This window comes from Biomphalaria glabrata, chromosome 2, assembly GCF_947242115.1.
Source record: "Biomphalaria glabrata chromosome 2, xgBioGlab47.1, whole genome shotgun sequence".
Taxonomy (NCBI): Eukaryota; Metazoa; Mollusca; class Gastropoda; family Planorbidae; genus Biomphalaria; species Biomphalaria glabrata.
Window position 1 is genome coordinate 62,981,528 of NC_074712.1, and position 222,256 is coordinate 63,203,783.

General features: G+C 36.4%; 11 protein-coding genes across 22 annotated transcripts in view; 5 read left to right on the top strand and 6 right to left on the bottom strand.

Moving 5' to 3' along the window:
• Window positions 1-1,495, bottom strand: part of LOC106060341 (uncharacterized) — an 11,355-nt gene extending 9,860 nt beyond the window's left edge. Inside the window, exon 1 of the mRNA XM_013218174.2 lies at window positions 1,254-1,495. The gene's annotated coding sequence lies outside the window, so the exon portion shown is untranslated. The remainder of the gene's footprint in view (window positions 1-1,253) is intronic.
• Window positions 1,496-4,101: 2,606 nt separating this feature from the next.
• LOC106068676 (uncharacterized) lies at window positions 4,102-12,186 on the bottom strand. 2 transcript variants are annotated; one of them, XM_056021852.1, is made up of 5 exons: window positions 12,057-12,185; window positions 8,821-9,702; window positions 7,639-7,956; window positions 6,026-6,140; window positions 4,104-4,517 (listed from the first exon to the last, which is right to left on the bottom strand). In XM_056021852.1, the coding sequence occupies exons 2-5, from the start codon at window positions 8,827-8,829 to the stop codon at window positions 4,513-4,515; spliced, it is 447 nt and encodes a 148-aa protein (XP_055877827.1). In that variant the 5' UTR covers window positions 8,830-9,702; window positions 12,057-12,185; the 3' UTR covers window positions 4,104-4,512. The 2 variants fall into 2 exon arrangements, with proteins under 2 accessions (XP_055877826.1, XP_055877827.1); XM_056021851.1 differs by lacking the exon at window positions 6,026-6,140 and having other exon boundaries at window positions 4,102-4,517; window positions 12,057-12,186.
• Window positions 12,187-15,010: 2,824 nt separating this feature from the next.
• Window positions 15,011-30,796, bottom strand: LOC106060340 (uncharacterized). The gene is made up of 6 exons (XM_056021853.1): window positions 30,621-30,796; window positions 25,420-25,503; window positions 24,443-24,670; window positions 22,405-22,626; window positions 20,185-20,289; window positions 15,011-17,827 (listed from the first exon to the last, which is right to left on the bottom strand). Exons 2-6 carry the CDS (start codon window positions 25,426-25,428, stop codon window positions 17,669-17,671), a joined length of 723 nt encoding a protein of 240 aa, XP_055877828.1. The 5' UTR covers window positions 25,429-25,503; window positions 30,621-30,796; the 3' UTR covers window positions 15,011-17,668.
• A 4,020-nt stretch (window positions 30,797-34,816) lies between these two features.
• LOC106060337 (sorting nexin-8-like) lies at window positions 34,817-51,920 on the top strand. The gene is made up of 14 exons (XM_056021855.1): window positions 34,817-34,893; window positions 35,018-35,142; window positions 36,628-36,760; window positions 36,998-37,191; window positions 37,285-37,399; window positions 38,303-38,424; window positions 38,529-38,609; window positions 40,794-40,954; window positions 42,458-42,590; window positions 42,990-43,058; window positions 43,160-43,270; window positions 43,689-43,727; window positions 45,600-45,749; window positions 46,192-51,920. Exons 1-14 carry the CDS (start codon window positions 34,872-34,874, stop codon window positions 46,285-46,287), a joined length of 1,551 nt encoding a protein of 516 aa, XP_055877830.1. The 5' UTR covers window positions 34,817-34,871; the 3' UTR covers window positions 46,288-51,920.
• Window positions 51,921-52,042: 122 nt separating this feature from the next.
• Window positions 52,043-88,620, bottom strand: LOC106060335 (uncharacterized). The gene is made up of 26 exons (XM_056021854.1): window positions 88,559-88,620; window positions 86,923-87,003; window positions 86,216-86,336; window positions 85,962-86,076; window positions 83,921-84,181; window positions 82,334-82,436; window positions 81,059-81,180; window positions 79,358-79,459; window positions 79,039-79,162; window positions 77,316-77,485; window positions 77,032-77,189; window positions 75,125-75,315; window positions 73,675-73,820; window positions 71,667-71,768; window positions 70,956-71,016; window positions 70,002-70,177; window positions 69,717-69,810; window positions 69,172-69,246; window positions 68,867-68,897; window positions 62,859-63,088; window positions 60,087-60,669; window positions 58,973-59,073; window positions 57,311-58,875; window positions 55,799-56,520; window positions 52,411-52,466; window positions 52,043-52,274 (listed from the first exon to the last, which is right to left on the bottom strand). Exons 2-26 carry the CDS (start codon window positions 86,992-86,994, stop codon window positions 52,098-52,100), a joined length of 5,658 nt encoding a protein of 1,885 aa, XP_055877829.1. The 5' UTR covers window positions 86,995-87,003; window positions 88,559-88,620; the 3' UTR covers window positions 52,043-52,097.
• A 74-nt stretch (window positions 88,621-88,694) lies between these two features.
• On the top strand, window positions 88,695-95,351 carry LOC106059049 (growth factor receptor-bound protein 2-like). The gene is made up of 5 exons (XM_056021857.1): window positions 88,695-89,022; window positions 90,951-91,048; window positions 91,181-91,306; window positions 91,991-92,162; window positions 92,286-95,351. Exons 1-5 carry the CDS (start codon window positions 88,945-88,947, stop codon window positions 92,478-92,480), a joined length of 669 nt encoding a protein of 222 aa, XP_055877832.1. The 5' UTR covers window positions 88,695-88,944; the 3' UTR covers window positions 92,481-95,351.
• Window positions 95,352-105,824: 10,473 nt separating this feature from the next.
• Window positions 105,825-176,697, top strand: LOC106059047 (uncharacterized). 2 transcript variants are annotated; one of them, XM_013216575.2, is made up of 20 exons: window positions 105,829-106,053; window positions 117,959-118,500; window positions 154,462-154,554; window positions 158,800-158,934; window positions 163,833-163,946; window positions 166,332-166,411; window positions 166,593-166,698; window positions 167,361-167,418; window positions 167,537-167,631; window positions 168,078-168,227; window positions 168,456-168,606; window positions 169,193-170,550; window positions 170,679-170,825; window positions 170,965-171,100; window positions 171,228-171,299; window positions 171,534-171,656; window positions 171,797-171,932; window positions 172,352-173,973; window positions 174,528-174,586; window positions 175,029-176,697. In XM_013216575.2, exons 2-20 carry the CDS (start codon window positions 118,345-118,347, stop codon window positions 175,575-175,577), a joined length of 5,340 nt encoding a protein of 1,779 aa, XP_013072029.2. In that variant the 5' UTR covers window positions 105,829-106,053; window positions 117,959-118,344; the 3' UTR covers window positions 175,578-176,697. The 2 variants fall into 2 exon arrangements, with proteins under 2 accessions (XP_013072030.2, XP_013072029.2); XM_013216576.2 differs by lacking the exon at window positions 174,528-174,586 and having other exon boundaries at window positions 105,825-106,053; window positions 175,029-175,212.
• On the bottom strand, window positions 176,695-183,699 carry LOC106059048 (NFU1 iron-sulfur cluster scaffold homolog, mitochondrial-like). The gene is made up of 8 exons (XM_013216577.2): window positions 183,551-183,699; window positions 182,630-182,784; window positions 181,413-181,548; window positions 180,805-180,871; window positions 180,585-180,699; window positions 178,895-178,998; window positions 177,788-177,922; window positions 176,695-177,599 (listed from the first exon to the last, which is right to left on the bottom strand). Exons 1-8 carry the CDS (start codon window positions 183,622-183,624, stop codon window positions 177,525-177,527), a joined length of 861 nt encoding a protein of 286 aa, XP_013072031.2. The 5' UTR covers window positions 183,625-183,699; the 3' UTR covers window positions 176,695-177,524.
• A 163-nt stretch (window positions 183,700-183,862) lies between these two features.
• Window positions 183,863-186,729, top strand: LOC106059045 (UPF0728 protein-like). 3 transcript variants are annotated; one of them, XM_056021867.1, is made up of 4 exons: window positions 183,863-184,019; window positions 185,000-185,141; window positions 185,771-185,890; window positions 186,548-186,729. In XM_056021867.1, exons 2-4 carry the CDS (start codon window positions 185,048-185,050, stop codon window positions 186,610-186,612), a joined length of 279 nt encoding a protein of 92 aa, XP_055877842.1. In that variant the 5' UTR covers window positions 183,863-184,019; window positions 185,000-185,047; the 3' UTR covers window positions 186,613-186,729. The 3 variants fall into 3 exon arrangements, with proteins under 3 accessions (XP_055877842.1, XP_013072025.2, XP_055877843.1); XM_013216571.2 differs by having other exon boundaries at window positions 183,870-184,034; XM_056021868.1 differs by lacking the exon at window positions 183,863-184,019 and adding an exon at window positions 184,140-184,195.
• On the bottom strand, window positions 186,720-202,609 carry LOC106059046 (uncharacterized). 8 transcript variants are annotated; one of them, XM_056021863.1, is made up of 12 exons: window positions 202,547-202,609; window positions 201,539-201,712; window positions 200,941-201,124; window positions 199,748-199,884; window positions 198,584-198,643; window positions 197,732-197,912; window positions 197,163-197,281; window positions 195,599-195,619; window positions 193,461-193,681; window positions 190,272-190,402; window positions 189,389-189,553; window positions 186,720-188,159 (listed from the first exon to the last, which is right to left on the bottom strand). In XM_056021863.1, the coding sequence occupies exons 2-12, from the start codon at window positions 201,693-201,695 to the stop codon at window positions 187,805-187,807; spliced, it is 1,731 nt and encodes a 576-aa protein (XP_055877838.1). In that variant the 5' UTR covers window positions 201,696-201,712; window positions 202,547-202,609; the 3' UTR covers window positions 186,720-187,804. The 8 variants fall into 8 exon arrangements, with proteins under 8 accessions (XP_055877838.1, XP_055877837.1, XP_055877835.1 ...); XM_056021862.1 differs by having other exon boundaries at window positions 201,539-201,715; window positions 202,547-202,595; XM_056021860.1 differs by lacking the exon at window positions 202,547-202,609 and adding an exon at window positions 202,355-202,540.
• Window positions 202,610-206,156: 3,547 nt separating this feature from the next.
• On the top strand, window positions 206,157-220,509 carry LOC106073869 (cytoplasmic phosphatidylinositol transfer protein 1-like). Its single transcript, XM_056021869.1, has 10 exons — window positions 206,157-206,374; window positions 209,499-209,647; window positions 210,391-210,479; window positions 210,639-210,646; window positions 210,860-210,931; window positions 211,134-211,232; window positions 211,821-211,880; window positions 213,224-213,319; window positions 213,692-213,755; window positions 214,744-220,509. Exons 1-10 carry the CDS (start codon window positions 206,327-206,329, stop codon window positions 214,818-214,820), a joined length of 762 nt encoding a protein of 253 aa, XP_055877844.1. The 5' UTR covers window positions 206,157-206,326; the 3' UTR covers window positions 214,821-220,509.
• Window positions 220,510-222,256: the final 1,747 nt, after the last annotated feature.

Genomic DNA, 222,256 nt, shown 5'->3' on the forward strand with positions numbered 1-222,256 from the left:
GTTGTACTAACTGTTTAGTTGTACTAGCTGTTTAATTGTACTAGATGTTTAGTTGTACTAACTGTTTAATTGTACTAGATGTTTAATTGTACTAGATGTTTAGTTGTACTAACTGTTTAATTGTACTAGATGTTTAGTTAGTATAGTTCATGGTTGTACTAGATGTTTAATTGTACTAGATGTTTAGTTGTACTAGATGTTTAATTGTTTTAGCTGTTTAATTGTACTAGATGTTTAATTGTACTAGATGTTTAATTGTACTAGATGTTTAATTGTTTTAGCTGTTTAATTGTACTAGATGTTTAATTGTACTAGATGTTTAATTGTACTAGATGTTTAATTGTACTAGATGTTTAATTGTTTTAGCTGTTTAATTGTACTAGATGTTTAATTGTACTAGATGTTTAATTGTACTAGATGTTTAATTGTACTAGCTGTTTAATTGTACTAGCTGTTTAATTGTACTAGCTGTTTAATTGTCCTAGATGTTTAATTGTCCTAGATGTTTAATTGTACTAGCTGTTTAATTGTATTAGCTGTTTAATTGTCCTAGCTGTTTAATTGTACTAGCTGTTTAATTGTCCTAGATGTTTAATTGTACTAGCTGTTTAATTGTACTAGATGTTTAATTGTCCTAGATGTTTAATTGTCCTAGATGTTTAATTGTACTAGCTGTTTAATTGTATTAGCTGTTTAATTGTCCTAGCTGTTTAATTGTACTAGCTGTTTAATTGTCCTAGATGTTTAATTGTACTAGCTGTTTAATTGTACTAGATGTTAATTTTCCTCTTTATTCTTCTGTCCTGAAGTGTCACAACATTTAACTGATTTTACTGATGGTGTTAATCTAATCATGTGAATATTCGTTTGTTATAAATCTCACTGTTCTATTTCAGTTTCTTAATGTTTTCTTGAGTTGAGGGGTCCCAAACAGGGGATGCGTATTCAAATATTGGCCTAAGTTTAAATAGCATTTTAGTTTTTTGTACATGTTAAATTTGTAAAAAAAAATCTTTTAATAAACCTTGGTGATTTTTTTCAGTTTTTAAATGATTTCATTAATATGGAAATTTAATTATAGCCTTTTCATTTATGATTGATTATACGTAAATATTTTTGAGTTTTTTGTCCGTATAACTTGTTTACCAAGAATAAAATAAGTATTTTTCATTTAGTTTTAGTTTTTTTTTGTTGTTATTAATAACTTTCTTTAAAAATTATCAATAATTGAGGTCACTAAAATGTACTGTTACCTGTGCTGCAGTTCAGTCCCTCACACAACACAACGTAATAATATCAATATTGATATTTGTGTTTCAGGTCTTGGGTCAATCTGTTCTGTGTCTCCACCTAGTTTTCAATAATTCCACCCAGGTCTTTCCCTCTGTTAAACCCAGGTTGTAGTTATAGGTCCAATAAAGTGTGTCTCGCGTGTGTAACACTAATCCGCTGATAGCAAAGTAAAAAACACTGTTGAAATGTTTATTACAGCAAGTCTGTGTGCTTGACTGCAACCAGAAGACTAGCTTTAGCTTCCTGTACAATAGAGTACAAGGATCTACATGATTTCACCAGGCAACAGTGTGATCTGTAACAGGTTTATTTACAGAATTTTACAACGTAATAAATTAGTCTTTGGGTGTGCGGACTAGGAAGTAGAAATACCAACATGAAAGACTAAAACATGCCAAATACAAAAAATACTTTAAAAACAAAGCTAATATTAAGTGTATAAATTAGTTGGGATCAGTCATGTCATTAAATTTGTAATACGCCAGAGAGGGCAATCAATAAAGAAGGCTTATTCAGCTTATAACACCACTTCAGTCAAGTACTATTTCTTTCCCTTGGAAAGGGGACTAATTCAGCTTATACCACCACGTCAGTCATGTACTATTTCTTTCCCTGTTTTAGATACCAAACAAAGTAATTTATTATCAATAGTTAATTAATTAATTAATTGTTTGTTTTTTTATTGATTCTTGTGTTGTCAGGTAAAAGAAATACTTATCGAAATTTCAGCTTGATCAGAGTTTGGGTGTCGGAGAAATAACGTGTACAAACTTTTGGCCAGACAGACAGACACACAGACAGACAGAGTGAATTGTTGTAAAATGTTTGACATGTTTCGGATGTTCCTTCAGAGTTGAAGATAATTACTTCCTAGTCCAAACCTCCCGCAGGACGACGGGGGATGGGAGCGGGCAGGGTTTGAACCCGGGACCATCGATAAATCTGAACGACAGTCCAGCGTGCAAACCGCACGACCAGGCAGCCATAAAAGCTATGTAATAATCAGAGATGATAATTTAAGTCCAGTGAGTCTTTAATCTGTGTTTATTCAGTAATAAAGTGCATTAGTTGACCCCTAGAACCTAGCGTTGATAAAAACATAATTCTTTCGTCACGATGACCGCTAAACACTTTAATCTCCTAAATAGTCCTAAATAATAATTTCCCATTCTCTTATATTTTCTTATAAAATACAGACGTTACTTCAAAAAAGAAGATGATTACGTCCAAAGAGTCATGCATCTACTCATTCATGTTGACCGATGACTGAAATACTGCCAAGTCATTGGTTTTCCTGGCTGGTTCGGGCAACCCATTCCATGCTCTAATAGCACCAGGGAAGAAGGAGCATTTGTATTAATCTGTCCTATCATATGGAACGAGGAATGTGCCTTTATCTTTCTGTCTTTCTGAGTATTTTGTGAGATTTTGTTTTTTTTGTATTTGAAGATTATAGTTCTGACGTTAAGACCTATAACGGGACAACGAGCTATTGATCTACACAGTCTGCGACGTCGGAGGTCAGTGTTGAGGCCTACTATTGGTCTGATTGGACCAGATAATGTGCTAGACTGTTATTTCATCCAATCAGCATCCAGAACGATTGCGGATGACGTATTCATTTTTTTTCCCATCAAGCTACTGTGCATATACAGCGGGTGGCCGTGAGAAAACCTGTGTTAAAAAAAAACATCAAAAAACGCAGGAGTATTTTTTTCCTTATTTATTTTGAAAACCTCCTGGTGTAGCCCTTCCGCTAAAGTCAGATCTGCGATCGTCAAGGGATAACTGTCCTATCGCACACCTTGTTCTTAAACACCATCAATTTGGCTTCGGCATTCGGTCCGAATGGAATTGAGATGCTACAGAAGGATCATATTCAAAGACCGCATCACAAACCAACTGCAGCGATCGGAGCCCATGACGACCTGCTAAAAGACGAAAGCTTAAAACCTTTGGCCACATTACAAGATCTACGGGGCTCGCAAAGACCTTCCTTCGGGGACCAGTGCCAGGGAAAGAAGAAGCGGCAGACAGAAAAAGCCATGGGAGGACAACACTAAAGAATGGACGGGCCTGCCACTGAGAGAGGTTCTAAACAAGGCAAAAAAAAAAAGGGAGGAATGGAGAAAGACGGTCGACAAATCATGCCTGATGCCCCAACGGTCCAACAGACTAAGGGATAGGAAAAGGTAAAGGTATTCGGACCGGGCATCGGGAGAGAAGATAATAATTATTATTACAAGTACAAAGCAACAAGCCAGGAAAGTTCCGTGACTGAATCCGTCCGTGACCGTCTAAGCAACTATTTGGTTATTGCAAGTGTTCTGGTTCTCCACAGTAATTAATAGTTAATGACTCCAGTGTGTTTAGCAGAAATTAGTATTGTCTAATTTGTTGATTTTTTTCATGCCCGGATCCTATATAAACCCAAGCACATTACGTTAATTGTCTCGTCCGCTTGTAACACTTTAGGTCTTATTGTTTATACTAAACATAATACCTTTCTTAAGTGCTGTGCTACTGGCTTTCCATTAACTACATACTGTAACTAATGATTCAGAATTATTATTATTAGCGGTCATGCGTCAGGTGGCATATCAGTCGCAAATGTATTCATCCCTCATGCAGAGCAGTTTGTGTATCATTGTTCTAGAATCTAAAATAATCTTTTTTTGTGCTTTAGTGTCCCATGGCCCCTATTTATTCCTCAAGCTTTATTTAAACGACAAATATTAACATTTATATTTGAGTCTTCAAGTTTGTGAATATTTTATTGTATTAATGATATAAGTGAAAGAATAAAATTTTCATATTTTTTTCTGGCTAATAAAACAATATCGTGTCAAAAATTTAGAAAAAAAAAAAAAAAAGAAATCAAAATATTTGTAATAATGAGAGATAATTAAGTTGTCCAAATAAAACTTTAAAATGTTTATAGGCATGTGGGCAATGAAACTGAAATAGAAGAGATTTTGTTTCTTTATGGCAAGACTTGATCAGCGCTCACGCTAGAGGTCTATAGAAACATGCAGGTAACTCTGCAAGGAGATGAGGGAAATGAGCCCATGTTTTCGTTGTTTTGAGCAGTGACGTCACAAGGCAGACTCCAACGTCCAGATCCTTAGACCAGATCCTAAGACCAGATCAAAAACAGCATTAAACAATGTCGCTTGAAAAGTGGCGCAGACTTTCTTCCATCTCTGTAATGGTCTTGCTTTAACCTGCAAGGGAAATAAACACATCAAACTGAAAGGTGTATATGCAAGTGACTTCCCCTTTTTTTAAAGAACGAGAATCCATGAGACACCGTAAGCAAAACTTCACCGGTTGATACCAATCCTAGTTACGTATAAGTGTTTCTCAAACTTTTACCAGTGGGGACCTTCTCCAACCCTGACGAACAAATTTACTCTGTGTTTTATTTGTTATTTGTTTTTTTTTTTTTTTTTTTTTAAAGGATAAAATCTGAAGTATAAAAAATACTTCTTTTAGTTTTAACATACAAGTTTTTTCTTTTTTTTTTTTCTTTTTTTTTTCTTTTGTATTTTTTTTTTAAGTTTAGACCTTTTTTTTATCAATGCTCAAGGTTATTACGTTGGGGTCGTAGTCCAAGCCTCTTGCACTACGGCCGCAGATGGAAGAGGGCAGAGTTCGAACTCGGGGCACTTTCTGAAGACAGTCAGAAGCGCCAACCACACGACCAGGCGTCCACAGAGTAGCATTTAACGTGTTTAACTTTAGATAAGATAAGATAAGATATGATAAGATAAGATAACTTGTATTGATCCAATCAAATGGAAATTCGGTTTGACTACAATTGACAACCTCAGCGTAACTACTGTAACAATAACAATATAGATGCACAATATAGATGCACATACGAACGACATTCACACACGAAAAACACATACACACTCATAACCAGCGCTTTATAAATAGACTACTATGTACTTCTCGATGACGAGAGACTGTTAATTTTTAATGTTGGTCATCCAGGTCTATTATTATTGAATGTTTTAATTTTCTTCTTTGGTACAATCATGTTTTCACAGAACTGAATGTTGGCTGTGGGTTGTATGTAGCTCTTTAGAATCAAATCAGTTTTCGAAAATCTCAGATGTAGCTACGAACTTCAGATGTAGCCACCATTCGTTATATATAAATTTGATAAATGGTACAAAATTTGATAAATGGTACATTTCAAGTTAAACAATATGTTTTGGGCTATGACTCTTTCAAGGGAATAGGACACGATAGAGTAGAATGATTTAAGAGATTTTAATTGATACATATTAAGAGAATAGGAGAAAGAGAGGGAGAAAGAAAGAAAAAAATAGAAAGAAGAAAGAGAGAGAAAAATAAAGAAAGATAGTGAGAAAGTAAGAGAGAAAAAAAGGGAAAAGATAGAAAGAAGAAAGAGGAAGAAAGAGATAGAAAAATAAAGAGAGAAAGAAAAAAGAGAGGCCTTGCGGTTCACTAACACTCACAACATATAATAAATCTAGAAAATGACTTGATAATGACAGTCCAATGTCATCAGTTTCTAATCCAAAATATCGTCTTGCTTATGCTGAAAGTGTGCGTCCTCAACTGCCGTTACTATCCCAGAACTACTTCCGTCCAAATAAAGTGCTATTTAAAGTCGCGTCGCTAAAAGGAAATTCCCGATTCAACTAATCCCAATCTAAACCTATAACAGAGGAGAAAAAGAGAGACTGGCTATACTTACATGTCTGTAATCTCTGGTAGCAAGAATTCAAATAGCTGAACAGTAGAAACGCTACGACCAGAACACAAACCACAGTCCAGTCCAGGGCCTGGCCATTGTTGAACACAAGCAGAACCTGTACACACATTTAGAAAGTATAAAAACACAGGTTGTAGCATACAGTCACATCGATTCTTCAAGGATTGTGTATGAGCGTATACTAGGTCTAGGCGCTTCCGCGCTGTGTCTAATGCAGATAAGTCAAACGGAGGTAACTCTCAAATAACGAAATCAAATAACACAGTCGAAAGGCCAACAATAGAAGGTAATCGACGCTGCGATTGAGTATCGAACAAGAAGTTTTATAGTACCGAAGGGAACTGTCGAATGTCGTCAAGCTAAATGTGTACGTTCATAGAAGCTTTCCTAAAGCCTTTAAAAGTAGTCTGTTTACATCGGTTGATATTTCGCTATTCTTCTTCAAAGCCTAGTCTACTTTTTACTAGTCGCGTCATTGTCTTTAAGTCAAAACTTCAAGAAAAAAAAAAACTTCCCGAAAAAAAAAAACTTCCCGAAAAAAAAATCTTCCCGAAAAAAAAACTTCCCGAAAAAAAAACTTCCCGAAAAAAAAAAACTTCCCGGAAAAAAAAAATAGACTAATTTCTAATCGTGCCATAATAAAGGCTACTAGTTCGTATCACGTGTGTAAAAGTGTACTAATACTAGATGTAAACAAAATTTCACTGATGATCTGATCTACAAGAGAAACATAAAGGTGTACACAAAAAAACAACAAACTGTAATTTCATGCATTAATTTTAAAAGGATGGACACGAAGTAGAAAGCAAGGTAAAAGTGCAGCAGTGCCTGGTAATTACAAATGCCCATCCTGTGACCACAGCTGTGTATCAAGGATTGGCCTCTTTAGTCACACAAGAAGTTGCAAAGGGAAAAGAGCGTCACACTGAACATAAAATGCCACAGAATGTAAAATAAAATAACACACTGTTTAAAGTTGTGTGTTTTTCCCTTTCAATACAATTATATGCATTCAAAATCTCATTCCAGAAACTACCCTTTTTGTCCTAAATCTAATCATGATTTTAGCCACTTTTTTAAATTGAAAAATTGACACAGTTGGCAGCGACTTAATTCACAATCTTTATACAAAGTGTGGGACCCTCCCCTCTGCCCCGAGGGAGAAAGAGTTGAATTTCAGATATTTGTCATGAAGTGATTTGGCAATTCAACAATACACGATTATTGAACAGAACACCTAAATGGCTATTCGGATACTACTTGTATTTTATTTCTATATAGTCTAATATATAATAGAGATTAATATATAATAGAGATTCTTTTATTAAGGCGAATTAAATGATTACCTAACGATCGATTGTTAATTAATCAATGGACCTCATTCACCAATCGTAAACAAACAACATTTAGCCACGTGATAATATGGATAAAACAATGGAAAAAAACGTATCACGTGACAGCCTTTATGGATTAAATATTTTGTATAGAAGATATAAAGAATCACGTGGCTAAATGTTATTTGTTTATGATTGGTGAATGAGGTCCATTCCAAACTTCTCAAAAGTACATATTAACTCTCGAAACAGAAGACTTACAAAATTGGCTTTGGGTTGACCTGGTTGCAGGACATCCACGTAACCGGAGCTAGATCTGAAGTTGCTGGTCGGTGACTGCAGACACCTTTCTGCAGATTGTTGTAGGTTGTCGGGATACGGTGGCAATGGTGGTTGTTGGTTAGAGCATTTGGCTGTCAGGAGATTGCCTGCAGATGAGTAACCAACATTCAGCATTTCCCCCTTATAGGCCGGTAGATCCAGGGTAACGGTGTTCCCTACATCTAATCTGTGTCCAATAGGATTTTCTTGTGTTGGGATGAAAAGTTCATGGTCAGCAGAATGGACATCTCTGAAAGCCTGTGTAGAAAAAAATTGAATAGACATTTCTGAAAGCCTGTGTAGAAAAAAAGTTAATGGACATTTCTGAAAGCCTGTGTAAAAAAAAAGTTAATGGACATTTCTGAAAGCCTGTGTAGAACAAAGTAAATGGACATTTCTGAAAGCCTGTGTAGAACAAAGTAAATGGACATTTCTGAAAGCCTGTGTAGAACAAAGTAAATGGACATTTCTGAAAGCTTGTGTACAAAAAAAAGTAAAGTACCCAATTTATTGGGCAGAGTATGTAAAGGTCACCTGTTTCTATAGATTACAGTTAATGGAGGTGTCATGTGACCAGCACAACGACCAACCGTCTTTGATTTCCCCAACTATGGTCAGGTACCCATTAGAGTTGGGCGAACTCAGGCAGGGGCGCCCTTAAAATCCAGAAATGAAAAAATCCCAGTCTTCACCGAGATTCGAACTCGGGACTCCTCGGTTGGAAAGCCAAGCGCCAAACCACGACCCCGAAAGCCTATGTGGTCAGAGAAATAAGATAGTATTGAGAGATAATCTAACTAGTCAAAGTGATGTAAACTATGTATGACTTATGTATATTCATATCCCCCTTGAGGCAGACTGTTAGTGCTCTTACAGTTAGAGTGGGATAGTTATATTATTAATTTTAGGCTGTAAAATGATCGGAGACACACACCAGAATTAAGTTTAGCTTCGTAACTTATAATGACCACAATTTTGTCGAAAAGTTTAGTGCTTAATTATTAGTTTAGTCATTAGCTACACCTTGCCCTCCCCTGCAGATGTTCTTGGGAGGACGAACTGCTAATATAAAGAGCAGAATGTAGACAAAATCTTTATAGACTGTAACAAGTCTCCACTAACCTCATTCATATTCAATCTTGTCTCACTAGATACTCGTCTCACCAGACGCTTGTCTCACTAGCGCTTGTCTCACTAGATGCTTGTCTCACTAGCGCTTGTCTCACTAGATGCCTGTCCCATGAGACGCTTGTCTCACTAGATGCTTGTCTCACTAGCGCTTGTCTCACTAGACGCTTGTCTCATCAGACGCTTGTCTCACTAGATGCTTGTCTCACTAGACGCTTGTCTCACTAGATGCTTGTCTCAGTAGCGCTTGTCTCACTAGATGCTTGTCTCACTAGCGCTTGTCTCACTAGATGCCTGTCCCATGAGACGCTTGTCTCACTAGATGCTTGTCTCACTAGATGCTTGTCTCATCAGACGCTTGTCTCACTAGATGCTTGTCTCACTAGATGCTTGTCTCACTAGATGCTTGTCTCATCAGACGCTTGTCTCACTAGATGCTTGTCTCACTAGACGCTTGTCTCACTATATGCTTGTCTCAGTAGCGCTTGTCTCACTAGATGCTTGTCTCACTAGATGCTTGTCTCACTAGATGCTTGTCTCACTAGATGCTTGTCTCACTAGATGCTTGTCTCATCAGACGCTTGTCTCACTAGATGCTTGTCTCACTAGACGCTTGTCTCACTATATGCTTGTCTCAGTAGCGCTTGTCTCACTAGATGCTTGTCTCACTAGATGCTTGTCTCACTAGATGCTTGTCTCACTAGATGCTTGTCTCACTAGATGCTTGTCTGACCATCGCTTGTCTCACTAGATGCTTGTCTCACCAGATGCTTGTCTCACTAGATGCTTGTCTCATCAGACGCTTGTCTCACTAGATACCTGTCTCACGGAATGCTAGTCTCCTTTAATTTGCGGCCCTCTACGTAAAACAATACGCTGCAGTGAAACAATAACGCAAAATGGTAATAATAAATAAACACATGCTTACAACAGAACATGAAATATGTTTGTGAGCTCATTTTGAGCGCTGAACCGAGACACGTAGGTCAACGGTCCATCCACGTGATATTGATATTACACATCAGACTGGTCACTAAGATGTAGATACGTGTAATACTATCAATGTGTCGCGAATGCTGTAGAATGCTGGAGTCACACCTAACGCGTAACAAACATAAATGGTAGAGATCAGTGATGCCCAACCTAATTTGACCAGCGGGCCTTTTTAATTTCCGACACTCGTGTCGCGGGCCACAACAAGGAAAGGGTTAAAAAAAAAAAAAGGGGATTTCAATTAACCTGAAGCTACTTGATTAGAAACATATCCCATCCATACGATATTGAAAGTTTATTTATTTATTCTCTTTTGCGTAGGCAAAAAGGCTTCATTTCTCTACTTATAATGTTACAACTCGTAAATCCTTCAAACTGCCAGTAGAGACAATTAAACCCTTGTAGGCGTAATATATCTTAACTAATGAAATTTCGAATAACTTGAATAACTTTCTTTTGTGCGAAACTAAATAAAACTTTATTTATAACATAATCAAGTTGAAATGAGATTAAATAAATATTTTTTATTGTAAAATGTTTGACATGTTTCGGATGTTCCTTCAGAGTTGAAGATAGTTTACTTCCTAGTCCAAACCTCCCGCAGGACGACGGGGGATGGGAGCGGGCAGGATTTGAACCCTCGACCATAGTTTACTTCCTAGTCCAAACCTCCCGCAGGACGACGGGGGATGGGAGCGGGCAGGATTTGAACCCTCGACCATCGATAAGTCCGAACGACAGTCCAGCGCGCAAACCGCACGACCAGGCAGCCATCCAAAAAGTAAAGTTAAACTTTCAGACCTGTTATAGACTTATGGAATAATATCTTTGAACAAAATCTAACCAACTACAACTATGTTGCATCATTCACAACTAATCAACTAACTTTCCCCCATATCACCATTTAAACACACATACAAACATTACAAGTGGAGGCGCGGTGGCCGAGCGGTAAAGCGCTTGGGTTCTGAACCTGGGATCCCGAGTTCGAATCCTGGTGAAGACTGGGATTTTTTTATTTCGGGATCTTTGGGCGCCTCTTGAGTCCTCCCAACTCTAATGGGTACCTGACATTAGTTGGGGAAAAGTAAATGCGGTTGGTCGTTGTGCTGGCCACATGACACCCTCGTAAACCGTAGGCCAGAGAATCAGATGACCTTTACATCATCTGCCCTATAGACCACAAGGTCTGAAAGGGGAACTTTACTTTTTTTTTTTTTTACAAACATTACAAACACCGTTCATTTGTTTTGCTTTGTTTTAAACAGCTACACTTTCTTTAATGAAACAAAGATGTTTTCTTTAATAAAACAAAGATGTTGGCTTATTATCATGTTCCACCAAAAAGTAAAGATCCGTTCACTTTTCCTGCTAGATTCTACACTCAGAGTTCTATTTCTTAAGCGCAAAAAAATGTTAAAGGTCATGTTAAAGGTCATGTTAAAGGTCATGTTAAAGGTCATGTTAAAGGTCATGTTAAAGGTCATGTTAAAGGTCATGTTAAGGGTCATGGTACCAATCCATCAGAGAAACAGTAGTTAAAGATACACTTTTTCAACCTTTTTTTTAATTGGGGGAGGGGGGGGTACTACACTTTGTGCCAACGTTTCTGCGGGCCTGATAGAACCACGTCGCGGGCCGGATCTGACCCGCGGGCCGTATTTTGGGCATCACTGGAGTATAGATTGACTAGAGTCCGAATTTCAGCAGACGAGAATGTTTATTCAATAACACAATATTCTGCACTTCATAGTAGTTACAAAGATGAGCCAATTCTTAGAAATATAGTTACGCCCGCATAACATGTTGACAGAGTGTTGTCATAATAATAATTTACTAGCAAAGCTAGAACGCATATATGTTTTATCTTATCTTATCTTATATAATACAGACGTTACTTCAAAAAAGAAGATGATTACGTCCTACGCGTCATGCATTTAGTCATGCATATTAACCAATGGCTTAAATTCTGCAAAGTCACAGGTTTTCCTGGCTAGCTCAGGCAACCTATTCCATGCTCTAATAGCACTAGGGAAGAAGGAGTATTTGTACAAATTGCGTACTATTTATAATGAACTATTTATAATGAACTATTTATAATGAACTATTTATAATGAACTATTTATAATGAACTATTTATAATGAACTATTTATAATCAACGCCTATAAACTGCCAATGCCAGCAAAACAACTATTAGTTCATGTGTCTTATAATAATATTTTTTTCCAAAACTTACCAAATATCCGGCAAAAAAAAAAAAAAAAAAAATTATTGTACAATGCACCGATTCTTTATGTTTAAACTACTAAGATAAGATGACATTGCTTTGGTGTATACATGGCATGTCCTCGTCTTTTATTGTCTGTCAGTCATGACAAAGGTAAACACAGCAAGGAGGCTATTCTGACAAGCTCATTTATCAAGCTCTTGTTTCCTAATTTACCATTGGTCACTTTCGATAGTTGCAGCCAATGGCAGCCCAACATTTCTATGTGGTTAAATGCATTAGATACTCAGACATGCGCACACGATAACCCAAACACGTATCGTCTGCTTCTACGTTCGATATGGTTAAGCCCCCTTTGTGTGAAATTTCAAAGAATCTTTGTCACCTGGTTTATTCATGACAATGTTCACTATTTAATTCATTAACTGAATCTTCTAACGCTCCAAATGTCGCCGCCTTAGCGAGGGGAGCGAACGTAATTATTGGGAATTAGTGGAACGCCACTAATGTATGACCTCTTTCAGTCGCGAAGCCACTTTGGATCATTTCATAGAAATGAGATGAATGCCTGGGCATTAGCTGTGGTCGGAACCAGGTCGTCCACACTACTCCACACAGCAGTTCCCCACTCTCCTCACAGCAGTTCCCCACTCTCCTCACAGCAGTTCCCCACTCTCCACACAGCAGTTCCCCACTCTCCACACAGCAGTTCCCCACTCTCCTCACAGCAGTTCCCCACTCTCCACACAGCAGTTCCCCACTCTCCACACAGCAGTTCCCCACTCTCCCACACAGCAGTTCCCCACTCTCCTCACAGCAGTTCCCCACTCTCCTCACAGCAGTTCTCCACTCTCCACACAGCAGTTCCCCACTCTCCCACACAGCAGTTCCCCACTCTCCATACAGCAGTTCCCCACTCTACACACAGCAGTTCCCCACTCTCCACACAGCAGTTCCCCACTCTCCCACACAGCAGTTCCCCACTCTCCACACAGCAGTTCCCCACTCTCCCACACAGCAATTCCCCACTCTCCACACAGTAGTTCCCCACTCTCCCACACAGCAGTTCCCCACTCTCCACACTGTAGTTCTTCACTCTCCCACACAGCAGTTCCCCACTCTCCCACACAGCAGTTCCCCACTCTCCACACAGCAGTTCCCAACTCTCCCACACAGCAGTTCCCCACTCTCCCACACAGCTGTTCCCCACTCTCCACACAGTAGTTCCCCACTCTCCCACACAGCAGTTCCCCACTCTCCACACAGTAGTTCTTCACTCTCCCACACAGCAGTTCCCCACTCTCCCACACAGCAGTTCCCCACTCTCCCACACAGCAGTTCCCCACTCTCCCACACAGCAGTTCCCCACTCTCCCACACAGCAGTTCCCCACTCTCCACACAGCAGTTCCCCACTCTCCACACAGCTGATCTATTCAAAGGAACGGCAAGTGCTGATACAGTTTGGGATCAGTGGCGTCGCAGGCTCTGCCAGGGTGTAACACAATGTGCTGAAAGCTGCCTAAGGGTCGCCTGCTGCTGAGTTTTCCTCAGGGTTGACTCATGAAGCCTTTTATGTGTTTGTTTATAGCTGCAAGGTAGCGTAGGTTTGAATTCAGAGTTTTCCTTCTCTTAGGTGGGTAGCCACCAGGGGCGTAGCTAAGGATTTGGGGGCTCGGGGGGATCTTCAAATCCTCCCCCTCCTCCCCCCACCCTAGCTAAGCCACTGGTAGCCAGCCAAGACTAACGAGCCCCTTCTGCCCGAGAACGCCACTAACACAAATTTGATAACCACTGCTCTAGACCTGCGCTCTGCTTACATTATAAGAAGCTAAAAATGCTGAAAAGAGTATTTTAAAAAATTAATTAGTTTAACTCTTTCTCTCCTAACTGACGATACCAACGTTCATTCCACCAGAATGTGGTAAATAATTACGGAGAGAAAGAGTTAAAACGTTAAAACAATAGGATCGTTCTTGCTAACTTAAATTGAGATTGGAATTGTACACAAAATACATAGTAATGATCTTTTAACAATATTATTTTTGTTGAACGCCAGGTAGTATGTAGCCTGATATCAGTGCACCATTATCATAATATTGCGATCTAAAGTTTATTAATTAATTCGAAGATCATTTTTTCTTCTAAAATTGAGAATGTAGACTTACTCTAGCATGCGTTTCCATAAATCCTCTAAATAATAATTCTTTGATAATAAACTTTTCCGTTAAAAACATTTTTTCGAGGCTGTCGTCGTTGTAGCGTAAGGGCAAAGGAAGAGAGTCAAGCTTTAGGGAAGTCTTTCCTAGGGAGAGTATAAGACTTGCTTATGGAACTGCAGTGTGGCAATGAGCGTCTGTCGTTCCTGTGACAACTCTCTGGAGTTGTGCTGTCACTGTTGAAACTGCGGAGATGCCTAAATTCAAGGTAAGCAAGAACAAATAGTGAACCTACAGATAGTTGTAACACAGGTGTTGAGCCCAAGACATCAAAGAGACTTGTCAGGGCCGGCCTTAGATATTTGGAAGCCCTTGTCAAAGTGAATTTGTTTGCCACAAATAATTTTTTTTAAATAAAGCAGCGAGAAAATAATATTATATAATTTATCTAAAACCAAGTGTTATCCAACAATAACACTGGGGACAAGTTTCTCTATTTCTTCTCTAACAAAATGAGTCCTATCGCAATCGGAGCCGCTTTTAACCGTATTTTAATATGTTGGGTTGTTGCTTTTTTTTTTTTGTATACTATGCTTCAGTGTTTTATGTATTGTTGCAAGCTGGCCAGGTATGCAGGTTGGCCAGGTACGAATAGAGCAACAGTTATCTGTAGCCTTCAACATGAAAATGAGACCCGCAGACGTGTAGATTTAAATAATCGCCTTGCCTCCCTCTAGAATAGTTCACACTAAAAAAAATGTATACACAAATCACAATAGATTTTTTTAAAATAACAAAACAAACAGTCTTTGTAACAACTTTTATTCAAGCCCCGAAAGTGTATATAATATGAACATATGAATATATACACATGAATCTTTTTTAGAACATTATATGTGGCTGAGCGGTAAAGCACTTGGCTTCTGAACCGGGGACCGGGGTTCGAATCCTGGTGAAGACTGGGATTTTTTATTTCGTGATCTTCGGGCGCCTCTGAGTCTACCCAGCTCTAATGGGTACCTGACATAAGTTAGGGAAAAGTAAAGGCGGTTGGTCGTTGTGCTGGCCACATGACACCCTTGTTAACCGTAGGCCACAGAAACAGATGACCTTTACATTATCTGCCCTATAGACCACAAGGTCTGAAAGGGGAACTTTACTTTACTTTATATGTACACGTAGTTGTGAAGGATCATTAAATTACAGCGAAGTCACAATAGTTGTAGATATAGTCGTTAGCCTATTACATTAGTTATATACATATATATCTATTAGTTTATTTGAAATGACACGATTTTAATTCTACATCTAGTAACAATAAAACTAGGGCCTCAACAAGGCTACAGATTCTAGTATACAAACTCGCGACATACAAGTCTAGACCAAAAGTGAGCTTTTCAGTTGGTTTTGCTTTGTGACAAAGGTGTTTATAAACAGCTTATATGATTTGCTTCAAAAAAAAACAACATTAAACACAAGAAAACTTTAAAACACAAGTCTGATTCCTAGCAGACGTATTAAAATCTCAAAGAGAAGGCATATTATTATTTCGTTCAATAAGTACAATTCAAGAAAATATATATTTAAAAAAATTCAAAGCTTTTAGTGAGTAACATTGCATCAATTATTATGAAACAAACATGAAATTTATTTTGAGTAGATATAAACCAACAATAATCAATTTGTGCGATTGGAAATATTTTCATTATTTTTGTTTATCACAACTTTTATGCTTCTAGCATCCTCTGTGCGCTATGGTCCGATCACTTTTGTGGACCAGTGCAGTGTGGGAAGAGGGGGTATCTGGGAGAAGGTCTCCCGTGCTGCCTTTTCAAAAACAATTACATTTATGAAAAGTCGCTCGACTGATTTCGAATTCGAGCCTCCAAGATAGCGGACTTGTTAGCCACTGAGCTATCCAAGTACTTATAGAAGTAGAAGGTTTTATAGTAGTCGTACTTTAATATAACAAAAACAATGTTAACTCTTTCTCTCCGTAATTATTTACCACATTCTGGTGGAATCAACGCTGGTATCGTCAGTTAGGAGAGAAAGAGTTAACATCTAAAGCTTTATTACACTGAATGACGAGAATAACTACATACATAGTAAAGACACGGAATATAGTCAGTACACAACCTCACACAAATGTAAACAAACATTAGGGGCGACAATCGATATAAACAAATTCACGACAATAGTATATTTGTCAGTTTTTAAAATGTAACGAAAGACCCAATTCTCCACATAAGGATTATCTCACCTTAGTGTAGTAGGCCCTAACTTTTTTTTCATTGATTCGTGTGTTGTCAATAGACAATAAATAATTATGCAAATTTTCAAATTGATCTGAGAATGTGGAAGGGGAGACCATGAACACAGACAGAGAAGTTCATAAAATTTTGGTGTAAAAAATCGCCTTCCAAAAATTTACATTTTTTTTATTTATTTTTGTTTTATCGTTTTTGCCTTTTGTAGACACAAGATCTTTGGGGCTCGCAAAAACCTTCCTTCATGGAACAGTACCAGGAAAAAGAAGAAGAGGCAGACAGAGAAAGCGATGGGAGGACAACATAAAAGAATGAACGGGCCTGTCATTGAAAGAGGTTTTAAACAAGGCAAAAGACAGGGAGGAATGGAGAAAGACGGCCGACGAGTCTTGCTTGGTGCCCCAACCGTCCAACAGACAAAGGGATAGGTAAAAGTATAAAAAAAAAAGACACATTGTATGCTTGAAGTAGGTCAGAGATGGCCTCAGAGATGGCCTCAGAGATCTCAGCGATGGCCTCAGAGATGGCCTCAGATAGATCTGTCTAAGGTGCATGATAGCAAAATGTGTTTATAAAAAAAACAACAGGTTTTTAATCCAAATATTTATTTAAAAAAAACTATGTTCAGAGGAAACGGTTAAATTATTTTATTCATAAATCCATATACCATAAAACAGTACAATACGCAAAAATCTTATTAATAAAATAAACGAGTAACTTTGGCTAGCATAGATAGTATAATCGAACATAAGACGAAATTTATAAGATTTTTCATCTCGTATTTTACCTCTTATCTTACAAAATAAATTTTACAAATTTTAACCTTTTCGGGAATGGGCCAATATTTTTTGTAAAACTCAACTTTTCATTGTTTATATTTGCAAAAATTGTTGAACACTTCTGTTAAAATATACATCGGAGAGTTCCGTTTACGGCAGTTAACTACAAATATATTGATAAAATTAGTGCTAAACTAAAAAGCCTGAACTATATAAATCTGTAATGTCATCGTGTTGACGAAATGGAAAAAAAATATACATCTTGAGTTCCATCAATGACATTTGTATGTCTGTATGTCATCTTGATGTATACATGACATCCTGATGCCCACGAGTCTGTGGTGTGTATGCTAATGTCATGTCGAATATGCGTGTGTATGCGTGGTACGATGTATGATAAGATGTATTCTTATTTTCAAGCTCTGCCATAGGCATGGAAGACAAACACATTCAAGAGAATTATGATGGTGGTCAGTATTGGTCCAACGATCATACCAGCGATGCTTAAGTTTCTGGCTGTGTAGGCGCTCTCCTGCGCCTGGAGTCTGTTGCCTTGAGCCAGATAAGACTGTGACTGAAAAAATGGGGGGGGGGGGGAGAGAGAGAAATAAAACATTGATTACATCACAATTGGTACAAGTCACTGGCTGGCGTAGTTCAGTGTTAGTAAGGACTTGTAGGACTTATCAGAGTGTCGGTAGGACTTATCAGAGTGTTGGTAGGACTTATCAGAGTGTTGGTATGACTTATTAGAGTGTTGGCAGGACTTATCAGAGTGTTGGTAGGACTTATTAGAGTGTTGGTAGGACTTATTAGAGTGTTGGTAGGACTTATTAGAGTGTTGGTAGGACTTATCAGAGTGTTGGTAGGACTTATCAGAGTGTTGGTAGGACTTATCAGAGTGTTGGTAGGACTTATTAGAGTGTTGGTATGACTTATTAGAGTGTTGGTAGGACTTATTAGAGTGTTGGTAGGACTTATTAGAGTGTTGGTAGGACTTATCAGAGTGTTGGTAGGACTTATTAGAGTGTTGGTATGACTTATTAGAGTGTTGGTATGACTTATTAGAGTGTTGGTATGACTTATTAGAGTGTTGGTAGGACTTATTAGAGTGTTGGTAGGACTTATTAGAGGGTTGGTAGGACTTATTAGAGTGTTGGTAGGACTTATTAGAGTGTTGGTAGGACTTATTAGAGTGTTGGTAGGACTTATTAGAGTGTTGGTAGGACTTATTAGAGTGTTGGTAGGACTTATTAAGTCTTTTAAGTGAAAGCTTTGTGTGCATCCACAGTCACTTCAGACAGGAGGAGAATACTCTACAATGCTGTATATTATTTTTCATTTCTTAAATGAATTATAATTCTTTTAACTAATCTTTACACCTAAACCATATTAGCAGAAGATTGTATATAGCAAATGGGTGGGTCACTTCAGACAGGAGGAGAATACTCTACAATACTTTATATTATTTTTCATTTCTTAAATGGATTATAATTCTTTTCACTAATCTTTACACCTAAACCATATTAGCAGAAGATTGTATATAGAAAATAAAAACTACACAAGTTAATGAGATTTTACAAAAAGTAGAATTACAGAAATGGGAATCGATTGGAGCATGTCTTTTCATCCAGAGAAATACCAGTCATAAATAGTAACAAAACAAAACTAAAGCAAATATTACTTATTTTATTAATGAATGCATATTAGCTCAGCGGTAAAGCACCTGGCTTCCAAATCTGGGATCCCAGGTTCGAATCCTGTTGAAAAAAGAATTTTTATTTATTTCGGAATCCCTACGGAGCCTCTGAATCCACCCAGCTCTAAAGGGCACCTGACATTAGTTGGGTAAAAGTTAAGGTGGCTGGTCGTTGTGCTGGCCACATGGCACCCTTGTTAACCGTGGGCCGCAGGAACAGGTGACCAATTGATCGCTACGTCTGAAAGTGGAACTAAACCAGTTACACAAGGCGGAAATGGCTAGGTGTTATCATAGAACCCCAATATTGATCAAATTACTCAAAAACCAAACAAAACATTTAGAGCTTGTCACTACGCCTCTGCACGGAATCATAATTTACAAATACAAATACAAAACCTGCGGAAATACTAAGAAAGACACAATCTTATCTTATCTTATCTTATAAAATACAGACGTTACTTCAAAAAAGAAGATGATTACGTCCTACGCGTCATGCATTTAGTCATGCATATTAACCAATGACTTAAATTCTGCCAAGTCACTGGTTTTTTCCTGGCTAGCTCAGGCAACCCATTCCATGCTCTAATAGCACTAGGGAAGAAGGAGCATTTGTACAAATTTGTCCTAGCATATGGGACGAGGAATGTGCCTTTATTTTTTGTGTCTTTCAGAGTATTTTATTAAATTTTGTATTTGAAGATTGTGGTTCAGTGTTTTATGTATTATTGCTACTTTACTTTTGAGTCTTCTGTCCTGAAGGCTTTCTAAATTTAGTGATTTTACTAAAGGTGTTACTCTAGTCAAATGTGAATATTCGTTTGTTATGAATCGCACTGCTCTATTTTGTGTCTGTTCTAGTTTCTTAATGTTTTCTTGAGTTAAGGGGTCCCAAACAGAGGATGCATATTCTATTATTGTCAGCTATGTCCGAAAAGAATAAAGACACTTTTCTTATCCCACGTGCCGTGTCAAATTCGTACAAGTTCTCCTTCTTCCCTAGTGTCATTAGATCATGAAATAGTTTGCCTGAATCCGACAGGAAAACGAACCACTTGGCAGAGTCTGGGTCACATGTATGACTAGATTGACCCATGACATGCATAGTACGTAACTATCTTATCTTTTAAAGTAAAGTAACTTATAAGATAAGATAATAATTAATCGTGGAATTCGAACCTAGTTGGCAGGTTGGAGCTCTATCCCCAGGTCCTATATACTAGTTTACTTACTTGCTGAGCCTTGACCAGAGCACAAACTCCAAGGGGCAGACAACAGAACAAGAGGACGAACACACTCAGGCAGGTGTAGTCCTTGATTTCTTCCACAACAATAGTCTAGAAAGAAACAAAAAGAAAGTCTCAGTAGAAGTTCATAAAAGTGTTATGACATGATTAGGAATTAGTTATTTGTTTCGGGAATAGGGTAAAGTTTTGCTTAGCGACGATGACGTAAAGTTGGTTAAAAAACAGGAACGCTCTAAGTGACGCTACAAAGAAGACGCTTCGTGGAGAGCAGTAGAATAGAGATACGGATTTAAGGACATAGCTGACATCGGACGATTCCCTTTTTTAGTATTAAATATATTTGTAGAACAACATCAGCGTCGACTACATATTTTGATTGTTTCGGCCTTTCGCCGGTGTTACTGGAGTAGTTCGAGTTCAGTATTACTTCCAGTAAGACGTAGATCTACACACTAGATATATTTCCAAAAATAAAACACCGCGCGGAAGCCTTAACGAAAGAAACAGTTTACAATAGAGTCTGAAACATAAAATAATCCAGAAATAAATAAAACAACGAAACAAAAACAACGTTAATTTAACACTTTCTCTCCGTAATTATTTACCACATTCTGGTGGAATCAACGCTGGTATCGTCAGTTCGGAAAAAAAATGTTGTTTTTTTTAAGTTAGGGATTGTACGTAAGACAATTTGAATTCGCGGGTCAGAAGCATGTTTGCTGTCTGTGTATAAAAGGAGGGGGTGTGGGTCTAGAGACATTGGCCTAGCTAAGCTGGGGTGGGGTGGGGGGAGGGTGCGGAGAATTTGAAAATCTCCCGCGCCCCCACTTGAGGGTCCCCCAGATGAGTGTTCGAAATTTCTTTTACATTAAATATTACATACTACGCATAATGCAGGGGCACTAAAAAAAAAAAAAGGTCAAGCCCACAGGCCCCCCCCCCCCCAGCTGATGGCGAATGCCTAGCTACACCACTGTCCAGAGATAGATATGGGAAGAAAGAGAACATTCAATTCAATATTTCACGGGCTGAAAAATTAAAAGGGGGAGGGGGGTCTTTTATTGTACGATCAGAGTAGAAGGAGGGGATATTCTGGCCATTATAAACTACATGAGAATGAGAACAAATCAACGGGCGTAGCCGGTGGGTAATGCTAGTATATTATAATATTTATTTCATTAGTTAGGACGTTCCTTCAGTACTGAACATTGTTACGTCCAACGAGGAAGCCGTAGCCTCAATGTCTCATAGAGAAAACAAAAGTCTTTTTTTTAACACTACATTTTGTGAATTGTATTCTATAATGTTTGCTTATTCATATTTTACACTACCAGAAAAACAAAGAATAAAAATAAGATAATAAACATTAGTCATTAGCGCTTTTCTTTACTAATAACATTTTGTACCGACGTTATGTTGTCAGCGCTATGATATCTTTTACAAAAGGGGTGAGATCTCCTACATGGGCTTTGTCTTTGATTCTGTAGATTAGAGACAAGTTCAGTATTTCACCCACACACAAACCATTTCTCCATGTCTTCCCATTGGTTTGTTTGTTATTTTCTATCTGCCTCTTCTCTTCCCTACAGAAAGATCTTGGCGAGCCCAGAGGATTTTTGTTATGCGTTTTACAGTTGTCAGCAACAAGAGGCGTAGTGATGGGGGGGGGGCGGCAAAGGGGACACAAAGCCCCGGGCGACACACGCAGAGAGGCTCCAAAAACAAATATTGTAGATATTTTATTTAGGTAATAATACATTCTAAGGAGGCGCGGTGGCTGAACGGTACAGGGGTCTGGGGTTCGAATCCTGGTAAAGACTGGGATTTTTAATTTCGGGATTTTCGGTCGCCTCTGAGTCCACCCAGCTGTAATGGGTACCTGACTTTAGTTAGGAAAAAAAATTTGGGGCACCACTGAAAAGTAAACGCCTATGGAAAATGGGAGGTGTTCGCACGTTTTGATTACTACGTCTCTGCAGCAGCCCATGGGGGAGCCCAATCATCAATGTGATCCTGTTGAGGATTTTCTAGTGCGTGGTTCCATTATCCCACTTTTATCCATCAGTCACAACCACTTTCCTAGTGCGTTGAGAATTACAGCAATCAAAAACAACGCCACAGGAGTCCAAACCATTCATTCAGACTTTCATTTTGAATCAGTCACATTATTTACCAGATTTCTTTACAAATGTGAACCAAACTTACGGCACTCGAGTGGCCAGGTTGGACCACTACAACATTGTTTGAAATGGAAGAATTCATAGCAGACATGTGCTGTGGGTAGCCGTGGCTCATGTTCAGCATGCGGTCGTCATAGAATCTTGGCGTCTGGTATGGATTGCTGCCCATGTTCCAGCGTGGCCTCCTGTCATCTTCCCGCTCGGGAACTAACAGATCAACATCGTCATCGGGTCCTGGTTTGTGTACCTAGTAAAAAAAACACAAGATCTAGATATTTCTGCATTCCTAATACCAACATTTGTGTATCTCTATTTTTTTATTATTAAATGTGCAATTGCCCGCGTGGGGGGAGAAAGGCTGGGTGACCAAAGCAAACATGGAGGAGATTAGTGGATCAAGAAGCAGAGAAAGCAGGATGGACATGAGGCCAACTTAGGGGAATGCCCAGAACAGAGTCTGATGGCGAAGCACTGCGGTATGACTGTGTCCCTATGCTCCACTGGGAATCAAAAGATTTCAAGTCAGTTATTCGAGTAGGCCTATTTATGCTGTGTCAAGTCCATAAAAACGGTGGGGAGCGTGGTCGAGAGGCCAAGTACGCTTGAACTTGGCTTGGCTTGGCTACCTAGAAGGGGGCTCGAGGTTCGACACCCGACTCGGACAGAGTTGTGTTTACTGAGCGCCTAAAGGCAGCACGGAAAATGCTATAAGCATGAAAGTAGCGCTATATAAAAGCTATAATAATAATAATAATAAAAACAATATGAGCTAAAGAAAAAGGGTACTTTCTCTACTGTGGTGTCACTCAAACCTTCTCAAGCATTTACCAGTGGCGTTATTTTCAATCATCTTGAATAAAGAGCCAAAAAAAAATTGGCCCCATATCTCTAATAGCCTGAGGCCTTATCAAGTCTAAAACAGGCCCCACGTAAAGATAAACAAAAACCTGATTTGCAGACGTCTTATAATATGTAGCTTTTTATGTAACTTTTTTACACAATAGTTTCACTTGTGGAGGCGCGGTGGCCGAGTGGTAACGTGATTGCCTTCTGAAGGATCCCGGGTTCGAATCCTGGTGAAGACATGGATTTTTTATTTCAGGATCTTAAAGGTGCCTCTGAGTCCACACAGCTCTAATGGTTACCTGACATTAGTTCGGGAAAAGTAGAGGTCGTTGTGCTGGCCACGTGACACCCTCGTTAACTGTGGGCCACAAACAACAGATGACCTTTCCATCATCTGCCACATAGATAGACACAGCTCTAATGGTTACCTGACATTAGTTCGGGAAAAGTAGAGGTCGTTGTGCTGGCCACGTGACACCCTCGTTAACTGTGGGCCACAAACAACAGATGACCTTTCCATCATCTGCCACATAGATAGACACAGCTCTAATGGTTACCTGACATTAGTTCGGGAAAAGTAGAGGTCGTTGTGCTGGCCACGTGACACCCTCGTTAACTGTGGGCCACAAACAACAGATGACCTTTCCATCATCTGCCACATAGATAGACACAGCTCTAATGGTTACCTGACATTAGTTCGGGAAAAGTAGAGGTCGTTGTGCTGGCCACGTGACACCCTCGTTAACTGTGGGCCACAAACAACAGATGACGTTTCCATCATCTGCCACATAGATAGACACAGCTCTAATGGTTACCTGACATTAGTTCGGGAAAAGTAGAGGTCGTTGTGCTGGCCACGTGACAACCTCGTTAACTGTGGGCCACAAACAACAGATGACCTTTCCATCATCTGCCACATAGATAGACACAGCTCTAATGGTTACCTGACATTAGTTCGGGAAAAGCAGAGGTCGTTGTGCTGGCCACGTGACACCCTCGTTAACTGTGGGCCACAAACAACAGATGACCTTTCCATCATCTGCCACATAGATAGACACAGCTCTAATGGTTACCTGACATTAGTTCGGGAAAAGTAGAGGTCGTTGTGCTGGCCACATGACACCCTCGTGAACTGTGGGCCACAACAACAGGTGACCTTTCCACCATCTGCCCCATAGATTGCAAGGTCTGAAAGGGGGACTTTACTTTTTACTTACACTTGTATAGTAATCAGGGGGTTCCTCAAAGCCATCCTGTTGTTCCTCATGGTCTCTGTACTCTCTGTACTCTGTTGGGTGCATCTTCCTCTCTACCTCCGTTGCTAATGGGATGTAATTATCGCTGTAGCCACTGGCTCCTGCTTGTTGATTTCGAATGGGATGCCACGGCTCTGATGTGTCTTCGCCCTCGGCAAGAAGGAGCTCCTCGTCAGCGTAATAATTAGACTGTCAGTAACAATGTTATTTGGTAAATAATAATAATATAATAATTGGGTTTATCAGGTAACAATAATTAGTTTTAAAAGGTGTAAGCCATAATTGTAATAAAATAAACACATTTTTTTAATGATGGCTGAGTGGGTTTGGGAATGGATGGAATGATGGTCAGACGGACTGACGGACGGACAGACAGACGGACAGATTAGAGAGAGAGATAGATAGATAGATAGATAGATAGATAGATAGATAGATAGATAGATAGTATCTAATAATTGTACACGCACTCCTTACTTAATACAACATTTTTCTTTAAGCTAAATTTCAGGTATTAGTCCCACGATCTTTTCTATATTGATATTGTTTTTAAAGATGTTTTTATAGCAAAATGTACATTTTTAATTTCTTTATTTCGAATTATTTTGAGCTAGTAAGAAATAAGACTTATAGAAGTAGAGATGAAACTTCCAAACAATAAGAGCAGCGGCCCTGAGCGGATGTTATTGTCTTCTTGTTTAGTGCAGAGATAAACAGAAAATGTCGGGTATATAATAGGTCAATGCTTGTTCTTCTATGGGAGAAAACGGAGTTTGATTGGCTGATAGAAACTTGGCAATACCGGATAGTTTCATTGGAATAAATGTATCAAAGTGAATTCTATCTTAAGAAAATTATTTTTCAATAGAAGAATTATGAAGGTCAGTGTCCTATTGTTTAATCTGATACAAAGATTTATTTGGAATAAAGTTGAGTCTTACCTTATTCATTTCTATCACGTGATGTGTCCTCTGATGCTATTTTTAGAATTGACTCCGCCTTCAACGTGTTTGTATTGAGTATTACTGTAAAAACAACACAAAGTATTGATTTTCTTATCAAGTTCGAAAGCATTCACGTGTGAGGTCATACAGTCAAAGCATTCACATGGGAGGTCACTGTTGATACCAGTCGTTGACTTGTAGCACCAAACTGCTTGCAGACAACTAAACCGCTGTAGGCATAATATATCTTAACTAATAAACTTGAACATCCTTTGTAAACAATACTGAATATAGCTTTATAATATAGACCATATCAAGTAAATATGAGGTTACTAAATGCACTAGACTTAAGTAACAATATTTCTAGCTCACTTAAATAACACTTTTAGTCTCACGTTCATGATTTTCGGAATTCGATTGTTCTTAATCCGGCGGTCACGACCAATCCAGTGCAGACGGCGTTGTCTGAAGATGGTAAAGATGCTGGAAAGACCCGTTCGAGCAAGCGTCTCAGTGGTACACACCCTTCTTGTCATTTGATTTTCAAGATCCTTTGGAGGTGGCTCAAGTGGAATGAATTTAGTTTTCTCTCTTGCTTTGACAGTGGCGTAGCATCCATGGCGCGAAGGGGTTCAATGAACCCGGGCCCACAGCCTGTGGCGCAACAACCATGGCGCCAAGGGGTTCATTGCGCTTGAACCCATGAACAGTTGGGGCCACATGAACACTTGGGATGATACCAAAGTAAAAATAAAATTGTACTTTGTGAAAACCGATGTCATAAAAAAAAAGGTTTGATTGATAAGCAGTTGTACAAACATAGACTTTTAGGATTTGTAGAGTCATAACGGAATCTAACCCAATGACATTATTACTTACAAAAAAGGTACGATCTTTGTTCTGGCATTGGATTGTCTTTTGATCAATGTACCAACACATTCAGATTACTCAATTTGTTGTCACACACTCAATTTGTCGTATTGTGGGGAGGGGGGGGGGGGCCACAGAGATATTCTTGAACCCGTGCCCACGTGTGCTTTGCTACGCACTGGTCCATGAGTCACTTGCGTGCAGTAGCGTGTTCAAAACTCCTACCCTGTAGACCTCCATTTTGGTCATTAAAGTGAGCTTCCGGTTTTTCAAAACTCTTGGTCTGATTCTGGCAAAGGTCGACGCAGCCTTCAACGTGGTGTTGACGGGCGTCGACTTTCAGCACGACATTGCTGGTAGACAATTAAACCACTGTAGGTGTAGGCCTTTTATATTTTGACTTATGAAACTTGAAATAACGTGAGTAACGTCTTAGATCTCAAAATTAAATTATGTTACATAGGTTAGGGTTGAAAAAAACAATAACTTTACTGCTTTGAACTACTTTACAAAACAACGCCTTGATCCAACTTTCTACAAAAAGTTCACGATCAATCAATATCGGATAAGAATTTATTTCCGGTTTCCAGTCTAGATATAATATATAAGTCTATGGTAGAATCTAATTGGCCCACTTAATTTCTCCCCCCACTTCCGAAATTGTTAGTTTAGAGCTTTGAATTATAGTTCTGTAACAAAACAAAGTTACAAGCATGCCTATTGAACAAAATGTATCACTTATAAATGACCTTTTTTAAAAAAAATATTATTTTTCGAATATTTTTTTTCGGCGGCGATCCTTAAAGTCTTAATCTAAATATGTGGGGTATCTTAATTATCTCTTCAAGGAACAAATCGGTTTTATTAGCAATGTAGTAAGGGCCTGTAAATTCATATTAGAATATTTTTCAAGTAAAACATTTTCAAAAGGTCATTTTTAATAGGATGAATACTGAGCTGCAGATGTTAGGAGAATGCGTTTCCTCAGTGAAGAATGCGAGAAAACGCTTTTGGCGTTGGGGCTTCGCCCAGGACACCAGTAGGGAAGCTTTCAGCGCTCACCCAGGCAACCTAACTGTCGAAAGTAAGGCATCAACATGGCTGTTTTGTTGTTTTTTTAATAGTTTTTTTTATAATTATTTTTTTCGGAGGCGATCCTTAAAGCCTTAATCTAAATATGTGGGGTATCTTATCTTTTCAAGGAACAAATCGGTTGTATTTGCAATGTAGTAAATTCATGTTAGAATATTTTTCAAGCAAAACATTTTCAAAAGGTCACTTTTGAATATGATGAATAATGAGTTGTAGATGTCAGGAGAATGCGTTTCTGCAGTGAAGAATACAAGAAAACGCTTTTGGCGTCGGGTCTGGGGAGCGCTAGCGCGGGGCGAAGCCCCGCCGCCAAGCACTATTTCTGGTATTGAAAGCCAACAAAATGCATATTCTGAGGTATCTACAGTGCATTTTCATGCTATTAAAAAGTTTTATTTCAAAAACCTAATGTGCTATTCTTACTGACTTAGACCCTACCTCGCCGTTCGGAGCATTTGACGTCAAGATGTTTCCATAAAAATCTGTCACTGGTAATATCTAAAGCCTCTTCCCACCTGCCATGAGGACCTCAATGAATGAGTGGCGTCAAGTTGTACTAGGATATCATTGCAACTCTTCTTATGTGTAATTTATTTTGTCGGAGAACATGTCCCGCAAACCTCATGCGTCGCTCTGTCACAATCTTACTAAAGGGTCGACTCCCAGTTCGGCATAGGATTTCCTTGATTTAAACCCGATCTCTATAACTGACTCCTAAAATCTGTCTTAGCCATCTTTGTTGAGCCACATTTAGTATTTTTTTAAATTTCGGCAGATGACTATTCACTGCAGTTTATTAAGGGAGCCCTGCCACTGGTAAAAATGTGTAACCACTCTTGAATACGCTCTTGGAATTAAGTGACTGTAGTTTGCTTTAGATTTTATATCGAAACGAAAAGTTTTATCGTCAAAATCATCTGTTGGGGGTTTTCCACCTTAAAATGCTCTGTAGGGGGATCTTAACCTCAAAACCATCTGGAGGGGTTTTAAACTTTAAACAAACGCCATCTGTAGAAGAGGGGTTTAAACTCAAAACTCCGGATTGGATTGGCTACGCTCAAATAATTTTAGTGTGTAGTTTGCTTTTTTTTATATTTAAGAGGTATTTTTAGCATTAAACCCCTCTGAATGGGGGTTTAAACTCAAAACCCCTTTTGGCAACGCTCATAGCATTTTGAGTGCGTAATTTGCTTTTTTTTTCTTACACTGAAGATGTATTTTTTAGCCTCAAACTCCCCTGGCGGGGGGTTTAAACTCAAAACCCCTTTGGCTGCGTTCATAGATTTTAGTGTGAGTAATTTGCTTTTATTTATATTGAAGAGGTACTTTTTAGCTTCAAACTCCACTGGAGGTGAGTTTAAACTCAAAACCCCTTTGACTACACTCAAAACATTTTGAGTGTATAATTTGCTTTGTTTTTATTATTAAAGAGGTATTTTTTACCTTCAAACCCCGCTGAAGTGGGGTTTAAACTAAAAACTAAGTCAAAACCCATTTAGCTACGCTCATAACATTTTGAGTGCGTAATTACCTTTTTTTTATATTGAAGAGGGGGTTTATCGTAAATTTCGGAGGGGGTTTTAAAATCAAAATCTCCCTAAACTGTGCTCTTGGAATTAGGGGATTTTCGTTTGCATTTTTGTTTTGTTTTGTTTTATAGAAGAGGGGGGGGGGGGTTAACTGCAAAAACCCCAAGTAGGGGGTTTAAAACTCAAAACCCCTGGTAGGGGTTTTTAAACTCGAACCCCCCTGGTAGGGGGTTTTAAACTCAAAACCCCCTGGTAAGGGGTTTTAAACTCAAAACCCCATTGGTTGTGCTGGGGCAATTGATGGTTTAGTATTAAAATATCACCTAAAATAAACAAAATCAAAGCAAAAAATCATTCACTAAATTCCGATCCCCCCCAAGGGGGGGGGGATTTCATTTCGGGGGGGGGGGTTTGAACCCCAACCCCCCCCCCTGGCTACGCCCATGAATATATATATATATATATATATATATATATATATATATATATATATATATATATATATATATATATATATATATATATATATATATATATATATATATATACATATATATATATATATATATATGTTTACTGAGCGTTAGGGTTAGGGATTGGAAAAAAATCGCCCCCCCCCCTCCAAAGTTCTGGATCCGCTAGTGACACACACACACACACTATATATAACAGTGATACTGAACCAACAAGATTTTCGCCAGGATTACCAACTTGAGGTTACAGCTTTGGAAGTAAAGAAAGAATTCAAATAGCTAAAAACTGTGAACACAATATGAACCAAAATGACTTAAACTTATCCCAACTGTAACCTTCTCCTACAGACGTACCAACTATTCCCCCCCCCCCCTCCAACCAGGGACATGTAATAACTGGAGCGTGCTAAAGTATTACTTCTATCGGAATATCACGTCATGACTTGATCGTCCGTTACCTTTGGAAAAAGTCCATTTAGGATGTCGGAGCGCAGAGCTTTGCCTTTTACTCTTTAACCACTGGATTGGGTCACACCAATATACGTAGTGCTGATCTACGGGCTCATGATATAGATCTATATCTCCGATTCCCAAGATAAAAGGATGTGCACAATATTTCACATAATGACGCTAACCCATTTGCGACCTCCATATTTTGCCACATCTAACGCCCGCAGTGGGTCTCATAAAGCTGTCTTTCGCTCTTTTCTTTTTCTGTGACTATCTTCGGCAAGGGCCTGTCTTTGAGTCTTAATAGTGTGCCCAGGGCCATTATGTAAGTACTCCAGTTGTCTCTTTCAGATGCCATTCGCTGCCAGCCACTTCCTGTACGCCAGTGAGGGCGAATTGGCTATAGATCAATAAGCTTAATAATAAATTTCAGAACTACCGTCTAGCGTGTCTCTGTGTTTTTTTAGTTGTGATGTCATTGTTATACTTATAGATTAAGCCTAGTGATGTTCATACTTATAGATGAAGCCGAGTGATGTTCATACTTGTGACAAGAGTTCGAGGTGTTGATGACAGTTTCTTTCACTCAACACGTCTTCACGCCAAGTTATACCTGTGTCATCTATGGTGTGGTTGCAAATGTTGTTTTTTGGGGGCAATGTTACATGTATTATATTACAAACAGTTACAATAGATGAAATGTGCACCAAACATTTAACCTTGAAATATGTATTTTAAAAAAACGGCACTTATAATGTCAAGAGTATATAACACACTAACTTACCCAGTGACACTGCACAGTTTCTCTCAAGGATCAAATATCCAGTAGAAATTCGTTAATTTCCTTTGCTAGCTCATTACGTACTTGAGATTTACATCCGGAATAGGTCCCAGTAGCACATCGTCAGTACCTTGTAATAGGAAATTGTAATGCCAACTACACGAGAATTACAAAAAAAATACCGATTCGCAAATGAGCTAAAGTATAGGAAAAGAACGGATGTTGGCAACACACAGCTTAAGCTCAATGAATCCATTCACCTTTTTCTTTTGTTAGCAATTCGATGTGTAGTTCGTAGTTCGAGTTTAACCATTATTTCTTTTAAACGTATTTAGCTGGAAAGTCGCTAGTTTGGTAGCACTTTTAGAATGAAGACCAAGGCCTACATTCAAAGTGTGTGACTGGCTGAGACGTCCTGATCTGTCACAAAAAAACGTTGCCAACTCAACGTTTGGGTAGGGCTTCGGTCACATTGCATGTATTCGACTTTTCCGTGTAATCTGCCATCATGATCACCTTGATAAAGGCGGATACAGCTGGGAGGGGCGGCCACTCCCTTCATGCGACTCCACCCCCCCCCCCCAGCCCCGCGCAAGACATCTTAAATTTAATATTTATAAATGTTTTATTAACTGTTATACATTTACCAAATACTACTAATGTATGTACCTATCAGAACATCTTTTAACTCTTTCTCACCGTAATTGTTTTCCACGTTTCCATTCAATCAATAAACATACTCAATTATTCAACTAATGATTGGTAATTAATTATTTGGTTTTATATCAAATGAGGGAAAACATGTGTACATTATTGGGAGATATAGTTTAAAGGACAAAGTTCTTCCCCTTTAGATAAGCATTTTTTTTTTGGGGGGGGGGTAAAAAAAGGATCTATATATATATATAATTCTCTCTTCCTCAAGAGTTTGGACGAGAAGCAAGAAGTAAAGGAAATATCACTCTCTTATTTCTGCGGATAGTCATCCCACGAAAAAAAAACAGGGGGGGGGGGGAGAGAACACGTTTTCACAGCTCGCTACGGATGGCTGCGCGCTGGACTGTCAAACCCTGACCGCTCCCATCCCAATTCGTTCTGCGGGAGGTTTGGACTAGGAAGTAAACAATCGTCAACTCTTGAAGGAACATCCGAAACATGTAAAACATTTTACAAACAAACATTTTAGAAACACTAAATAGCAGCGCCGGACTTCACCATTGTGACCAAAAAGTCATGGAAAGAGAACAAGTAATCTACTATGTATATTTACAGGTCACTAAATAACAGGGCCAAACTTAACAATTGTGGGGCCCTATGCGAGACGGATTTCGCGGGCCAAATTTGGGTAGGGAAGCGAATAAAAAGTGAAATTTAAGAGTTTGTATTAGATTGTATAAGATTGGCGTTTTCCATATGTCACCCCAAAATGACAATATTTCCGTATATTTTAAGGACATTTTCGTATATTTTGCGATTTCGGGAGATTTCCATGAGCTCCTGGTAAATTGACAGGAGAGAGCGGGAAATTTGTTTTAAGTTTTAAAATGGTTTAATTTAATAATTTATACACCTTGAATTAGAGCGGGTCCTATGAAAGTGCGGGTCCTATGAAAGTGCGGGGCCCACTGTGGTCGCATAGGTTGCAGTGGCCAATGGCCGGCCCTGCAAAATAGCGGCGTATGCTACGCCGCCGGTCGACTAGTTTTGTTATAGTTTGCTTGTGCTTGCTTGTAATATCCCTAAGTAAAAAAGATGGCTGCATGGTCGGTTATCTCAGGTCACTCATTAGCCTGCGGGAGATTTGGACCAGAATGGAATCATCTTCAAATCTGAAAAAAAAACATAGGGAACGGCGAGGAGAGGTGTTTATATTTGTGTGGATGTCGTGCATGAAGGAGTCATTAGATGCTCTAGGTTCCTAATTCCAAAATGTATCTACACTGAGTGTAGAGGAGGTATCCGATGTATCGCCCAAGACAAGTCACCAAACTTTAAACATCGTGTGCACTGATGCGTGACTCTACATCCGCATTTTTACCTTCAGAGGTTCTGTTTGGAAGTAAACAGTCATCTTTATAGATCTAGATTAGAAATATGAGATAGACTATTATAGGCGTAGGCCTATAAATACCCTAAAGCTATATAATGAATGCCTGTTTTTAAACTGTGGGTTCCCACTATGCTACAATAATGATAGATCTAGGTAGTGAGCTGAGATGTGTCACACCAGATTTTAGTTACATTAATATTTTAGTTACCTTAATATTTTAGCTACACTAATATTATAGACAAAATAGATATTTTAGTTACATTAATAAACATTTTCGTATATAACGACAGCACTACGTTAGCCTATGTAACGAAACAATATTACATTTGAGTTAACCAACACATCATCAGTCATTCATAGTACAATACAATATTAAGTACCACTAAGAACCTACAGGCCCCTCCTGCTTGGGGACAGATCAAAATCATAAACGTAAGGTCCATAAGATCCATGCACTCTCTTTGCCCCCCCCCCTTTTTCCCTAATACATAATATGTTAGGGTGTACAACGATTTACTGCTATTCTACTTTAAAAACTAGCTTCTAAAGAAAACAGAATATCTAGATTCATCTATTGCATTTAAAATTAAAATGACGGACATTTCAGTTTCAACTGGAAAAGAGACACTAATTCGCTAACAAAAAATTTTCTAACTAGAACAAAATTAAAACTGTAGACTCCTAAAAGCCCGAGGCTACAACTACAGGATATAATCACTTAGTTAGGCCTATAATATATATCTGTAAATGAAAAACGTCTTCAGTTTAAAAATATATAACATCGGATTTAGGATCGTATTATTTATATAAAAAGTAAAGTTCCCCTTTCAGACCTTGTGGTCTATAGGGCAGATGATGTAAAGGTCATCTGTTTCTGTGTCATGTGGCCAGCACAACGACCAGCCGCCTTTATTTTTCCCCAACGAACGTCAGGTACCCATTAGAGCTGGGTGGACCTAGAAGCGCCAAAATATCCCGAAATTAAAATTCCTAGTCTTCACCGGGATTCGAACCCGGGACCCCTCGGAAGCCAAACGCTTTACCGCTCAGCCATCGCGCTTCGATTATTTATATAGTTTACGAAAAAAAACAACAACAATAAAAACAAGATTATTAAGAGAGTTTGAGCTTTAACACAAACTCAAATGCGGCCCCGAAGGGCCCATCCACGGAGGTAAAAAGCTTGCAATATTTTCATCAAGAATATCATAAGCTATGAAATACAACCTTTCGACAACCACAATCCTTACAATTACGTACAAAGTAAACCTATGATTGTATTCTTGGCCGGCTGACATGATACCGCAAGGTGTTTAGTATTCAAAGGTATTCAATGAACTGATTGTTATGATGATATGGTTCAGTGTAATAAGTCTGGACTAAGGATTGTATATTAATGTAACATTTTATTATCTATTAATCTTACCGTCAATCGTCGTTTAATAGTCTTTACGTATAAGAAAAGATAGGTGCAAGTGTCTGTAAAGGTCCGATACCCTACTTAGTATGTAGGCCTACATCTTTGATCTTGTGTATATAACCTTTTTACAACTGAAGAGATTAGAAACAGGATTAAACGGTGATCTGCTAACTACAAAATAAAGCTTTATGGCCTATCAAAAGGTCCTCAGGACTCACAAAGATCTTCCTTCAGGGAACAGTACCAGGAAAAAGAAGAGAAAGCGATGGGAAGACAACATAAAAGAATGGACAGGCCTGTCATTGAAAAGAGATTCTATCCAAGGTAAGAGAGATAGGGAGGACAGGGGAAAGATGGTCGACGGATCATGTGTGGTGCCCCTATCAGTTTCTCAACGGCTCAACAGACTAAGAGATAGGTGGAGGCGAAAACCTTTTCATAGTTAACACCAGCAGACCTATATTAAAGAAAGGACTACCTCATGAGTCTCGGCCTCGCTAATCTTTTATATATTGCAAACGTTATTTCAAAAAAGAAGATAATTACGTCCTACAGCTACGCTTTTCATGTGTCGATCTAGTCATGCATGTTAATCAAATTATGTTAAATAGATATGTTACATGAACGATCAAGAATTAGTCTAAACTAGATCTAGATCTATATATGTGGATAATGTCAATATGTTTTGTTATAATCATAAAAATTTCGTTTCGTTAAATAATTTTTTGTTTTCCCTATTTTTACATGTTACTTCACAACATTGTCACATGACTTATACAGCAAGATGACAGCCGATCTTGTTTTCGGTATGTGTCGACCCATTGACTTTGCATAATTTGTGTTGTTAAGTTAATACATTTCTTTATTTTTAATATTTTATTAGCGAATGGTCTTTTTAACATTTGACTGTTATTGAACCTTTCTCGGCAGGCTCGATTCCATCCTTTTATCGAGAAGTTTACGATATTGTTTGTCCAAATCAAGAGCAAGTGGACCGCGATCTGTTCGTTCAACTGTTGGTCAAATCCAGCCTTCCTAAACATGTTATTATGCAAGTATGTTAATAATAGATCTAATCTAGATTCTAGATCTAGTATGGAAGGCCAGATCGGCTTACAGTGCTTACTATAATTTACGGTTTGAAACATAACTTACTTTGTGTTTAGCAGATCTATCATAACTATAAAGTATTTCAGAAAGAAAGGGGTGTGTCTTTCCTGACCTAGGGCTAGGGACAGGCCCAGAGGCTAAGCCCAAAGCCACACTGACACTGTGACAGTGGCACTACTAGATCTAAACTAGAGTCTAGATCTAATGCAACTATAGTGACTAATATGCACTATGACTAAATGGTGTCTTAGTTAGTTATAGTGTTGTCAACAGTAACAATAACTGATCAAATTACTTACTGTATTATTTTATTTAGATTCTAACGACGGTATAGATATTTTTATTATTAGTAGAGATCTAGATGTAAAAAGGCAATATATATGAAATATTGAAAGTGAGTCTAGGACTCATATAGTCAGTAACAGTAAATCTAGAATTCTAGCTCTACTAAATGCATGACATGTAGGGCGTAATCATCTTCTTTTTTGAAGTAACGTATGTATTATATAAGATAAGATACAGAGTTCTAGATTCCAGCTGTTTGAAGTAAAACTAATAAAAATAAACTTGATGTAGATTATTCTAGATTTAACTAATGAACTTTTATCTTCTTATCTTTTGAAATTTATACAGATGTTACTTTAGGCATGTTCTTTGGTCAATCTAGTCATACATGTTAATCAATGACTTAAATTCTGCCAAGTCACTGGTTTTCCTGGCTGCCTCAGGCAACCCATTCCATGCTCTAATAGCACTAGGGAAGAAGGAGTATTTGTACAAATTTGTCCAAGCATATGGAACAGGGAATGTGCCCTTATCTTTGTGTCTTTCTGAGTATTTTATTTTTAACTAAGTCATTACTACCAATGGATAGATATTTCTATATTCTATGTAGAGAAAAAAAAAAGAATAGATTTAGATCTAATTATCCAAGACTTTTTTGTTCCAAAATATGAATTTAGAAAATAACTATAAACCAGAAAAAAAAATCTATATCTGCTACAAAGCATACAGCTAGACTCTATGCATGAGTTGTCACAAAATGGAAAAAAAAAATTGGATTTTTAAAAAAAAATTTTTTAATTGTTGATCTGGGTACCATATTTTAAAGGCACATTTATTGTCCCATATGCTAAGACAAATTAGTACAAATACTTCTTTTTCCCTAGTGCTATTTTTTTATATTTTTTTTCCCACTAATAATGTTTATAATAACTTAAAATTTTTACACTTCCAACAAACAAACAAAAAATAGAATAATTTGGCGTATCTCTGTGCACAGAAATCTCAAGTTTTAGTTAGTGAGACACCAGTTATTTAAAAGTCTGTCGTTTATTACTTTGACTGTCATTTTGGTTAGCATTATTTTTTTTCCTCCAAATTATGATGTCATCAGACTGCTAGATATTTTTGTATTTCATGTGCTTCAGATTTGGGACCTGATTGACACGCAACAAGGCTTTATGACCCGAAATGGTTTATATAAAGCTTTAGCATTAACAGCTCTTGCTCAGCAGGGAAAGACTGTCAGTGATAAGTTGCTGGAGACATTTTCTGGTCAAGGTAGGCCTACATCTCAACCTCTAAAAGCTAGTGATTGCATAAATATAAAAGAACTGAAAGCTCTGTTAAAATATTTATTTCAAAGTTTTTATTAGTAGACAAAGCTATTTTTATTATTATTGTATGTGAGTTAGGCTGCTTATTAACACCTTCATAAGTTAATATTAACAGGGTTTTGTTTTTTAGTTTGTTGTCTAGAATGGTAGTATACAGCTAGAATGTTCTTTTTCATTTTAGAATTACCAAAACCATCTCTAGGAGATTTGTCCGACCTTAAAGCTGCAAGCTTAAAAATACGTCGGGAGCGAATGCCGAATGTATTGTGTTTTGACTTTAAGGATCTGTGTGACATTGACAGTATCAAGTTAGAGCTGGTGCCAGAGAAAAAAGGCATTATTCTTAAACATGTGGAATATGAGGTTACCAGCAAGGTGAGGCTACTCTTTCAGTAATTTACTTTAAAATACTGCATTTATATACAAAATCAAAGTGACGTTTAATAATGCTTATATTTTCATTTTCAGCGACACAAAGCAACTGTCCTGCGCCGATATAATGATTTTGTTGCACTTCATGAACTGCTAACAGCCAGATTTGCATATAGAATTATCCCCAGACTTCCACCCAAAAAGCTTGGAGGTAATTAACTAATAAACTCATTGGTTTAAGATTACAAACTTCATCTCACTTAAAGAACTACTGAAATGGAAGACAGCTATCAGGGATAAAATATTTTCTTTAAAACCTAATATCAAATGTACAGATTCACTTTTAACTGACATGGGGAAGGGGTAAATGGCAGACCAGTAGGTTTCTTTTTTTGAACAGATGTCTTTGTATCCAAATTAGGTGGATTGAATTAAGAATGCCTCCTGTCTTAGTGTCCACTAGGCATCTGGCCCATGACTTTTGATATGAGCAACGTGTTCTACTGAAATGGAAGACTGGTACCGTATCAGGGATATTCTGGATAAAATATTTTCTTTAAAACCTAATATCAAATGTACAGATTCACTTAACTGTTATGTGGGAGGGGTAAATGGCAGGCCAGTAGTTTTTTTTTTTTTTTTTTGTTATTTTTGATCAGGTGTCTTTGTATCCAAATTAGATGGATTGAATTAAGAATGTCTCCTGTCTTAGTGTCCACTAGGCATCTGGCCCATGACTTTTGATATGAGCAACGTGTTCTACCACTCCACATTTCTGGATAAAGTATATATTGTAGAGAATCCATGCCTGGTCGTGCAGTACTTGTGCTGGACTTCTCCATGGTCCCATGTTCACACCCTGCCCACTGCCATCCCCTGACACCCTACGAAAGGTTTGGACTGGGAAGTAAATTATCTTCAACTCTCAAGGAACTTCCCAAACATGTGAAACATTTTACAAACAAAACAAAACAAAACATGGCTAAACTAAACTTAAAAGATTTTGTGTATAAACTTTTAATCCTAGTTTAAAACGTCTGAATAAACATTAAATTGGTTGTTTGAATTGCGGAAAGAGTACACCGTGAGTAATTGAATGTGTTTTAACTCTTAGCTTCCAGAGAGTTCATAGAGCAACGACGGAAGTGTTTGCGCAGATATTTAAATATTGTGGCCAGACATCCTCAGATGCATGATGACAAGTTAGTGAAATTTTTCCTGACATTTGCTGGAAATGTAAGCTCAGTTCTGATCATATTTTCTTCTCAATAATCAGAATAATACGACTTAAATTTGGCATTATAAAAGCAATAATTAACCAAAAAATTTTTTATTGGTAGGATGTGCAGTATAAAATAAAAGAACAGTTCCGAGGGATCCCTGATGAGTTCATGACAAGTGACATGGCCAGTAAAGCAAAGGTAAGATTTAAACTTTGTTTCACTTAATCTTTGAGCAAGACCTTGTTCAAGGAATCCAGAATCAACACCCACGACTGGGAAAAGCTTGCGTTGATCTTTCCTCATGGCTTGGAGACACTGGGTGGTGTTGTGTTGGGCTTGCAGCAAAGAGTCACCAGAAATAAAAAGTTGTAATGTATTTCAACTTTCCTGTGCAGATACAAGGATTTCATTGCACTTCATGAGTTACTAAAAACATCCAGATTTGCTTAGAAAATTATTCCCAATACATCCACCCAAAAAACTTGGAGGTATATTGATAATGAACTTAAAGCAAAAGCAGGCTATACTGCCACAGACCCAATTTACCTCTGCCTTGAGTGTAACGAACTTTAAAAGTTACTAACATCTTCAAACGTGTTAGAAATAAGATTGTGCCTTTCAATATTTTTACCTGATTCTGCTTAACAGTCAAACAGTTTATAATGCTCATTTATTGTGCATATTTTTTAGCTTAAAAAACATTTATAGATAAAGTGGGATTAAATCACCAGGCATTTGTTTGGGAAAGCATTTAGTAACTTATATTGTCAAACAGTTTTAATTAATGCTTATAATTAGGTGTTAATAGGTGATTACATGATGTACCTAATGTTTAACTCATTAGCTACTAATGCGCCCAAATGCGCCCTTCCCCCCTCAGTACTAATGCGCCCAAATGTGCCCGCCACAGCACACACACAGCGTGACTTGCGTAGCTCTCGTTTTCCTGCGCGACGCGTGGTGTTATTTTGAGCTGGCTGGGTTTTTTAAAAAGTAGAAATATAGATTGTTTCGTTAAAAAAAAACGGATGTTTTTACGTCTTTCGCTTCAGTTTCTATGGGCCTTCGAAGTTTGTTGATTTTTTTTTTCGATTTTTCTTAGCTGCACAGGCCATTTTCTCAATGACCTTTCAATTTTTAGACCCGTTATCGCAAATAATACACTAAATACAGCTAATAATGAACTTGATATTGATCAAGACATTGATCATTAGAATTTAGTGCTACATTTAGACTTAGATCTAGTCCGATTCAGAGAGAGAGTGAAGTAAACATTAGATCGATCATCTAGCCTAGATCTAGACTATTCTGGATCTAGCGTCAATGAATCTTCAACATCTTTGACTGATATTTTGAACAGTTTTTATTTACCACATGAAAACTTTAGATGAAATAGATCTAGTTGGGGGGTGTTGACAACGTTGGTTTGGACAATGGTTTGATTACTTTTACTTTGTTATGCTAGAAGTCATGAAATCTGAGACACATGCAGAACCACATCAGCATGATGCCGTGTTCAGGCAACTAAGGGCCTCACGCGTACCCAGTGAAAGTCAGTAAATACTCAAGACATATACAGATTTTATATATAAGCATGTTTATTGTATAGGCCTACTAAATTCCTACTTAAAAACATTACTGGTCTTTGGGTAAAATTTAAATATTACCAAAAATTACAGATCTGATTGGGGGGGGGGGGGGGGGATGGATCTTCAAAAAATCAGGCACTCGAACAAATTTTCGTCTTTACCTGTTGTTTTTATTGTTTTAATCTTGTAAAACCTATTCAAATTATAGATCATTTTAAAGGTCATCCATTTCTCTTTTTTTTAGAAGTATTTTTTGTTATTGATAGATGTTGTTTTATGTTTTTTAAAATATATTTTGTAAAGTCAGTCTATTGATGTTTTGGAGTTACCTCCCTTTGCTTAGTATTCAGAGAGATGCTTCTTAGGTGTGGGCTTAGCAGCTAAAGAGTTAAAGTAAAAAAAAAATAAAGTTGCCCTTTCCGACCTTGCGATTTGTAGTACAGATGATGTAAAGGTCATCTGTTTCTATGGGTGACAGTTTATGAGGATGTAATATGACAAGCACAATGACCAACTACCCTTACTTTCCCCAACTAATGTTGGATACCCTTTAGAGTTGGGTGCACTTTAGAGCTGGGTGCACTTTAGAGCTGGGTGCACTTTAGAGTTGGATACTCTTTAGAGTTGGGTGCACTCAGGGGCATCCTAAAAATCCCCCCCCCCCCAGTCTTCATTGAGATTGGACCCTTTGGTTTGAAGCCCAATGCTCTACCACTCAGCCACCATGCTCCTATCTAATGCTTGGTTTATTATAGTTTTCATATTTTCATCTATCTTGATGTTTCTTTGTCAGGACTTGGTTCCCATGGATACACAACAGCAACTGGCTATCAGCAAAGAGCATATCAAACTTATTCACAGCAACGTGGCTAAGTTTAAAGAAATAGCCGAGGGTCTGGTGTGCAGGTCTACAAACTATGCTACAGACATGCTACAGCTGGGGAGACAGTTCAGGTAAATGGTGTAGGGCTGTTACCTGTTGTTGGTGTTTGTAGCATTGCATTATTTAAACCAGCATGTGGATACAAACCCTTTGTAACGTTGAACTAGTATCTTATCTTATATAATACAGACGTTACTTCAAAAAAGAAGATGATTACGTCCTACGCGTCATGCATTCAGTCATGCATATTAACCAATGACTTAAATTCTGCCGAGTCACTTGTTTTCCTGGCTAGCTCAGGCAACCCATTCCATGCTCTAATAGCACTAGGGAAGAAGGAGCACTTGTACAAATTTGTCCTAGCATATGGGACGAGGAATGTGCCTTTACCTTTGTGTCTTTCAGAGTATTTTATTAAACTAGTAAAGGAATTTTAAATTGTTAAATCATAAGATAAGGCTTTGTCTGATCATGTGATGTGCTCTAGACTGTCATCTTCATGGTTCCATGTTAAAACACTGCCCACCAGCATCCCCTGTTAATCCTGCCAGAGGTTTTGGGCCAGGATGTATGATCTTCATTTCTGGAGGAACACCTGAAACTTCCAAGTTCAAACATAAAGGAGAGGTTAATATTAGTATTGTTACCATTCTCTCTCCTACTCAGGCCTTCTGTAAACACTGCTAAACATAACACAACACATCAAGAACCTGACAACAAGAGCTCTAAATAATCTGGTGCTTTAATAAGGGTCAAATAAAACAGCCAATACGACACAATTGGCAACACAATCAACTACTACAACGTATATAACTGTACTAAACTCATAAACTCTAATGTCTCTTCCTGGACTCATACGTTTCACTGGAGGACTGCACCAGGACCAACTTGATGACTGACTAACAGTCCCGGGCTCAACGCTCTCCGGTCTTTAACTGCCGCTTTCCTACACACTGAGTCTCTGGTCTGCGCAGGCTAATGATCAGATGACCATAACACGGGTGTTATTCATGTGCAAAGTTCATGCCAGTACTGTCCCTTGCCTTTCAATATAGCACGCTAAACTGTATTACTGGCCTGTGTCACATATGTCAGCTGATCACACACAGTTAACCCTTTTGCGTCGCGAGTAGAGTTATAACAGTATCCAAAAAAAAAATTGTAATATTTTGTTAAAATATTCATCTAATACCATTTATTGATAAAAATTTGAAAAAATCTAAAAGTGTTTTTTCTCTCTCTCTTTCACTTTTTCTTACTGTGTCTCTTTTTGTTCTTTTGGTTATTTTGTTTGTAGTTGGTAAATCACTCTGAATCTTCTTCCCCACAACAAAAAAAGGAATGTTTCGAAATGTTATCAACAGAGAAGAACCTTCAACATGTATTACTACCATTAATAATTATACAATAAACATTTTTTAAAGATAACTGTAACAGACACTCAGCTACCTAGCTAAAAAAAAGAAAGTTTGTTATATTAGACTGAATTAGTTGTTGCTATAAAAAAATGACAATGAAAACCATAATAATTCTATTCACTTTTCTCTTTACAATTCCTTTGGTTTGGTTTGTAGCATTATGAGCAACGATACAACACCCATTACAGCCTGGGCCACGGGGACTAGTAAAACCTGGGAACGACTGCAAAGAGGCTTCAGAATACTATCTGTTGACTTTGCTTCCATTGCGGACAAATCTTCTCAAGCGGTATGTAAACTTGAAGGAAATTGGAGATCATTAGCTTCTACAATCTTTTAAGTCAGAGCAGGACACACCTTTAAATATCACCTTATCAGAATAAATCCCACACACCCACAGTCTGCAGACACTGCGTCAACTCTTATGATACTGTGCATCATATCCTCTTTAAATGCCCCATTTTAATCCACCTCAGACAGACCATACTACCACAACAGCCCAACACTCTGTATAGCTGTGAGGATCTGGGCTAGGAGCTAATGTTTTTTCATTTCTGATGGAACATCAAACGCTTGCCAATCAAGTCTTACTTAAGCTTGTGAAGTGGAATAATATAGGTATAAGCTGCATCAAATTTTGTCTAGAATTGTGCCACTAAATGTCAATGTTTATGTTTTCTCACTTCAGGCTATAGATGAAGAAGAAGGAGTTGTGGAGAAATTAGCTTTCTTTGAAGATCTCATCTTGGCTTATAAAGTAAGTACAAAGGGAACTTATATAGTATACAACATTCTAATTAAAATAGATTATAGTACAATGTGAAGTGTGGTTAAAATCTTGTCCCCACTTTGTGCCAGGACTTGTGTGAAAGACACGAGAAGGGAGTCCTCCATGATCATCAGAGAGCCATACAGAAGATGGGTCAGTACAAGAAAAAGAAAATGTCTGCCACAGTTCAGAACTCAGACGTAAGAATTCAGACTTTTCGTGTTCAGTTATTACATTTAATTATAATTTATCGTTCAACAGTTTATTGACTTTAGAGTGCACTACTTTGAAATGCTATTGCTCCATGGTAAATGACTTAAGATTGCACAACTTTGAAATGCTATTGCTCCATGGTAAATGACTTAAGATTGCACAACTTTGAAATGCTATTGCTCCATGGTAAATGACTTAAGATTGCACAACTTTGAAATGCTATTTCTCCATGGTAAATGACTTAAGATTGCACAACTTTGAAATGCTATTGCTCCATGGTAAATGACTTAAGATTAATAATAATAATAATAATCTTTATTATCCGTATGGAAATTTGTCTTACAACTTTGAAATGCTGTTGTTATTCAATGTTGTTATTTCTGATGTCTCTCCATGTTTCCACAGACAGTTGCTGTTGACCAGTTGGAACAAAAAATTCTGGAGGTAAACGTTTGAAACAGTTTTAGTCTGTGCAAGGAGAAAGTAGAGTAGAGAAAACGTTTGAATTTCAACTCATCCAAAAAATATTAAAGTCACTGGCCTGCAAATGCCACTGCCAGGGTTCTCTTAAAAGAATTTAATCTTGTCATCAAATTGTCTGATCAGGACTTAGTCTCTGTCCAAATTTTAGACTAGTTTTAAAGTTATTTGAACAAATAGTCTCTGTCAACATTTTAGACTAGTTTTAAAGTTATTTGAACAAATAGTCTCTGTCAACATTTTAGACTAGTTTTAAACTTATTTGAACAAATAGTCTCTGTCAACATTTTAGACTAGTTTTAAAGTTATTTGAACAAATAGTCTCTGTCAACATTTAAGACTGGTTTTAAAGTTATTTGAACAAATAGTCTCTGTCAACATTTTAGACTAGTTTTAAACTTATTTGAACAAATAGTCTCTGTCAACATTTTAGACTAGTTTTAAAGTTATTTGAACAAATAGTCTCTGTCAACATTTTAGACTGGTTTTAAAGTTATTTGAACAAATAGTCTCTGTCAACATTTTAGACTAGTTTTAAACTTATTTGAACAAATAGTCTCTGTCAACATTTTAGACTAGTTTTAAAGTTATTTGAACAAATAGTCTCTGTCAACATTTTAGACTGGTTTTAAAGTTATTTGAACAAATAGTCTCTGTCAACATTTTAGACTAGTTTTAAAGTTATTTGAACAAATAGTCTCTGTCAACATTTTAGACTGGTTTTAAAGTTTTTTGAACAAATAGTCTCTGTCAACATTTTAGACTAGTTTTAAAGTTATTTGAACAAATAGTCTCTGTCAACATTTTAGACTAGTTTTAAAGTTATTTGAACAAATAGTCTCTGTCAACATTTTAGACTGGTTTTAAAGTTATTTGAACAAATAGTCTCTGTCAACATTTTAGACTAGTTTTAAACTTATTTGAACAAATAGTCTCTGTCAACATTTTAGACTAGTTTTAAAGTTATTTGAACAAATAGTCTCTGTCAACATTTTAGACTGGTTTTAAAGTTTTTTGAACAAATAGTCTCTGTCAACATTTTAGACTAGTTTTAAAGTTATTTGAACAAATAGTCTCTGTCAACATTTTAGACTAGTTTTAAACTTATTTGAACAAATAGTCTCTGTCAACATTTTAGACTGGTTTTAAACTTATTTGAACAAATAGTCTCTGTCAACATTTTAGACTAGTTTTAAACTTATTTGAACAAATAGTCTCTGTCAACATTTTAGACTGGTTTTAAAGTTATTTGAACAAATAGTCTCTGTCAACATTTTAGACTAGTTTTAAACTTATTTGAACAAATAGTCTCTGTCAACATTTTAGACTAGTTTTAAAGTTATTTGAACAAATAGTCTCTGTCAAAATTTTAGACTAGTTTTAAAGTTATTTGAACAAATAGTCTCTGTCAACATTTTAGACTAGTTTTAAAGTTATTTGAACAAATAGTCTCTGTCAACATTTTAGACTAGTTTTAAAGTTATTTGAACAAATAGTCTCTGTCAATATTTTAGACTAGTTTTAAAGTTATTTGAACAAATAGTCTCTGTCAACATTTTAGACTAGTTTTAAAGTTATTTGAACAAATAGTCTCTGTCAACATTTTAGACTAGTTTTAAGTTATTTGAACAAATAGTCTCTGTCAACATTTTAGACTAGTTTTAAACTTATTTGAACTTTTTTTTTTTGAGGGCTTATTAAAGTTGATAGTTAGAATAATTTAAAGTTATACTTGTTTTAGTTGTTTCCGAATTCATGGTTAGTTTGAAATGAATTCCTTGAGATGACAACGTAGTTGACCTTTATGTTCAGCGGCTATTTCTCTGTTGTTCACAGCAAGAAGGAGAAATTGCTAACATGGAGAATCGTAACTTTTATTCCCTGCATTGTTTACAAATGGAGACTCAGTTGATCTACACGTATCTGGACATATTCTATGAAATCGTTTCTTGTTTGGCTCGTGTGGAAAAGGAAACTGGCTCGGAGGTTGGTTTTTTAGACTTTGTGATTTTCAGACGCTAGTGTGACGCATGATGCTCTTTTCAAAGTCATCAGTCGTTTTAGTTGTTATCAGGAAGAGTTCAGGCCCAATTTAATAGCTATTTGGAAAACTGAATGTTCAGTGTAATGTTTATGTGGAGAATTGAATGTTCATTGTAATGTTTATGTGGAGAAGTGAATGTTCATTTTAATGTTTATGTGGAGAATTTAATGTTCATTTTAATAGTTATATGAAGAATTTAAGGTTCATTTTAATCTTTATATGAAAAAATTAAGGTTCGTTTTATAAGGTTCATTTTAATCTTTATATGAAAAAATTAAGGTTCGTTTTAATGGTTATGTGGATAGTTTAAAGTTGATGTGTTGACATTTTTCAAGCATTATTTGTAAACATACATAAACAAAATGTATTTGTTTTCTTGACCAGCTCTCCAGAATTTGGTCAGCGATGGAGCCAGCGGTCAGTACACTGTCCCCCAATAAAGAAATGATAAACAGCAAGTACACAGGACTGAACCTCTAGCTGAATGTGGGATAACTCTACGAGATGATTTGTTTGAAATGTTGGACACTTGTTAATTAGATCGCTATGTTATTTAAAGTCATTTTTGAATATTGGATTTATGTTGTTACCCTTTCTCCAAACCCCCCCCCCCTTCCCCCCCCCTTATATATTTTTCAAAGTCGTTAGTCTGGCATTGTGTTATGGTCCTTGGAAATATTCATTATATGTTTGTAACTGTGTTGTTTTGTTTTGTGACCAACAGACTCTAGGGTTGTATCAACTCATTCATGCAGTGTTTTGTTTTGTGACCAACAGACTCTAGGGTTGTATCAACTCATTCATGCAGTGTTTTGTTTTGTGACCAACAGACTCTAGGGTTGTATCAACTCATTCATGCAGTGTTTTGTTTTGTGACCAGCATACTCTAGGGTTGTATCAACTCCTTCGTACAGTGTTATAAGATATCGTCTTGCTTGAGAAGTTGATATTTAGTCTTTGATCCATTCATTCCTATAACTTTGTGATTTGTAAATATATTGACTCTTTGTTCAAACTGTTGAAGACTGGACTGGGAATGACACTGAAATCTTTTTTTTTAAACAATGGTTCTTGATTACAGACTTTGTGTAGTGTGTCTACAAACTTTCCTGATTACAAACATTGTGTAGTGTGTCTACAAACTTTCCTGATTGCAAACATTGTGTAGTGTGTCTACAAACTTTCCTGATTACAAACTTTGTGTAGTGTGTCTACAAACTTTCCTGATTACAAACTTTGTTTAGTGTGTCTTCAAACTTTCCTGATTACAAACATTGTTTAGTGTGTCTACAAACTTTCCTGACTAGACTGTGTAGTGTGTCTACAAACTTTCCTGATTACAGACTTTGTTTAGTGTGTCTACAAACTTTCCTGATTACAAACTTTGTTTAGTGTGTCTACAAGAAAACTTTCCTGATTACAGACTTTGTGTAGTGTGTCTACAAACTTTCCTGATTACAGACTTTGTTCAGTGTGTCTACAAACAAACTTTCCTGATTACAAACTTTGTTTAGTGTGATACAAACAAACTAAACTTAGACTCTTCCTTCCCTTTGTTTGATTTGTGTTTTTTTTCTTTTTTTTTCGTAAAGCCTTTATTTGATCAGATCATGTCATGGAAGAAACTGAGTATGTTTTTCTAATATGATCACAGAACACACTAGTTATTTTGTCCGTGTTTTAATATTACATTATAAATACATTGGCTAGAAATCGACATCGATCTAGATTTCTGGTTAGTTTAATTAAGGGTGTCTTGCTCTTAAACTTCTCAACACTACAGTACAGAAAAAAAAAGTTACTTCTTATAGAGTACTTTGAAAAAAAAATATTTTTAGAATGAAAGTTTTATGGGCCTGTACTAGTTATATTAAAAAAAAATATTCACATTTGCAAATTTGAATTGGGGATATTTTATATAAGAAGTAGCTATATATGACCAATGCCCTTAGTTTGTGTATCACTAATCTAGTGCATTGGATTTAGATTTATGTAAAATATGGCAATATGCTCTTTTAACTCTTAATTTTCACATGAAAGTGTAAGTGACTATGCAAAATTGGGTTTGTTCAAAAGTTTTGTTCTTCAATAGAGATAAATTTCTGTAACTTTTAAAAATTTCTAGCGCCTTTTTGTTGTGGAAGAGATATTTTACATTCACTATGACCATGATTTAAGGAACATTTATGCCAAATTTTATTAAGATTGGTCAAACGGTTTTGATTTCCATAAGTGACATTTATACATCCATACTCCTGACAGTGTGCTTTATATATTAGATTGTGATTTGTTGCATCAATTGATGTTAGTCGGATGGCTGCCTGGTCGTGCGGTTTGCGCGCTGGACTGTCGTTCAGAATTATCGATGGTCCAGGGTTCAAACCCTGCCCGCTCCCATCCCCCGTCGTCCTGCGGGAGGTTTGGACTAGGAAGTAATTATATTCAACTCTGAAGGAACATCCGAAACATGTATAACATTTTTTACAAGTTGATGATGAAATAGTTTTCTCGTTGCATTGAAATAGTTTCTAATTGCTTTCTCACTGACTTGTTCTTACGCGACAGTGAACAAACTACACATCTGGTGTTACCATGTGCCTGGTGGTCTGTTACTGGTGGTACAACTTTATGTGCTAAACTTGTAGGCATGTCAGTATAGTCCACAATTAGAAGAGCTGCTGTCGCTTTTATAAGCAGTGCCTGTTGCATCTAAACTATGTATCATTCAAACTTGCTAAGTCATTCATCAGAGAAATGTACACGTTCATTTAGGGACTAAATTATTAAGAGTTTTCTCCAATCTGGGCAGGAAACTAAATTAAGACTGTTTTGAATCTTTCGTGACATATGTATCAGGTTATGCTTTCATCTATAAACTAGTTGATAATTGTGATAATAATGTTTGTTTTATTTAGATTTATATTTTTCACACTGTTGATATATACTGTGATTGTATTTTATTCCTATGAAAAGATGATTGCATTTGATAAAAGATGATTGTATTTGATATTTTTCCAAAACTTATGATTCTCTTTCTGCTTCTGTTGCCAACTGCTGGACTGTGTCTAAAGGCAGGGATGTTGATATATATTTTTTAAAAGTAAAGTACCCCATTCAGGTCTTGCAATCTATAGGGCAGATGAGGGTATGATATGACCAGCATAGTGACCAACTGACTTTTCTTTCCCCAACTCATGTCAGGTACCCATCAGACTTGTATGGGCTCACCAACTGACTTTTCTTTACCCAACTCATGTCAGGTACCCATCAGACTTGTGTAGTCTCACCAACTGACCTTTCTTTACCCAACTCATGTCAGGTACCCATCAGACTTGTGTAGTCTCACCAACTGACCTTTCTTTACCCAACTCATGTCAGGTACCCATCAGACTTGTATGGGCTCACCAACTGACCTTTCTTTACCCAACTCATGTCTGGTATCCATTAGAGTTGTATGGACTTGATGAGAAACCGAAATCCCAATCTTCACCATAATTCGAACCCTGGACTCCCCAATTCAGAAGCCTAGCGCTTTACCACTCAGCCACCATGCCCCAAATGTTGATTTTAATTACCCTCACTTCTAGACCACATCATTAAAGAACATTGATGTCAATTGAGATTTGGGGAAGTGGCATGATTGACACAGGCCTTCAGGTTAAGTTTTGTTTCCAGGTGACAACTTTTTGTTTTAGAGTTAGCAAAAAAAAAGGAGACTTGGTTGCCTTTCTGTATTGTATAATTTGAACTTAACAACTAATTTAACTTGGCTTAATTCTTTTTAAATTATCTAAAAGATTTGTTTAATTATTTTGTTCTTGAGCTAAGTGATGCCACTGTCAATTATTTCACTGACTTGATCTCGACACATCCAAGTGCCATATTAATGCTCATTTTGTTGACATTATTTTCTGTTTCAGCTTGATTTTAGTTGGCAGCCTTAGATCTAAATGTTCTTATTTCAGTTATTTTTTCTTATGGCATAATATCAAAAGTTTTGACCATCATAATTAGTGTTGCCAACTGCTTGATGTTTCGTGGTAAATTTGTTTTTCAGTGCATTGTTACAGGAATAAAAAATAACAGTAGTTGGCAATGCAGCACAAAAAAGCACCAATTAATGGCCTTGTACTTGTACATAATAATTGTCACTGCCTGCAGACATTGTTATGGGAGGAAGGTAAACAAAAGTTCTCTTGATTTGAACTTCTGAAAAACATATTCCAATTCCTATGGCTTTTTATTTAAACTAAACACTTGAATCCTTTATAGTCACTAAGAAAAATTTTTTTTCCTGGATTCAGAATAACTGTTACATTATTTCAATATTTTATTCATACTTTGTACCTAGTGTTATGTTACATTGATATTTGATCCGTAGCCTGGCCTACTCAAAGAACTTGTACACTCCAAACTGGCTTCATTGAGTTATTTAATACACATAATCTTCAGCTGTTACTGTGTCTACATTTACTGTCTTAGACACATGACATACTCAGACTTGGTTTTCATTCTGAGGCCAAATGTTTTTTTCTTACATTGGATAGTTAATTTATTTTATGTAATAAATCACTCAACATACATGTAAACTATTTTTTTTTCCTTAGAGAGTTGAATTGAATGAAAGTTTGTGCAAACATGAATATTGTTAGATATGTAATGAGAAATAAAATGTGATCAACTTTTTTTTAAAGTCCTGTCAAAGATCACTTAGTACATCATCTTTGTAGCCCCTTCCTTCTACTGACTGGTCCAGTCAGTCTTCATATCTGATAGTCTTAATCACCAAGGAGTCTAACATTGTATTATTTTTAATTTACTAGCAGACGTGATCATGTCTTCCATTGTTTTGTTTTTTTAGTTGTACAAATTTTCATATCATCCTCACTGTTGTACACATCATTCTCCCCAATCCAATATTTCAAACCTCAAGGTTGTTAATGGAATTGTTTTACCAGCATTTAACTTGGCAGTGATTCTAGTCCTTGACCAAATGACAGTTTTTTTGTTTCGTAAAAACAAGTTAAACATCAGGATAAGTGCTACATAGATATCACATAATGTAGATTTCTTTACCACTTGGGATACTCATCTGAATCAAATATTTATTTTTACGTATTTATTTTTTTCTAATGGCCTTCTATTTAACTTGGAATTATTTATAAAGCCATTGTCAGGCACTAATAACAGTATGTTTTGATGTGATATACTTGTTAGTTTTCATTGTGGCTATGTATGATATGTAGACCATAAAATGTTATGTTTTGAAGTATACATTTTTATGATATCCTTTACAGTCTTTGGACATTTTTTTTTCTCCCCAGTTATTTGTCAGTTTATTTTGTATACATCTTTTTCTCCATGCATTAATTAAAGCTCAGAATATGAAGCTCTCTAATCCAGGGTCAGTCCCATCTACAGTTGTTCTTACAGTCTTTATATAAACACTTAACAGAACTAATAATAAGGCTTGCCTTCAAGTCCAAATATTAAATGTGGCTTATAAAGAAATACAAAGTTTTACGATACACAGGAACAAGGTTATGTATTAACATTTCTTAATCATTTTAGGGATCATGTCTTATAGGCAAGTGTTTGTGAAGTATTGCCTCAGTATCGCATCCATTTTCACACTCATATCAATTTAGTTTCCTTATTAAATGTCTTGAATCCATATACTGGGCAAAGGTTTGTTTATTTTGAGATGTATTATACACTTCAAGTTATTCCTGAAATTTATATCTGTACTTCTAAGGTATCTTACATTTCTAGTTGAAGATATTTGAAATGAACTTGCTTCACTCATCAACTTTTTGAACCTCTTCAACCAGCTGCCTGTACCTTCAATAAACTAGACTGACAACTGCTCATTAATTCAATCTATACTAGGATTAACTCTCTTCCCACTAGTTTTGTTTAGGAGCAGTAAGAATGCCATTGATATTTGGGTAGGGCCAACTGGTTTGATGTATGTTCTTATGGTGGTGGTGAGACTATTTCCTGTTTTTTAAGTAACCTTGTGTCCAGATTGGGCAGCTAGACATGAATGTATCAGATCATATATCAATTTGTTTTTAAGATGACTTTCACTAATAAATTGTTTTGGATTTTTACCTTCATCGTTGTTGTTTCTAACTAAAGGGGAACATGCCCACACAAATCTCTGTAACAGTGTCATTAAGTGTACTTGGTTTACTAAGACAGTCAACAAGAAAAGAGTTAATGATTGAACGGATTTATTGAAAGGGAACTCTAAAATGTACTACGCATCCCTGTATGGTCACATGGGATCAATCTATCTGGATAGTTGTCCTGAGTCTGTCAGAACAAATCGTCTGGTCCATCAAAGTCTCTATCTCTCCTGTCCTAGTGTTGAGGGCAGTGGTTGTCACTCTCTGGCAGTCGGGATGGGTTGGACTTGTGCGGACATCCAGTCTTGTTTTACAACCATTGGACCACATGTCTCGCTGTATTTGATGAACCAAAATAATCTCTGAGTGTTATAAAGCTCCAATGTCTTCTCTATCGCTACTGAATGGTCAAGTCAATACTATAGCTTCTAACAGTTCAAATATCACCACAAGTAAATAAAAGAAAACTTACAGGAATATAAAACCTGTGAAGACCAGTACTTGATCTCTTCATTGCATTGGTTGCTTCTGGAATGAAATTCATTTTAAAACATCCAATGTCAAACAAAAATAAGGTCATAGAAATGTAGAGACTTTCATGTTTCGCAATTTGTAGTTAAAACAAAATATTCATCACATACTGGACTGATTTTTTGTTCATATACATATATATCTTATTAATTACATTCCTTTACATATATATCTTATAAAGTACATTCCTTTCAAAGAGATGATTTTTCATATCAAATTTACCTATTTACTAAGGATGGCTGCCTGGTCGTGCGGTTTGCGCGCTGGACTATCGTTCGGATTTATCGACGGTCGAGGGTTCAAACCCTGCCTGCTCCCATCCCTTGTCGTCCTGCGGGAGGTTTGGACTAGGAAGTAAACTATCTTCAACTCTGAAGGAACATCCAAAACATGTAAAACATTTTACAAACATTTTAGGTGTAGTCATTCTTTGATGACCAAAAATTAATTTTACTTTAAAAAAAAAATACATAAACAACTGAGACCCTCACACTGCATAGGGGATGCAATCAACATTTTCAACTAATATCTAAAGATCAAAGTTGCTTCCCATGTGTGAAAAGCTGCCAAAATTAGTTAAAGCTTTCATATTTTACAGCCTGCAGACTCAATTTATCTTTTTAATTAGCTGTAATCTCAAACGTTATTTGTTCAATTCTCCATTTACAAACTTTCAAAAGCTGCTTACTATCTTGGAACATAAGGAAAGGGCATTGCAATGGTTTTGTCTTCAATAGGGACCTAAACTCTACTCATTTTACATACTTGTAGGAACAGTTGCTGGATCCCAGACCGAGCAAATACTGATATTCAATTCTGGACTGAGGTACTAAATACATAAGACAACTTACTGGACTGCTAAATAGTTAACAAGTCAGGGAGGTACTAAATACATATTAGACAACTTACTGGACTGAGGTACTAAATACAGAAGACAACTTACTGGACTGCTAAATAGTTAACAAGTCAGGGAGGTACTAAATACATAAGACAACTTACTGGACTGAGGTACTAAATACATAAGACAACTTACTGGACTGCTAAATAGTTAACAAGTCAGGGAGGTACTAAATACATAAGACAACTTACTGGACTGAGGTACTAAATACATAAGACAACTTACTGGACTGCTAAATAGTTAACAAGTCAGGGAGGTACTAAATACATATTAGACAACTTACTGGACTGCTAAATAGTTAACAAGTCAGGGAGGTACTAAATACATAAGACAATTTACTGGACTGAGGTACTAAATACATAAGACAACTTACTGGACTGAGTTACTAAATACATAAGACAATTTACTGGACTGCTAAATAGTTAACAAGTCAGGGAGGTACTAAATACATAAGACAACTTACTGGACTGCTAAATAGTTAACAAGTCAGGGAGGTACTAAATACATAAGACAATTTACTGGACTGCTAAATAGTTAACAAGTCAGGGAGGTACTAAATACATAAGACAACTTACTGGACTGAGGTACTAAATACATAAGACAACTTACTGGACTGAGGTACTAAATACATAAGACAATTTACTGGACTGCTAAATAGTTAACAAGTCAGGGAGGTACTAAATACATAAGACAACTTACTGGACTGCTAAATAGTTAACAAGTCAGGGAGGTACTAAATACATAAGACAACTTACTGGACTGAGGTACTAAATACATAAGACAACTTACTGGACTGCTAAATAGTTAACAAGTCAGGGAGGTACTAAATACATAAGACAACTTACTGGACTGCTAAATAGTTAACAAGTCAGGGAGGTACTAAATACATAAGACAACTTACTGGACTGCTAAATAGTTAACAAGTCAGGGAGGTACTAAATACATAAGACAACTTACTGGACTGAGGTACTAAATACATAAGACAATTTACTGGACTGCTAAATAGTTAACAAGTCAGTGAGGTACTAAATACATAAGACAATTTTCTGGACTGCTAAATAGTTAACAAGTCAGGGAGGTACTAAATACATAAGACAACTTACTGGACTGAGGTACTAAATACATTAGACAACTTACTGGACTGCTAAATAGTTAACAAGTCAGGGAGGTACTAAATACATAAGACAACTTACTGGACTGCTAAATAGTTAACAAGTCAGGGAGGTACTAAATACATATTAGACAACTTACTGGACTGCTTAATAGTTAACAAGTCAGGGAGGTACTAAATACATAAGACAACTTACTGGACTGAGGTACTAAATACATAAGACAACTTACTGGACTGCTAAATAGTTAACAAGTCAGGGAGGTACTAAATACATAAGACAACTTACTGGACTGCTAAATAGTTAACAAGTCAGGGAGGTACTAAATACATAAGACAATTTACTGGACTGCTAAATAGTTAACAAGTCAGGGAGGTACTAAATACATAAGACAATTTACTGGACTGCTAAATAGTTAACAAGTCAGGGAGGTACTAAATACATAAGACAACTTACTGGACTGCTAAATAGTTAACAAGTCAGGGAGGTACTAAATACATAAGACAATTTACTAGACTGCTAAATAGTTAACAAGTCAGGGAGGTACTAAATACATAAGACAACTTACTGGACTGAGGTACTAAATACATTAGACAACTTACTGGACTGCTAAATAGTTAACAAGTCAGGGAGGTACTAAATACATAAGACAACTTACTGGACTGCTAAATAGTTAACAAGTCAGGGAGGTACTAAATACATATTAGACAACTTACTGGACTGCTTAATAGTTAACAAGTCAGGGAGGTACTAAATACATAAGACAACTTACTGGACTGAGGTACTAAATACATAAGACAACTTACTGGACTGCTAAATAGTTAACAAGTCAGGGAGGTACTAAATACATAAGACAACTTACTGGACTGCTAAATAGTTAACAAGTCAGGGAGGTACTAAATACATAAGACAATTTACTGGACTGCTAAATAGTTAACAAGTCAGGGAGGTACTAAATACATAAGACAACTTACTGGACTGAGGTACTAAATACATAAGACAATTTACTGGACTGCTAAATAGTTAACAAGTCAGGGAGGTACTAAATACATAAGACAACTTACTGGACTGCTAAATAGTTAACAAGTCAGGGAGGTACTAAATACATAAGACAATTTACTAGACTGCTAAATAGTTAACAAGTCAGGGAGGTACTAAATACATAAGACAACTTACTGGACTGAGGTACTAAATACATAAGACAACTTACTGGACTGCTAAATAGTTAACAAGTCAGGGAGGTACTAAATACATAAGACAACTTACTGGACTGCTAAATAGTTAACAAGTCAGGAAGCTACTAAATACGTAAGACAACTTACTGGACTGTTGTTTCATTGGAGTTTCTAGTTGAAATGTCACATAATGTTCATTCGTGCTGCAATTCGTCAAGCTTGTTTTAGCGAGTGTCTCAGAAGTTTTCACCCTGGACAAGAGACCGTTTAGGTGATCAGCATCTTTTTGCACCAAATCTTCCTCAGGTAACAGTGACCTGTTCAGTTTCTTTGTCAGAGAATGCTGGCTAGTCGACTCATGTGTAAGTCTACAACACTTTCTTTGTGATGTTACTGGCCTATCAGTGGATGCTTTGGATGGGATGCTCTGCTTTGAGTTGCTTGTGCTGGCTTCCTGACAAAGTTTGTTTACTTGACGTGACACTGGTTTTTTATCCTTACAGAGTTGAGGGCTGTTCAGTGTACTAGTGTCCTCAAAGTTGTGTCTCTCCAACCAAGTGGTCACAGTACTAGAATAGTGACCATGGTCAACGAGACTCCGTTCTGCTGGAACAGGACGTGTTCTTGTTAGGAGTGTTTCTTCCATCACAGGCCGTGAGGGGCCAGCTAACTCTTTGACATCTGGACATGGAGGATCCTCTGATTCTCTCAAATCTTTAAAGCTGATAACACGGTCAGCGGAGCGTGAACCATGGCTGGTTGACAAGTTGGATCTCATCCGTGTGAGAGCAGATGGTGGACCAGTTTCTCTGCAGATATTTCCATGCTGGCCGTTCTTACGTAAAATAGAAGGTGGTCTGGTTTCAAGCCTGAACATAGGGAAAAAAAATTTAAGTTTAAATTATAATGTGTCTACAAATTTAACTATGATGACTGGTGTCCACAGTGTCTACATGAAAACTTGACCAAATGAAATGAGAATTAGGCTGAGTGTAATGCACAAACAAAATGTATGCTTGCTGTTGATGGCCTCCACCAGACAACACCTACCTTGTCATATCGAGAGAATGATTAACAATCTACCTGTCATGTGGAGAGAATGTTTAACAATCTACGTGTCATGTGTAGATAAATGTTTAACAATCTACCTGTCATGTGGAGAGAATGTTAAACAATCTACCTGTCATGTGTAGAGAAATGTTTAACAATCTACCTGTCATGTGGAGAGAATGTTTAACATCTTACCTGCCAAGTGGTAAGAATGTTTAACAATCTACTTGTCATGTGGAGAGAATGTTTAACAGTCTACTTGTCATGTGGAGAGAATGTTAAACAATCTACCTGTCATGTGGAGAGAATGTTTAACATCTTACCTGCCAAGTGGAAAGAATGTTTAACAATCTACCTGTCATAAGGAGATAATGTTTAACATCTTACCTGCCAAATGGAAAGAATGTTTAACAATCTACCAGTCATGTGGAGAGAATGTTTAACAATGTACCTGTCATGTGGAGAGAATGTTTGACAATCTACCTGTCATGTGTAGAGAAAATGTTTAACAATCTACCTGTCATGTGGAGAAAATGTTAAACAATCTACCTGTCAAGTGGAGAGAATTTTTAACAACCTACAAGTCGTGTGGAATGTTAAACAACCTACCTGCCTTGTGTAATGTCAGCACTGATTCTGTCCTCCTTTGACTTTCTGTGATGGGGGTGAGATGATTTCTGTTTGTGTTTCTTGGAATGAAGACCAGTTGTACTTGTAGCTACGCTCTTCTTCTCCTCACTCTCTGATATGACTCTCTGAAGCTCTCCACAGCTTACTCCTTGGCCCCATGCTACGTACTCTTGCTCTTCAGTCTGTGCCTCAAAATTTAGCACTGGATCTTCTTCTAAGTTTTCTGGTGCATTCCATCTGCCAAGTTGTTTACGTTGCTCGGTGCCGTCAGAGGAAGATTTGTTAAGCTCACTGTCAATGTCATTCGCAATGTCATCGTCACTGCCTGCCATGTCAATCTTGTTTTTCCGGCGTTGTATCTTCTCTTGTATATACCTGAGTTGGGTGCTAACCCAAATATCTGCGTCATCATCATCGTTAGTCCTGCCAGCGAATTGTGGCATTGAAGATTGGCCAGTAGCAATATTATTAGAAAATGTGCTGGAGTTTGCCTGAGTTTGAGCCGTAGTTACAAAAATAGCTTTTGCGGCAGAAGTTTGATCTTGGCCAATAGCAATATTATTAGAAAATGTGCTGGAGTTTGTCTGAGTTTGAGCCGTAGTTACAAAAATAGCTTTTGCGGCAGAAGTTTGATCTTCTCTCTCGGCTGGTCTCTCAACTGGTGTGACAGGTTCAATGTTTTTGTTGTGCAATACGTCCTCCTCCAAGGAGGCACCATCCACCTCAACCAGAGTATCATCATCCTTATCGAGTACATTCCTTTTATCCACCTCAACCCCGCTACAACTAAGGCTAGGGTCACTGTGACCATATCTCACACTAGCGGAAGTACTGGCTTTGGTCAAGGTCTTGGCCGGCACACCGTCTCTGACCTTTGAGGTCGTGTTTCCAGCTCTCATGAACAGAGGTGACCTTGGGCAAACGGAAACTTGGACTTGTTGCTGGACAACGTCCTTCTCACTTTTGCTTCTCTTTGGCGGAAACCGGGTCACTTTGTCCTCGTCTGTGAGGGCAGACTGGGACATATTCCCACGATGGAGCCCACCATTACTGTTGGTTGGAAATTTACAAGGAACAATGGGTGGCTTCTCAAAGATCCAAGCACTTGAAGATGCTTTCTCTTGCTGTTCCCTAGTGATGGCATCACATTCCTGCTTAGCATCTATAGTACAACCAAGAGTTGACCATTGTCTAGAGTCAACTTCTGTATCTGCATAATGTCCAAGTGTTGACCGCTGTCTAGAGTCAGCTTCTGTATCTGCATAATGTCCAAGTGTTGACTGTTGTCTAGAGTCAGCTTCTGTATCTGCATAATGTCCAAGTGTTGACCGCTGTCTAGAGTCAACTTCTGTATCTGCATAACGTCCAAGTGTTGACAGTTGTCTAAAGTCAGCTTCTTTGTTAGTAGTACACCCAAGTGTTGATTCTATCAGTTGTCTAGAGTCAACTCCTGGTGTGACAAAAGCTGGGGGTTTCTCTGTATAATCAAAATCATCATCTATGTAGTACTCTAAGAAATCAAACTCACTCCCAAAATCACCAGCCTATACAAAAGAAAAACATAGTTAAAAACTCTGAAAAAAAAAATCATTCTAAGAAAAATAGTAAAAGAAGGGAAATAAGTGTGACCCAACTGATTACCTTCATGTTAACATCTTCACCTAGATTATCTCCTCCTGATTCAGACTTCTTCAAGACTTCAATGTTACTGACCTGTCTTCCTTCAGGATACAATGTCTCACCTGACAAGAATAGAAAGTTTTGTATTGGTGTAATGTCAGAACACTCAGCGTCAGAAAACAAAGTCTCAGTACAAGTACTACATCATTTTTCTTACATTCAAAGATTTCACCATTTTCATAGATTTAGCCAGGAAAACCAGTGACTTGGCAGAATTTAAGTCATTGGTTAATATGCATGACTAAATGCATGACGCGTAGGACGTAATCATCTTCTTTTTTGAAGTAACGTCTGTATTATATAAGATAAGATTTGATTCCATTTCCATAGATAAAGGTGAAAATGTTGATTTAATGGAAATGCTTCCTAATAATAAAAATGGCTGCCTTATACTTTGACAGTCTTGATGGTCCCGGGTTCATACCCCGCCCGGGGCTATCTCCCGTCATCCTGCGGGAAGTTGGCAATAGGAAGTAGATTATCTTCAACTCTGATTGAACATCCGAAACATTTTTTAAGACAAAAAATACATTGTAAACTAAAGAAGTTGTCAAGCACAGTTAACAAACCAAAGAAAACATTGGCTCATTTTTTTAAAATTTAATTTAGGTTACGATATTACGGAGGCCCTATGGCTGAGTGATGAAGTGTTTGGCTTCGGAACCGAGGTCCCAGTTTCGAATCCTGGTGAAGACTGGGATTTTTAATTTGCGATCATTGGGCGCCTCTGAGTCCACCCAGCTCTTATGAGTTAGGGAAAAGTAAAGGCGGTTGGTCGTTGTGCTGGCCACATGACACCCTCGTTAATTGTGGGCCACAGAAACAGATGACCTTAACATCATCTGCCCCATAGGTTGCTAGGTCTGAAAGGAGAACTATAGGTTACTTTTTTTAAAGATATTACATTGACCATCTCAAGCTTAAAAAACACAATATGATTTCTCAAATGGTGTTACTAAGAATTGTCTGTACTCTTGATCTATGAAACAAGTTCAAAGTATCAGTAAAAAAAACTTTCCTTTAATGAAACAGAATCACACTGTTTGAGAAATAATGGAATAGTTTTAAAACTTACTTGTCTCCTGTGTAACACTAGTCAATGTGTCGTAATGAGAAGTCTGATACGAGAATGTCTGATTCAACTTGCCAGTATGAAGATCAGGTTGTGAGCTCGTTGTAACATCTTTGTGCTCGGCAGCATGTGGATACATTATTTTGTCTCCGCATGCTTTAACAGCTGACTGACCAACTGCCACATTGCAGTCCTCCTGTTTATCGGCAGCATCCACTTCCTTTGTTCTACCAGCAGCGTCTACAAAATCATGTTTCCCAGCATCCCCCACATGCTCCGGTTTCTGACTAGCAGGAAGTAGGTCCCAGAAAGAATCATCCAGAAAGCCTTCCGTCAGACTGTTTAGCATACTGTCACCAAAGCCGTCTAGAATAGAACTCTCTTTGGCTCCTTCTGCGGGGACATCAGACTTTGGACAGCTGGGTCCTATGCCTGAATCACTGGGATTCTTCTCACACACTTGTATGATGGGGGACTGATAGTCAGCTCCTGATGACGAAACAATTCTAGAGTGAACCAGCTGAAGCTCATCAAGAAAAGCTTGGTGTCTACTGCGGTCATCTGTGACCACTAGATTTGTTTTGACCTGAAAACACAATTAGAAATAAAAAAACTTCTCAAATGAATGAATGACAAGCTGAACTGGTCAAATGTGTTAGATAAGAAAGTTAAAAAGTAAAACTGATTTCAGAAGTCAATAAACAAGTAACAACATTAGTATCAATAGGCAATGATAGGATAGAGGAATGTATTGGTCTAGGTACTGATAGGATAGATAAAAGTACTTTTCTAGGCACTGATAGGATAGATGAAAGTACTTGTCTAGGCACTGATAGGATAGATGAAAGTACTTGTCTAGGTACTGATAGGATATATGAAAGTACTTGTCTAGGTACTGATAGGATAGATGAAAGTACTTGTCTAGGCACTGATAGGGTAGATGAAAATACTTGTCTAGGTAATGATAGGATAGATGAAAGTACATGTCTAGGCACTGATAGGATAGATGAAAGTACTTGTCTAGGCACTGATAGGATAGATGAAAATACTTGTCTAGGCAATGATAGGATAGATAAAAGTACTTGTCTAGGCACTGATAGGATAGATGAAAGTACTTGTCTAGGCACTGATAGGATAGATGAAAGTACTTGTCTAGGCACTGATAGGATAGATGAAAGTACTAATCTAGGCACTGATAGGATAGATGAAAGTACTTGTCTAGGCACTGATAGGATAGATGAAAGTACTTGTCTAGGTACTGATAGGATATATGAAAGTACTTGTCTAGGCACTGATAGGATAGATGAAAGTACTTGTCTAGGTACTGATAGGGTAGATGAAAGTACTTGTCTAGGCACTGATAGGATAGATGAAAGTACTTGTCTAGGCACTGATAGGGTAGATGAAAGTACTTGTCTAGGCACTGATAGGATAGATGAAAGTACTTGTCTAGGCACTGATAGGATAGGGGAAAGTACTTGTCTAGGCACTGATAGGACAGGGGAAAGTACTAGTCTCATCAATCTCCATCACAATAATCTCTTCAGTAATTTTAACAAGACAGTAATACTACTGAGCTTGAAAACACTACTTATTGTAAAGAAATTCTGCACATTGGCTGAGATTGCTAAAAGTGAGGCAGCACAGTGGCTGAGAGGTAAAGCACTTGACTTCCAGACTGATGAGTCTCAGGTTTTAAACTCAGTGCAGACTGGGATTTTTTAAATTTTGAGATTTTGAGGGCGCCCCTAAGCACACCCAACTCGGATGAAATTTGTTAAGGAAAAAGTAAAGGTGGTTGCTCGTTTGTGCTGGCCACATGGCACCCTCATTAACCATGGCACACAGAAACAGATGACCTTTACATCATAGATTGCGAGGTCTAAGTGGGGTACTTTACTTTTTTTTTTATGTTTTAAAAGCTCAGAGGATTTCATGAAGAATGTATGCTTGTAAAACAAACTTTCTTCCATTCCCTAAAGGTTCTCTTTGAGCTGCTTTCTTTGATGAGAATAAACTTAGAAATAAATTCACAATTTCAGTGAAAATAATTAAGCAAAAGTTCAACTTTTACATAGTCCATATACCCCAGAATGCTAGTTGGAACTTGTATAAATAACAAAAAGTTAATATAACCATGTAAAGTAGCAATTATACATAAAACACTGAACCATAATCTTCAAATACAAAAACAAAATCTAATAAAATACTCAGAAAAACACAAAGATAAAGGCACATTCCTCGTTCCATATGCTAGGACAAATGAGTACAAATACTCCTTCTTCCCTAGTGCTATTAGAACATGGAATGGGTTGCCTGAGCCAGCCAGGAATACACCAGTGACTTGACAGAATTTAAGTCATTGGTTAACATGCATGACTAGATGCATGACGCGTAGGATGTTATCATCTTCTTATTTGAAGTAATGTCTGTATTTTATAAGAAGATATTCAGGTAAGATTGGATTGATTACTTTTTCTGAATAATTTGCTTATTATCTTGAATTTCAGATAAAGCTAATACTCCAAAGTCCTCCAAGTATCTTCCAGAAGACAAAGATATTATTCTCTCAACTACAGCTTCATTCCAAGGAAGAACTTTACAAAGTATCCCCAAAAACTTTGTTTTAATATCAAAGCTTCACAATGGAGATGTTTGGTTTGTATTATAAATTCATGTTGTGCTTACAACACTGAAATGTTTACAGACCATTTATCCAATAATTTCTAGAACATAAACAGTTTAGCCCTATTCAAAATAAATAAGATTAATCACCTTAGGGACCACTTTCAAACGCTTATAGTCTCCCTTGTTATTATCTCCCTTGTTGTGGTCCCCATACAGTTCACAGAGTGCATTCCTAGCTCTGTTCACTACAGAGTCAGAGACGAGAGGCAACTGGGGCTTGGCTGGGTTTGTGTCAGAACACTTGGGTGTGCTGGAACATTTGACCACTGGTGTTGAGCTGAGATTGCCGAGATCTACTGATGATAACTTAGTCGTATCTGAAAAAAAGTTTTGGCTCATCAATAAAAAGTCCAATTTATGTTCAATGGATGTATCTTCGGGGGATATATTCTGATTATTGAATAAATTCACCACTGCGGTGAATGTATGTGAAATAAATTCATGTGTGGTTTCTGGTACAATTAAACAAAAAAGTCCCAACAAACAAAATGAAATGTTTCAACTACTTTTAAAATTAAACATTGGGATTATCTAAACGCTTAATTCTGTTAAAATAGAATTTAAAAAGTTAAATTAGTAGCTTGATGTACTTAAAGTCTTGCTACAATAAAACTGATGACTAACATCTCTCTATGCATTATTTTGAAAACTATGTTGAATTCTCACAAGAAAAATGATCTAAGACTAAGACTAAGACTGCTTTATTGATCCTTACGGAAATTTGTTGTGATTAAATGTACTAATTTGTCCTAGCATACAGAACGAGGAATGTGCCTTTATCTTTGTGTCTTTCTGAGTATTTAATTATCTTGAACTCAAGTCTATAAATGTAAATACCAGTGAAATGACAATTTTTAATTAATTTTTACTTTATCAATATCAGACTCCTGTGGTAAGATGCATCATGGCACTGTGTACCGTGTGGGTTACCTCAGTTTACATCAGAACTGTTTGATTCCTTTGATGCGGACACTTCTAACCCATACAACATCCTAAACACCATCCCAAACCAAACTCACCAACCACTAGCCAGATCCACTCCTTCTTATCTTATCTTATATAATACAGACGTTACTTCAAAAAAGAAGATGATTACGTCCTACGCGTCATGCATTTAGTCATGCATATTAACCAATGACTTAAATTCTGCCAAGTCACTGGTTTTCCTGGCTAGCTCAGGCAACCCATTCCATGCTCTAATAGCACTAGGGAAGAAGGAGTATTTGTACAAATTTGTCCTAGCATATGGGACGAGGAATGTGCCTTTATCTTTGTGTCTTTCAGAGTATTTTATTAAATTTTGTTTTTGTATTTGAAGATTATGGTTCAGTGTTTTATGTATGATTGCTACTTTACTTTTGAGCCTTCTGTCCTGAAGGCTTTCTAAATTTAGTGATTTTACTAAAGGTGTTACTCTAGTCAAATGTGAATATTCGTTTGTTATGAATCGCACTGCTCTATTTTGTGTCTGTTCTAATTTCTTAATGTTTTCTTGAGTTGAGGGGTCCCAAACAGAGGATGCATATTCTATTATTGGCCTAACCAAGGTTAAATAACATTTTAGTTTTATGTTCTTATTTGATTTATAGAAATTTCTTTTAATAAATCCTAATGCTTTGTTTGATTTTTTTGTAGTTTCATCAATATGTGGATTCCATGACAGTTTTTCATTTATTATAACACCTAGGTATTTTGCGTTTTTAGTCTGTGTTACTGGTTTGCCATGAATAAGATAAGTGGAATTAATTTGTTTTAGTTTTTTTGTTACTCTTAACAACTGACATTTTTCTGGGTGGAAAGACATGCTCCAATTTGATTCCCATTTCTGTAATTCATCTAATTCTCTTTGTAAAATATCTGTGTCTTGTGTTGTTTTTATTGTTCTATATATTATGCAATCGTCTGCAAATAATCTGACTTTTGTTCCTGAACTAATGCAATTTGGTAAATCATTTATGTAAATTAAAAATAGTAGTGGACCCAAGACTGTTCCTTGAGGTACACCTGAGTTTACTGTTATCGGTGTTGATTTAGAGCCATTTATTATTACAGTTTGTTCTCTCCCTATCAGAAAGTCTTTAATCCACTGATGCAGTGGACCATTAATGCCGAAATATTTTAATTTTTTAAGCAAACTATGGTGGTGAACTTTGTCAAAAGCCTTAGAAAAATCTAGTAAGATAGCATCTATTTGTTCACTATTATCTAAACCTTTTGAAAAATCATCAATTAGTCCTATTAGTTGTGTTTCACATGATCTATATTTCCTAAAGCCATGTTGGTATGGTGTGAGGACATTATGTTTGTCTAAGTGGTTTATGATGTTGCTACATATTATGTGTTCTAGGATTTTACATGTGATGCTGGTAAGTGATACTGGTCTGTAGTTTCCTGGGTCAGATTTTTCTCCTTTTTTAAATAGGGGGGTGACATTAGCTTCTTTCCAGTCCTTTGGTACTCTGCCCTGGTTAAGTGAAGCCTGAAAGAGTATTTTGAACACTGGGGCTAGCTCATTACTTAGTTCTTTGAGTAATCTAGCTGGAATACCATCAGGTCCAGAAGCTTTATTTGGTTTGGTGTTGGCTAATAGTTTTTGAATTCCATTTTCTTGTACTACTATATCTTCTATGTTGTCTACTTGGTTCAAATTCAGTAATATGTCTTTGTCTCCTGGGGCTGAGAATGCTGATGCAAAGTATTTGTTTAGAATGTTTGCTTTAGTTTCATTATCATTATGTATTATGTTATGTTCATCTTTTAATGGCGCTACGCCTGTTGTTTCCATTTTCTTAGACTTAATGTATGACCATAGGTTTTTGTTGTTGTCTTTAGATATTACATTGTTTATGTATTCACTCTGCAGCTGTCTGCTTACTTTTTGGGTTAAGTGTTTAATTTTTATATACTTTTTGTAAACTCTTTCTGCATTAGTTTCTTTAAATTTTCTATATAGGTTTTCCTTCTGTTTACAAAGCTTCTTTAGTCTATTATTAAACCAGCATTTATTTATTTTGTTTGATGTGTATTTAGTTGGTATTTGATTTTCTATAATGCTTTTAAGATGGTTTTTAATGAAATTCCATTAACTCCTGTTAAACCTAAATCTACTAAAATTAATACAACAGCCTCACTAAACAAACCTACTAAAGAAGTAACACCAAAATACCTTAAAACCTTAGTAATAAATTTTCAAAGCATTAGGAACAAAACAGCAGACTTAGAAATTTTATTAGAATGTGAGAAACCAGACATAATTGCAGGAACAGAAACTTGGCTACATCCTGAAATTTATAATGCAGAAATTTTCAATAGTAATTATGAAATTTTTAGAAAAGATAGGGCTGATAATCATGGAGGAGTTCTTTTAGCAATAAAAAACACTCTTATAGCAGAAGAAATTACCTTACCTAACTCAAAAAATATAGAATCAACATTTTGTAAAATTAATACCACCTCAACATCCCTAATAATAGGCAGCATTTACAGACCACCAAATTCTAGTTTAGAATACATGCAGGAACTATGTAATCAGATTACTACACTTAAAGAGACAAATAAAAATGCAGTTTTTTGGATTATGGGTGATTTCAACCTACCTGATATAAATTGGAAAACACTAACCATAGATAAACACCAAAACCTTAAGGACATAAATGAGCTTTTCATAGAAACTTTACACAACCTAAGTTAAGATCAAATCATTAAAAAGCCAACTAGATTAAACAACACATTAGATCTCTTCTTAACCAACAGACCTGGATTAGTAGTTGATTATGATATTATCCCTGGTCTATCAGACCATGAGATCATAAAAATACACAGATAAAAGCAGTAGCCAATATAAAACCCAAAAGAAAAATCTTACTCTGGAATAAATGTAACCTAACACAACTACACCAAGCTGCATTAAACTTTCAACAAACATTCTTATTAGAAAAAGACATTAACCAACCAGTCGATGACCTCTGGAATTTCATTAAAAACCATCTTAAAAGCATTATAGAAAATCATATACCAACTAAATACACATCAAACAAAATAAATAAATGCTGGTTTAATAATAGACTAAAGAAGCTTTGTAAACAGAAGTAAAACCTATATAGAAAATTTAAAGAAACTAATGCAGAAAGAGTTTACAAAAAGTATATAAAAATTAAACACTTAACCCAAAAAGTAAGCAGACAGCTGCAGAGTGAATACATAAACAATGTAATATCTAAAGATAACAACAAAAACCTATGGTCATACATTAAGTCTAAGAAAATGGAAACAACAGGCATAGCGCCATTAAAAGATGAACATAACATAATACATAATGATAATGAAACTAAAGCAAACATCCTAAACAAATACTTTGCATCAGCATTCTCAACCCCAGGAGACAAAGACATATTACTGAATTTGAACCAAGTAGACAACATAGAAGATATAGTAGTACAAGAAAATGGAATTCAAAAACTATTAGCCAACACCAAACCAAATAAAGCTTCTGGACCTGATGGTATTCCAGCGAGATTACTCAAAGAACTAAGTAATGAGCTAGCCCCTGTGTTCAAAATACTCTTTCAGGCTTCACTTAACCAGGGCAGAGTACCAAAGGACTGGAAAGAAGCTAATGTCACCCCCCTATTTAAAAAAGGAGAAAAATCTGACCCAGGAAACTACAGACCAGTATCACTTACCAGCATCACATGTAAAATCCTAGAACACATAATATGTAGCAACATTATAAACCACTTAGACAAACATAATGTCCTCACACCATACCAACATGGCTTTAGGAAATATAGATCATGTGAAACACAACTAATAGAACTAATTGATGATTTTTCAAAAGGTTTAGATAATAGTGAACAAATAGATGCTATCTTACTAGATTTTTCTAAGGCTTTTGACAAAGTTCACCACCATAGTTTGCTTAAAAAATTAAAATATTTCGGCATTAATGGTCCACTGCATCAGTGGATTAAAGATTTTCTGATAGGGAGAGAACAAACTGTAATAAGAAATGGCTCTAAATCAACACCAATAACAGTAAACTCAGGTGTACCTCAAGGAACAGTCTTGGGTCCACTACTATTTTTAATTTACATAAATGATTTACCAAATTGCATTACTTCAGGAACAAAAGTCAGATTATTTGCAGACGATTGCATAATATATAGAACAATAAAAACATCACAAGACACAGATATTTTACAAAGAGAATTAGATGAATTACAGAAATGGGAATCAAATTGGAGCATGTCTTTCCACCCAGAAAAATGTCAGTTGTTAAGAGTAACAAAAAAACTAAAACAAATTAATTCCACTTATCTTATTCATGGCAAACCAGTAACACAGACTAAAAACGCAAAATACCTAGGTGTTATAATAAATGAAAAACTATCATGGAATCCACATATTGATGAAACTACAAAAAAATCAAACAAAGCATTAGGATTTATTAAAAGAAATTTCTATAAATCAAATAAGAACATAAAACTAAAATGTTATTTAACCTTGGTTAGGCCAATAATAGAATATGCATCCTCCGTTTGGGACCCCTCAACTCAAGAAAACATTAAGAAACTGGAACAGACACAAAATAGAGCAGTGAGATTCATAACAAACGAATATTCACATTTGACTAGAGTAACACCTTTAGTAAAATCACTAAATTTAGAAAGCCTTCAGGACAGAAGGCTCAAAAGTAAAGTAGCAATCATACATAAAATACTGAACCATAATCTTCAAATACAAAAACAAAATTTAATAAAATACTCTGAAAGACAGAAAGATAAAGGCACATTCCTCGTCCCATATGCTAGGACAAATTTGTACAAATACTCCTTCTTCCCTAGTACTATTAGAGCATGGAATGGGTTGCCTGAGCTAGCCAGGAAAACCAGTGACTTGGCAGAATTTAAGTCATTGGTTAATATGCATGACTAAATGCATGACGCGTAGGACGTAATCATCTTCTTTTTTGAAGTAACGTCTGTATTATATAAGATAAGAAGATAAGTCAAGAGGCTGATAAATATACATGAACTGTACCGAGCTACTGACTATTTGTGTTTTTTTTTCAAATGGACTTACTGAAGCAGACTTACCTTTGTTTAGTGAGGAGTCATTGGGACCTAACTGAAGAAACAAAACATGACAATGATTTCAAAACATGACAATGATTTCAAAACAAGACAATGATTGAAAAACATGACAATGATTTCAAAGGCAAACTCTTACCATGTGAATTGAACTAAGGCTAAACTATTTCATGAAAATTGTAAGAAAAAAACAACAAACAAATGTGAACAAATATTCCCAGCAATACCCTCACTGTGTCAATACAACAGTCTATAACCATGGACATTTAAAGAGTACATCGAGTGTCATCAATACAACAGTAAGAACATACTTCACTTAGAGATTCAGAATCTGTGCTTCCTTTGGGTGCCATGCTTCCTTTTAGGATAGCTTGACGGAGGCGGTGCTGAGAACAAAAAAATGTTTTGTCGTCACAAGTAAAAATAATCTAGCATTGTTTTAAAATAATCTAGCATTGTTTTATGTCTGAGTCTGTAAGCTTTAATTGCACAAATCTTAATTATCCTATCCCAATGATATAACAATTAATAACTAATGTTTTTAATGACAGCACGCACATTGGATGACCAGACAGCCCTATAGAGATTTGACACAATATTGATCATTTGATGAAGATTTGATGTTGACCAGATCAAGAGTGAGGACTTTTTTTTTAAGTAAATAGCTGTCATTTACAAGCATTTCACCCATTGAGCTTACTAATAAGACTGTTGCCACACTTTAAATCACAAATTTATTGGCTTCTAGAGTTTCTGATATTTTTACTACAAAACAATATTTTTTTAGTTAATGGTACAAATACAAAACTCGCCTTTTTTGCACACACGGAAACGATTTGCTTAACAGAAAACGTACTTGATTTAAGCGTTGCTGGAAGCTAGATGTTAAAGTTTTCACATAGTTTTTTGGTGGTGTGTCAGCTTCATTCACGCTGCAATCTTTTGGTGTCCTGTTGATAAAATTTAGTAAAATTCTTAGCACGCATTTGATACAAAAATAGCTGATTCTTGTCTATGGTTAAAAAGGTTTTTGTCTTGTTTGAAAAACATCTTAATGGCTAAAGTTGATTCAACTTAGGTATTAATTTAGTGGAAAGGTGAGTTAGCTTGTGTATTTAATTTAGTGGAAAGGGGAGCTTACTTCTGCTGCGAGTGAGATATGAAATCACTTGGTAAAGTCGAAGCTCTCTCTCCATCCCCGCAGGATCCAAGTTTGTTTGCCTCATGATGTAATAGACATGCACTTCCAGGGTTTGACTTGAGGAGTGGCCACTGATGTGAGAAATGTGACGCAGGCTTGACTTTCAAGTCTCTAGTCTGTCACATCAGGATTAGACAACACTAACATAAAAAATGTAACTAGAATCTAGATTGTTTGTTCTAAGCTATAAATTAAATGTAGATTTTAAATGTAACACTAAATACTGCTACTAGCTGTTTATTTATGTGCATGCTGAGAACTACAGAACATTGTCAAGTATTTGACAACTGTCTTGTATTAGAATAAAAAATGATATACATATAAATTTGTCTTTAGAAAAATAAAAATTTTAAACATAAAAATTATGTCTCAAGTTTAGATACTTATTAGTGAGTCACTGGATGAAATGTCTAAAATTTAGATAAATTAATCAGGTCATAAAAAACTTGTTGTTGTTTTTTTAAAGCACATCTTCCTTCAATATTGCAAAGAGTATTTCAATGGGCTTACAGACCAGCTATTTTGTACATTATAGGGTGCACAAAATGTTCATAAAAATCTATTTATTTATTCACCTGTAGTGAATACGAAGAAACATTTCGTTGAATGTGGGAATGCCCACTGAAGAGAGGTTCAAAATAGCCAAATTGAATATAATATTTTGAACAATAAGTCAAACCAGATTTTTCCCCGTGTGAAAAATTAGTAATCTTTTTTTTCTCAAAGATGTACATAAAATGTTGAATTTCAGGAAAATCTTTAGAGCTCTTTTCAAAATTAAAAAATGTGATCTTTGAAATATGAAATATTTTGCAACAAGGAAAGCAAACAAACAAAAGCATGAACACTGAAAATCCAAAGGAACAAACTGAATCAATTAACTTTTAAATTTACCATCTTATTTGTGACAGGACTTGGTGAATTTGAATCTGAATCATCTAATAGGATGTCATTGCTGGGAGAAAAATGCCAATGTGTACATTTCTATAATATTTTGGAAGTCTAGGTTTATCATTGTTTTTTTTTTAAACATAAATTTGGGGTTTTATTTTTTCAAGATCCACATGGCTTGCTGAGACCTATCTACAGGGAGAACAGAACCAGGGTAAAGAAGATGAGGCAGACAGAAGAACTGATGGGAAGGCAATGTCAAAGCACAGACAGGCCTTTCAATGGAAGAGACTCTGATCCTTGCGCAAGCCAATGAAGAAGAGAGAAATGGTCGACAGATCACGTGTGGTGCCCCAATGGTCCAAAAGACTAAGGGACAGGTGAAGGTGAATGAAGACTACTAACCAACTGTCATTTAAGACTAAATAAAAATTGATTAAAAAAAAAAAAAGTAAAAAAACAGGTGACTGATGACTGCCTAGTATTGTACCCTTCAGACTATCATTATGATGGCTCCATTATCAAACTCATGTCTGCTTCCTTTCCAACATCCTGCAGAAGTTTCACCCTTCATTTCACCTATCCCATTGGGGCACCACACAAGATTTGACAACCATCTTTCTCCATTCCTCTGTCTTTTGCCTAGGATAGGAATGTCCAAAACATAAAACATATTGTGTATAGTGCTAAATCTAGTGTAGTTATATTTTATACCTTTGTTCGACAGAAAGTTCTAGAGAATTTCTAGTTTCACTATCACTTAAAGTTGCAGGCTTTTCAACAAGACTTGAGTCTCCATGCTCCAGACTGCTAGCTCTGCAAGGGAAAACATTCATCAGCTAGTTGTCTTAAAAAACCTGAAATTCTGACTTCATTCGTAAAGAGTTATGTCTATTCAAGATGGTATATGTTTTGTTTCCGATAGGTTGTGGGCATATTTATTACGCTAGTAAAAATCAAAAAGTGTATTTCAAACATTAAAACTGAAACTTTAGAACACAAACTATAAGGAGAGTTGGCAGATCTGGAAACCAGTGTGCAATTCACTACTCGTCTGAACACTCCAACACAGAAATGAGAATGAAGAAGAAGATTTATAAGTTTAAATTTTCTGTTTAAACATACTAGATTTCAAGATCAACTTTATATAGTACTAGTTAGTACAAGTCTTTATAGAGATGTTCAATGTTCATAACACATTACTCAGTGATACTCTGTGGCATTTTACGTCTCGAGAGACGATCGTTTCCCTTTGCAACTTCTTGTGTGACTAAAGAGGACAATCCTTGATACACAGATGCAGTCACATGTCGGGCATATGTAATCACCAGGCCCCGTTGCATTTTCAACCTTCTTTCTGCTGCTGTTGTGTATGGCATCTGCATATCTGTGACCCTTCCTTTATGCTTTCTTTCCATGTGGATCAATCCAGTGCCACTTTTTCCCACCTGCTAGTGTCGATTTTGAAGAGCTTCATGTCGCGTTTGCATACTTGACCTGGTTTAAGTCATTGATACATCTGCAACTAAATACTCAAATATCAAAAACTCTACTAGCTCAGCCAATCAGCATGTCAACACTGGTACTATATTTACAAGCCAACACAGCACTAGTACATACTGATCTGTCTGTCCTATTAAACTTCACCCACCCCATCAAACTCATCAACAAGTACTGTGATGTGAGACACCAAATGTCTGGGTTGCTGAGGAAAACTGAACAAGGACAAACTATCAGCTAAATTAATGCAAAAGATCAAATGTTACCTTGTTGAGAAACACAAATGGTCCTGAGTCCAAGCAGTCGTGTCATCATCAGCAGTGGATGAACTTTGAGAACAAGGACAAACTATGAGCTAAAATAATGCAAAAGATAAAATGTTACCTTGTTGAGAAACACAAATTGTCCTGAGTCCAAGCAGCCGTGTCATCATCAGTAGTGGATGAACTTTGAGAACAAGGACAAACTATGAGCTAAAATAATGCAAAAGATAAAATGTTACAATGTTGAGAAACACAAATTGTCCTGAGTCCAAGCAGCCGTGTCATCATCAGTAGTGGATGAACTATGAGAACAAGGACAAACTATCAGCTAAATTAATGCAAAAGATAAAATGTTACCTTGTTAAGAAACACAAATTGTCCTGAGTCCAAGCAGCCGTGTCATCATCAGTAGTGGATGAACTTTGAGAACAAGGACAAACTATGAGCTAAAATAATGCAAAAGATAAAATGTTACCTTGTTAAGAAACACAAATTGTCCTGAGTCCAAGCAGTCGTGTCATCATCAGCAGTGGATGAACTTTGAGAACAAGGACAAACTATGAGCTAAAATAATGCAAAAGATAAAATGTTACCTTGTTGAGAAACACAAATTGTCCTGAGTCCAAGCAGTCGTGTCATCATCAGTAGTGGATGAACTTTGAGAACAAGGACAAACTATGAGCTAAAATAATGCAAAAGATAAAATGTTACCTTGTTGAGAAACACAAATTGTCCTGAGTCCAAGCAGCCATGTCATCATCAGCAGTGGATGAACTTTGAGAACAAGGACAAACTATGAGCTAAAATAATGCAAAAGATAAAATGTTACCTTGTTGAGAAACACAAATTGTCCTGAGTCCAAGCAGCCGTGTCATCATCAGTAGTGGATGAACTTTGAGAACAAGGACAAGAACAAGGACAAACTATGAGCTAAAATAATGCAAAAGATAAAATGTTACCTTGTTGAGAAACACAAATTGTCCTGGGTCCAAGCAGCCATGTCATCATCAGCAGCGGATGAACTATGAGAAGAGGAGGAGGACTGTTTTCTCTGTGTTGCAAAATTGGCCGATCTGTTTTTCCCTTTGGAATCCGTCCCATAAGTCTTATAAGAGAAACACATTGAATAAGAGAACCTATTTCAAGCTATATCAGGCTAACAAATAATAATATATTCATGTATAAACAATTATGTAATAATGGCTGCCTGGTCGTGCAGTTTGCGCGCTGGGCTGTCGTTTGGACTTATCGATGGTCTCAGGTTCAAACACTGCCTACTCCCATCCCATTGTCGTACTGTGGGAGATTTGAACTAGGAAATAGATTGTCTTCAACTCTGACCATCCAAAACATGGTCTCAGGTTCAAACACTGCCAACTCCCATCCCATTGTCGTACTGTGGGAGATTTGAACTAGGAAATAGATTGTCTTCAACTCTGACCATCCAAAACATGTAAAACATTTAAAAAAAAAAACATTTTACAAATGTATTCAAGTGTGAACTAAAATGTATTTTGGTACAAACAATAATATATTCATGGTCAGAGTATAATTGATGTTAATAAAAACTGAATCGTTAGCATTAGATGAAGACGACATCAGCTGAGAATAGAGATCATGGTGTGTCTTCATGGTGTTGTTTTATTTTACTTTTGTCGTAATATTCAAGTATTCTCTCTAATCACACACAAACATCTTGTTTTTTTTTAGTTATTTGAAGAACCGCAGTGTCGCAATTGATATGAATAGAGTTTAATATCTTCAAACTCAATCAAACAAATAATCCAACAATGAAAACAAGTTTGAATAATCCAACAATGAACACAAGTTTGAATACTCCAACAATGAACACAAGTTTGAATAATCCAACAATGAACACAAGTTTGAATAATCCAACAATGAACACAAGTTTGAATAATCCAACAATGAACACAAGTTTGAATAATCCAACAATGAACACAAGTTTGAATAATCCAACAATGAACACGTTTGAATAATCCAACAATGAACACAAGTTTGAATAATCCAACAATGAACACAAGTTTGAATAATCCAACAATGAAAACAAGTTTGAATAATCCTACAATGAACACAAGTTTGAATAATCCAACAATGAACACGATTTTACATGGGTGTTTGTTGTTTTCTTGGAGTGGAAGAGGACAGGTGTTTTTTTGCTGTCATTGAGACTTTTTCCTATTGTTATAAACTTGTTTTTTTTATTTCCTGGATAGTTGGGAGTTTTTGTGATTCATTTAATGTAAATTCATATGTTAATTAGTGCATATCATCGGTCTGCAGTGATCAAAGTCCTAGTGTTTCTATTTAGCCCAGTTAAGGTTCTGACACATGTAATACTTTGAGCAAAAATGAAAGTACTATCAACAAGTCCAAAAGTAAAAAACTTACATCTGGACTAAGCCACTCCAGTATGTTGGTAAATTTCTGTAACCTCTCATCATGGCGATGCACCAAGCCGTAGCCAACCAGAGTTCTCAGTTTCAGGGGCAGTCTGGCGACATTCAGGTTTAACGTCTTGCCAGAGTCAACAACTTTTTGCCTGATGGCTTCGGGCTGGTAGTCTCTCCATGGAAGCTCTCCTGGCAAACGTTGAATATGGAAGAGTATTTGTGAACATTATAAAATAAGAGCTACATAAGACAACAATGGCACAACCAAGAATTATTTATTTCATTAAATTAAGAATTTAACTTTTTAAATTGTTCAAACCCCAAACATCAGTTTTACAAATATGAATGTATGCTGCATTTGTGAACATATAAATTCTAACATATGCAAGCCATATGATAACATTTGTGCACATATAAATTCTAACATATGCAAGCCATAGGATAACACTGCTCTACCAGTTGTTCACATTATTGAACGGTTGAAAACAGCTGTGTATCAAATATAACAAATTGCTCATGTTGTATGAACATATCTTTATAAAGTCACATATTTTTTTATTTTAATGTTTTTTGCAAAGAGAGGAAGGAAAAAAGTATAGTTTTGGCAGATGGGGAGATCAATGACATGGCCTAAACTTTTAAGCACCTGGCTCCTGGGGCAGATGATTTCGTTGCCAACAATGATTATAACACCAAATAAAGGAACAACCAAGATTAGGGCTACTAAGAAAAATATCCTCCTTCAAAAAGCCTCGTCAATATTTTACCAATCCCTTATGTTTCAAGTTACATCAACTCTGGTTTGGCAATCTGAACTTTCAAAATATCCATAAAATCTGCTCTTCAAATAATTAGCAACAAACACACACATACATGTTTAAGGTAACGCTAACCATCAAAAAACACCATTAGTGGCAAGAATTGAACATTCCACTATCACAGAGAAAATAGGTCACCACTCACAAAAAACAAGAACTCTATTGTTTACTTGTCAATTAAAACCTCGAATTCAAATCAACTCGATGTAATGTTAGAATGAAACTGTAGTATGCATGGACATTTGTTTTGCTATCATGTTTCGTTCGATGTAATGCAAAGAAGCACAACAAAACTCCTCAAGAATTAAATGTGAAACATGAGCACCAACACTTTGTATTTGTGTGTCAGCTTAATCGCTACCTAGATTGAAGCTTCCTTGTTGAATGTATTGATGCTGTCCAATTTGTCATATTGAGACATACACAGTTTAAACAGAGCCATCGTTGGTCTAATTTACGCCTAAAGGCTATTTGTGTGTCAGCTCTGTTTGGATGGTTGGTGGAGGCAAGTATTTCAGGGTGGGGAAGGGACTGGGTCGGGCATGTGACAGTTGACCGCTGGGCGACGAGTGCGTGCTTGCAAACGCTATCGATTAGAAAGATCTTTTTTGGAGGTCTAGTTGGTATAATGGTTAGTTCACTTGGCACTGCGTTGCTACTTGTTTTACATGTTTCGGATGTTCCTTCAGAGTTGAAGATAATTACTTCCTAGTCCAAACCTACCGCAGGACAACAGGGGATGGGAGCGGGCAGGGTTTGAACCCGGGACCATTGATAAATCTGAACGACAGTCTAGCGCGCAAAACGCACGGCCAGGCAGCCATACTTGACGGAGTTGTTGCATCAAAGGGTCATAGCTATATTTAATTCACCATTAAAATTAAAATTCACCATTCATTAAAATTTATTTTGTTTAAATTGGTCTCTAGTGCCGCCTTTATGTATGTATGTAATATGTATGCAAGACTAAACATGCAACTAGTGATATAACTGACCTGTTTGCCAGGTTCCTCTAATAATCTACTTATCATCGGAAATGTCTGCAACAAAATGAGAACGTTATCGCTAGATCAAAACTTCAGTGTACCTGAAAACAATTCCCAGACAATAGAACAGAAGCTGTAGACGTCAGATGAGAAGCAAGGGGATTTACCCGCGATGAGTTCTGGGGCCATCCAGTTGTACAGATTCTGGCCGTGGGGAACAGAGGATACAGAACTGATTCTACCCATATTGGCCTTGATACTAAAGGAAGGAAAAAAAAGGAAATAGAATAAGTTAAAATAAGCTGTACAAATAAAGGATTCTGTATGACATGAAGGGTAATTGCTAGCAGTATAGAATTTAAAATTGATTACGTTGTAATCGTACCTTTCTACCATGAACTCAAAGTTGCCAACTTTAATGTAGTTCTCAGAGACGAGGTAGATAGCCAAAGAGGACAACCCACAATGTATCAAACTCTGACTGTGAATAAATTCCATGGCTGAAGACACTTGCAAAACTAGATTCATTTCTTGAGAGTACGTCATACGATGCCCCTGGAACAGAATACCTTCATTACCTATGAGTAGCACACGGGCCTGCCATTGAAAGTGGTTCTAACTAAAGCGAAAGACAAGAGAGGAATGGAGAAAGGCGGTCGAAGAATCTTGCATGGTGGTCCAACAGACTAAGGTATAAATAAAGGTGAAGTAGCACACACAAACGTTTTTTAGCATGATAGCCGGCTAAATGGGTCGAACAGATGAGATTTAATCCTTATTTTTCTGTAAAATCATTCCCTATTTTAGGATGCAATAATTTTTAAAAAATGATCTCTCAAGCTCTTTCTTCACAAATCCCTTAGTCTGTTGAACCGTTGGGGCACCACTCCTGATCTGTCTACTGTTTTTCTCCATTCTTCTCTTTAGCCTTGAATAAAATCTCTTTCAATGAAAGGCCTCTGTGAAGAAACAAGTCCTTTTAAGTATAAACTTTTATTGTGAAGCATTCAAACATAACCTATTTACACTTGACCGTGTGTCACGGTTGACCACACATAGTAACCGTGTCACAACAGCCTCTTTATTCTTTAATATTGTCTTCCCATCGCTTTTCTATGTCTGCCTCTTCTTCTTTTTTCCTGGTATTTTTCCTTGAAGGGCTGTCTTTGTGAGCCCGATGACCTTGTTATATGACCCTGAAGTTTTAGTTTGTCTTGTATTTATTTATTTTTTTACAGTAGCCATCCTGAGGCTCAATTGCCATTGTGATCCGCTTTACCATCTCCTTATTTGTGATATAGAGTCTTTGTAGGTGAGACTTAGGATCCTTCTATAACATCTCAATTCCATCGCTAGGATTCTCCTAATTCTGCAGCTAGCGTCCAAGTTTTTGCAAGCACACAAGAATGTGGCCAAGGAGTGCATCAGTGTGATCTTAGTGCCGAGGGCTATGGCTTTGTCTTTCCAGAGTGTTTTGAGCTTCGCAAGTGCTGCTGTGGACCATGCAATTCTGGCCAATAGTTTAGATTTAGTTCTCTTTATTAGAAACAATAGCTTCGAAGCATTTAAAACTAGCATCCGCTACTAAGTTTGAAACAGCTTGAATAATTATGTTAAAGCTTAAGCAACTTTTCAACTCAAACCTACCATTGTCAATAAACACACGTATATTATATAAATATATATAAATATAAAAATTAATGAGGAATGCAGTATTTCCCTGGCTGCACAGCCCCAGCTGTGACCTACATATTTTGCCACATCCAGCACAGGCATAACTATTGTCTGACGATTGTCAATTTAGATTTCTTTTTTCTGTCTATGTTTGTCCTGGGCAATATTTTCTTTTGGTCTCAAATGTGTATCCTGCGGCCTTTGTAAGTGACCTCCAGCTGTCTCGTACTGAAGCCAGGGGCTCTCTAATATGTCAGTTAAAACATTATATATATATACATATAATTCATTTGCTTTTAGCAACAAACAAAAAATTTTACAAACTGCCAATGTCAGTGTTAATGTTTGCATCACAATGTTGACTTTACCTTAAATTCTATATCTATTGAACACTTAACGCATGGTACCTAAAAATGACAGACTATGTCCCTTACTTTCTCATGTAAAAAGTGAAACAGGTTACAGTTTTTGATATTTTCAAAGACCAACATCAAACTGTCAAAATTCACTGACTGACAGATAGCCATCAACAACAGAACATTTGGGTGACGAATTTTTCTGGGGGAAAAAAATGTACATTTGTAAAATCATAAGTAAAAATGTTAATAAATTAAAAGAAAAACAAAAACATGTTTAAAAAAATTAAAAAGAAGCTTTGCCAGATTTAAACAAAACAAAAGATTAACGGCATGAAATCAATAGATAATAATAGAAGTGCAAACTATTAATCTGAAGATTGAATGTCAATCTGACCCCAAATATTCTGCATCTGTTATAAGAAGATCTATCCCATCAGAGTGTTGGACATCAGGGTTGACCTGTTTGACTGTGACTGTGGTCTTCAACCAAGTCATTCTAAAAACAGAACATAGATGGAGGCTACAAAACAATTCATTTATATACTAATGTCTATATTATCAAACCACAATGGTATTGAGATCTCATTAGTGAACAAAAATAAAAATGTTGTTCACATATGTAGCTCTTCTGTACCATGCAAATAAAAAAAAAAGGGGGAATTCTGGTCTATATACATTTAACTCAATATCTAATGTATTTTAAGTCTTCCTCTCCAAATAGTTTTGTTTTGTAAAATGTTTTACATGTTTTGGATGTTCCTTCAGAGTTGAAGATAGTTTACTACCTAGTCCAAACCTCCCGTAGAAGGACAGGGGATGGGAGCGGGCAGGGTTTGAACTCGGGACCATTGATAAATCCAAACGACAGACCAGCTCGCAAACCGTACGACCAGGCAATCATCCATAATTGACTATACGATCGTTGATTTGACCTTATTAAATTAATATTTTTAATTTTAGAAAATTGACTTTGTGCTATATAAAAAGAGCTTGCATTCCACTTTAATTCTATACCAAATAAAACATTTCTGATACAAAACGAAAAAGTTATCGAAGCTTAATCATAACAGGATAGTGAAATAGTAAAGAGCTACAAGAAGAATTCCGTCAAAACGTGGAAAAATAATTACAGAGAGAAAGAGTTAATCTTTCCAGGATTTGGGTCTTTTCTAAGACTGGCAAAAGTGACAACAAATTACAAAAATCATAATAAATAATTAACAATATTAATATTAATATTGAAAAATAAAACATTCATAAATAAAAGATAGCTTTTATTTTATGAATATTGTATTTTTCAAAGATTTTTTTTTTTGCTACTAAATCAGATTATTACTACTATGATGTGTAAAATGACTGTATGAATAATTTTTCGGCCCAGCCCATCTTAGTATTAAAAGTATAAAAAAATTAAGTCCCCTTTGCGATCAGCAGATGTAAAGGTCATGTTTCTGTGACCAATGGTTAACGAGGTGATCATGTGACCAGCACAATGACCAACTGCTTTACTTTCGCAAACTAATGTCAAGTACCCATTAGAGTTGGGTGGAATCAAGGTCGCACTTAAAATCCCAAAATAAAAAATCCCAGTCTTCACCGAGATTTGAGTCCAGGACACCGAGATTTGAATCCAGGACCCCTCGGTTTGGAAGACAAGCACTTTACCACTCTGCCACCATGGTCCCTAATCTTGGTCTTACAAGAGTTATACAATTTACACATAGTTGTGTAGTATGCACGCTGGACTTTCATTTAATGGTCTTGATGGTCTTGGGTTTGAATCCTGCCTGCAGCCAGACCCCCAACATAATGTAATAATCTTCAAATCTAAAGAAGTATCCAAAATATGTAAAATAAACAAAATATAAAACAAATGATGGTCCTGGGTTTGAATCCTGTCTGCAGCCAGACCCAAACATAATGTTATAATCTTCAAATCTAAAGAAGTATCCAAAATATGTAAAATAAACAAAATGTTAAGCAAAAACACATAACTTTTTTTTTTAAGCTTATTTTTAAAATTTCGAGATAATTTTTTAATAAAACATTCCAGGGTGTCATCTATCAACTAAACAAGATAAAACTAAAAACTTACTTTTCCATATATGACACAGATCCTGTTTCAAATCGAGTGTCGTCAACAGCATACAGAACCAATTCACTGATCATTGGAATGACGGAAATAATTCCTCCACTCTGGTCACTACCGAGATATACCTAAAAACAAATATTTTTGTTACATATTGTTGGACCAAAGAATAGTTAAGAGTTTAATACTTTAGAAAATTTAGGTGAAATTTGCTGGGTTATTTTGCTGGATATTTTCTAGTAGTTAAGACTATCTAGGTGAAAGAGTTGTTTGCTGGGTTATTTTGCTGGATATTTTCTAGTAGTTAAGATTATCTAGGTGAAAGAGTTATTTGCTGGGTTATTTTGCTGGATATTTTCTAGTAGTTAAGACTATCTAGGTGAAAGAGAATGTTAGAGCACTGGTGGCCAAAGTGTGAACATATAGTATAGAGGAAGAATGCCTAGAAAGATTCTCACACTGGCAATGTAAGACTCACACAAAGTACTTATAATAATAATAATAATAATCTTTATTATCCGTAAGGAAATTTGTCTTACAATTTGTGCATTACACCAAACAAAAAACATTATACCCAGACTCACTCATATGAAAGTGTAGTAAGAAATCAAGCCTGCACTTTGAAAAGGCATAACAAAGAAACATTTATCCATAAATTATTTCTTCTTTCAGGTGACATTTGCTTACAATGAGACAGAAAAGATCTTGTGAGAAGAAAAGAGTCAGACAAAGAAGATGTGGAGCCAAATAAAGAAGTGGAGACTATTAAAGAAAGGGTCTCTATTATGCTAGTATCCATGCACTTTTTTTTTATGCTCAACAATGTTTATTTCTTCAGGGTCTGCAGTCAGATCTTTATTTTTTTGTTTTTGATTTACGTTATTTATCTTATTTTGGCAAATAGTTTGCTTTTATTTTATTACATTTTTTTAACATTTTAAACATGAAAGGGAAAGAAACCTTTAAATTACAAACCTTAAAACCAAACCATTTAATAATATGATTGTAAAGCCTATATAACAAACCAGACCTTATGTATCTTAGTCTGTGACTTCCATTATCTATCTATCATCTACTACCTTAATCAAGGTTTTTTTTTTTTTTTTGGGGGGGGGGGGGGGGGGGGGGAGAACCTGTTCAGTTTACATGTAGAGCATGTTTTTACCTGGAATATAGCTGTTCTGTTTTAATTCTCTCAATTAATTCTCCATTTGTAATTTGTTTAGCTTGATTTTAAAGTGGCTCAATATAAGAAAAGGTTAGTAAGATTGTATGACCTACTTTTCCAAACCCCATGCTGTGAACACGCTTTAGGTTATTAAAGCTTGTGTCACTTCCAGTTTTCATTTTCATGATTTCCATCAAAGACGTTTTCTGGTGAGCTCTGAAACATAATCACTAAGCTCTGAAACATAATCACAAAGCTCTGAAACATAATCACTAAGCTCTGAAACATAATCACAAAGCTCTGAAACATAATCACTAAGCTCTGAAACATAATCACTAAGCTCTGAAACATAATCACAAAGCTCTGAAACATAATCACAAAGCTCTGAAACATAATTGCTAAGCTCTGAAACATAATTACTAAGTTACTGATACAAAAAAAATACAGACTTAAGATAATATATATTGATACAAATAAATAAGATGACATTTATTTTACAAACATTACAAAACAACATAAGAAGTAAAATGGCTTCAATATAACGAAGCATCCATTGATAAATGTCTTATCTTATCTTTTTCTTATAAAATACAGATGTTACTTCAAAAAGGAAGATGATTATGTCCTATGCATGTTCCTAGGTCAATCTAGTCATACATTTTAACCAATGACCTAAATTCTGCCAAGTCACTGGTTTTCCTAGCTGGCTCAGTCAACCCATTCCATGCTCTAATAAAGAAGAAGGAGTATTTTCTTTACTTCCCCTTTTTACAACTGGATGATAATGTTTAAAACAATCTTTTTTTTTACTATTTTTTAAATATTGTAATATGTTTTTACATCCATTAAGAGTAGGAGCACACTTTAGGCATATTTGGTGAATCCGTCCAAGCTAACATCCTCTCTGCACCTACCTGCATAAATAGCTGATGAATCTGTTTAACTCTTTCAGTGCGGCATTACTCTCTGCGAGTAACTTTGCTAGCGCTGGTGAGTGCGGCGCGTTACATTCAGCGAGTAACTTGGTTTATAATATTTATTTCACTATCTTTTTTATGTTAAACTTTTTATTTTTCTCTTTTTTTTTTTAACTTCCTGGATTTGGGAGTGATTGTTCTTTGTTTTGATAGTAAATTTGATGCAGTACCAACACTTTTTTTTTTTAAATGCAACATTATGTTAATAGTTCCTCTTTTTTACTTTATTTCCCGGGACCCGATAAATGTAAATAATACAATTTCTTAGTGCATTTGTTCATCTTTTATGACATTTAAAGTGATTAAATGTGTTTAGTATTTAATTTTTTTATATTTATAGATTAAATGTTTAATTAAAAGGTAAAATCTTTCAGTATATCGATTTTTTAATGAATTTTTTAAATATTTTCTTTTTCCCTACTCAGTTTAAAATTAATGAAAAAATGTTTTCATGAATAATTTATTTGATTTAATATACTTTTGTAGCCCATTCATTTTCCTTTAAAATAAAATCAAATATATTAGATTATTTAATAAAATAAAAAAAGTTATAGTTGTTTTAGTAACTCAACCCCCCCCCTTGAAACTTTGTGTTCGTTCCGGAAAACTCAATTTTTTTCAATCAAAAAAATTGGCACTGAAAGAGTTAAGCTAACAGCTAACCACACTTACCTGCGAGCATATTTGGTGAATCTGTCCAAGCTAACATCTTACCACACTTACCTGCGAGCATATTTGGTGAATCTGTCCAAGCTAACAGAATCTCCACAAAAAGTCATGGCATAAACATGTGTCCTGTCCAAGAAATCTATCATCCTGTTTCTAGCGCCAGGGTCTGGGTTCAGCTCAGCCCAGTCCCTCACAGTTTTTCCCTCATTGTCGTGGAGCCTCAGGTCAGCACCCACCTCTATCAGCTTTCCCAGGAGCCTGACATTGGCCATGTAACAGACTGCATGGGTAGGAGTCAGACCATCAAAACTTTTTCTATAGTAAATACAAATAATCCATTAGAAATGAAACAATTACCACAAAAAAATCAACATCTGTAAAATAAAATATAACAATAACTGTATTTGTATTAAAAGGCGATGCGTTGGCAAAGCAGTAAAGCACTTGGCTTTCGAACTGGGGTACCGGGTTCGGATCCTTGAGAAGACTGGGATTTTTAATTTCGTGATCTGAGTTCACCAAGCTCTAATGCGTACTTGACATTAGTTGGGGAAAGTAAAGGCGATTAGTCATTTGTGCTAACCACGTGACACCCTTGTTAACTGTGGGCGAAATAGACTAATGACCTTTACACCATCTGCTCTCTAGATTGCAAGATCTGAAAGTGGAATTAGATCAATTGAATTTGTATTCATGAAAGTGGTCAGAAGTTCAAATCCTGATGAAGGAAAAAAATTTTAAAAGAATGAAAAGGTCATTCCAAATTGTCACAGTCTCGGTTGACATTGCCTGTTATATGTTCACCTGGGGCCATGAGGGTGAAAGACACGTGAAACTCCTGATATAGAAACAGGAAGTAAGAATGACTAAATTAACTCTTAGTCAGTAGTAACCTTAAGGGTTGAGAGAGTGGTCACTGACAATCGGTAGTATCTTTTGGTCACTTGGAGAGGGTAGCAACTTTTAAGCAGTCGAAGTCAGTAGTATTTCTGGTCCGTTGCAGACAGTATGAACTTAAGTTGAGAGAAGTCACTTGAAGTCAGCAAGACAGTACATGTATTTTGATAGTTACTTTGTATTTGGAGCTGGATACATATTATTATTGTTTGTTGTTGCCCGCTGGGATGCGGACGTTACTTGTAGTCTATTCTGGAGAACTTAACATGTTGGATATATTTGATATTGTTGTTATGCAGATGTGATTATGTTTCTTATTGGATTATGTAACCACCAAGAAGTGCATTATTATTATTAAATAAACTTTATAGTTTGTCTGCTAAAGTGGATTTAAGTCAATCTGTGATATCTATTTTTGTCACGTGTTGAGTGGACACACGAACCCAGCATTCGTCAATATTACACAACAAGCGTGTAACACAAATGCACTCCACTCTACAGTTGTCACAGAAAGTGGGATGCGTGGCTCTACCTATCAAGGAATCTCAGGTTCAAATCCTGACTCAAGTAGAGTTGCATTTGCTGAGCGCATGAAGGCAGAACAGAAACCTTCTCCCAGATACCCCCCTCTCGGCACAAAAGAGACTGGACCACTGTGCACCGAGCATGCTATGAGAATGAAAGTTGTGATAAACAATAGCAATTCAAAAAAAAAAAATTAAAAATAACCGGCTCAATGCTCTGTCTACACGAGTATTGGCTAGAAAAAATTCTTGTCTCTTGGGATGCTTGGCCTTAAAGGAAGCATTACATTTTTAGACTATAAATATAGTCTCACACAGCTATGTACATAGCCAAATAATCTAGTCATGATATTCTGGGAGACCTGAGCGTTTTATTGCTTAAGATTTTGACCAAAGTCTGTTCCTATTCTCTTCCTTTGTTAACATAGAGTTTTTTCATCTGATTGCATAGAATGATTTATTACTGATAATTCATCTACACAGTAAAATCTGGGTTGGTTTTAAATTTAAATTCAACTTAGATTTATGAAGACAATTTATAAAGCATGTCATATTTGATATTTTGGATTTTTCGGCACATTGGCACAATTTAGACCATGTCAGGTTCTATGAAGCATCTCATATCCATCGATGCAAAGAACAGTCTAAATGTAATTGATTACTCTTGAACTCACTCATTAGGATTAGCTCCGTGGCGTAACAGTAATAAAGCAGTGTTCTCAACATTCCTGGCACATGCACAAAACAACGGGCTCTGTCCTTTATCATTAGGGTAGTCAACACAAATAGCTGCAGATGTATACATGTACAATGAAGTTTTCAACAAGACACACATTATACTCTAATGAACAAATTAATAATTAAGAACCATCGGAACTAATGAAGCACTAAACTATAGGGAAGTCATCAGAACTAGAAGGCAACATACCAGATTGTAATATTTTCTTCAGAGCACGTCTGTTGCCTTTCACTGCTTCCCTATGCAGTGCAGCTCCTAAGGTATCTGATTCCTCAACATCACCCAGCTCAATCAGGTTCATATAGTATTGCTAAAAAATAAGGTTCACAGAGTATTGCTTTAAAATAAGGTTCACAGAGTATTGTCTCATCCTACTTTTAAGGTTTGTGTTCATTGGACTCAGGCGACAACTTCCATCAATTACTATTTCTTTCCCTTGTTCGGGATACCAAACAAAATAATTTAGTACCAATAGTGAATTAACTAATGTGTCAATATTTTTTTTTAATTCTTGTGTTGTAAAGTACAAGAAATAATTATGCAAAATTTCAGCTTGATCCGAGATTGGGTGTGGGAGAAATAAAGCGTACAAACTTTTGGACAGAGATAGTGAAATAGTGAGTTGATAAAAGCTTTGTATAAAAAACAAAAAAGGGAATGTTAAACACCATATGGTGAAGTTGAGGTGGGTAAAAGATCGAACACAAATGTTAATTTTCATTCAGATTTTGCTTTCAGACTGTACAGTTCCCCTACTGACCATGTTTGAACATGCAATCATAACAACTAATATTCTACTTTGAATTTGAAAATTTGTTATTTTTAACGAACTATAAAAAAAAAAAAAAAAAAGGTACTTATCAAACAAGCTAATCATAAGGTAACAAAATTCTAACATTTGATGTCGTATATTTGTCAAGGAAACTTTTCATCTGGCCAAATATCTTCCGTGACTTCTCAGCAGCCATCTTTATGGACTGAAAGTATACAAGTACAGCAGCCTAGCAGAATTATAATGATTATAACAAACTATAATAGAAATATTTGTTGTTGATACAATAAATGCACTTGGCTTTTGAACCGAAGAGTTTCAGGTTCAAATCCTGGTGAAGACTGGGACTTTGGATTTCATGATCTTTTATTATACCCGAGTCCACCCAATGGGAGCCTGACAATAGTTGGAAAAAGTAAAGGTGGTGGGTTGTTGTGCTGGCCACATATTACACCTTTGTTAACTGTCAAAGACACAGCTGACCCTTACATCCCCATCATTAACTGTCGGGTCAAAGAAACAGCTGGCCTTTATATCAACTGTCCTATAGATAACAAGGTCTGAAATGTGTACTTATTTTTACTTCACTAAGTAGAGATTATCTTATATGAAATACATACGTTACTTCAAAAAAGAAGATGATTACATCCTATGCGTTTTCCTAGGTCAATCTAGTTATGCATGTCAATCAATGAATAGACTGTTGTAGTCATTGTTGCCAGTTTTACAAATAACCATCAGAATGCTAGACACGATAGTCTCTATAGATTACATTAGATCTATAGATATTTAGATCTAATGTCTAGTCATAAATCTAGATTCTTTCTATATACCTCTTGGTCTATGGCTAAGTAAAAGACTATTACTAAACTATTAATTATATTATTAATATATAGATCTAATAATAATAAGGCTTGTCTTAGAGTCAGAAGAATAATGAGCTATGAGGAATGACTGAAATTTGAATAAGGAATATAAAATAAACAGAATAGAATAAATAGTAAAATAGAATAGTTCAATGATAACTGATATCATTAATTGGATTAACAATAATTATTTTAAATAAATATAATAATAATGACATAATAATCATAATAAAAATAAACTTTATAGAATCCTAAATGCTGCTGGTAAAATCATTGGCAAAAAACAAACCCCATTTGGGCAGCTGTTTGAGACAAACATCTATAAAAAAGCTAACAATATCCTAGAAATAAAGAATCCCCCATTTGTGTCAGGATTTTGTGATTTTACCATCACAAAAATACTAGACACCGATAGCAAAGACTAACAGACACAAACACTCTTTTGTTTCCCTGGCAATCAAATCATTAAATAGGAATTAGGAACCATCTGGCATGATCTGATATAAACTTTGTCACATGTAAATTATGAGTGAGTCTTGTGTGAATGTACATTTTGGTTTGTTATAGTTATAATGTTTTTTGCTTGGTGAAGTTGGTGTAATGCACAAATTCTGAAATTGTAAGACAAATTTCCATACGGACAAGAAAAGATTATTTATTATATTTATATAATATATTACATCATATAGCCTAGATCTAGAAGAAGAAGATATTACATCATATAGATCTAGAAGAAGAAGTCTAGTCACTATCGATCTAGATTTAGTAACGGAGAAAGTTACTCTAGAGACCTACAGTAGATCTAGGTCTTGATCTATATCTATATCTAGATCTATAGGGAAGGATAGAAGTAGACCAATTCAACAAAATAATATAGAGATCGAGACGATATACTTTTTCGGATTAACAGCGGTAAAGTCTTTTTGTCAAGTAACTCTTTCAGCACGCACAATTAGTGTTGGAATAGATTATTTATTTTTCATGGCATTTGCTTATGTGTGTATAGACAAATAGAAGCTCTAGGATATTTCTAGAAAAAGTGTAGTAATAACTAGAGCTCTTGCAAACAAGCCCTGTGTGACGCATCGATTAGCTATTTCATTGTAAATTCTTTAGCTTAGTAAATTTAATAATCTCTATTTTTTAATTTGATTAATCTATACGACAAACATTCTTTTGTTGTGCAAATTGTGCTTCATTTTATATAAACCTTTTCGTTTTTTTAAAAACCAAAATCGCGCAGTAATACAACACAAAAATAGTGCAATTCGCTCATCAAGATGGAGGCGGTGGCATTACACCCATTCACAGCAACAGCTGACGACGAGCTTAGTTTTAAAAAAGGAAATATTTTAAAGGTTAGCTTTCTATTCCATTTCATTACTTTTCATGTAACGTGTGTTTTAGATGTAGTCACTGTACTTCTAAATCTAGGTTCATAAGAGTCACCGAGTGACTACTGTTGTCTGTTGTGTAGTCACTTTAGAAGTTAAGTCACAGTAACTTAACTAAGTCCTAAGTGACAGTGAGTAAGTCAGTGTTATCTGAGACTCAGAATGAGTGTTGAGTGTAGTACTACTAGTAGTGTGTAGACTATAGTGTAGTCAATTTAAGTTTAAGTCAAGTGCAGTGTGAGTGGTCCTTTCCTTTACATTTTAAGTCTTTTACTCAAGTTTTGTCTTTACTAAATTCAGAACTGACTTTTTAAACTTAAACTAGATTTTTACTAGATCTAATAAAGACACTAAGTAAAGTACTAGATCTATAAGTTTACTCTTTCAAGTCTTTGATTCTTTGCAAAACTTTGTGCTGTTTTTTACTTTTGTTTCCCAAACTCAGCTGTTAAATGAAACAAACAAAACGAAACCCAAGATTGGCAAGAAGTAATAATCTAGTATCATTATCAAGATCTATAATCTGTACTGTTAGTTTAGTCAGAATTCATAATCTTAGCTGTTTTAGTGTTTAACTATTTCAAACTTAAAATACAACAATAATTTTGGACAAACATGAGAGTGAACAGATTGTTTGGGGGAAAATTGACGCCATCAAATGCCACTAGCTTCCAGTTATTTCAATGTGCTTACTTCTATTCAGAAGTGCATGTTATTTTATAATTTCCGACATTTCTTAAGTTCAGAAACGATTATTATAAGTCAGTCCAGAGTCCACATTTCTTGACCAGACTGTATCTAGATCTAACGACATTCTTGTCTTGGGATATTAAAAGCAACATTATATCACAGGAGAAGCTAGAGGTCTTCTAGATCTAGAGTCTAAATCTTGACTGTTCTAGGCAACCCCCAAAAAAAAAAGATCCTCAAAGACAGGCTTAAATCGTGGACAATTACTTTGCATGATATAGGGCGAAATATGCAGGTTGGATCCTTAATCTTCAGAATGGAAGAGATATTCTTCTTCTTCTAGCCAGCTTTATTGCTGCTGAGCTGTGAGCTCTTTTGCAGACTGTTCCTAGGAAATAAAGTGTGCTATTTTCTTCAGTTGTTCAGCACTGCTGTACAGGGTGTTGGTTATGTTGGGCTGTAGTGGAAGTAGGGTCTGCCTAAGGTGGATTAGGGAGGGGCATTCAAAGAGGATTATGGTTTACGGTTTCAAAGGGGTGGTCACAGTGTCTGCAAAGGGGGAGTTGTGTGGAGTTTGTTTTGTTCAGGTGGTAATTTAATAGTGGTGTGTGTCCTGTTCTTAGTTGGAAAATTGTAGGTTGTTCTTTGCGGGGGAGGAAGTTAATACTGTCCAGTTTGTTAGGCGTAGTCATTTCTTTGTTACGTGGCTCTGCCTGTGTTTCCTGATGCCCATTGGTCGAGCCACTCCTCTTTGTGATTGTTGACTAACATGAGATTGTCATATAAATGATTATCCTAGACGTCTTAAAAAGAAAAAAAAAGATTCATCTCTACTCCTTTTTTTTTTAATCATTGCTTCAATTGTAGATCTAGTGAAAAGGACTTAAACTCTAAATCTTTGTTTCATTACAGTATAAAATGTTGTAATGCAAGCCAGTAAATGTTGTATTTTAAATGGATATATAATATATAAATATGTGTGTATGTAGATCACAAGGTCCAAAAGGGAAGATTTGTGATGTTATTATTTAATCTATGTTATCCCTTTAACATACAGATTAACCCCACCACACAAACGAAATCCCTAGTTGAACATTCAAACCAAATCTCAGGCACATTCATATCATGGCAGGACATAAACCATGGAACATAACTTTTTTTATAGATTATTAACTAAATGGTAATCTTGATTTTTTTGACAGATTCTTAGTACATATGATGACAAGAATTGGTATAAAGCTGAGCTGAATGGGAAGGAAGGCTATGTACCACACAATTATATAGAAATGTACCCTCATTCGTGAGTAAATGTTGGCTTTATCAAAAAATGCTTTTTTGAACTTGCATCTGCTAATAAACATTCAAAAGCATTGTTATAACTATATATATTTTTGTTTATATTGTTACCGCAGCATTTCATTTTGTTCCCCAGCTGGTATGTTGGTAAAGTGAGTAGAACAAAGGCTGAAGAGATGCTGCTAAGGACGGAGCAGCCAGATGGCGCTTTTCTCGTCAGGAATAGCGAAAGTGCTCCGGGGGAATTTTCCATCACTGTCAAGTAGGTGGACTCATTATATGAGAGTTGGTCTATGCCAGTGGCTTTTTTTTCTTTGTCCCTTTGAGGGTTTCACAGAAATGAGACATTTAATCCTTCACTAAGAGTTATGGTTTGGGACAGACACAGCTACCTGTTCGTGTGGTAAGCACTAGGCACTGTCATGATCAAGGGTTCAAACTTTACTCCTGTAACACATGAAAATAAAAAAAATAATTTTACAATACTTAAAGCATATTTTTTCTTGAATTAGGCTGAAATTTTTACCTAGCTTGGTGGCAAGAAGGAGGTGCTGTGGCTGAGTGATAAAGTGCTTGGCTTCCAACCCAGGGTTCCCAGGCTTGAAGACTGGGATTTTTCATTTCGGGATCTTTGGGTGCCTATTAGTGCGCCCAGCTCTAATGGGTACCTGACATTAGTTAGGGAAAAATAAAGGCCATTGGTCCTTGCCCACCCTAGTTAACTGCGGGCCACAGAAACAGATACCTTTACATCATCTGCCCTATAGATCACAAGGTCTGAAAAGGAACTTTCTTTTTAATGGCAACAAGCCAAATTGAGATAGAGTAGTTTGAAAAGCATTTTCTGAGTAATTTGGGTTCCATGGCTGAACTGTACATAAAGCTCATGTAATATAATATATATATATAATGTGTGTGATGGTTACACTTCACATTTTGTTGATAGGTTTCAAAATGGAGTCCAGCACTTCAAAGTGTTGCGAGATGGGGCTGGCAAATATTTCTTGTGGGTAGTCAAGTTTAACTCAATCAATGAGCTGGTGAATTACCATCGGAAGGCAACGGTCAGCAGGTCACATGACATCTACTTTAAAGATATGGTTCATCAAGATCTTGGAGTGAGTTGTTTTTGGTTTTTTTTTGTAATAGTTAAATTTTTTCCAAGCGTTGATCCACTGGATTTGCTTGTTTTCAAATGGAAAACTCATTTTAACGTTTTCTGTTATGCTCTATTTCACCAGGTCCAGCGAGTTCGGGCTCAGTTTGATTTTGATGCCCAGGGCTGTGATGAGCTTGGATTTCGGAAAGGAGACATTATCAAAGTGACACAGAAAGTGGATGAAAGTTGGTGGCGAGGAGAACTGAATGGCCAAGAGGGAATGTTCCCTGTGACCTATGTGGAGAAACTAACTGATGATCTACAGCCAATTCTTTGAGATTCCTTAATGTTTTTTTTGTTGTTTTTTTTAATCAAAGGATTTCAAAGATGAGCCTGTACATACATTTACAAAATAAACTCTTGGTCACACACTTGTGTTAGGATTATAACATAGAGACATCCAGTTGTCAGCCTTGCCAGATATCTCTTTCAGCTGTGTGGCTACTACAATAAGGTATTAACTAAGCGATGTTGGATACTTGAATACTCCAAACTCGTCTTAGTTTCCTAGGGAAAGAAAAAATGTTTCTATTTTACTTTTTTTTTATGTTTTTAATACATTTTACAATTTTTTTAATTTTTTTTTTATGGTTGAGCTATTTAGGCCAGCAGGTTCATTGCCTTTGTGTGATGTAAATAATACATTTGATCTAGACAAGGATGCTCCACAACTGTTCTAGTCAGCCAATGTGCATACTTTTTTTTTTTTTATATCAAATCAAAAAAATGAAATTTATATATATGTAAATGTTGCTGTGAAAACACAAAAAAAAAAAAATAATTTTTTAACCACAAAAATGAAATACAGTGCAGCGTTTACTTTCTTGTGTGATAGTGTCATATAAGAACACTGAGTGTTGGTTCATTTGACAAACCAGCCATTCAAATATCAGTGGGAGTGTTTTTTTTTTTTTTTTTTTTTTTTAACTCTATTTGTGATTCTGAAATACGCAGCCATTTCGTTTCCGTGTGAAGTTAGAAACTATGTGTATCGGTCATAATAGAGCATCCTTAATGTTCATGACAAGGTGTCACTTTGAAGTTGAACGCCTGCGAAAGTGGACGCTTTGTCATACTAAGAGTTAGGTCTAGCTAGCCAAATAGTGTAACTCTGAGCTTTCTGACCTTTTTTTTTTAAACAATGATTTTTTTAATGATATTTGAAAAGTCTTGATGTATTATTGGCTTGCTATTTTGTATAACTTAATGATTCGTGTATACATGCTTCAAGTTGTTACTGCTGTCATCAGGAACCACCTGCGTAGTTTATAGGCTTAGGGTTCAGACAACTAGTCCTGTATTTCTGGTGAATTGCCCATTAGTTTTCAGATCAGACAGCTCGCCATATAGCTTTTCTTCTATATTGGTGTTTTGGGGCTAGTGTCTTAAGAATGCCTCTTTATGTTTTGGCATTCTCTGGTGACACTGATTGAACTCATTTAACTTCAAAGTCTTGATTTTGTAATATAAAAATTTTATTTAGAGGATTCAAAGCTTGCAGCATATCATTTCAATATAAAGTGACTTGATATTTTCCATTTCTTCGCTAGCTCATGAGCATAATGACAGTTTTCACTGCGGTTGTTAATTTCTTTTGAGATCGCAGATTGGGTAGACATCCTTTCGTCTGCCGTTAAATAAACATTTTCTTTAGGATACAAATAGTATTTTGTGTAGCTCCACTCTAGAAGGCTAACAGCTGTTTCAGTTGGGGACAAACTTCTTGACTTGTGTGTACAGTGACATGTTTTGTTAGATATTATTGATGTACATACAATATTTTGATTCAGATCTGAGTTTGACCAATTGTAGAACGCATTGACTTCTCGTCGGCATAGACGCTAATTCTAAACAAGTAGGTCCTGATGCGCTTGGCTGCATTAACTGTATCAGTTAAACATAGCTGCTAGATTACATCATGGTTGTTTGTTTCTATGAGAGATTTGGTAGATTTAGTATTTAGGGGTTCAAGACTCGTTAGCTCCTGACACTTTAGTGTGTTTGTTGTTGCTACTTGGCTACCATTCAATCAGCCTAACATTCTGGACGTCGTGTGTGTACATTAAGCAGCATTACTGGTCAACTAGTTGACGGCGAGCAGTGCATCTGATGTGATTGTGCACTGCATAGTCTGGGTACATTTTACACTCGAACAACTTATGAAAGGATGATATGAGATTATGCTGTGACTTTGAATTTAATCTATGTGACTGAATTTAATCTAGTTTTTAATAGATTGGTTGTAACTGAACTGCCTTAAAAAAAATCAAGTTGGATACCTATGTAGATATAGAAAGGAACTAAACAATGGAAGTCGATGTGCTTAGTTGTTTTGTTTCGTTGTGTTTACTGCTAGTTTTAACAAAAAATGATGTCGTTGTAAGTTAATATTTGTCTTGATGTGTAATTGATACGACTTGTACCTGTTATCTAAAGCGTTTGTGTGAAATTCGTGCTCCAGATCTTAATTTGAATGGTGAATTTAAACAAAAAAAAAAAGGGTTTGCATAACATTCACTTGGATTTGCTGTACATGAATGTATTATATTGAACAAAATCATTTGTGTACTTTACCAGTGTGTATATATATATATATATATATTTACAACATGTTGATGTCTGTATAGAATTATTTTTTTTCCTACAACTTGTTCTTTGGAGGGATTGGCAAGGATGAAAATATTGTTTCCTTATACTGCATACAACTTTTTGTATTGTTCTTGAAATGTCACTAACATATATATTTGTTTGTTTTCAATTTACTCTGTTGTATACATTCTATAATTTAAAAAAATAAAAAGGGGGGGAGGGATTGATACATACCTTGAAATTGATGTCTACTATTATTGACGATTCCTAAACAGCTTAAATAATTCATTTGCACTATCTTTCTGCAGTTTAATGTAATTTCAAATCTCTCAATCATTTAATAGCTCTAGTGGTTTTTGTGTTTTGTTTTATGATTGAGTTCTGAGAATTATGTTTTCTTTGAAACAAATGATCACTGTAAGGGTTGAGCTTAATGTTGTCATGGAAATTGTTGATTGACTTGATATTGAAGTGGACTGTCTTCTTGTTCACTGCTTTTTTTAACATTGTGTAGATCATGGTCCAAGTCTTGTGAATAAAACAGCTTGTAGTGGGGACATTTAGCTTTGTCTGTGTATTTTTTTTAAGGTTTGTATGTGTTGTTGTTTTTTTTTTAGGAACATCACATTAAGACTAAATGTCAAGTTCTGGGTATCTTACTTGCAGAGTGCACCAAATCCTATAAATTCAGTCAATGCTAGCCAAAGTGATGACATGATGTGTCCCTCTGTTAGAATAGTTGACAAGAGACCAGAAACTGGTGTTAAAAACTCTATTGAGCAGATGAGTCTCCTAATCGTACATCCAAAATTAAAAGTCATAAACAGTAGATGAGAACTGAAATCTTGGTTCAACTAATACTGATATGTCACATTACACCGGTTCTCAAGTTTTTAATCTCTTTTCTTCCCACTTTTGCACCATTCCACATTCACACCACGATGCTGAAGCGTTTGGTCCATTAGAATTCTAGCTAACCGCCTCAAGTAGCCTAAAAGCTTGCTAGAGCAGAGGTTCTCAAACCTTTTCAACTTGGGGACCTCTTTATATTGTCAAAACTTGCCCGCGGACCCCCCGAGAGGGAAAATAAAAAAGTTACATAAATGCATAGTAGGCCTACATAAGTTACAACCACCCATAATGCATGATGTAAAACTGGAATCAGTTGTTTTGTATTATTATTTATAAGTCTTGGAGTTTAAAATGTATCGGTACGGTTAGACATAATATGAAGCTAAGTCCGTATAGTATGGCTTTAATACACAGACACAATACACATCTCCTAACATGTTGTGGACATATTCTCAAGACTTAGCTACACATGAAGAACGACAACTTACACAGTCAATCAGTCATCGTTAGGTCATTGACCAGTCGATGTAACGGTGTGAGACGGAGACGTTAGGTCATTGACCAGTCGATGTAACGGTGTGAGACGGAGAAGGTGAAAAGTAATTCTAAATCGACCACTGGCGGACTTAATTTGAGACTGAACTCTGCTGAGTCATTGGCTTTCCAGACTGATTCTGGATACGCGTATTTCTTCCTCTAAATCAGTGTTTCCCTTTTTTCCTTAACGGAGCACCTCGCACATTTGGAGTATTTAGCGGAACACTGCTTATTTTATTTATTTATTTTTTTTTAAGTTTTTTAATCTATCGGTTTAAATAAAAAAAAAAAAAACTAGTCTTTATTCTTTTTTTTTTTTTTTAAGTTTAATCTTTAAAAAAAAACATGTGATTTAAACGTGTATAGTTTCGTATCCATTCTCCAGCAGCTTCATGTCTAACAAAAGGAAGCACTTGTAAGAATATGTCCTAGTCTAGCCTATGGAGTAAGAGAAATGTGCATTTAGCCTTGTTTTTTTCTGAGTATTCTGTTACATGAACTGTGCAGCAAAGTGACGACACAATAAAAGATTCGTGGGTTAAATAGTACACATTTAATGGGAAGTTGTTTTTAAACGAGAAAAATTAATGAAATACGATTCTGTATTGCTGTTATGCGAGGTCAACAAGTCTAAGTGTTTGTTGTAGGCCTATATGCTCTGTCAAGACTATTATTGGTTTGTCACATTTAATTCAAATTATATTCAACATAGTTTAAGAACAACAGGGGCGTAGCTAGGAATTTTCCATCGCTTTAAGTGGGGGCCCGAGAGGATTTTCAAATTCTCCCCCACCCTAGCTACGCAACTGGGAACAAGCGTTTTTGAGACACGACCGCAGCACAACAGAACAAATCATAAACCTCGGGATAATCTACCAGAAATATCCCAAACACCAACAGAAATAGTTCCATCCATGCCCGTGTAATGGACTCGGTCCTTAGACGCCCCAACGGGTATACTGTTTTGCTTCCTATTGGCTTAATCGTCTCCTCTAACGAGGATCCGGGCGTTACTTTGAGTCCGAGAAGCGTTGGCGGACGTTTGCGTGAACAATGAGATATGAAATCATCAGACAGGAATTTTATGTCTATGGAAATCATGCAAAGAGAATTAAGCAGACCTTTCAAGCTTCATTTTTTAAAATTGAGTTGCTTCCCCTCAATGACCCGTTTAATCTACTAATTGTTGGCATCCTTCAGTTGTAGAACGACTATGGTTCATCTCGAACACTTTTTCATATCACTGTGGAGCCCTACTTTTTGGAGAGACACTCCCGTCCACATATATCGCAGGTTAAGGTGGCTTTCGCTTTGGTGGTAGAGAAGCCGACCATTTATCATATGGCACGCTATTCTTCCAGAGCTGAGGCCCATGTTTTTTCACTGTCCATAGCTTTCTTGGTCACCGTCTCTCTCCAACTAGTGCGGTCAATAGTGTCTTCCCAATGGTCTGTATCTGTGTTCACTGTTTTTAGGTCCCAATTTATTGCATCCACGTAATGGAGGTGGGAGTGACCAGTTTTTCTTGAGCCAGACGCAAGTTGTCCGTAGAGAATGATTTTCTGGACGAGATTGTCCTCCATCCGGCGAACATGTCCGAACCAGCGCAGGCGGCGTTGTCTGAGGACTGTGAAGATGCCGGGAAGGCCCATTCGCGTAAGGATCACATTATTGCACTCTCTCTCTCTCTTTCTCTCTTGCCATGTGATTTTCAAGATCCTTCGAAGTGGTATGAGTTTAGTTTCCTCTCTTGCTTTGTGTAGGTAGCCCACGACTCACTGCCGTACAGTACCGTGCTAAGAACGCATGCCTTGTAGACCTCCATTTTGGTTGCTGTCAGGGGCGGACTGACTATATTGGCATTCGGGCAAATGCCCGGTGGGCCGGTAGAACCACAGTAATCATCTTTTTTTTTTTTTAAATCACGTCTGTTTTATAAGATAAGGGCCGCATAGATGTCACTACGGCACGTATTAAATTGTGGAGGGTTTTCTAGTATTCTCTTACAAAAGGGTCCCTCTGAGTGAAGTATTTATATTCACTGTATGCATGCAGGGCCGGTATTAGGCCACTGCAACCTATGCGGTCGCAGTGGGCCCCGCGCTTTCATAGGCCCCGCGCTAATTCTAGGTGTAATCATTATGTTGCAAAATATATGCAAAAAATTCCTGAAAACTCATAAAAATTTCATGAAAAATATACTAAATTGTCATTTGAGGGTTTCATTCATTGCGGAAAATGCCAATCCTACGCGCGATGAAAGAAAAAAATCATTGTCAGCTTTCATGTACTAATCGGGCGAATTTTCACCTTAATCGGAAGTTCCAATACTTTATTTACTTTTATAGTGACTGGCATATAAATATGTCATAGGTTGCAAGGTTCCTAAAGTAAAGTTAATTTGTTCGCAATTTTGTACTTAGTAAAGAATAAATAAAATTCTTTTTTTTTTCTAATAGAAAATCTTAATTTTAACTTATTACCGGTATCCTTATTCTCACCCGGACTAGGCCCCGCGCAATCAGTTTCGCATAGGGCCCCGCAACTATTAGGACCGGCCCTGTATGCATGTGTACAGCAATCGATACATTATCAAAGTTGACAGAATGATTTTTGAGGACATTTTGACCTAGAATAGGATGTACATATACAATTTATGGGCCGGACAAAATAGAGATGCCCGGGCCGATTTTGATACCCAGTCCGACGTTGGTTGCTGTAATGAGCTTCTAGTTTTCCTAAACTCTTGCGAAGGTTGATGCGGCTTTCCTTATGCGTTTTCCTCTCCTCTGCTAGAGACTGGTCATCTTGAATTGTAGATCCAAGATTCTTACAGTATCCAGCTTGTTATCGACTATGAGGATGGAGGGTGGTGCTGTAGCAGGTGGTCCCATAACAAACATTTGTTTTCTTCGTGCTAATGGTTAGGCCATACTCTAATCTAGTAACTGTAAGGAAATAACGCAGTTTGTCTCATTGACTAGTCTGTCCGTCCGTCCGTCACGTGTAAATCTCAAAGACTGAATAATAATAAAATAATAAATAACTTGAACAATTTTTTTTTTGTTCACTTGTCAACATTGTAGAATCATATTTCTACAACTTTCGTTTGCAGCACAAAGTAACTTTCTCTGTTTAGTTAGCAGCAGGGATTTTTTCAATATGGTCTGCTTGGCATTGTTTTATTTATTCAAGTTTATTCATCACCACATTCTCTGCTGATCATCCCCTTTTTTTTTTTTTTTTTTTTTTGTCTCTCTGTTCCATTATATAACCACTGCATTTCTTCATGTTGCTGAATTTTCTTTGCTTAAAGAAGGTAAACGGGAACTTTAAACAAAATCAGAGGAAACAAAGAGAAGATTACTGTGATCAACGTGCAGTGACGAAATCCACAATTATAAACTATGCAGCTCTTCCTAAGAGATGAACGAGACCAGGATCCAATTAAACTTTACAGCTTAAAAATGTTTCCTTGTAAAATGGTTTTACCTGTTTCAGATGTTCCTTCAGAGTTGAAGTTAATTTACTTCCTAGTCCAAACCTCTCGCAGGACGGGGGATGGCAGCGAGCAGGGTACGAACCCGGGACCATCGAGAAGTCCGAACGACAGTCCAGCTCGCATACTGCACGAGCAGGCAGCCAGTCTTGTAGTATGCGTCTCGATGGTCTAGGATTCGAAACCTGCTCACCGGCACCACCGTCCTGAAATCTAGTACAAGAGGTGAAATTATTAGTTGATGTAGAGCATGCATGTCAAACTCGTAAGGTGTATGGGCCGCATAAAAAACTTACTATGGCCTGAGGGGCCGCAGCCAAAAATCAGTTGCAAATCAGCTTACTCGTTTTATGTAAATTAGAAACAATACAATAGTTTAACATTATTTTGATAATTTTTTAGGTGGCCAAGCGGGCCGCATGCAAGGTGGTCGAGGGCCGCATGCGGCCCCCGAACGCCGTGTTTGACATGCCTGATGTAGAGGAAGGTATGCTGACCTAATTAATCTTGTATTTCCCATGCTACTTTCGATATGTGAAGGGTCAAGAACGCTGTTTCGTTTGTAGGTCACACTGCAACTTGCAGTTCCATACAGAGTCCTTCTTAAGTGTCCAACCCGGGCATGCTACCCTGCCTCATAGTGGCGCCCGGGTGGAAACGATCGTAGGAGGAAACGATTAGGCTAAAGGGTTGCAAAACAAGACTTCCGTGGGGGGTGACTAAGGGGTTGCGAGAGCATCCTCATTGCACTGTGCGGAGTTGTAAAAAAGCTCCCACAACCTTGTCACAATCCAGGCGCTGTTCCTCAAGGGGCCGTTACATAAATGGCGTGTCCCGCACAGTTAGCCTGGCATAGAAAAGGAAAATGGCGGGGGTCTTAGTGTACGCGGTCTCTTGCCGCGAGTCTGACTCACCCGTCAGACAGAACCGTGTACACTGTTCTCATTCAGGCCGATGAGAGGGAGCTCTTGTTCACTTTTGCTGGCCTAGAGTTCCAAGAGCCGAGGGCTCAACTCTACCTGACAGTTTAAGAAGAAGAAGTGGACAAAGGACCTAGTAAAGTAGTAACGTTACCCCTTTCAGAACTTGCGATCTATGGGGCAGATGATGTTAAGGTCATCAGTTTCGTTGGCCAATGGTTAACGGTTACTTTTTCCAACTTAAGTCAGGTACCCATTATAGTTGGGCGTTCTCAGGGGTGCTCTAAAAATGCCGAATGTCAAATGCTCAATCTTCACCGAGATTCGAACCCAGGACCTCAGGTTCGGAAGCCAAGCGCCTAACCACTTAACCACCGCCCCTCCCCCAAAAGGACCGACACTTGTTTTAAATTAAGATGCACTGCCATCGATAAACTATGCATGGATCGATATACGAAACTAATTAGCTAATTAACTTTCTCATTTCTTATTTAATTAATATTAATAGGTAATAAGTAGACCCGTATTATCATAGTGTGACGAACCCTTGGCAAGCAACCCAATGACAAGGAGAAAACACTAACAGCTTTAACTCTTTCACTCCTAACTGACGATACCAGCGTTGACTCGACCAGAATGTGGTAAATAATTACGGAGAGAAAGAGTTAATATCATATTAGACAATTCTGCCTTTATTAGATCTATAAATAGTCTTTTTCACTTAGGCGGAAATTATAGTCTCTCTCATAGACATATATTAACTGAAAATCGGAAACAAATCTTTATCCGCGATTTTATCGATTCACAAACCTAGGCTATATATATATATATTTTTTTTTTTTTTTTTTTATCTACGTAACTCTTTTTCAAGCTCTAAGGGAATCTCCCCAATCAATTTTTTCTCTCTTCGAAAAGTAATGATCTTTAGTTTTCAAAGTTTAGAAATAATGCAAAATCATTTCTCGGATTTTTTTTTAGAATGGGATATAAATCACAGAACTATAGGCTATCCGTTTGATAGTTTAAGAGATCTTTTGATCCATCAGTCAGTGCATGGTATTTTAGGAATATTTATGAGATTATGTAGGTCATATTAAGCAAATCGTACTTATGTTGTTTGTTTTCAGAGTTATGAAATGATGAAAACATTTTTTTCTCAAGTTATTAGTCTAGATATTTTCTGTTAAACTAGAAGATACAAGTATTAATAAGATAAAATATTTTACAATAGGTCACCAAAGTATACATATAATCATAAATCACAGGTCACCAAAGTATACATTTATCATAGATCACAAAGTATACATATAGCATAGGTCACCAAAGTATACATATACCTGGTGCTTTTTTTTTTTTTTTTTGTGACGGTACGCACCGGTACGGCGTACCGGCACCTTTTTCAATCTGAGGGAAAAAATATTACTTTCTTGTATTTTCACGTTTATTATTAATTTATTAGTAGTTAAAAGTTAGGCAATCCATCACTGAGTACCGGCACCAATTTATTTGTACAACAAAAAAAAAAGCAGTGCATATATCATATGTCACCAAAGTATACCTATTGTCACGTCCCTAGTGACACCTCATTGTTTACAAATGAGGACATTGTACCTATCTCAAATCAGGTCAGCGTACCCACGCTTAAATGCCAGAAAGATGCCGATTAAAACTTAGCTCAAGACTACAGCAGGGAAACAAAATTAGCATAGCTTAAGTTACAAACACAGTTCCTAGCGACACCTCATTGTTCACAAAATGAGGACATTGTACCTATTTCAAATCAGGTCAGCGCACTCACGCTTTAATGCCAGAAAGACGCCGATTAAAGCTTAGTTCAAGGCTACAGCAGGGAAACATAATTAACGTAGGTTAAATTACAAAAACAATTAAAAGGAAAATTAAATGTAAACGGGTCAAGGAGTCAAGGATGGGTATTGAATTGTCACTGTTCTTTATCCTAAAGAAAGATATAAAAGGCGGACTGTTAGCTTGAGACAGAGAGAGCTAGAAAGTTAGACTTAGAAGTCGCTAGTTTTTAAAGTAAATATTTACTCATTTTATTCAATATTTCACTGAATCCTGTATCTGTTATATATATCTTTGTACATACATTTATTGTTTCAAGTTCAAGTTTTAAATAATTAAAACTAAAGAAAACATATCAGCACTTTGTTACTTCATTACTTGTTAAAGTGTTTGAACTATAATCAAGGCACCTCCGAACTCGCATATGTCACAAGTTTATAGCATCAAGACCTGCCAGTTAAATAAACGTAATAAACACGTGACACCTATATCATAGGTCACCAAAGTATACCTATATCATAGGTCACCAAAGTAGACATATATCATAGGTCACCAAAGTAGACATATATCACAAGTCACCAGAGTATACATATATCATAAGTCACCAGAGTATACATATATCATAAGTCACCAGAGTATACATATATCATAAGTCACCAGAGTATACATATATCATAAGTCACCAGAGTATACATATATCATAAGTCACCAGAGTATACATATATCATAAGTCACCAGAGTATACATATATCATAAGTCACCAGAGTATACATATATCATAGGTCACCAAAGTAAACATATAACACAGATCACCAAAGTATAATTATATCATAAGCCAAACGACGATAGAGTATGTATGCAAGACAGGACCAGGCAACCATCCAGCCTGTTAATCATTAAAAAAAAAGTTTCCCTTTCAGACCTTGTGGTCTATAGGGCAGACGATGTAAAGTTCATCTGTTTCTGTGGCCTACGGTTTGCGAGGGTGTCATATAACCACCAGCACAACGACCAACCGCCTTTACTTTTCCCCAACTAATGTCAGGTACCCATTAGAGCTGGGTGCACTCAGAGGCGCATGAAGATCCCGAAATTAAAAATTCCAGTCTTCACCAGGATCCGAACACGGGACCCCCAGTTGAGAAGCCAAGTGCTTTACCTCTCAGCCACTGCGCCTCCTTGTTTACCATTCACAACTATTTTATTTCCTTTCTTTCTCACATTGAACTTATTCTGATATTTTTTTCTTTTTATGCTATGTTTTTTTTTTTTTTACAATTTTTTTTTCAGAAAAAAAAAACAACAACTTCCTCGGTCACGTTGACATAAAAGGCACATCATTTTCCTATTAAAAATCATATTTCTAATAAATCCCCCCCCCTCCCGAACGCACAAATTTGACTGTGATAACTAATGGTTAACTTATATGATACAGACATTACTTCAAAAAAGAAGATGATTATGTCCTACGCGTCATGCATGTAGTCATGCATGTTAACCAATGACTTAAATTCTGCCAAGTCATTGGTTTTCCTGGCTAGCTCAGGCAACCCATTCCATGCTCTAATAGCACTAGGGAAGAAGGAGTATTTGTACAAATTTGTCCTAGTATATGGAACAAGAAATGTGCTTTTATCTTTGTGTCATTCTGAGTATTTTATTAGATTTTGTTTTTGTATTTGAAGATTATGGTTCAGTGTTTTATGTATAATTGCTACTTTACTTTTGAGTCTTCTATCCTGAAGGTTTTCTAAATTTAGTGATTTTACTAAAGGTGTTACTCTAGTCGAATGTGAATATTCGTTTGTTATGAATCTCACTGCTCTATTTAGTGTCTGTTCCAGTTTCTTAATGTTTTCTTGAGTTGAGGGGTCCCAAACAGAGGATGCATATTCTATTATTGGCCTAACCAAGGTTAAATAACATTTTAGTTTTATGTTCTTATTTGATTTATAGAAATTTCTTTTAATAAACCCTAATGCTTTGTTTGATTTTTTGATAGCTTCATCAATATGGGGATTCCATGACAGTTTTTCACTTATTATAAGACCTAGGTATTTTGCGTTTTTAGTCTGTGTTACTGGTTTACCATGAATAAGATAAGTGGAATTTATTTGTTTTACATTTTTTTTTTGTTATTCTTAATAACTGACAATTTTCTGGGTGGAAAGACATGCTCCAATTTGATTCCCATTTCTGTAATTCATCTAATTCTCTTTGTAAGGTTTCTGTATCTTGTGTTGTTTTTATTGTTCTATATATTATGCAATCGTCTGCGAATAATTTGACTTTTGTTCCTGACTTAATTCAATTAGGTAAATCATATATGCAAATTAAAAATAGTAGTGGACCTAAGCCTGTTCCTTGAGGTACACCTGAGTTTACTGTTATTGGCACTTATTGGTGTTGATTTAGAGTCATTTATTATTACAGTTTGTTCTCTCCCTATCAGAAAATCCTTATTCCACTGATGCAGTAATAGAATATGCATCAATGCCAAAATATAATTTTATTTTTTTAACACTTTGCTTCTGTGGTGGCTGTAGGGGTGGGCGGAGGGAGGGGGGTTTTAAGAGCTGAATAGTCAGTTTTCTGTTGTAATGGCATAGACCTAGAGACAGTCTTCGTTGATATTCTACCTTGTAGCTAGCCCCTCCTGCTTTAATGTTAAGTCACGGTGGCGATTGCCCAGATAAGTCACCGGGTGGACACTATCCCCTCCAAGCATGTACAGGGGAAGGAGGGCAACTGGACAACCATTTAGACCGACATAATATCACTCCACTTCCTTGTAACAGTACTAGGTCTGTCCTTACCTACTTCAAACCTAACACTCCCTTTAGCAGGGAAAAAAAAAAAAAAAAAAGCTAACTGCACCACTAAGTGTCATAAAAAAAAAAAACAAGGCCTGCTACACCCACACGGAACACCTGTAGAGCCGTTTGACAGAACCTCTAGGCTAGGCGAAGGCCTAGCAAGGTACTCCATACGCACACCTTGATTTAAGAGGTAACTTGCCTCCCCCCCCCCCATTCTTTTTTTTTTCTTTTACCTTTAGCCGCCGTGACACGGTGACACTATCGAGCTTTTCTCTCGTGCTAGTTGTAGGCTAGTCCTGTTACTACGCGTTACTCTCGCGAACTACTTTTCCGTTTATTTATCTGCTTTAATTGTATACGCACGGATGTTTAAGCGAAAATTCTCGATAAGCATTTAAATAATGAGATATATTAATATACGATTTACATCACTGGTGTGCATATGAGAAAAAAAAATGCTATAATTATGGGAAACAGCACCAGAATGAGAAACTATATTTTATCGCGCATTTGGATGTGACATCGAGTTTAACTTTGTCGCCTCGATGAGTCATTCAGTCCTTAGCCTAAGCACGTTTCACAGGTAAAGGGAAAAAAAAAAAAAACGTCACACGCGTATTGCTCCGCGCTCGGTCCTAATTTGCATGTCTATCGTAGGTAGAAGCAGTGAGTGGGTTTGTTGGGGTATTTCGACAGAAACCAGATCTATCTACCGTGTAGATATTTTTTCGCTGATTATTAAACAGGATTTCGTAGCATATTTTTTGTGTAAACACATTTCTTTAATCAGAAATTAAGGATTAATTTGGATATATCTCTTGAACTGTTGTAAGTATTGCCACTGTTTGTTTATTTTTATGTTGAATTTTTTTTCTAAAAATGTTTAATCGAATTTTTCGTCCATTTTTTTTTTAGTTCGATCACCTGCATCATGCAAGATGCAACGTAACGAAACTGATTCAGTGATTGCTGTTTACAATATCTTAGTCTAACTACGACATTGTTAAAGTTTGGTTTATATGATAATCTACCCATCTTTTGGTTTACCTTGTAAACCGTAGATTCTGGATCTAAGTGTAGTTAAACGAAACCAAAACACAAAGCTTTTAAAACGTGAAACAGAATGAATGAGATTCTCTCCTGCATCGATGACGCATGCATCTTTATGATCTATTGATAATTGTGCAATCTTGCTCTTTTTCACTCCATGTGCCCATTTCATTGATAATCTACATCTAAATTTGCTTTATTTAATGAAGAACACTTATGCTATGATTCAGTCAATTCAGTGATTTTAATGATAATATAGATCTAGATCTAGTCTATATTATTTAGTAATCTAGATCTATATTATAGATCTATTCATTTTGGAATTAGCCTAATTGGAGATCGATGGCAATGTGGATGTCCATGTTGAGTAGATATAGATCTGGATCAATATGATAAGGCAGGATATGCAATTTATTTCTGAACAAGATATTACCTATATTGATTTTCATAATTAATAAGAAAATAAAAAAAATGATCTAAATATAATAATTTTTGACGTAATAAAAATGGTTTATAACTTTTGCGAGTTGTGCATGTAGATGTAGATAAAAATAATTAGGCCTAGAAGGCTGTATGATCTCAATAATAATGAAAATAATTTTTATTGGTTAAACGAGTAGAAATATGCTTTAATAATGACATTAATATGAACAAGGTTTGTTGTTAATCAGCTCACTATCTTTATTATGTAGATCTACTTGTCTATATTTAGATCTGTTCTTTAAATCACATCATGTAGTATTGAATATGGCATCTATTTTCTATATTTTTGCAGGCTAATATGCTAATCACCCAATCATCCCTTATGATTATAATTTGTTTAATCATTTTTCAACATAGTCTGCTAGATCTCAAAGTAACTGTTTGCAAGTCGATGTTAAACTTTTACATTGCGTAAAGTAGATCTAGAATCCTCTAAACCAACATTTTAATCCTCGCAGCAATTTTATTTGCGCCCGATTCGGTTCTTTCTGTGATCCGATTATAGGCCTACACCTGGCCCATAGGCTCATAAACTTGCAATTGAGATCGCCATTCTTAATGAGTATTTCTGAATTCACACAAATGACTTTTGAATTCTATAAAACTATGGCTCACGTTAGTTACAAAAGTGATCCTATAACTGCATTATAATAATAGCTAAATTTTCATAAATTATAGCTAGATTTACTAAAAAGGATTACTGCATGTGTTTTAAAATGGTATCTGTAAGAGTGATGTTTTCTTGTTACTAATGTGAAAGCAAGAACACATTTAGGTAATTTAAAAAAAAAGTAAATTAAAGTAAACTAGATTGATTAAATTTAGTAACAATATAGCTGATTTTGCTAAAATTATGTCTGAATTTTCTAAAATGCAGAATTTACTAAATTGATTACTCAATTAACAAGAGGGTGGCTAAGTTAGTTATAATTGTTGAATTTTACTAGTTCTAAAATAATTGCAGAATTATTATTACTTGCTAACTTTAGTTCATCATCATCAAATTCCATTTGAGTGAGGGCTTGAGAGGTTCAAATATTTTCTTGCAAAAGCTGGGACAGAAACCCTGCTGTTGTGCGTAGTGCATACATGTCACCATACTGGTCGAGTATTTATAGTTTTTAAGACCTGTCGTGGCGGGGATCAGTAAGTCCTGTGACTAAATTTAGTTTAATTATTGCTGATTTTACTAAAAGTATTGCTGAATTATAGCTGATTTTAGAAATATGATTGGGCAATTTATTAATTTCTTTTTAATGTTCTCTCTCCATGTATCTAACGGGACACAAAATAAAAACATTCAACCGAGACATTGACGTGTCAACTTTTCGTATGTTACTTGCAGATAAAGCTAGTTTACTTTTAATTGCCCAGTTGTTGTTCTGGGTTTCATTTTGGGCAACAAGAGAACACAACTCTTGCTAGAGTTTAATACTATTTTAAAACGTATTAACAAGTTTGACGTCTGCTACATACAGAAATAAGGGTTAGAACAGACATTTGTTGTCTTCGTGAAAATTCCTCGCTACACTTAACTAGGGTTCCCCAGACTCATGCACCCCTAAAAGTCAGTCTTACAATAAGGTAAAGTTTACAAACTAAAACTATGCATTGAAGAAGCATGTCATTAGGCTATAAAGACATTTTTTGTTCAAATAGTTAATCATTCACGCAAACATACTCTCCAAACTCCATACACGACATTTTGTTTCAAATTGAACGAGGAAAAATGCTTCTAAAATTTGTTCTAACTCTTTTCTCTCCGTAATTATTTACCCCATTCTGGTGGAATCAACGCTGGCATCGTCAGTTAGGAGAGAAAGAGTTAATGATAAATCTATTTCTCTCTTTGGTCGACTGTGTCGCGACTTTGCGTTGGTTCAGCAAAAGCGCTATTTCAAAAAGAGACTTTCCCAGATCTTGAGAAACTCTGTAATAGATTTGATGTGACTTGATAAAGGAGGTCGAAAAGACCGAACACGCGCGTTTTCTTTTAGCCAGAGAAATTATTTCAAGTCTCATTGATTGTCATGCAACGAAACACCATTCACACCAATACTATTCTATTACTTCCGGTGCCGGTACGGTATACATAACATTTCACACTTCAGACTTATTGCCTGTTCGAGGGAGGACGCGACATAAAAGAGATGTCCTTCTGTTGCCGGATGTCCGGTAGCCTTACGCATATCTATCAGTAGCTTCTAGCTTTGAATTTCGGCCAAGTAGAGACGTACTTACGTTACGAAATGTTTTGACCAATGGACCTCATTCACCAATCGTAAACAAACAACATTTTGCCACGTGGTTCTCTATCTCTTCTATACGAATTACGCAATCCATAAAGGCTGTCACGTGATACGTACTTTTCATTGTTTTATCAATATATTATCACGTGACTAAGTGGTTTTTTTTTTGCGATTGGTGAATGAGGTCCATTTAAACATCGGTGTCCCCAACCTACTAATTTTATTTTATATGACCTGCCTTTCTTAAACAAGACGCCGTAGATGACAGCTAAGAACGCATGAAAACTCCCGACTCACAGTGCTTTCCCAGAACACCCAGTTCTATAGCTGGGAAGAAGAATAACAGTGGTGATTGACAAACACTGGTCTAAATTGTAATATATGCAATTTTTTTTTGCTTTGTTTTCTATGTGTGTGTGTTTATACATAGGGTTAGAGTTAATACGGGTTAAGTTCTGGAAAACAAATCGCCCAACCCCTTTCAAATGTTATGGATCCGCCTTTAATCAGAAGAAAAAATCGGGTCTAATAATATTTTTTTTGACTCTGGTGCAGTTTTCTGCTAATCTTTTTTACTTGATGTATTTCTGTCCCTGCTTATCTTCCCCTTGCTGCCAACTATTATCACATCAACAGTGAAGGTGCTCAAGGTCTTGGATTCTTTCTGGTTGGGGAAACGTTTCTTGTATGGACATGACCGGTTTTTTTCCCCCCTCCCGAAAACATAAACAGACTTTTAGAAAGAAAAGGTAACTCTTGTTCATAGTACTATTGTCAACAAGGTTTGTGTGACCTGGAGACCTGCCAACTCTTTAATGTCAGCTCCAGTGGAGAGAAAAAAAAATAGTCCCCATTACATAGGTCTAGCAGTAGTGTTGCATCAGTTTTGGGCCCATGGCTTTGCTATATTAGGACATTTTAGTGGCTTGAAAAGGTATTCTGATAAGTGTAGATATAGGCCTACTGTGTCCTGTTAGGAATGTGGCGAAGTAGCTAAATTACTTCCGTATTTTCCAAATTAGACTTGTATCTGTGGAAACTTTTTTTTCCCGTGAATAGTAAAAAGAAAGAAAAAGACCTTTTTTTTTTTATATATACCTCACAATTTAAAAAAACCTTCATTTCTTTCCTATCAACTTTGGATACATATATATAATCTCTACGCATCTTTTGCAAAAGACCTTTTGGTTTCATCTTTACTCGTTCATCATCTGTCACGTGACTTTCGTCTTAGGGATGCTGTGACAGTTCGCGTAACAAATCCTTCCATTTTTTCCCGGTCAGCAGCTGTTCTGAGTAGGATACCAACATAGAGGCCGGTCCATTCTTTTGCGTTGTCCAGCCAGCAATAATGATTTTGTGAATGAGCATTCATCAGCCTCCTAACCCTTTTTAAGTTTCTTGATTTATTTGTTTTGATTTGATAGGATTGAGCAATGATATTCCCTATCGACGTGAAACTTCCTTCACAAAACTTATCTCCCGTGAAGATGATGTGGTATCACATTTGACTAAGCTCTTAGAAGTTGAAAAGTGTTTTGTAATCAAAGTGAAAAGTAATGACCAATCGCTTAATAATGTTACACCATGTGAAACGTTCTGGAAGCCTTGAACTTCCGGGAAGCCATTAACTTGTTTGTCTTCTGTTTTCTGATAATTTGAAATGGATACTGAAAAAAAAAAAAGTATTCTAAATTTAATATTCTCTGCTGCAGAGTACTTCGACTAAAAGTGCCCCCCCCCCCCCATTCTACAGAGAACTTGACCACCACTATATGGTCATGTACCAGCGTCCTTTACCTCTACCGTGAACTGTACGGCCAATCGAAACTTGTGATCTTGAGCTGGGGTCACTTCCTGTTTGTTGGTTTTCTTGCATTGTTGTCAAACAGAGGAGTCACTCGTGATAAGTATGCGGTAATGGGTGGGGGAAAGGTGGAAATCGGGAGGGTAAGAGCGCCTTTACTCCACTACCGTTCACTTGTCTTCACCTTTGCCAGTAGTAAAATACGGACCAGTCATCTTTCACCTGGCGTCAACGGGGAGAGGGGGGGGGGGTAAGCACACTTTTCTTTTTTTCTGACACAGCCTAGTGTCACGCTGTCCCCCGTGTCAAGGACTGTCAAGCTGTGTAGACGCGGCGAAGGTAATGGCCCTCCCTTGGTATTTTATTTTAATGGCTATTAAGGTCATCGGCCACCGTAAAATTCTTTGACCAACGGACGCTCTCCCGCTATGCCAAACAAACTGAAGAGCTAGTAGAATAACCCGAAGTTTCCATTATACAGAAGAGACAAAAAAAAAAAAAAGAATCTGAAAATGCGTTAAAAATTTTTGTTACTCTTGTTACGCTGCTAAAGAACCGTGCTGGTAGTCTAGACAATGATGGTATAGTACACAAGACATACATCTAACTTGAAGATTGCTGGAAACAAATGAGGAACAAATCAATGTGTTGAAACAAATATAAAGACCCAATCAAGATGTTATCACGTGTACAGCGGAATCAGTGCAACTTCCATGAGGAATTGTGTGCATTACACAAAACAAAACATTGTAACCAGAGCCAACAAAATATACGTGCACACCAATGAGGTAGTTCCGGATTTCTTCTCAGTCACGTGGGTGTGTTGTTTACATTAATGACCTCATTGATTTTATTGTAATTCAAACATGAAAATAGTCTAGGTCTATACATATTTAAGTAATAAAAAGTATATTACAATAATTCAAAAATGTTATGATTATTTAGTAGGTCTACTAGATCTAGGCTAGCACTAAATCTAGATCTACATCTTAGCATAGGAAGATATTGCCATGTATAAGACCACAGTCACGTGACTTTTTATAAAGTAGGTCAGAGATTTGGAACTACCTCATTACTAAGAGTCTTTGACTGGAATAGGGGTTTGTTTGTGGTCGATGTTCAGGTTGCCATACCATGCAGTGATGTTGAAACTTAAAAGTCCTAGAGATGTATAGCACTCTTATGTATCTTACGCATTGACTATCTGTAATGAAAGTGTTGGGTTGACGGGCGACTTCCACAGGACATCCTGTATGGCGATCTAATAGAAGGCAGGAGAGCCGCTGGTCGCCCACTTTTACGTTATACGGATGTATGCAAACGCGACATGAAGCTCTTCAAAATCGACACTGACAACTGGGAAGAGGTGGCACTGGACAGATCCACATGGAGAGAGAGCATAAAGGAAGGGTCACAGATTGCAGATGTCATACACAACAGAAGCAGAAAGAAGGGTGAAAATGCAACGGCGCCTGGTGATTATATATGCCCAACCTGCGATCGCAGCTGTGTATCAAGGATTGGCTTCTTTAGTCACACAAGAAGTTGCAAAGGGAAAAGATCGTCTCTCGAGACGTAAAATGCCACAGACAGACGGGCGACAGATGTACATCTTATCTTATATGATACAGACGTTACTTCAAAAAAGAAGATGATTACGTCTTACGCGTCATGCATTTAGTCATGCATATTAACCAATGACTTAAATTCTGCCAAGTCACTGGTTTTCCTGGCTAGCTCAGGCAACCCATTCCATGCTCTAATAGCACTAGGGAAGAAGGAGTATTTGTACAAATTTGTCCTAGCATATGGGACGAGGAATGTGCCATTTATCTTTGTGTCTTTCTGAGTATTTTATTAAATTTTGTTTTTGTATTTGAAGATTATGGTTCAGTGTTTTATGTATAATTGCTACTTTACTTTTCAGTCTTCTGTCCTTAAGGCTTTCTAAATTTAAGTGATTTTACTAAAGGTGTTACTCTGATTAAGTGTGAGTATTCGTTTGTTATGAATCTCACTGCTCTATTTTGTGTCTGTTCCAGTTTCTTAATGTTATCTTGCGTTGAGGGGTCCCAAACGGAGGATGCATATTCTATTATGTACAGGAATGGAAAATATAAGCTAGAAACATTTTGAAAGATGTTCCCGTGCAAACTGATTACTCAAACTTTTTAAAGGTTCACTTTAGCGAATTAAACATAATTTTTTTTATCTTTATTTTAAATGAAGGAGTTCCGGTATCTCTTGGGTCTCGTTGACATTGTCAATTTTCGTTCCTGCAATTATTTTTCATCAAACGGCGTGACACTTAATTACTTTCTAAATGAAAGCCCAGAATATAGCGATCTATAAATAGATAGGCATTTACATGAGCCTGACAGTTCCTCTTGTCTGTGTCACAGTCGTTAGCAGTTGAAAAACATGACGTTATGATTCTTTACTGTCAGTAATGAGGTCAACTTGTGTGTTTTTTTTCCTGTGCTGATGGTTACCTAGGAAACAAAACAGAATTTAAGAACACGGTACGGTGATATGACAGGGCTGATTTTAATGTCACTGACATTGATACATCTACCTCCTGGATATCCAATTTACCTTTCCAATTTTCTTTTATTAGTCATGATGGTGAATCATATGGCACTGAGTTCGGGTGTAAGAATTTGTAATATAAGTGTGTTGTGTGTGTGTGTTGATTTCACTGACATATATATAACTCCTTCATCCCACTTTCGGTCAGAGTGTTACAAGTTCATCTGTCGTCATCGAGAAGTACATAGAAGTCTAATTTTATAAAGCGCTGGTTGTGAGTGTGTATGTGTTTTTCGTGTTTGAATGTTGGTTCGTATGTGCATCTATATTGTTATTGTTACAGTAGTTGCGCTGAGGTTGTCAATTGTAGTCAAACTGAATTTCCATTTGATTGGATCAATAAAAATTATCTTATGTCCGTCCCTCTTAATGACACGGTATCCATCTTATTGCGAGGGCCAGTCCTTTCCTGTCCTTCTGTTCCTACTCAACTATAACGATAGGAAAGTAGTGTGTGCTCGTTTGGGGGTGGGTATAAATTTTGTTAATATTGAGTCTTGCAACGTGTTTTAATTGACATTTTAAATTATATATATGATTATCCACAGAACGTCGACAGAGCACTGTATTTATTTGTTGTTTTGTTAAGTAACTTATCTAAAAATAAGTTCTCCTTAAGGTATCCAGTTTTTAGACAGAATATAAAAAAAAATACGTATAAATAAAACGTATTGAAGGGAAAGCACCGCATAATCATTGCCATATTTCTAAACACTGCAAGGTTTATCTTAGAGAATAGGAAGTTAGAGAGAAAAAAAAAACGTGTAAAAGAATCGTCCGAGACAGACAGACAGACGGAATACGTTAATTAAAGCTTTGTAAAAAGGGTTGAGGATGTTCACATGTGGACCAGCCTCGTGTTGACCCTCATTTCATCGCTCCAGCCTCATTGTGACTTTGGTGACCTGAACGAAAAATAACAATGGTACCCAATGATCGAAGTCTTTAACACAAGGATCGAAGTCTTTAACACAAGGATCGAAGTCTTTAACACAAGGATCGAAGTCTTTAACACAAGGATCGAATTAAGAATGATAGATCTCTACATACAAACTTTTGAGACTAGAGCAGAAAGTTTTGTTTTCTTTTAAAACATCCTGATGTTTTTGTTTGATGTTCACTTAAGGAAGTTTGATGTGCAAAAGTTTGTTGATTGCTCTCTCTCTCTCAAACACACACACTGTATTGCGTGTGTTTCCGGCGGTTCACGCGTGTCAATCAACCTACCAACGTATTGACATGTTACGGGGGTAAATGGGGGGGGGGGGGGTTCATCTCTAGTTTGCTCCTTACTTCTTGCGTTGGAATGTGGGAGCAAAGCGCGACATTCGCCATTCCCTTAAGGGGGGGGGGGGTCGCGCCCCAGGCTCGGCGGTGCTAATGTTGGAAAGGAAGGGGGGGGGGGACAAACACCAGTGTCAACGTGATAAGTGTTTCTGGGAGCAGATCCACAATAGAACTGACCACCGGGTGGACATCAACCCTTGGTTTGGTTCACGGGTCCAGTCTAATCACACCTGGGCAATCACAAAGTTGACTTAGGTATTAACACCCGAGGACTTACCTCCTTTTTTTTTTAATTGTAGGAGGGGGGGGGGAGAGGGTCGCAATGTCCAGATTTTGGACAGGCGCTTGAGCTTGAAAGTACAGTGGCCACCAGGAAATGCTAAGATATTGTGATATAACCTCAACACTGCGTCATTTTAAGCAGCCGTTGTTGACATAGAAATAGCTATATATTGTCAGTACCGTTATTAGCCAGATTTCCTTCATTGTAAGGAGACGCAGTGGCTGGCTGGTAAAGCGCTTGGATACGGGGGTCCTGGGTTCGAAGACTGGGTTGTTTAATTTCGGGATCTTTTGGCACCTCTGAGTCCACCCAGCTCTTATGGGTACCTGGCATTAGTTGGGTAACATTAAAAGCGGTTGGTCGTTGTGCTGGCCACATGACACCCTCGTTAACCGTGGGGCGCTGAAACATACGACCTTTACATCATCTGCCCTGTAGATCGCAAGGTCTGAAAGGGGAACTTTACTTCATTGTTACTTCAAATTCAGGGCATGCAGTTATAGACTTTCTGTATGGTTTGGATTTCTTTTTAGTGGAAAGTGCTCTTCGAAGTACGGACACTTTAAAATTAAACGGCTCGCAGGATAATAATAACTTTCATTGTTATTATGTATAGATTTCTATGTGCGTACAAGCATTGATTGTGTTGGTCTGTTTTGTTTCGTTCTGTTTCCTCCAAGTGCGCTCTACAGCTATTTGATTTCACCTTCGGCTCGTATTGATTGCTAGCTGCCGCGGAGTGAATGATGGCTTGCTCTGATCGCTTCAAGCTATATTAATACTTGGCAAAAGCGGAAGATTCATTCATATTCATAAACATTATGAGTTAACTCCCCTGGTCCGTGTTTACATCGCGATCATCCAATCCTGAATCAATAAGTTGATACTTCCCTAGTGGGGATTTTTAGACATGGCGGAAAAAACTATAAATAGATTTGTTTTTGGCGTATCCGGTGTAAAAAAATGCCATGGTTGATAAGCTATGATCATAGACATAACATAAATATAGACTGGAAAAAAGGAAATAACTTCATGTAACTTGAAAACATGTATATCTCTTGTTGTCGGATTTCCGAATTCTGAAAAGTTGCATGATCTTCAGTCTTAGAGATTAAACAAAACTACACTGCTGTATAATAAAAGTACACAGAATTGCAAGTCACAAATTTTCGTTTCATAAAACTCTTTTATCGGCCAGTCTAGATCTATATTTATTTATGTCTATGGCTATGTTGTTGTTGTTGTTTTTTTTTTAAAGTATATAAAAATGTATTTGCATTTTTTATCACTATTGAAACCCTATTTTTAAATTCTTCGGTGCGTAGCAGCATTTGAAAACAACACAATTTCTCTAAAAACATACGTTCTTTAGTTTGATAAATAAAAGAAATAAAACTGTCCGTTTGTTTTTTTTTAAAGTCATGTTCTATGTCCACTCCTCATAGAATCGCTCCCACCATGTTGTTTTGTAAAATGTTTTACATGTTTCGGATGTTCCTTCAGAGTTGAAGATAATTACTTCCTAGTCCAAACCTCCCGCAGGACGACGGGGGATGGGAGCGGGCAGGATTTGAACCCTGGACCATCGATAAATCTGAACGACAGTCCAGTGCGCAAACCTCACGACCAGGCAGCCATGTTGTCATACAATCCAGATTATAGGCTCTTACACTATAAACACTGTTCTCTTTTCAACGTCTTTTCAACGTCCACAATTTGATGAACAATTTGATGGACAATTTGATGGACAATTTGATGGACAATTTGATGGACAATTATGTACAATTGGATGGTGGAAGAGGAAGAAAGAGAGGGCGAGCGTTACTCTCCTGGTCTATATCTCTTAAGTGGCTAACGATGTGAGCCAAATTAAAATTTTGATCTCAAAGTTTGGCCTGTGGTGCCTAAAAAGTGAATGTTTCACATTTTAGAGTAGGCCTATAACTAAAATTCCACCATTATGTGAAATACGCCGTGATGTAACTTCCGGGAAAGCCGACGGCCCTGGCAACAGGATCCTGAAAAGGAAACATAATAAAATACTGTCGAAATGTTTTTGTTTGTTTGCATTGATTGGCCAGATTTGGTTACGCTTGAATAATTAGCCCCCCCCCCTCCATTTTTTCTACTTTTTCTCGTTTACTAGAGCCGAATTCATCCCCCCCCCCTTTAACCTTTTTTTGTTACCACTTCCTTGATTGTTAATTAACAACATTTCCTTAAAGATAACTCTTGGTCTGGTACTTGCCTTGGCCTGACTTGACACTTGCCCTTGGCTCTGATAAACTCTTCCTTTGATTCTGACTGTGCCCATTGTTAGGGTATATCCTCTATTGTCTCCCCTTCAAGACATAATCTCCCCCGCCACATTCTCAAGCAATCTATATCTATATCCTCTTGATCCAGGGTCAACGTAGTTCTGGATAGAGCGAAACAGAAGATAAATCGGCGCCACTCCCGTCAGAAACAATTCAGTTTGCCAAATAGATTGTTCTCTTTTATTTTTATTTCTACAATTTTTTGTTACCCAATTGGTTGAAATTTATTTCCACGACGAACAGGAGAATAGCACTTACTTACAGTTTGATTGAAATAAGTTCAAGAATGCTAAGTATTGTTTGAAAGAACTTGGTCATACATTGTTGTGTACAAGTCCAAACATACCCCCCTCCCCCCTTTTTTTTTTTTTTTAAATGTTCATGCATTTGTTCTTAAACTGTGATAATTAATTGAAGATGGAAAAAGAGACTTTGTTTGCACCGTATTGCGGGTTCATACAAATAACAAACTTCTATTGTAAGTGGTTTCCATAAATTAACACCCTTCCTTCTCTAAAGACACAAATTTATGCATTATTATAGGTTTTGTTAATTATCCAAGTTTGACTCCATCATATATATTTTATTTTATATTAGTTTCTTTAATGTGTAAGTGACACAGAGTTACTTCTCTTGTCTAATCTTTTTTTTTCCCCTTCTTTTTCAGAAGGACCAACTACTACCACAATAACAAGACCTGGTACCCGAGACTATCTCCCTTTGATACTCTTCGCAACCTATTGTTTACAGGCCAATGATTCCAACTGGGCTCGTCTGCAGGTCTTAGACAGATAACTCGGGTCGAGGTCAAGAGAAGTCTGCTTGATGACCTTCGCTTTTTGTCTCCTTTTCCAAGTATTTAAGGAAACATCCAGATTTGAGAACCAGACAAAAACCCAGCTTGCACTAGAATGCCAGTTCTATTGTAAAACAGCATAAAATGAGACGGAAGCACCGGGACTATCTCGTTGTATACATCACTTAGTTTCGTCTTCTTGCTATATACCCGTGAAATCCGACCTATATAGTTTTTTTTTTTAAAAACCTACTGCCATGGAAGCGGATGATTTTGACACAATGATGCCCACTAACGGGCCGAACCCGTTTTTCGACACATGGGATAAGCATAACAGTATAGCCTTCTCGTCTGCTAAAGGCTTACGCAACGCCCCTGGGGAGAACAACTGTTTTGTTAACAGTGCAGTGCAGGTAAGTTGTCGTCTGCCTAAGGTGTTGTTCTAACTAGTTTTTTTGTTTTTAATTAATGTATGTTTTAATGTTGCGTCAAAACCATAAATCTAAAAAAAAAAAATTGCTTGCTTAGCTAATTTTAGTTGCTCGATACCCATACTGGCCAATTTATTTTCAATCTTAGGGTTTAGATTTTTTTTCTTCCCCTCCCCCCGGCCATGTATGTGTGTGTGTGTGTGTGTACGTAATTAATTCTTTATTACATTCTGACCCTTCATTCTTTCGGAAGACGTTTATTGTACTGTAGAATAGGTTCTTTCTGCAAACATCAAATAACTTTATCCTGATCAATTTTGTTGTTGCGTAGTGTCACTATGTTCACTGAGTAATTTGACCACAACACATGTATTTAGAAGCAAGCATCGTCGCAGCAGACAAAACGTTTAATAATCATAATAAAATAGTGCATAATAATTTGTTTCGTTTTCTATATTATTTGAATAAGTAAGAATTAAGTTTTTTAAAAAAAATATATTACTTGATTATTTTCTTCTTATTAAGTTTGACTTTTATTTTGTTAAGTTGGCTTAAACGCCTTAAAGTATCGGGTGACGATCTACCCACCAATGGGACTGCTAACCGTTTACGGTGTAATCTCAAAATGTTCACCTCTCTAGTTTTGTCCTTATCCTGTGTGACCTTCTTATCTCAACAAGTCTCTAGTACGCCGGTTAAATATTTCATTGATTGTTTTTTCATACTTTTATTATTTTCATGCCTTTTTATCTGTTGCCTATAAACTATATTGCTTACTAAAGTAGTCAAATGTATCAACTTCATATACTGCTTTTTTTCGTCTTATGAAATGTTGAACTAGCTAGTTCGGACTACTATCTCATTGAGTATTTAATTTTTATCTCCTGAACAGTTCTTTAACAGTTTCTTCTTGTTGTCTTTTTTGGTTTTGTTACTTCAGCATAAAATCTGTTAGTTTGTCATTTTTTTAAGCACATTATGATGCTATAGACTACTTCATTATTGTGCACGTCACGTGTAGTTGTTTATTCCTTTAATAATCTTTTGTTTCTATTTTGCTTTAGTTTTGAGTTTAAACATTATCTTTTTTTTTTACATAGGCCCCTGATTCAAATTTACCCTATACTAGTGGTTGTCAAAAACACATAAACATTGACCTAAGTTTCAACTGCTGCCTTCGTGTCTGTTTGAATGGTCAGTTTTGAAATGCGCTATATTTTATTTAGTCCAGCCTGACTTACTGGGTGATGAGCAGATCAGTGGCCGGTCTATTTGTTTATGTCTAGACTTGTGGGTCTTGAAGATCTATTGTTAGACTTGTGGGTCTTGAAGATCTATTGTTAGACTTGTGAGTCTTGAGATCTATTGTTAGACTTGTGGGTCTGGAAAATCTATTGTTAGATGTGCTTACTGGAAATAATTTTCTTCTTGGCTTTTGTTTGATTCTATAAGTTGAACTTTCCCCCCCCCCCTTTTCATTTCTCATCAAGAACTCAAGAATGTAGACCAAGTGCTGCAGTCTGTTCTATTTTCCGAGTGGACACTACTCCCCTCTTGGCGTCCGTACGCTGTAAATATGTTTGAGGAATTTGAGGGCGGAGTGGGCGGAAGTTTGACCAGCATGAAGAGACCAATACAATCGCCGGACTTTCATCTACAAGACACACACGAAAGACAGGAACAAGCCCATTGGTCACTCATTACAAACACATTACCTCCCTTCACCCAAACACATACACACAAACAGAAGGTTTTTTTTTTTTGTTGTTTTAAAGTTGACTTTCGTCTCAGGAATTTCCTAAACCCACTCCCACAAATGGCTGTCAAAATGATTCCCTTTCCGCGAAATCGAATAAGTTAACACACATACACGTTTATGATAAACATACAGACATACATAGACATATACACACTTCCACGTTTAAGTTCCCTCCCTCCCTCCCCCCTCCCTTTCTTTTTAAGAGGCTCAGTTTAGGTCCGCAACTATTGACTTGTCTGAATAACGTAGTCAATAGACTAAAACTTAAAAGGGGTTGGGGGGGGGGGGATTAAGTTTCTAGATCAGACCTTTTCAAACATCAAAGCCTGTACGTCTGTGTAGAAATCAAATTTGGGAACAAGCCCGCCTTTATGTCCTGATTAACTTTAAGCAAATATTTGGTGGAAGTCTTTGGAGTTAGTTTTGATGCATTGTCTAGATACAAGTGGCCGAATTGTGTCCAAGGCTGGTTTGAATGTCAGCTCTACTTTTTGTCTCCGGTGACGTCACGCCACTGACCACAAGCCGGAGAGCGATGTTTGTCCAGCAAGCTGGTCGGCTGGACATGAGTTGTTGTGCCGCGCACAAAAAGTCCTCTATTACCCCTCTTAGGCCCATGTAGTGAAAGCTGTGGCGGCAGATCAAAAGAAGCCGAAAGTTGACCAACTCAAACCTCTATTGGCTTTTAGCCTTTCCTTTGGACCACGTCGTCGTATTTCGTTGAGCCTCGTCTCCAAAACTGAAATGAAAGGGTCAGATTAGCATTAGGCCTCTAAGTATACGATTTGAGTTTTTTTTTTTAGGCTAGTGATCCGTGTGGTCTTTTTTTTTTTTTAAACCTTTTATTTACAACTCAACATCTGGGTTTAAACCCAAGCCACAAGAAACGTGTTTGTTCAAGGTTATAAATTTTTTTTTTCTTTCTTCAGTTTTTTTTTTTAATAAAAATCTAAAATCTACCTTAAATAATATATTTTTGTATGGACTTCTCTGGTAGTATTTTTTTTCCCAAATTGTCAGGGGTGAAAGTATATGTAGATATTATCCAATGTTAATGAATACGAGGATGACCGGAAGTGTGCTATAGCAGACGTGAAAGTTGAACGCGTGCCAAGAACTGAATTTTAGAAAGGAATCAGTGTTAGTTGTTTTTTTTTACGAACTGTATATGATATTTAACTTTTTAGGGAAATCAATTACCTTTTATTTTGCGTATTCTTTTAAGTGACATTCTTTTTAGCTTTGGAAACTCGCTCTACTGACTGGTGCTGAAGCAATGGAAGAACGGCTATTTGAGAAAGATCTAGGTACGAAACTTAATGAACAGAAACTAGATCCCAGTCCAGTAAAGGCTGCCTAGTGCCTAGTATACGCTGCCATAAAGTAGAGTCCAATTCTATAAGTCCTAGCACGTTTCATCTTAACGTCATATCGCGTGCACTGCAGTCTGCACGCGCTTCTTTTGTAAACCAATCAACGTTTGTTTGTCTCAATTGGAGCGCTTATTTTTTTTCCCCTGGCGGTGTTCTTGCAGATTTTACTATCCCCATAAAATGTGTCCTACCAGGTTACGAAAACCTCTTTTTTTTTTTTTTAGTTTTTCGGTTGCATGACGTCAGGGAAGTCATTGTTCGCGTTTATGATTGACCTTATTGGCTGCACATTTGATTTTACTTGGCGTCTCAATTTACGGGCCGATAATGTCTAGAAGCATGGCAGGCTTACAGTGTCACTGTTAAAGCGTTGTTTTAACGTAGGCAATAGGAGAAGAGGTTCCGCCATAAATATGTGCCATTCATAATGCTGCGACAATTAAATATATGTAATAGATTTAATTCATGGGTTAAGACAGAGCGGAATAGAGAAAGACGGTCGACAGATCATGTGTGGTGTAAGATAAGTTCCCTTTCTGTGATAATTGTGACCCAGAATCCTAGATCTATGTTCAAAAAAAATAAATCTTTGTACAAGCTTGTATAGGCCCTAACTCACTAAATAAATTAGAATACATTTGGCTGCCTGGTCGTGCGGTTTGCGCGTCGGACTGTCGTTCGGATTTATCGATGGTCGAGGGTTCCAATCCTGCCCGCTCCCAACATTTAGTCACGTGATAATATTGATAAAACAACGTAAAAAAACTATCACGTGATAGCCATTGTGTATTAAAATTAAATCCTAATTTGTAAAGAAGAGATAGAGAATCACTTGGCTAAATGTTGTTTGTTTACGTTTGGTGAATGAGTTCCATTGCTTCAATCAATGCAATCATGTGTTTTCTTCCATTGGTGTTTGATTCAGTTGGGAAAGAGGCTCACACCGCCCACACGTGAGTATTGTAAGGCCTAACACGATTGGACAGAATTGTTCTGTCTGCAACTTAATTACAGATGTCTGTTAACATGTGCTGTGGTGTTCTCTTGTGAAATGGAACACTTTTTCTTTCGCCGTCATTCGTTGTCGTAAACAGCAACATTAGTTGTCGTAAACAGCAACATTAGTTGTCGTAAACAGCAACATGTGTAGTCGTAAACAGCAACATTAGTTGTCGTAAACAGCAACATGTGTAGTCGTAAACAGCAACATTAGTTGTCGTAAACAGCAACATTAGTTGTCGTAAACAGCAACATGTGTAGTCGTAAACAGCAACATTAGTTGTCGTAAACAGCAACATGTGTAGTCGTAAACAGCAACATTAGTTGTCGTAAACAGCAACATGTGTAGTCGTAAACAGCAACATTAGTTGTCGTAAACAGCAACATGTGTAGTCGTAAACAGCAACATTAGTTGTCGTAAACAGCAACATTAGTTGTCGTAAACAGCAACATTAGTTGTCGTAAACAGCAACATTAGTTGTCGTAAACAGCAATATTAGTTGTCGTAAACAGCAACATTAGTTGTCGTAAACAGCAACATGTGTAGTCGTAAACAGCAACATTAGTTGTCGTAAACAGCAACATTAGTTGTCGTAAACAGCAACATGTGTAGTCGTAAACAGCAACATTAGTTGTCGTAAACAGCAACATTAGTTGTCGTAAACAGCAACATTAGTTGTCGTAAACAGCAACATGTGTAGTCGTAAACAGCAACATGTGTAGTCGTAAACAGCAACATTAGTTGTCGTAAACAGCAACATTAGTTGTCGTAAACAGCAACATTAGTTGTCGTAAACAGCAACATTAGTTGTCGTAAACAGCAACATTAGTTGTCGTAAACAGCAACATTAGTTGTCGTAAACAGCAACATGTGTAGTCGTAAACAGCAACATTAGTTGTCGTAAACAGCAACATTAGTTGTCGTAAACAGCAACATTAGTTGTCGTAAACAGCAACATTAGTTGTCGTAAACAGCAACATTAGTTGTCGTAAACAGCAACATGTGTAGTCGTAAACAGCAACATTAGTTGTCATAAACAGCAACATTAGTTGTCGTAAACAGCAACATTAGTTGTCGTAAACAGCAACATTAGTTGTCGTAAACAGCAACATTAGTTGTCATAAACAGCAACATTAGTTGTCATAAACAGCAACATTAGTTGTCATAAACAGCAACATTAGTTGTCGTAAACAGCAACATTAGTTGTCATAAACAGCAACATTAGTTGTCGTAAACAGCAACATGTGTAGTCGTAAACAGCAACATTAGTTGTCGTAAACAGCAACATGTGTAGTCGTAAACAGCAACATTAGTTGTCGTAAACAGCAACATTAGTTGTCGTAAACAGCAACATTAGTTGTCGTAAACAGCAACATTAGTTGTCGTAAACAGCAACATTAGTTGTCGTAAACAGCAACATTAGTTGTCGTAAACAGCAACATGTGTAGTCGTAAACAGCAACATTAGTTGTCATAAACAGCAACATTAGTTGTCATAAACAGCAACATTAGTTGTCATAAACAGCAACATTAGTTGTCATAAACAGCAACATTAGTTGTCGTAAACAGCAACATGTGTAGTCGTAAACAGCAACATTAGTTGTCGTAAACAGCAACATGTGTAGTCGTAAACAGCAACATTAGTTGTCGTAAACAGCAACATTAGTTGTCGTAAACAGCAACATTAGTTGTCATAAACAGCAACATTAGTTGTCATAAACAGCAACATTAGTTGTCATAAACAGCAACATTAGTTGTCATAAACAGCAACATTAGTTGTCATAAACAGCAACATTAGTTGTCATAAACAGCAACATTAGTTGTCATAAACAGCAACATTAGTTGTCATAAACAGCAACATGTGTAGTCGTAAACAGCAACATTAGTTGTCGTAAACAGCAACATTAGTTGTCGTAAACAGCAACATGTGTAGTCGTAAACAGCAACATTAGTTGTCGTAAACAGCAACATGTGTAGTCGTAAACAGCAACATTAGTTGTCGTAAACAGCAACATGTGTAGTCGTAAACAGCAACATTAGTTGTCGTAAACAGCAACATGTGTAGTCGTAAACAGCAACATTAGTTGTCGTAAACAGCAACATTAGTTGTCGTAAACAGCAACATTAGTTGTCGTAAACAGCAACATTAGTTGTCGTAAACAGCAATATTAGTTGTCGTAAACAGCAACATTAGTTGTCGTAAACAGCAACATGTGTAGTCGTAAACAGCAACATGTGTAGTCGTAAACAGCAACATTAGTTGTCGTAAACAGCAACATGTGTAGTCGTAAACAGCAACATTAGTTGTCGTAAACAGCAACATTAGTTGTCGTAAACAGCAACATTAGTTGTCGTAAACAGCAACATGTGTAGTCGTAAACAGCAACATGTGTAGTCGTAAACAGCAACATTAGTTGTCGTAAACAGCAACATTAGTTGTCGTAAACAGCAACATTAGTTGTCGTAAACAGCAACATTAGTTGTCGTAAACAGCAACATTAGTTGTCGTAAACAGCAACATTAGTTGTCGTAAACAGCAACATGTGTAGTCGTAAACAGCAACATTAGTTGTCGTAAACAGCAACATTAGTTGTCGTAAACAGCAACATTAGTTGTCGTAAACAGCAACATTAGTTGTCGTAAACAGCAACATTAGTTGTCGTAAACAGCAACATGTGTAGTCGTAAACAGCAACATTAGTTGTCATAAACAGCAACATTAGTTGTCGTAAACAGCAACATTAGTTGTCGTAAACAGCAACATTAGTTGTCGTAAACAGCAACATTAGTTGTCATAAACAGCAACATTAGTTGTCATAAACAGCAACATTAGTTGTCATAAACAGCAACATTAGTTGTCGTAAACAGCAACATTAGTTGTCATAAACAGCAACATTAGTTGTCGTAAACAGCAACATGTGTAGTCGTAAACAGCAACATTAGTTGTCGTAAACAGCAACATGTGTAGTCGTAAACAGCAACATTAGTTGTCGTAAACAGCAACATTAGTTGTCGTAAACAGCAACATTAGTTGTCGTAAACAGCAACATTAGTTGTCGTAAACAGCAACATTAGTTGTCGTAAACAGCAACATTAGTTGTCGTAAACAGCAACATGTGTAGTCGTAAACAGCAACATTAGTTGTCATAAACAGCAACATTAGTTGTCATAAACAGCAACATTAGTTGTCATAAACAGCAACATTAGTTGTCATAAACAGCAACATTAGTTGTCGTAAACAGCAACATGTGTAGTCGTAAACAGCAACATTAGTTGTCGTAAACAGCAACATGTGTAGTCGTAAACAGCAACATTAGTTGTCGTAAACAGCAACATTAGTTGTCGTAAACAGCAACATTAGTTGTCATAAACAGCAACATTAGTTGTCATAAACAGCAACATTAGTTGTCATAAACAGCAACATTAGTTGTCATAAACAGCAACATTAGTTGTCATAAACAGCAACATTAGTTGTCATAAACAGCAACATTAGTTGTCATAAACAGCAACATTAGTTGTCATAAACAGCAACATGTGTAGTCGTAAACAGCAACATTAGTTGTCGTAAACAGCAACATTAGTTGTCGTAAACAGCAACATTAGTTGTCGTAAACAGCAATATTAGTTGTCGTAAACAGCAACATTAGTTGTCGTAAACAGCAACATGTGTAGTCGTAAACAGCAACATTAGTTGTCGTAAACAGCAACATTAGTTGTCGTAAACAGCAACATTAGTTGTCGTAAACAGCAACATTAGTTGTCGTAAACAGCAACATTAGTTGTCGTAAACAGCAACATGTGTAGTCGTAAACAGCAACATGTGTAGTCGTAAACAGCAACATTAGTTGTCGTAAACAGCAACATTAGTTGTCGTAAACAGCAACATTAGTTGTCGTAAACAGCAACATTAGTTGTCGTAAACAGCAACATTAGTTGTCGTAAACAGCAACATTAGTTGTCGTAAACAGCAACATTAGTTGTCGTAAACAGCAACATGTGTAGTCGTAAACAGCAACATTAGTTGTCGTAAACAGCAACATTAGTTGTCGTAAACAGCAACATTAGTTGTCGTAAACAGCAACATTAGTTGTCGTAAACAGCAACATTAGTTGTCGTAAACAGCAACATGTGTAGTCGTAAACAGCAACATTAGTTGTCATAAACAGCAACATTAGTTGTCGTAAACAGCAACATTAGTTGTCGTAAACAGCAACATTAGTTGTCGTAAACAGCAACATTAGTTGTCGTAAACAGCAACATTAGTTGTCGTAAACAGCAACATGTGTAGTCGTAAACAGCAACATTAGTTGTCATAAACAGCAACATTAGTTGTCATAAACAGCAACATTAGTTGTCATAAACAGCAACATTAGTTGTCATAAACAGCAACATTAGTTGTCGTAAACAGCAACATGTGTAGTCGTAAACAGCAACATTAGTTGTCGTAAACAGCAACATGTGTAGTCGTAAACAGCAACATTAGTTGTCGTAAACAGCAACATTAGTTGTCGTAAACAGCAACATTAGTTGTCATAAACAGCAACATTAGTTGTCATAAACAGCAACATTAGTTGTCATAAACAGCAACATTAGTTGTCATAAACAGCAACATTAGTTGTCATAAACAGCAACATTAGTTGTCATAAACAGCAACATTAGTTGTCATAAACAGCAACATTAGTTGTCATAAACAGCAACATGTGTAGTCGTAAACAGCAACATTAGTTGTCGTAAACAGCAACATTAGTTGTCATAAACAGCAACATGTGTAGTCGTAAACAGCAACATTAGTTGTCATAAACAGCAACATTAGTTGTCATAAACAGCAACATGTGTAGTCGTAAACAGCAACATTAGTTGTCATAAACAGCAACATTAGTTGTCATAAACAGCAACATGTGTAGTCGTAAACAGCAACATTAGTTGTCATAAACAGCAACATTAGTTGTCATAAACAGCAACATGTGTAGTCGTAAACAGCAACATTAGTTGTCGTAAACAGCAACATTAGTTGTCGTAAACAGCAACATTAGTTGTCGTAAACAGCAACATTAGTTGTCGTAAACAGCAACATTAGTTGTCGTAAACAGCAACATTAGTTGTCGTAAACAGCAACATTAGTTGTCGTAAACAGCAACATTAGTTGTCGTAAACAGCAACATGTGTAGTCGTAAACAGCAACATTAGTTGTCGTAAACAGCAACATTAGTTGTCGTAAACAGCAACATTAGTTGTCGTAAACAGCAACATTAGTTGTCGTAAACAGCAACATTAGTTGTCGTAAACAGCAACATTAGTTGTCGTAAACAGCAACATTAGTTGTCGTAAACAGCAACATTAGTTGTCGTAAACAGCAACATGTGTAGTCGTAAACAGCAACATTAGTTGTCGTAAACAGCAACATGTGTAGTCGTAAACAGCAACATTAGTTGTCGTAAACAGCAACATGTGTAGTCGTAAACAGCAACATTAGTTGTCGTAAACAGCAACATGTGTAGTCGTAAACAGCAACATTAGTTGTCGTAAACAGCAACATTAGTTGTCGTAAACAGCAACATTAGTTGTCATAAACAGCAACATTAGTTGTCATAAACAGCAACATTAGTTGTCGTAAACAGCAACATTAGTTGTCGTAAACAGCAACATTAGTTGTCGTAAACAGCAACATTAGTTGTCATAAACAGCAACATTAGTTGTCATAAACAGCAACATTAGTTGTCATAAACAGCAACATGTGTAGTCGTAAACAGCAACATTAGTTGTCGTAAACAGCAACATGTGTAGTCGTAAACAGCAACATTAGTTGTCGTAAACAGCAACATGTGTAGTCGTAAACAGCAACATTAGTTGTCGTAAACAGCAACATTAGTTGTCGTAAACAGCAACATTAGTTGTCATAAACAGCAACATTAGTTGTCATAAACAGCAACATTAGTTGTCGTAAACAGCAACATTAGTTGTCGTAAACAGCAACATTAGTTGTCGTAAACAGCAACATTAGTTGTCATAAACAGCAACATTAGTTGTCATAAACAGCAACATTAGTTGTCATAAACAGCAACATGTGTAGTCGTAAACAGCAACATGTGTAGTCGTAAACAGCAACATTAGTTGTCGTAAACAGCAACATTAGTTGTCGTAAACAGCAACATGTGTAGTCGTAAACAGCAACATTAGTTGTCGTAAACAGCAACATTAGTTGTCGTAAACAGCAACATTAGTTGTCATAAACAGCAACATTAGTTGTCATAAACAGCAACATTAGTTGTCGTAAACAGCAACATTAGTTGTCATAAACAGCAACATGTGTAGTCGTAAACAGCAACATGTGTAGTCGTAAACAGCAACATTAGTTGTCGTAAACAGCAACATGTGTAGTCGTAAACAGCAACATTAGTTGTCGTAAACAGCAACATTAGTTGTCGTAAACAGCAACATGTGTAGTCGTAAACAGCAACATGTGTAGTCGTAAACAGCAACATTAGTTGTCGTAAACAGCAACATTAGTTGTCGTAAACAGCAACATTAGTTGTCGTAAACAGCAACATGTGTAGTCGTAAACAGCAACATTAGTTGTCGTAAACAGCAACATGTGTAGTCGTAAACAGCAACATTAGTTGTCGTAAACAGCAACATGTGTAGTCGTAAACAGCAACATTAGTTGTCGTAAACAGCAACATGTGTAGTCGTAAACAGCAACATTAGTTGTCGTAAACAGCAACATTAGTTGTCGTAAACAGCAACATTAGTTGTCGTAAACAGCAACATTAGTTGTCGTAAACAGCAACATTAGTTGTCGTAAACAGCAACATGTGTAGTCGTAAACAGCAACATTAGTTGTCATAAACAGCAACATTAGTTGTCGTAAACAGCAACATTAGTTGTCGTAAACAGCAACATTAGTTGTCGTAAACAGCAACATTAGTTGTCATAAACAGCAACATTAGTTGTCATAAACAGCAACATTAGTTGTCATAAACAGCAACATTAGTTGTCGTAAACAGCAACATTAGTTGTCATAAACAGCAACATTAGTTGTCGTAAACAGCAACATGTGTAGTCGTAAACAGCAACATTAGTTGTCGTAAACAGCAACATGTGTAGTCGTAAACAGCAACATTAGTTGTCGTAAACAGCAACATTAGTTGTCGTAAACAGCAACATTAGTTGTCGTAAACAGCAACATTAGTTGTCGTAAACAGCAACATTAGTTGTCGTAAACAGCAACATTAGTTGTCGTAAACAGCAACATGTGTAGTCGTAAACAGCAACATTAGTTGTCATAAACAGCAACATTAGTTGTCATAAACAGCAACATTAGTTGTCATAAACAGCAACATTAGTTGTCATAAACAGCAACATTAGTTGTCGTAAACAGCAACATGTGTAGTCGTAAACAGCAACATTAGTTGTCGTAAACAGCAACATGTGTAGTCGTAAACAGCAACATTAGTTGTCGTAAACAGCAACATTAGTTGTCGTAAACAGCAACATTAGTTGTCATAAACAGCAACATTAGTTGTCATAAACAGCAACATTAGTTGTCATAAACAGCAACATTAGTTGTCATAAACAGCAACATTAGTTGTCATAAACAGCAACATTAGTTGTCATAAACAGCAACATTAGTTGTCATAAACAGCAACATTAGTTGTCATAAACAGCAACATGTGTAGTCGTAAACAGCAACATTAGTTGTCGTAAACAGCAACATTAGTTGTCGTAAACAGCAACATGTGTAGTCGTAAACAGCAACATTAGTTGTCGTAAACAGCAACATGTGTAGTCGTAAACAGCAACATTAGTTGTCGTAAACAGCAACATGTGTAGTCGTAAACAGCAACATTAGTTGTCGTAAACAGCAACATGTGTAGTCGTAAACAGCAACATTAGTTGTCGTAAACAGCAACATTAGTTGTCGTAAACAGCAACATTAGTTGTCGTAAACAGCAACATTAGTTGTCGTAAACAGCAATATTAGTTGTCGTAAACAGCAACATTAGTTGTCGTAAACAGCAACATGTGTAGTCGTAAACAGCAACATGTGTAGTCGTAAACAGCAACATTAGTTGTCGTAAACAGCAACATGTGTAGTCGTAAACAGCAACATTAGTTGTCGTAAACAGCAACATTAGTTGTCGTAAACAGCAACATTAGTTGTCGTAAACAGCAACATGTGTAGTCGTAAACAGCAACATGTGTAGTCGTAAACAGCAACATTAGTTGTCGTAAACAGCAACATTAGTTGTCGTAAACAGCAACATTAGTTGTCGTAAACAGCAACATGTGTAGTCGTAAACAGCAACATTAGTTGTCGTAAACAGCAACATGTGTAGTCGTAAACAGCAACATTAGTTGTCGTAAACAGCAACATTAGTTGTCGTAAACAGCAACATTAGTTGTCGTAAACAGCAACATGTGTAGTCGTAAACAGCAACATTAGTTGTCGTAAACAGCAACATTAGTTGTCGTAAACAGCAACATTAGTTGTCGTAAACAGCAACATTAGTTGTCGTAAACAGCAACATTAGTTGTCGTAAACAGCAACATGTGTAGTCGTAAACAGCAACATTAGTTGTCATAAACAGCAACATTAGTTGTCGTAAACAGCAACATTAGTTGTCGTAAACAGCAACATTAGTTGTCGTAAACAGCAACATTAGTTGTCATAAACAGCAACATTAGTTGTCATAAACAGCAACATTAGTTGTCATAAACAGCAACATTAGTTGTCGTAAACAGCAACATTAGTTGTCATAAACAGCAACATTAGTTGTCGTAAACAGCAACATGTGTAGTCGTAAACAGCAACATTAGTTGTCGTAAACAGCAACATGTGTAGTCGTAAACAGCAACATTAGTTGTCGTAAACAGCAACATTAGTTGTCGTAAACAGCAACATTAGTTGTCGTAAACAGCAACATTAGTTGTCGTAAACAGCAACATTAGTTGTCGTAAACAGCAACATTAGTTGTCGTAAACAGCAACATGTGTAGTCGTAAACAGCAACATTAGTTGTCATAAACAGCAACATTAGTTGTCATAAACAGCAACATTAGTTGTCATAAACAGCAACATTAGTTGTCATAAACAGCAACATTAGTTGTCGTAAACAGCAACATGTGTAGTCGTAAACAGCAACATTAGTTGTCGTAAACAGCAACATGTGTAGTCGTAAACAGCAACATTAGTTGTCGTAAACAGCAACATTAGTTGTCGTAAACAGCAACATTAGTTGTCATAAACAGCAACATTAGTTGTCATAAACAGCAACATTAGTTGTCATAAACAGCAACATTAGTTGTCATAAACAGCAACATTAGTTGTCATAAACAGCAACATTAGTTGTCATAAACAGCAACATTAGTTGTCATAAACAGCAACATTAGTTGTCATAAACAGCAACATGTGTAGTCGTAAACAGCAACATTAGTTGTCGTAAACAGCAACATTAGTTGTCGTAAACAGCAACATTAGTTGTCGTAAACAGCAATATTAGTTGTCGTAAACAGCAACATTAGTTGTCGTAAACAGCAACATGTGTAGTCGTAAACAGCAACATTAGTTGTCGTAAACAGCAACATTAGTTGTCGTAAACAGCAACATTAGTTGTCGTAAACAGCAACATTAGTTGTCGTAAACAGCAACATTAGTTGTCGTAAACAGCAACATGTGTAGTCGTAAACAGCAACATGTGTAGTCGTAAACAGCAACATTAGTTGTCGTAAACAGCAACATTAGTTGTCGTAAACAGCAACATTAGTTGTCGTAAACAGCAACATTAGTTGTCGTAAACAGCAACATTAGTTGTCGTAAACAGCAACATTAGTTGTCGTAAACAGCAACATTAGTTGTCGTAAACAGCAACATGTGTAGTCGTAAACAGCAACATTAGTTGTCGTAAACAGCAACATTAGTTGTCGTAAACAGCAACATTAGTTGTCGTAAACAGCAACATTAGTTGTCGTAAACAGCAACATTAGTTGTCGTAAACAGCAACATGTGTAGTCGTAAACAGCAACATTAGTTGTCATAAACAGCAACATTAGTTGTCGTAAACAGCAACATTAGTTGTCGTAAACAGCAACATTAGTTGTCGTAAACAGCAACATTAGTTGTCGTAAACAGCAACATTAGTTGTCGTAAACAGCAACATGTGTAGTCGTAAACAGCAACATTAGTTGTCATAAACAGCAACATTAGTTGTCATAAACAGCAACATTAGTTGTCATAAACAGCAACATTAGTTGTCATAAACAGCAACATTAGTTGTCGTAAACAGCAACATGTGTAGTCGTAAACAGCAACATTAGTTGTCGTAAACAGCAACATGTGTAGTCGTAAACAGCAACATTAGTTGTCGTAAACAGCAACATTAGTTGTCGTAAACAGCAACATTAGTTGTCATAAACAGCAACATTAGTTGTCATAAACAGCAACATTAGTTGTCATAAACAGCAACATTAGTTGTCATAAACAGCAACATTAGTTGTCATAAACAGCAACATTAGTTGTCATAAACAGCAACATTAGTTGTCATAAACAGCAACATTAGTTGTCATAAACAGCAACATGTGTAGTCGTAAACAGCAACATTAGTTGTCGTAAACAGCAACATTAGTTGTCATAAACAGCAACATGTGTAGTCGTAAACAGCAACATTAGTTGTCATAAACAGCAACATTAGTTGTCATAAACAGCAACATGTGTAGTCGTAAACAGCAACATTAGTTGTCATAAACAGCAACATTAGTTGTCATAAACAGCAACATGTGTAGTCGTAAACAGCAACATTAGTTGTCATAAACAGCAACATTAGTTGTCATAAACAGCAACATGTGTAGTCGTAAACAGCAACATTAGTTGTCGTAAACAGCAACATTAGTTGTCGTAAACAGCAACATTAGTTGTCGTAAACAGCAACATTAGTTGTCGTAAACAGCAACATTAGTTGTCGTAAACAGCAACATTAGTTGTCGTAAACAGCAACATTAGTTGTCGTAAACAGCAACATTAGTTGTCGTAAACAGCAACATGTGTAGTCGTAAACAGCAACATTAGTTGTCGTAAACAGCAACATGTGTAGTCGTAAACAGCAACATTAGTTGTCGTAAACAGCAACATGTGTAGTCGTAAACAGCAACATTAGTTGTCGTAAACAGCAACATTAGTTGTCGTAAACAGCAACATTAGTTGTCGTAAACAGCAACATTAGTTGTCGTAAACAGCAACATTAGTTGTCGTAAACAGCAACATTAGTTGTCGTAAACAGCAACATTAGTTGTCGTAAACAGCAACATTAGTTGTCGTAAACAGCAACATTAGTTGTCGTAAACAGCAACATGTGTAGTCGTAAACAGCAACATTAGTTGTCGTAAACAGCAACATTAGTTGTCGTAAACAGCAACATTAGTTGTCGTAAACAGCAACATTAGTTGTCGTAAACAGCAACATTAGTTGTCGTAAACAGCAACATTAGTTGTCGTAAACAGCAACATTAGTTGTCGTAAACAGCAACATTAGTTGTCGTAAACAGCAACATGTGTAGTCGTAAACAGCAACATTAGTTGTCGTAAACAGCAACATGTGTAGTCGTAAACAGCAACATTAGTTGTCGTAAACAGCAACATGTGTAGTCGTAAACAGCAACATTAGTTGTCGTAAACAGCAACATGTGTAGTCGTAAACAGCAACATTAGTTGTCGTAAACAGCAACATTAGTTGTCGTAAACAGCAACATTAGTTGTCATAAACAGCAACATTAGTTGTCATAAACAGCAACATTAGTTGTCGTAAACAGCAACATTAGTTGTCGTAAACAGCAACATTAGTTGTCGTAAACAGCAACATTAGTTGTCATAAACAGCAACATTAGTTGTCATAAACAGCAACATTAGTTGTCATAAACAGCAACATGTGTAGTCGTAAACAGCAACATTAGTTGTCGTAAACAGCAACATGTGTAGTCGTAAACAGCAACATTAGTTGTCGTAAACAGCAACATGTGTAGTCGTAAACAGCAACATTAGTTGTCGTAAACAGCAACATTAGTTGTCGTAAACAGCAACATTAGTTGTCATAAACAGCAACATTAGTTGTCATAAACAGCAACATTAGTTGTCGTAAACAGCAACATTAGTTGTCGTAAACAGCAACATTAGTTGTCGTAAACAGCAACATTAGTTGTCATAAACAGCAACATTAGTTGTCATAAACAGCAACATTAGTTGTCATAAACAGCAACATGTGTAGTCGTAAACAGCAACATGTGTAGTCGTAAACAGCAACATTAGTTGTCGTAAACAGCAACATTAGTTGTCGTAAACAGCAACATGTGTAGTCGTAAACAGCAACATTAGTTGTCGTAAACAGCAACATTAGTTGTCGTAAACAGCAACATTAGTTGTCATAAACAGCAACATTAGTTGTCATAAACAGCAACATTAGTTGTCGTAAACAGCAACATTAGTTGTCATAAACAGCAACATGTGTAGTCGTAAACAGCAACATGTGTAGTCGTAAACAGCAACATTAGTTGTCGTAAACAGCAACATGTGTAGTCGTAAACAGCAACATTAGTTGTCGTAAACAGCAACATTAGTTGTCGTAAACAGCAACATGTGTAGTCGTAAACAGCAACATGTGTAGTCGTAAACAGCAACATTAGTTGTCGTAAACAGCAACATTAGTTGTCGTAAACAGCAACATGTGTAGTCGTAAACAGCAACATGTGTAGTCGTAAACAGCAACATTAGTTGTCATAAACAGCAACATTAGTTGTCGTAAACAGCAACATTAGTTGTCATAAACAGCAACATGTGTAGTCGTAAACAGCAACATTAGTTGTCATAAACAGCAACATGTGTAGTCGTAAACAGCAACATTAGTTGTCATAAACAGCAACATGTGTAGTCGTAAACAGCAACATTAGTTGTCATAAACAGCAACATTAGTTGTCGTAAACAGCAACATTAGTTGTCGTAAACAGCAACATTAGTTGTCATAAACAGCAACATGTGTAGTCGTAAACAGCAACATTAGTTGTCGTAAACAGCAACATGTGTAGTCGTAAACAGCAACATTAGTTGTCGTAAACAGCAACATGTGTAGTCGTAAACAGCAACATTAGTTGTCGTAAACAGCAACATTAGTTGTCGTAAACAGCAACATGTGTAGTCGTAAACAGCAACATGTGTAGTCGTAAACAGCAACATTAGTTGTCGTAAACAGCAACATTAGTTGTCATAAACAGCAACATTAGTTGTCATAAACAGCAACATTAGTTGTCATAAACAGCAACATTAGTTGTCGTAAACAGCAACATTAGTTGTCGTAAACAGCAACATTAGTTGTCGTAAACAGCAACATTAGTTGTCGTAAACAGCAACATTAGTTGTCGTAAACAGCAACATTAGTTGTCGTAAACAGCAACATGTGTAGTCGTAAACAGCAACATTAGTTGTCATAAACAGCAACATTAGTTGTCATAAACAGCAACATTAGTTGTCATAAACAGCAACATTAGTTGTCATAAACAGCAACATTAGTTGTCATAAACAGCAACATTAGTTGTCATAAACAGTTAAATATGTAGTAGGCCTATTAGATTTAACTAGACATTATCATATTTAGTCAGTACGTATTTTGCAATGAACATTATCGGTATAAAACGGTAAATAGACCTAAATGATGATAGTATTTGGCTTTGTTAATTAGCTTCAGAGAGATAGGCTTACTTCCAGCCAGCAATATACCATAGTCTCTACACGTTATAAACAGTTAAAGATTTAAAAAAAAAAAAAAAAACAACAGGTCACACATCCATCTTAGTGTGTAGGTCAACAAAGAAGTCTCACTCAAGATCACGTGACTGTCCTCGTTGGTCGTATTGCGATTCGACGTCAGAGATATCGTGATGTCAAACGCAACAGCCGGGCAGTGAGCGCCATCTGTGACTACCAACTCAGGGAGCCTACCGCTTGTTTTTTAAGGTGAATCATCCCGTAAACCTGGAAATCTGACCCGACAAGTGTATTTGCTAGCCACTCCCTAACTCAAAACTCGTATGTCACAAGGACTTAGTCAAAAGTAACCGTAGATCTATAAGCGTACATTTCTTTATCTCTTCTTGTATACACGTGAATAGTTATCGTGAAGTGACATTCATCTCTACGTGTCCCAGCCAACAACTGCAGCAACTCCAATAGTGAGCTCACGCAAATCATTACTTTATAAAGCCTCTCTTTGTTTTGTTTACCGTATGCAGTTTTCTGCTTCCTGTTGGTATAGAGGTCAGAGGACAAATGTAACCGTTTAATGCTTTTACGCTTTTACTTTTTAAAGCTGATGGCTCGTTACGTCTTGTAAATTGGTTCGGCTTGCTGGTGTGCGCGGGGCGTTGGTTATCAGGTCAGAAAGACCTGTGGGGTAAAGGCTACAGGTTGAATTATTAGCTTCGTTCAAATTTAATGACAGCCGAATGTGATACAGGAGAAATGACGCCTCCTCTCTTTCCCGCATATTCATTTTCTTCTAGAAATTGTCCCCTAGTGACGCGTAGGAACTTTGTAGCTGGGACAAGGGATGACATAGTATTCCCCCCCACACCTTTTTTTTTCCTTTTGGTGTATTATTCACACCTTACAACTCCCCCGTTTGCCCCCCCCCCTTTTTTTTCGATGCGGACATCTGTCCTTCTGACCAATAGGACGCAGCGATACATAATGAATGACCATCCAAAATCCGCGGTCTTCTCTTGTATTCTCTTCAAATAGTTATTTGACCAGTGACCATTGTTGCTCTCGTCGACACACGAATGGAGCCTGATCAGGTATCCGGGGGGGGGGGGGGGGGCTACCGGTGATACGGAGGGAATGAATAGATAGCAATGAGCGGGGTGGCATAAAGAACTTTTACTCTTTTGAGTTAAAAATAAACGTGTAGATATAAGTGAGTAAACACCGGTTGGTATCAATGATAGGCTCTCGATTTAGTTTTGAGTCATGCCTACTATTCCCAACATCCCACATTCTAAACATTTTAACTTGTTTGGATCACATTATCTACCTTCCATCACACACACCCTGACACGCAGTCACACACACACCCTTACACGCAGTCACACACACACACTGTCACACACACCCTTACACGCAGTCACATGCACACACACACTTACACACAGTCACACACACACATTCTAAACATTTTAATTTGTTTGGATCACATTATCTACCTTCCATCACACACACCCTTACACACAGTCACACACACACACTTACACGCAGTCACACACACACACACACACACCCTTACACGCAGTCACACGCGCACCCTAACATTCTTAGTTAGTGAGAGATACATTTATTTTCGGTTGCATCCGGGTTTTTTTTTATCGATTACAAGAATGTCAGTCCGTCTTCTCTCCTGGACTTCGATCTGGAGCCACATCATGCAACGTTCGCCTAAAGCACTTCCAAGTCCGTGTATTGTCTGCAGTAGAGACCGAGGCGTGGACGATAATTGCTAAGTACGAGTCGCACGACTTGAAAAAAAAAAATGACAGGTATTTGTAACTCATGACCCCCTCAGCGAAATGAACCGATACAGACTTCTTGACAATAGAACGCGGACTTAGCATTTGTCACGCAACGACGAACCACACAAGTCCACGGAAAGGAAATAAATAGCAATTGATTGTATCACTCTATAGTCAGTGAGTGAGACGTGATTACATGTATTATCTATATTATAAAGAATACCTGCCCTAATATTGCTGCAGTGGTCGCGTAGGTTCAAGTCTTTTGTGTCTGAACTTGGAATTATTTGGCAATTTTTTTTAAGATTAGAAAAAATCTGGCAGTAGAGGTGTTCATTATTTTATTGTCTCTGTACTCTATGTTAGTCTGTGTGATGTATCGCCTCAACTCAGTAGAAAAGTGAGAACGAGGCTTCAGCATTTAACGTCTGCTACTAAACCATTTTTAAAATATGACTCCTCCCACTCCAAGACACACATATATAGCCTACATGTATATATATTGTTACATTTAAAAAGTACGTTTGTTACACGAATGGAATACAAATTATGATTGCCAACTGAACACATGATGTCGTGTAAAATACATTTTGTTTAACTACTGGACCGAATAGCCTGTATGTATTTATAGGTCATTTGGAGGTCAGCAGTCATGTCCAGCTCTCTCACCTGTTTGAAGCTATTCAGGCACAAAATGGTGGCATGCATCCCGGCGTGCCTAGGTCGCGTGGGCCGCGGGGGTTATTATCTTTTTGCGACCGTCTGTCAGATCAAAGGCCAGACAATAGCTGCATTCACTTTAGTCGGACTGACCTCTCCCCTTGAACCATTTCTCATCTTCTACCTTCCCCCCCCCCCTTAAGTTGTATTTATTGCCTGTTTTTTTGGAATGGACTAGAAGGGTTACCTTACCCAGGCAGGGATAAACATTTATAAATGGTGATACCCGCGGTGAATCAGGGGCGTAGACTGGAGCTAACTTACACATTTCTTTTAAACTCTCAGCAAGGGAAATGATACAACTAACATGGCCAATGGTTTTTTTTCTGGCTGACACAACAGTAACGAAGACTAATGGGGTTTTCATTCGTATTCTAAGGGGATTGTTTAGAAATAGAAGCAAATCTAAAGATAGCTTGTTTTTTTTTTTGTGTTTGTAAGACTACGGACGTATTGATAAGATGTACCTGACAACGAGTGTGATCATTTGTGTACACTTTTCTCTTCCTCTTCCGCGCACAATTTTTGTTTATTTAGTTGGTGATATAGTAAATAACTACGGAAGTATTGATAAGATGTACCTGACAACGAGTGTGATCATTTGTGTACACTTTTCTCTTCCTCTTCCGCGCACAATTTTTGTTTATTTAGTTGGTGATATAGTAAATAAAGTGTCATTCACAGATTTTTTTGTTTTTCTAGGTTCCATTTTATCGCCTCCACATTGCTCCAGTTCATGTTCTCTTCTTTTTCTTGTGCTGCATTTTTAGAGTTAAAAAAAGTGTCTTTCGGATCTTAAATATCAAAATGGGAACAAAGAGCGGATTACTGTAATTATTTTAATTATCGAAACCCACTATAGACAAAATACGTGACTATAAATAGCCAACTTACGGTTCACATCTTTGATACATCTTCGACATGTATGGCTTCTGTCTATATTTCTGTGACTAGTCCTACTTCTGATGAGAAAAATGTGTTAACTCTTTCTCTCCGTAATTATTTACCACATTAAGGTGGAATCAACGCTGGTATCGTCAGTTAGGAGAGAAAGAGTTAAGCCAATCCACTATTTGGACCCGCCTTTTCTGTTATTAAAGCGTCCACTAGTCGCCGTGTCTTTTTTTTTTTTTTAATTTCTTTGGGTGTTGCAGTTTAAAAGGAAAGCGAAAGCAGTTTGTCTGGTTGCTACACACACACACACACATGTTCATCGTTTCACTTTAGTTCACACTAAGTCTCATGCTAAAAGACATCACCAAAAAAAAAAACCCTCCAGGTCTTTGTGCCGAGTGCTGCATTACGAATGCAGAAACACGATCTGATGACGTCAACAGATTTGAGGACAGCTTTGAAGCAATCAGGACACTTCTCAATGACCTTTTTTTTTAAAGCTCAAGTTTTTTTTTTTAAATTCAGATCTTGACTCTAAATTTAGACTGTATTATTCCATTGATTCCGGACAAATTCGTGAACTTGGGATCTCAGTTTCCACGTGTTTAACTCTTTCTCTCCGCAATTATTTACCACATTCTGGTGGAATCAACGTTGGTATCTTCAGTTAGGAGAGAAAGAGTTAATAAGAACATGAATGTGCATCACACTTGTGTGTGTGTGTGTAAGTGTGTGTGTGTGCGTGTGTTTGTTTAAATAGTTTCAACTAATTAAAAAAAGTCTTGTCCACCCCCAAAATCCAATTAGCAGCTCTGACAGGTCGCTTCACAGTGGTCAACTGGTGGTTATTTAGGTCAAGCCAAGCTCAGGTCACCGTGAGATAATAGAACTCTGGGCGTGGGTACGCCTTGAGACAGGGTGGACTTGGCTCTCCGACTGGTCAACCAGTGGTCACATTTAACACCTGCCGGCCATGGCGGAGTCCTCGGATCTTAACACCATTCTCAGGTAGCTCTAAGAGCTAAAATATTGATTTTAACGAAACGAAATACCGTCGGCGTGTGGCCCAGCAACATAAAAACACGGATTACATTTCTCACATTGAAAAGCAACGACTTAAATAAAAAAAAATAATAACAAAGGGTTTAGTTGTTTTTTTAAAGTTTTTGTTTTTTTTGGTTACAATTTCTACAAGTTGAATAATTCACACATTTCCTTCATGCACTATTGTTCAATTCATTCATTACTGTCTGTGTTTCAGTTTGTGTCTTTTTTTCGTCCCTCCATTCGTATTCTCACGATTCTTTCTTCTTTGAAAGTAGCACTCTTTCCTCTGTCTCCTCCTTGTACTCTTTTTCTTCTACCTCTCTCAAGTCCCTCCCTTCTGGTCATTCAACCTGCATGTTTGTTGTCCCCCCCCTCCCCCACCACCTCGCCAATTTCGAGCATAATATTTCTCTTTGTTTTGCCTTGTTTCTCGGTTGTAATATTTGTTGTTCGCACCATGCTCCAGCGTTGTCACGTTCTGCCTCGCATTGGCCCATTCCACCGGTGTGGGGGGCTACCAGCAGCATCAGGGCTGGTCCTACAGATTGCGGGGCCCAGTCTGGGTAGGGATAAAGATAATAAATGAAAATTAAAATTTTGTATTAGAAACTAAATTTCTCTTTGCATTTTATTCATACTTTAATAAGTACGAAATCACTGTCAAATTAACTGCCATCTAAATAGATGGTAGTTTCCCAACAAAAAGCTGATAAAAAGTCAGATCTGCTTTTTTAGATTTACTATCGGCTAGCAAAATATCGAATTTTTTTTTTCATAACTTTTTCGTATATTTTGCAATTTCATGAGAATTTCAGGAACCCTTTAATAATAAGTTACATTGGTTTAATTTAATAATTGAAAAGTGCGGGGCCCACTGCGGCCGCATAGGTTGAAGTGGCCTAAGACCGGCCCTGAGTAGCCTGTACTGTTGAATCACTAGCACAAAAGGCCCACGTCTTGAAGCAACAACAAAACTTGGAAGTGGGGGGGGGGGGCCACTGCATGAAAACGTCTGCTCTCTTCATGTTTGGGTTCATCAATTATTTCCCTTACCTTGTGTAGAATGCAGACGATGGTATGATATTGTCTTTTACAGTTTATCAATGAATTTTTGCGACCATTCAGTGAAGACTTTTAAATTGACAGCAATAAAACTTTGTAATCGATCTGTGCTAAATATTTTACTAAAGTCACTGACATGCATTTTATATCACTCTCTGTTGAAACCAGTGGTTCTCAATTGATTTCACGTCTGGTGGAATTCATTAAGTAAAATGGCCTGCGAGTTTTGACACAAGGGGAAACTAGCGTACATGGGTCGGAGTTATTTAGAAATATATAGCATTGATATATAATATCTGGACTTATAATGTACCCCGAAGGGTCTCATAATAGACTAAAGAAGCTTTGTAAACAGAAGGAAAACCTCTATAGAAAATTTAAAGAAACTAATGCAGAAAGAGTTTACAAAAAGTATATAAAAATTAAACACTTAACCCAAAAAGTAAGCAGACAGCTGCAGAGTGAATACATAAACAATGTAATATCTAAAGATAACAACAAAAACCTATGGTCATACATTAAGTCTAAGAAAATGGAAACAACAGGCGTAGCGCCATTAAAAGATGAACATAACATAATACATAATGATAATGAAACTAAAGCAAACATTCTAAACAAATACTTTGCATCAGCATTCTCAGCCCCAGGAGACAAAGACATATTACTGAATTTGAACCAAGTAGACAACATAGAAGATATAGTAGTACAAGAAAATGGAATTCAAAAACTATTAGCCAACACCAAACCAAATAAAGCTTCTGGACCTGATGGTATTCCAGCTAGATTACTCAAAGAACTAAGTAATGAGCTAGCCCCAGTGTTCAAAATACTCTTTCAGGCTTCACTTAACCAGGGCAGAGTACCAAAGGACTGGAAAGAAGCTAATGTCACCCCCCTATTTAAAAAAGGAGAAAAATCTGACCCAGGGAACTACAGACCAGTATCACTTACCAGCATCACATGTAAAATCCTAGAACACATAATATGTAGCAACATCATAAACCACTTAGACAAACATAATGTCCTCACACCATACCAACATGGCTTTAGGAAATATAGATCATGTGAAACACAACTAATAGGACTAATTGATGATTTTTCAAAAGGTTTAGATAATAGTGAACAAATAGATGCTATCTTACTAGATTTTTCTAAGGCTTTTGACAAAGTTCACCACCATAGTTTGCTTAAAAAATTAAAATATTTCGGCATTAATGGTCCACTGCATCAGTGGATTAAAGACTTTCTGATAGGGAGAGAACAAACTGTAATAATAAATGGCTCTAAATCAACACCGATAACAGTAAACTCAGGTGTACCTCAAGGTACAGTCTTGGGTCCACTACTATTTTTAATTTACATAAATGATTTACCAAATTGCATTAGTTCAGGAACAAAAGTCAGATTATTTGCAGACGATTGCATAATATATAGAACAATAAAAACAACACAAGACACAGATATTTTACAAAGAGAATTAGATGAATTACAGAAATGGGAATCAAATTGGAGCATGTCTTTCCACCCAGAAAAATGTCAGTTGTTAAGAGTAACAAAAAAACTAAAACAAATTAATTCCACTTATCTTATTCATGGCAAACCAGTATCACAGACTAAAAACGCAAAATACCTAGGTGTTATAATAAATGAAAAACTATCATGGAATCCACATATTGATGAAACTACAAAAAAAATCAAACAAAGCATTAGGATTTATTAAAAGAAATTTCTATAAATCAAATAAGAACATAAAACTAAAATGTTACTTAACCTTGGTTAGGCCAATAATAGAATATGCATCCTCCGTTTGGGACCCCTCAACTCAAGAAAACATTAAGAAACTGGAACAGACACAAAATAGAGCAGTGAGATTCATAACAAACGAATATTCACATTTGACTAGAGTAACACCTTTAGTAAAATCACTAAATTTAGAAAGCCTTCAGGACAGAAGGCTCAAAAGTAAAGTAGCAATCATACATAAAACACTGAACCATAATCTTCAAATACAAAAACAAAATTTAATAAAATACTCTGAAAGACACAAAGATAAAGGCACATTCCTCGTCCCATATGCTAGGACAAATTTGTACAAATACTCCTTCTTCCCTAGTGCTATTAGAGCATGGAATGGGTTGCCTGAGCTAGCCAGGAAAACCAGTGACTTGGCAGAATTTAAGTCATTGGTTAATATGCATGACTAAATGCATGACGCGTAGGACGTAATCATCTTCTTTTTTGAAGTAACGTCTGTATTATATAAGATAAGATAAGATCAGCAGCTTAGGGTCTTTTGAAGTTTAAATACCGCACTGCAAGTGTACCTTAAAAGACCAAATTGGAATAGTGTCAGAGTATGTGTGTGTGTGTGAGAGAGAGAGAATGTTGAACAGTTGGGGTACCAAGCATGATCTGTTGATCGTCTTTCTCAATTTCTTTCTGTTTTTTTTTTTTGCCTTCAATAAAATCTCTTTCAATAACAGGCCCGTCCATTCCTTGACGTTGTCTTCCCATCGTTTTTCACTGTGTCACTCTTCTTACTTTATCCTGGTACTGTTCCCTAAAGGAAGGTCTTTATGAGCCCTGAGGACCTTGTGTTTGGCAGAGGTCAGTAGGTCGACATGAGGCCCAATTTTTTTTTGTGATCCTGTTTCTAATCTCCTCGTTGATGATGCGGTCTTTGCATGGGGATACCTAGGATCCTTCTGTAGCATCTCAATTCCATTGCTAGGATCCTCCTCTCTAGTTCTGCAGTCAGCGTTTAAGATTTGCAAGCATACAAGAATGTGGCCATGTCCAGGGAGTGCATCAGTCTGATTTTTGTGTCGAGGGCTATGGCTTTATTGTTCCAGACTGTTTTAAGCTTTGCAATGTGTAAGCCTTCTCTGAGTGACAGTTTTCTAAGATGTCGTGAAACAAAACTCAGTTTCGTTTCTGGCTTGAGATCTTCCTCCTGTTATTGTCAACTAGACGTACCACGTGACAGGTTATCTCTGGCAAACTTGTTGACAGCTCACTAGCAAACACACACACACACACACACACACCAGGGTAGCCCAAGATTGTCCTCGTTATCAGTGTGTGTTTTTGTATGTGTAGATTTATGACACATTTAGGGCTTACTGAACATCACACACACATACACACACACGTATTTCCTGTGTAAACGTAAGCGATGGACTAGATTACAAACACACATACACCACAAGCAGACTACAGTAACAAAAAAAAACATATGGGTGCGGTTGAACAGTTAGAGGTAATAAAGAGGTGCCATAAAACTGTCCTGCCAGATCTAGAAGTGGTTAAGTTGGACACTCTTTTAACGAGCTTCATCCGCAGTGCATTCTAAAGACTTTAAAACTTGTTTGATACATGTACAACATTTGGGGTTTTCTTCTTCTCTCTCTCTCTCTCTCTTTCTTTGTAATGAATTTGTGGGTTTTATGCACGAAAAAAAAAAAACCCAGACAAGGAATAAAATATCTTTGTGGAGAAAACCCAAGAGACTACCTAGTGAAAGAAGCTACTTGATTTAACTACATGAATGCCTGTATTCTTAGTTGTATTTGTATCCTGTCCTTCCTATTCCATATTTGAACTAATCTTTATCTTTGCCGTTTCCTTGTTCTGATATTGGCGCTGAGATTAAACTTAGAACAAAAGGCTTGTAGTTTACTGAAGACCTCGACAGGATTCCACTGTCTGAGATAACTCGTGTCAGCTAAGTGTCGTATTGTCTTATTATCTGCCCCTGGTGTCTCCCCGATACCTTGGTCGATTTCTGCTCTCGACCACAGACTCCACTCTCCACAGGTGACCTTCGGACCGACGTCTCGCTACCCAGACCTGGACACTGCTCTGATAACATATCAGAGAAACTATGGACACTGGAATGTATGGGAACATGGCCCACTGGCTAGTTTTGTTGTTGTGACATACACATTTCAAACACGCTTTTAAAACAATATACAGACTAGAACAGCGTCGTTTAAACAGGTGTATAGTAGTTTCAGTGCAAGCATTGTTCAAATATACATCTTTGACCTCCTTTAGTTATGTGAGGGGAAGAATGTTTCAGAACTATAGGTCTAAAACAGTGAACATTTGATGTAGTGAAGCTTTCAATCTGGGATTATCAGATTGACAAGACACTTGTTTGAACGTATTTTTTGACTTTCATGCTTGTAGCAAGCTCAGGGCGCTGTTGTCAAATCTCATTTGCACACCAGTCGGAGGAGGGGGTGTCTGGGAGAAGGTTTTCCGTGCTGCCTTTAGGCGCTCAGTAAACACAACTCTTCTCGAATAGGGTGTCGAACCTCGAGCCCCCTTGATAGGTAGCCAGGCCAAGCTCAAGCGTACTTTAGCCTCACGGCCACGAGAGGCCACACATATTAGGTTCGAATGTCATGTACACATTGATTGCTGGCCTACTTCAGTCGTAACGACTATGGTTCCATCTCGTAGAACACTTTTTTCATGTTAATTTGGAGCCCTATTTTGGACAGACACTTCCGTCCAGATATATTGGAGGTCAAGGTGGCTTTCGCTTCGGTGGTAGAGGAGCCGGTCATTTTTCGTTAGGCACACTTTTCTTCCAAAGCTGAGGCCCGTGTTTTTTTTCGCTGTCCTAACCTCATTAACCGTTGACCAAAGAAACAGATGACCTTAACATCATCTACCCTATAGACCACATTGTCTGAAAGGGGAATTTTAAAAAAAGCTTTCTTAGTCACCATCTCTCTTCACATAGTGATGTCTAGGGCTACATCTTCCCAGTAGTCTCACGGATCCCTAACACATTCTGCACACTTTATTGAAATAGTTTACCTACAGTGAACTTCTTCAATGCACACCTATACAATTCCCCATTTTTTTTTTGTACTTACATAGACGTTTAGTTTATCGTATATAATTACCACCTAATAGTATATAATTGGAGTTTTGAAAAGTCTTTTCCGCCCTCAGATCCTTAAAGCGTTTTTTAAAACTCTTTATTCTGTACAGAAAAGACCTGGGGAATCCTGGGAAAATTTCGCTTCTGTAAGACTTATGTGTATTTTGTCTATTATTATGGCGACTTGTTTTTCAAGTTTTTGAAAACTCCGCCAGGGGATAAAAACTAGAATCAGCTTCAAAGTGAAAGACCTACCAGATCTACGTTACTGTGCCCTAGTGTAAAGCACTGAACTAAAGATGCCACAGAAAAAAAACATTAAATACAGTGGTTCTTATATTGTTATAACAAATTAGAAAACAAAATTATAAATAGAATGATGCTTGTGATTTTAGGGTGAAGTATTGAAAAAACAGGGAGGCTCAGTAGATGAGAGGTAAAGCGCTTGGTTTCCGAATTGATGGGCCCGGGTTCGAATCCTAGTGAAGAATGGGGTTTTCGATTCCGTAGATATGCTTTAACTCTTTCTCTCCATAATTATTTACCACATTCTGGTGGAATCAACTCTGGTATCGTTAATGGATAAGTGTCAGCAAGATATCCGCCACGAAAGGGTTTCAGTTATGGTTACGAAGATACTGCATTAGTTTAGATTTTCTCCATGTTTTATCATTTGAATTTTTTTCCATTGTGTTTCTTGTGTCAGCTACTGACGAGAACCCGTTCATTAAGTGTTGAAATACTCGGCTTCCATCTTGTTTATGGTGTGTTTGTGTGTGTTTCTATGGTGACGGCGAGAAGACGTTAGCGATTGGTTGGTGGCTATGCAGTGCGAATGATGCAAGATAAGCGGCGCTGTCGTAAGCTGTGTTACGTGTACCCCCTTTTTTTTTTTTCCAAAACAACAACAACAACAAATACAGGATTCGAATCTCAAGTAATTCCTGCTGGCATCAAGAGTTACCCCTGAAACAGAGACTATATGTGATTAATGGACCTCATTCACCAATCGTAAACAAACAACATTTAGCCACGTGATAATATTGATAAAACATTGAAAATTACGTATCACGTGACAGCCGTTATGGATTGCGTAATTTGTATAGAAGAGGTAGAGAACCACGTGGCAAAATGTTGTTTGTTTACGATTGGTGAATGAGTTTCATTGGACAGCTCGTCTCTTGTATGGTTTTAAATTAATTCAAAGCAGAGTGTGTCCCATCCAGCCAATATCAGAACCTCTGAAATGATTGTATGCCAGCCCGCATGCGTGTGACCCACCCTGCTTTAAGCCATTCATCACCCAATGCTAGAACCACTGAGCTAAATGTATGCGTACCTGTGTGTGGAGTGCACCTCGGTTCCCACACTTTCTTATCAACAGCCCCCTATTGTCCACCTGGGGAGAAATATAGCACCGCCACTCCCACCCCCCGGTTACCCGTTCTATTCCCATTTGAATAAACTTGAAGCAGTAATCTCCCCCCCCCCCTCCCCCCACTTTTATTGTCCAACCCTAATTTAAATTTTAAAACTGTTCACCTCCAGTGACTAGCCTAGGTTCTATTTCATTCCATGTGTGTGTGTGTGGTTTATTTTCGCGCGTGTGTGTAAATATCCTTCAATGTACGGGGAAGGCTCGAGGGGTGCTTAGGAAAAGTTTGGACTTGTTGAATCTAACTAACGAAGCATAACATTTCTTTTTTTTTTCAACTTGACTCTGTTTTGTCAATTCTGTTATTTCCCCCCCCCCTTTTTCAGAAGCTTCTACATTCTTCTAGTTCAGCTTCTGTCAGTCCGCAGTATGTCTGGGGTGGGAAGGGACAGGATATATTTTCCCCGTGACATCTGAGTCGTCTTGGTATATTTGTGTATGTGTTTCTGTGTTTAGGTGTTGTCGGAAAGAGGGGAGCAAAGGGAGGCTAGTGGTATTAAATTACTTTTCCTTGAGATGCATTCCTTCCCCTTTCGTAATAAAACGAATGATACAGGACGTTGCACGAAATAAAAAAAAAAGATAAAATGAATTTCTAGAAGTTTCCATTTTTTTATTGGCCGTTCACCTTTTAACTCTTTCTCTCCGTTGTTTAACACGTTCTGATGGAATCAACGTTGGTATCGTCAGTTAGGAGAGAAAAGAGTTAAGTATGCCACCAATGTCTTCAATTGTAGCTCTTTAACTAAAAGCAGTTACCGTTACTAGGACAGTGTTGATGTCACCGGTACCAAACGATTATTATATGAGTTGAGACTTTCTTGAAACTCTAGATCCACAGGCCTGAATGGTACCTGTACATAATCTGCTCCTTTAGTTGATCTTTATTTGATTTTTCACGTTCAGTGTTCATGTATAACGTAGCAATCAATTCCTGCCAACTTTTTACACGATCGTAAAGAGCTGCATCTTTAGCAAAATAAAGTTACAAAGGTACATTGGTCTGAAGTTGTGTCTTTATGCTAATCAGTTGTTGTTGTTGTTTTTTGGGGTTGGGGTGGGTGGGAGGGTGTTACTGTATCTTCCTCTTTCTTTCGCGTTCTGTCAACTAGCGCGTGCTCTTAGTGAGATCTTTCTACGACTGTCCCATTATCTCATTGTCCAGGTCAGGGACATTGTACATGTGACACTTGATTTTACAGACTGCAAATTCCTTTTCCTAGCAGCCCCCTTCTCCCTCAGTTTTCCGATTTTAATTCTATGCGATTTTAATTCTGTTTTGCGGCTGTATTGGAGTATTGCTCTGTGTCGCCCCACCGAGGTTTATGTATCAATGCGCCTGAACTACTTTTCTAAATCCAAACCCCATTGGAGATTCCGATTTCCAATAGCAACTCATTTTCTACTATCCAATCAGCGAGACAGTGGTGTGATATTTAACGTCTAGATTTCCCTGAGTCAAGACATTGTGATGTTTTACAGTGAACTTTATATCTATGTTCCTGTGATGGTACCCTAAGACATTGCGATGTTTTACTATGAACTTTATATCTATGTTCCTGTGATGGTACCCTAAGACATTGCGATGTTTTACTATGAACTTTATATCTATGTTCCTGTGATGGTACCCTAAGACATTGCGATGTTTTACAGTGAACTTTATATCTATGTTCCTGTGACGGTGCCACAAGACATCGCGATGTTTTACAGTGAACTTTATATCTATGTTCCTGTGATGGTACCCTAAGACATTGCGATGTTTTACTATGAACTTTATATCTATGTTCCTGTGATGGTACCCTAAGACATTGCGATGTTTTACTATGAACTTTATATCTATGTTCCTGTGATGGTACCCTAAGACATTGCGATGTTTTACTATGAACTTTATATCTATGTTCCTGTGATGGTACCCTAAGACATTGCGATGTTTTACAATGAACTTTATATCTATGTTCCTGTGACGGTGCCACAAGACATCGCGATGTTTAACAATGAACTTTTTATCTATGTTTCTGTCTCAGTAACCCTAGATTGACGTCAGTGTCTAGGCTAGGCAACATCAGCACTTCCTTTTAGAACCCCTGCTAATAGTCTTCTCAATACATGTACTGTGACTTGTCCTTAAAGATTCATTTTGTTTAAAGCGGGACTCCTCCCTTCATTGAAACTCTGAGGGAACTGACATATTTCTGTGCACTGTGACTAAAGCTATAGTTTCACTGACTATTGACCCGCCACCTGACATAAAGTCATCTATTCACTGGAGCCGTGTGAACATCAGGACAAAATGTCTGTCTCGGGATGAATGAATGTACGTCTCGTGCATAGCTGTCAACACATTTCTCGTGATATTGAATGGATGTAGACTAAGAGCTGATTATAGTCAACAGTTAATGCTATCATTTAGAAAAGTAAATGAATGGGAAACTCTCTGGTGTGTGTGTGTAACACAGTTACCGATGGAGAGAGAGAGAGGAGAGAGACATTATGAGAGTATTGTATAGTAATAGAAGGTCAGTAGATAGTCCTAGAGCTAACAAGTAGTTAAGTGTTGAAGTGAAATGAAGCGTAGCCGAGAATTTAAAAAAAAAAATGATAGAAGGTATGCCTAATATGATTTCACCAGAACAAAAATGCTAATAAGTTGTTGACATTCCCATCTTAAAAATAAAATGCAAACATCCTCATACCAAATCTAATCCTACAAATGGAATATAGATTTCTATGACATGCTACACAATAAAACGTAAAGTACAATATATACATTTATTTCCAGAGGTTTTATATAATATTTATAAACATAACTTTGTTTACCACATTAGTAATGGTACAAGTTGTTTGTTTCTTCTGGATGTGGCATTGTTCAATTTAGATAGTTAAGGATCTTATTTGATAGTCAATTGTTTGTTTGTATACATTTATTTGATCATTGGGGAAATAGGTCAAAGGTCTACATTAGTATCCTAGCGCTTAGGCAGCTCTCTATCATTGACAATAGCTATTTCCTACGAAACGTTTGATAGATAAAATTCAATTTGCTTTCCAGATTTACATTGATTCTTCAGGCGTCCTAGTGCCCTCCCCCCCTCTTTCCACACACACACACTGTTGTCACCCGACCCGGTGTCAAGCTAACCTTTTAATGATAGGGGTTTAAAGTATGCCTCCAACCTGTAGCTGTTTCCACCCGTACCCCAACCCGCGTGTCCAGCACACCCTTGTCCAGGCATGTAAGAGTTGATAGGACTCTTTATTTAGGTCAAGGGGCGTCAACTTTCTCCGATGGCTTCTTTTTCTCTTTGTTCTTCTCCCCCCTCTATCCTCCTCCGTCACCCCCCCCCCTCCCTCTCTTTTTGTCATTTCCACTCTTCCCCTTGTAGTCGCCTTAATCATTCCGCCTCCCCCCCACCCCCCACCGCGCGGAAGTGATCGATAGCGTCTCTTTTGTCAGGTGAGCTTGGCTTGGTTGGCAGGTAGTCGAGACTGGTTGCTTGGCAGGTTGAAAGATGGGTTGGTTGGGATGAAAAGTACCCGAGTTAGTAAAATAGTACAAAGCTGACTGCACGCCTAAATTCTGAATCTTCTTTTTGAAAGATGGAGCCAATAGTTTCTAGACAAAAATAAATTGATAGAAGAATGATGAAAACATTTGAATGGCTCTCCCCAACAACTATGCACTGCCATAGAAGTATGACGTAGTTGATGGGCAGAAGTGGTCAAATTAAAAACATTAACTGGCAAAGTCTTCTGAACTTTTCGTAACTTTATACAATAAAATAATGAACGTATTGTATACATTTTGTTTTAGCCAGGTCACCGGTGTAATAAAAACATTAACTGGCAAAGTCTTCTGAACTTTTCTTTTTTTTTACTCCATACAATAAAATAATGAATGTATTGTATACATTTTTTTTTAGCCAGGTCACCGGTGTAATAAAAACATTAACTGGCAAAGTCTTCTGAACTTTTCGTAACTTTATACAATAAAATAATGAATGTATTGTATACATTTTTTTTTAGCCAGGTCACCGGTGTAATAAAAACATTAACTGGCAAAGTCTTCTGAACTTTTCGTAACTTTATACAATAAAATAATGAACGTATTGTATACATTTTGTTTTAGCCAGGTCACCGGTGTAATAAAAACATTAACTGGCAAAGTATTCTGAACTTTTCTTTTTTTTTACTCCATACAATAAAATAATGAATGTATTGTATACATTGTTTTAGCCAGGTCACCGGTGTAATAAAAACATTAACTGGCAAAGTATTCTGAACTTTTCTCAACTCCATAAAATAATGAATGTATTGTATACATTTGTTTTAGCCAGGTCACTGGTGTAACTTCTTCTATTTCACATATAATACCAATGATATTTTGTGACACACACAAAATTTATCCTTTTTTTTTGTCATTTGTCTTGTCGATATGAGGATATGCCCAGGGGAGGTAAATAAATAACTGCTTTCCACTATCTCCCAGCGCATCACCCCAGCCGTCGGTTATCGGTCCTTGTCAATTTTACAAACGCCACATCGATCCTGGCCACATCAATAAATGAGTGACTAGTCCTAGAAAAATAGAAATGTAGAAGTTTGTGAGCTTTAAATGGGAGGGGGGGGGGGAGGAAATAACAAGAGGGAGGAGGCTAAAGAATCGCATGAGTGAGCACAACATGGTAATGACTTTTAGAAACATTTGTATTCATACTTGTTTTTCATCAGATGAGAATAATAATAATAATAATAATATCGATAATATAAAAAAAAAATAATTTTAAAAGCATGTAAATGTTTTAAAAGAATAAGGGTCAGTGACTACAGTCTTTAAAAGAGTATAGGTCAGTGGCTGCATTCTTTAAGAGAGTATAGGTCAGTGACAGCCGCTCGCAAACGACATTGGGATATACAGTGCACCAGTCATGGAAAAACAAAACGCTACGAAGCAGACTAGGGTGTAGACAGATTCACGAGAAGTACTTTGTCTTGTATAATTCTGATGGACCTTATACACGGGTAGCACACACAGATCTGAGTACACATCTACACATAGCAACATTGGCCCTACAGACAGCCTAAAAGTTTGCCGTGAAGTATCTCAGGAGAGATATCTTAAGAGAGAGAAAGAGGGAGAGAGAGAGAGAGACTGTTAGGGAGAATGAGATAGAGAGACATAAGGAAAGAGAGAGAGACTAAGAGAATGATTTGGATGTGTTCACATATTATATCGACGAAGTGTCAGGCGATAGTTAAATTTTATGTAATTAAAAAACAACAACAAAAAAAAATATTTAATTAACTTTGAATGTCTAGATTGAACAAATCTAAAGAGAGCTGCTAAATGCGTGAACAATGGCTGGACGTGAGACCGAACCAAAAAAATTTTCCAATCAATCAACATTAAAAGTCAAGGACGAATGCAGCTAATTGCTTGACTGTTTATTACCCACCATAGCAACGATTTGGTCTTAGATATGCCTCACGTGCGCGTCCCTAGCAACTGAACGGAAAGCTTCGCTTCCTGTTTACGTTCCTTCGCGACGAGATTATGATTTAGACGAGATTTTGCTTTCAAAGTGATCTAGATGGTTCTAAATGTTAAAGAATTTTTTCTTTTTTTTTTTTTAAATATGGTTTTATTGACGTTCTCCGATGTATAAAATGGAATCCTTTAGCGTTGAACTCATATTTATATCTAGAGATTATCACAATACTATATAAATATTAAGATTAAAGTTCCCCTTTTCAGACCTTGTGGGAACTATAGGGCAGATGATGTAAAGCTCATCTGTTTCTGTGGCCTACGGTTAACGAGGGTGTCATGTGGCCAGCACAACTTCTCCCCCATTAGAACTGGGTGGATTCAGATGCGCCCAAGGATCCCGAAATTAAAAATCCCAGTCTTCACCAGGTTTCGAACACTGGACCATGGTTCGGAAGCCAATCGCTTTACCGCTCAGCCACCGCGCCTCCACAACTATACCATACTATATATGATTTGGACTCTGAGCAGTTGAAATTGAAAGTTAGCATGTACTGACCATATTGCAGCCGTAATTATAGTTAAACGTACCTTTGTTGTTGTTTCATGTTAGTTTTGTCATCTGTATATATATATATATATATATATATATATATATATATATATATATATATATATATATATATATATATATATTGACTGAAGAGTTCAACTTTCACTTTTGCTTTATTCTAGGTCTTCTGGCACTTGGATGTGTTTCGACGAAGTTACAGAAGACTGACAGGTCACGTGTGCATGAACAAGTCTTGCATATTTTGTGCCTTGAAGGTGAGTTTTGTTTTTCTTATGTCATTACAGTATTACTTCGCAAGAAAGAGAACACACATATATATTTATTTCCCAAGGAGTGAAGTAACTTCATTAGTTTAAGGCAGCGATCACACGCAACGGTCAGACCTGCAAGGATGTTATCATTTATTGTGTTACTCAGTACTAGAAGTGAATAAAAACACGCCCATAGTTCTACATTTTTATGTTTAGATGTAGAGGCGTCGTTAGAGTTGGTGTCACCTGATGCGGGCTGCACCCCTAGCACCCCCTCCCCCAGCGGACGATACTGTTCATACAGATGAAAGACTCTGTTACAAATGAAATGAGGTTGCTTGTAACAGTACCCCATATTACATAGTAATGGAGATTGATTCTAAAAGAGCACCCCACTCAATATAACAAAATTTTGATCAATTAATTTACCTATTAGCGGGTATAGCTAAAAATATTCAATTAGAATTATAGCTAGATTTAGGTATTTAGATCAAAAGGTCAGTGTTAAGTGTGCTGGCACGTTCGTCCAGAGGTGTGCTGGTCCCTTCTTGTACTGCCTAGGTTATTAGGTATAACCTCCAGGTATACAATTCAACTAATGTATGCAACAAAAGACTTTACAAAGTCGCAGGTAAACATATTTACATGGTTTATTTACATGAATAAAATATAGGTGTAAATACATGGCCATTAACTCACAGGCCGACACAACAAAAAGTAAACAAAAGATACTCAAAAATAATATGGCACACAGCCCTAGTCATATGTTACATTATCGTCACATTCTGGTTATCAAAAATACAGGTCACAGGCCTCAGGTCAACACATGACCACTTTTGACCATTGGGTTACAAACTTCCGGCTCACACAGCCAACTAAAGGTCACATGCCTCAGGTCGAAATACGACCACTTTTGGCTACACTATGGTTACAGGCTTCAGGCTTACACTAGCCACTTTTAGCCAAAAAAAACAACAACAAAATGGTCATGATGAACTATAGGCTTCAGGGAAACCTATGAGCCTACAAGCTTCACAGAATCCCACCTATAGCCATCCGTTTGGTAAAGCCCATCTGATGATTCAATACGGGTTGAATCCCTCAGAGACAAGGCTATAAAAAATATCTAAAGTCCATCTGATGATTCAATACAGATTGAATCCCTCAGAAAAAGGTTACAAAAATATGTCACTTTTGGGAGTACCCCAGGATGCAGAACATCAGGGTAAAAAAAAATATACTGCCTGGAAATCATTTGAGGCTATATGAACTATATCTATTAATAAATACATTATCTAAAATACAATAATACTAAAGATATACTTAGCCCAAAGATCTCCAGAGCAGGGCACACTTCTCCGAGTACCCCATGACACACGACCACTAACAGAAAAAATACTATACACAACACAGGTCAAGTGGTCAAGCTGGTAACTCAGGAGCAAGTGGCCACTAAACACAGTTTGCAAGGCCTTTTATAAACTACATAAGGGGAATCACTCCTAACTATACAAGTAATCAAAAAAATAGTTATTTCCCCATTATGTCACAGACTCTAAATAAATCTTTCGTTACTTTATATCTTGGACCCAAAAAAATGTTTTTCGCCATTTAAATTGAAGACAAAAACCCAAACTTCGTTTTTCTCGTGTTCAAAACTAATTGTCAAATGAAAGATCTAGATCTACATTTAATTCGTAGACGTTAGATTAATTTCACAGTAAATCTAATAGAACATTTCATTTAGTCCGCTGTCCTGTCAGGTCTCTCTACTGTAGGACACTAATAGAACATTTCAGTTAGTCCGCTGTTCTGTCAGGTCTCTCTACTGTAGGACACTTATTCATTTACGTCACCGTAAGCCTTTAGTCAATAAACTTCGCACGCGGACCCAAATAGTCATTCGCCCCGGGACTGGATACACTAGTTGGGCTGTGTGTCGCACTAAACTTTCACTCATCCATCGTCTGCCACCATTCTTCATTCAACCATCAGCTCCATTCTTCACCCGCTACATGCTTCATTACCTGCTCACTTCCCTTGATTTTTTTTTCTTCTTCTGGGCTCTCGGACATTTCAGGACGGTCCATTCGTCATGAAATAGTTAATGTGATCAGGGGGGAGGGGAGAGAGATGAAAGAGAAATCAAGATTGCTGATTGAGTGTGTGTGTGTGGTGATTGAGTGAGTGTGTGTGTTGATTAAATTGGGCCTGGTATGGGTGTGTTTGTGTTGACTGAGCCTCGTTGGATGAGCCAGCTGTATGTATGTGTTGACGGAACTGCCCATGAAATAAATACAAAGTAGCACCACAAATCATTTGTGACCAAGAATATAAATACCGAGATACCATCAACAACAAACTGAAATGGAGTGAACACTGTGAAAACCTTTACACCCAAATTCATCAACGATTCTTATATCTTAGAAAGCTACGATCATTTTAAATCGGCAAAACAATAATTAAACTTTTTTATACAGCAACCATCAGCAGTCTAATTAACTTTGCCATCACCTGCTGGTATGGTACTACTTCACTGGCACAAAGACATAGACTAAATAGACTAATTAAAAAAAGCATCGTTTATCACTCGAACACGGCTACCATCTCTTGAAGAGATTTTTCATGAAAGATGCCTTTCCAAAACACACACGATTCTTAAAGACAACCTGCACCCATTAAATCACTGTTACATCAGATCTAAACGAAGTGGTCGTCTCCTTTCCATTAGAACTAAAACAGAAAGATTTTAAAACTCTTTTATCCCACTTTTGTTAGAGTGTTACAAGATCAGCTGTCGTCATCGAGAAGTACATAGAAGTCAAATTCATAAAGCGCTGGTTGTGAGTGTGTATGTGTTTTCGTGTGTAAATGTTGGTTCGTATTTGCATCTGTATTGTTATTGCTACAGTAGCTACTCTGAGGTGGTCAAATTGTAGTCAAACTGAATTTCCATTTGATTGGACCAGTAAAAAATTATCTTATCTATCTTATCTTATTTCCAACGTTGGACTGTCTTTCAATGGTTTCTTGTTCGAGCCCTGCCCGCTGCTATCCCCCCCCCCCCCCCGTCCGCGGGAGGTTTGGTTTACATATATGTAAAAACATCCGAAATATGTAAAAACATCCGAAATATGTAAAAACATCCGAAATATGTAAAAACATCCGAAACATGTCAAGTAAACAAAGAAACCAAAGAAAAACATCTTAGAAGATGTTAGTGTGATTTTTTTTTTTCAAATCTTTTTTACTACGAGTTCAAGATACTCCCCCAACCTCTTTTCCTCTCCTACAATGAGTCCTCCCTCCAACGAGATGAAAATAATGTGTAGTCGAAGTGAATCTAATGAAGAATTGAATTCATTCATTCGTTGGCGTCCACTTTCATCTCTCTTGACACCTTTTCAAATGACAATATTCACCTGATAAGGTCGATCATTAACATGGGCAAAGTTGTTTATCAACTAACTGGTTCAATTCACTTGATAGCAGGCCTCTGTGCGTCAATGGGCTACCATACAATATTTATTTATGTGCCTACCGGGCTGCCATAAAACCCCGCGCCACCATAAAGGTCACGGGTGAGTGCTGTTCAATGCCTGATTGCCATCAGTTGAGCACAAGTGAGCAGTGATGTGTGATCTTGGTGGGTACGCTACACTGGAGTTAACTGCGACACACACACATATATATCTACCTGCCTCAGAGTCCAGGGGACTCTCTATAGTATCATTAACTTCTCATTGGGACGACTTCATTGTAGACCATAGTGTGATTTTATTGTTCATATGTCACACCAGAATTAACACATTTTTTTTTTCTCTTGTAAGAAATTCTAAGAACTTTGATCGTTTAGAAATTTGCATTAAAAAATGGAAAGTTTTCATTTTATCTTTAAGAAAAACTGTAAAGTAACGACCAACATTCAAAGCTATATTCCTAAATTAATATTAGGCTCTAACCATGAGAATTTAAATTTACCGCAAGTTTGGGTTGGGTTACGTACAAATATTATTATTAAATACCAGGCAGCCATCCGTAGTGACCGGTGAATACTTATCTCCCCCCTCTTGTTTTTTCGTGGGGTGACTAGCCGCAGAAATAAAAGTGATCTTTTCTGTACTTCTTCTTCTCGTCCAAACTCTTGAGCGACGAAAAGAATTATATATATAGATAGATTATGAATATACCAAAATATAGAAAACATAACGTAACTGGCTATAACAATGTTGTTTTTTTTCCCTACAGGCTATTTTCACCCAGTTCCAGTTTAGTGACCAGACATCGCTCCAGCCGGACAGTCTGAGGAAGGCGCTGGCCGACACGTTTGCCAATGAGCAACGATTTCAGCTGCGGCACATGGACGACGCTGCTGAATGTTTTGTAAGTATTGACTTCTAGATGTAGTCACGTCATCAATGTGTTATATTTGAAGATCCAGCTCCATGGTACTGTCCCGCCTACTGATGATAATAGGCAAATGAAAAAAGTGTGACCACAATTCCTTGATTTGCAGACGATAACGAAACATTGACCTAGAAACGAAACAATACATTTAGTTCTTCATCTCCATTTAGAACTAAAACAAGAAAAATATAAAGTTATTTTAAATTATTTTTTAAAAAAGGTTATATGAGGGGGAGAACTTTGCATTTACAACCATCTGTCAATAATGTAGAATTTATTTCCCTTTCTCAATATCAAACAAAATAATAATATATGGGGACTCAACACCACAAATTTAGCCTTATCTCTTAATACTGAAGGATTAATTACATTTTTTGGTATCATAATAATTAATCACAAGTAATTATTTTTATTGATTCTTGTTTTGTTAGTTACAATAAATAATTGTGGACACTTTCAATTTGGCCCGAGAAAGGGAAGTGTGTAAAAGTTGTACCAGACAGACAGAGTGAGTTGATACAAAAGATTTGTAGAAAGTAATGTTATTGTGATGTCTCCGAGATGTGGCAGATCACGTGGCGTGCTGTCCGTCGCCCTCTCAACTTCTCCCGCCCGCGAGTGTTGTTTAAAATATAACGTTACACTACCAAACACGGCAACAGTGTGTTGTCAGAGGGAGTGGGGGGGGGGGGTTTCTGTGTTTGGTCAGACGGTCTCGAGGTAATGGCGGAACTCGATCTCTGACACTGTCCCAACTTGTGTTTTGTTGTGGGCCTGCGGTGGGCCCAAACACTGGGCTTTGTTGTACACTCTAAAAAGGTGAAGAGTGTCACTCCGGGAGCAGACGATCAGCTTGTTGTCTTGAACCGATTCAACAGATCCAAACGGATGTGTCACTTTTGACGTCATGTCCGCTTTGCTTAGCCTGTGACGTCACGGCGGACAGTGGGAGATGCGATGGGAAACATTGTAAGACTTCGCTAGTCTGTACCACAACAAAAAAGTTGTATGTTTATAAACAAATGTAAGACTTCGCTAGTCTGTAGTAAGTCTGTACCACAACAAAAAAGTTGCATGTTTCTAAACAGATGTAAGACTTCGCTAGTCTGCACCACAACAAAAAGTTTTATGTTTCTAAACAGATGTAAGACTTCGCTAGTCTGCATCACAACAAAAAAGTTGCATGTTTATAAACAGATGTAAGACTTCGCTAGTCTGTACCACAACAAAAAAGTTTTATGTTTCTAAACAGATGTAAGACTTCGCTAGTCTGTACCACAACAAAAAAGTTGCATGTTTCTAAACAGATGTAAGACTTCGCTAGTCTGTACCACAACAAAAAAGTTGCATGTTTCTAAACAGATGTAAGACTTTGCTAGTCTGTACCACAACAAAAAAGTTGCATGTTTCTAAACAGATGTAAGACTTCGCTAGTCTGTACCACAACAAAAAAGTTGCATGTTTCTAAACAGATGTAAGACTTTGCTAGTCTGTACCACAACAAAAAAGTTGCATGTTTCTAAACAGATGTAAGACTTTGCTAGTCTGCATCACAACAAAAAAGTTGCATGTTTATAAACAGATGTATAAATGTATTATGTGTGTATTAGAGCATGGAATGGGTTGCCTGAGCTAGCCAGGAAAACCAGTGACTTGGCAGAATTTAAGTCATTGGTTAATATGCATGACTAAATGCATGACGCGTAGGACGTAATCATCTTCTTTTTTTGAAGTAACGTCTGTATTATATAAGATACTAGACATATGTTACCCGCGACCCGCGGGTCTTTATTTGCGCATTACTGTTGATATAGTCACTGAGAGTGTTTTGTAAACAATTAAACGAAATAATAATGTAATAAGTAAAGCGAATGTGTCAATGTAAAAATAGTGTGAATGAAGCTATCAAATCAAAATAGCTTAATTAAATCCATTTTTTTTTTAAGTTAAAACATTTGCTTGTAGGGCTACATATATTTGATTAAAATTTGAGATGAATAGACTAAATTTTGTATGTTCATGTGTATAAAGTATAAAGTAGATCTTGAGGTAGACGTAGATCTAAATCTACACTAATCTAGAGTTCTGTGCTGCGCATGCGTGAACTTTTTTTCATGAATGAATATAAGCCTATCTCAACACGGCTACGCAGCTTTAGCGAACAGCGAACGAATGTATTAAAAATGCTTTAGAAAAACAAATTTGAATGTTAATTTGATTAAAATATCAAATGAATGGACAACACGGCTACGCAGCTTTAGCGAACAGCGAACGAATGTATTAAAAATGCTTTAGAAAAACAAATTTGAATGTTAATTTGATTAAAATATCAAATGAATGGACAATAATTAGTATGTTTTATCATCTTAGAGTTCAGTAAGAGTTTTAGACCTAGGCCTAGGAATAGACTCAGACCTCAGAAGAGAAATGTGTTAATGTGTAACCATTTGGTAATGTCTAATGAAAGAATGTTCGCCAGGAAATCTGTAGATATCAGGAACTAATTTATGTAAAAAATGCTTTTGAATAATCTAGTGGATTGGATTTATATGTATGTTAAACTTAGCTAATGATCCTTTCACGTTATTTCTCTTTCGCTACGAAAATAAAATTAGGTTTGCGAAAATGGGTTTACCCGAAGTCGATACATTCTTATCTATTAAAAACGAAAAGAGCGATAGCTTTGTTAAATGAATGGGATTATAAAGTGAACAATTAAACGAAATTATATTTAGTACGCGATTCATGAATGAATATAGATCTAGGCCTATCTCAACTCGGCTTCGCAGCTTTCGTAAACGAATGTAGCTTTAGAAAACCAAATTTGAATGTTTATTTGATCAAAATATGAAATGAATGGACTTTAATTAATATGTATATGTGTTAAAGTATAAAACTATCCGTGCGAAGAGAAGTTTTATCATCTTAGAGTTGAATTAGAGTTTTAGATCTAGGGATGGGATTATAAAGTAAACAATTAAACGAATTAATATTTAGTACGCGATTCATTACGGAATTGTCTAATGAAAGAATGTTCGTCAGGAAATCTGTAATCACAGATAAAGGAACTAATTAATGTAAAAAATGCTTTTGAAACACAAAATTGAAGGTTAATTTTATTATATAATGAAATCAATGGATCTTCTTTTGCATTTTCATGTGTCAAAGTAAAAAACTATCTGCGCAAAGTGTATTTCTTAAAATTAGATCTAGGTCTAAATCCCTTCTATCTTTTCTCATGTCAACATTGTAGACATGGCCTAGATCCATAAAATACTATAGCTGTAATAGAGTCGGACAACTTTATTTTTTTTTTTGAGGGTCTTACATTTGTTTTAGGGCTACAATACATTCACTAAGGTCTAAGTTGGTACCCAAGGAACATTCCTGCCTAGTTTTGTCAAGATTGGTCAAGCGGTTTTGATGTCTATAAGTAACATACATACATACATACATACATACATACATACATACCCCTCACATTCTACTTTATAATATAGATAAGATAAGATGTAATGGAGGCATTGTCCTTTAGGCCCACTGTATTTTGTTTACTTAACAAACAAAAAAAAAAAGACAAGCTTGTGATAGATTCCAGACACTGCGTTCGTGAAATAAAATATGCAAATAAAAAAAAATACATTTGTGTGACAAAACCAACGATTTGCTTCGACATGGGAGTGTGCAGAAAACGTCAAAAAATATAGGATGGATTTTCAATGGCGTAGCAACTATGAAGTGACGGGCTCATTGTGGTCGAATGAAGACCTTTGTAGAAATAACAAAATACATTAAAATTCTTTAGACCAGTGACTGATTGTTTTCTTTTAATAGCTTTTATTTTAGTGCAACTTTTGTCAAAGTTAAGTTTGTAGTCTAATAATAGTTGCTGATGATTTGATTATTGACATTAGACTCGCCCAGGTCGACTCGCCAAGTTTTGTTTGTTTTTTTTTAATTCCATTGAAAACCCGACATTTTGTGTAGAATAGCTTCGCCTTTGGTCAGTTCAATCGTAGGTAGCTGTGTATGTTGATGACACACCAGTGTGACACATCGGAAGTTGGAAGGTAGTAGGTCTAATCACACAATCTTCGTCGAAAGTAAATGAAACGCCTGGGGGGAGGAAGGCTAAGGAATGGGGTGGGATGGGTTCAGTCAAGTGATGACTTTCGTTCAGACGTCAGTCAAAGTCTTGGCCACATCATGCACTGTGGTCTTCGGTGACGCTACGCTCCCCTGAACATCCGACCAGATCTACGCAACTGGAAGGTATCCCACGTAGATCTGGTCGTCTGGTATGCGGGGACGAAGAGGATCTGGCCGTTTTCTAGACTTTTGGTCTTGGTGTTAATTCAATAAGGATAGTCTCCCATTTTAGGTCCCCCCCTCCCTCCCTTTCACATTGCCATACACCAGTGTTTCCCAAACTTTTTCCTTAACGGAACACTTCACACATTCTGAATATTTAGCGGAACGCTTTGCTTATTTTTAGAGAGATTAATTCACGTGGTGGCCTACTAGTTAATTTTTCCAGTAGTTCTTGGAACACCTATTCAAGTCTTGCGGAACACCCATTCAAGTCTTGCGGAACACCCATTCAAGTTTTGCGGAACACAAGGGTTCCGCGGAACACAGTTTGGGAAACACTGGCCTCACCCTACAAACTACACCATTGTTTGAAGTTTATCAAAAGTTGTTATATCTATAGCGTTACACACATTCTGAGACTTAGTGTTTAGTCACAATAAAATACACCAATGATTGAGTAGAGTTGGGTGTTTCAGTGTTACTAGCCTACTTTATTTGTAAGATGTCACTCATTGTCTTGTGTTTGGTCACGTGGTTGTTACGTGTTCATGTTTTGTCTGCAGGAAAACATCTTACGCCGCATCCACTGCCACATCGCCTACAACCACAACGAGGATACGTGCACCGCGCCGCACTGCCTGCCCCATCAGAAGTTCTCTCTCAACATCGTGGAAAAGGTGAGTACCTGAGTTCTTGACATGCTGTCGTGCACTCATCCAGGCCTAACTAATATATATATAGTTAGTGGTTCGATGATGACTACTTTGTCATCCAGTGGGATTTTGGGGGGGGGGGGGGGTGTGTGTGACTAGTGACTTGCGCTGGAATTTGCATTTAAGTGAGGAGGATTCGAGCGTCGACCTCACTCTCTCGCCCTAAAGCCCATCCATTTCCAGAAGGAAGATTTGGTCAAGACGTCTGGAGACGAGTTTGGGTGCAGTGGATGATCAGAGACTTTCTGTGTGTCCTGTCCTGCTCTAGAGTGCTGTGCTGGTATTTGCCTTTCTGTCCGATTTGTCTTAGTTATGTGACGTTACGCACGGGCCGCCAAGTCCAGACTTCACATGGTAGGTTTGCCATGGACACGTCAGATACCCTCTACCTGGTTTAGCCGGCCAGTCAAAGCCGTTTCTGGGTGCTACAGCTTCTGGGAGCCACAGGTGAGAGTTGGGTACCGAGTGGGGGACCAAGAATGAGCCAAGCTGCCCTCAAAAAGAGGGTACGACTGCCTGTCCACTAGAGGTGCTACCCCTCCTAGATACCCCATGCACCCCTCTAGGCCTAACTATGCGCTGCTCTGTCATTGTTGAAGTGGGCTTTTTTTTTGTGTCACACGTTTACACATGCATCAATGCATTGACTTGAACCTCGTGTGTACAGCTGGCATGCGGTGACACTAGGGGGCGCTTTACCTGGCGATACATCCTCACGTGACTACAGAGAAGGACACATAGTTAACAGGAAAAACGTTGACATCACTAAAGTCATTACTGCACACGACACACAACATACTGAACATGAACTGGTCTGGATTGCATGGGACTACTCACTTAAACATATTTGTCCCAATAGTAAAGTAGAAAAGTAAAGATCCCCTTTCAGACCTCGCGAATAATATAGGGCAGATGATGTAAAGGTCATCTATTTCTGTGGCCCACGGTTAACATCATGTGGTCAACTAATGCCAGGTACCCATTACAATTGGGTGGAATTAGAGACGCCTAAAAATCCCCTAATTAAAAATCCCAGTCTTCACCAGGATTTGAGCCCGGACACCTCAGTACGGAAGCGAAGTGCTTTACCACTCAGCCACCGCGCCTCCCATTTTAATTGTAACACTCACAAAATGTAGCATTTACTTTTATCCCCATTCTGTTTAAAGACTGTTGATTTTTTATTTGCTTGAAGTTCTAATTTCTCCCACGACTATTGCTATCTATTGATTGAGTCTAGGGTTTGAACAAAGTTTCAACCAATAGACTTCCTAGAACTAGATGTTTGGTTTGAATTGAATAGAGCGACGTGAAAACTGATTAATGCGCTGTACTGACTTCCCTCCCTTGTGGTGTCATTGTTGACTCAAGTTGTTCCCGCTGCCCAATCGGTGCTAGATTAAAAAGCGGTTATTTATTGTCACTATTTCCACTTATCTCTGAAGTGACTCACAATGGACTTTTTTTTCCCCCAACGTAACGGCTACTTACCCAGCACCCACCTGTGTTGACAGTAGAGGTCGCTTTACTCAGTGACGTAATTGAATGAGACTCAGCGTTGAAGTATATGTGTGTGTGGAGAGTTGTGTATTCTGCCATGCGGCGTCATCGTTAAATAGCTATTGAATCGCGTCATGTGACGCATGGGTCAGCAATGGACAAACCGTGCCCTCTCTGTACACTCTCTCCTCCTATCTCCCCCCCCCCCCCCCCTTCCGATATCCTTCTTTGCCTTGTTTTTAAAGCATACGAATTTTCCTAATGGCCTGTCAAACGTTGATGGATTAATACACTATGCTATCTTGTTATTCTGCTCGGCCTTGTCGGGTCTGCCAGCTATCCTGCATGATTACATTTAGTTATGCGTTAGACTAAATGTCAATGCTAATGTTTTGAAATGCTAAGCACATAGATCTAAAAGTGTGCATTCTCTTTCTCCTCTTTACATTTGTAAGTCAAACAAAGCCAGTTGAAGTAGAGATCTACCAATGTGTCACACAAGAGTTACTTATATCAATGTGTCTGTCTGTCATTCTTGTCTGTCTCTCTCATACACATAACCAAGCTTGAATAAGACAATTCTATCAAGCTTTTGTAGTCTTTCACCTCTGTAAACTAATTTAAGGTCAAAATTTTTAAAAAGTTCTACTGTAAGTAACAGAACAACTACACATGCTCTACATATGCTCTACTACACTCACTACACATGACTACATACGCAGTACTACAGTCTACACATGCACATCCATTTGTGAACAACATACCATTGGGATAGTTTGTTGTTTCCTCTGTCACTAAAGAGCACACTGTAACATGCTTTAACTGAAATGCACCTTGATATTTGTACAGGTCATGTGTCCTTGTGGGTCCAGTTCAGAGCCATTGGCCTTCAATGAAATGGTCCACTATATTTCTGCTAAAGCCTTGAAGTAAGATTTTGATTTCATGATAGATTGTATATAGATATATCAATCAATACATTTTATATTACCAGTAACAAGCATAAGAAGAAAATATTTGAATGAAATGTTATGGTATTAACTAGTGTGTAGATAGCAGCATAAGGTCAAAACACAAGTCTCTAGTTCATTTCAATGTCACCTCTAACAGTGCACAAGCTAGACAGATGCAAGAGACAGGAGACGTGCTGCATCCAGACAGATTTGGCCTCTTACTTAGAAATGCTAATGCAGTTGGAGACATTAGAGAATGTCCTGTAAGTTGGAAATGTTTAGATCCACTGATTAAATCACTCCATCTGTAGACCTGTTCTCTAAATGTTAGAAATGTTTACATCCCCTGACTAAATCACTCCATCTGTAGACCTGTTCTCTAAATGTTAGAAATGTTTACATCCACTAACTAAATCACTCCATCTGTAGACCTGTTCTCTAAATGTTATAAATGTTTACATCCCCTGACTAAATCACTCCATCTGTAGACCTGTTCTCTAAATGTTAGAAATGTTTACATCCCCTGACTAAATCACTCCATCTGTAGACCTGTTCTCTAAATGTTAGAAATGTTTACATCCCCTGACTAAATCACTCCATCTGTAGACCTGTTCTCTAAATGTTAGAAATGTTTACATCCCCTGACTAAATCACTCCATCTGTAGACCTGTTCTCTAAATGTTAGAAATGTTTACATCCCCTGACTAAATCACTCCATCTGTAGACCTGTTCTCTAAATGTTAGAAATGTTTACATCCCCTGACTAAATCACTCCATCTGTAGACCTGTTCTCTAAATGTTAGAAATGTTTACATCCACCGATTAAATCACTCCATCTGTTCTCTAAATGTTAGATGACTTAAATTCTGAATTACGCACATAATTTATAACAGTGTTTACTTTGTACTGTAAAAATTTATTGCAGGGATCATGTGGTAAAAAAGTTAAAATCCGAAGAACTTTATTGAATTCACCAGATGTTGGTAAGTTAGACTGCTGCTTCAAGTATTGATGTCAATATAGCTGAAGTAAAAATATGTGATTAGTAAAGTTGTGTGTTTGTGGCTTTTTTTTTTTCAACATGATCTATGTGCATTTCAGTGAGTATTGGACTTGTTTGGGATTCTGACCATCCAACTGTTGAGATGACCACAGAGGTGGCTAGAAACATTGGTACCACAATACTAATGCAAGATGTAAGTAGCATATCTTTAGATGGTAGTGTTAATAAAAAAAAAACATCTACTCATACAGGATTAGTTTCTTGTTTCATACAAAACTTAGCAGATCAGTTCATCTTGTTGAATAGAGTATATATATGTCAGGCATTAGGGTGAATCAACATGATTTTTAGGGTAACATATAATGGCAGCACTAAGATATAAAATATTTATTCAGAGAATATAATATACTATACATATGATATATTATAATGCAAATACAAGTGTGCCTAATTAGGGCTGCTGTTCTATGTAACATGTCATGTTTATTCAGCTTTTGTTTTAGCACTCAAGTTTCAAACTCCATTTATGTTTCAGGCATTAGATTACATATGGCAAATAAACTTAGAAAAACCAAGATATCTCTTTGTAGTATTCTACTAAGTTTGTGTGACACTGTTTTTGTGTTTGTTTGGTTTCAGGTGTTTCATTCAGTCCAACAAGATCCATCCCATCTGCCCAAGCTCCATCTTGTGGGTCTGGTCTGTTACTACGGGAAACATTACTCCACATTTGTGTTTCACAGTAAACTTCAAGTCTGGATTTATTTTGACGATGCAACAGTTAGAGAAGTGAGTCACTCAAGTCCTATACAAAACCACATTACAGTGTTTGTTAAGTTTATTAGACACAATCTAGGTTTAACAATCTTTATACTGACTAAGTTCTAGGCAAGAATCTGTAATCTTTGTAGTTTAAGAAGCTCAAGTTTATTTCTTCCAATGCTTGGACTATGTTTTAACTAGTTTCAGCTAGCATAGAAGCAATGTTTTTTATTTTTTGTTTATTGTTGTCTACAGATTGGTCCCAGATGGGAGGATGTGGTTGACAAATGCAGCAAAGGTCGCTATCAACCTCTTCTCTTGCTCTATGCCAACCCTAATGCAACCCCCATACCAATGGAGACTGCTCCCAAGAAGCGTACAATGGCACCAGGCTATGGCATACCAGGTAAGGTCCTTTCAATTTTCTTTTTTAGAAATTCTAGATTCTTGCTGTTATCTTTTTCCCTGTGCAGGTTTTAGCCTGATCTCCTTTATTACATGGGTGTGATTTGTAGGAACTAGGAAGGAGGAAAAATAAACATATAAATAAATAAAAATCTTTTTTTTTTTCTCTGATAATTGTAGAACAACCTGTTTACCTTCTTGGTTTTTCAATAAAGTAAAGTACTCCTGTCAGATCTTGCGATCTGTATGGCAGATGAAGTAAAGGTCATCTGTTTCTTTCACAGTGGTTGGCAAGGGTGTAATGTGGCCTGCACAATGAACCAAAATCTTTACTTTCCCCATATAATGTCAGTTGGGTGGACTCAGGGGTGAAATTAAATGGGTGGACTCAGGGGTGAAATTAAAAATTCACTGAGATTCAAACTCAGGATCCCTCCCTATTTAGAAGTCAAGCACTTACCACTCAGTCACCACGCTCTGATGGGTTTTAGTCCCCAATTCTTTTTTTAAAGAATCAATCTCTTGGGGTAATAAAATAGAACATAATCTAACGTGTTTAAATAATGTATTTCATCTTGACTTTTCAGGTGGCCCAGAAGAAGAGAATCCATTGGACAGAACACATGAAAGTATCTCCAGCCAACAGTCCTCGCAGAGATCAAGAACTCCTGTTGCAGAACTGACTCGGCAACAAATGAACAATTCTCCTTATCAGAGATCCGGGGAAGAGAAAGTCTCCGACCACACTAGACAGCAGAGTTTTATACTGGCCATGTCCAAACCAGACAAAGCCAGACCACTGAGATATGGTGGTCAGTCTAGTAATCATGGAGGCATGCCTGGGCCAATGATGCCGGTAAGTGGAGCTGTTGATCAGACCACTGGCCAGCAGAAAGACACATATTCTGACTACACTTTGTCTACAAGTGACCAGTACAGAAGACCAACCATGGCTAATTTTGATCCCTCACAGCTGCCAGTAACGAACATAAAAAATTTTATGGATGGACAGAGGAAAGAGAGTTTTAAAAAGGACAAAGAGCCAGTTCGAGCGGATGTTGTAAGATATCCGCAGGAGCCCAGCAAATCTCAACTATCCAATAATTACTATTCAAATCAGGTTCAGCAATACCAAACTCATAACTATGAGCCATCTAATGGTCAGTACTACCATCCAAATTCCAGACAGAGGTCAGTTTCCCAAGGTTATGATGAGGCCTATGCATCAGACACTTCCAATTATGAAGGCGGTACACAACATACAGTGGTTAAGCCCATGGTCAATTCTCAGAACTATGACTATGTGGACAGCATGAATCAGTCACACACACCTGTTCAGTCTGGACTGGCCACTCTGCCCAGAACCAAGAAAGAATCTTTTGTAGTTTCTGATAATTACACCAGCAGCAACAGACACAGTGGCAATCTTTTCAACCCAACTGGTCTACCACCTCCTGGTCCTGGCAAATTGGCTCTAGACAAATCTTTAGACTCGGATAAAAAGTCGAAAAAATTGAAGAAAGAGCTGAAAAAATCTGACAAGAAGACGAGCAAGGCTTTGCACTCATACATTGTAGACAGCACGATGAAGCCAGAGGACAGCCTTGAGCAAAAGCTCTACATTGATCGTAAAATGGTGGAAAATGTCTTGAAGCAGCAGGGACTGCAGCGACAGCCTTCAACCCACAGCACAAACAGCCATGGCAGCTCGTCGAGCATAGAGTCTGACAGCCTAATGGGTCGGCTGATTGCCTCAAGGGCAAGTGAAGGCAGCGTCACCACAGATGTTTCGTTTGACAATGTTTCCCTCGGCTCCCACAAGGATTCTGGTTATGGCAGCAGTGATCGAAATAGTTCCAGCTCTACGGGCAGCGGCACCATTGAACCTCATGTGCAGTACTTCATCAGCAAAAGTATGGTGGTGCCGAGAAATTTCAACCCACAGGTAATATCAAACTCCTTTTAATTTAGCACAAAACAAGGACATAATACTTACCTAAAATAAAACATTACTTTTAAGAGCTATTGTTATTGATAGTGTCCATTATAAATAACTTGTGTATTGAATTTCAGTGGCAACCTCAGCAACCACAGCCAATGGTTACAAACTTTGCCGCCATTGACCCTCAACCTTTTGAAGGGTCAACCTTGAAAGACGTGAGCTCAATGTCAAAAGAAGAACTGGGTCGACATCTTTATGAAACTCTTTCGAATAGAAAAGTAAGTAAGAGGGAAAACTAACTCGAGAAAGTTGAAATATGATTTTAATTAAAAAAAAAAAATGCTTTGTTTTTAGTTAAATTCAAAAAGCTGTTGACCTTTGCATATTTTGTACATTCTATTGTTTTTGGTTACCAAGGTGATGCATCCAATCAAAGAAAGCAGCCAGGAAGACATTTTGAAGTTGCTTCCCAAGGAAGAGAACTGGAGAGATCAACCTTCACCTTACAATGGCCTTGAACCAACAGGAAGGCCACCACCTATACCTCCTAAAAGTAAGAATTTTCTTTTGTTGTTTTACCAATAATAGTGTATCCTTATTCTTTTTTTTAAATAAGAAATAAATATTTAAAATCTCTGTTACGAATAAAAAAGAACTATAATATTAATTGAATGTTTCAGATTTTGCAGCTTTCCAAGTTTCGAAATCAGCCCATCAGAGAGAGGCTTCAATTGAAAGTCTCGACAAAAGTGGTAATTAATTTTATGTTTGATTTAGTAGAACTCAGCACTTTTGCTGGTGCGTATGTAAAAAAAAACCTATAGTTTATCAAATATAACTTGTCAACTGAAGTCAAAACATTAATTTAGCTTAGAAAAAGGGAAAATTATTTATAAGAGTTTTTTTTTAATTTATAGCTGAGCCAATGTAATTTATAATTGAGCCAATGCAAATTTATAACTGAGCCAATTGAAATTTGTTTGCAGAAGTCAAGAATGAGTACTTTTTAAAAATGTGTGAGAAAGCTGATGACTTAATGGATAGGTGCGTGATAGCCGAGACTCAGGGTGACCTTTCTACAGCTCTGATATTCTGTGACAGTGCATTAGGTAATTATTTCTTCATTTGAACAAACTCTTTTTTGATTATTGCCATCTTTGTTTTCTAATCCATCCAAGTTCAAAAGTTTAGAAGAATGTTCCAAATTGAAGACTTTTAATCACCTTTTGTTCTAACCTTATACTCTCAGATTGTTTGAAAGAAGCCATGAATCAGTCGGATATTCCACAAAAAGCTCAAAGCTATGCAGAAAAGACCCACAATGCATGTCTTCTGAAGTCTCGAAGTCTCTACAAGAGAAACTCTGAAGCTCAAGGAGGGAAGAGGTGAGTGACACTTGTTAGCAGAAACATTGCTCATGGGATACTTGTTGCGCTAAACTAGTCATTTACTTCTCAGGACAAAGTATATATTCGAGATATCACTTTAACTATACAAACATTGATAAGAAGTTCTTAAGAAATAAGTAGGCAAGAAGAATTTCGTACAAATAGACAACTAAAATATTTGGCCTACAAGTATATTTAAAACTTACTTTAAAATTGGTGGTGCATCGAATAATAATAATAATAATAATAATAATAATAATAATAATAATAATCTTTATTGGCCCGTGAATACCTGGGCCAAATAGATTTTTTGTATAACAAAAAAGGAACTTTGTTGTTTTTCTTTAAATGAAATTGAATGTTTTCATGTATAATTTAAACTGTAAAGTCACTGAGCCTAGTTTTGTTCCTGTCAGGTCCAGCATTACAAGTAGTGATTCTGATAACAGTGACAGACCTGTCAGTAGAGTCACAAGAGAACGAAGGCCAGCCCTTCGAAATGGTCAACAGATGCGAACGACCCAAGCTCCGGGTGTCAATCGAGGACCACAGCTTGATACATCAAGTGGATCCTCCAGAAGTTCTCCCCTCCCACCTGCTCTACTTTCAGCAAAGGAGGAAGTAGGTCACACACGCATGACATCATCTTCACCTTTGACCTTGAGTAATGCTGACCTGCAAACTGCATCTCGTTACTCTTCTTCAGATAAAAGTGATACTGAAGGAGGACATATCAGGTCTGGAAGCAACACCTCAATAAGATCTTCGGCATCTGTGCCCAGTTCATTGTCCCAAAATGTATCTTTGACAAATGTAACTATGAGCAGTAGAGCTCAGCAAAGTTCTCGTGGCAGTCCACCTGTTAACCAGCCACTTGACTCCTATGGGACCCTTTCTCGCAACAGGAAACCCAGAAGAACTTCAGATCCAACATCCAACTCCGACGCCTACCAAATGTATCTGTCTCGGCAGAAAGCTGTTCAGGGCAGCAGTGGGTTTGATCTGAGAGAGTCCGACAGCAGCAGTGGCGATGGAAGTGCGGGACAAAAGCTTCAGACTGGAACCAAACTTCCTGACCCCAGGACAATGCTAGGGTCTAAAAACAATTATGATAATGCTGGTCAGCGAGGGAGCACTAGTAGTTGCGGCAGTAGTGGCAGCAACTTCAGCTCAGTTTCTCAAACCTCCTCTAGTCTGGCAGATAGAGGATTGCAATACAACATCACACAACAGCAGCAGGGCCAAGCCCCAACAAGATCTAGTCCTTCAATTGTTCAATCATCGTTTCAGCAGCAACCATCGTCACAGACTGTTGACCAGTCTCGACCTTCATTCGCAAATAGTCACCAACAGATCATATCAGGCTATAACCAGCCTCTGCCTGGTCATAGAAGCACATCAAATTCACAATACTTAGGTAATGGACAGTCTGCTCAACCATTAGCAACCTCTAATGGTCAGGTTTATGGTCAGCAGACTTCTTTCAACCCAATTCAGTCGCAATCGAGAGTGACTGAAGCCCAGTTACCTAAACCCCCTCATCAATTAAGTTCTAGTCAGAGCAGCAGTAACATTGCATCTCAGTACATGGTCAATGATCTGAATAAACCTGCAGCATCACTTCAGCAGTCTGCGGCACAAAAGCTCAGTCATAGTGTTCAGAATCTCAGCATCGGTCGAAATGGTCCACCACCTCCACCTCCTACAAGAACAACATCCACTCTAGGACTCCGCCATTCACAGCAGCTTCAAGACGTGTCTCACCCTACAGGTACCAGCCCGCCCAAAAATGTCAGCGTGGCCAGGATTTTGCCCAACAGTCATATTACCCAGGGAACTGACAGCCGAATGTCAGGGTCTCCGACTCCAGCTTACAGGCAGCCAATGGCAGCAATAACCAGTTCTCAGTTGAAACATGCCGCTAGTACCACAGCACTTAATGTTCTGCCTTCAGTTCCTCGACCTTTAGAACGCTGCGCCTCACAGCTGGACTGTCAAAATCTGGTAGAGACTGTCTCCACCTCTTTCAGTAAATCAGGTAAAATCCTTTCTATTGACCATTCACTGTTTCAACCAATTAATCCTGTTGATAAAGTTATGTTCCTCATTAACACACTCAGCTTGCCTTAACCTACTTTAGGAACACAAACTGGCATACTAAGAAGCGTCTCAAAAACTTCTGGCCAGTTTGTATAACCTGCATGTTTTTGTTGCCTTCATTTCTTCTTGTCTACAAGTTGAGCTGACAGATTTATCTTATCTTATCTTATATAATACAGACGTTACTTCAAAAAAGAAGATGATTACGTCCTACGCGTCATGCATTTAGTCATGCATATTAACCAATGACTTAAATTATAAGTTTATTCATAATTATTATTTGCTGGTAACATTTTGATTAAAAAAAAACAAAACATTTTTAATGTGTACACAGCCTGAACATCTAATTATTATCAAATATATTTAGTACAATGCCACAATTTTAACTTGACAATTTACTGAACATTGTGAAAAGTAAATTAATTGTAATTTAGTATTCAAAAGCTCAGCTCTCTTGTTTAATAAAATTTTTTTTTTTTCTAACTACCACAGACGCTTTGACCTCGACTTCCACTTTTGTATCTGGCAATCAACAGAATACTTTGCCCACAGTAAGTATTGTTTAGTAGCCACCGCTTGCTGCTCGCACTAACATAAATAATAATCTGTGATGTTCACTCTACCTTCCTGCCATCCCCAAAAACATTAGCCTGAAAACACATTGCGACATAAGTTTTAGTTTCAAGAAAGCAACAGGAATGCAAGCTAATCTTGTAACGGGTTTAAAACTTTTTTTTTTATCCTTCTAGTTTGGCTCTAGTTGTATTTAACATGTAGAAACTAAAGTTTATTTTTGGAATGATTGTCAACTAACACTGCATTTGATTGAAATTGTTTAAATTATGTGGCATTAACCCTGTTATTGTAGCTTAACATTTTTATTAAAAGTCAAGTTAGAAATTATAGACAAATTACTTAGCACTTTAAATTGAGCCGATGAAATGCTTTGTTTTGATGCTAAATAATATTTCAAATATTTTTTTTTGTTCAAAGCGCCAAGAACATTTGAGTACAGTCAAGAAAGTTCTGCCTACTTCTGATGACATGCTTCCGCAACAAAGTGTACGCTCGCTAGCGTCACAGTTTGATAAACAAGTCGAGAAACCTGCCATCAAACCTAAACCTATCACTCTGATCAGAAGTCGCAGCAAGTCCGAGTCAGGCAACAAGAAACCTAAGTCAGTCTTGAAGAGCAAGAAAAGTAAAGGTAAAACTCCCAGGAAATCTGTGACATTTGCTGACAATCTTTGTGACCTAGCATCTGGCTATGAATCTGCAGCAGAACTGACTTCCTTCTCTTCCAGAACTGTGGACAACGACAGAGCCTATTTTAGTGAAGACGACGATCTCTGCACGGCCAAGTCAGATAATGAGCTAGACGATGTGGAAGACAGTAGCAACAGTGATGACTATTCTCTGGTTAGGGAAGAATTTGCTTGCCATCTTTGCCGGAAGCGAGAATTTGAACCTGGGAGAAATTATTGTTCAAAGTGTTCCTTGTACATGAAGCGTCTGTCTGCTCAGCAGAGAGAACATCGGTAGAATTGAAATGAACAACTGGATGTTTAGTGTATAAATTTATGCAATGTAAAATTTTTTATTTGGAAAAATTTCTTAGAATTATGTGCTAGAATACATTTTTATGATAATCCTAGAAGTCTCAATTGTGATATTCCAATGTTCTAAAACAAAAATCACTATGGGGGGTCGTGTAAATATGTAAATACATTGTTCTGTCTCTGCAACATTCCTAAAAAGACTTTGTCACATTCCATTCAAATGAATATTTTTCATACATAGATTTCAAATATTGCAAAATATTTTTATACTTAAATTTTTGTATACTTGCATGTATTTTAATTTTTTTTATCCTTGTTGATGATGTGCCATATATAATGTACTTTTATGCAATTGTATCAAATGTACATTCCAAGTGATTTGTGTCCTGAAATGCTTGATGGCAAGTTTGTTGTCAAGGCCTGGTCCACAAATCCAAGAGACAAGGAATTGTGTGTTCAGTTTGTATCATTCATGTTCATTTGTCTGTCTGTCCATTATTGGATGTAATGATCCTGACAGAGTTGAAGAGTCGTAAGTAAACACAACAGGCTGAGACATTTAGTCACTATTGGTTTTATGAACACTGTACTCTCTAACTAGTTAAAGGCAGCCTTGTCATGGACCTAAATAGTTTAAGGCAGACTAGTCATGGACCTAACTAGTTTTAAAGGCAGCCTAGTCAGTCTAGTAGAAAGTTGAAATATGGAATGCATCTATAACAATGTACTGAAATAATTTATAATAAATTGGTTATCATTGAATTGTAGATAAATTTGTTTGACATTTAACAAACGGTTTGTTTAGAGTATCTTGATGTTTTGATGTGTATGATATTATTGTTACAGCCTTCACCCTATCAGACATTCCAATGTTCTGTTCATTTTGACCAAAGTTTTAGTTTGGGGAACAAACTTATTTTCATATTCATCAATTGTTCAGTGTTGAGAAGATAAGATGTTTCTAAATTCTTGTTTTACTATTTGTTGAGTCCATGAAATGAATTTATTGTCCTTGCAGGCATGCACACAATGTTTATAAAATCTCTGATGGAATTTTGTCAACTTCAAAATATAACAAAATTAAAAAAAAAAAAAAAAAAAAAGTTTTGATCAGTTTATTCCATGTCTAACTGTAGTACATCTTGTGTAGCAATACCAAGTCATTACACAGTCACGTAGGGAGAACAAATAAATAACAAAGTCATCCAGTCTGGAGCTCCATACAAAAAAAAAAAGGATATGTGGTTACTTAGTTTTATATATTTACAGCATGAATATTGAATATTGAAAACTAGAATCTTAAAGTTTTAAGTTGACTGGAAATAAATGTGGTTTTAAAGTTTTTAATAGACACCAGCCACTAAGAGAATAGTCAAATGTACAGAAAATACTTACAAAGAACAAATATTTTGTCTTGAACAGAACTGACATTCACTCAAAGGAACTGGCTTTCAGAAACATAAAATTAACAGCTTAATTTAGACTTTGACCAACCTATTGTTCAGTGGCTGACAAAAATTCTATCATACCACAGAAGTCACACATTTCATTAACAGAACACACTATATTTAAGGCATAAGTCAAAGTATCTACTACAGTTTTTGTTAGGTGTTTAGCCTAAATATGAATCATAACTGCAGCACTTGAAGATGAGATTCTGACAGACTCACACATTCTATATTTGCTTCGCTGTTTCTCTAAAACAACTCTCTCTTCTAGTGATGCAATGTTAATATCAGTTCTAAGCTTCATAAATGTGATTCTTGTGGTCTTGTAGTGTTTACCTATCTTTCTCTTATGCCTATTCCAAGAGTCAGATTATCATACACCTCTTGTATTTAGTTTAAGCCTAACCCGAACATCAAATCCCATGGACACTGACTTCCTTGTCATCAATAAATGAACACATCAGAAAATCACTGGAAATACTTCATTTTTTCTTGTTCAGTTTTTCTTCTACTTTCTTAAATTCTTTTTCGGAGAGAGAGTCGAGTTCATCTGTTACCTGGCGCAATCAAAACAAACAAAGTAAATATAAACGCAATATGAACTTGTAAGAACACAAATATTTTTGTATTTAAACACACAAACACCAAGTTTAAAACAATTTGCAAGAAGCATTTAGTAAAAGGCCAAAAAGAATTTTTATAAATGCAGAATAAAAATATGTATGATCTCTTCGAATCTAATTACCTGTTCCACAGCCAAGACTTCTGGTATGTAAAATTGTAACATATTCTGAACACCATGTTTTAATGTGACTATAGAACTTGGGCAGCTACTACAGGACCCCTGCATCTTGAGTTTGACTACACCTTTCTCAAAACCCTGGCAGACACAAGAATTGAAAATCTATGAGTTTTTAATGTTTTCATTTAGTAGGAAACATTATTTGATTTCCTTTTCTTTCACTACCATTTGCTGTGATGCCTAGAACGTTTGTTTTTCTTCAAAAAGTGAAAGCTCTTCCTACAGAAAACCATCTAGTTAAACAAAACTACATAAAGTCTTCTGTTTAAACAAAACTACGGTACATATAGTCTTCTGTTTAAACAAGACTACATAAAGTCTTCTGTTTAAAAAATACTACATAAAGTCTTCTGTTTAAACAAGACTACATATAATCTTCGGTTTAAACAAGACTACATAAAGTCTTCTGTTTAAACAAGACTACATAAAGTCTTCTGGTTAAACAAGACTACATAAAGTCTTCTGTTTAAACAAGACTACATAGAGTCTTCTGTTTAAACAAGACTACATAGAGTCTTCTGTTTAAACAAGACTACATAAAGTCTTCTGTTTAAACAAGACTACATAAAGTCTTCTGTTTCAACAAGACTACATAAAGTCTTGACTAACTGAACATGCAATAGAATGACACAGGTATTGTAAATTTGAACTAAAAAAAAAAAGTATACCATAATAAATTTCCCATGCAAGAGTTTAAACAGAAGCCTAATTAAACTACTTTGAAGCATTTAGACAAATCAACATCAAGATTTCATTTCACCTGCAGCTTGTGTATCTGCATGAATACACTTGTCATCATCCAGTCTTATTAAAACCAAAAGCTTTTAGAAGCTCTCTATATGAAGCTCAAATTCTCATCTTACAATCGCTACTTTGTTTCATCTCAAAGTTGCAGTTTATCTTTTGACACAATTCTGATTCCTTGTTTCTAACGCCATCTCGGCACTTTTCAGCATTCTGTCAGAGAAGCATAAATCAGCTGCATCTCAACCCCAGCTAGAGATGTTGATACAATCATCTTGTCACTTTGTTGAAGTTGAAATCGCTTACCATATAGACAATGTCTCCTCCATCCTCCTGGACTGTTGGCCTAATTCTGGTGTCGAGAAGTTCTTTGATTAATTGAACTGTTTCATCATCATCTTCATGGATCACTGAAACATAAACATGACATAAGGACTGGTAGAATTAGTCTCTGGCTCAACTCATGTACATACACCAATAGAGATTTTATTTAATTGGTTTTTGCTATCAGAAATATTTCTTTGATAGCAGAAAAAGATTATCATAAGTATTTCATGAAGTCTGGTGTGAAATTTCTGCTGGCGGGCAGTGGAATGGACCAAGAAATTTAAAGCAATAGAATCAATGAAAGGTGTAAGAAAACAAAAGTGACCCATCTATTAAGCCAATACCCTGTTCCATTGAAACTATTTTCACAGTGTTTCTGTAAAGCTCTATGTGAGTTAATAAACAACAAACTTGCTTGTGGCCCATTGTTGTTACCGGTCATTGAAATTGTAGTAAAAAAAACTGCTGGTAGACAACTAAACTGTTGTTGGTGTAATGTATCTTAACTTATAAAACTTCAAATAACTTGAATAACATTCATGTGAACAATACTAAATATAACTTTTATTATAATATAGACAAAAATCAGGTTGGTATAAGTTGTAATAAATGTAGTAGACTTGAGTAATAATATTTTTTTTTAACAAAATCTAACTCACTACATTAACACAACCTTTCAGTCTCACGTTCTGGAGTCATCTCCCCTAACTAAGACCAAATGACCACAATGCCATCTATACTGCATCATTCACAACCAATCCCTAACCTCTTCTCTTCCCACCATCACCATAGAAACATATACACACCCTCACCATCACCATAGAAACATATACACACACCTACCATCACCATAGAAACATATACACACACCTACCATCACCATAGAAACATATACACACACTTCATAACACCCATGCAAGACAAAAACTGTAGACAATTGCCTATTTGGTGCTGAAGTTTTTGTCCATTCTTCCTACGGCACTAAAAACAAAACACTGCAAAGTCGCTGGATTTAAGGTGGACAAGCAATACAATAGTGTTTTTCATCTGCAATCTGGTCAAATGCCTGGACAACTCAAATGTATTAGCAAACATTCAATATAGGTTTACTTGTAATAGAATAAAATGCCTTTATGTCGCAGGGTATTGGTCAAGGCATGAGAGAGAAATTTCTTCATGAAATCTAAGTCTTGCTGGATATACAATGAAACAAACCTGAAGACATCAAGTTGACCAAGTGAAACCTTAAAGGTCAAGGAAGATAATAATACCAACAACTGAGCTAGACAGGCCTTAGAGTGGAGCCCCCAGGGCACAAGAAGAAGACTAAAAAGAACATGGCGACAGTGTACTAGATAAAACCGAGAGACAGGAAAGACTGAGAAGCCATTACAAAACTAGCAAGAGACAATGGAGAGTGGCATGTTTTTACTGAGGCCCTATGTTCCACGAGGAACGCAAAGGAAAGGTGACGATGATGAAGATAATTCCTTGTGCTGGCCATATAAAGTATAAACCCTAATGTACATATTTACTATGGCCACAGTGAACACAATAGTTTAACTAAAAAAAATAACATGGTGACCGTTCCCATCTCAGCACCACATTGACAAGAACTGAACTCTGACAATCCTAACTACGACAAATGAAAAGCCAGTCCAATGCTCACCTGTGTCCCCAGAAGGCTTCTCATCTGTTAAAACTGGAAGCCCACTGGCAAAGAAATCCATGATGACAGCAAATATTTCTGGCTTCAAGATGTTCCAGTCAAGATCATCATCAGACTGCAGAAGACATTAAAACAAAAGTCATTTCCAACATCATCAATCATCCCTCAATCATATATTTAATATACAGTCTGCCAAACAATACAATACTTAATGTCTTACTCTTGTGATAGTGACAGCATCTTTTGTTAAAAATACACCTTTTACACCTTCTATACGAAACAGCATCCTGAAAATTAGAACAGAAAACTTTGTAAAAGTCCTTAAACCAATAAATGATCAAATCATCAAATACCAGCCCAATAATGACTTTCCAGAGTAAATATTGAAAAAGTGAATGACATCTTGAAAGTAACTACAATGAAACAAAAGATTTTATCTTTTAAATGGCTCATTTGTTAACACTTCATGGCGTCACACTGCAAAAGCTGGTGCACAAATTGCAGAGGAAAAGAGAACAGCGCTAGCAGAAGAAAAGAATCAGAGAAAAAAAAGCAAGGCCAATGACACAAGCTCCAGGTGGAATAACCTGCCCAGTGTGCAGCCGAACATTCCGGGCTCACCAGCCACACGAGGAGGCACAAAACCCCGGTGCCAAGGTCTCAGCCCCCTAGATGACACAAGTGATCGTCATCGAACTATGATGGATGAACTATTTTACTTAAGCCAATAACATGTATTTATGTATTCATAAAAGTAATGATGATTTTTATGGTAAAGTGCTTGAAAAAATATATGTCTGTGATAATTGTAAAAAGAAAAGTAAATACTTGGCAAGGGGAGAGCACTGAGCAGACTTGGGATTGGGAAAGTCAAAGGTTCCAGACTCGAGCACTTGTGTCCCAGGTATAAATTTCAAACTATTTGGGTTGGGTGTGTCCTGCACCTGTATAAACATGTGTCTGACTGAAACAGAAAAGTTTTAGTAACAGATGTTAAAACCTGCTTTTAATTAGCAGAGAATTAACAGAAGTAAATGACAAAGATTTATTCAATTCAAAATGTCTGGATGTTAACACTTCTGAAATGGTACAAACACGATAAAAGTTATTTATGGGAGTTGTTTTTGAAAATTGAAACATTTGATTTGATTCATTTATGACTCTCAATGAATCGTTATGGAGTCTTCTAAGAAGAGTGGTCGAGAGGCTTGGCTTGGCTACCTAGAAGGGGGCTTGAGGTTCGACACCCGATTCAGGCAGAGTTGTGTTTACTGAGCGCCTAAAGGCAGCACGGAAAACCAACTCCTAGATACCCCCTCCCCCCACTGGTCCACAAATGAGATTGGACCAAAGCGCTCTGAGCATGCTATAAGCATGGAAGTAGCGCTATATAAAAGCTATAATAATAATAATTATTATAATACATGAGACTGAAGTCTAAAGCCTTCAAACTCAAACACAGAAAATGAACCTAAGCCCAATGATGACATAAATTACAATGACAAATAATAAGTATTACAGCAATAAATTGAGAGCTAAGTAGCTTGACTGACAGTATGACATAATTAGCAGTAACTAATAACAAACAATCAACTTCCAATGAGCCCTAATATCTCGCTCTGTCTTAAAAGTCTCATAAAAACTTTTCTAGAAAATACAATACTTCTTGCCCATTTTACAAAATTTCTTTAAATTTTTTTTTTTTGCTGGCCAATGTATTTGCTTACACAACTGTTCAAGGTCTTGACCCTAAGCTTCACTGGACATCTGGAACATATCTTTTCTGACCTACTTAACCAATTCATGGACTGAATATGCAGTCAAACATGACACTGATACATTGTTTTAAAATCTAATGTATATATTATTAATTATAAACACAAAAGTTAATTTTATTTACACTCCAAAGAAGTTAGTTTTTTTTTTCTTTTTCAGATTCTCTCAATTTAAAGTAGATTACGAATGGCCAGTGAAGAATTAATAGACTTTATTTATGTATATATAGCATTATAGGCACATACATTCAAACCACTTTGTTATCTGACCTGAGTTTCTGAGGTATGGAAAATGTTTCTGTTCCAACAGAGAAGTCTGAGAAATTCTGAATGGAATCTGACTGCTGATTGTACTGAAGGAACATCTTGTCTGCACACGATCATGAGTGTCTTCAACAAGGTTATTACCAAAAACTAGCGAATACCTGAAAAAATTTCAAATTAAAAACATCTTTGACCAAATCATCATATCATGAGAACGTATGTGTTCAGATAGTCCAGGGATAAATCATAAGATCATATAAGTCTACCCTAACAATGTTACAAGTCCTTAAAGTTAACGCCCTATCAGTACAATTAAGAAAAAATATTCTAGAACTAAATCTAGATTATAATTGCCGAAATTGGGGATGAAATGACCGGTCACCCTGGCCTAGCCGAGCCCTAGCTTAGCTAGCTAAGAGTAGACTTAACTCTTAAGACTACTATCATAAGTTACTATCTACTCTAGATCTAAATCTAATAATCTAATACTTTTATACTTACTAAATAATAATTAATAGTATAAAACTATAATAATTAATAGTATAACTATAATACTACTTAAAATAGTATAAACTATTATTAACTATACTATAATAAGTAAATTTTAATTTATTTATATATAGATCTACTATTATTATAGTTAATTGTAAGTATAGTATTAGTATAAGTTATTTAAATTACTATCTAATCTAGACTTCTCTAGACTAGAGTCTAGACTACTCTAGACTCTAAGACTGAGTAGACTAGAGTCACTAGAGAGTAGAGTTGACTAGACTAGACTGACTAGAGCTAGACAATACTTGACAATAGACATTCTTATCTAGATTAGTCTAACTAGATCTATGCATCCTTCAATCAAGATGTTAATATTCTGCTTATCCCCTTCTAAATAGTCTTGATCTAATTATAAATCTTTATTAAAAGTACCGGCTTATAATTCTTGAAGAACTAAAAATCTTTTGAAGGTGTCGCGAACATTGTTTTGATATTGTTGCAGCCATCTTTTAAAATTCGGCACTGAAAATTTTGTAAACGCTTGATGCTTGCTAGATCTGTATTGAATATTTTTGTTTTAAAGCTTAAAAATGAAGCAAAAATCGTCAATTACATATTCTACATATTATGTCGCTTTTTTTAAAAATTATGTCAGTTTTTTTTTATTACTGATAGTGATAGTGGTCAATGTGAAACTTTTGCTGTGTAAATAGACATTTTCTCGAGTCTGCTGTGCGTCTCTTAGAGACACTTCCGTATCGTTATATTTGCAAGATTTAATCTTGATAAAAATATAAATACTTGACACTTCGTTTTTTTTTTTTAAATTCAAGAAATAATTGCATTTTAAAAGATACTTTAACGATAAAACTTCTAGTCTCACTTCTCATTGAAATCCATTGTAAATATTTATAAAGTAAAGATCTACAATATATTTAGACTATAATTATAAACTAAATTTGAGACTCAATTCTATATTAGACTTAGACTTAGATCTATTTATCTATTTATATCATTTTAGACGTATATATTATCGGTCATTGAATTTGGCCAATTTAGGAGGCATCCATGACAGAAGTAACATCTGTTTCATATAAGATAAGAAGGAGCTATATTAAATGTCTAGATCTATGTCTACTATACATTTACATTAAGTGCTCTGCTCTACAAACTCATAAATCTTTTGTTTTTTTGAGTCTTTGAACTCTACAAACTCAGTATCAGCACGTTTAAAACAATGATGCATTATTGTGTTTGCTGATCAAGTTATTTGTAATTTATTAGATAGGATTATTAATTGCATTGTCACCTGGATCATTGTGTTTTATTGTTTAAGATTTCCATATTAGTGCTTTAGTATCTATCTATAGTAGGTCCATCGTGGTTTTATCATCCACGGGGTTGAGGGCTTTTGAGGCGATAAAGATTATTATCATCAGGACCCCAATGTAAAATCATATTTGTATAAATAACAGTGATCAACACATTTTGACACCGATGCTATTCACTTTTAGTGTTTAATAAAAAATGTCTTACCAATATACATGCAGGTTTAACAAAGACACCATCAACTTATTTTATAGACCTTCCATTTTAACTGTATGTATTTTTACATCAACTGCCATTTCAATTAACAAGCCAGTGCAGTTTTTCACATTTAAGCAGATTCGCTCTATATTTTGTTTTATTTTGGTTTAAGTTGTTCACTATTAATTGAGTGCATTAACTGATCTGACAAAATTAAAGAGATGAAAAAATACATTAGCAATATTGGATAAAGAGCACTGACCTAGGCAATGTTTTTAGTTTTTAATAATTTGTTAAGAAGTATTTTGTTATTTATATTAATAATGAAAATGAGTCTGCAATTTTTTTTTTCAGAACTAGTGTTAAGTCTTTACCAATGGTTATAAAGTCTGTATAGTAACAATGCCCCTTTATGCTAAAGTATTTCTGTATTATGGACCTTATGAAGCTGCAGGCACAGTGGAGTATCGACAGTCTCGACTCCAGGGATTGAAAAGTAATTAAGTACACATTTCATTTATCGCAATATGGAAGCTACTCTAATAGATTTATATATATGTAGTAAAGACTATGAATGTGGAGGCACGGTGGCTGAGCAGTAAAGTTCTTGGCTTCCGGTCCGGGGTTCAAAATCTGGTAAAGACTGGGACTTTTAATTTCGGGATCTTCGGGTGCCTCTGAGTCAACCCAAATCTAATGGGTACCTGACATTAGTTGGGGAAAAGTAAAGGCGGTTGGTTGTTGTGCTGGCCACATGACACCCTCATTAACCATTGGCCACAGAAACAGATGCCCTTTAAAGCTGGGTGGATTCAGAGGCGTCCAAAGATCCTGAAATTAAAAATCCCAGTCTTCACCAAGATTTGAGCCCGGGACCCCCAGTTCGGAAGCCAAGCACTTTACCACTCAGCCACCGTGCCTCCTATTACAGTTTTTAATTGTTTCTAATCCTTACATTTCTTTCATCACATCTCACATTTTTTAGTTGTTTCTTATCCACACATTTCTTCTGTCACATTTACATTTTCCTATTTTAAGCTCTTAATTCAGGCATTATTATATGTTCCTATTTGTTTAGTATTTTAAGAGGAATTGATTTAAAATTTGACTGTTTCATCTTTGCAGCCATTTTAACCAATGCTGGCCATGTGGTGGAGTTAAGACCCTTCAAAGATTGGAATGTGGTCGAGCTGTGGGTTAATGGTGAAAAGATTTACAAATGTGATATTAGGAAACTAGATTATGGTAAGTAGACATTTAAAGCATTGCAGATTTTTTTCACAAAAGCATATGCATAAAATATTTGTTAAAAGCTGATTATTACCATTGTGTAATAATCGCAGATTAAAACTGAATTATTTCCGTGGTGTGTACGAGTGATAGGTCAGACCTTGAAACCTATGAGAGCAGATGATGTAAAGGTCTTCCTATGATATGGCTGACAGTTTACGAGGGTATTATGTGGCCAGCACAATGATCAATCTCTTTGACTTCTCCATTAGAGCTAGCTGGTCTAAGGGGCATATAAAAATCCTGAATTTCAAACTCCCAGTTCTTCATCTATATTTGAGTATAGCGCTGTTCTCTTGTCCTCTGTAATTTGTGCACCAGTTTAAGCCAGTTTTTACAGTGTGACACCATGAAGTGTGAACAAATGAGCCATTTTATCTATTAGTTAATGCTTGAAAAATACAAGAAATTCTGGTAATATAATTAAAATAAAAACCCATACATTCTCATAATGAAATATATTTAAACAAGAGTATGTTACTATCTATAGAAAAATCTGAAAGACAATTGCATCGTAATAATTCCATTTACAATACATATTTTGATTTTTGCAAAAAAAAAAGTTTCTTTCACCATCTTACTGAAATGACTATTTCTTACTAAAATCTACAGGAGGAGATGGTGACCTTGACCCACTGTGCCGAGAAGCCTGTCATGCTGTTGCTAAAGCCTACTAGAAAGGGAATGAACTGTTCAAGCTGTTAACTAAAGCCTACTAGAAAGGAAATGAACTGATCAAGAAACCTGCATTACACAATTAAAAAAAACAATACTAATCTCTAAATGAAGCAAAATTCTCTGTTTATTACAGACGCGTCCAATCAAGTTCATAAAACATTTTTACAAGCAGTTAAAAGAAAAGTTTTCACTACAAAAAGATTCTTACTCATTGCAGCAGTGACGTTCAATATTCTAATTAAATTTAAATAATAATAATAATAATCTTTATTATCCGTAAGGAAATTTGTCTTACAATTTGTGCATTACCAAACAAAAAACATTATAACTATAAGAAACCAAAGCCAAAGTGTACATTCACACCAGACTCACTCATAATTTACATGTGACAAAGTTTATACCAGATTGTTCTTATTTAATGATTTGATTGCCAGGGGAACAAAAGAGTGTTTGTGTCTGTTTGTCTTTGCTATCAGTGTCTTGTATCTCTTTTGTGATGGTAAAATCACAAAATCCTGACACAAAGGGTGATTCTTTATTTCAAGGATCTTCTTAGCTTTTTTATAGAATACAATTCAAAACTCAGACAGTTCAAAGACAAAATCATTGCTGACAGTTTTCCGTAGTGTCATCTCATGAAGTCAGTTTACCCACAAGTTTAATCCACAAGGGCATGTTTTTATGAGCTCAATGACTGCTATATTTAGTGGGTTTTTTTTTTAAATGTGGTGTCTAAGCAAAAAATACATTAAATATTAAAAATTATTTCTAAAAATTTATTTTAATAGAAAATAGAACAATTTGACTATTTTGAGAAAAATACTCTTAATACTTTTTGCATTTCATTGGTTAGATTTATCTATTGTGGTATTGATAATTTCATTGAAAAAGATTTCAGAAAAAAATAAGATCCACTAGCACATCTGTTTCTCATTAAAAACAACCTACTTTTTTCTTTTCTTATTCTAAACAAGTCATACGGAGCTCTTCTTATGCAAAAGTTTAACAAAAAAAACAACACTGCTAGTAACTATTACATTAGTAATCTTATCATAAACACAATATTTTGTCGCAATTGGAGTTAATTGGGTTGATAAAACATTCAGAAATAAATACAAAACTAGAGCACAGCATTAAATCACAAAATAAAAATTTTCAATCTCAAAGTGTCATGGTAAGTTGGCAGGTTGGTTACCAAAAGTTCGTCACAGCTTCTCTAAACTGTCCACGGCCTCTACTGCCAACTCTTCGTTGATCGCCCCGCCAAGCAGCTGATGAGCTTTGCCCTAAACTAGGAGCTGCACTCATCTGTCCAACACTAAACCCCCTGGGCTGAATGCCCTGGCGAGCACCGTATGCAGATAAAGTGCCGATATTGGCTGCTGCGTTAACATAACTTCCAGAGTTAGGACGCTGCAGCCTGACTGCTGTCTGGGGGGCATAATGGTAGTCAAGAGTTTCATCAGAAGCGTAACAAGTATCACCAAGAACGTAGCTGTCATCGCTGTAACCAATGTTGTAGTTTAACTCTTCATCTTCCCAATCTCTGTTATTTAAAACAAAAAAGATATTAAAGGTTACGATAAGAAAAAAACAAAACAAAACTTTTACTGATAAGAAAAACACAAAACAAAACTGAAAAGTGTAAAAGAATTGTTATATAATTGATCAATTTAGAATTTTTTTTTTTTTCCCCACTTTAAAAAAAAAAAGAATAAATGTGTAAATAAAAATTTTAAATTTTCATTCAGTGTTTCTGTACTTATGAATGTCTAGTCAAACCTAAGACTGTAAACATTTTAGAGCACTACACAAGGACAATGGAAAAGAGATATTATGTTTGTCTTGATATAGGATTGTTCTATGAAGCCCACAACTGAGCTAATATATTTCAGTTACTAATATTTTCAAAATCTCTGATGCCTTGATGCTACACCCAAACATGGGAAAGACTTTAAGACACATCGGCTGTGTGAGTGAAATCATCCCAAGCATAGCTAATGCCCAGGTAATCAAACATTTCTTTGTGAAATTGCAACCGAAGGAGACCATAGACAAATTTCTTTCTGCTGATCCTGATTTAAATTGAAAGCTTTATTTTGGCTTGGTTTAAACCATTTATAACTTTAAAATAACTGAGCTCGCCACATATGGCATAAACAACTAAAAGTGTGATTGAAATTACTTTAAATGTGGTTAAAACAGTTTTTAATAAGCTTTGAACACCTATCTAATTGCTAGTAAATATGATTTATGCTGAATTGTTTTTAACAACTTTTGTTTGTTTATCACATCTTTGTACTAGACCAGCACAACAACCAATCTGCCTTTACTTTTCCCCAACTAATGTAAGGTACCCATTAGAGAGCTGAGTGGACTCACATGTGGCCTTAAGATCCCCCCCTAAAAAATCCCAATCTTCTCCAGAATTCAAACCTGGGACCCCCGGTTCAGAAGCCAAGCACTTCACCACTTAGCAACCACGCCTCCCAATGTTACTCCATAAGCAAGTATCAACACATGTTGCTAAGACTTCAATGAAATAAAAAAGATGTTAGAAACACAGGACACTGGTGCAAAAAGTTGTTTGTGTCATTGAATGGTTAAGGTTTTAGCTTGGCGTCAATGACATGACAGGTGAAAAACACGACTAGAATTTGCGGTGTAATGAAAGTAAACACAGAATGCTTTTGGCTGCTGTAGTGAGAGGCAGCTTTCAGTCCTAGTTTACACCAATACATTACTGCTCATAATGACCAAACAAAGTCAACTAACCCTTCAGTTAGAATGTTTCCATGGTAGTAAGCTGCAGCCTGGGTGCTTTGTTGTTGTAACATGGCAATCTTTGCCTCGAGAGCCTGGGTACTCTGTTCCAGTTGGTTCTGCAGGGACTCTAACTCTAGCTTAAAGGAATTGCCCACTGGATTCAGCACAGATCCCCTAGAATACGCATTAATTGACAAACATGTCAGTCACACAAATAGAACATGTTAATAGCTGAAACAAATTGGAATTCACAACGTAAAATATTTGTTCTGAGTCTCTTTTGTCCAAACCTCCTTTACTAGCTCTAAAATACTCAGGGAATGGCAAGAAATTAGAAATAATAGCCTTAATCTTTTGCCAAAATGCCTTAATCTTTTGCCAAAATGCCTTAATCTTTTGCCAAAATGCCTTAATCTTTTGCCAAAATGAATCACCCTGAACAAAAATTAGATTTAAAAAAAAATTAAAAAATAAAAATTTCTTCATTTTAAGTAAATCAGATCCCCGGTTCGGAAGCCAAGCGCTTTACCACTCAGTCACTGTGTCTCTGGAAATAACAAAATGTTTGTTGAAATGTCAAAACAAAGTTCTGTTAATAGTTCAGTTTAAGTGTCACATTTTTAACAGTTATGACTTTATATAATGGCATTCAAAGCATTACAAAATGATTTGGAAAAAATATTAAAGTAAGAAATGTGTGTTTTATCACTAAAATGTTAGACGTTATTTACTTATAAACAGAAAAAAATAAAAATAAATATCTCCTTGTAAAGCACCTCCCAAAGCAAGAAAACATGGCCTTCAAACAGAAAATGTGAATTCTGTAGAAAATATTAGACATTTCAGTGAGTTTTTACTTATTCTGTTATCCAGTTAGCAGACAGTCACTGACCTGTTCCCTACAGTCCCAGGAGTTATCAACAATCCAGTACCAAGAGAAGCTGTTCCAAAGTTGTTCCGCCTCAACTTCTCATTCATCTTTTGTCTCCCTGTCATAGGAACAGGCATCCCTGGCCCAGCTCTCTACAGAGAAGAACATTAGACTCAATTCAATACAGGGTAAACAGTTGACCACAAGCCTCTGGAAGGGTAGGCCTGTAGGTAGAACCAGTGAATTGTTGGTATGTCGCTAGTGCAATAGACGCTGGATGTGCCCACCTGTTCCCAAGCTATTTGTTTCTTTCCTTCCCTAATAAATGTCATCTACCTAGGGGACATTAAATTATGCAATGTGTCTAGGACAACTGTGCCACAATCTTTCCAAGCTTTTCTTTACTTAACAAATGTCAGCTACCTAGAGGACATTAAATTATGCAATATGTCTAGGACAACTGTGCCACAATCTTTCCAAGCTTTTCTTTACTTAACAAATGTCAGCTACCTAGGGGACATTAAATTATGCAATATGTCTAGGACAACTGTGCCACAATCTTTCCAAGCTTTTCTTTACTTAACAAATGTCAGCTACCTAGGGGACATTAAATTATGCAATATGTCTAGGACAACTGTGCCACAATCTTTCCAAGCTTTTCTTTACTTAACAAATGTCAGCTACCTAGGGGACATTAAATTATGCAATGTGTCTAGGACAACTGTGCCACAATCTTTCCAAGCTTTTCTTTACTTAACAAATGTCATCTACCTAGGGGACATTAAATTATGCAATGTGTCTAGGACAACTGTGCCACAATCTTTCCAAGCTATTCTTTACTTAACAAATGTCATCTACCTAGGGGACATTAAATTATGCAATGTGTCTAGGACAACTGTGCCACAATCTTTCCAAGCTTTTCTTTACTTAACAAATGTCAGCTACCTAGAGGACATTAAATTATGCAATGTGTCTAGGACAACTGTGCCACAATCTTTCCAAGCTTTTCTTTACTTAACAAATGTCAGCTACCTAGAGGACATTAAATTATGCAATGTGTCTAGGACAACTGTGCCACAATCTTTCCAAGCTTTTCTTTACTTAACAAATGTCAGCTACCTAGAGGACATTAAATTATGCAATGTGTCTAGGACAACTGTGCCACAATCTTTCCAAGCTTTCTTTACTTAACAAATGTCAGCTACCTAGAGGACATTAAATTATGCAATATGTCTAGGACAACTGTGCCAAAATCTTTCCAAGCTTTTCTTTACTTAACAAATGTCAGCTACCTAGGGGACATTAAATTATGCAATATGTCTAGGACAACTGTGCCACAATCTTTCCAAGCTTTTCTTTACTTAACAAATGTCATCTACCTAGGGGACATTAAATTATGCAATATGTCTAGGACAACTGTGCCACAATCTTTCCAAGCTTTTCTTTACTTAACAAATGTCAGCTACCTAGAGGACATTAAATTATGCAATGTGTCTAGGACAACTGTGCCAAAATCTTTCCAAGCTTTTCTTTACTTAACAAATGTCAGCTACCTAGAGGACATTAAATTATGCAATATGTCTAGGACAACTGTGCCAAAATCTTTCCAAGCTTTTCTTTACTTAACAAATGTCATCTACCTAGGGGACATTAAATTATGCAATATGTCTAGGACAACTGTGCCACAATCTTTCCAATCTTTTCTTTTCTTAACAAATGTCATCTACCTAGGGGACATTAAATTATGCAATATGTCTAGGACAACTGTGCCACAATCTTTCCAAGCTTTTCTTTACTTAACAAATGTTAGCTACCTCAAAGAGACTGTTAAACTCAAATCAAGGTTTTCAACCCAATTCAAACTAATGACTTCTGTCTCCCTTCATTATATAAGATTAAATGGAAGAAATAGGCTCTATTAATTTGAGGAAAAAAAAAAGATGCAAACAAAACTGTATGAAGTACATTTTAAACACATTTACATTCCCTGCTGACCACTGTCGAAAAATGTCAACTCAAACTTTATGGTCATCATACAAGGTCGTCAGGGATTGCAAAGGCCATCCTTCAGGGGATAGTACCAGGAGAATGAGAAAGACAAAGAAAGCTATGGGAAGACAAAATCAAAGAATGGACAGACCTGTCAGTGAATGAAATTCTATCCAAGGTAAAGGACAGAGAGGAATGAAGAAAGACAGTTGACAGTGCTTGTCCGGTGCCCCAACGGTCCAACAGACTAAGGGATAGGTGAAGGTGACATTCCATTTCCACCCTTACTTTAAGTCGTCACACTCAGCTTTTGAACTAGATTTCTTTTGGTGAAACTTCTAAATATATCTACTTTAAATCATAGTAAATGATATGCTTGAGAGGTATAGAAAAAAAATTTATGTTGTGTTCTGGAAAAAAAAATCTTGTTTAAATAATAAAAGTATTGCCAAATCTAAAACTCTAAAAAATTTATTTTATTTCCAATCAGCATGATAACATTGATCCACTTAAACTGCTAATTTGACATTGACAATGGTTGAGTTGGTCTACAGACTGTGACTATTCAATTTTGTTTTTCTCAGCACAATATTCTCACTGAGAGACAAAGATATGGGATTCAGAAATGTTTAAATACACCTAAAGATCACATGCACTCTGCAATAATAATGAAACTGTATCTACAGGTCCTGGTAAAGGTCCTAAAGATTTAATGGCGCATGAAGGTAAAGTTTGTACAGGAAAACAAAAACTATCAATACAGTTACAAAATAGGGAAAACTGCAACAAATTACATTTCATGTGTAAAATAATTCTAACATGTTTGGTATGCTATAGAGCAGGGGTTCTCAACCTGTGGGTCGCAACCCACTTGGGGGTCGATTGACCATTTGCCAGGGGTCGCCTAAGACCATCCAAAATATGGATTGTTATTGCCTACTCTTCTATTGCTGTATGTGTGTATCCGGGTCGCCGAGTTAAAAAGGTTGAGAACCGCTGCTATAGAGCAATTAAGAATTCTGAATAATTACCTTTCTCCCACCCAAAAAAAATCATTTAACATATGCTAGACAATGTTATGATATTTTTGTTCCATTTTAACCCTGATACAAACATATTTATAATTTGAAATATTTCCTTAGCTGTCACTATCCATGTTAAGCAGTAATGTGAAACTAGAAGTATTCATCTAATGTAGTCAAAGTATTTTGAGATATTTACAATGAAGGAAGCAGTAGCTGGTCGTTGTGGCACCACCGAGGCTCTCCCTCTGCCTCTGAAATTATTGGGGAAAGTATCTTTTAAAATGCAGGGTACCATTGCAGCCTTCATTAGTCTAACAGGCTGACTGGGACCTTGACCTTTTGCTGAGGTAACTCTTGCTTTGTTTTGAGCAGCATTGAAATCAGGTGTGGCCTTGACATCTGGTTTTGTACTGGTTTCTGATAGATGATACAAAGGTTTATTAACATCAAGGCTTTAACAGCCAAGACCAAGGGGCGGCCAGCCTTGAGAACTGCGTTTGAGAAAAAGGGTCTATGATGAGACCTACTTAGCTCTAAATAAAGACATCGTAACATAAGTAGGGCAACCAATACAAAAAAATTTTATGCAAAAATACAAAAAACATTTAAATATCGTCCATCTAAAGTTTCTATAACTTATTTGGTCCTTTGTACCTAAAATATTAGATCCTTTTCTTTCTCTAACACAGACCTTTTTTTTTTCTCACTCTTCTATTCTACATTGAGAAATATCTTGAAAACTCACTAAGAAGACTTGTTGAAGTAATTGCTAATTTAAGGAAGAACATTAATTCCCATGACAGACTTTAACCATTCAGCATTTCAAGTGTTCTGCCAGGTTAATAAATGCAAGGTGCATAGAGGAGGAAGGAGAAGAGTCTCACTAACCATTTCTGTCTCACCTAACCAGCGAAGGTTGCATCGCAATAGTTAAAGTCTCTTTTGTTGAAATGTTTCTCTAAAAGAGGTGCTTTAAAAGAGGTACTGTATCATCAATGAATGGTTTAAATTACTGGGTGGGGTAATCAATTAAAAGAAGAAAAAGTTAAGCTTTCAAACTAAGAGTTTCGGAAACGTCTGGAAAAGAAACAAAAAAATCCTAAATTCAAAGAGTAGAATAATTTTTTTTTCCCGTTAATATTGTAAACAACTGCACTCTTTCTTTTTCTAGCCAGCTTTTTGCTGCTGAGCTGTAAGCTCTTTTGCAGTCTGTGCCAAGGAGAAATAGTGTGCTGTTTTCTCCAGTTGTTCAGCACCGCCGTACAGATTGCTGTTGGGCTATAGTAGTAGGTGCCTAAGGTGGATTAAGACTGCACTCCTTCAAAACTGTCAAAACTCAAAGAGAATGCCTCACAGTTGGTGTGAGATTTACATTCAACACTTCAAAGTAGTAGGAAACAATATGTTCCGCTGATTAGGCTTGACCGAATGAATGGATACAAACTATTCCTGATAAGATCAACAGTTGTTCACCTCGCAATAGAATCCGACAACACAAGTTCTGGAAGCTGATTATTGGAACAAATAATCTTGAGGAGTGTCACTGGAGATGCCAGACCATGTCCTCTAAAGCTGTACACTTGAAAGACCAAAACAAAATGGTGGTTCCAAAAAAAAAAACTATATGGAGAACTTTCAGATCTGGAAACTATTGCGCAGTTCATCTTAGATATTAAAAAAAAAAGTTCCTCCTCCAGACCTATTGATCTAAAGTCAGATAATGCTAAGGTCAAACTGTTTCTTTGGTCAACGGTTAACAAGCAGGGTGTCAGGTTGCTAGCACAAAGACCAACCCCCTTTACATTCCCCAACTAAAGTCAGTTACCCAATAGAGTTGGATGGAATCAGGGGTGCCCTAAAAATACCAAAATCCAAGTCTTCACTAAGATTCAAACCCAGGTTCGGATGCACCCCACTTATCCCAGATATAAGAATGGTTATCTGAACTCTTACTAATGAAAACATAGAAGAAGAATTAATGCAAGCTAATCCAACAAGTTCACACCTAATCTAACAAGTCTGTACCTAATATGTATCTATGGTGGATAAAGGGAAAACATTATAAGCAAACAAAGATAGCAAATAAATAAAATATTCACTATTACAAACTTTTAGTTTTTATCAAATTTAATATGTATATTTATTATTTACAATAGTTAATGAAAGCAATACCAACCCTCTAGAATCAAATGTCAAGGGCTCTGCTTTTGGCCACCCCTGATCTATGTGTATTGGAAAATTGCTTTAATATAAACGAAATACTCAAATATAAAATAAAAGAATATTATTTTTTGGTTGGAATGTTTATGAATATCTGTCCTTTATTTCACTCACCTTGTGTAAATGGAGGCACAACTGAAAAACAAAAAAAAAATTAAATGAGTGACTGTTTTAAAAGATTTTCTAGGTCTGTACATGAGAGATGACAACATACAAACTAAAACATCATCAACTACACATAGTTAGCAACATTTGTAAGGACCTAATACTAAACTAGGAAGTTAGTATAATTTAATAGTGTTCTACAAAAAAAAATTATTGTTTTAGAAGTTTCTGTGCTAACTTAAGCCATTCATCAAACACAACTAAGCTTAAATCAGGGTTAAACTCAAGTTCTCATGATAAGTAGCAGTTTTTGCCACTCAGCAAAAATATGAATGAATGAGTTTATTCTATTTTAAGAAGGACATTAAGCACCCAAGAGCATCGCTTCAGCCGAGACCAATCGTCAGATAAGGCCTGAACACTGACCTGCAACATGTGGGCAGTGGAGACCAATAGCCATGTTGTAAAGACCTGACCACAGGTTGTGACATGGCACGTCAGTGTTAAGGCCGACAATATCCTATGGTCTCGCTTCAGCTGACTTGTCATCACAAACAGTAACACAATTATTGTTTTAAGATACTAAGAGTGTTTCCAAATGCAGTCTTCAAACCAATAAATTAGTAAAATAAACTTCAAGAAATGATTAGTGCCATTAGATGGAGCATCTACCAGGATATTCTCCAAGGCTATTATTAAAACCAACACATAATAGATACGTGCTAGCAGGTATACCCGATGACAAATTAGCCAAGCTGCAACGTATTAAGAACAATGCCGCACGAACAGTCCTTAGAAAAACAAGACGAGATCCTGCTACTACGCTCTTGCCCATGCTCTATTGGCTTCCTGTGAAAGCCAGAATCGATTACAAGGTCGCCACACTTTGTCATCAGTGTATATATAACAATGAGAAGCCCTTGTACCTTAGCGAACTGATAACTCCATATGTTCCCCTGAGAGCCTTGCGCTCAATGGACTCAGCACTTTTAATGATGCCACGTTTTTCCCTCAAAAGCTACGGTCTGCTGGCTTTTTCTGTGCACGGACCAAAGGTTTGGAACTCACTCCCCATTGATCTCAGACAGACAACATGCTACACCACTTTTAAGAAGAACATTAAGACCTATCTGTTTAAAACTTTTTTAGATTATTTGTTGTTTTAGCCATCATGTTTGTGTTTGTAATGTTATTACAGCGACTTGAGCCTACATTTTGTTTGTTCACAGCGCTTTATAAATATAATTATTATTAAAGTATCTACTATTATATTATTACAAGTAGTGGGGCATTAGATACTACACAAATGGCTATTATTATGACCAAATACCATAAAAAAAAAGACTCCATAGATGGGGTAAACTGCTATAATTTATTAACTAATGGCTGCTTGGTCATTGACATTGGGTATGCGCTCAGGGACTGTCATGATGGTCTGGTTTTGAACCATCCACTTCTGTCTTGCAGCAGGTTTGAGCCAGGACAGAATATTCCTCATTTCTAAAGGAATGTCAAAAAACTTGGGGTCAAAGTCACAGAAACTACCAAAATAAAACAAAAAACCAAACAGTACCCATGGTGTCCTTGTCATTGGCTTCAATAGATACTTTCTGACCATTGATGGTGACACTCTTGTGAGCCAGGACAAAGGACCTGCAGCTGCCTCTCCCAAGACAATCAAAATCCATCCACCTAATTGTAGAAATCTTGTGCTCATTAAAACAATTTTCAACTGTTATGAACTTAGACAACAAAAATAAAAGGTTTAATTATTTTTTTTTTAAAATTAAAATGTAGAATAATCAATAATCAATCCTCATTTTACAAAAAAAAAACTGTTTTATATATTCAGAATGTACAATGAAAAAAATAACTTATAAAGCTCTAAATCAACTTTATTACATTTCAATGAATCAACAAACTATTTTTTTTCTAAGATGAGCTAGCCATGCATTATCTGACAGCACTCTGACTTAACATTAAAGTAATTCTTTAAATTATGCTTCATATTTATCAGTTTGGTTTATACTTAAAGCAAAATTTCTTTAAGGAATTTTTTTTTCTTCTTCAGTGTCACAGAAAAATTCTGCAACACCAAAAAATGCTTTTTTATAATGTGAACAATTGCCTAATTGTTCTTACCCATTAAAATCTTTTAAATCAAGAAGTCTCTGCTGCGACTTGCCTTCCTTCTCTTTCAAGTACTCCCTGATTGTGGTGCCCTCGACCACAGCGTACGCACGGCTGAACACCACATCCAGGAATTCCCGAGAAATAGTTCCCGGGAGGTTGGATACTTTCGCTGATCGATCTTTTAACTCACCTGAAATGCATCCCACAATCCCCACAATTGTGTGTGTGTTTGTTCATAGGAGAGAAATGAGAGAGGTTAGTTTTGGAACAGTGTGTCAGCAGTCAATAAACTCAACTGTTGACAAAGACGGAAAGAAAACCTAAATACAACTTTAGGCTTTCATATAATTTTGTAACAAATTTCAGTAAATATTTTGCCAAACGCCAGATTTGTTTTTTTTAGTACTGGGAACAAAAGGAAATGATTACCTAAATAAAACTTTAGGCTTTAATATAATTTTGTAAAAAATTTCAGTAAATATTTAGCCTAACGACAATTTTGTTTTTTTTAATACTGGGAACAAAAGGGAATCATTGGAAAACAATGAAACAAAATATTTGCAAAATAAGTTATAATTGGAAGCAGCAACGTTTGATCAATATTCATAAGTAAACCTTTCATAAGGAAGTATTAATAAAGCCAAACTCATAATGAAATGATGGTCTAAAATATCTGAAAGAACCATATTTAAAAACTTTTTTTATTTTTTAAAGTCAAAATTTGGATAATGAAAAATGTTGATTAAATGTGAGATTCAATATTAATGCAGGTGATCAATGAAATGTAAAGGCAGGTAATCCATGTCCAACATAGGTTGAACAAATAGCTTGAAAGCAAAAAGCAAAAGGCTAGTTCTCTACCTTTAGGCTTATCTCTGAATCTTGATTTGCTCACCAGGTAAGTGTCAACTTCTAAAGCAGCTACAGAAGAAGAAGAAAAAACAGACGCAGATTTAAAAGAAGAAGTGGTAATTTAACATAACGTATATGAATATATAGATAATCAACTTGTTAATTGTGAAGCAAATCAACTTCTAAAATTTACTACAAGTTACAAATTATACTTACTGGCAATATATTTGTTTGAATAGAACCTTAATAAGAAATTCATTTCTGCATCAAATACTACAATGTATTACTAAGTATTTCTTATAAACTATTTTGAATAAAACTAAGTCTACAATGTCTACAAACACTGAAGAAATACCCCTCACACACACACACATGTTTACATTCTTAAACAAGACAGAAGTGTAAATTTCTATCTACTGGATTTATTATTTTAAAATGTCATTATGATCTCCATTGTTTAATTCAATATGTAAGGAACTATATCTGTCCGTATGGGAGTGTGTAAAGAGCAAACACAGATGATACAGGCCAGAGTTCTGCAAAGCAGTCAACTGTGATGAGTGATGAGGGGGGACGCTCCAGGAAAGTATTTTGTTTTCAACACTACGTATATAAACAGCCCATGATATGGTCATGTGATCATCTAGAAAGAACTGACATCACATCAGTGGCATTTCTATCCCAATCAAGAAATATTTGGGAACCCTATATAAACCTATATAAAGAGTGAGAGTGTCCGAGTCAAAGACGATTCAGTTCGGTACAGTTGAGTCCAGTGTCAAGTAGGCCAGGTACAAGTACAGGATGAGGCAGACAGTCCAGTAGAATTTAGTACAGCAGTACAGTTACTTGTCAAGTTTTTTGAGTTGGTTGTGTTGCATTATGCAGTAGCACTATTATTAACAAAATGTTTAGCATTGAAATATCGACTGCTTCTTCTTTTTAAAAAAAAATGGTCCCAAATACTAAACTTTTATGCAGGGCAAACTTAAAGGCATGTGAAAAAAAAAGGAGAGCATGGGTGGAAAGGGAGACAAGAACGATTAGGTAAGACAATGTAAGACTTTTAGAATGGGAAAGATGTAGGGGGCTGGCTACAAGACATTAGTGACAGCCTGACAGACTAGTGGCTTGACAAAACATCTGACAGAAAGAAAAAAAGTTGGTCCTCACCTGTTTCCAGTTGCCCTGGACTAGGTCCTTGTTTTGTTAGTTCAAACACCAACTGCTTGGCAGCCATTGTCTTCCAAGTAGCACTCCGCATGATGTTTTTAGCATTCTGACTTGTGTCCGTGTATAAATGCAAACACCTACAGACACAGTAAATAGAATATGTCAGGTAGGTTAAGATAAGAACTCTGCAGACTAGATGCTGACATTTTAAGAAGGCCATGGCAAGTCAATACATAAACACATGACAAAATGTAGCAAATTAACAATTCAACTATCTGATATTTAAACATTTCACATATAACTTTTGAGTGAATCTGGTTTTGTTTTCTATAATATATAATCTTTGTTTGGTGTAATGCACAAATTGTAAGACGAATTTCCTTATAAAGATAATGAAGATTATTATTGTTAAATTATTGTCAATGAAACTTTCCGAAGGCTGAAGTGATGATACAATAGCCAGCACAAAGTCAACAAAACTTGTAGCATCCAGCCTGCAATGTGTCTCAAGTGTCATCAGCCATTCCTCTCTGTTTAAAACCCTATGTCTAATACATCCCTTCTATATTGTTTCGTTTCTCTTTCTCTCTCCTAATCAGGCCTTCTGTAACACTGCTCAACAAACAACACGTCTAACTCAAGAACTTGACAACAAAAGTTCCAAATAATCTGGTCCTTTAATGAGTAAATAGAAATAGTCAATATGACACAATTGGCAACACAATAAACTAATACAAATGTTACACTGTACATCACTGTACTGCCATTCTAAACTCTACTGTCTCTCTATCTCATCCTGGACTCGTACGTTTCACTCGATGACTTTACCACTTCATGGCTGATTCACAGTCCCGGTCTCCTCAATGTCCTGTCTTGAACTACCCTGCCTTACACACTATGTCTCTGGGCACAAAGGCTTTTGATCACATGACCATAACACAGGTTATTTTTACGTGCAAAGTTCATACCAGTACTGTCCCTTGTCCATCGACATAGCACACTAAACTGTATTACTGGCCTGTTTCCCATGTGTCAGCTGATCCTACACAGTTAACCCTATCGCGCCGCCAATAGGGTTACAACAATATAAATAGTTTCCTAGTCATAGTTTGTGTATAACAACAGTCAACATGTAAGACCCAGTGAGACAGAGATCACAATGAGAAGGACAAACATTACTAATTTTTGTTTACCCTATTCTTAGTCTTCCAGATAATTTGTCATCTGCTTTTTCTGAGTCGTCTGTTTCTTTGCCCACCCCTTTCTTCCTCAAACATATTTGAGAAAACTGTGCCAATTTAATTAGACGGATAAAGTTTTCTGTCATATCATCAGCATTCCAAGGGTAAATCTCAATATGATACAGCCAATTGAAATCTGTGAAAATATCAAAACATTATAAGACTTGTATCAGTGCAATTTGCTCCAATAAGCAGGAAAAATGTGCTATATGAAAGCAATTATTATAAAAAAATAATTCAAGACAAAGTTGAAATTAATAAAAGTATGTATGGTAAAAGGTGTGTTAACTCTTTCTCCCCGTAATTATTTTCTACATTCTGACAGAATTATTAATTTTGCTCATATATATGTATTTTACTACCCTGTTATGATTAAACTTTAATAACTTTTTGTTTGTTATCAGAAAATGGTATATTTGGTATAGAAAGGGGAATGCACAAGCCACAGAAACAGATGACCTTTACATCATCTGCCCTATAGACCACAAGGTCTGAAAGGCATGGGGAACTTTACCCTTTTTTTTTTTACTATGTTAGCCATGTCACATACCAGGTTTGTCTGATCTGACTTCATCTATTTCATCTTCTAATTTCATGTCTGTCATCATATCCTCTGCAGTATTATCAAATTCTGCTGGATCAGTTTTGATTTCGTCACTTTTGTTATCCACGCTGACAGAATTTCCTGTTTCATTCACAAGCTCCATTTGTTTTGGCTTTGTATCTGCTTCAATACATTTACAAAAAAAATAAATCTTAAAATATGCTTTTATACTTTGATTGAGAAATAAATAAAAAAAATTACTTAGAATTAGATCTAGAAGAACTGTAGAATAGTAATAAACTTTTTTTTTAAATAGTACTAGAATTAGCTAGAAGAATTGAATATAGTTCAATATAGTAACTTAAGTGTTGTAATCTTTGTCCTATGTCTAAGGTTTTAAATTTAGCTATCTGTTTAGAAGTTTATTAGGTCTAGATAAAGATTTTCTTGTATATAAATATTTAGAGTTTAGTAGATCTAGAATATATCCATTTCCAATCTTTATTAAAATATTAGAGTCTATGTAATAATTATAATTAAATTATTGTTTTATTATATTTTATAATAAATAATTAATATTAATACTAGATTTCATCTACTATCAACTATCATCTAGTTAGTTACTATATATATGTAACTATAAGTATAACTAGTAAAACTAGATTTGGATCTATATAATATGAATTTATGACTTCATGATTATATATTATATAGATTTATATTTATAGAGTAGTAATAGACTTTATAGAGTCTATTTATTATTATTAATATTATAAATATTAGATCTAGATTATATTACAATAAAATTAATAATGACCACACATTGTCTACTAGAATCGAGATCTATTCTAGAAATCTAGACTAGATCGAGGGTCTAGATACATAGAATATGTAGATCTCTAGATCTAATCTATTCTGGATCTATATAGATCTATAGATTATATAGATCTATCATATGTATCTATAAAACTACACATTTGGATATGGCATTGATTTCAACTCAGAACTGTGTACTTTTGTTTATGAAGAGAACTTGGGACCTGTGGTCTAATCTTATTTTTCAGGATCTTGGTTTATATTTGTTTATGATCTAGTTGTATTCATTAGTTATAGAAATCTTTTAACTATATAAATAGCAAATATTATACACAATTCTGGGTATTTTAGTAGATCTAAAATGTATTTATGTAAAACCCTGTTTTGTAATTACATCTAGATCTATCTAGTTCAGTGACAGTTTGTGTATACTGCTAAGTGCAGCTAGCCTAAGCAAGGTAAGTCTGAGTTGTCAAGACTATTTGTTTTTAAACATAATTGTCATAATCATTCAGAAAACTAAGTATGCTCACAGTGTGCATAAAAGTAGATCTATAATTATATTGGTCATGGCTTTCTTGCCAAAAAAAAAATTGAATCGAATGACAATGTCTAGTCTAGACTAGTCTGGTACAGTCACACAGACGACACAGTCACTCAGTCTCACTCACAGTCACAGTGGTACTGTTACTCATACTGTAGTGTAGTACTGTAGACTAGTGTAGTCGTAGTGTAGTACTCTAGTAGCCTAGGCCTAGGTAGGCCTACTACTGGAGACAGTGGAGTGGTAGATTTACTCTTGACTCTCTTTGTGTTAGTCTCTGACTCTACTGACTCTGACCGACCGAGTGACGAGTCGAGTCTACTGTTTTTTTTTTAGCTTAGCTGTCTCAGTCAGTGTCTGATTATTTTAAATATGATTATTATTACATTTTGATTGATAATCATCTTCATTTCTTCAAATTACAATTTCAATAAATAATCAATTCTTCTTTGACTTCACTGACTTCAGTAAATCAATCATCATTCATATCATAATGATTTAACTGATAATGATCATGTCTCATATCATAGTAATTCATAGAGTCATTGTCTGACACACTCACAGTCAGTGAGTTGGTGACACAGTCTGACTGATCATTGATTGATCAATGCATTACACTTACTTACATTTACAGTTCTAGACTTAGACTTGTTGACTAGTCACTAGTAATACTACTGTCGTACTGTCAGTACAGTTGAATGTACATCTGATCTAATCACATAATATATATATATAATATAGAGGAGGCTCTTATAGTTTGAACACCCCATCGAATTCTCCTTTTTGAACAGGTTGCTTTTTTTTTGTTGGTAATTCATTTGTTTTTATGTTTGGAGCTAAAAACGAAGTTTCGGGACTGCGCATGTCCAATTTTAGATAAGTTCCGGTAATTTTGTTCCGTTTTTCCAAAGCAGATGGCAGTTATTTAGATTCTCGGTAACCATGTATGTTAAGCTGTTGTTTTAACCTCCCCCGGCAATTCATACCCATATAAGGGATGAAGGCTATATCATGAGCCTGTTTGATTGTAGGCTGATGGGCATATCAAAATAAGCTTCCAAACATCTTTAGAAAGACATTCCAATCACCTTTATACCGTTAGCTGTTAAAATGAAATTAAAAAAGGGGGTGTCCAAACAAATAATAATGAATTCAGCTCATTCTCCTTTTTGAACACAGCAAAATCGTATTATGAAATATTATTAGGATTAATAAATCTATGATTTTTTCAATGAATAAACATGACCTAGATAGAGATATCTAGAATATATAACTTATGAATGAAAGAAAAAGTGTGGGCTGCTAATTTGAAGCCAGAGACCATTCCCACTGCATGTGATCACGCAAGATAAGCTGGCAGTGAGGAAAGGTATACACTCAGCGAGTAGTGTCACAAACTATCCAACAGTCAGTGTAGGAAAGGGGGAGAGAGTCATGAAAAGAATTATAAGAATCTATGGGAGGGAGGGGATGTTAAGGTTTCACAAAACGAACATCCAAATTATGAAAACAAGAAGAGGGTCCTTGGATGGGAGTTAAAAGAAAGACAGAGAGAAAATACAAGTAGCCTAGTAGAAAATATCATGTTTATTAAATTAAAATAATTAATTTATAGCTCTATAATCTAAATTTATTTCTGTCTGTTTCTACACATAGATTATATAGGTATTTAAATAAATAAACTATATACGATATATATATATATATATATATATATATATATATATATATATATATATATATATAGAGAGAGAGAGAGAGAGAGAGAGAGAGAGAGAGAGTATATGAGGAAATAGACTATTAATACATATTGCAAAAGTGAATCTACTTCTTTTACCACAATCTAAATAATTTTTAAGTAACACTAATTTATTAGCAATTACATAGTGGTGTTCAACACCGGTGCTCACTGTTCAACTAAAGGAGAAAGCCCAAAAACTGCGTTCAAAATAGGAGCATGAGGTGACCCAATTTATTTTAAAATAAAATCTTGACTATGGGTGGTAATACAAAGGAACACAGCTATTTTTATAGTCCTTTAGTTGCAGAATAAGAATCTGCTTTCAGTTTTTTTGTAAGTTAAACCTTCACCAAATAAAAAAATAAAATAAAAAATTGACCTAGTTCCCGAAAGTCGGTGTTCAGTTATAAGAATCTACCATATACTAATATAGATCCAGATCTTTACTAGATCCTGTAGAAGAGCCTATTTTATACTTTAACTTCAAAATGACTATATCTAAATATATCTAGATATAGTTCTAACTAATCTAATTTATATTAATTATTTCTAGTTCTAGATCTTCATCTAGATTAAGATTTAGAGTCTAGATCATGTTTGTAAAATGGTTGATGATTATCTATGCAAGTTCTACATTTGCTTAAAGACTTTATTCACTTTAGACAGTGAGCCACTGGTACGACTGAGGGGGTTTCTTTATTCGATCGATTCAATACAAGATCTAATCAATTATAAATAAACAAAAAATTAATGCAGTTCTTGAGTCGGGAATCTAAACCTAGATTATCTGAAATGTATAGATCTAGGTCCCTTAAAAGGGCCTATTTGCAATAGGCTAGGGCAAAATTTTCAGTTAATTATTTAAAAATTTATTACTCATAAGACATTACTTGGTACAGACATTCTCATTGATGTCATTATACTGCAGTAAAAGGGAGGCAACTCAACAGAACATCACGAAGACAGAGCTTATCAGTGTCTTTAGTTTAGCTTCTTCTCAAGCTCCTCAACTTAGAGGCAGAACTCAAATGGAGTTTGATGATGATGATTATGTTTTTCTCTAATGTCAACATTCATCTCTAGTCTAGTTCCTAACAGTGGATGGTTGCCTGGTCGTGCGGTTTGTGCGCTGGACTGTCGTTCGGATTTATCGACGGTCGAGGGTTCAAACCCTGCCCGCTCCCATCCCCCATCGTCCTGCGGGAGGTTTGGACTAGGAAGTAAACTATCTTCAACTCTGAAGGAACATCCGAAACATGTCAAACATTTTACAAACATTTTAGTGCACAAATGAGATGTCAGTGCACATCACAGAGTTATAACAATGCCGTCATAGCTTCCTGTATAATCACACATAATATTTACCCCTCTTTGTCTCCCGTCATCTAAAACTCACCTTTTACCTCCACTAGGTGACACAGCTGCCACAACTGCATTTAATTTAAATAGGAAGATTGTTTTCTTTTTTTTTTTATTCTAAACTATTTAACTAATCATTGTACTATTTTTGTTTCTATCTATAGGCATTGAATGTTAACAGTTAATGAAGTATTCATTCAACACTAATTTGTAGGGGATGAATAAAGTTAATAATATTACAATGGATTTGATAATGATGCAGGTTTTATGACCAAAGTAACATCTATAAACACATATCCTTGTACTGTAAGGTATTCAAAGATCCTCGAACACAATGTTGATTAAGGAGTACAGAATATGTATGCCATTGACTGTGGAGGAGGTAAGTATTGTATTAAATGGTCTATTTAGATCTAAGCTTGTATTACCAGCTTTAATTTTCTCTTATTAGTATGAGGCACAATAAAGAGAATAATTAGCCTGCAAGTTTTCTCTTCAATGTGCCTATCTAAATCTAGACCTCCTCAAGATTTTTATTTGTCCCAAATAATTTTAGCAGCAAGCTAGCTTTCTGAAGGCTTCACCATAAGCACTTTTTTTTTCCATGCCCCACCTTGGTTAGGGATAATAACATTATTCAATTGGTTAATTTTACTGTGCTAAACATACATCCAGCCTATTGTGATGTCAGGTTAGTCACAACATTATATCTAATTTGACAGCAATAATAACTCTCTTTAGTAGATACAAGTGGAAGAGATACCATTTTGATTTCAAGTAAACTCAGAATTTTTTAAAAGAGAAAATAAAATCTAGCCCTAGAATGACTGTAAGTCTCTTTCAGTTATGTTTATAACTAAGTTCACTAAGTTGATATGCACATTCAATTTTCTTAATATTTTAACCATGTACAAACCTGTCAGTAAATGTAATCAATCTATAGAAAAGTTAAGTAAAACCTGAGCTTTTACCTAGCAGTATCATCATCATCATCTTTTCTTTGCGTTAATCATGGAACATAGGGCCTCAGTAAAAACATGCCACTCTCCACAGTCTCTTGCTAGTTTTTTAATGGCTTCCCAGCTCTTTCCTGTCCTCTCGGCTTCATCTAGTATACTGCACCACCACATTCTTTTTGGTCTTCCTCTACGTCAGTGATCTTCAACCTTTTTTGGCCTACCGCCCCCTTTTCGTATTTTTTCCTTTAAAAAAATCCGCCAGCGCCCCCCTATAAAAAAAAACACTTATAAAGAAGCGTGAGAAGGCAAATTTGAACAAAATATCATATTTTTATTAATTTTTATGCTGTCAATAACACTTATCTAGCATTTGAGACGACCGCATGCCAAAGGCGATCTTCTTTGGTGAGCTTAGAGTAGGACAGAGTTACAGAGGTGCCCCCGTAAGCGCTATAAAGATGCCCTCACTGGCATAGAGGAAAGTAACTGGCAGCATTCTCTGGCAGCAGATGGCCTCTGAGAGATACAGTTGGAGAGCTCTCACAAAAGCAGCGGAACAAACATTTGAGACTCAAAAGAAAAGCCATTATTGAAGACAGGCGCAAAAACAGAAAGAAAATTTAAATAGACCGCCAGCAGACAACGGCTTTGTCTGCACAAAATTCTGGAAAATATGCAGGTCGAAACTGGGTTTGCGTAGTTATGTGAAACACTGAACTCAGTCGTATTCTTCGGAATCGAAGGCAATACCAATATTATCATTATACAAAAATTGTCAATTAATTTGCTGTGATTACACACAAAAATTAATCTGATTGTTATGACTTTCTTTCAAATCTTAAGAATAGTCCCCTTTTAAATTTTGGAATATTAGGGCCTACTGTTTTCAGGTGTAATTGTAAAGTACATTTCTTTCCTTGCAGTCGAAGGTTGGTTTCATTTATTTGCGTTAGATGCCTACCATGTAAAAACATTTTTTTTTTAGCCAGCTTTAAGTCACCGCCAACAGTTGAACAAAACGAACACTAACAAACCCCTTTCGAAATCCAGCGAACTTCCGTTTACAACAAGAGTCTAACATCTTTGTCATCATTTGTTTCTCAAAGCTGTTGAAGGATGAGATTATTTTCTGCATGGGTTTCTATTTTATTTACAATTTTTATAATTAGATTCAAATAGAAATGAAATTGCGGGCTAAACTTTTCTTAAGATGTTGCCTGTGTATCATAACTCCCAAGGTGAATAGTGAATAGCTATGTTCTGTATTTCTATATTACTTATGAAGCCATTGTCCAACCACTGATGGTTCTCTATATGTCGTCATAAGCTACATAACTAGACAATTTTGAAATAAAATTTCATCACTAACAGAAAAAATGTCTTTTTGTGTAACATGTGCTAAAAAAAAATAATTTTAGTTTTAATCACTTTTCAAACAATATCATAAGACCTAAAAAAAGCTATGCATTTTTCTAAGAAGCCATTAAAACATATCATGCTTTGCCGTTTTTTTATAATTGTTCATGAACATTCTTAAGTTATTATTGGACATTGCTATGTTCGTGAAGCCGACTTGGTTTCATTGAACCTCATCTGAAAATGCCGTCATTCAAAGTAGAACATGGGAATACTTTTTATCTAGTGGCTATTCACTAAAACTTTTAACAATATGACATTACATACCATCGAGTTGTCGTAACAACACTTTGTCAATGTTTTTGTTTAAAAAAAGGTAAAATTATTCTATTTGAATGTTAGCTTTAACGATTTTTTTAAAATTAACATTTACATATCAATATATTAACATATGTAGATGAAATAAACTATAATCTAAAAGGTGTATTATCTACTTTGTTTTTCAAATCATAAACGTTTACGCGCGCAAGATCTAAGGACAATAGATGCCCTACAATTACAGCAAAAGAGTAAAACTTTAAAAATAGAAAATGGGATTCCCGAACTCCATTTCAAACGTTGTTTCTGTTCTTAAATTAGAAGCAAGCGACCTAGAACTTGTCTACATGTAGTTTGCCAGCTTTAATGTTGAAGAATATTTTGAAATTTCTTTTGTGCAGTGCACCTTAAGTTTCTTCTTGCCCCCTTTATGCCCAGCGCCCCCTTACCGCCCCCTATTGTGCCCAGCGCCCCCTTACCGCCCCTTTGGCTCCCAGCGCCCCCCAAAATCTCAAAAACGCCCCCAAGGGGGCGATATCGCCCCCGTTGAAGACCACTGCTCTACGTTTTGTTCCCTGAGGGTTCCACTCTAAGGCCTATCTAGCTCTGTTGTTGGTCTCTTTTCTAAGAGTGTGACCAATCCATCTTGACTTCCTCTCTAAGTTTTGCACCTGTATATTTTTCTGTCTACTCATCTCCTACAGTTTGGTGTTTTCTACTTTGTTGTACCAGTGTATTTTAAAGATATTTCTCAGACAACCAAGCAGTATACCCCTGGAAATTGTAGTCTGGGAAATGTCATTTAAGTTTATTTTTAATGATGAGTTGGGAATGTTAGAGATAGATGGACTGTATTAATTTGTTTGTTTCCAGTACCGCATAGGTCAGCTGTACATGATCGCCAAACATAGCCATGAGCAGTCTGAGAAAGGTGAGGGTGTAGAAATAGTCAAGAATGAAGTGTGTCATGACCCAGTTAGAGGTGTTGGACAGTACACAGAGAAGAGAATTCATTTATCAAAGTTGGTAACACTTTTACATACATTTGCAACTATTATTTTATCTATGTGTATAAGATCTTAGATAATTTTACTGTGCGGCAATACAAAATCTGCTAACAATTGGAATAACTTGTTGGCAAGGCAATGTTTCATCTAATTCTAAACTGTTGCGCCACTTAGACAACCTTATCAAAAGAGCATCATAAACCACATGCACAACACTACCATATTTTAAAAAACTTTTTAAACAAAAATGTCTCAGCAAAATCGAAAAAATCTTGGAAGACAGCAGCCACTAGCTCAATCCTAACTACGCCAAGTTGTCGTGAAGTGGGCGACTTTTGTCAATCAGGACTAGAACCGTAAAATCTAAATCATATTTATATCATGTTGCAGTAGAGAAAAAAAAAAGGATGACTTTAAAAGCAAGGGATATAAATGTTACATTATTTAAACTCGAGAACGAAGAAGAAGAATTTAAACTCTATTTTCAAGTTATTTTATTTGAATCTCACTTCCCATTGATCTCAGACAGACAACATGCTACACCACTTTTAAGAAGAACATTAAGACCTATCGGTTTAAAACTTTTTTAGATTAACTGTCATTTTAGCTATCGTGTTTTTGTTTGTAATGTTGTTACAGCGCCTTGAGCCTACATTTTGTTTGTCAACAGCGCTTTATAAATAAAATTATTATTATTATTATTATTAATATTTGTTTCAAGTATTTATAAACTGTTTTTTTTGTTTTTTTTTGTATAGTCATTTGCCATCATGGATTCGAGCTTTAATACCCAAAGTGTTCTATATAACAGAGAAAGCGTGGAACTATTATCCCTACACTATTACAGGTAATATGCTAAACAGTCAATCTATAACGTATGAAAAGGATGGTACCGGCATATTCTTATTATAAAAACTTTCTTTTCGTATTCTTTTCAATGTAATCTTTTTCTTTTTTTTTTTTTTGCATGATCCATCACACCACTATGGGAACTTCTGAATACAAGAGTACACAGTAAGTTACTGTTACGTTGGTTAGAAGTTCAATTTTAGCAGTATTAGTGTTTATAAAAGCTTCATTTTAAAAGAATGTGCTTTTTTAGAAAGCATTACATTATAGAACATTTTCAAAATATATCCTATGTTTTATACTTTTTTTTTGTTGTAAGCAGTACCCTGCTCTTTGTATTGAAAAAGCTTTACCTGTCAACTATATCTGATTTTACAGTGTTCATTTTTACCAAGGTTCAACATTTACATAGAAACTCGCTATGAAGATAATGCTGGGATATCAGAAAATGTAATCTTTTGCATATTGTATTAATAGTTTGTAGATAAGTTAAAAAAAAAAAAATTATGAATACACATTGCTAAAAGTACGAGAGTTTTTTTCTTGCATAATTATGTTTCAATGATTAAAAATTGTTAATGTTGTATGATTATAGTTTGTCATACTTAATCAGTAATTGATTATACAACCATCCTACGTTTCACATTGTCAGTGTCTCCAGTTGTCTCAAGAAGAGTTGGATAAAAGAGAAATTGACTTTGTTGATATTGTACTGGACCCACTACCAGCCAAACATTATAAGGAGAGCGAGGTAAATAAGTTAGACAGAAGAGAAATAGGAGGTAAATTAGTTAGACAGAAGAGAAATATGAGGTAAATTAGACAGAAGAGAAATACGAGGTAAATTAGTTAGAAGTGAAATATGAGGTAAATTAGTTAGACAGAAGAGAAATATGAGGTAAATTAGTTAGAATAGAAATATGAGGTAAATTAGTTAGACAGAAGAGAAATACGAGGTAAATTAGTTAGACAGAAGAGAAATACGAGGTAAATTAGTTAGACAGAAGAGAAATATGAGGTAAATTAGTTAGAATAGAAATATAAGGTATATTAGTTAGACAAGAGAAATACGAGGTAAATTAGTTAGAAGAGAAATACAAGATAAATTAGACAGAAGAGAAATACAAGGTAAATTAGTTAGACAGAAGAGAAATACACTGATTCCGTTTATTTATTTTTATTTATTTTTTTATTTGATAATAGAAAAGTGGTAGTTTGTTATTGGGATGGGCACTTGTTGAAACAAAAGAACTTTCCTTAGCCTCTTCATGCAGGGCACTCAATTTTTTTTTGGTCTCTTTTATTTGATGTGTATATTGAGGTATACTTTTGTTGTCAGGATTTAACAAGGTTCAAGTCAATAAAAACAGACAGAGGACCCTTGCAGAAAAACTGGGCAGTAAGTTTAGCTTTGTTTAGTCTCGTTGAATGTTCCAGAAACAGCTCAAGTTACTTTAGGTTAGTCTATATTTAGACAATCAATAGCTGGCCATTGAACTGAAACATACAATCCTTTCTCATTGATCCAGTAACATCCTAACCCTATATTTATATTGATTGACCTACATTCTTGCCATATGTTGTTTTCTGAGTTAAATTTGTATCTTTTTTTTTCTTATCATATTTACCCTGGCTTAAAATGGTTGTACTTTTAGCAAATTTCTTGAAATGAAAATTTATTATTGCCTCAGTAAAGAGAAGCTTATGTCTTACAAATTCTTTGTCGTAAATTGATTATAATGTAACTAATTAATTTTGTTAATGTCATGTGAAAAATAGAGAGAATAACAACTATGTTGGCTATAGTTTGTCAGTAATGTTAAATTTTGTATATGCAGTACTTCAGTAATCTCTGAAAGGTTCTTGAAACAGTTGATATTCACTAGATGCCTTCTCACTTGGTGTTGTCTTGTCCATCACCGCGTCTGACTGTTTGATCTTGTTGCCTTCCCTTGTTTTTCAAATTTTTAAAAATTCCAGTTTCTTCCCTTGTTAGTTTCTGGTAAAGGAAAAGAGATAAGCAAAAGTTTCTAATACGGTCAAATCTTTTTTTTTTTACGGGGAAGGCTATATTAGATTTTAGATCAGGGGTTCTCAACCTGTGGGTCAACCAGGGGTCGCCTAAGACCATAAAAAATAAGGATTGTTATTGTTTATTCTTCTATTGCTGTGTGTGTCTATGGGGGGGGGGGGGGAAGGTGCGGCAGAGTGATTTATTGTAGAAAGGAGTCGCCGAGCTTAAAAGGTTGAGAACCGCTGTTTTGGATGATCATAGCTCCAAATACAATGTCAGTGTGTTTTCTTAGAGCAGTGGTACACGGTTTCTTCTTTGTTGTGCTTAGATGTTACCGATGTTTCTTCAGAATTGAAGATTATTACATCCAAGCCCAAGCTTGCCGCAGGACAGCAGGAGATAGCAATTTGCATTGTTTGAATCCACAAAAATGACCAGGCAGCCATCCATTGTTACGACAGAAAACTATTGTGCTTCTCAATTTTCTCATTATATTCCCCCCACCTTCCAATCATACAAACTTGCATCCATGAACATATTTTTATAGAGATGAGGACACCCTGAATATGTGTTCAGATATTTTTAAGTTATTTATAAAAAGATTTAGTTAAACAGCTTCTTAAACAACTTGCTAAATACATAGTACACATTTTTTTTTTCCAATTATTACATTTTTTTATTTAGCTGTTTGATTTCTTCTACTGTTCTCTATTCCCTGTGCCGTGTAGTCCGACAGTTCTCCAGTCATGTGCTCTTACAAGTGTGTGAAAGTGAAGTTTGAAGTGTTTGGACTACAGGGTAAAGTCGAGTCCTTCACTCACAAGGTAACTGTTTGTGTTTGAGCTTTCGTTTTTGTTTCTAGATTTTTCCTTTTATGAAAAAGAGCATTACATGAATACATAATAGCATAATTTCATGATATATAGTTTATTAAAGTGTGTTACTGGTTAACTATATTAAAATTAGAAGATTTACAGTATTAAGTTATAAAGTAGGTTAAGTTTATTGCATTAAAATTCTAAAGTAGGTTAGGTTTACTGTATAATTTTGTATTGAAATTAGAAACTCTGTCAGGTGTACTATATTAAAAAAAAAGATAGGACAGGTTCACTGGATCTTGTTGAAATGCTAAGTACCTTTGTTGTTTTTTTTCACCCAAAAAAAAACATTTGATAATGGAAAAATTATTTTTTTAGACTGTTCGTGACATTCTTCTATTGGGACACCGTCAAGCTTTTGCATGGGTAGATGAATGGATAGGTAAGTAGTTTAAGATTACACGTGGCTTTTTTTTTTTAAATACCTTAGAAATTATTCAACATGGGTACTGTCATTGTTTTTCAAATAATCATTTTGTGACAGTCTATCAGATAATCATTTTTTGACAGTCTATCTGATATTCATTTTGTGATAGTCTTATCAAATAATCATTTTGTGAGTCTATCAAATATTTGGGTTTGAAGCAGGTTTCAGTACTTGTGACGTAAGTGTCCAGAAAGAGTCTTACTAAGAACTTATAACTTTCATCTGATATTTGTCTTGTGAGTCATTACAGTTGTTCTGTTGACTTGTTAACTCAATTATTTCTGTTATCATCCACTCTTACTGGGCGATCAATCGTCTTACCGGAAGATCCATCTGTTCCTATGTCTCCCATTATTTTGCATGATTTACTTCTTTTTTTTCTGGTGCTGTACTCTGTAGGAAGATAATTGCAAATGATCTTTGTCTTTAACGGACAGATGGTCTTGTCCTTGTTTCACATTGTTTAAACTGGGATCAGGTCATTGTGGGACACCTAATTCCTAAAAATGGTTATTTATCTATGGCCATTAAATGCGTGGGCATCAGCAGTGGTCAGAACGATGTGGCCCACACAGCTGATGTATCCAAAGGAATGGCAATAGCTCTTGGTTCTAGAGGCACCTAGTATCCCCATTCTCAAGTCTTAAAAAAAGTAGATCTACAGAGCTTTGTGCCTAAGCCACATAAACAGGCCAGATGTTTTTACTAGGTTGGCAGAGTATATTTGAGGCACTTGTTTTGTCAAAATATTCTATAGACAAGAGGAGCTGATCTTTCAACTACACTGAATAATATTGTACCTACACATTTTCTGACTTTGTGTTTAACATTGAGACATGTTATGAACAAATTAATTTTAAAAAAGTATAAATGCTGATTAACTTAAACGAATCTGTACTGTATAGTTTTTTTGATGTTAAGATATTAATATTGTTTGTTCTAGAAATGTCCATGGAGGATCTGCGGAATTATGAAATGCATACCAATGAAGCTACCAATAAAAAAGTTATGGAGTCTTAGCATCATTCCTTCCTGTTGCGATTCCTCTCTGACTCATCAGGGAAAAAAGCTGTTGATAAAATAACATTGTCCCTCAATGTTGTGTATTTTAACGAAGCCCTCAATTAGTCCCCACCAACAATGGTAGAGTAGATAGATTTTTATAAAACCAAATTTATTTTTTAACCGTAAATGCACCATTTAATTTCTTCATTTTATTTTGACATAACGTTTTAAACCATGTATTATTGACGATTTTATTTCATATAAAGTAGTTTGTTATAGTATTCATGAAAATGTTATAAAATTATTATTTTTTTTTTTCACATACAATTTAAAAGATGATCATTTTGATCGTAACTAATTTAAAAATGGCATAGAGTTGACATTCAACTTATTATACCTTTTTGTTGTTGTTTTTTTTTTCCCTAAGAAAATTCTCATTAGCAAATTTCTGACTAAGAAGTTTGACTGTGATAGTCCCTATGTGATAACTGTTTTTCCTAGCTTTTGGTTCATTAATGTTTCTGTTTGGTTCATCTCAATTCTTGTTGCTGTGGACTTTTTTTTTTTTTTTTACCTTATTTCTTATTGCTATGGTCATTTCCCCCCTTATTTCTTGTTGCAATGGTCATTTTTCACTTTATTTCTTATTGCTATTGTCATTTTCCCGCTTATTTTTTGTTGCCCTATAGTCATTTTTTTACTTTATTTCTTGTTGCTATGGTCATTCTTCACTTTATTTCTTGTTGCTATGGTCATTCTTCACTTTATTTCTTGTTGCTATGGTCATTCTTCACTTTTTTTCTTGTTGCCATGGTCATTCTTCACTTTATTTCTTGTTGCTATGGTCATTCTTCACTTTATTTCTTGTTGCCATGGTCATTCTTCACTTTATTTCTTGTTGCCATGGTCATTCTTCACTTTATTTCTTGTTGCCATGGTTATTCTTCACTTTATTTCTTGTTGCCATGGTCATTCTTCACTTTATTTCTTGTTGCTATGGTCAACTTATTTCTGATCTCTCAACTGGCAGATACTGGTGCAGCTCACCCATCATATTGTTTTATCTATAAATACATGCACTGACCTATCTGTCTTGCCAAAACTTACAGTGTTACATAATTAGTAATTTTTTTTTATGTTGGCATTTTGAAAGTAAATTGGTTAGCTGTCATTGTTGCATCTAATTTTGTCTGGAGATACATGAGACTAGTCTGTTCATGTTGGTGCTGTGTACATTCCTGCCCCATTTTTAAAAGTCAGCCTGGGTTTAAGAGACTAGTTTGTACATATTGGTGCTTTGTACTTAGTTAATGCATATTTTGAAAGCCAGCCTGGGTTTAGCTGATTGTTTCATGAAATTGATGTGGTGCTTTTAATAACATTTGTTTCAATGCACTTTGAACTTTGATATCAATCTTTAGGTAGATTTGATATAGGTACTCACTTCAACTGTCAGTGTATTCTCAGTGGTTGGCATATAAGACTGAGGGCTGCTTATGTTTCTTGGATTGTTATTATGGCAGTATTACTTCTCCTATCACAAGTTTAGTGCCACTAGCAGGGTGATGTTTACTTCTGTGAATATAATGGCTCTTTTCCTTTCATTGTTTTCAACTATAAAATGTTCATGAGTATATCAATGCGCCACCTCTCAGGACCTTAAGATAGAAAGACAACCAATGATTTAATATTGTATCATTACTGTAGCTATCAGTATTAATGGAACTGATGTACTTTGTTTTACTTTTGAACAAATTAATCTATTGATCAAATCATTTTGAATCATGTAACATTTTGTTTTTAACCCTAATTGTAGTTGGCAACATTTTACTTGCATTTTAAATTGTTTTATATTTTTAACCCATTTCTGGTTAGGAAAAACCCTTCCCACACCTTAAGCAGAGGGATAACTCTGAATAAAAGAATCCTAAAAAAAATAAATATTTTGAAAAAATAATCAAATTCAAGATCTAATACTAATAAATAAACAAACAACTTAAAAAAATAGAATGTCTAGTTTAAAGAAATATATACTTTTAATACCTGTACAATATAAAAAAAAAATACTCATTTTCCCAGGTGGGGTCTTACATACTGGGGCTATGGGCCTAATCGTTTCAAAAAATAGAATCAGCAACCTCCAAAATGATTTGTAATTATGCTTGCAAGCATATTGAAAAGGGGATTTTAGAAACATTTTACAACGGTTTAGGACAAAAATGAGAAAACATTCTTGACTACAGAAGGAGCTAATGGGTTAATCTGTAATTTTCTTTTCTTCAATTTTTACTTTTTAAAAAAAAAAATTGAAACTCTTCACTATTAGTAAATTTCTTTGAAGTTTTGTGCTACATTAGAAATGATTGTTTGATGCCTTATTACCCAGAAATAGTGCAGAGGTCACCAACATGTGGTGCCTAGCGGCAGATATTTCTTAGAGCTTTAGAATGCATGCTACTTAGAGCAGCGGTTCTCAACCTTTTAATCTCGGTGACCCCTTTTTACAATCTCCCACTCTGCCACGACCCCCCCCCTCCAACACACACATACAGCTATAGAAGAGTAGGCAAAAACAATCCATAGTTTCGATGGTCTTACGCGACCCCTGGCAAATGGTCACAGGTTGAGAACCCCTGACTTAGAGCAAAATGTACATCCTAACTTTGGCTTAGGTCAAGGGTTTTGTTCTTCAGTTGGATAGGAAAGACATTGTTATGATTGTTTTTACGAAAAACTTAGATGTGAAAATATAAATTAATACTCCATATTCCATAATGTATTTCAATACATAAACAAACCCAGTAAATTACCTTTTATGGGTATTCTACAATTTCAATGTTCATTATCAATTTTAATTCTGTATAATTTCTTGTCCTTTTGTTTTAATTTGAAAATACACATTTCTTAACTTTGTTTATATTTGTTAATGAAAAAACACATTTCTTAACTTTGTTTCTATTTGTTAATGAAAAAGCTTATCGCTTAACTTTGTTTCTATTTGTTAACGAAAGATTTTATAGAATTTTTAGAAGTTGTTTTAATTTGAACAGAATCTCATCACAAAATTTCTTGCATTACTCTCATGGTAGTTCTAAAGTTGTGATCTTTATAGAGCTAGGATAACCTTAGATTTGAACATTTTCATCCCAAGTGCCATACAAGCAAAGAAAAGACTTGCCAGGAAAACATTAGAGATTGTTTAATTGCAGAAGTGACTCTCTGTTTGACTTATTAAGCAAACTCAACTGTTTTTTTTTTTTTGTTACTCCTGTGACAGACCGTTTTTTTTTTTTTTTGTTATTATTCTTCTTTTTAAGCTTTTTTTTTTTAGAATACCTCTATTCAACTCATAACTTCATGGAAACAAAAACCTACAGGACACGGATGTAGAAAAGGACTCCAAAGATTTTTCTAGAAATTTGACAGTTGCTGTATATTGCTGGGAAAAGAATTAGTAGCTTGTTGGCCTCATGAGGGAAGCTCTAGTTTGACTGTTAAAAGTTAAAAAAAAAAGATTAAATTTGACAAGAAAATGAGAAAATATTTATCTTGAATGGACTAAATGTCTTCAGGTATTTCCAAATTCGTCGAACAGTATAATAAATAAATGTTCAAGAAAATTTTGTGTATCTTCTTCTAAGTCTAGATCTAAAGGCCTATCAATATTATAAAGTCTAGTAGATCTATATATTCGCTTAACCAGGGGGAATTGTTTTTTAATGTAACAGGCATTAGTTATTAAGAAAAACAAACGCTCTATAAGTTGTATAAAGGAGTATTGTCTTTAAAAAAAAGTATTTTTAATGTTTTTTTCTTGTTTAAATCTTAGGCGTCTGCTTAGCTTTGAATTGAGAACACAGACCTCTGTTTGCAATCATGCATGAATGATTTTGTATGCACTTCTTCAGTATTTTACCCCGGTTGACTTGCTATAGAAAGGTTCTTTGGAGTCCACATCTTTCGAAACTTTTCACTGGTACAGTGGGCTGAAGGAATTCAGTTCACTCCTACAGTATAAATAATGCAGCTTGTATATAAAGTAGTCCAATGAGAGCTTTAACACTGATAGGCAGTATTTACCTTTCTATATTTTAAATAGCAGCATACTAGTTTTAACATCACTTATTGAATTATTTGTTTCATTTCTTTATTCTTTTTTTTTTAACCTTCTGCACATTCCCAGTTTTCAATATGATCAATGTAATTTATTCTGTTGTTTGTTCCTGGTGATTTTTATCTCATATTTTTATTTGTTCTATTTTCTTATAGATTAACGTTTTTTCAGTATTTTGTAAAATTAAATTAAGTTTTCATTAATGTATGTTTTTGAACAAAAGGAAAAGATTGATTTTGTAAAAAATAAAATAGCATCTAATATATACTCAAGAGCTTGTCTCAGGGCTTTATACATTGTATGAAATATTTATAATAGTTTCAAAGGTTGTCATGGCCAGGGGTGTCAATGGGGTTAGGCTCCCATTGTCTATAAAATACTCCTAATGGCATGCGTCTCAAATAGCCTCTGACAACTAAGTCCAGCACCTGGCCTGCTCGTGTGGCTTAGATATTAAGCCCGGCAAAACTGCTCTTACTAACAGGTGAGGGTGTGAAGGCGGATACCTGGCGCCATAATAATAGTTCTAGGGTTTTATTATGTTGGTTAACCTACCCTTATCTGGCCCATAACTTTTGCCGAATTTACAGGGGATGCCTACAACACAAAAACATCTCACACAATGATTAAGAGCTGACTCATTTTGAAACTAGAAAAACTAGCAGCATTGATTGGTTGTTGTGTAATTCCAATAGCCACTGTCTATTTAAAAAACTTTTCTTTCATCTGAAAATATTTTACAGCCATCTGTCAAATGCTTTCACTTCTGTATTTATATTGTATTTAAGAAGTGCATGTTGAAACTCTTACAAGGCCAGAATTTGTATTTCTCAGTATCACTATATAGCTGACATCTGTCTAATCCTTTTATCTCTGTGTTAATATTGTATTTAAGAAGTGCTTATTGAAACTCTTACAATGCCAGAATGAGGTATTTCTGAGTATCACTATATAGCTGACACTTTTGTATTACTCTAGGGCTTATTGTTTTGACCATGACATACGAAATACTGTTGCTCAATCTTTTTGTCCATGCGTTTATTTTATCAGTGGTTTTAAAAAATTGTGTATGTGTGATTTTGAAATGTTTATTATTTTGGTGTGTGGTGATCCATTCAATTAGTTATAGCCCAGTTTATCCCTTACAAGATACATACAGTTTATCCCTTACAAGATACATACAGTTTATCCCTTACAAGATACATACAGTTTATCCCTTACAAGATACACACAGTTTATCCCTTACAAGATACATAGTTTATCCCTTACAAGATACATACAGTTTATCCCTTACAAGATAGCACTAGTGAGAAGGGAAACTTATAATTGGTTATTGGAAAACAAATATAAAAGAATGAGCCTGTTTGGTAAATATATTGTGTTTAACTAGATTCACTGTGCGTCTTGAGTGCAGTGTCTTCTCTTGTTGTCTCATCCTTTTATTATTTGGTAAGATTTGTATTCACTTTGAAATGGCAACTATAATCATGTGTGTGTGTGTGTGCTCTCACTATAACAGAGTGTGTCTTGTGTGACACCATGATACTGTCACTGCTATAGGAAAAAAAATAAATCTAGATGTTGCACACCTATACAGTTTTGTTCAATGTTTTGAGATGCCGTGCTAGAGGAGTGGGGAATGCCGGAGGAGGGGGGGGGGGTGATGTCAATGTTGTTGACAGGAATGTTAGACTGTACTTTGTACTAGGCTATGAAACGTTCTATTGAATGTATTCTGAAGGTCTTTGTGCATCCTAGTATGTTGATTATTCAGCAGTGTCAAGATTCACATATCCTGTTTAAGAACAACTGGCAATTTTTTGTGTGTGTGTGAGCTGAAAGGTAGTTGGCATAACAGAGATGCCCACTGAAAATACTTTAAAGACCAAGCGTCAACTTTCTTGGACTGATATAGTGGAGAACACTTGGCAGCAGGCAGCTTCCGAACATGAAAGCTGGGATATCTTACAAAGGCATCATGGGATACGCATTTGAGACCTAAAGGAAAGTTACTGCACAGGACAGGTGTAGACAGCATAGCAAAAATAGAACTTTAACTGACAATGGGTATGTACGTCTCAGCTGGAATGGCTTAGCCACCTGAAATACTGCACTCCTGCTTAATCTTCTTATTGGAAGGCAAGCTTTATAAGAAGCATTCACACCAGTAAAGAAACAAAAGAAAATATTTTGAAACATTTTAATGAACAATTTAGAACTCAAGACAATTTGTGTTGTCATTCTCTACTAATATCTTGAGTGGAATCAAAACCATTGGCTGTCTTAATATGTGTGATGAACATAATATTTCTAAATCAAAACAACTTCATTTATTTTTTTAGTAACAATCAACCTAAAACTTCTCTACACAATATATTTTGATTTCAAGATACTTATACAAAGCAGGAATGTACTATTATGAAACAAGGAATGTATTTTTATCTTAAACACATGACACAAATATCATTAACTTTATGTCTAGGACATATCAAACAAATTCTGCCTTGATGGCTTATATTTATAAAAGCAATTTAAAAAACTCAATTCAACACTTCCCCCTTAAAGACTCTGCCTTTAATTTAAATTAATTTTTTAAAGAAAGGGAGATAATAAAGAAGAGAAAAAAAAGCAGACACAGGGATGAACATTTTGAAGCAGGTGAAAACAGAGTTCAATCTCTTCATAAACAAGTAAATGAACCAAAAAATTTTGATGCCAAAAACAAACTAAAATTGTTTATATAGACAATACAATTTTTTTGTTTCAATACAGTTATTTACATATTCATTAATGGTGACCTGAGACAATCCATCAAGTGTAGTGCTTTTATCTTTTTCGGTGACATGAGGATAAATGTATTCTTATTAATCTGTTATTGCACATACAAGAAAGAAAATTTGCATCAGACAACCTAATTTCTATCTAATAATTGTTCATCAAATTAGTCTATCATCTATTTTCCTGTGACAATAGGTTTTCTGGTAAAGGTTAACCTGAAAGTAGTCTTTAAAAAGAAATCTCTTTAGCACGCAAACAATGATTAATGAGACTTTGTACAGCAGCACTGCATGATGGGATACAAGAACAGTTTGGAAGATAAAAAGAAATGAGGTTAAAATAAGACACACAGAGAAGCAAGTTAAGCCGCGGATGCATCCTGCAACTAATATACAAGTCAGTTAATGTTTCCATGATATTGATATCATCTCATGAGCTGCGATAGATCTGATTGAAACTATACTTGATATGTGTGTCGGCTCCGAAACAGATCATACTTGATAATCTCATCTGACAACTGCAAAGCAATTAGAACACACTCACATAAGATTCTAAAGTG

Coding starts and splice junctions, on each gene's coding strand:
- LOC106068676 (XM_056021851.1), bottom strand. Junction 4,518..7,638: donor GTCAACCCAAAGCCAATTTT/GTAAGTCTTCTG, acceptor TTTCCCTTGCAG/GTTAAAGCAAGACCATTACA.
- LOC106060335 (XM_056021854.1), bottom strand. CDS start 86,994: ATGGCTGCTGAGAAGTCACGGAAGATATTTGGCCAGATGAAAAGTTTC. Junction 79,460..81,058: donor TCTGTGTCATATATGGAAAA/GTAAGTTTTTAG, acceptor TTCTGTTTTTAG/AATGACTTGGTTGAAGACCA. Junction 68,898..69,171: donor ATTCTGAATCTCTAAGTGAA/GTATGTTCTTAC, acceptor TTGTTTCTTCAG/TTAGGTCCCAATGACTCCTC.
- LOC106059045 (XM_056021867.1), top strand. CDS start 185,048: ATGCCCCTTTATGCTAAAGTATTTCTGTATTATGGACCTTATGAAGCT. Junction 185,142..185,770: donor TCGACTCCAGGGATTGAAAA/GTAATTAAGTAC, acceptor TCATCTTTGCAG/CCATTTTAACCAATGCTGGC. Junction 185,891..186,547: donor TATTAGGAAACTAGATTATG/GTAAGTAGACAT, acceptor TAAAATCTACAG/GAGGAGATGGTGACCTTGAC.
- LOC106073869 (XM_056021869.1), top strand. CDS start 206,327: ATGTTGATTAAGGAGTACAGAATATGTATGCCATTGACTGTGGAGGAG. Junction 206,375..209,498: donor TGCCATTGACTGTGGAGGAG/GTAAGTATTGTA, acceptor GTTTGTTTCCAG/TACCGCATAGGTCAGCTGTA. Junction 211,233..211,820: donor AACATTATAAGGAGAGCGAG/GTAAATAAGTTA, acceptor TTTTGTTGTCAG/GATTTAACAAGGTTCAAGTC.
- LOC106060340 (XM_056021853.1), bottom strand. Junction 20,290..22,404: donor AACCTGGCCACTCGAGTGCC/GTAAGTTTGGTT, acceptor GTTTCTTTCTAG/ACTATTGTTGTGGAAGAAAT. Junction 17,828..20,184: donor CTCTGGTCAAGGCTCAGCAA/GTAAGTAAACTA, acceptor CCATTTTTTCAG/TCACAGTCTTATCTGGCTCA.
- LOC106059048 (XM_013216577.2), bottom strand. CDS start 183,624: ATGGCTGCAACAATATCAAAACAATGTTCGCGACACCTTCAAAAGATT. Junction 180,700..180,804: donor ATGCTGTCACTATCACAAGA/GTAAGACATTAA, acceptor TGTCTTCTGCAG/TCTGATGATGATCTTGACTG. Junction 177,923..178,894: donor GAGGAGACATTGTCTATATG/GTAAGCGATTTC, acceptor TGTGTCTGCCAG/GGTTTTGAGAAAGGTGTAGT.
- LOC106059049 (XM_056021857.1), top strand. CDS start 88,945: ATGGAGGCGGTGGCATTACACCCATTCACAGCAACAGCTGACGACGAG. Junction 91,049..91,180: donor ATAGAAATGTACCCTCATTC/GTGAGTAAATGT, acceptor TTTGTTCCCCAG/CTGGTATGTTGGTAAAGTGA. Junction 92,163..92,285: donor TGGTTCATCAAGATCTTGGA/GTGAGTTGTTTT, acceptor CTATTTCACCAG/GTCCAGCGAGTTCGGGCTCA.
- LOC106059047 (XM_013216575.2), top strand. CDS start 118,345: ATGGAAGCGGATGATTTTGACACAATGATGCCCACTAACGGGCCGAAC. Junction 118,501..154,461: donor TTGTTAACAGTGCAGTGCAG/GTAAGTTGTCGT, acceptor GCTTTATTCTAG/GTCTTCTGGCACTTGGATGT. Junction 171,933..172,351: donor GAAGCTCAAGGAGGGAAGAG/GTGAGTGACACT, acceptor TGTTCCTGTCAG/GTCCAGCATTACAAGTAGTG.
- LOC106059046 (XM_056021858.1), bottom strand. Junction 195,620..197,162: donor CAATGACAAGGACACCATGG/GTACTGTTTGGT, acceptor TTTGTTTTTCAG/TTGTGCCTCCATTTACACAA. Junction 193,682..195,598: donor TGTGCCTCCATTTACACAAG/GTGAGTGAAATA, acceptor ATCATCTATCAG/AAACCAGTACAAAACCAGAT.
- LOC106060337 (XM_056021855.1), top strand. CDS start 34,872: ATGACAGCCGATCTTGTTTTCG. Junction 38,425..38,528: donor TCCTGACATTTGCTGGAAAT/GTAAGCTCAGTT, acceptor TTTTATTGGTAG/GATGTGCAGTATAAAATAAA. Junction 43,728..45,599: donor TGGAACAAAAAATTCTGGAG/GTAAACGTTTGA, acceptor TGTTGTTCACAG/CAAGAAGGAGAAATTGCTAA.